General features: G+C 44.2%; 1 protein-coding gene across 3 annotated transcripts; it reads right to left on the reverse strand.

The window, feature by feature from the left end:
- Positions 1-11,104: 11,104 nt before the first annotated feature.
- On the reverse strand, positions 11,105-219,370 carry LOC134564878 (zinc finger SWIM domain-containing protein 6). Of its 3 annotated transcripts, XM_063424157.1 has the most exons (15): positions 218,834-218,972; positions 138,678-138,824; positions 116,144-116,500; positions 103,291-103,439; positions 102,245-102,395; positions 78,772-78,951; positions 77,047-77,223; positions 76,615-76,761; positions 74,296-74,442; positions 71,933-72,193; positions 68,269-68,404; positions 64,102-64,259; positions 63,416-63,579; positions 15,596-15,677; positions 11,105-13,682 (listed from the first exon to the last, which is right to left on the reverse strand). In XM_063424157.1, the coding sequence occupies exons 3-15, from the start codon at positions 116,463-116,465 to the stop codon at positions 12,820-12,822; spliced, it is 2,937 nt and encodes a 978-aa protein (XP_063280227.1). In that variant the 5' UTR covers positions 116,466-116,500; positions 138,678-138,824; positions 218,834-218,972; the 3' UTR covers positions 11,105-12,819. The 3 variants fall into 3 exon arrangements, with proteins under 3 accessions (XP_063280227.1, XP_063280225.1, XP_063280226.1); XM_063424155.1 differs by lacking the exon at positions 138,678-138,824 and having other exon boundaries at positions 218,834-219,370; XM_063424156.1 differs by lacking the exons at positions 77,047-77,223; positions 138,678-138,824 and having other exon boundaries at positions 218,834-219,370.
- Between the last annotated feature and the right edge of the window lie 68,988 nt (positions 219,371-288,358).

Genomic DNA, 288,358 nt, shown 5'->3' on the forward strand with positions numbered 1-288,358 from the left:
GTTCTTGGAACCCTCGGCCCCAGGGGTAAATGTGGGGGGACTGCTTGTCCCAATATGAGAAGATGGCTGGTTTTTGGTACTTAGTCAAGCATCCTTAAAAGAGCCCTTTATGCGGTTTTGGTCCATGGACAGTGGTGAGAGCACTGGACATGGAAAGGAGGGTGTCACCATGGCAGACTTCTCCGGGTGGTGCCATGGGTGACATGGGAACACGGGAGGGTGGACCTGTGTTTCCTGTGGGGGGTCTGTGGTGCGAGAGAGACTCCTCTCTCCCTGGATGAATGGAATATTGGTTCTTTCTGAGTGATGATGACTTTGATTGGGAACCCAGGGTTTTTGGTTTAAGCAAGTAAGATGGAAGGTGATGTGTAAGTGTTAACAGTTTGAGTGTGGAATGGGTGGAAATTAGGGGAGGAGAAGAAATGTTCTGGGAGGTTTTCATTTCTGGTTTTTGTGTGTTTAGGTTTTCTTTTCTATTTTCTATTCTTATGTAGTTTAATAAAGTTTTCTGTCTATTCCAAGTTTTGGGCCTGCTCTGCTCTGTTCTTGACCACATCTCACAGTAGTTCGTTAGGAGAAACATACACTCATGGGTGCACTGGCATCTGGCCAGCGCCAACCCATGACACATGGAAAAAAGGTCGAGGGCTCTCTTAGCAAAAACTGATCAAATATTTCTAAAACTGCAGATCTGAATTAATTTTGAAGCATAAGGAAGCCTAGTCAAAATATGTCTCAAATACCTTATCTTCTTTTCAGACTCTGTATTTGAGATATGCAGCTGAATACCTCTTCTATCATTGCAAAATGTTATAGTGCTTTTCAACACTCCTTTAAATGAAAACTTTGTCAAAATCCAAGATTGCTGTTCAGTACTGAAGGGAACTGAGCATGATTCTTCCATATCATAGGCTGCTATTTAATCTTCATTCTTTTGGTGAGCTGAGTGAAATCCTGAAAGATATTATATTACTTCTGTATTATGAGATTGCCCAAGAAACTGACTTGTACTCATAGGTTCGTTTTCAGATTCCTTTATATTCTATTGATTCTGCCTGAACAGAAGCCAGCAGAGATTTTTCTTACCCAAATTACATTACCTTTGTTTAGCTTTTTGGTGTTTCAACGCTTACTTCATTTCCACATCAGTTTCTCCCATTAGAGAAAACTGTAAGACTTTTCAACATTGTCCTGGTTTAGGGCAAATCGGGGAGAAAACCTCCAAATGGGGTCCCTCCAGAATAGCAAACTCAAGCTGCCCCTCCCTCAACCGGTTCAGGAAAAGATTTCCTTGGAGAAAAGTGGAAAAACCTATTTATTTAACAATCAAGGTATCCACAAGGACAAAAAAAAATGAATAATATGAAACAATAAAACCTCTCGCTGTCCAAAGAGATGGCAAACCCAGAAAGTCTCTGTCGTAAAGTGTAGCTCGGCTCGCTCAGTTCCTTATGAAACCCTCCGGTGCTGGAAAATGCCGTCCTGGGCCCCAGTGGGCTGCAGGTGTGAGCTCCGTGTGTTTTCTGGGTTTTTCAGTCCAGAGCAGGTTTAAACAGTCCCAAGTAAAAGAAAAAAAAAAACAGTCCAGGGAACTTCTCTGCCTCAGCTAGCTAAAAACCAACTAAAAGCAAAGGAGATCTCTGTCCCGCTGTCTGTCTGTGCTGCAGACAACACAGTCCAGGAGCAGAATGTGGAGGAATGAATGCAGTTTCTGAAAACAAATTCGGTGCTTCTCTTTGTCCCCCTTTGCTCTTGGAACCAATCTTAAAGGTACAGAACACAATATCCAACATAAACAGAACAGACAATCGGGGATACAAGCATCATAAAGTCACCCTAGGACAAACATGAAAAAGAGAAAGGCATATATGGGAGACTCATATTTTAGATACTAAGGTGCAACTCAAATCCAAGACAGCTTCTTTCAGAGTACTTCATGTCCTAATCTCAAAATGTTTTGGTTCTAATGCTATAGCAGCAAGGTTAAACCTGGATTGCATGTACATTGATGACTTTTTTGCTGGTCCTAAAATCATGAGTGAGACACAGTTAGGGTGATAAAAAAGGGTTTACCTTTATAACGATCCTTAGGTGCACAATTTGCCAGGTGGAAAATGCCGAAGAAGCACCCACAGCATAATGCATATACAATATTTACAGGCTTTGCAAATTAGCATATTTGACAAGAATCACCAATTAGAGTAATAATTTGTGAGGCAATCCCCTTCTGGTTCAAGTCCCTTCTAAATCCTCCTCCCTCAGATGAGAATTAAACTTTGTTTATAAAAATATGTCTAGAAGAGCTGATCTCAAACTTGGTTGCTAGGAAAAACCAAGATAAGATAGGAGCCTCAGACCCCCAGCTTAGAAGCTTTTGGAATGTGTTTTGTCTTTCTGCCTATTGGGTAAGGTAAGGAAAAATACTGAAGCTAAGTTAAAAATATAATAACAGAGCTACAAATATATGTGTAAAGAATACACAGAATATATAAAAGAAGAAAGGCAAAAATTCAATTCAGCATAATTTCCCCCCCTTTTTAGAGGCTAACAAGACTCTACCTTGTCTAGTCTCTACTCCATATTTAACCACAACACTGGTTTACACAACAGGCTGTTACATCGGCTATCATACAGATGCCAAATATAATTACAGCTACTATGAACACTTCTTTTATCCAGGTCCAATTTTGTAACCATGACATGAGGGTGTCGAAGATATAGTCAGAGTTCAAGGTGTTATTTCTGAAAGCTACTTCATATAAAATTTGAATCTGCTTCCGAATTTCAGCCAAATCCTTCCTAATTCTTCCACTCTGGTCCACATAAGAACAACCAGTGATGTTGATAGCACATACACCTCCTTGTGGGATCAGTAGGAATTTGAGAGCCATTCTGTTCTGCAAAACCATTGGAGACAGACCATGGACTTCCTCCTGTAAGGCTGAAATTGCATCTGCAGTATGCTGTTCAATATGTTCGATAACGGCTGAGATGTTTACAACTGCCCTCTCCAGCTGGACTCTTCTGAAAGAGGGAATGAGAGCTCTGATTATACTATGGAAAAGTGTGAGACATTCAACGAGGGGATTAATAGATCTTTTCATTCTCCCATTTGGATTTTCAATATGATCAAATATTGTTATGTTTGGAATTACAGCCCCAAGGGCACAGGCCTGATCTTTATCTACAGGCAGGTTTTTCCAGGCCTTACTGTCGCATATCCAATAATACCCTGTCCCATATAGTAGAGCTAGTCTCCATGATGTCAATTACATATTTCTCACAGTTCTTGGGCTTATTCTTTCCATGAATTTGGTCATATGGCAATATGAAGGAAGAATGGCCTTTCCTATGGCATTTACAATTGTGCAGGGAACTGTATCATTCCCATGACCTATTAGGCTGCTTAGGGGTATAGGAGGCAGAAAGGTCTTACTGATTTGTTCCCACCTTTCAGTACACTTCACTTTCATTAAAACACCAGTCAGTGGCCAGTTACTACTCCCATCTATAGGTGGCAATTGAGTACAAATCCAGCAACTGTTCTTATTAAGAGCTTTGGATACATTTTGGATGAAGGTCCCATGCAAATTGTGGGGCCAACCCTGAGTCATGGCTACCAATGGGGCAGATAACGGACATGAAAAGAGCAGTTTAAACCGCATCATCCTGATTTGCATCAGTCTGTTTTCCCGATGGTTTCAGGAGCAGAAGCCTTCTTAACTCTGGAGTAGTGGATCCTCAGTCACTTGCCAGCAACCTTGACCACAGTAAGGGTAGTCAGCAAAACTTGGAACAGTCCCTTCCACTTAGCTTGCCAGGAGTCACTGTTCCACCATTTAACATAGACCCAGTCTCAAGGCTGGAATGGATGGATGAGCAGGTGTGGCCAGTCTATCGGCCTAGATAACACGATGAATCTCTGGATCTTCTACAAAGTGGAACTTAAAGACACTTAGTACTTCTGTAAATCATTTCTACCCTTCATATGATTTTCTCCTGGGATATGTGGAACCTCATATGACCTGCTATATAATATTTCATAGGGACCTAAGTTGTCTCTCTGCCTTGGATGTATGCAGATTCTCAGTAAGGCTATAGGCAAGGCCTGAACACGTCATGGATGTTTCTTGACAGGTCTTACTAATCTAGGTTTTTAAGGGTTTCATTCATTAATATAATTAATTAAATAATATAATATCCAAGGTTTGGGATTCCTTTGAGGATGTCATCATATAGGGGACCACATTTTGTTGCAACAGTTGTCGGGGAATTTAGCAGGATTCTGGGAACTACTTGGGACCTGCACACACCATACAAGCCCCAAGCAAGTGGCAAAGTTGAACGTATGAATGAAACCCTGTGCCGCGGCACTGCCCCGTCTCTGCCTCCCTGCTGGGGAGGCAGCAGCCCTTGCCACCGGGCGCACGGCCAGTGCAGCGGGCTGTGCGAACATTCGCATGGCGGAACCAATGGGGGATGTCCGAGGAAGTGTTAGAGACTGCTTTTGAGCGTCCCCTCCCTTTTCTGGGGTTGCGGTCAGCATATGGACTCACTTGCTCAGAGGGCTGGGAATCTAATTCCTCTTTGCCTCTCTGCTGCCGTGGGAGTTTTAATTCTTCCCTGGAATTCTGTAATATCATTTGCAGCAGTGCTCTTGCCGATGCCAATAATTAGAGAGCTTCTTTATCTCTCCTTATTGCTTTTTGATATAGTTTTTTTTTGTTCACCTCTTTCCAAAATTCTGTCTGGAACTTTAGTTCCGATCTGCATTGTGGAGTTTCGAGGCAAACCCATTATTAGAGAGCTGCTGGCTCTTTGTTAATTAAAGCCTTAGGTCCCTATGAAATATTATATAGCAGGTCATATGAGGTTCCACATATCCCAGGAGAAAATCATATGAAGGGTAGAAATGATTTACAGAAGTACTAAGTGTCTTTAAGTTCCACTTTGTAGAAGATCCAGAGATTCATCGTGTTATCTAGGCCGATAGACTGGCCACACCTGCTCATCCATCCATTCCAGCCTTGAGACTGGGTCTATGTTAAATGGTGGAACAGTGACTCCTGGCAAGCTAAGTGGAAGGGACTGTTCCAAGTTTTGCTGACTACCCTTACTGTGGTCAAGGTTGCTGGCAAGTGACTGAGGATCCACTACTCCAGAGTTAAGAAGGCTTCTGCTCCTGAAACCATCGGGAAAACAGACTGATGCAAATCAGGATGATGCGGTTTAAACTGCTCTTTTCATGTCCGTTATCTGCCCCATTGGTAGCCATGACTCAGGGTTGGCCCCACAATTTGCATGGGACCTTCATCCAAAATGTATCCAAAGCTCTTAATAAGAACAGTTGCTGGATTTGTACTCAATTGCCACCTATAGATGGGAGTAGTAACTGGCCACTGACTGGTGTTTTAATGAAAGTGAAGTGTACTGAAAGGTGGGAACAAATCAGTAAGACCTTTCTGCCTCCTATACCCCTAAGCAGCCTAATAGGTCATGGGAATGATACAGTTCCCTGCACAATTGTAAATGCCATAGGAAAGGCCATTCTTCCTTCATATTGCCATATGACCAAATTCATGGAAAGAATAAGCCCAAGAACTGTGAGAAATATGTAATTGACATCATGGAGACTAGCTCTACTATATGGGACAGGGTATTATTGGATATGCGACAGTAAGGCCTGGAAAAACCTGCCTGTAGATAAAGATCAGGCCTGTGCCCTTGGGGCTGTAATTCCAAACATAACAATATTTGATCATATTGAAAATCCAAATGGGAGAATGAAAAGATCTATTAATCCCCTCGTTGAATGTCTCACACTTTTCCATAGTATAATCAGAGCTCTCATTCCCTCTTTCAGAAGAGTCCAGCTGGAGAGGGCAGTTGTAAACATCTCAGCCGTTATCGAACATATTGAACAGCATACTGCAGATGCAATTTCAGCCTTACAGGAGGAAGTCCATGGTCTGTCTCCAATGGTTTTGCAGAACAGAATGGCTCTCAAATTCCTACTGATCCCACAAGGAGGTGTATGTGCTATCAACATCACTGGTTGTTCTTATGTGGACCAGAGTGGAAGAATTAGGAAGGATTTGGCTGAAATTCGGAAGCAGATTCAAATTTTATATGAAGTAGCTTTCAGAAATAACACCTTGAACTCTGACTATATCTTCGACACCCTCATGTCATGGTTACAAAATTGGACCTGGATAAAAGAAGTGTTCATAGTAGCTGTAATTATATTTGGCATCTGTATGATAGCCGATGTAACAGCCTGTTGTGTAAACCAGTGTTGTGGTTAAATATGGAGTAGAGACTAGACAAGGTAGAGTCTTGTTAGCCTCTAAAAAGGGGGGGAAATTATGCTGAATTGAATTTTTGCCTTTCTTCTTTTATATATTCTGTGTATTCTTTACACATATATTTGTAGCTCTGTTATTATATTTTTAACTTAGCTTCAGTATTTTTCCTTACCTTACCCAATAGGCAGAAAGACAAAACACATTCCAAAAGCTTCTAAGCTGGGGGTCTGAGGCTCCTATCTTATCTTGGTTTTTCCTAGCAACCAAGTTTGAGATCAGCTCTTCTAGACATATTTTTATAAACAAAGTTTAATTCTCATCTGAGGGAGGAGGATTTAGAAGGGACTTGAACCAGAAGGGGATTGCCTCACAAATTATTACTCTAATTGGTGATTCTTGTCAAATATGCTAATTTGCAAAGCCTGTAAATATTGTATATGCATTATGCTGTGGGTGCTTCTTCGGCATTTTCCACCTGGCAAATTGTGCACCTAAGGATCGTTATAAAGGTAAACCCTTTTTTATCACCCTAACTGTGTCTCACTCATGATTTTAGGACCAGCAAAAAAGTCATCAATGTACATGCAATCCAGGTTTAACCTTGCTGCTATAGCATTAGAACCAAAACATTTTGAGATTAGGACATGAAGTACTCTGAAAGAAGCTGTCTTGGATTTGAGTTGCACCTTAGTATCTAAAATATGAGTCTCCCATATATGCCTTTCTCTTTTTCATGTTTGTCCTAGGGTGACTTTATGATGCTTGTATCCCCGATTGTCTGTTCTGTTTATGTTGGATATTGTGTTCTGTACCTTTAAGATTGGTTCCAAGAGCAAAGGGGGACAAAGAGAAGCACCGAATTTGTTTTCAGAAACTGCATTCATTCCTCCACATTCTGCTCCTGGACTGTGTTGTCTGCAGCACAGACAGACAGCGGGACAGAGATCTCCTTTGCTTTTAGTTGGTTTTTAGCTAGCTGAGGCAGAGAAGTTCCCTGGACTGTTTTTTTTTTTCTTTTACTTGGGACTGTTTAAACCTGCTCTGGACTGAAAAACCCAGAAAACACACGGAGCTCACACCTGCAGCCCACTGGGGCCCAGGACGGCATTTTCCAGCACCGGAGGGTTTCATAAGGAACTGAGCGAGCCGAGCTACACTTTACGACAGAGACTTTCTGGGTTTGCCATCTCTTTGGACAGCGAGAGGTTTTATTGTTTCATATTATTCATTTTTTTTTGTCCTTGTGGATACCTTGATTGTTAAATAAATAGGTTTTTCCACTTTTCTCCAAGGAAATCTTTTCCTGAACCGGTTGAGGGAGGGGCAGCTTGAGTTTGCTATTCTGGAGGGACCCCATTTGGAGGTTTTCTCCCCGATTTGCCCTAAACCAGGACAATGTTGAAAAGTCTTACAGTTTTCTCTAATGGGAGAAACTGATGTGGAAATGAAGTAAGCGTTGAAACACCAAAAAGCTAAACAAAGGTAATGTAATTTGGGTAAGAAAAATCTCTGCTGGCTTCTGTTCAGGCAGAATCAATAGAATATAAAGGAATCTGAAAACGAACCTATGAGTACAAGTCAGTTTCTTGGGCAATCTCATAATACAGAAGTAATATAATATCTTTCAGGATTTCACTCAGCTCACCAAAAGAATGAAGATTAAATAGCAGCCTATGATATGGAAGAATCATGCTCAGTTCCCTTCAGTACTGAACAGCAATCTTGGATTTTGACAAAGTTTTCATTTAAAGGAGTGTTGAAAAGCACTATAACATTTTGCAATGATAGAAGAGGTATTCAGCTGCATATCTCAAATACAGAGTCTGAAAAGAAGATAAGGTATTTGAGACATATTTTGACTAGGCTTCCTTATGCTTCAAAATTAATTCAGATCTGCAGTTTTAGAAATATTTGATCAGTTTTTGCTAAGAGAGCCCTCGACCTTTTTTCCATGTGTCATGGGTTGGCGCTGGCCAGATGCCAGTGCACCCATGAGTGTATGTTTCTCCTAACGAACTACTGTGAGATGTGGTCAAGAACAGAGCAGAGCAGGCCCAAAACTTGGAATAGACAGAAAACTTTATTAAACTACATAAGAATAGAAAATAGAAAAGAAAACCTAAACACACAAAAACCAGAAATGAAAACCTCCCAGAACATTTCTTCTCCTCCCCTAATTTCCACCCATTCCACACTCAAACTGTTAACACTTACACATCACCTTCCATCTTACTTGCTTAAACCAAAAACCCTGGGTTCCCAATCAAAGTCATCATCACTCAGAAAGAACCAATATTCCATTCATCCAGGGAGAGAGGAGTCTCTCTCGCACCACAGACCCCCCACAGGAAACACAGGTCCACCCTCCCGTGTTCCCATGTCACCCATGGCACCACCCGGAGAAGTCTGCCATGGTGACACCCTCCTTTCCATGTCCAGTGCTCTCACCACTGTCCATGGACCAAAACCGCATAAAGGGCTCTTTTAAGGATGCTTGACTAAGTACCAAAAACCAGCCATCTTCTCATATTGGGACAAGCAGTCCCCCCACATTTACCCCTGGGGCCGAGGGTTCCAAGAACAGAGATCTTCATCCCTCAAGACAGAGGGCGCCCCCACACCCTCTTCCTCTCTTCTCTGTTCTCCACTCCTACAGTGGCAAATCACTGCCACAAAGTCTTTGGTTTGGAGCCAAATGCATCCACCCAAATACAGTCTTATTTATGTTCAGGAGAATTCAGGGTCCGTCTATGGCTAACATTATGCAAGAAAAGTCCAGCCCAAAAGCCACTCCTCTTCATCTCTGCCCATCTGGGATTCTTTTCATCTTCCTTTATCATCTCAGTCCCAGGCTGTCTCTCTCTCTTCTGAAATCACCAGCCATGAGAATCAATGTCTGGAAAAAGTTTTCTTCTGCCTCGGAAAGAGTTTAAAGCTCCCGTCAGGGCCGCAGGCTCTGGCACTCGCAGGCTCAGGCACCCCCACACGCCGCTGGACACCTTCTCCCTGGGGGGGGGAGGAGGACGGACGGGTACAGACGGGACGGACGGGGACAGAAGGCACCTCCACAGTTCTCCACCCCTCCATCCTGGATGGGGCTGGCTCAGCTCCAGTCCCGTTCACTCTCTTCTCCCCCCGGGGCACCAGCCTACCTCAGCCCGGCCGCCTGGCCTGGCTGCATGGTTTCCCTCCCCCACCCAGCCTTGTAAGCTGGACAGGGGAGGAGAAGAAGATGCTTCTCTCCTGAAAGCGGAACCAGAAAAAGGAAATCCCTCTGGAAGTCCTTGCTTTTAACCCCTTGTGTTCTCAGAGGCGTGTCCAACCTCTCAGTGGTCACTCCAGGTGCCAACATTCAAACCTGACCACTGATTGGTTTGACCACAACTTCCTAGAAAACTCACTTCCCCTCAAACCAGGACACCATGAAATGTGTTTCCTGTGCTCTTCCTATCTCCACAAAACAAAAGCAGTACATATCTAGACATGCTTGTTAGACACATGGGACAATCATCTGTTGGTCCATGAGAGTTTTTAACATGGTGTGAACTGCACTGTGCAGCACCACTGAGGATATAAAGAGATTTCAATCAGTCGTGAAAACAAGTCAAAGAAACTTTGATCAGTTCTGAAAGAAGAATAAGCCATTGTGCTTGTCAAAAGCAGGTGGCAGCCATCAAGATCTCGTTTCATTGTAAAGCCTTTGTCTTCAAATAGGCTTCAGTTTTGCAATCTATATAATCCACAATATCCCTAATGCTGAATTATTTGTAAGAGGCAAAAAAGCCCCAACACCCACACAAATCCTTTTACAGAATGGAGCATCCTTCTCATTCCTTATTGTCTATAGCAGAAAATTATTTTAAGACAAAGTAATGAAGCAAACATGTCATGCAAATGCAATGCTTGGAAAGGCATAGAAGGCTACAGAATGTTAGTACTACCAGGTCAGGACAACTCAACTGCTAGCAAGGCTTGGCAAAGACTCATATTTACATGACAAGTTGTACAAAGATTCAGGTCTTTTCCTCATTAATCTTCCAGTGACACAAGTCTCACTGTCAGAATGCATGGGTACATTGGCATCTCTGATAGTTGCTTGCTGCATGCTAATTCTGTTTTCAGCTGAAGATACTAAAAAAAACCAAAGTGAAGGTGTTCAGATCATGTAGTCAAATATGACATCATATACCTAAGATGATAAAGATCTTGGTAAAGCAGAACACTCCAAATTTCAACCATTCTGTATCGCATGATTCACTGAGAGCTGGAAAACTTAGACACATCTTACCGAGCAAAGACTCCAAAAATGCAGAAATGTTGTCTATTAGTTGGTGAGCAAGAACTCCATGCTGGGTGGAGTGAGTTGCACAGTTCAGAATACACAAAATGCTTTATAAAATCCAAAGAGCAGCATGAACTGTCCTTGTATATATCTGCATCACATCTCAACTCTCATGGGCACCCATATAATCCACTGAGTGGAAACATGCTCCCACACACTCTTCCATCCTACCAGGGCAATATGTCAAGGCTTATGGTTTGTTGTATAGACCACACATCTTCAATTGCAGGCAGCATTTGGTCCCTCTGACACACCAAGTCTTCCTCCATGAGCAAAGGAGATGTTGTAATTGTGAACACTACTGTTCCTCAGCAGATTTTTGAGGAACAAAACATTTCTTTCTTGGTCATATTGCTTATCACCATAATGCACCAAAGTTGCAAGCTGGGCTTTTAACATCTATGAACTATCCATACATAATTTAACTCAAGCAACAGACACCATAAAGGAGGCAGAATCAACTTTCAAAAAACTAATTTTAATTAAAACAAAAAAAAATTGTTATCAGTAACAAGTTTATAAAACAGTGATCTAGTTACATAAATAAATTGATATCATTGTATCAAATCTTAATTTCAACTTCATGAGCATGTTTATATGGTTAATGAAGTACAACCTTTTTACCTATTATAATAAATAAAATGGAGAGCATGAAATAGTTTTTCTAAACAAAAATACCTACGCACCTACCTCTAGCATGTTCTCTAATGAAGGGAACAAGAGACACTGGACAACTTTTGCACCAGAACAAAAACTGTTTTAAAAAGCACAAGGATACAGAACAATCAGCTAAAGCAAAGACACGATACTGCAATCAAAGTTGGTGTTTAATAATATAATGAATGGTTTGGTAGTTAGATCTCCAGTTTGGTTAATTTAAAGCATTAAGACAAGGCAAGATAGAAGGTTGTTTTTGCTTGAGTAATTCTAGAGAAAATAAAATATATTAGAAAAATGAACAGAAAAGTAGAACAGTCATACCTACACAACTTTCTGTCCTGCACAAAGTCAAAATACCTATGCAGAATATATATAATACATATATATTTGTGCACAAAGGTTAGCTTATTATTAGCTCGCTGCAAAGACGTAATGTATCACGCCAATCATTTTGCATTTTGTGTCAAAAATGATATTTCTTTACATTTCCTAGGCTAGGAGGCACAAACCCCAATTCTGGCATACTGTATTCTTAATGCTAAGGCTTGCTGCTCTGGCTGTGTATTTTTTTTGTTGTCCCTCTGTACTATAGTGCCTGTTACAAGCATGTGTTTATGTGTGTATACATATATATACATGCATACATACATACATATATATATATACACATACATACATATTAAAAACTTCCCCAGTAGGTATCATTCCAACCACGCAATCCAAAAGATGGCTCTGAATAAATGCCCAGCATATAGTTCACCACCTGAGCCAACCCTGAAGCAAGGCGCACTTTAGTCCTTCAGATAGTTTTTCTTTGAAACCAAGCTACTGCAGCTTCAAGTATTTTGTATTACATAGAGTTGATTTTTTTATAAATTAATGTTAGATTTTTTCAATATTCAGACATATACTATAATATATATACAGTACAATAAATGCTCTCATACTTAAAAAAATTATTTTGATAAATCCCTGAGAAATGTATGTTGACAGTTGCTAAGTTTCCACATGCACAAGCATTGTGTGCCATGCTTCTGGATGAACAGCACTGCAAAGCCACATGGTCAGCCTTTTAACTACTAGTATTTCATTTGTTGATTTGTTCAAATATGTTGAAATATAATGAGGAGTTACAAAGGAGTAAAGTTGAATCCATTTGAGGTACTTATCACAGGATGGAGGTGTTTTGTTTGCTTTTTTAAGCCATTGCAGTATGTTTTGTTTTTGAGGCTGTGAACATATACAAAAAGAACAGGAGAGTGATGTGGGCTTTTGCCACTTGACAACATATACTCAGTGTAAACCAAACCTTTTTTTACCCTCTCTCACACAAAACAGAAAAAAAGGAAAAAAAATTAAACACACACACTTTCACAACATGACAGCTTAGTTTTCAAACTCAGTATATCTATACACACATAATACCAGTGTGGCTTTGTTTCTTTAAGTTCAAAAGGATACAAAGGCAGGCTCAAGTAAAAACAAATCACCTCCTCCCTTCACTCATTTTCATCAACCGAACCGCTCACGAACCAACATCATCAGTTTCTTTTTCCCTTTGTAGATTTGTTTTAGATTATCAATAAACTGTGTAAACTGTATGAGTCCATCATGAGCCATTAAGAAGGTCTCTCGGGCCTTGCTGAGGAACTCTATAAACTCACTATAGTGTCGTGGGCTGATGTGAGTGAGACGTGAATGAGTTGTATTAATGTAAGCTCCGATCGTGGCATCCAAGAGTTGTCTTAAAGGGGCTTTGTCCAGTGACATGAGCTTACCGGAATTCCTCCTTCCATGGAGTCCCACCATGCCTGGAGTGGTCAAAGTACACCTGCGCAAAATATCTGACAGTACTGTTGCACACTTGACACTTTTGACCACCAGAGGTATTACAGCTGCTAGCTCATTTTTCCCAAGAGAGTGGCTGAGAACACATGCCCAGAGAACATCGTTAATGGCAGGGTGTGTGTCCTGATTGTAACTCAGGCTGAGATGCATTATGGCCAAAGTGGCCAGCTTATAGGCCCGCATAGGGTAACCACGGTGCTCCATGTATCGTGCTATAGTAAAAAGCTGTGAGTAGCTCATGCTGGTTGTAGCCGCATCTAGAACAATTTGGTAAGCAGTCTCAAAAGCTATGTGATCCTTTTCACACAGAGTCAGTGCGGAGAGGGCACAGTTTTGAGGGTCCTTCATGGCACACTGTAGAGCAAGTCTTCTAGCACTGGTGGCCAGCTTCTCCTGCTGATGACAATCCAGATTCAGACGGACAATGGTGCTGTTGGACATCACTGTTGTAGCAACAATACTAGTGGCTTCTGTTGGAGTGAAAAGTGTAAACCAGTTTTGCATTATACTATCCAATGCATAAACACCTGGGGAGAGAAAGAAAGGATTAAGCACAACTGACAAAAGCTAGCAGATATAGATGTTCAGCAAAAGATTATATTCAAAGTTCTAAGAGGTTGCCAGTACACTGAAGAGGGAGTACAGCTTCAGCAAGAAAAGTTAAAACAGATAACATGTCTGCAAAAGGACATTAAAATAAAGGCTAACTTGTGGTGTGGTTTTGTTCATTTATTTCATGTGAGTTTACTATGTTAAATGGTTTGTTCTTTGTACCCCTATTCCCACTTCCACTTGGTTGTACCCTGGAATTCCCCCTCCTTCGGTTACCTGTCAATCCCCTACTCCCCCTCCTCAGGAGCCTGCCTGTCATTTCGGAGCCTCTCCCGTGAGCTAGAAAGTTCTAAGGAAGGCGTCGAGTGATAGGTCAGGACCAGAGGAGGTCCCTCCTTCCTCTACTGGGTTGGTTCCCGAGGATGCCTGTTATCCCTGGAGCCACTCTCAAATCACCCCTGGTTGGCTGATCCCTTGCCCCTTCCCCTTTCTCCACCCCCCTGTAAAAGCTGCTGTTAGCCGGCAATCAAGGGCCTGCCAGAGCAGGTGTCGAGAGCTGAGGAGGTCTGGCAAGAGACACCAATAAACTCTTGTTACAGCTCCTCAGAGTCCTCTCTTCCTTCCTTGCCTTCGTCGCCTCATTCCACCTGTGTCCTCTGGCGCTGCTCCGGACAAGGACTCACCGGGTTGGTCCAGCTTGCATGCCTTGCTGACCATGCCAAAAGCCGCTGTGGTGCCAGAGCTAGCCAGGCAGGCTTGAGAAGGTACCTCAAGCAAGCAGGCACCGCGACAGCTAACTATGTACACTCTGTAGCAATGACTGAAATGCAGATAACAAAAAAGTCTGCAAGATAAGCTTTTATATCCCAGTGAGACAACTGAGCTGTTTTACTTGTTATCTAAGACAATTTGGATAACAAGTTCTGGCTCATTTGTTTTTATCAAATCACTCAAAAGCAGCCCTCACACCAAATGCTTAAAAGGCAATTTTAACTTCTTTTCTTAACGTGCATGTCACAGTACAGCGCATGCACAAAAGAATATTAAAGCATGCCAAATGTCTCATTTCATAGAACACCATGATATTTAATACTAAGCACAACTTTAAAAGAAGTAAAATAAAAAATCCTAACCTCTACCCTCTCCCAACAGGCTTTTCAGATACATTTTTTATTGAATTGATATGTTTGAACATAAAGATTTTTATTAGGGAAGTACTCTGAGCAATATCATAGAAAGGCTTGGGTTACATTAGTGTTTGATTTGCTTTCCAGTGCAGACGAGAGGCCTGCACAATGCCATAGCCATGTAATAAATAAGCATTACACTCTAAGCCTGGATTTACAAAGGGGCTTATAAAATGAAACCAAGAAAACAAGCAATGAGAACCCCTTCCTGAGATCTTGTCTGCCACACAATGGGATGCAACTTCAGCATTTCATTCACCTGTTTTGTGGTTCATCTTCCCCACAGCTGACAAGACAGTGCTCTCACCAGTCTTTTGGAGCCTCACCCTTCAGAGCAAGCAAAGTTGCAGCATAATGTAACATCCCACGACCACTATCCTTTTCTCTGCTGCAGCCTCAAACCCAAACCCAACATAGAGGGAAGAAGGGGAAATCTGGGTTATGGATGTCCCTACCTTGAAGGGAAAAGAAGTTACACTGCATTAATCAAGTATTGTCTCACTTGGCCTTTGCCTATTCTATTGCATGCTCACAAAACCCACTTATTACTGACATAATTACGGTCTTCTAAAAAGGGGATTTTAAAGAGGAACAGAAGGTAGGAGATATTTGCAGAGCCTGAGTGTTGACAAACAAGATCAAGCCCTTTAAGATTAGCTGGCAAAAAGACAGGAGCCCTTGAGAAGCATCTCAGAACATACCTATTTCTGTTGCACATGTTACCAACCACCTCACCATTTCCCGTCTTCGCCAATTCAATGTTGACAGTGTCATCCGCATCACCTATTAAAACAACACAAAGTACAAATTCATCCTATTGTAAAATCAAGACAATATACCAAAAATCAGGGATTTAAGTTACTTGAATACACTGAGGTTCAAAATGGTAGCCTCTTGCCTTCTCTGCTCTGTTGCCTCTTTCTAGCTGATATGTCAAAAGACTTGATAAATACTACTCTAATATCTTAGAAGAGCATACAGAGAGTAATTCTGCAGGTCCTTTTAGGCTAGAGAAGAAACTCTCTTTTATTTGGGGGGAAGAAAAAAAACCAAACAAAACCCCCACCACCCCATAAAAAAGCCTTCTTGCCCCCAACCAACAACAAAACCCAATTTTTCAATTAAAATTAAATTATCCTGTATCTCCTCCCTCTCTATATATAAATCTTTAAAGTGGAAACATGTGAACTCCTGTTGGGCAATCTAACCAATCAGATTTTTCCCCCATCTGCATTTTCTGGTCATTGACTTCAACAATACAGATAGGAGTCAGTGTACTGTGATTTGACTGACTGCTTATGCTGCAAAGATACATATATACACACTTCCAGATTTATGCGAGTATTCTGGGGCACAAGTTATATTCTCCTCTATACTTCCAGTTGAAGGTAGCAACACTGGAAGAAACAGACAGGTCCAGTCTATTCATATGTGGCAGCACAGCTATTGTCACCACCATAATTTGGGGGGGTTTGACAATGGAATGGCCTAAGCAGCACTGGGCATGCTGGCATCAGCCAGAACTCACCTTTCTCAGTGAAGGAGGAGAGTCTTTGCTCAGGAACTAGTGGGGCTCATTAGCAGGGTTTTAAACTAGATGTGAGGGGGAAGGGGGACTATATCAGGCTTGTACCTGCAAAGCTGTGGGATGAAAGGCCAAGAGGGATGGAGTGCAAGTGAGGGTCCTCTGGTGGTGACTCGTAAATGTGCTGGCCACACTGGAGCACATTTGCAGTCTTATGGAGATGAGCCAGGGACTCCTGAAGTAACAGAAGCCAACAGGAAAACACCAGGGAAATATCTCAAAGGAATTAAGGGATGTTCTTCTTGGAAGGATACATGGCCAACAGTCCAGCTGAGGTGCCTTTACACCAATGCAATGCAGCATGGGCAAGAAACAGGAGTTGGAAGTCACCGTGCTGCTAGAAAGTTATGACCTTGTTGCTACTACTGAAACTTGGTGAGATGAATCCCATGACTGGCTACAGGCTGTTCAGAAGAGACAGGGGAGGAAGGAGAGGCAGATGGGTTTCTCTGCATCAGAGGTGTATTGTGAAGTGTGGGAACAGTGCCAGACACCCGGCATCCTAACCAGGATTAGAACAAGAGAATATTAACCCTAAAGGCTCTGCTAATTTGTGTGTTTGCTGAGCATGCTGCAAAAAAATTACCTTGGTGGAAGACCACCATATGAGTGTGTAATTTACTGTGATTGAAAACAATCACATTCATGGAATGCTTCAGACATGTTTTGTGTGTTACAAAATTAGCAGAGGCCCTGAGGACCAATCAGAAGGCAGTTGTTTATCTGTAACAAAATTAAAATAAAAGGGAGCTTGCATGGGAAAGAGGCAGTCAAGAAGAGAAAAACAACACCTAGAGCAGAGCTCGAAGCTCAGTGTGTTTTCTTGATATTGACATTTTGAATTTTTAAATTTAGATTATTTCTTACATTTAGATTTTTCTTTGCATTTGATTTCCTCACCAACAGTGAAGAGCTGTCTGAAGAACAGCCATGAGCAGGTCAAAAGCCTGTGGGTAAGGACCAGAGATCAAGGCAACAAAGGGAACCTTGTGGTTGGTGTCTACCACAGGCCACCTGATCAAGGAGAGCCTATTCACAAAGCCTTCTTGCTCCAGCTACAGGAGACATTGCACTTGCAAGCTCTCATCCTGCTGGGGGACTTCAACCACCCCAACATCTGCTGGGAAAGTAGCACAGCAAGATGTAGGTATTCCAGGAGGCTCCTGGAATGCATGGATGACAACTTCTTGAGCCAGGTAATAGATAGCACTACCAGAGGGGATGTGTTACTGTATCTGTTGGTCACCAACGCAAGTGAGTTTATCAGGGATGTCAAGACTGGAGGCAGCCTGGGCTGCAGTGATCACACATTGGTGGAGTTTGCAGTCCTGAGGGATATGGGTCAGGTAAGGAGTAAAGTTAGGCCCCTGAACTTTAGGAAAGCAAACTTCCAGCTCTTAAGGGAGATAGTGGGATCCCCTGGAAGACTGCCCTCAGGGACTAGGGAATGGAACAGAACTGGCAGATCTTTAAGGATGTCTTCCATAAAGCACAAGAGCTAACAATCCACAGGATCAAGAAAACAGGCAAAGAAGGCAGGAGACTGGTATGACTGACCTGCTGATCAAAGTAAAGGGAAAGAAGCAAAGGCACAGGCAGTGGAAACTAGGACAGGTATCCTGGAAAGAGTATAGGGATGAAGTTCAGTTGTGTAGGGACAGGGTGAAGAAGGCAAAGGTAAAACTGAAACTGAACCTGGCAAGGGATGCAAAGAATAACAGGAAGGGCATCTACAGATCTGTGAACCAGAAAAGGAAGGTCAAAGTAGGTGTACTCCCCTCGATAAGCAGTGCTGGAACACTGGTAGCAACAGATGATGAAGAAGAGGCTGAGGTACTCAAAACCGTTTTTGCCTCAGTCTATAATACCTCTCAAGTAGATAGACAGCAGGAAAGGGACTGGGTGACCAAAGTCCCTCCTACTGTAAGTAAAGATCAGGTTTGTGACCACCTGAGGAACCTGAATGTGCAAAAGTACATGGGACCTGATGAAATGCATCCCAGAGTCTAGAGAAAATTGGCTGATGTAGTTGCCAAGCCATTCTCTATCATATTTGAAAAGTCATGGCAGTTGCATGAAGTTCCAGGTTACTGGAAAAAGGGAAACATTGCACCCATCTTTAAAAAGGGTAAAAAGGAGGACCCTGGGAACTACCACCCTGTCAGCCTCACCCCTGTGTCTGGGAAGATCCTGGAACAGATCCTCCTAGAAGCTCTGCTAAGGCACATGGAGGACAGGGAGGTGATTCAAGACAGCCAGCACAGCTTCACCAAGGACAAGTCCTGCCTGACCAACCCAGTGGCCTTCTATGATGGAGTGTCTATATCAGTGGATGTAGTGGTTTCAAGTTTGCCTATTTTTGTTTTCCAAAATTAGTGTAGTGGTTTGAGTGTCTCCTAGAATTATATATTCTTTTTCTGCTGTGAGATAGGATTAGGAGAGAAGCAAAGCAGGCTCAAAACTTAAAAGGGTATAAAGACAGGTTTATTAACAAAATTACAAGCAAAAGAAAAACTTAATAAGAATCAGAATGAAACCTTAAAAACACTTCCCCTCCCCCACAACTTTCTTTTCCCTTCTCACGGACAATGTATAGAGAGAAAATTTAGAACCCTTGGTCAGTTTACTACTTATAAAATAGTCTTTCATCAGTTCATTTAGAGAGAGAAGTCTCTTTTGGTCTGCTATGGAAACTTCCCACAAGACAGACAGTCTTCTTGTGGTTTTTAATTTTCACAAAAGTAGCCACCCAGGAATCTGCAGTTGTGACGTTCTTCCCATATTACGCAGCCTTCCCACAGCTGCATTATGGGCCATGATACTCATGGGGTACTATTTTAAAGATGAATGGTTTAAAAGTAAAGGTTTCTTTTATCTCTAGTGATGCCTTAGGTTTTAGCTTTCGTATTTTCAGATTCTGTGCTACCTAGAGATGTAGTTCTGAGCCTCATATTAAGTGCCAGTAATCTCTCTTCACAGAGTAGGTAGACAAAACAAATCCTTTTCTTACTGGGGACCAGGGACAACTTTCAGCCCAACAACATAAACAACAGTGGACTGAGAGGAGGAACAAGAGGGATGGGACCTCACAACCTGAAGCTGTAATTGGAAAATTAAACCCCAGTATGCAAATTCACCAAAACTTATAAAAATGTAGTATCTCATGACTGGTCAGCCATTTTGTGGCCATTCTTGGTCCACCCAGGGTGCAGCCTTGGTCAGGTTCCTGTTCTGCCCAAGGTGGATCCTGGAGGCCTTTCAAGAAATACCTACTTTATTTTCTAGCTCTGTCCAGTCTCTATTTCAGGTCAGCCTTCCAAGGCATCAGTTTCCTAAGGCATCACTAGGAACAGAGATCTTTTCTCTTTCTGGGGGCAAATGTTTGTCTCATCTTTCTCTGTTCAAATTTTTCATAAGATTACAGCTACTTCAATATTTACTTAGTTCACTACAAATACCTTTGCTCAGATTGATAATTTGAATACTCTCATCTCCCCAATGCATATTTTCTATGATTTAAAGAGATATTCTAGTATATTACAGTCTATTACTATGGCTTACAAAAGAATTTCAGCTTAAAACTAAGGCATCTTTTCATTCTCTTCCATCTAGGCTTCAACTCTTCCTTCACTGATTTTGATGTGTTCATATTATCTCTCTACATGTCTCTACTCTGTCCCTTTTCTCTCCCTCAAAGAAAATTTAATATTTTGCAAGTTTCATCTGTGTAAAAAAAGTTAAATCTCTCCCAGGTCTGCAGAAGGTATAATAGTTATTCCAGGCCGTGACCAAAAGTAGTAAATTCAGGCCATACCGGGGGTGAGCCAGGATCTCACACAGCTGAGCCCCTCCCTCTGCAAAGGGTCTTGGTAGCAGAGACTGGAGCGCACTAGGGGGAGAGAGAGCTAAGATCTCACAGCAGCATGTCCGTGGCTGGGGCTTCTCCAACCTGGCAGCTGCTGGGAGAGAGAGGGGTGAGAGGGGCCCAGCCCGGCCCTGCCAGGCCTCCTGGGGTCATGATAGAAGAGTGAATTTAGAGGCAAGATATTAACAGCCGCTGACCTCAATCGAGCCTCTCCTCCCCTCTCCCTTCCTGGCAGCCACTGGGCCCAGCTCTGCCAGAGCTGCAACAGCAGCAGGGCCCCGCCAGGCCACCTCATGCCCGGGGACCACAAAGACCCTCCGGCCCCTGTTACCTCTTGCCAAGCCGAAAAGAAAAACAGCTTCCCGAGATTTTCCTCAATTTTTAACCTGTGTTTTCACAGAAGTGTGTCACCTTTCCAGTGGCTTCACAAAATATCAGTATTCAAACCTAGTAACTGATTAGTTTTGCTACAGCTTTTCCCAGAAAAATCATTTCTGTGCAAAACTAGCACAGTGGACAAGGGAAGGGCTGCAGATGTAATTTATCTGGACTTCTGTAAAGCCTTTGAAATGTTCCCTCACAACATCTTTCTCTCAAAATTGGAGAGAGATGGATTTGATGGGTGGACTGTTTGATGGATAAAAAATGATTGGATAGTCACATCCAGAGGGTAGTGGTCAATGGTTCAGAGTCCCAATGGACATCGGTGACAACTGGTGTCCCTCCAGGGATCTGTATTGGGACCAGTGTTAATCAAAATCTTCTATATTGACATAGACAAAGGGATCAAATGCACCCTGAGAAATTTGCAGATGACACCAAGCTGAATGGTACAGTTGACACACCTGAGGGGTGGGATCCAACGATTTATCTCTCTGGAGAAGGAGTACCTGCAAAGAAGTTCTCTCATAAAGCCAGCAGAATCATAGAAAAAGGACTATAAGCTCTTATTGCTATGCCCATATTTTATATCACTTGTAGTCATTGCTTGGGCAATCACCAACTGTATGAAGTTTAAAAAAGACAACTGCCAGATTCTGCATCTGAGACAAGATAACTCTGGATATATGGATAGACTGGGGAACAAGAGGCTGGAGACCGGCACTGTGGAAAGGGACCTGGGGATCCTGGTTGATGGCAAGTTGAATGAGTCAGCAGTGTGTCCTGTCAGCCAGGAGGTCCAACTCGGATGTCATAGGATAACGCTGGGGGGATGCCAGGCACTCACCAAAGCCACTCACTCACTCCCCTCTGCAGCTGGACAGGGGAGAGAAAGTTTAACAAAGGGTTCATGGTTTGAGATAAGGACTGGGAGAAATCACTCATCAAATACCATCACGGGCAAAACAGGCTCAACTTAAAGATATGCGTTGAATTTATTACACTAACAAAATCAGAGCAGGATAATGAGAAGTAAAATAAAACCTTAAAACATCTTCCCCACACCCCTCCCTTCTTCCAGCTCTGCCTCCTACCCCAGCAACACAAGGAGACAGGGCATAAGGGTTCTGGTCAGTTCATCACCCATGGCTTCTCCCACTGCTCAGGGAGAGGAGTTGTTCCCCTGCTCCACTGTGGGGTCCCTCCCATGGGAGACAGTTCTCCACAAACTTCTCTGATGTGAGTCCATCTCACTAGCAACAGCTCTCTGCAACCTGCTGTAACTTGAGTCCATCCCACAGGCAACAGTCCTCCGCAAACTGCTGCAGCGTGGGTCATTCTTCCACAGGGTGCAGCCCTTCAAGGACAGGCTTCTCCAGCATGGGAGCAGGGCCCCAGTCTCCATGGGCCCACCTCAGGGTCACCGCCTGCTCTCAGGCATCGACCTGCTCTGGCATGGGGCTCCTCCATGAGTTCTGGATGGATCTCTGCATCCCTCTGGATCTCCATGGGCTGCAGGGGGACAGCCTGCTTCACTGTGTTCTTCACCATGGGCTGCAGAGGAATCCTAGCTCCAGTGCCTGGAGCACCTCCTCCCCATTCCTTCTTCACTGACCTTGGTGTCTGCAGAGTTGTTCTTCTCACATGTTCTCATCCCCCTCTTCTCTGGCTGAAATTGCAACTGCACAACAATTTTTTTGTTTTTCTTTCTTCTTAAATCTGTTATCACAGAGGCCTTACCACCATTTCTAATTGGCCTAACCTTGACCAGTGGCACATCCATCTTTGGAGCGAAGAGGGACTGGCTCTGCTGGACATGAAAGAAGCTTCTAGCAGCTTCTCACAAAAGCCACCCCTGTAGCCCCCCTTGCCTCCTAGTACCAAAATTAGGCCATGCAAAACCAATACACTGGACTTCCTGTATCAATGCACACACAAATTGAAGGCTAACAGTCTTCCAATGTCCAAGAAGAATTTTCAGCTTTCCCCTGTTAGAGAATGGACTGTTAACGGTTAATGGCTCAAACAATCAGCAGGATGCTTTGCTGATGATGAGCAAAGTAATCAGTTAGTTGCAGAGGGCTTGCACACCCACCACCTCAGGCTACAAGCTGGGTGTTGAACAAGATAAGGGAAGAGGCTGACAAGAGGCAAATCCTATCAGGTGGAATAGTGCATTTTATCATGCCAGTGTTCTTACACAAGTGGCTCAGGTGTGAAAATTCCCTTCCAGAGAAGCACTAAGACATTCACACAGAACATTCATACATAGGCCTGAAGGTATTCATCCCTTCTGATGGCCCATAACTGATTGAATTATGCTGACCTAAGAGACAGCTGTAATGTCTTACAAGGCGTTATAAACCATCAAAGTCTTCCAAAGTTTCCAGTGGTCCACAGCATTACAACATTGTGTGAAATTCCCCACTGAGCCTGAGCGTATATTATCCCACCGAACTTTGTGTTTCTTGGGCTTTCCCCATCCCTGATGGATCGAGACTGCAACCATCACTTCAAACAACGGACATTGCAATTGCAACAACCAGATCTCATCACTGGACTCATGGGTGGTGACTTTATACCTTTCTACTCTTATCCTTTCTTTCTCTTTCTTTTCCTTAATATATTTCCTTACGTGTTATGCTTTTATATTGCTATATTACAATAGATAATTGTGAGAGAATAGATTATGGGACATTAGGAATGGGGATGCAGCCGAGTCTCATCCCTAATGGGGTGCGGCTGTGTAAGATAGGTGAACAACACTGAGGGAAAAGAAGCGAGGAATGCTGATGTGTATTGACCAATCACAAAAGAGTAAAAGGGCATACAGGTGTTATGCATGTGAGAATGAAGGTATAAAAAGTTGTACTGGGGAATAAAGTGCTGATGCTTGCCACCATTTTCAGCATCAGTCATGTGTCTTCCATCAGATAACCAAATGACTACAGACCTGCTTTCCATTGCACCCAAATTGTTCTAAAACAAATCCTACATATATATATTTACAAACACCAACCATTCAGTGTCATTTCACTCTAATCCTTCCCAAGGGATCTATTAGCAAGAACCTGGGTTATCCTTGCCTTTTGAAATCCATTGTAACACTCTTCATAACACCTCCAAGTAGACTGAATTCAAGAGAAAATAGAGGCTATAGAAAGATGACTGAGAGTAAAATTAGAGGAAACTGAGAAGTTATATTCACATCCTAACAGAAGTTATAATGATACAGAAATTAAAAGGTAAAATGCAGCTGCTTCTCCCTGGATGGAATGTGGTTGGCATGCTGGAAACCTATTCCATGATGATTCTCCACACCCACAGCCTGCAGCCATAGCACCTGCTAAGGGGGATGGAATGGAGGGTGGAGCAGAGTGGAGATACTGTGGCCAGTCTGTAGAAATCCTTGCAGGGAGGGGAACTGTGGTACTTTTCAGCTGGTCCCATAGCACCTGTCACCCGAGGAAGAGACATGTCTTGCTGTTGAGCCAACAGATGTGTGTAAGAGTCGGTCTGAAGATCCCTCATCTGCCTCATGACTGCCAGAAGCCAAGACCCCCAGGGACCCTGGGCCGCAGCACAGGAGTTCTGGCCTGATTTGAGGTGGGATCCAGGCTTCTCCCTGCAGGTGCATCTATTAGACTGAGACGCCCTTCTCAGAGACCCGTGCATGAACAATGGATGCTGTTACGGTTCCTGGGCCGTGTTTGTGGAGGCCATGTTTGCTGTCCCGTACCAACCGTACCTGCTGTGAAGGCTCGGGCACACCGCTCCTCCATTGTGAGAGAACACCTGCAGTGCCCACGAGATTGCTCCCCCTTCGTGGCATGTTGCCCTTCGCCTCGAAAAAGAACTATAATAATCACCCCAGAGAGGAGACTCCTTGAGGCCTCCCCGATGGACAAGATGGATCTATTGGCATACGCTACAAGGACCGCGAAGGTGGTCTTGGTTCCAGCATCACGAGGATTCTCGTCTGTTTGTCGGTAGCTATAACCCTCCCTTTTTCCTCTTTTCTCCCTCTCTCTCTCTTTCTTCCCCTTCTCCTCTATTGCATAATTGTGTGTATCAATAAAGATACAATTGATTTTACTTGAACTAAGTTCTCATTGCCTCTTTTTGCACTTTGAAATCAAAACGAACCATCACGACCGTCCTTTGGCTCGTGGCACTGTGGTGAAATCATTCTTCTTGGATGAACTTGGTTCCTTATGGCCTAATTGCGATATTAACACACACCTCCATTCTAAAGTTATCTCCCTCCAAGGTATGACCACCCTCCACTGGGCACGCACTCTAGATTATATTGACTATATCTTTAAGACTGAAGCGAGACAATTTTACACCAATTAGTAACAAAGGTATACATGACTAGAGTCACTCAAGCTAGACCTAAACATAATGAAATAGTATGAAAGTAAGTTGAGAATGGGGGAAACGTTAGGGAAGACTCCATCATAACTACTGGAATCAATCGATGGGCTGAACCTGTCTTTTCCCCCATAGGGACACCTATTGGGTAAGAACCATATGCTATATGCACTGAATATTTTATTGAGGATTAGACCTTGCCTCTGTATTGCTTTGAATACATTTTTGCAGTCACATACTATCACCAACACTCCTCAAATCTTAACCTGTCACAATTTTATATTAGTAAAGTGTTATTCCATAAACTGTCAGTGTGAGTCCTTCACAGGCATTAGCAGTCACCAGCAACAGGTAACATACTCAAATAAAGTGGAAGATCTGCTGAGGGGTCTCCCTAATGATGTTAGTGTGTGTCCCTGAATAAGTCATTCAATCCAGCAGGACTGTTCAGTGAAGGATTCCCCTAATGGGACCCTGACAGACTGGTCCAGCACAAGGGTCTTGACTTTCCAGGGGTGCTGACAGACAAATCAAACACTAAGGTTCGAGGAAATCTCCCCTTTTCACATGACACAGGGTTATGGACTGAATTTTGCTATTGGTGAAGGAGGAAAGAATTAAAAAATATTAAAAATAATAATAAAAAAGGTGTGAATGACTACTTCTACATAGAATTATAGAATATCCTGAGTTGGAAAGGACCTACAAAAATCACTGAGTCCCACTCCTGGCCCTGCACAGGACAACCCAAAGAATCCCATCATGTGCCTGAGAGTGTTGTCCAATTTTGTTGTCCAAATGTTTCTTGAACTCTGACAGGCTTGGTGCTGTGACCACTTCCCTGGGGAGTCTGTTCCAGTGCCCAACCACTCTCTGGGTTAGGAACTTTTTTTTAATATCCAACCTAACCCTCTCCTGACAGACCCTCATGCCATTCCCTCAGGTCTTGTCACTGGTCACCACAGAGATCAGTGTCTGCCCCTCCTCTTCCCCGCACGAGGAAGTTGTAGACTGCCATGAGGTCTCCCCTCAGTCTCCTCCAGGCTGAACAAGCCAAGCAACCTCAGACACTCTGCATATGACTTCCCCTCTTGACCCTTCACCATTTTTGTATTCCTCCTTTGGATTCTCTCTAGTAGCTTTGCATCCTTATATTGTGGCACCCAAAACTGCACACAGGACTTGATGTGGGGCTGCATCAGCAAAGAGTAGAGCAGGACAATCCCCTCCCTTGACCGTTTGGCAATGCTGTGCCTGATGCACCCCAGGTCATGGTTGGCCCTCCTGACTGCCAGGGCACACTGCTGACTCATATTCAACTTGCCATCGACCAGGACCCCCAGGTCCTGGTCTCTTATGAGGAGAAACTGTGGAAGCTGAGCCTGTTTGCTCTAGAGAAGACTGAGAGGGGATGTCATCAATACATACAAATATCTCAAAGGTGGGTGTCAAGTGGATGGTGACAGACTAGTTTCAGTGGTGCCCAGTGAGAGGTTAGGGAGCAGTGGACATAAACTAAAACATAAGATGTTCCACCTCAACATGAGGAAGAACTTCTTTCCATTGAGGGTGGCAGAGCATTGGAACAGGCTGCTCAGGGAAAGCCTGGAGTCTCCTTCTCTGGAGATATTCCAAACCCATCTGTATACATTCCTTTGTAACCTCTTCTAGGTGACCCCGCTTGGTAGGGGAATTGGACTAGATAATCTCAAAAGATCCCTTCCAACACTAACTGTTCTTTGATTCTAATTGTGTCCCTTTCTGCAGCTCTGCTTTCCAGCATCTCGTTCCCCAGATTGTTCACACATCCAGGGTTGCCCCGTCCCAGGTGCAGAATCTGGCACTTGTCTTTGTTAAACTTCATATGGTTGGTGATTGCCCAGCCCTCTAATCTGTCCAGGTCTCTCTACAGGGCCTCTCTGGCTCTGAGGGAGTCAGCAATTCCTCCCAGTTTAGTATCCTTGGCAAACTTACTTAGTATCCCTTTGAGTCTTGCTTCCAAGTAGTTAATGAAGATGTTTGGTATGCTAAGGCCTGAATAGCAGGCTGTGTTGGTTTTGCAAGGCCTGTTTTTTGGTAGGGGAGTAGGGGGGACAAATGGAGGTGCCTTCTGTGAGAAGCTGCTGGAAGCTTCCACCCTGTCTGGAAGAGCCAATCCCTGATGGCTCTGAAGATGGACATGCTGCTGGACAAAGCTGGGCCAATCAGAGATGATGGTAATGCCTCTGTGATAACATATTTAAGAAGAGAAAACAAAGTGGGGGTGTAATTTGAATTCCAGCTAGAGAAGAGGAGGAGATGAGAATATGTGAGGGAAACAACATGGAAACACCAAGGTCAGTGAAGAAGGAGAGGGAGGAGGTGCTCCAGGTGCCAGAGCTGAGATTCCTCTGCAGGCAGTGGTGATGACCATGGTGAAGCAGGCTGTCCCCCTGCAGCCCATAGAGGTCCACGGATCATGCAGAGATCCACCCACAGCCCGTGGGGGAGGTGCTCACACCGGAGAGGATGGATGCCTGGAAGAGGCTGCGATCCAGTGGGAGACCTGGTGGAGAGAGGGGGCCCCTGCTTCCAAGCTGGAGCAGCCCGACCTTGGAGGACTGCACCCCATGGAAGAGTGATCTAGGCTGCAGCAATTTGAGGAGGATTGTTTGCCCGTGGGAGGGACTCACGTTGCAGCAGTTTTGGGAGGATTGGTGCTTGTGAGATTGGAACCACATTGGAGAAGTTTACAGAGAACTGTCTCCTGTGGGAAGGGACCCCAATGCGTAGCAGGGGAAGGACTTGTCTCCCAGAGCAGCGGAAGAACATCTTGGGTGATGAAGTGACCAAAACCCCCACGCCCTGTCTCCATGCACTGTTGGTGAGAAGGAGGGAGGGGTTGGAGGAAAAAAGGTGCTTTTAAGGGCTCATTTTACTTCTCATTATCCTCTTCTGATTTTGTTAGTAATAAATTCACTTTGTACCTCTAAGCCTTTGTACCCTTATGCCCTTGGAGTGTTTTCTCCCAGTCCTTATCTCAACTCATGAACCCTTCATTAAATTTTTCTCTCCTCTGCCCAGCTGTGGCAGGGGATGGTGAGCGAGCAACTTTCATGGGTGTCTGGCATTTGGCCAGCATCAAACCATGACACAGGCCTAAGCCTGAGTTGACTTACAAGATGAATCTTGAGCATGATGCTATTAATACCATCAAGGTTCTTTAGTTAAAAATAGATGATTAAAACATTTATATTAGTTGCTCTTAATGCCAAACCAGCTGGTGTAGAGATGTTTGTATAACCCTGTGTAGGATATATCAAGAAATGCTTTCAACAGATATACCTAAAGACTTGTTAGTACAATATTTTAGGGTTTAGGCTCTGGCCAAGCCCTGGCCCCAGCTCGGGAAGTGGGCCATCAGAACCAGATGTTTTCTGCACAAAAAGGTAAACAAGTCATTGGGATGTGTCAATTAGGGCCTATAAAAGCTGGACCCTTTTTTTGGGTGAACTGGAGACCTCACCTAACCGTGGATGCACTGTGTAGGATTTTCCCCATTGCCTAAAAGGGTTCTCCAGGTCCTTGCTGCAAAACGGGGCTCCCCAGCAACTGTGGACTCTGGATGATGGTAAAGTATTTAGGCAATTGGTAATGTATCTTTCTCAATCACTATTCTCTCTCTCATATAGTAAAGATTAGATGCATTACCTTGCTTATTTTTACTTGTTGCTAAAGCCGAGTAATAAGCTCATTGTTTTACTATATGTATCTTTCTACCTCTGTTTTGCCTCAGTACAAATAGTAAAATAAGATCATTCTTCCTATTGGTGTCTGTGTCCATTCTATTGCCCCCATCGATTGGCAAAACAATGCTGAAGAGCACTAGCCCTAAGATGGATCCCTGCGGAACTCCACCAGTGATCTGTTGCCAGCCTGATGTCACCCCATTCACTATAATCCTTTGTGCCTGACGCATGAGCCAGTTGTTCACTCATTGCATGGTGTGTTTATCTAGCTGTGTGCTGGACGTTTTGTCCAGAAGGATCCTAGGAGACACAGTATCAAAAGCTTTGCGGAAGTCCCAAAAGACTGCATCAACTTGATCACTAAATGGGTAACCTTGTTTTAAAAGGAAATTAGGTTTGTCAAGCAGGACTTCCCCCTCATGAAACCACACTCACTGTGATCGATGATGGCATTGTCCTTCAGGTGTTTTTCAATGCTTTCCAGAATAATCTTCTCCATAATTTTACTATGCACTGAAATAAGACTGGCAGGGCTGTAGTTTTCAAGGTCATCCTTCTTGCCCTTCTTGAAAATTGGGATGTTTGCCAGCTTCCAGTCAACTGGGACCTCTCCAGATTCCCAAGACTGTTCAAAAATTATTGAGAGAGGCCTAGTGATGAGATCAGCCAGCTCCTCCAGTACTCTTGGATGAATCCCATCAGGCTTTATAGACTTATAGGGATCCAGCTGGAGCAGCAGATCCCACACAAGTTCAGGATCACCTGGGAGTTTATCATTCTCACAGCCATGGTGCTCCAGCTCAGGGCACTGGGACCCTCTTAGCCCATCATCAGTGTTGAAGACCAAGGTGAAGAAAGCATTGAACATATCTGGTTTCTCCATGTCCCTGTTTGTGAGGTTACCATACTCATTCTGTAATGGGACAATATTATTTCTGCGCTGCCTTTTGCTACTGACATTTTTAAAAGCTCTTTTTATTGCCTTCCACAGTTCTGCCCAGCTCAAACTTCAACTGAGCTTTGACTGCATGAATTTTCTCCCTACTGTGGCAAGTAGCATCTCTGTATTCTTCCTATGTCACCTGACTTTGCTTCCACTTGCCATACACCTTCCTTTTTTGCCTTAGCTCAGCCAAGATGGTCTTCTGCTCGCCCACTTGACTTCCAACATTTTGGAATTGCCTGCCTCTATGCTCTTAGGAGTTGGTGCTTAAGAAGTAACCAGCCCTGGTAGACCCCAGCACCTTCAACAGCGTTTTCCCAGGGAACCGTGCTAGCTCCCTGAACAGCTTGAAGTCTGCTTTCTTCATATCCAGGGTTGGAGTTTTGCTGGCACTTTTCCTCCTGTCACTAGAGATTTTAAACTTGATTTCTTTGTGGTCGCTGTGGCCAAAATGGCCACCAATCACCACTTCACTCACTGGCCCCTCTCTGTTAACAAGCAACAAATGAAGGAAAGCACCTTTCCTAGTAGTTCCTCTTTGCACCTGTACCATGATGCTGTTGTTCAGGTGTTTTAGCAATCTTCTGGACCTGTTTAAGTCAGGAGTGTGGTGTTCTCAGTTAACATACCGCAAGTTGAAGTCTCCCATAAGGACAAGTGTGGGATTGCATTTTATGGAAATGGTTTGTTCTGGCTCACCCCTGGGAAATGTACGGTTTATCCCAAGTCTGTATCCTCCCTGCAGTATCCTGTATCTGTAACCTCATTGGCTGGAGAATGTTACCGCGCCCCTTTGAACCTCTGTGATAAGAATGCTAAGGCAGAAGGCTCTGCCCCTCTTGCCCCTCTACCCCTGGAGGCCTCCTGATGCTCCTTTTCCCTCTCCCCCTTTTCCCCTCTCCCCTTCCCTTCCCCTCTCCCTCAGTGAATAAACCCTCACCTCATCAGCATCCCACCGGCATCTGAGTCTCCTTGCCTGCCAGCGCGGGAACACCATGACCCCAAAAGACCCCGGGGGTCTCCGGGGGGCACTCCCCGGGGACCCCCCATAAATTTAAACAACAACAGATGACGCACCAACGTCGGGCAACAGCATCAGCGACCCTGAGACAAGATGGACCATGGTAACTCCGTTTCGGTGCCGTCTCCGGTGGAGCGGCCGTTCTGGGCCATCGCGGCCCGGGGCGGCCCCTCCCCCACCGCGCAGAGACCTCGTGAGCCACCACGCGGCCGTCCCACCACCGCCGACCAGCCCGGCGCGGGCCCGGGTCCCGGCCCCTTGGGGCCCCGGCCCGCCTCGGCGCTGCGCGGGCTGTGCAGCCCTGCCGGGCAGCGCGGCCCGGGCGGCGCGGCTCCGCCACGGCGAGGCTCCGGCGTGAGCCCCGGCGCGGCGGGACCGCTGCTGCAGCGCGTGTCTGCGGCGTGGCCCCGGCCCGCCTCGGCTCGGTGGCGCGGGCTGCACGGCAGCGGCGCGGCACCCTCCGGCCCGCGGCAGCCGCGGCGCGGGCGGCGAACCGGCGGCGGAGCGGCCCCGGCCCGGCACGGCCCCGGCGGCGGAGCGGCCCCGGCCCGGCGCGGCTGCGGCGCGGGGCAGTCCCGGCCCGGCATGGCCCCGGCGGCGGAGCGGCCCCAGCCCGGCGCGGCCGCGGCGCGGGGCAGTCCCGGCGCGAGCCAACACGTGGTCCCAGCCCCGCCGCAGCCCGCGCAGGCCCCAGCACCAGGAGAAGCCGCGCGAACAGGCGCCCCTCCCCCCGCCCGGCAACAGCGGCGAAGCAGCCCTGGACAGCAGCGAAAGGAACTCAGCCAGACAGCCATCAGAGAAGGAAAAAGCAGTCCTCAGTTGTGCCCAAGCCCCGCACCTTCCAAAACTCGGTTTTGTAAATTGTGTAACCTCCTTCCTTACCCTTACCCCCTCCTCCCCTCGCTGCTCCTTCTCCCAAACCCCCTTTCCCTTAACAAACCCCCGAGAGTTAACCCTTTCCTGCTAAACCCGGCACGGCACAGCTAACACCACGTGCTGCGCTGTGACCGCATGGCCACCATGGCCACGTGCTCTCAGTCCCATCTTCCGCTTTCCAAGTCCCACAAGGTAAACGCTAAGAAACCAAACCCCAAAGCTAAAGTGAATTTGTAATACCAGTTTTGCAGCCTTGTATAATTGTTAATGCTACTTTGATTCCCTTTCCCTGTTTTTCTGCCCCTGTCCCTTGCTGTTCTGGCCAAACAGCAAAGTGTCCCAAACCCCTCCATTTCCTTCCCATCCCCATGAAGTAGTTTTTACAATCATGCCTTTCTAGCTTTTGTGTGTGTTCATATTGCAGATTCCCCTGTTTTCTAATTTAGAAAGCAGAGGCCTTTTCAGGTCACAAGTGTGGATCCAAGGGAAGCAGTTTTTAGATTGTCTTCTTGTAAAGCGCGAATCAGTAGTAGACTACTGAATCGATAATGCTTTTTGGGTTTATACTGTCCTCAGTTAGTTCTGAGGGTGATTGATAACCTGATAGAGTGTCTGAGAAAGTATTTGACGGTTTTTGTAGTTTTTTTCTTTTGTTTTTCTTTTGATGACCTAAAACTGGGGGTCTTTTGTTAGGCGGTTGAACCAGTTGGAAAGTGAAAGGAGTGATTTGGCTCAGATCCGTGGGTGAGAATCTGAGGCCGTGTGTGGAGCCCGGGGAACTCCACGTGTTTTCCTGTCCCTGGAATGGGAGCAGAGGTCAGCGCCTCAGCCTAAGCTGGGGGCTGTGGTGGTCTGAAAAGCCAGTTGGAAAAGATTAGACACTATTAGGCCAGTCACGCTGGAAAGGCTCAAACAAATTTGTTAACTTGTTTCAAATCTTGCAATATAAACTCACATAACCCGTCTACTGCAATTACAAGGTCAGATCAACTGTTCACCTTATAACATAATCCTTACTGCAATTGTATTTGGTTTCATGCTGCAAAACTGTAATTACTGTTTCATTTTTTAAATTGTTAATGGTCATATGTCATATTTCTCTTCTCACATTTTAAAGAAAAAAAGGGTGACTTGTGGGATTGCATTTTATGGAAATGGTTTGTTCTGGCTCACCCCTGGGAAATGTACGGTTTATCCCAAGTCTGTATCCTCCCTGCAGTATCCTGTATCTGTAACCTCATTGGCTGGAGAATGTTACCGCGCCCCTTTGAACCTCTGTGATAAGAATGCTAAGGCAGAAGGCTCTGCCCCTCTTGCCCCTCTACCCCTGGAGGCCTCCTGATGCTCCTTTTCCCTCTCCCCCTTTTCCCCTCTCCCCTTCCCTTCCCCTCTCCCTCAGTGAATAAACCCTCACCTCATCAGCATCCCACCGGCATCTGAGTCTCCTTGCCTGCCAGCGCGGGAACACCATGACCCCAAAAGACCCCGGGGGTCTCTGGGGGGCACTCCCCGGGGACCCCCCATAAATTTAAACAGACAAGGGTGGTTGATTTAGAGGTGTCCCTTTGTTCCTTAAAGAATAATTCATCGGCATCTTTGTCCTGGCTGGGTGGCCTACAGTAGACTTCCACAATAACATCCACTTTATTTGTTTCTTAATCCTTACCCAGATACTCTCAACTGTGCCATTGCCAACTGCAATTGCTATGTCCCCCCTCCCTCCCCGGCCACTCTATGATCTCAGAAATGCTCCTTAGGACTCAGCCTTGACAAACAGCCCCATGGCTGAGCACCTCTTCAGCTTATCAGAGACACTGTTGGTTGCAGGAACTAGTGCTGTCTAATGAGCTCCTGGTTTTAACAGCCTTGGAATTTTTTTTGCCTGAATAATGTTACCAAACAAGTTATATTTCTTTAGGAAGGAGTCTATGCAGCAGTGGAGGAAGATGTTAGAAAATTCTTTTAACTATAGCACAATTGTGTATGATCCCTATATCCATGATTAATGCTTAGTTTGGTACCATGCAGTGCTTAGTACAAATGCCAGAGATTACATGGCCTTGTGTTAACTCCCTACATTTGTGACTAATAGCTTGTGGTTCCTTGTTTTTCCTTGTCCTGGGCTGACAGGACATTTTCATGCTTTGTATCCCAGATCGTGTATTACTGTGGAGGCCCAACCAGGAAAACAGACTGGGGACACAGATCTGGGTGCAACAACAGCAGCAGGGCAGAAGACCCTGCCCTTAGTTTATTTTTCCATTATATATCTGTGGCAAAGTGACCATGGATTGGAGAAGGGTATCGCCACCTCTCCTGTCACATTGGTCCAGGAGGCTGTCATTCAACCTCCCCTTCTCTTGGAGAAAGTATTCATAACATTGCCAATATTTACAAAACATGGTCCTGTGTTTACAATTCACCAGCGTGAAAAACTGCACATTTCTCCTTTAATATGAACACTCAGCAAACCAGGAAAATTCATGGCAACAAACGTGGGGTTTTTTTTTTTCCTGTTCCCATGTTCCCAGTTTGTTTTGTCTATAGCTGAGCCCCTCCCCCGGCTGCTTGCTTTTGGCTTGCTTGCTGCTAGCTTTTAGGCTGCTTTGCTGGCTTTGCTCTCTTGCTTTCTGCTTTTTGCTTGCTTTTTGCCATTTTTCTGCTTTTGTGTTTCCCCTTCTTTCCTTCCTCCCCTTCCCTGAAGACATCGGACCTGCTTCGGGCCCTGATTCGGGAACATCAAGGGAAAACCCCCCGGAGTCTGCACCTGAAAGAAGCTTTGGCACCCTCCCCAGCAGAGACTGCTCACCCTCTCTTGGACTGGTGAAAACATTTCTTGTCATCTCGGACTGTTTTTCTTGTGTTGGGGAGTGTTTTTTTGTTGTTTCTCAATAAACAAGTTTTTTCCACTTTTTCCTCTGAGGAAATTCCTCCCAAACCCGGTGGTGGGGGAGGGAGTTGTGGGAATTTTCCCCTAAATTTGTCCTAAACTAGGACAAACATTTTTGGTGGCCCGTATGGGGGGGCGATCATACAAAGTGGAAAAAACTTTATTCTAATAATATTTTGGTTTCTGTTGTTTTGTGGGCATATTGGTACGTTGCCATGAGTTTTTCCCGGTTTTGCTGAGCGTTCATATTAAAGGAGAAGTTCGTACCTTCTCACGCTCTTTTAATGTAAACATCAGCTATGTTCTATAAACATAGCCATTGTTTTTACATTCCCTGCCGGGACAAACAAGACTGTGTGACAGTCCCCTTCACCAATGTGATGTGGAGGTGGGAATTCCTTCCTCCAATCCACAGGCCTCATAGAAAAAGTATAAAAGTAGGTTTTTGTAAATAAACCGGCTCCTGCCCTGCATGCTCTGATGCACCCAGATCTGTGTCCCCAGTCTGTTTTCTGGCTAGGCCTCCACGGTGATAACTGGTGCCTACGTGGTCAAGTTGCAAGCTAGTGAGGCAAGAAAAAAGAAGAAAAAAAAAAAAAAGGAAAAAGAAAAAAGAAGAAAAAAATCTGCCTTCTACATCTGCAAAAAGAAGAAACCCACGATGTTCTCAGAGGAACGACTGATGATGGAACTGCTCCAGTCCTTTTTGTTGTCCCGTGATGCTGACTTGACCAGGAAACACGTGAGAGAACTGTTTAGCTGGGGAAAAAAGCTTGGAATTTTTCATACTGCTGAAAAGGCACTTTATATTGCCCCATGGAGAACCCTGGGAAAAAGCCTTTTCTCTTCCGTCCTTGATGGAAACTCTAAGGCAGGCACTCTTTTACGGGCATGGACCACAGTTTTCCTGCTTTTAAAAGAGGCTGGGGAGGACTTTGAAGTTGATTCTGGGCTTTCGACAGGAAGCAGGACAGGTTCCCCTGCGAGCTCCGTCGCTTCTGACGAGGATTGCTCTGATGCAGGGTTAGAGCTGATGCAGGAGATCCCAGCCCCCATGTCGGGGGTTGGGCGCGCCCAGCGGGGTTTTTGGAAGGGCTGGCAAGCTTTTTTCGGTCCGCTCCCCGCGCGGTTGGGCGGGCAGGGAGCTGGGGTGCCGAGGGGGCGGAGTGCTCAGCATTGGGTCCCACGCCGAGCCCGGGGGATCGTCCCCGCCGCCCCGGGCCGCGGTGGCGCCTGCGCCGCGCCCCGCCCCTCACGATCCCAGCCGCGCGCCGGATCCTCGCTGCTGCCTGTGGGGGCTGCTGGGCCCCCCCCGCCGCTCGCTGCGGAGCCACCGCCGCCTGGCCCCGCCCTGCGCCGCGCCGCGCGCGCTCTGACAGAGGAACCCGGCAGGTATATGGGTTCCATATGGGTATATGGGTATATGGGCTCCACCATATAACCAACTGCCGGCAGAAGACACATGCTACGCTCTTTTTACTGATGGTTCCTGTCGCCTTGGGGGATGAACCGGAAGTGGAAAGCAGCCGTATGGAGCCCCACATGACAAGTTGCACAAGCTATCAAAGGAGAAGGTGGATCGAGTCAACTCGCGGAGCTCAAAGCCGTTCAGTTGGCCCTGGACATTGCTGAAGCAGAGAAGTGGCCAAAACTTTACCTTTATACTGATTCCTGGATGGTAGCCAATGCTCTGTGGGGATGGCTGAAGAGATGGAAGGAGGCGAACTGGCAGCGCAGAGGAAAACCAATTTGGGCTGCTAAGGAATGGAAAGACATCACTACCCGGTTAGAGAAACTACCTGTGAAGGTTCGCCATGTAGATGCCCATGTCCCTAGAAGCAGAGCTAATGAGGAGCAGCAGAACAATCAGCAGGTAGATCAGGCTGCAAAGATAGGGGAGTTGAAGATAGATCTTGACTGGGAGCACAAAGGAGAGCCGTTCCTAGCACGATGGGCCCATGATGCCTCAGGCCACCATGGTAGAGATGCCACCTATAAGTGGGCACGAGACCGAGGGGTGGATCTAACCATGGATAGCATTTCTCAGGTTATCCATGACTGTGAGACATGTGCTGCCATTAAACAGGCTAAGCGGGTGAAGCCCCTCTGGTATGGGGGGTGGTGGTCCAAGTACAAGTATGGGGAGGCTTGGCAGATTGATTACATCACACTGCCTCAAACCCGCCAAGGCAAGCGCCATGTACTAACCATGGTAGAAGCCACTACGGGATGGTTGGAAACCTACCCCGTGTCTCATGCTACAGCCCGCAACACCATCCTGGGCCTTGAAAAGCAGGTCCTTTGGAGGCATGGTACTCCTGAGAGGATTGAGTCAGACAATGGGACTCATTTTAAAAATAATCTTATTAACACCTGGGCTAGGGAACATGGCATCGAGTGGGTGTACCACATCCCCTACCATGCACCAGCTGCAGGTAAAGTGGAGAGGTACAATGGATTGTTAAAACCCACTTTGAAAGCATTGGGTGGGGGGTCTTTCAAGAACTGGGAGCAGCATTTAGCAAGAGCCACCTGGTTAGTTAACACTCAAGGTTCCAGCAACCGAGCAGGTCCTGCCCAGTCTGAGCCCCTTAATATAGTAGATGGAGTCCCAGTGGCCCATGTCAGAGGTTTGTTGGGGAAGACAGTATGGATTAATCCTGCCTTGAGTACAGGCAAACCCATTAGTGGGATTGTCTTTGCTCAAGGACCAGGTTATACCTGGTGGATAAGGCAGAAAGATGGAACAACCCGTTGTGTACCTCAGGGAGATCTGATTGTGGGATGATATCATTGTTCGCTGAGCGTTACCACCATTGTCTGTACATTAGATCATACAGACATGAGACAGAAGGAAACGTGAAAGTGTCAAAGGTCTGAGCAAGTAAGATGGAAGGAAATGTGTAAGTGTGGAAGGTTTGAGCAAGTGAGAAGAAAGTTGTTTTTTTTGTGTTCAGTAACATATTCACGATAAGGGATAAGGGGTGGAATGTCCTGGGGTGACAGGACATTTTCATGCTTTGTATCCCAGATCGTGGGTTTTTTTTTTTCCTGTTCCCATGTGTGAGAGTCGGGGCCCGAGGGTCCCTGGTTTTGCCTCACGACCTTCGTCAAGGTCCTCTGTCAAGGAAGGGACTGTGTGCAAGGGGCTCAGGCCTAACCCACGGTGTGTGTGTGTGTACCAAGCACTGAACTGCAGGTGTGACTACTGGACCGGAGCTGGCTCCCATGGGAACTTGTACAAAGACAATGGACGGCTGGACAGCCTGTGCTTACCTGCAACCAGGCCCAGACCTGCTTGTCCCAGACCTGCTCGATCTAAATGGTTGCACCTGGTTCCCAGAGCAACGGGGCTCCTCACAATGACTTTCGCGTGCTCCCTTCTGCTTCTGCCCACGTTGGCCAGGTGCCCCCCGCTTTTGCCTGTGTTGGCCAGGTGCCCCCCGCTTCTGAAATGAGTATAAAAGCTTCCCCCTGTGACTCACACTTCGAGATCTCCCCACGGACAGAAGACGGGTCCATTGGCCAGACGCCACGCCACGAGGACGCCTCTGCCGTTGGTAGCTATATCCCCCTGCCCCCCTTTCCTCACTCTGTATCCTATTTTTCCTTTCTCATTCCCTCTATCGCAAGTGTTGTTGGCACTCAATAAAGGTGCATTTGTTGTATGATTAAACTCTTGTCCCCTCGAGTACTTTTTGCACTCTGAGATCACACGAACCTATCACGATTCCTGCTTGGATCGTGACATTAAATTGGCATCACGGACAGGATTCTGACAGACAGAGGGGTTGCAAGGTTGTGTGTAGTCTGTAACAGGGGGAGGAAGTTTGGCTCCATCCCCACCTAGCCCGTCACCTCAGTGAACGTGGTTAGAAAGCAAGGGGGGCCTCTCTGATTCCTCGCACACTGCACACACCTAAGGTGTAATAGCACCCCAAACTCTATTGAGGGTTCTGTTGTCAGAATTTCACAAAAGAACTTTGAGTGCAAAAGTCGGGACTGACTACCTGGTGTTAGGGGGAGACACCCTGTGTTGTAATTGAAGGTGAACCTCCCAGGTAGATAGGTCTCCCCACCCACTCAGGGAAGAAAAGGGAAGACACAGCCCTGCTGTGCGTGTGTGTGTGTAACTAAGCAGTGCCTCCCTGACGTGGTTTTGATCCCTACACAGAAATGGCTGAGGACCTCCCTGTAAAAGATAAAGCTACATTTTATGCCTTGTTGGCAAAACACAATGCCCGACCCTCTCCTGGGGGAGAAGAGTGGGCGAAAGATAACTGGTTTAACTTGGAGAGTGTAACTGATAGAATATCCTCTTTGCAACATGAAGTAAAGTATAAATTGGGCAGAAATAAGAATGTCCTTGCTTCGGTTTTGGGAGCTTGTCTTACAGCAGCCATAGCAGAACGTAATGTGAAAATGAGTGAGGAACAAAAAATCATAGACTCTCTTCAGGATTTAGTAACAATTTTGCAAGGACAGTTAGATCAGGAGAGGAAAGAGTTAGATCAAGAAAGAAAAAAGAATCTTTTACTGAAAACAGCTTTGAAAGAATTATCTGTTAAAAACTCTAAACATGATGACCCCTCCCAAATTACTGTGGAAAAGGAATCTCCTTGTAACAATCAAATATATCCACAAAAGGATTTGGAATTGGCTAAAGAGAAAACAGATCAAACTGAAACCTTGGTGCCAAAATTGAGACCAGTAATTAAAATGGAATATAATTACATTAATGATGGAGACACTGACCCACATATCACAACTAAAGAAATCCCATACACAGCTACTGAATTAGCAAAATTGAAAAAAAGACTTTAGCCGACTCCCACATGAATCAGAAACAGAATATGTCTTCCGAGTGTCTCTCACCGGAGGAGATCAAATTTTATTATCAGAACAAGAGGCTGGTGGTTATTGGGGTCATGGTGTTTTCTTAACAACTGGAGATAAGCGCAGACCATGGTCCCTAACTCAGCGTGCAGCTTACTGGGCTGGGGGAATTAGTGCCTTGGAAAGAGGAGACCCTTTGGCCCTAGTCAGTAGTTCAGACCAAATTTTAGAAAACATTCATAAAGCTGCCTGTTTACAAATGATACATGAAAGGAAATTACTTTTTGGCTGTGAATCATCCATGCAATTGCCGGTAAAGCCTGAAATTATGACTCAATTAATCCGAGGCTTGCCGGAGACCCTAAAACCCACTGCGATTCTTTTACAGAAAACTATAGCTACAATGACCCCACTTGATAGGTTAGACCGGTTTCTCAGTAACCTGAAGGATCAACATGATTCTTCTGATTCTGATAGCACTTCTTTTTCAACACCCCCAGAGTCACAAGTGCACTCTCCTGTTCGTGACCGTAAGGTCTGGACATGGAGTGAAGTTGCAGAAGAGTTAATCAATTATAACAGGAAATATGGTTCTGTGGATATTCCAACAGAAAAACCTGAAAAAACTAAAAATCTTAGACACATTGTTCCCTTAGGACACAAATCAGAGAAAACTAAAGGTGTTTCACATACCACTGCTAATAACACCACTGCCTTTAAAGGCAACACTGAGAGGGGAAGGTTAACCTCCAGTCGACAATATTGGTGGTCTTTGGGGCTGAAAAAGGGGATCCCCAAAGATATCATGGATGGCTTGCCAATTAATAAATTAAGTAAAATTGTGAGTAATTGGCATGTTTCTAAACCCATTTTACCACATTCTCCTATTGTAAAATACACTCAACCCACTGCACCCCCTCCACAGGCTTTGGGCACCCAGCCAGAACAATCCCTTTTACCAGTTCTGGGTGCCGAGCCAAAGGTGAGCACTGAGCTAGAACAGTTTCCACCTGCTCACAGCACCCATCTAGTTTCAGATGTGTACCCCATTGAATCTAAACAGTTAAACTAGATTCTCCGTCCCTCGGTGGGCTGAGGGATGGAGATTGGGTGTACTTAAGAACGCTCACACATGACAAAACAACTGGAGATTTATGGATTACTGCAATAGTTGGCCCCAAACGAGTACTTATTACCTTTTTAGTTGATACAGGAGCACAAATTTCTGCATTAAAAACTGCAGATGCTTGGAAGTGTGGAGTTGTTCCAATGAAAAAACAATATTGTGTCTTAAATGCCTTAGGTACCCCCAGTGTTACACACAGAGCTTTAGTTAAGCTTTTGTTGCCAGGAGAAGAGGATTTGTTGATTATAAAAATAGCAGTAGGAGATTTTGAAAATAACTTGATGGGAATGGATGTTTTAGCAGGTAGACAGTGAACAGATTCAGAGGGCTGTTTATGGTCTTTTGGTATACCACAGCTTAACATAAGGTTACTACAGATTGCACCATCACTCCCTTTCAGCAAAATTACCAATGTGAAACAATACCCTCTTCCTTCTGGAGCCAAAGAGGGCATCAAACCTGTTATACAGGATTTGCGAGAACAAGGAGTAATAATTAATACACATTCCCCTTTCAACTCACCTGTTTGGCCAGTGCGAAAGCCTAATGGTAAGTGGAGATTGACTGTAGATTATCGCAGGCTAAATGCCAACACAGATCCACTTACCGCAGCTGTGCCAAATTTAGCTGAATTAATAACATCAATTCAAGAAAAGGCTCACACCATCATGGCAACTACAGATGTTAAAGACATGTTTTTCATGATACCTATACAACCAGAGGACATGGACCGTTTTGCTTTTACTTGGGAGGGACAACAATACACTTTTACTAGACTCCCCCAGGGATACCGACACTCTCCCACTCTAGCCCATCATGCTTTGGCTAGAGAATTGGAACTAATACCTACACCTGACAATGTAACTGTGTACCAATACATTGATGACATTTTAGTGGGGGGAGATGAAGTAGAATTAGTGGGAGATACTCAGCAGAAAATAATTTCCCACTTGGAAAGTCTTGATTTGCAGATACCCTCAGAAAAAATTCAGAAACCTTCACAAGAAGTTAAATTTCTGGGCATTTGGTGGAAAGGGGGTATGACATGTATTCCCCCTGATACCCTAACTTCATTAGATCAAATAAAAATGCCTGAATCTAAAAAAGATCTTCAGCAAGCTTTAGGATTGTTAGTGTTTTGGAGAAAACACATTCCAGACATTTCTATTATTGCTAGACCTCTTTACCAGTTGCTGAGAAAAGGAGTGAAGTGGGATTGGACTCAGTCCCAGGAGGAAGCACTGCAATTACTTATCTTTGAAGCCACAGCACACCAAGCACTTGGTCCTATTCATCCTACAGATCCTTTTCAAGTAGAATGGGGTTTTGCTTTTTCTGGATTATCAGTGCACATTTGGCAACGAGGGCCAGAGGGCCCCACTAGACCCGTTGGTTTTTATTCCCGAGGCTTTAAAGATGCTGAAAAGAGATACACAGTTTGGGAAAAAGGGTTATTTGTGGTTTGCTTAGCTCTCATTGAAGTAGAAAAAATTACACGGCAAGAAGCCATTGTTTTGAGAGACCCTTTCAAAGTTATTAAGATTGTTACCACTGGGGCTGCCCCCCCTGACGGTGTGGCTCAAAGGGCTTCAGTGAGAAAATGGTATGCCCAAATTGAACATTACTGTAACACATTTAAGATCACTGAAGGTGCTGTTAAAAACTTAGCCATCCAAGAAACTGAGAGCTTGAGTAATAGCCAGGACAAACCTGTTTCTGTGATTAAAGTAGCCCCTCCCTTTTCCCCCGAACAGTCAGAAAATTCATGGTTTACTGATGCTTCTGCTAAGCAGGAGGGGAAAGTATGGAAATACAGGGCCGTAGCCTTACACACTTCTGGTGAACAAATCATCACGGAAGGAGAGGGCAGCGCACAGGTTGGAGAACTTACAGCTGTTTGTAGTGTTTTCAAGCGTGAAGCACAGAATACTTCCCTTGTTTGTATTTACACTGATTCCTATGCTGTTTAAAGGCTGTACAGAGTGGCTTCCTTTCTGGCAACAGAATGATTGGGCGGTTAACAGAATCACAGTATGGCAAAAGGAAAAGTGGCAAGAGATCTTAAACATTGCTAGCCAAGGAAATTTTGCTGTGGGATGGGTTGCTTCTCACCAGACAGATGGAAATTCAGCAGGAGAGTGGAACAATAGAGCAGATGAGTTAGCTAGACTGAATCCCCTAAAAAAGGAACAAATCACAGAAGACTGGGATCGGTTATTAGAATGGCTGCATGTTAAAAGAAAGCACACAGGTGCAAAAGATTTATACAGAGATGCTCATGCCCGTGGCTGGCCGGTTACCAGAAAAATGTGCAAATCATGCATTTCAGCCTGTGAGCAATGCCGAAAACGGCTTGAAAGACACCCTTTGGAGGATGATCCTTTGCACTTAAGAGAAAATAAGGGTTTATGGGATGCTTGGCAGGTAGATTATATCGGTCCTTTTAGAAGGTCAGGAGGTAAACATTTTGTTTTAGTAGGGGTGGAGATTGTGTCTGGGTTAGTTCAAGCTGAGGCTTTTCAAAGAGCTACTGGAGATAACACTGTTAAGGCATTGCAAGAGTGGTTTGTGACTTTTCCTAAACCCCAGGAAATACAATCTGACAATGGGTCCCACTTTACTGCAAAGGTGGTACAAGATTGGGCTAAAGGTGAAGGAATCAAATGGATTTTTCACACCCCTTATTACCCCCAAGCCAATGGTATTGTAGAAAGAACTAATGGTCTCCTGAAACGATTTCTTAAACCTCAGGAAGGAGGTTGGGATCTTCGGCTGTGGGAGGCTTTAAAAGCTGTGAATGACAGATGGGGAATAAATGGCTGTCCCAAAATCACTGCTTTTTGCCCAAAGGCTTCAAGTATAATTCCTGTTTTACGGGGACCAGATGATTCAAGGAACCCAAGTCACTACCCTGGGCAACCTGTTTTGGTGGACCTCCCTACAGTGGGAGAAGTACCACTTGTGTTAAAAACCCCTCTGAATAAATATGCATGGATTGCATCTGATGCTCTGGGGAAAGAGCATCGGATAAGCACACGTTGGATAATTCCATCATTTTAATTTTCTGCCCTTTTAGTGGCAGGCTCTGTTGTTTTTGCTTTCTTTCAGGAGAACGTCGGAGGACATGTGCACCAGATGAAAATGATACCCATGTTAATACTTCTCTGCATCCTACTGCAACACCATGGCCAAAACCTTGTCGAGTGGCCGTGGTCAGAAGCTACTGTCAGGTTTACCAGCATCCAAGGATCCTTTCCCAGGGATCGTCGCCCAAACCTGGGAACTGTGGTACTGCATGACTCTGAGGTGTACCATTCGAGTGACTGGGGTTGGGACCAGAAAGATTGGTCCAGAACTCTAACTGGGACCTTTGGCGAGAGGATTCAGGTAGGATGCAGAAAAGTAGAGGGCTCTTCACATGAGAAAGCTTCTAGTATTGCCATTGCCGGGAACTTTTTGGAATCAAACATTACAAGCAACTTGCACCCCAACATAACAGCAAACCTTTGCCATACAACAGCATGGGCATGTGAAAAACAAGTTCCTTTTATATTGTGTTGTCGTCAAAGGATGGTAGGTAATTTTCCCTTAGACCCCAGTACTAACAATGTGGAAATTACGAGGCTTTGTAAAAACGAATCTGGTGACTGTTGGCACAATTTTATGCTGACCAAACCTACCTATATAACATGTAATTGGCAAAAAATGGATCAATCGGGTTTGCAAGGTTTGGTTTACAAATTTAAAATGAATGTTGTGGCAAAGCCCATATTGAGTATGATGGTAGTATACCATGGTAAAAATGTCTCTTTAATGGTGGATGACAAAAATAAAGTTTTCCCTCCTTTTGTGGTATCACAAGGTGATGACATAGCAATAAGATGTGAATTGAACAATGGAACACACGCAGAACCAGTGCACGGTTACAATATAGGACCTCATGGCCGTGTTTTGTCTTGTGAATTTCAAAATCAGAACTGTTGGTTAAATCTAACCAATATACAGTTCTCCCATAAAATCATGTGTGGAAAAAACAACACTAAATATTGGGGAGAACTTGATGTGGATGTTGTGATGCCCACTTCCCAACCCCCGGTTGTGTTAACTCCAAAGATTTTTGAAATTGGGCCATATATCATCAAGAAAACTGGGCAACAACAAATTTTGTTTAATCCGACCTGGTCTCTCAAACAGGTAAAATTGTTGATGCAGAATAACATTTCAGAAATCCAGCCAGCCTGCTCACCCTTTTTACAGACTTCTTTTGAGGGGTGGGATACCTGGTTGCGGAAGCGTAGCCCTTCTAAGAAACGAATGACAAGAGACATAGCCGGTGTCGTGGGAACAGGGTTGGGAATTTTGAACAGCATTGATTCAGAAGTGTTGATGAATAAATTGGCTGCCACAACAAGAGATTTGACAAAACTGCAACAGCCCCTGTCCTCATCCTTATCAGCTTTGGGGACCCAACAATGGTTGTTATCAAACATACTACCAAATTGGGAAACAGTGCATGTAAATGACCACAAATTAATGATTGATGCACTTAGTATTGCCCAGAATAACATTTCCCTGGCTTTGAGTTGTGTTCAGGCCCAATTGTGGATGCAATCAGTGGCTGCTTCCATAATTAGAGAGGGTGAAGAAGGTACTTTTCCCACCGAATTTCGGAAAATTATTTGGGATAGTGCCACTGATTTTGAAAAGGATTTTCAATCTTGGTGGAAACTGGTAAATTTTACTTATGATCCTAGCACAAATACGGCCACAGCTTTTGTACTAACTATACAAAATGCTTCAGTGTATTCAGTTTTCTCTGTCATTGCTTTAGGATTGAATCACGATGGAGCTGTTCTCTATCCTTCTGAACATAGATAATGGGCCCGTCAGGTTGGTAAAAAATGGCAAACTGTTAATTTGGAAGCTTGCATTGTCCGAGAATAACAAGGGTTCATCTGTGAAGGTAATGCAATTAGAGCTCAGGACATCTGCCTTGACACTGAACAGAATGTTTGTCATTTTGAGGTTTGTTTTAATAAAAGTCTTGAGACAGTGCTTGTATACATAGGCCATGGTTGTGTATGCTTAAGAACTATTTGTGATTCTGTGTTTGTAGAAGGTGTAGAAATAGGTGTTAAAAATCATTCCAATCTCTGTGTTTGTAATTTTACCAAGATTGAAGGATGTGACTTTTCTTATATAGCTCCAGTTACTTCTCACTATCTTTTACAGACCAATTATACACTCATTCACAAGCTATTTCCTACACCCATTGGGATGAACCTTACTTTGGTAAAGCAATTGTTGCTCCATCAGGATTTGAATAACATTTTAAATAAAATTAAAGAAGATGGACAGAGAACTTTGGTGACAGTATACCACAATGTAGAAAAGATACACCGTGTTTTGGAGAGAGTCAAGAAGGATGCTGAACACAAATGGTGGGATACTCTTTTTGGATGGTCACCTACTGCTACTGGCATCTTGAACAAATTCTGTCACCCCATTATTGTTCTTTTAATTTTGGTATTGATTGGTTTTGTTTTATCAGCAATCTTATACATCATGAATTGGAAAATGATGAAACAAATGAAACGATTGGTTTTGGTAATGGATGCACACAATTTGGTCAATAGCTCGTTCGCCATGGATGTTCCCAAAGTTATTGAAACAGAGTGAATTGTATTAACAGCAAAGTAAGGATTGTTTGCTGCATATTTTAAATTGATTGTTGTGTTTTTGATTTTTTGTGATTTGTTTTGATTGTTTGAAAGAAAACTGTTTTATTGTAATTATTATTGATTGAAATTGTTTAACTAGAATTGTTTGATTTTCTAATGATTAAATGAATGTAAACTTAATGAGAAAAAAATTATTAATAACAATTTGTTTCCTTTGTCTTTTCCTTTTGTTTTCCTCTTTCCTACTTTTCTTTATCCCTCTACTCTTTTTCCCTATTTTTCCGGGATATGCTACTGACGGCTTGATGAGTCCTGAAGACTTCACAACCGCGCTGCTGAATCAACGGAGTTATCTTGACGACGATCGTGAGTCATGGGGTGGTGTGAGAGTCGGGGCCTGAGGGTCCCTGGTTTTGCCTCACGACCTTCGTCAAGGTCCTCTGTCAAGGAAGGGACTGTGTGCAAGGGGCTGGGGGCCTAACCCACGGTGTGTGTGTGTGTACCAAGCAATGCACTGCAGGTGTGACTACTGGACCGGAGCTGGCTCCCATGGGAACTTGTACGAAGACAATGGACGGCTGGACAGCCTGTGCTTACCTGCAACCAGGCCCAGACCTGCTCATCCCAGACCTGCTCGATCTAAATGGTTGCACCTGGTTCCCAGAGCAACGGGGCTCCTCACAATGACTTTCGCGTGCTCCCTTCCACTTCTGCCCACGTTGGCCAGGTGCCCCCCGCTTTTGCCTGTGTTGGCCAGGTGCCCCCCGCTTCTGAAATGAGTATAAAAGCTTCCCCCTGTGACTCACACTTCGAGATCTCCCCACGGACAGAAGACAGATCCATTGGCCAGACGCCACGCCACGAGGACGCCTCTGCCGTTGGTAGCTATATCCCCCTGCCCCCCTTTCCTCACTCTGTATCCTATTTTTCCTTTCTCATTCCCTCTATCGCAAGTGTTGTTGGCACTCAATAAAGGTGCATTTGTTGTATGATTAAACTCTTGTCCCCTCGAGTACTTTTTGCACTCTGAGATCACACGAACCTATCACGATTCCTGCTTGGATCGTGACACCATGTTCCCAGTTTGTTTTGTCTATAGCTGAGCCCCTCCCCCGGCTGCTTGCTTCTGGCTTGCTGCTAGCTTTAGGCTGCTTTGCTGGCTTTGCTGTCTTGCTTTCTGCTTTTTGCTTGCTTTTTGCCATTTTTCTGCTTTTGTGTTTCCCCTTCTTTCCTTCCTCCCTTCCCTGAAGACATCGGACCTGCTTCGGGCCCTGATTTCAGGAACATCAAGGGAACACCCCCCGGAGTCTGCACCTGAAAGAAGCTTTGGCACCCTCCCCAGCAGAGACTGCTCACCCTCTCTTGGACTGGTGAAAACATTTCTTGTCATCTCAGACTGTTTTTCTTGTGTTGGGGAGTGTTTTTTCGTTGTTTCTCAATAAATAAGTTTTTTCCACTTTTTCCTCTGAGGAAATTCCTCCCAAACCCGGTGGTGGGGGAGGGAGTTGTGGGAATTTTCCCCTAAATTTGTCCTAAACTAGGACAACTTATATTAGTGATTCATATGTACTAGCAGATGTCTTAGTTTTGAGAACAGAGATAGAGTGCCAGAGCAAAGATGGATAAGAGAAGTGCATCATAACCTGACCACATATTTGAGATACTCTCAAGAAAAGAAGATTCATCAGAAACCAGGACCATTAAAAGGATTTTGAGGAATGGGATGTTCCTAAATGACCATCAAAGACCCTCCAAAGACCCCAACTCATATCTGAATAAGTTCACATAAATAATTAGCATTTATGCATGCATTCAGGAAATGTAATATGTAATAGAAGTGTGATTAATATGTATTAGTTTCATTATATAACCAGCTCTGTTAGCTTGCTGCTTATGCATGCTTTGAGGAGAAATCCCCATGCATCCAGTGCTGTTAATAAAGTAATGTCGGCTTTCTAACCAAATTGGTTGGAGAGTTTATTTCCTGATTTTCAGTGACAGCTTCTGAGACAGATTTAAAAATTCTGGTCGATCTCTTATAGTAAAACTCAAGAAAATGGTATTTTAGAAGACATTTAGTGAATATTGAATGCTGTCACCCCTTGCATACTTTAAAGAACTCCAAGCATCTGGGGCCCCTCGATGATAATAAAGGGCTAACCCAAACAACAGGATAACAGCGCTAAGAATGTAGATAAGGAGAACACAGATTTTCAGCTGGCAGAAACTGAGTTCTCCCTTGAAAAAGTGCCAAAAGGGCCAAAGCACACTAGAGAGAGATAAAGGTGAAGAGTTCACTGAGGAAGAGTCCATTTCCTTCATCTCTTGGAGACCCCCAGAGACCACCACCTTCTGAGCATGCCCAGAAGGGCGTGGAGTTAATTACCATACAATTCAAGGATGGGTGGGGCCAGGGAATGAATATGTATGAGGTGGATTGTGCAATGTCATGCATATGTAAGCCCTCAGGGAATAATAAGGGGGGGGCAAGCTCTCTGGTGTTCATGCGTGTCTTTGGTGAAGTTATTCCTCATGCATCTTGGCATCGATTAAATACATACCGCTCTAACAACTATTATTAGTTGTGGAGTTCTTTCTGCCCCCGTTTCAGCTTCTGGCACCCTAGATGGGACAAAGTGGCAGCAATTCAGCAGACCAGAGGACTGGTTAGCACTCCAGCACACACTGAAGTATTTTTGGGGAGATCTGTTTCACTGGTCTGGTACGTCAACCACAATTCTCGTTCTGGGACAAAGAATATTACATTAAATAAGGTATTTTATTTTAAGGTATTTTTTGCCTGCACATGTCACAATGAGAGAAAGTATGCAGTGTGAGGATAAGAGGTTTATGTAACTGGTTGCAGGCTTGGGTAAGATCATGCACTACTACAGGGACTCCTGGAGTGCAATCTCGGTTTTGAGAAAGGTTATAAAAGGTTATAAAATGGTTGTAAAAAGCTTTAAAATGTTTTGAAGGTGTTAAAAAGTTTTTAAAGTGTTAAATATGGGAGCAGGGCTATCTTGACAGTTCCTGGGATAAGAGATCCCAAAACGCTCCCTTTTGGGTTGTGTCCTAAGGAAGTGAAAAAGCTTGGGGGGATGACCCCCTGATGTGAAAACAACTTGTGAAATATTGTAATTATTGGTGCCCGATGTATAAGCTTGATGATCCAGAATAGTGGCCTGTTAATGTGACTGTAAATTATAATACCATTTTGCAACTAATGCTGTTTTGTAGAAGGGAAGGCAAGTGGAATGAAGCCCCTGATGTTGATTTATTTTTTGATTTGCAGAAGGAATGTATACATGTGCCTGGAGATCCAATGATTTTACCATTAGAAAAGGAAGATAAGAAACCACTCAAAAGGTGTTGCTCTGCCTGTAGCATAGGTAAATTTTGTATTAAACACAGACAGAAAAATGAGGAGGAGGATGTGGATTTATTAGTGTATAAGGGGAGGCCAAATAAGAAAGAGGAGAAAGGCAGAGAGCAGATGTGGAAATGGAAGAAGAAAGTGACTGTAGTAGTAAAAGTCTTAGCTGTGACAACTAAAAAGTGACCTGAAAGCCTCACAGGCATAAGTAACCCAGAGCTTAACTTGATCAGCCTATACCTATGATAGAAAGGAAACATCTTTAGGAGACAGAGCACTAAGAGGCAGAGGGACTTAGCTGCAGACAATGGATGCCAGCCAATCCCTGATGAGCATGTATGCAGGCAGCGATTGGTCAGTGAACTGGGTGGCACCAAGATTCTAGACAGTCAGGTTCAACCGTATAAAAGCAAGTGGTGAACAATAAAGTATTGCTATTGCCACATGAACCTCAGAGTGTTGTGTTGTGTCCGTCTCAACTGCGACAAATGGTGACTGACGTGATGGTGATAACCTAGCCACGTGGAGAGCGGGGAGACAGAGCCCAGCGGAGAGGCAGCCTGGAGAGTTGCCAGCAGCATAGAGAGCTGTGAGAGTCCGGACCAATGTAAATAGAAAGTATCCACTGGGGACAGGGGGACCTGAGTCCTGGCAGAAGAAAAAGCTGTAGTAAAGTTATGAACCCTCGTTTTATGTAAATGGGGATAAAATATGATGAACAGGCTCTGCAAAACTTACTGTTGTGGTGCAAGAGCCATGGACTAGACGCAACCGCAGGAGCTGCTTTTGACGTTCAAACATGGGAGTGGGCTTGTGAATTGATATTTGAGTCGCCCTTTTGAGGCGACGAAACCTTTAAAAATATCATGATGACCTGGTGGTAGGTGTCGGACATGTTAAAACTGATAAAAGTTGAGCGGAATGCGAAAGCAGCAGCGCACACGCAGCAGGGCTGCCCTCTGAAATATCCCAAAATGACGGAGAGAGTGTGCTATGGGTGCCGCCGGCCAAAATATCCCAAAATGGCTGAGCTCAGAGGGAAGCGGTTACGGGAATAGGTGCCACATTGAGTTTGCAAGCTGGAAAGGTGGGAGGAAAACCAGAAAGGGAGTGGCTTTCATCTGAGCTCCCTACATCCTCCCGGCTCCATGCATGGCCCTGCCATGCGCAGAGTCACCAATGTCTGGGGCAGAGGGATGCCGTGCCAAAGCTTTTGTGTCCTGGAGGACTGTGTGCAAGGTGCTCATGGTGCATGCCACCCCCGCAGACCGAACAAAGAAGGATGCTTGTGCTGCCCTGGCAGCCATGCTGACCTCTCCTGCACTGCCAGTGAATGACCGTAAATCTCTCGGGGCTATTGGACAAGAGCCATAAGATGGCCTCTGGTCCCCCAATCCGTTTGATCCTGGAGGGGACCCTGAACGTATCACAAAAGAGCTCAGGCTGCCTTGTGCCATGCACATCATCAGCTGGAGCAGTGGCTGGAGCCGGGAGATCCCTTTCGGAGAGCATGTTCCCTCTCCGCCTGCCCTCTGTGAGCATGGAGTGGCAGCAGCAGAGGCAGTGGGGGGGTGCAAGTGCAAAGCTGCACCATAGCAGTAGTGGTGGCAGCAAGCATGCGGTATCGAGCACATGGCAAAGCCATGCTGTGCCACTGAGCACATGGCACCTCCGGGGGATGAGGGCGAGCAGCAAGCGACCTTCTTAGTGGGTCTGACAAGACCCCCCCGCAGCTCTCTGCATGTGAACAGTGAAGAAGTGACCCAGGGAGCCCAGCGGCACCAGCAGGGGCAGCACCAGCAGGAGCAGGGCTGCGTCCCTGCTCCCCACACATGGCAGGCTTTGCCCAATGAGGTGCAGCCACCATCTTGTGCACTGGAGGAGCCCTGCAAGCTGCCTCAGCCCGGCCCCCGACCCGTGCTGCTCCCACTGCAGCCAGGTCTGCTGCGGACCCTCGTGAGCTGACACTGTGCTGGACCCTTACTATTAAGATTGCCTTTTTTACCATACCTGCATTGCTCTGATTGCTTTGTGTGATAGATGCTCCAGTAATAATTCTAAATTGTAAGCCATCCTTTCAAATGGAAATAATCTATATTTTTTCAAGGTACCCTTTTAATTAATGAAACTGAGTTGCAGAAATTTTGTCCCACTTGAAGAAATTGGAAGAACAACTCCCACCTTGCTGCTTCCCTGATGTGGAAAAGGTTACCACTGGAATGAAAGACCATAACCCTCTCATCCTGCAGCAACTTCTGACTTAGGGCTTATTATCTTCTGAAACCACTTAGGAGTTAATATAATTGTAATGTCTCAAGTCTAGATTTATATACCTTCTGTGAAAGAAAATTAGCAAATTTAAGTATTGTTAAGTCATTTTTTGCTTTTGTTAAAAAGTAACTTTATATTTTCACTAGATGACTGTTTATCCTTTAGTTATATTAATAAAAGTTTGCTTGTAGGTATTTTAGGGAAACCCTCTCAGTCAAGGCTTGAGTCTCTGGCCAAGCCCTAGCCCTGGCTGACTGGGGATTATACCATCAGACCCAGGTTTTTCTGCACTGAAAGTGTAATCAAATAATTTTGACTTGCTAATTTGATCTTACAAAAGCTGGACCCCCTTTTTGAAGTAAACTTGGAAACCTTGTCCGGAAAAGGTTCTCCAAGTCCTTGCTGTAAAATGGGGCTCCTCAGCGATGGCAGACTCTGGTTGATGGTAATGTATTTAGGTAGTTATAAGTATTACCTTGCTGATTTTTACTCAGTAGTGCTTGTTGTTTTATTAGATGTATTGTTTTACTGTTCATGGTAAGAAAAGTGCATGTTATGTTAAATACTCTCTTGAATTTAATAGGTTGAAATATGTTCATGTTACAGTTGTTAAAACAAAAAAGAGGGAGTGCGGGGATGGTATATATCCCCCACGAAAGCCTAATGTTGGGAGTTATAGATGCAGACTATACGGGACAAATATGTGCCATGGTATCAACACCTACTCCTCCTCTGACCATCCCAGCTAAAAGTCACATTGCTCAACTTATACCTTTTAAGTCTTGTTTCCCTAAAACAGATTCAAAGCTGCAAGGAGACCAAGGCTTTGGATTGACAGGAGAACCTCAAGTATACTGGACTCAGATTGTATCTGATTGAAGACCCAACTATGATACCTGCTACCTGGGACATTTTGATCATTGATTTGAAAGACTGTTTCTTTACCATTCCTTTACACCCTGATGCTGTCCCAAAGATTGCATTTGCAGTGTCCTCTATTGGTCATGCGGCACCAGTCGAGCGGTGTCAGTGGAAAGTGCTGCTAGAAGGTGTGGAAAAGAGCCCAACAATTCATCAATGGTATGTTGCACAGGCACTCTCAATAGTGAGAGAACAATTCCCAGGAGCATACTGTTATCATTATATGGATGACATCTTGATAGCAACCCCAACCAAAGAAGACCTTGTGCAGATTCGGCCGAGTATGATGCAAGCACTGCAAGAGTTTGGGTTGCAAATTGCACCAGAAAAAGTGCAACAGCGATCCCCATGGAAGTACCTGAGAGTTAATATATAAGATCAAACAATACAACTGCAAACAATTCAATTTTCAATCAAAGTTCAAACCTTAAATGATGCACAAAAACTTTTGGGTATTATCAACTGGGTAAGACCTAATTTAGGGTTAACCACCTCACAATTATCACCCTTGTTTAATATCCTCAGAGGTGACCCTGAATTAACCTCTCCAAGGAAATTAACTCCAGAGGCAAAAACTACACTTGAAACAGTCGAGCGGGCCATAATGAACAGACCAGTTTATCGGATATGTCCTGAAGATTGTATTACAGTGTTTGTTGTTATTGTTGATTTACACCCTACAGGTATCATTGATCACACTCAGTGGTCTGATCCACTACACATTGTGGAGTGGATCTTTTTGCCCTATCAGCTTAAAAAGACAGCACCTACTATTTTTGAATTGATTGCACAATTGATTATCAAATGCCATCAAAGATACTTGCAGCTGAATGCTTAAGATCCCTCAAAATTTTTTACAAGAATACAAGAATATTTTGAATGGTGCTTTGCAAATAGCACAGCCCTACAAAGTGCCTTACAAAATTTTACAGGGCAAATTACCTATCACTTATCCAGTCACAAACTGTTGCAATTAAGTGAGACCACTGTGTTGCCTCTGAAACCACTAAACCATCACACACCTCTGAAAGGTCTCACGTTTTTTACTGATGGGTCTGGGAAAACAGGAAAAGCCATTGTGACCTGTAAAGATGACAATGGATGGCAAACACTAGAGGGTCACGATAGTGGATCATCTCAGCTACTTGAATTACGTGCTGTAGCCACGGCTTTTCAATGTTTTCCTCATGTTCCTTTAAATATTGTAACTGATTCTGTTTATGTTGCAGACATCACACTACGATTGGACCAAGCATTGTTAAAAGAAATTGATAATGCTGCACTATTTAAATTGCTAAAAACTTTGTGGCATACAATCCAAGCCAGAAGATGGCTCTATTATATATTGCATATTCAGAGTCATACAAATTTGCCAGGCTTTATAGTGGAAGGTAATGCCCGAGCTGATTGGTTAGCTAGCCCTGCTTGGACAGTGCCACAACCAGATGTGCTAGCACAAGCAAGAGCATCACATGCCTTTTTCCACGAAGGTGTTTGAGCCCTACAGTGACAATTTTTGCTAACAAATACTGAGGCATGCAATATTGTTAATACTTGTGCTAACTGTCAAGGCCACACTGCACCACTGCAAATGGGGGTTAATCCCCATGGTCTGCGAGCCTTACAAGTTTGGCAGACAGATGTCACATACATCTTGGAATTTGGCCGCCTAAAATAGGTGTATGTTTCAATAGATACCTTCTCATCAGCCATATGGGCCTCAGTTCACACTGGAGAAAGAAGCCGTAATGTCATCGCACATTGAGGATTAGCCTTTTCTGCCCTAGGCATCCCTCACACTATAAAAACTGACAATGGTCCTGCATACATATCACAGAACACTAGACAATTTCTACAACTCTGGGGTATGTCACACCACACTGGTATTCCTCATTCCCCTACAGGACAAGCCATTGTTGAGGGTGCCCATGGCACTTTAAAGTGTATCCTTGAAAAACAAAAAGGGGGACTGTGATGTGAAACCCCACAGAGTAGGGTGGCCAAAGATCTGCACACTTTAAATCATCTAATGATACTGACAAATTCCTCAAATCCTGACATTTAAAACCATTTTTTATCATTACAGTCCTCTAGTGACATCCAGTCACCCAAACCTAAAGTACTGGTATGCGACCTCATTACTAACAGATGGGAAGGTCCTTAGGGTCTTGTCACTTAGAGGTGTGGGGATGTCTCTATTTCCACAGATGCCGGCGTTGGATGTGTACCTGCTCAGTGTGTGCATCCTGCTCTATGTTCTGCTCTGGATCACAAGCAGCAATGCCTCCCTGATGGCCCCACAGCAGATGCCGTAGAACAGTAACCAGAAGAACGTTTTTGCACCTGCTGTATGGAAATATGGAACCTTTGGAATGACAATTTACCTATGACTTCACTTAAACCTCAAGAGTAAAACACTTTAAAGACATTACTAGCAGAAGGACATGTAACTTTTAATTATACACCTGAACATGACCTGTAAGACCAAACTGAAACAAGAAAGCAAAATGTTTCCTCTGATAGTTTCTGAATTACACAGAATCACAGAATCATTAGGTTGGAAGAGACCTTCAGGATCATCAAGTCCAACCCAACCCTAACCTCAACTAAACCATGGCACTGAGTGCCACATCTAGTCTTTTCTTAAATACATCCAGAGATGGTGAATCCACCACCTCCACAGGTAAACCATTCCAATACTTTATCACTCTTCCTGTAAAAAACTTTTTTTCTAATATCCAACCTACATTTCCCTTGGCACAGCTTAAGACTGTGTCCTCTCGTTCTGTCAGTTGCTGCCTGGAGAAAGAGACCAACCTCCACCTGACTACAACCACCCTTCAGGAATTTGTAGAGAGCGATAAGGTCACCTCTGAGTCTCCTTTTCTCCAGGCTAAACAACCCCAGCCCCCTCAGTCATTCCTCATAGGGCTTGTGTTCCAAGCCCCTCACCAGCCTCGTTGCCCTCCTCTGGACGCGCTCAAGCATCTCAACGTCCTTCCTAAATTGAGGGGCCCAGAACTGGACACAATACTCAAGATGTGGCCTCACCAGTGCTGAGTACAGGGGAAGAATGACCTCCCGTGTCTTGCTGGCCTCACTGTTCCTGATACACACCAGGATGCCGTTGGCCTTCTTGGCCACCAGAGTACACTGCTGGCTCATTTTTAGTTGATCATCTACCAGAACCCCCAGATGCCTTTCCGCCTGGGCACTGTCCAACCACACCATGCCCAGCCTATAACTTTGCAGGGGGTTATTGTAGCCAAAATGCAGGACTCAGCACTTGGACTTATTAAACTTCATCTTATTAGATTCCGCCCATCCATCCAACAGCTCCAGGTCTCTCTGCATAGCCCTCCTACCTTCCAACAGACTGACACACGCTCCCAGCTTGTTTTCGTCACCAAACTTAGTAATGAAAGACTCAATACCCTCATCCATGTTGTCAATAAAAATATTAAACAGAACTGGCCCCAGCACAGACCCCTGAGGGACACCACTGGTCACTGGCCGCCAGCTGCAATGCAGCACCATCACCACCACTCTGTGCCTGGCCATCCAGCCAGTTCCTAATCCAGCAAAGAGTGCTCCTGTCTAAGCCTAGGGCTGCCAGCTTTTCCAGGAGTGTGCTGTGGGAGACAGTGTCAAAGGCCTTGCTGAAGTCCAAATAGACAACATCCACAGCCTTTCCTGCATCCACCAGGCGGGTCACCTGGTTATAAAAGGAGACCAGGTTGGTCAAACATGACCTACCCCTCCTAAACCCATGCTGGCTGGGTCTGATACCCTGGCTGTCTTGTAAGTGCTGCATAATAGCTCTCAGTATAAACTGCTCCATTATTTTACCAGGTACTGAGGTCAGACTAACTGGCCTATAATTACTAGGATCTGCCTTTCTACCCTTTTTATGAATGAGACTCACATTGGCCAGCTTCCAGCCATCAGGAACCTCACCAGTGAGCCAGGACTGTTGGTAAATGATGGAGAGCGGCTTTGCAAGCTCATCTGCGAGCTCCCTCATCACCCTGGGATGGATCCCATCAGGGCCCATAGATTTATGGACATTCAAGCAGCTCAACACTTCTCTGACTGCCTCCTCCTGGATAACAGGGGGACCATTCTGTTCCCTGACACCATCCTCCAACCAAGTATGACAATTATCCTGAGGAGAAGCCATCTTCCCACTGAAGACAGAAGCAAAAAAGGCATTAAGCACTTCTGCCTTCTCATCTGCAGTTACTAAGTTCCCTTCTACATCCAATAGATAACAAAGGTTGGTCTCATCCTTCCTTTTACCATTAACATATTTATAAAAAGATTTTTTATTATCCTTTACAGAGCTTGCCAAATTAAGTTCAAATTGAGCTTTGGCCTCCCTAATTTTCTTCCTACATGCCCTAGCAACTCCCCTAAATGCTTCCTGAGAGACCCGACCCTCCTTCCAAAGATGATACACCCTCTTTTTGTTCCTAATTTCCTTCAAAATCTCATTACTCATCCAGGCTGGACGTTTGCCTTGGCAACTCATCTTTTGGCACACAGGAACAGTCTGTTCCTGTGCCCTCAAGATCTCTGTTTTGAAACATGCTCACCTTTCCTGTACTCATTTGTTTTTAAAAACTACTTCCCAGGGAACTCTCTGGACAATTCTCCTGAAGAAGTCAAAGTCTGCCCTTCGAAAGTCCAATGTAAGAGTCTTTTTGATGCTTCTCCTAACTTCACCAAATACTGAGACTTCTACAATTTCATGATCACTATGTCCTAAGTGGCCTCCAACTATCACATCTCCTACTAGCCCATCTTTATTTGTGAACAACAGGTCTAACATAGTCCTACCCCTAGTGGGTTCACTCACCATCTGCAACAAGTTTTCCTCAATACATTCTAAAAACTTCCTGGACTGCCTTCTTTCTGCTATATTAAATTCCCAGCAAATGTCTGGTAGGTTAAAGTCACCTACAAGAACAAGAGCTGATGCTCCTGAAACATTCTTCAACTGCTTATAGAATAGGTTCTCCACCTCTTCTTCCTGGTTGGGTGGACCCTAATAGACTCCCAATAGGATGTCAGCCTTATTGACCTTCCCCTTAATTCTTACCCATAAGCATTCAACTTCATCATCACTAGCTGATTTGTTGAATTGTTTGTAAGAAAAAGGTAAGTGAAATTTCCTTGAGTTTGAGTGATTCAGTTATAGATGTAAATAGCCTGCAGCATGCCACCCAGTGAAATTGTGCTGTTATTGATCTTTTTTCGTTAGCTCCTGGACACGACTGTAAAAAATTAGATGATGTATTGTGTGACAGACTTTAGATCAATGGCTGGAAAGGTTAGGTTTGTCAAGTTGGGTGAAGACCCTCATTCAAACTGGGCTCATCACCTTTGTGTTATAATTGTTTCACTCACTGTGCTATGTTTGCCATCCTGTCTACAAAGGACCCTGCAGAGGATGGCAAAGACTGCCTTTGTTGTTGAAAAACAAAAAGAGGGAACTGTGATGGCTAACAAATGACCTGAAAGCCTCACAGGCACAACTAACCCTGATCTTAACTTGATCAGCCTATACCTGTGAAAGAAAGGAAACATCTTTGGGAGAGAGGGCACTGAGAAGAGGAGGGACTTAGCTGCAGACAGGCTCCCTACTGATTTTTTAATAGACTCATGGAAAGTGATCAAAAATATACTGATTTGGACCTTGAGAAAAAGGAGGATGTTGCACAATTAGCACATATATTTATTGGACAAACACTGATATTAAATAGAAATGGGAAAAACTACAGGCAAAGAGTCCAGAACCCCGAGCAAACTGTTGCAAGTTGCTTGGAGTGTGTATACTAGTAAACAGGAAGTAGAAAGGAAAAGAGAAAAGTAAAGACTGTAAATGTTTGGTGTGGAGTCCCTTGTGCCCTTAAAAGAATTCCCAACTGCCTTGCCTTGGAAAAGTGAAGATTAAAGATAACCCTTCCACATGTTACAAAAGTTTTCCCTCATGGTTCTTTGCAAACATTTCACAATCTGCTCCCTGAGTTTCCCAATGCCCATCACTCTCACATGGTGTCCCCTTTCCCTGGTTCCCCATTGGCTGTGGGGCCTGGGGTCCAGTTTCTGTGTTCCCTATGGCCACTTGCCCTCTGCCCTGCCCCTTGTACCACCCACGAACCTGAGACACTATATAACTGAGAAAACCACATGGTTGTCTCTCTTTCAGCCCACGGATTTTCCTTTGGCACGTGGAATAAACTTTGGTGGAACTGATCTGGTGGCCAAGGGCCTTCTGCCTCTCTTTGCTTGAGCTAGCCTGTAACGTGTGTGGATGTGTGGGCTTGATTGCTTTGCCTGAATTCTTCTGAAGAAGTTTCTCCACTGGAGAGGCTGACTGGGATTTAATTAGGCTGCAGCTACACTCTGAAAAACACACACTGTTACAGTTTGGCATTGGCAACAGCTGAAGGAATAGAGGGGGAAACTGACTGGGGGACAAAGACCAGGACAAAATCCTTGAAGACCCGGATGAAATCCTTGAATGAGGCTACATAAGAACCAATGTGCAATTTGTAAACAAATGGGGCACTGGAAAAGAGAGTGCCCAAGGAATACAAACAGGAATCAGGGAAACTGTCAAATGCCAAGATAAGCCATGGAGATGGTAAATAGGAGCGAGAACTGAAAGGGGATGGGGGGAGGATTTGAAATATTCCCCAACAGATCCCCTGGTTACAATAAAGTTGGGGAATGAGGAAACAGAATGTCTTGTAGATACTGGAACTACTTACTCTGTATTAAATACTTGACAAGGACAATTAAGCAAACATATTGTCTCAGTTTTTGGTGCAATAGGGCAAAAGGAAAATCCACCTTTCTTTCAACCATTAAAATTTGGAATTAGTAAATGAATGTTAGCCCATCAATTTCTTTATATACCTGAATGTCCTGTACCAGTACTAGAAAGAGATGTATTGAATGAATTAAATGCACAAATTTCATTTGAAAAAGGAAAAAAACAAGCTCTTATTCCTGAAGAAAAGGTCTTGGAGACTCAAGTCTGTCTATTACAGAATCCTGAATCTGAAGCAGAAATACCGAGGAAGTGGACAATGAAGTCACCCCATTGGTATGTGCCACCTGAATTCCAAGAGAGCTAGGCATGCAGAACTGGTAAAGATCCTTTTGAAGCCAAATGCCAGACTTATAAGACAATACTCTTTGAAACTGCAAACTAGGAAAGGACTGGAATAATTAATAGAAACTTTTCTTGAACACAAACTGCTTGTGGAATGCCAGTCCCATTTTAACACTCCTATTTTTTCAGTAAAGAAACCACACCCAAATGAACATTGGCTGGTACAAGATCTTAGGGCTATCCATCAGATAGTCCAGGATGTGCCCCTGGTGGTAGCCAATCCTTATACTTTATTGACATCCTTGAAGAATTTGGATCAATGGTTCAGTGTTAGACATAAAGGATGCCTTCTTTTGCATCCATTTAGTAAGTGAAAGCCAAGAGCTGTTTGCTTTTGAGTGAGAAAGTCCAAAGACTGGGAGAAAGACTCAGTTGACGTGAACTGTGTTATTGCAAGGATTCAAAAATAGTCAAATTATTTTTGGTAACCAGCTAGCTAAGGAATTAGAAGGATGGCAAAAAGAACATGAGGGTGAAACATTGCTGCAGTATGTGGATGGCATCTTAATAGCTTCCTTGACTGCAAGTGAATATATGGAACTGTCCAGTAGTCTGTTAAATTTCTTAGGACAATCTGAATACAAAGTTTCTAGGAAAAAGGCTCAAATTGTAAAACAAGAGGTGTTGTATTTGGGATTTACTATTTCACAAGAACAAAAGAGTCTGGGCCAGGAAAGAAAAGAGAAAACTCTTGAGTCTCTAAAAGAGAACTGAGAGCATTTCTGGGAATGCTCCCAGATGGGGTCTCCTATGGATACTCAACTTTGAGTTGATTGCTAAACCTCTATATGAGGAAGTTAATGAAAAGGACGAAGTCCTCATCTGGATTCCTGAATGTAGGAAAGCCTTTCAGGAATTGAAACATGCTTTAATGACTGCCCCTGCATTGGGACTACCAGACTTAGAAAAATCTTTTGAACTGTTTGTGCATGAAAGTTCTCATTTGGCATTGGGGATATTGACACAATGGCTGGGATCCTGGAAGGGACCCGTTGCGTACTTTTCTAAATAACTTGATGATGTCAGCAAAGGATGGCCTTCCTGTTTTAGGGCAGTAGTGGCAACAGTCCTCCTAATCCACGAAGCCAAAAAATTAACCCTGGGACAGCAACTGACTGGTTTTGTGCCCCAGTTACAGTGGCATTGGAACAAAAAGAAGGACACTGGTTATCACCAAGCAAGATGTTAAAATACCAGTCAGTGTTGCATATAGGTAAAGCCTTATAAAATAAGGGCCTTGTTACCCTTGTAAAATCATGGCTCAGGCCTGCTACTTAGGCTAAATAGAAGGGATCTATGGGAGAGTGACTCAGCTGGAATAGGGATAGAGAGATGTGAGAGACGTTCTGCGTGACTGCCCCATGTCCACATCGTGATGTATGGTGGTTGGTTGACTTGGGCTTGTTGTGCCTTAAAACTATGTAAACTGATAACCAGCTAACTGCTTAAAAAGGCCTGGTTTTTGCAATAAAGGGACTCTCCTTTGCACCTGCCTGGGGACTCTGTGTCGCTTTGCTTCGTACAAGTCAGTATTGTTAGAACAAGATGATGTGTAGTTAAAAGTAACTAACCTTCCAAATCTAGCAGTGTTCTTAGAAGTTGGCCTGGAAAAAGGGGAACTAACCCATGATTGCTTGTAGACCATTGAATTGGTGTACTCCAGTTGAGATAACTGTAGAAATCTATACAGCTGTGAGTTAATACCAGAAAACTGATATGCATCTTCCTTCTGGAAAGCAAACTAACCTAAAAGATTTTTAAAACATCTTAGTAAGCTTGAGGCTGACAGTGGACATGTTCTACACCAGTTTATTCCAAACACGGATTTACGAGAAAGTACAGGTTCATGATATTTCTTTCACTAGATCTTACTGAAGACATTCTGGTGGCACCATTCTCCACACAGGGGTATCCATGAACACAGTGATATCCAAAGTGTGCTGCTACCACTGAATGATACTTGGTAAATGCTTGAGGTGACCTTTAAGTCAATCATATGGATCTTCCTCAAGTAAACAAACATGTAAGCCAGAAATGTGATGTGAAGTAAAAAAAAAAGCAGATTTCCACAGCAATCTTCAGAATAGGAAAGGCTAACAAAGCACACAGTCTCAGCTTTCTGACCTTAGCTTCTTAAAATCTACAATAGTCAAATAGTAGCTTTCTTTGGCATAAGAAGCAACCAGTATAATATCCTTTCCCCAGGTCTTATCTTTGTTTACTGAAGCAGAGTAATAAATGGTTTTCTGATCTTTGAATTTTTTGAGTTTTTGTTTTTTCTTGTTTCTAAGAACTCCCTGAAAAGGAATGAAGATATTTATTTTTGTGGAAACAAACTGTGCAAACCCCAAGATTCATCGGTGTAAGACAATATTATTCCAGATACCTAATATGCGAAGTCTCTCATAAGAATCCAAAAACTGATCTGAGGTTCTTGCACACATCAAGCTGAGACTGATACAGATAACCATTCCACAGCTTGTGGAGTGCAGGATTTGATGAAAGAAGTGACAAGACTGCTGTTGGTACAGTCTGCCCTGAAATAGGTCATTATGATTGACCTTGGCTTCCTCTAGTAATTCATCAAGCACCTGCCAAGTGTCATTTGAGGTAAAGGAAGGGAAAATGGGAGGAATGACAAGAAACATCTCAAGGCCATGGAAAAGATCTGCAAAAGCAAGTCCAGTGGAGGGCCATACAGATGATTAAAGAGATGAAACACCTGTCCTATCAGGAAATGCTGGGAGAGTCGGGGCTGTTGACCCTGGAGAAGAGAAGGCTCTGGGGAGACCTCATGGCTTCCTTTCAGTACTTGAAGTGGGCCTATAAGAAGGATGGGGACAGACTTTTTAGTAGGGCCTGTAACAATAGAACAAGGGCTGATGGTTTTAACCCGAAAGTGAGTCGATTCAGACTAGATACAAGGAAGAAGTTTTTTAAAATGAAGGTGGTAAAACAATGGCATAGGTTGCCCAGAGAGGTGGTGGATGCCCCATCCCCGGAAATGTCCAAGGTAAGGCTGGACAGGGCTCTGAGCAACCTGATCTAGTTGAAGATGTCCCTGCTCATTGCAAGGGAGTTGAATTAGATAACCTTTAAAGGTGCCTTGCAACCCAAACTATTCTATGATACTATTATTTCTGGCAAGAAGAATAATTTTTCTCTATACCCACTCTACATATACTCCCAAACCCATTGCATGGGGTCCTTTCTTACCCCTGAACAGAGGAATGCCCTGCAGCCAGCTGCTCCAAGCTCTCTCTTCCACTCAAATGGCACAAAGGGACTGCACAGATCCTTGCTCTGTATTTTCCAGTTAACTGTGCTTTACATCAGAAAACAAAATCAAAAATTCCAGACAAAGCCCAAAGAGAGTCTTTGAGAGGCTCCTCAGTGACTTAAAGAGCTGTACACAGGGTCAAATTCCTGTCTTCTACTGTAGCAATAATGAACAAAGGAAATACCTGAAGGCCCAACTCCAGAGAAACTTTTAGAAGAGTGATGTCTGGCAAGCTGTCCATGAGTGTTGCTATTTTAAATGCATCCTGCGCAAGTTTGAAGATGTGTGATGAGGAGTGGATATTTTTCTGAATGGATTCTAACACTGTTTCCAGCCTCTGAACATCACCTGCAAGGTGTAAACAGAATCACCAAAACAGAACAAGCTTCCAAAACACACAGAAATGCATTATAATTGAGCTTGCTTTTGCTATGAAATAGTACAATGTTTGTTATGTACATTTTGATTTTATAAACCTTCCATAATGAAATTACATGAACAAAAGACACAAGACCACAAATTCCTCTAGTGCCTGATGGTATTAGTGTAGTACATGGCCAAAAGTCATCCTGATTTGTGAATTTTAGAAGTGATTTGTCTACTCCTGGGTTTCACAGTCTGTATTGTGTCAGAAGAACAAAAAGCTGTCTCATCAGCCTCAAATCAAGCCCATCTGGCTACTATCTAGCTAGTTTAACCAGTTTTCTTGAAAATTAAGTGACAGGTTTAAGTCAGTTCAGTTTGGTTTTCCCATTTCAAGTTCCTGTCAGACTGCAATTTGAATTCCTAAACAAAATTTTTATAATCTGTTTATTTCATGAAATATTAAAAGCATACACTTAGTTGAGTATGTAATTGACAGCAATGTACCTTTGGCAGCTGTCAGCATGGTAGATGCCAGCTCACACTGCTGAGATTCGATGTGACTTAGGGTGAACCAGCGGGGATACCGGCTTGGAACAACTGATGCAATGTGGTGTGGACGGGATGTATCTCCCAAAGGAGCCATAGATTCCAATACTAGCAACCTGGAATAAGAAAGAAATACTCTTTCATCAAATGATTATTATATTAGGTTACTCATAAGCAAAACTAAAGCTGCAAGAACACTTGACCTTGTTTATTCAATGTGCAGTTTTGGGTATAAAGATATTGGAAAACCACTTCTTTTCTTGGGGAATCTTAAAAGTACATTTGCCAAACTTGCCTATATCAGTGGGCATCTGTAAGAATTCACAAGACAATTAAGCTATTGTGCTGGTTTTGGCTGAGGTAGGGTGAATTTTCTTCATGGTGGCTAGTATGGGGCTATGTTTTGGATTTGTGGCCTTTGCTGCTTTTTGCACTGCCAAACTGGTGAGGAGGCTGGGGGTGCATGGGAGATTGGGAGGACATATGGCTGGGACAGGTGACTCAAACTGACCAAAGGGATATTTCAGACTGTATGGCCTCATGCTCATTATATAAAATAAGGGGAAGAAGGAGGAAGGGGAGGACATGTGATGGCATTTGTCTTCCCAAGTCATCGTTGTGCTTGATGGGCCCTGCTTTCCTGGAGATGGCTGAACATCTGACTACCCATGGGAAACACTGAATCAATTTCTTGCTTTGCTTGTGTTCATGTGTTTTGCTTTATCTGTTAAACTGTCTTTATCTTAACCCAGGAAGTATTTTGCTTTTACCCTTCGGATTGTCTCCCTGATCCTGTTGGTGGGGGAATGAGCGACTGTGTGGGGCTTGGTGGCTGGCTGGGGTTGAACCATGACAGCCATTCACTAGCCAAGGCAGCAGAGACTTCCTGCATCATCCAGAGGTGAAGCATTTTTCCCCTGCCTTGTTTCAGTCTTTGAACCACAGTCCTCAGGAAGGAAAATGGAGGAGTTCTCCATCATACTGAGAACATGTAAGTATATTCCAATATTTGGAATATACTTTCTTCACTTGCATATGCTCAAAGTAAGGGAGAAGGATATTCATCAAGTCATAAGGTTTTTGACTTTGCAATAAATTCAGACATACCAAAAAAGACATTTTGCTGTTCAAATATGAAGTAATCTTAAAAGTCCCTAAACTGTAGTCTACCAATAATAATGTGGATGTTAATATGAAAAAGGATACTTCCCTTTTGTTTTGTATCGAGTCAAATTTCTTCCCTAGTACTACTGAGACACCTCTATATAGCTTTATATATGTAAAAATAAAATACATATAAATTCCCCAGCTGATTTTTTCCAAGCACAGAGGGGGGAGAAAAAAATGCATTATTAAACTGTTTCAACAGACAGGAAAAATCCTAACTAACATAATGCAAAAGGGATTATTAGGTTATGAGTAACAGCAAATAGACAAAGATCATGAAAGGAAAATCTATCACCGAATTTCATTGCCCGCTTCTGTTCCTTTGCTGTGAAAAGAAATGCTGTTGTAAATTGATGGCTTTCAGGCAATTTTGGCAAGATTAAGGAACATTATAACAAGCACAAGCAGATTCAGCACTCTTAACTTTTCTGCCCTTTGAAACATCAAATATTTAGCTAGATTTTAGCAAAGCTACTTTGTGATTAAACATCACCATTAAAGGCTGACTCACAAAGCCTGGGTTGAAATTCAGGCTTAACAAGGAATCAGCCAAAGTCAAACATTTGGGTTCACATTCCAAGTGAACAGTCAGCTAGGTCACTGCAGATCCACATTCTCCAAGGCTATACTCCAGTGTTTCAGTGCTGCAAGCAAAGACCTGTAGACAAAAATGACCATCAAGGATAGCACACTCTGTCCTTGCAGCCCTGAGGTGCATGCATGAAAGGCCTTATGGTCTCAGATGCTATTGATTTCACACTGTGTATTCCACACACTAAAAGAGGATTAAAAAAAAAAGAAATGGCAACAGATGATGTTGAATGCAGAGAGGCAAAATACTCCAGAGTTGCCATCATGCATCAATGACCTGTGTAGACTGACACTAAACACTTATGTCTGGAGAGCAACTAGCTGTTATAAATCCTGCAAGAATGCCACTACTGGGATTTGTAACATAGAATGCTGTTTTATAATTGTATATAAACACTAATTGTACATTTATAAATTATACTGTAGTTAGTACAGACATTGATTGCTTTTACAGATGACAGAACCAAAGTGTTGTGGTCTAACAGACTGTTTGGTTTTTAGTTGGAGAGGGAGGTCCACAGGGTGCAGGGGTGATTCCCTGTGGGGACCTGGCAGAACCAATCAACTGGCTAGTTTTGAAGAACCAATCAGCTGGCTATTTTTTGAAGATTGACACCCAGTTAAACCACTTAGAAGAGTTGAACACACCTCTCTGGAAAAACACATTTAAAAATGAACAAAGCCCAGGAAAAGCTCTCTTGCTTCTGGCCTTTGAACAGGTAACTGGCTGGGCTGGTGCCTTGCAGCCAGCGTGGATGAGCCAGGCTGGGCTAGGCTGATCTTTGTTGCAGGGCTGACCCCTTCCTGGGAAGCCTGCATGGCCCCTTCCCAGCAGGGTCAGGCCCCTTCCCAGCAGAGCCCACCAGTCCATGCCGCCAGGGGACCCTACCAATGCCAGGAGCAACCATGTGGCCGGGACCAGTACTAGGAGTGACCCTGTAGTTGGCCCTGGGGGCGGCCCCAAGGCCAGGAGTGGCCGGGGCTGGGAGTGGCTGCCGCCATCCCAGACCAGGAGTGGCCACGGGGACCGGGCATGGCTGCCTCGGCATGGCTTGCAATGAACTTTGTTTAGCCGCTTTTAGCCAGCCATGCTGCGGACAGAAGGACAAAAACGGCAGCAGCAGCTTTTCTTGTTTTTGGCCCTCCACATGAAGAAAAGCGCTGAGTAGAGCCAGCGGTCAGCACTGCTCGCATCATGTCAGCAGAGACCACATGACCAGCACCAAGGCATGGCAAGCGATCTCTCCGATGCAGAGCCTAGATGAGATCAACTTTTCAGCTCTGCAGAACTCTTTGATAACTGTTTCAATTGATAAAGCTTGAGAACAAATTAACCTATGAACAGCAATTCTCTCCCGAATCAGGAAAAGGAAAGGGTGAAGACACATAGAGAAAACAACATGGGACACTGAGGTCAGTGAAGAAGGAGTCAAATTCTAGATGGTAGGGAATTGAGGAGATGCCTTAATCTTGGGCTGAAATTCTTTTGTAAGGCAATGGTGAATATATATTTGATATATCGGACTTTGGTTTTTTCCCCTGTAATTCATGGAATGCATTGGGGAATGTAGCATTCTAACTACAGCCATGAGCAGAAGCATCAGTGTTGAAATAAGCAGATATTGCAGTAGCTTTGATCCAGTGAGAAGTTTGAACAGTGAGAAATGAGAGATGAGAAATCTTGCCCCAAGAATAAAAGAAAACCTCTTTCCCAGAGATGGATGAAGAGAACTTTTGCTTTTATGCCAGAACAGCTCATCCTTAAAATAGTATCCCGTAAGTTGACATGGCCCATGAAAGCAGCTGTTGGAAAGCTGAAAGGCATGGGAAGGACTTTCACACTGCAAACATTTTCCTTTCCCAGGCAGCTGATTTGCTGTGACCTTGAAGCCAGGAGAGAACTGTTTTTTGTGGAGAAGTCTCCATGGCATGGCAAGAGAGATTCCTCTCCCTAAGAGAACTGAAGAAAGACTATTCTAGAGGTCGTAAACTGACTGAAAGTCCCAGGTTTTGTCTCTTTACACTGTCAGTGGGAAAGAAAAGAGAATGTGGGGGGAAAAGTGTTCTGAAGGTTTTATTCTGATTTCTTATTATTTTTAATTCTGTTAATAAAGTTTTCTTAATACCCTTTACAGTTTTGAGCCTGTTTTGCCTTCCTCCTCCTAATGCTTATCTCACAGCAGGAAATGAGTAAATAATTCTAGTGGGTGCACTGGCATTTGGCCAGCAGTAAACCCAATACACAAAGTAATTTCTCCTTAAACAGAACAATGCTTTTAGAAAAAATACTAGGTCTTGACTACCAAGATTTTCCCCATTTTTTAAACCACTACTTGTGTTCTTTCTAAATGACTTGTGAATACATACCGCATGGCTCTCAGTGCACTTTTGTATGCCAATTCAGCATCATGAGGTAGGAGACAGGTGAAAAGATACTTGGCAAATGTGTGCATTGGAACACTGTCTCGATGGATGACTTCACCTAAACCACTATATGGTCCAGCTGTGGGAAAGAAAAAGAGATTATCAGTCTTTAGAGACTGTTAAAGCTCAACTTCTGGACCTTTTGAACCCATTCATTACACCTTGAGTTAGAGTTTGTATTCAGAGACAGCTTGCTGTACAAAAAGTAAAGGTCTGTTGATATGTCTGTAAAATACATTACAAGTATATTAAATACCATCGAGTCTTTGAGACAAGAAGATACATTGCAAATTATATAGTACTAAGCACACTACCAATGCACATACAAATGACAGAATGGTCTCAGGGCTCCATGGGGCTCATTCAGCAAATATATGGTATGCAAAAGTAGAAGGTGATAATCCTAGCTTTGCCTCTGTGTAGTTATATCGTGCACACTAATTCCTATGTACCCTCTATTGGTGCATAACTGTGTTATCACAAATCCACAGGGGAAAAAAAGTGGCTACAGTGGAAAACCAGGTATCTTTAATTGAATTTACATGACTAATCGGTCCAGCAGCACCTGATCCTTATTAATGTCTCACCTGACATTAAGCATTTAAATAACCCTTTGGTCTAGACTTGGTCTCCAGAGAAGACTAAGTCAGATCTTGCATCAAATCTGCTTTTGTTAGTCTATTATAGCCACACAATCTTAAAAATTATATTTGTTGTGGGGAAACTATTCCCATTGTTGGGGCAATAGATTTTCCTCACACTCAGTGCAGTACTTCATAGCAGCAGAGTTAAGACTGACAATAGAAATGACAATTTAAAAAAATTGCATGAAACTATTTGCTGAGTTCTGAATATTCATAGTGCATAGGAATTCCAGTTTTGCATTTTTCCTGCAACCTTAAGACTGCTATTCCTATTGACAGGAACATTGTGTCAAGCAGTTTTTTACTTCAGTGGCTAGAGGTTCAGCTGTTGAATATCGCAAGATACTGAATAAAAATCTTACATTAAGTATTATTGGACAATTATTGCACAAATAGCAGCCAGCAGTCCTTGAAGTTACCACTTCCTCTTCTACTAGAGATTCCAACCCACCACACTTGGATGGATGAGTGACTCTGTGAGCACACTTCTTCATTGCAGTCACATGTCAGTTTCTAGCAGTGGTTCAAACTAACATGACTGACCCTTCACTGAAGTAGATGATGAGTACTCAAAATTTATTCAACCACTTCTGCTGCATGGGATGACGAACTTGATGAGGGAGAGATGTTAACAACTTAGACCAGCACAGCTGTTTCAGCAATGTTTTTGACTGGTGCCTTAGTACAAAATGCAAAGAGAAAAATCACTAGGCATGAAAAAAAATCTGAGCTCCATAGGTGGGCATTTCTGAAGGCTGGAGCTGATCACAATGGAAACATCAATGAAGATTAAGTAGGTGACTGTGTCTCAATCATTTTAAATTGAAAGCCGTCCAAAACTAGCTGGCATTGCTTGTATGAAAGAAGCCATTTCATGTCTGTTTGCCAGTTGGTGGTCCATTCACAAACTCAGTTAGAAGACAAAGAATAAATGACAAAGCATTTATATGAAAATATATTCTGCCATTAACTTAGAAGTCAAGCAAAAAAAAATAGTACAGTTCTTGCAACACAGTCTTATGTTCTGCTTTCCCATGCATTCAAATGGTAGCTACACACAGCATGCATTAATCTGCATCAACAGCATAAAAATCACCCTAATACTGGATTAAACTTTCTTTACTATATCTACAGAACTTCAACTATAAAACCATAATTGATATGATTAGAATCTCAAATCACTGCAAAGTTTTTCCTCCATGTGATCCGGCAGTTTCTGCGTAACTTAGAGTAAACTGAAGTTATTGCAGAAAAGCCAGATTTCTCAACACACAGTAATGCAAGACCATTGTTGCATGCTGCTCATCACAGTAATTTTGTAGGTAGCTATTTTATCAGGTTTCCTGCTATGATCACTTGTTTGCTACTCTAAGAAAAAAACTATATCACTCATCACAGTTGTAAACTAGAAGTATCAGAGAATACTGGAGAGAAATCCTGCCTTTTCCTCATACAGCATCCTGACAAGTAAACATGCAACAAATTGATTTTATAATCCATATGATCCCTCTATGGTGGTGAATAGCCGGATCCAGCAAGAAGCTATTCTTGTCCAAAGGCCATAAAGCAGCAACTCTCCTTATGGTGCAGTTTCTTTACAGTTTCAAATGGTACCGCCAAGTAGGTACCAAAGTTTTTAAGGATCTGGGCAATAATAGTGACTCAAAGCTGAAAACCCTAAACAACATACTGTATCTTCTCCATTAAAGAAATAGTTTAAAAAGACAAATTTCTTACAGAAAGAAAGCAAAACCTGACTGCTGTGTAACAATCTTCACAACTTACCTAGAGCAGTATCAAATTCCCCACCATCCCCTGAGAACACTCAAAACTTGGACCATGCCTTTAGATACTTAGTTCCTTTAAAGTTTTTTCCTCCAGTTAAAAACCCCCCAAAACTAGAATAGCAATCTTAGAACCCACAAGATTACTCTTTGAAAATAAGGCTTAAGTGTTATATGTCAAGCCTTTTTAAAAGCTAAGGCAAAAGCATGCACTTTTTGTACAGATTTTATTGCAATACACAACTGCAATTCCCAAAAACGAGTTATTTGTCTTAATCAAAATTTAGTCACAAGACCAGGCCATAAGCCTTAATATTTGTCCGATGTCACCATGAGATTTTCCTAGCTTGCTGAGCGTTTCATACTAAGTAGGTTTGTACCTTCTCATGCTCTTTTCATGTAAACACCGGCTGTGTTCTAGAAACATAGCCATTGTTTTCACATTCCATGCTGGGACAAACAAGACTGTGTGACAGTCCCCTTGACCAATGTGGTGAGAGGTGGGAATGCCCACGCTCCAATCCATGGGCACCTTGTGAGATGTATAAAATAGGAAGAATAAACAAGGCAGGATTCTTCTGCCCTGCTGCTCTGATCAACCCAAAACTCCGGCTCCGAGTGTGTCTTTCTGGCGAGGCTCACAGCGATAGTCCATATATTTCAATTTTCAGGTATGATACAAACTTCAGAGGCAATCATATTCCTAATTGCTACAAAGGAAATGTTATATTTCTGTCCCAGCAAATTTAAGTGAATTTTCTGAGCTCTTCACTGGGGAATAGAGGTAAAAATCTTCATACATTTACAAAGGTGCCAGTCCTTTTTCAGGATACAAATGACATTTTGAAATTTACTACCCAAGAACTGTTGATAACTGATGTCTATATTATTCAATTGTGAGCCTGGGTTGTATAATTAGGATACTGAACAAATCTAAAGAAGAAAATGAAATAAAAATTAAAAAACAAAGGCTTTCAGGTTAGTAGATGCCTTATCTCTACAGTCATGTGATATCTGAAGTGTTTGATTTTCATAATAGATTGGAAATAAAATTTTGCTGGAGTTCTACATCAAAAAACATCTTAAGTATATAAGGCTGTTTCCACTGGAATACTAATTCCATGGGTTTGAGTAAGTGAAGACAGTTTGAAAAAGCAGTTAGCATCTATGTTGAGCTACCTTCTAATAGGAAGACTGCTTGTTTTCGAAAAATCTTCACCAGAGTATCATCCAATTCAACTTCCTGTAGCTTAGAAATGAGCTGCTCCTCATTTCGACAAACCTTCTCTTGTGCATACAAGCCATCTGGCATTATTCGTTGCTGTCCCAGCCCTATCAATGCTACTTCTACAGCCAGCGTCAAATAAGATTCCCCTTCTTCTAAAAACTTGTGTGCAGGCAGGTGCTGGTGCTCCAGAGATTTGCATTGCCCCATGTTCTCTGTAAAGGGCGACACAAAGAACAACACATCAGGAAATTATTAAAATCCATAATCTGCCTATAATGTCACATTTTCGAATGCTTTCTCTGTCAGTATTGATTTTTAAAAATATTTGAATCATGAGTGAAATCTCAATATCCAATCATCCAGTATAAACTACCTGATCCAATTTGACATCGCAGAAATACACAAAACAATTACGTTTTAAAAAATCTACTCTAGTAAAAATAAAAGTTTTCATTTTAAACCTATTTCTGTATCTCCTTAAAGCTTTGATGTTGTATAAGTGGAAAGGGAAGATGCTTATACACCTGCATAGATTTCAGTTGAAGCTATTAGGATTATGCAAATACAGTAGGCCTGGGAACTCCACAATTTTAAAGCATTCTTTTTGCTAAAGCTCTCTTCAGGCATTTTTATTTGTTAGTTGCATTTATGATAAACACGCATAATGTTTCTGACTTTTATTAACACTAGAAATGCTACTTTTAGTAAAGATTACTTGTAAATTTCACACAGACTAAGCCATAATTGCTTCAAAGAGTACTACTGAATGATTTGGCACTTCACCAATACACTGTATGACAAAATGCTATATCAACCTCTAGCAGTTTACAGACTAGTTTGGGAACAAAAAGTTGCAATGTACAGATGTAAGGAGATGGACAGCTGCAGCAAATGAGATGGCAAAATGCATTTAGTAGATTGTATATATGAGTGAAGGGGGGATTTATGTTTCAACACACACTACTTTTATTTCATGAGGTTGTTTTGGATTCTTTTTTCTAATTGAAAAGAATCTGATTTCTTTTAATAAAGTTCTTCCAGAATTGTTGGATATGGGATTAGAAGTTTATTGAAGAAAATCTAATTGAATAAAATTAGTTTTGAGGAAAAGCCCCAAGGAGATTTGGGATGTACATATAAAGGATCAATAGGTAGAGGAATGACTCAAGTTTCTGACCACACAGAAGGTAATAAGAAACTACCACAGAGGTGGAAAGAGACTGAGAATAAGGAACAAACCAGTTTAGCTCCTGAGAAGTAAATACTGAAGTTAGAATGGGCATATACATCCTGTCCAAAATCATGTATCAATACTACAATGCTATTTTCTAATTCATAACCTTTATAAACCATGTACTTTATATACCATGTATGTTAAAAATTTTAAGTGTTTTGTCATCACTTGGAAGTATTATGTACACTTGTAGCTAAGAAGTCAAATAATATCCTGGACCGCATAGGAGGATCAGAGGTGGTGATCTTTCCCCTCTTCTCAGCACTGGTGGGCCCAAACTTGGAGTGCCATGTTCAGTACTGGGCTCCCCGTGGACCTACTGGAGCAGATCCAGTGAGGGGCCACAAAGATAATTAAAGGAGTGGAGCATCTCCCATATGAGATACTGAGATAGCTGGGATTGTTTAGCCTGGAAAAGAAAAGGCTCAGGAGATTCTTACCAAAATATACAAATATCTAATGGGAGAATGTAAAGAAAACAGAGCCAGACTCTTCTCAGTGGTATCCTGTGACAGGACAAGAGGCAATGGGCACAAACTGAAATACAGGAAATTCCATCTGAGTATAAGAAAACACTTTTTTACTGTGAAGATGGTTAAACACTAAGAGGTTGCCCAGAAAGGTTGTATGGTGTTCATTCTTGGGACTATTCAAAACTCAGCTGGACACAGTCCTGGACAACTTGCTATAGGTGACCCTGCTCTGATCAGAGTAGGTGGACTAGACGATCTCCAGAGAAGCCTTCCAACCTCAACAATTCTGTGATTTCCTGTAATTTCTCCAAAAGAGGATAGAGCAACCTATGTAAACAGGGTTGCTGCTATAAACTCTTATTCAGTTTTATTTCAAGGGTAAAATAGTGAATTGCCTTCAAGAATGAGTAACTGGTAATTTTTGAAGGCTTCATAAAACAGTTTTACTTGAAACATTTTCTCTACCATGTGTTTTCTTAGGGAATGCAAATGTAAGTTCTTATAGTATAAAGACACTGGCTTTGAATTTATTTGGGAAAGGTAAGGTAGAAAAATGTCTCTGGTTACTGAAGACTTAGAGAAGATTGCTCCCTTTGCATGGCCTTACCTGTGAAGTCTGAGAATCCATGGAAGCTCTCATCATCCACCCTGCAGGCTTCAATCAAGCTACTGAAGAGGGTGCCAATTGGATCCAAAGGATGTCCCACCCAACCTTCAAGATTTGCTATTGAGGTTACTCCTATTTGAAGAAGTTCTGTGACAGAAAAGATGGAGGGAGGAGGAAGGGAAAGAGAGTGCGTATTATCCCCTCAAAACATATATAGAAGTAAAACGAATAAAAATGCTCTTCTGCTTAGAAAGAAAAAATAATTTCTCAGTGTAAATTCATTGCCCTTTGTAAATATGTTAAAAGAGGAAAAAAAGAAAATGGACAAAGACCTAACATTTCGAGCATTAACAAAGTACATTATGGGTCAAAAATTTCAATTGCAGTATCTTTTGAAATCTCTAACTTGATACCAGTAACTTCTGAAATGTTGCTGAAAAATTATAGTAAAGACTTTTTTTGGTAAAATATTCACCACTGTTTCTTCACTCAAAAGATGCAGTACCATTTTCACATTTTAAGTGAAGCTGATGGCACTGAAATAAAATATTCTGAAATGTTCAGTTTTAATAAATAAAATATGAACTTATTGCATCTGAATATTTGTTAAAGTAATAAGCTCACAATGACAGTTTCTAATTAAAAAAAGAAAAAAACAGGGTAATGTGTTTAAATGAGGTATAAAATTTAAACATTGTCCTTTAAGTGCATTTTTTGTCATTCTAAAGTTTCAGTTAACAAATACCTTCATGGATACTTTGTTTTGTAGCCCTCATTCATCAATCAGTTACAACATGAAAAAAATAGTTTAGCACAATGAATTGAAGGAAGTGCTGCTGTGGTAAAAGATGCTAGAGATGACTCAAATCCTTTTTTTAACTAAGAAACTTATGTCAGTAGTTCCCCTTCAACTCCCCAGCTTTTTCTCCTAGACACATACACAACTGAACTATGAGAGATCAGGTGCATTATGGGTGACCATTTAAAAATTGTATACAAGCCATTCATATAGAGATTTAACTTTAAATCATGCAGCTGATTCCATGAATGTCAGGTCAGTCATATGAATGAGAGCTAAGTAGAAGCATGTGGTGGTTGTTGAACTGAAACTGTAGCTGCAGAATTATTCTGCATATAAAGAAGACAAGCATATTTTGGACTATTGAAACAAAATTGTTTAAATTTCAAACATAAGAGTGAAAAAACTGAAACAAAACAGTGAGAAACAACACAGAAATTACAGACTTTATGTTAAGGAAAGATATATTACATGATAAAAAGACTAGGAAAAATTCTCCTAAGTAATAATGCAAAGTGCTGTTAAGTTTTGTTGAAATCTAGGATCCATAATAGTGCTCAAAATTTCTTCCTTGGGTATTGTGAAATGAAGGCACATAGGAACTGCCAAATATTTTCTTTTCAATCAGCTATCTATATACCTTGTCTTCAATTTCTAAATGAACATTTCTGGAAAAACACCTGCACATATAGTTAAAAAAATTACACATGCAACTTCACACTGGTATTTTTGCCTACAATGCATGAGGATGCACATAGTTAAAAGTAGCAACAAAGAACTAAAACAAAATTTGAATTAAAGGTTTTCTTGTAGTAGCTAAGAATGTTATTCTAATTTTTCCGCATGCATTTTTAACCACAGTCACCCTTTTCTTCTTCCACTACCTCTCCAAACCTATGACAAAGTTCAGTGAAGGATTATTTTTGGAAGAATGTTCCTTCAGAAAATAGGGGTAGTGTTTAGAGGAACACCACAGGACATTTTATAAAGCCAGTGTTTCAAAATTTTGATTTCCAATGATGTGAATCCACTAAAGCATCATCAGAGACTTTTGGAAGAAAATGCCAAACTAGATAAATTTCTGTAGTGCAGACTTTGCCTTGTCAACTTTAGGCTTCCACCTCAGAAATATATAGATCTGCTAAATTACACGTCAGAGGAGAAAAATTATTTTAAATACCTGACATTCCAAATGCAAATCTCTGTTTAAAAGCCTATAAATTACACAGGATGAATATTTACACTGTGTAACCAAAACCTCTGACTGGAATAAAGGGCCCATCATGTTAGACATTTTGCAGAAGGCAGAACAGAGCCCTTGCCCTGCAGAGCTCACAATCCAGCTTAAAAAAACCCTCCAACATCCAGAATGTGACACTACCATTATGATTGTTTGGACTGAAGAATTAAAGTCACCTCCTTTGCTTTAGTTTCAAAAGCAGTTTTCTCATGCAAAGTTCCAGTCTGGTGTTATTGTCACCTTGTCACATCCTTTGCCCTTCTCTCCTCCCCGCATTTACCTTTCTTCTGAGCCTGGAACATTTCCAGCTGTTTCTGCTGTTGCCTTCTTAGTGTATTAACAATAGCTATTGCTAGCCTCAGTGCTTCTTGTGGGTATCCATGAGATCGTAACGCATCCACCCTTGCACAGGCTGTAGGAACATGTTCTAAAACAGAGACAATAATTGAGGAATAGCAATGCTTCCATGTCTGCAATAGCCTGTTCTGCTAGGTTAGTCAAAAGGGCTTTTTTGTTTCCTTCGATTTGTTTTTCAAACTTTGCAAGAGAGAGTTAAAGGACTATTTCTGAGCCAACATTTCAAGACAGCCTCTGTTCTTTTTGCCAGGCTTTTCATTTAGCTCCCTCCCTCCCCCCAAAAAGAAAAAAAAAATGCCATATAGAAACTGAACAAAGCAAGTCATAGAAACGTCTTTCCAGTTTAGCCACTTACCATGCCAGAGGGGCCACCCTCGAGAGTCAAAGAGTGAATTTTCAGTGTGTTCATGGTAACAGTAGTTGGTGTATAGGTCACTGCTGATAATGTGCTGTAAGTGGCTGTCCTGCCAGTGCAGTTCGCATGCCTCTATGGCTCTAGTGAACACTGTCCGATGTGGCCTGTTTGATGAATCTGTCATTTCCCGAAATTCAGAAAGCTGCATCAGCCTTTATTCATTCATATGTGAATCAGTCATTCACAGTATTCTTGTCTTCTGCCTATTCACCAACCCTTAACTGATGGCAGTTTACCTTGACCCACTCTGCAAGGAGCAGACCACAGATGACATTCCACATCCTGTTACTCAACAGCTCAGGCAAAGTGTGTGCCATTCCCTTTGCATTCAGAGAGATCTACAAACGATCACGGCTAATGCTAAATAGGACATTGCAAAGGGAACAGCTAGACATGAAGGACATTAAACAACACATACAGAATTCCCCTAAAAACAGACTAGAAAGTATATGGCACACAGCTACTCAAGCATCCCCAGCTTCTCTCCTTCTCAGACCTGGAGCCACTAGGATGAGTGACAGACAAACATCACATAAAATATTTCTAGTTGTTCTCTTTGAGAAGTGACATTAACTTTGAGCACTTGTATAAATTTTTGTCATAATCAAATACAAATACTGCAAAGAAAGCAAGGTATTGAGGCCATGGGACTGACAGTCCTTTACTGGACATCTTCCTATGGCAAAAGTGCTCTGTTGACATGGCACTGTGTCTATGAATGTGAAAATGTCATGTCAGAATTGCTACTAGCATGCCCAGGTTGGTCTGAACATCACGAGATCCAGAAAGCCAAACACATCTGTAGGAAGTTACATGTTACATGAACTTCTGTCTGTAGCTAGCTGCAAGATTTAAACACGAACCAAGTCTATTTCCTTCAGAAGCAAACTTCCAAGAGAAAGAAACAAGGAAAAATCCATCTAATTCTACCACCTTTCACAAGCATTTAATTTTAATTTTTATTAAATATGTATCAAAATATTGAGAGGTTTGATCATTGAGTGTTTTTTTCCCCAGGTAAATAACCTGCACCTTCCTCAGTTATTAGCAAAGTAGCAATCTTTGCTCAAAGATGACTGGAGAAAGCTTCTGTCAGGTTTGATAATCACATTTTAGATTAGAAAGCATGATATCGAGTAAGACGAGACACCTCCTCCAAAAAGGTAGTGTTGCCTCTGCACCCCCCCACCTGTCAATGCAGACTACGCAACACAGAGCACATCCCACAAAAAGCTGCTTTAGTTTCTCACACTCAGTTTAATGCAGTCACAACAGATCTCCCTTTAAGTATCAAAGGCTTTGTAACTGCAAAAAATAAAACCCTCAACACCAGAAGGGATATAAGATTATAGTCAAGCAAAGAAACAACAGGCTTTTACATGACGTACTTCGGGGACATTCAATTTTTATGCAACAAGTATTTAGAAGGACCGAGTGAAAAATTAGAAGACCTAACTTGCTTTAAAAAAATTGCAGCCCTAGCACAAAAGTAAACCTTATTTATCCTTTTTGTGAGGACAGTATCAGTGAAAATAAATTTGGCTGGTCAATCCTCAACAAGAAATTTACTTGTCCCAGGAAAGACTGCTGTATTCTGCTGTAAGGCTCAAGTATGTAAGATAGAGGCTATAGTATGTGTTGCAGTCTGCATATATTTAGGCTCACCTTGGTTAGCATTTGCGCCTGGAGGCAAAGCATTGGTTAAATTGGGCAGCTCATTTCCATGGTTTCCATCTTCCCAGGGACAAACATCCACACCATTCCATTTTTTCAGCTGTGTTAGCCAACTGACCTTCTGCTCCAACTTGCAGTGGGGATTTAAGACTATACACATCCACAGAGCACCTGATTTTAAAGAAAATTGCCAAATTAGGTTTTTGATTAAAAATGCAACAGTCAATGGCTAATTGCAAACTTTTATTCTGTAATACTTTTCCTCCCCTCTAAGGCTACACTGCTTGTTTCCCAACTATGCCTGACACCAGGCAGACTAAATTCCTGATGCAAAATCTTGGACCTGGTGTGTCCCATCCAAAGCAGTTTAAAGACTGTATCAAGCCAGTCTTCTCAATTATAAGGCATTAAATGGGTCTTTTTTATTAAGAAATCCCTAGTTCACAATGTATGACCCATCAGACAAAAGCAAACAAAAATTCACATAAAGTTACAGCAGGAAATTACACAAGTTTTTCTTCTTATTTTTGTACAAAACCTATTTTTCTTCCAGCTTCACATTACAGGAACCAAATAAGTGTATTAGGACATGCATTTTTTAAACATATACTTCCACACTTGAAACCCAGCAGAAGTAGAGATCCAGTAAACACTAGATTTGTGCCCTGTAACAGGAATAAGATATTTTTGCTGCTCCTACTTCAGTTATTTGGTTCCACTAGAAAATTTGTCTTACATTTTTTGTATACAGAGCTCAAAGGGAAAGGTAATTTGCACTGGCATTTCACATGTACCATCACTTTAGAACCTGCTCCCTGATACTATAGAGCAGTGCAGGCATAAATACATCAGGGTCTTTAGCAACAATTTTCAAATGGAAATATTTTTCTCTAAATCAGCTGTTTTTTGTGGCCGAGTTTCTCAGGTATCGTGGGCATGATATGCTCACAGATACCATTTGAGCTATTCCAAACTAGGCCAAACTAGGCCTCAGGCCTGGGTCTAGTAGGCCGCAGAACGTTCAGCATACATAGTAGCAGATAAACTTATCTGCTAATAGGAATGTGTTAAGGTATGGACACTCGCAGCATAGAAGTAATGGCACTAAGTCTCTGTAGCTACCTTAACCCTGGATTGTTTACATACTTCTGTATGTCCACTGCCTATCACAGTGCACCTGCTAAATGTAAACGACTCACTCTGTATATAACCTGCCATCTTGCGGAATAAAGCGGAGTACGTGCTGGAAACCATACTGGTTGGTCTCACGTCGCTCTAGTCCCCGGTCTTACCAGAGCTCGGCTACACCTGGAGCCCGAATTCAGAGACTGAGCCCTGGATCAATATTGAAATATAAGGCTTAGATGCTGGAATATAAGACTTAGATGCTGAAATATATGGCTTAGATGCTGTGAGATATAAGGCTTAAATGCGGAAAAGACCCTGCTTGATTTAGAACGTGTGTGTACCGCTTGCGGACTACTATTCTGAATTTGCGGGGCAGATCGGGGAGCGTCGGCTGATTGGATTGTTCAGAAAGGCTACAGTGCCACCTGCTGTCAGCGGAGAGAAGGTAAGAGCAGCCGGAAGCCTGTTTGGTGTCACAGATGCAATGTGGACACTCATGCTACAGAGGTTTGCAGAAAATCGGGAAACTTCACAGCCAGCGCGCCCAGGCAGCGCGCCAAGACACAAATCGATGCCTCAGCGCACCAGACTCCAAAAATGACTCCTTAAACCAAAACAGACCTGCTGTGTGGAGAAGCGTTGGTGTAGACATAACAGCGGCGGAAGAGGTCACCTTGCAAGATAAGGAAGTAACCTTAATCCCCACTGATGTCTCTGGTCCTATTTATAATACAATTTCTTCAGCTGGAGGTTTGGTATTAGGAAGAGCCTCCACAAGCAAGCAAGGTATTATATTGGTACCAGGAGTCATCAACGCAGATTACACGGGACAATTAAAAATAATGGTTTATGCCTTGCAGCCTCCTGTGACAATCCCAAAGGGGAGCAGGATTGCCCAGATCATTCCTTTTGAAACCATCCTGTCACCACGTCAGTCTTCAAAGCTGCCTACGGAAACAGAAGGAGGAGCTGGGAGATTTGGATCTATGGGACACAATGTTTTCCTTACAGTGAGTTTAGACGAGCGACCACGTATTGCAGTGAAACTGCAATACGAGGCGATGAAATTATTGACATGGCACCACTTCCAGACACCGGCGCAGACATATCTTTAATTAATAAACTACATTGGCCTTCTCATTGGCCTCTGAAATCCCCATATACCCGCGTTGTGGGCGTAGGAGGCCTGACTGTTCCCTCAATAAGTGCAGATCCTATTCGGATCATCTTTGAAGATGGGCAAGTGGTTGTGGCTCATCCATATGTTGTGCCAATGCATGAAGAGATTCTGGGACTACTAGGAAGAGATGTGCTTTCCCGGATAGGGATGGTTTTAACTACTGACCGGCATTTTCCTTAGTGGCCACTGCAGAGCAGCCACCCATTTTAAAAATCACCTGGTTAACTGATACCCCTGTGTGGGTTGAGCAGTGGCCAATGACAGAGAAGAGGCTGCGAATTACCAAGCAATTGGTGCAGGAACAACTAGAAGCAGGTCACATTCGACTCTCAGTGAGTCCATGGAATACACTGATTTTTGTCATCCCTAAAAAATCAGGGAAATGGAGACTATTACATGACCTTCGCAAGGTCAACGAGCAGATGCAAGCAATGGGTGCTTTGCAACCAGGCTTGCCAGCACCGACCATGATTCCTCAAGGGTGGGACATTGTGATCATCGATTTGAAGGACTGTTTTTTCACGATCCCACTCCATCCTCAAGATACTCAGCGCTTTGCCTTCACTGTGCCATCTATTAACAGAGCAGCTCCAGCACAACGGTATGAATGGGTAACTCTTCCTCAAGGAAGTCGTACCTCACCTACCATGTGCCAGATTTTCGTCAATTGGGCTTTGCAGCCTCGCGGGACGACGGAACCAGCCAATTCGTCAACGTTTTTCCAATGCAATAATTTATCATTATGTTGATGATATCCTCATTGCTACTAAAGAGCCTCTGCTCGCAGAGGAATTAACCTGGCTAGTCACACAACTAAAACATCGTGGCCTGACTGTGGCCCCAGAAAAAATACAACGATCAGCTCCGTGGAAATACTTAGGATGGTTGATCACGAGTGCACATATCCGGCCGCAGAAAATTACTTTACATACCAACATTTCTACATTATATGATGCTCAGAGACTTTTTGGAGACCTGCAATGGGTTCGCACCATTGTAGGAATTACCAATGATGACTTGCAACCGTTTCTGCCATGGCTACACGGTAATGATGCCAGTAGCCCTCGACAATGCACCCCTGAACAGCAACGAGCCTTAATCAAGGTATCGGAAAAGCTACAACTTGGTTGGAGTATTCACCGTATAGAACACCTCCCACTGTCACTGTTCCTCTCCAACGCAGATGCCTGTCCGTTTGCCATCATTTTTCAATGGCAAAAGAAAAAGGGGGAACACCAGTCTAGGTTAAAGTCGACAGCTGGGGTGATTGAATGGGTGTTCTTACCGGTGCAGCCGAAGAGTCGTGTTATGACAAGAACAGAAGCCCTTGCCGTGCTCATCAGGAAGGAGAGAGATAGGATTTTAGAGATCGATGGGGAAGAACCGGCAGATATCAGTGTTCCTATCAAAAATGAAGATCTGGACTGGAAGCTGAGACATTCTGTGGAGCTGCAAGAAGCATTGTTAGGTTTTACAAGTGTGGTTCACAACCGGCAGCCAAAAGGTCCGATGTGCACTCTGATTGTACGCCATCAGTGGCTGGAGAAGCCTCTGTGTTCCATGACACCTGTGGAAGGCAGAACAGTTTATACAGATGCTGGCTGCAAGACACAAAGAGCTGTGTGTGTGTGGAAACAGCGAGGAGAATGGAAGCAGCATTTAATCCACAGTGAAGCGGGGGACAGCTTGCAGACCCTGGAACTGGGAGCAGTGTGTTGGGCTTTGCAAACCTGGAATAAGGAACCTCTTAATGTGGTGTCAGACTCTTTATATGTGGTTGGAGTGGTACAGAGGATCGAAGATGCACTCATTAAGACCACTCAGAATCAACGCCTTGGAGAACTATTTCTACGACTGAGGAGTATACTCAGACAGCGTCAGCATGCCTTTTGCGTGATGCACATTTGTAGTCATCAGTGCAGCAATGGTTTGGGAGAAGGCAATGCACGGGCAGATGCTGCAGTCAGTTGCGTTGCCCATGTCCCTCCTGAAAGCAAATTTGTAAGAGCTCGCAACAGCCACGAGAATTCCCATCAGAATGCTAGAGCCTTGCGTCGTCAATTTCAAATATCTATGAACGATGCACAGGGGATTGTGCGTGCCTGCCCTCAATGCAGTCATCATGGGCCAGGTCTTGGCCTAGGCACGAATCCTCGAGGCATGAAAGCCCTAGAACTGTGGCAGATGGATGTAACACACATCCCAGAGTTTGGAAGGTTGAAATATGTTCATGTCACTATTGACACCTACTCCAAATTCATCTGGGCCATGGCACAAACTGGGGAAAGAGCTCTGCACGTTGAGAGACATTTGACTGTTTGCTTCTAAGTGTTGGGAGTGCCTGCAGAAATCAAGACTGACAATGGTCCAGCTTATGCAGGACAACGAGTTGCTAGGTTTCTGCAAAAATGGGGAGTCAAGCATACTACCAGAATTCCTCACTCTCCTACTGGCCAAGCCATTGTGGAACGGGCTCATCGGACACTGAAAGAGTATCTCGCAAAGCAGAAGCAAAACAATGACCTAGATGTGACCAATCGCTTGTCTAAAGTACTGTTCACTTTAAATTACTTATGTCTAGCAGAAGGACGAGAAGAGCCTGCAGTTGTCATCCACCACCAGGCTGTAAAAGAAGGAAGACCACAAGCAATCCCAGGACTTTACGTATATTATAAGGACATGCGAACGGGTGAATGGCAGGGACCCAGTCCAGTCTTGTTTAATGGTTGCGGTTATATGTGTGTTTCCGCAGGAGAAGCAGGACCTGTCTGGGTGCCGAGTCGCTTTACTCGCGCGTGTCCACAAGAAAAGATACCAACCGGCGGTGACACTCCTAGAGACACTCACAGAGACAGACACGACTTACCTGAAGCACCTCAAGAAGACGCAGAGAGTGCTGAAAATTGACTGTTTTAATAATAATATCTCATTGCACTGCAATAGCTTGATAATTAGAGACACGATAAGTTATTGGTTAAGGTTTTAAGTTAATAGCCTGTGTGCTACACTGTTTGCTTTTCACAATGGGTGAAATGTTAAGCATGAGGGTGTTTGTTTTAATCAGTGTGGTAGTAGAAACAAGAACAGGGATGTTTAACATTGACACGAGGGAGAACATGTGGGTTACTTGGGCCAAGCAAACTAAACAGGATTCTGTTGCCCTGGTTTTTCTGAGATTTTTTAAAGCTTTCTACTTGCTTGTAAGATGGAGTCAGTTCTTTAGCTACTGTTGTAATATTAAGGGTCAGTCTTTCACTTTCTCACGCTTTGGAACATAAACAACCTTTCTTGTTTTTGTTCACTGTCTTTTACTTACATATTTCCAGCCTGAAAACAATGTTAGTTGACAGCTGGCATAGCCAGTGGGGTGAAGGGTTAGTAACCCCAAGAGCCAATGTGCTTTCAGACCCACAAAATTATAAAAAGAAAGAAATAAACAGGCTAGCCCTCTTTTTCTTGGTGGGGAGCAGCTTTCACTGAAGACCTCTGCCTCTGTGTGGTTGATTATTGCGTTCCGGGCAACAGGATTCCTTTTGTTTATCTCTAGCTACGCCATCCAATCCTTTTAGAACTTGCTTGATTGGAGTTCCACTGACCTCCATGGCAGAGTTCAAGTCTTTAACCCCTGTCAGCATTGACCCAAAAGGTGCTTTAGGGCCACAAGCTGCTGCCATAGCGCGAAACCTTAGAACTGCTGGTCCAGAGCCTCAGGAGTTTGATCTTTTAGGTTCTGTGCCAGGGGACTATTGTTTCGTCTTTGGGCGTTTTACAGTAAACTCAAGTCTATTAATCATAGACGAGCAGCAATTGAAAGGCCACGCTACGTGGCTATCCCCTCATTCACCATTGTATTACAATTACACTGAGTATTGTAATAATTGGGTCAGATATGTCACACAATTGACAACAGCTGCTAAAAGATTGCCACCAGGAATCTTTCTAGTTTGTGGAGATAGAGCATGGTCCACAGTACCTCCAAAAAGTGTATCAGGATCGTGTTATTTTGGTAAACTAACTCTGTTCGCACCTAGTATTCATCAGGTTCTAGGCTTGCAAAAAAGGGCTCAACGAGTCAAACGCAGTATGTCTCAACTAGGCCCCAACTGCAGAGATCAAGTTAAGTTATGGCAGCCTGCAGCCGGGATCTCAGCATCCGTTTTTGCCCCAGGAGTTGCTTCAGCACAAGCCCTCACACAACTGAAACATTTAGCCTGCTGGACAGGAAAACAGATTAATATAACGACGAAGTTGTTGAGCGAGCTTGCTGAAGATGTTAGTGGCATTCGCCATTCAGTGCTCCAAAACCGAGCTGCGATTGACTTCCTTCTTTTAGCTCAAGGGCATGGATGCGAAGAGTTTGAAGGCATGTGCTGCATGAATTTATCAGACCACTCACGGTCGATACATCAGCAGTTAGCGCAGTTGAGGGACAACATGAAACACCTTGTAGTTGAAAACACTCCGTTTGACAATTGGCTGAAATCTTGGAACCTCACCGGGTGGATTTAATTCGTTTTGGTATAATGATTTTTATTGCTGTCATAGTGGTTTTAATAATAGTGCCTTGCTTAATACAATGTATGTGCAAATTAGCCAACCGTGCCTTAACGTCGGTTTGGATAGCCCAAAAAGAAAAAGGGAGAACTGTGGCCGAGTTTCTCAGGTATCGTGGGCATGATATGCTCACAGATACCATTTGAGCTATTCCAAACTAGGCCAAACTAGGCCTCAGGCCTGGGTCTAGTAGGCCGCAGAACGTTCAGCATACGTAGTTAATGTGTTATGTGTTAAGGTATGGACACTCGCAGCATAGAGGTAATGGTACTAAGTCTCCATAGCTACCTTAACCCTGGATTGTTTACATACTTCTGTATGTCTACTGCCTATCACAGTGCACCTGCTAAATGTAAACGACTCACTCTGTATTTAATCCGCCATCTCGTGGAATAAAGCGGAGTACGTGGTGGAAACCATACTGGTTGGTCTCACGTCGCTCTAGTCCCCGGTCTTACCAGAGCTCGGCTACATTTCTTCATCAGGGTGAACTTTGATACAAGCATGAAGACATCTAAAAGTATTGTTCATTTGTTCATTGAGAACATGCCTTGTACACTATAAGAGATTTCACAGAATGTTCTGAGTTGGAAGGGACTCTCTAGGATCATCAAAGTTCAACTCCTGGCCCTGCACAGGATGGACCCAAGAATAAAATTAAATGAATATGTTTAAATTATGTACTCTTCATGACAGGTTGAAAAAAAAAATTAATAAAAACGTTGCTGGTTCTTCCAAGAAATTAGAACTCTCATATTCAAGCATTCTTTTGCTAACTAAGAATGCAAAATAGATACCCAAAACACAGGTCATCACATTACATTCATTCTGAAAGTAACTCAGTATGTTGGTATGCTACAGCACAAGAGCCAGTGGAAAAACAGCTTCATCCTTAAGGCTTCAAGTCCGTTGCTATTCAAGCCGACATGAAATGAGGAAGCAATATCAAAGAAATCTTGAAACCACAAAAAAATATGATACAGTATAGTGCAGAACACCAGAGAGCCACTACACTAATGCACATTATTACTGCACAGTAGTTACACACAGTAGAACATGCAGCTTGTTGGTTTTTTGTTTGCATTTTTGGGAGGTTTTGTCTTTGTGGTTTTTTTGATTCGGTTTTGGGTTTTGGTTTTTTTAAGTGCCATGGAAGTAAATAAAGCAAATACTGTTTTAAAAAACTTCTTTTAAAATCAAATCATATGACTTCCTTTAGACACACTGTTCAACACACTTCACTTCCCAGAGTCAAATTATAGAATACAATCATAAAATTGTTTGGGTTGGAAGGGACCTTTAAAGGTCATCTAGTCCAACCTTCCAGCAATGAGTAGGGACATCTTCAAACTAGATCAGGTTGCTTAGAGCCCCATCCAACCTTACCTTGAATATTTCCAGGGATGGGACATCTACCACCTCTCTGGGCAACCTAGGCCAGTGTTTTATCATCCTCATTGTAAAAAAATCTTCCTTATATCTACCCTCTTTCAGTTTAAAATCATTACCACATGTCATATTATTACAGGCCCTACTAAAAACTTTGTTCCCATCTTTCTTGTAAGCCCCTTTTAAGTACTGGAAGGCTGCTACAAGGTCTCCTCAAAGCCCTCTCTTCTCCAGGCTTGTCCTGGTTTAGGGCAAATTTGGGAGGAAGCAAACCCAAACGGCTCCTCCCCCCAGCCGGTCTGGGAAAAGAACTTCCTTGGAGAAAAGTGGAAAAAACTATTTAACAAAGTGCTCACAAGCACAAAGAATGAATAATATGAAACAATAAAACCTTTTGTTGCTCTGAATTCAGATAGTAAATTCAGAAAGTCTCTGCTGTGGGCAGCTCAGCTCTCTCGGTCTCTTATCAGTCCCAGTCCCTCTGGAGGTCCAGGCCCCGTGGGCTGCAGGTGCGAGCCCTCGGTGCTTCTCTGGGTTTTTCAGTCTGGAGCAGATTTAAACAGTTTCAAGAAAAAGGAAAAAAAAACAGTCCAGGGAACTTCTCTGCTCTAGCTAGCTAAAACTAACTAAAAAGCACAGTGCCGCAGTCTGTCCAAGCCTCAGCTCAACAACCGCCAAAGACTGTGTGGGAGTCAGGCAGATTTCTGCAAAACAAACTAGGCACTTCTTCTTTCTCTGTTTCACTCTCAGAATCAGTCTTAAAGATACAGAACGCAATATACAGAACACACAGAACAGACCATTGGGGATACAAGCATCACAAAGTCACCCTAGGACAAGGCTGAACAGCCCCAACTCTCTCAGTCTGTCTTCATAGGAGATGTGCTCCAGCCGTCTGATCATCTTTGTGACTCTCCTCTAGACCCACTCTAACAGGTCAATGTCCTTCCTGTACTGGGGACTGTGACAGGACCTTTCACACCTGATACAGCAAAAGCTTATCTCCTTGTAACATATGGCTAGGTTAGGCCGGAATGATTTGTCATGTGATGAATTATCTCAGCTGAGAACCTCCTTAGCCAGCAATACACATCCTAGCTTGAATGGTGAGAAAGGAAAATTTAAAATTAGTGACTGCAAAGCACAAGCATTTTTAGAACTATAAAAGACCACTGATTTTCATGAAATCAGAAATCTCTTATACACTCTTTGAGTGTGTAGAGAGTTCTTCTTCATGTTAAGACATTGGAATTGACTTACTTCCCTGGGACTGAGAGAAATTGGGAAATTCCCTGCACACCACTATAATTCGTTGGTGACATTGATTCCTAATCTATACTATTTCTTCACTAGCTCTCACATAAGGTACCTTCATTATTATTATTGTGCACTGTATTTTTATCGACTAGTAGTTCTTTTGTGTTATCCTGTGTAGTAAGTAATCTGTTTAAGTCTTATTGCCGAGGTTGTTTTACGGGTATAGAATCTCTATAAGGTCTTACAACATTTTAAGGTCTAAGCAGAGTGGTTTATTTACAAAGCATGTATCTGAAGGTGCGAGAGTTCTAAGAGCGGTCTTACAATACAATCAGTTATAAACATAAACAAGCAAAGTCTAAATAAAACAATATCCAAAGCATAGAAATCTTAACACACAAAGTTCTAATGAAACAACAAGCAAAGCATAGAATTCCTAACAAGCAAAACTCTAGTAAGACTATAAGCAAAGCACAAATCTGACATTACAGCCTCCAGGTAAATCAGCCTCATCTCCTGACCCCAAGCAGGATTTTCCAACCGTGGGGTCACAATAACAGAAAGGGGTCACAAGATCACAGATCCCAGACAGGGGTCCTGGCCGGGGGAACACAACAACAGAAGGGGGCCCCGAGATTCCAAACCCACGCAGAGCTCTCGTTCGCGGAATCGCTATGGTGATGGGGAATCCCGAACCGCGCAGAGTTCCCGTCCGGGGGGTCGCAGGGACAAGGAGGGGTCCCGGGGTCCCGAACCCTCGCAGGGGGAAGGGACGGGACCCCAGGGCCCAGATCCCAGGCAACAATAGATGGTACCTTTAGAATCCCATTCGGCTTCCTGGCAGGGCTCCTTCCTCAGGCTGCAGGAGGTGGAGGTTGGATCGATAGATCGGATTGATCAATAGACACCAACCGACCGACCCAGAGGCTTTTTATCCCAAATTACAAAATGCATATTCATATTTTTTATCTACACACTAGCCAATCTAGACACAATTCTAAAGTTTGTAAAACTATGAAAATCAGTATCAAAACCTACGCACATAGCATATCTATTAACGCAAAATTCTATCTTACTAGCATAAGGTTCTACCTTGTTGTACATAAAATTCATACTAAAAATTATAAACAGTACTCTATTTTTGTTGTGTCTATACTCTATCACTAGGACTAAAGCTCTGTCCTTGTACACTAACAACTAGGACTTAGGGCATGTAAAACTTAAAGCTGAGGGTTAGATTTCTACTTTATGCACATTAAGCTTTATATATTCTAATTTTTCTAAAGGTTTTAATTCTATCTCTGTACTTCTCACTCTCTGCCGAGGATCCATGGAAACATGGACTCCAACAGTCTTATGTCTGTTTTCCTTGGCCTGTTCAAATAAATAATTCATGTTGTAATAGGCCTGATCAGTCATTATTAAGAACTTGTGAGAAAGAGTGGGTTTTGGGATGCTGGCCACCTCAATAAAGCTACTGCCTACTTCCAGAAACCTGGAGAGGCAGGGATTTGTCTAAACTCTCCCCTCTCCATTCATAACAGGGACCCCAGAGTTGGAGGCAGCACTGCAGGTGAGATCTCACCAGAGCAAAGTAGAGGGGGAAAATCACCTCCCTTGCCCTTCTGCCCACACTGGTTTGGATGCAGCCCAGGATACGATTGGCATTCTGGGCTGCAAGCGCACATTGCTGGGTCATGTCCAGCCTCTCATCCACCAGCACCCCCAAGTCCTCTGCAGGGCTACTCTCAATCCTTTCATACCTCAGCCTATATTGATACCAGGGGTTGCCCCAACCCAGGTGCAGAACCTCACACTTGGCCTTGTTGAACCTCATGATGTTCTCCTGGGCCCACTTCTTGAGCTTGTCCAAATCATTCTGAATGGCATTATACCTGGTTCTTCTTATTAAGCATCAATGCATTCAGTACTGCCCTAGACAAAGGACTATATTTCTTGCAACATAAAGAACAAAACAGAAGATGAAGCACATTGGAAAGCCTTGTAGAATAGTTATCTTGGTCTTATTTATTTTATAAATGAATAATTACTTTAGGGCACTGAGGAGTCACTGTACCTCTCAGCATCTAAAAGAATTTTTAAAAAGCCAATTTAATACTTTGTAACCAGATTCCCAGTGATTTCAGACTGAACAAAAGCACAGTGGAATATCTTAACCACGTGTAGCAAGTATTTCCATCATCCAGCAAGGTAGAGTGCACGCTACTGATTACAGTGTGCCCCTACAAAATGAGCGGCTTTTTTCTGCATTTCAGAAACACCACTTAGAAGCAAAGGAATTCACTTGCCTTCTTCAGAGGCTTCACTATGCACGTGGTACATCTAAGAGGCAGAAAAGGGAAAAGATACTCCAAAATACCAAAATCCTTTAAAAACTTCTTTGGTTTAAAGAGGAAGCCTCAGAAATCCATGCTATTTTTATGCAAATGAACACAAGGACAAGTGTATTTCTAATAAACCCCATACAAACCCCTTAAGGAAGGAATCTGGAGGATATTCTTGCTATTTCATTCTGATGCTGCTCCACAGAAGCTGTCACCACCAGCCTGAAAGCTTACAATGCCCTCAAAGGATTCTCTGTTTTCTGCCTAATGGCTCCTATATGGGGAAACTACTGATCATACTTACCCCATACTACAGATAAGGCTTATGTAAAAATGAGCAGCAGCTAGTTGTAATTAATTTGTGGGGAACATATCTAAATTCTTTTCTTGTGACCTCAGCCTGGAAACTGCTGTTGGCAACAGCCAATACTCAAAAGAAGTTTGTCAAAATATATTCCTGGCATTCTCAATTAAGTTTATCTGTTGAACTAGATTTAATGATGTCACCCGCAATATGAACAAATGCCTCATTAAATAAAAAAAAAAAAAAACAAACAAACAAACAAAAAAAAAAAAACCCAAAAAAAAAAACCACCAAAACAGAGAATGTGTTTGTTTTTACGTATTCTGGTTTTATAACACAGCTCACATTTTTGTTTCTTTTTCCCCAGGCACCAAATATCTTTTTATACCAGATCTCAGAAGGCTGACAAATCCCCTCCTTGGATCCATTCAGTGTGACCCACGTGTTTCCAATGTGAAGCTCTTCAGGGCACAGTGGCAAAATATCACAAACCAATATAAAAAATGCCCCCCCCCCAGAAGATAACTGGAACACAAGTCATGCTGTGGCTGCAATTTGATATTAATTTCACAGGGGAATGAATATTAGAACTGGCGTAATGGAGTGAGGAATTGTCTATTTCGGTTCAAAAAACACTAATCCTTTTGACCTGGAAAAAGCCAGCTTTGCCAAAACAGACCTTTTGTTCAAATAGCCCTCTGAAAATGCATGATTGTCATTCATCTTTAGTGGACCTCACACTAAAAAGAAATAGGTTACATTACTGCTTTACACAATGAATACATGCCTTGTACATAGAGTCAACATCAGTACTTTTGTATGCCTCTTTAGACATCCATACCTCAGAATTCATGAGAGAGAAAGGAACAGCATGCCTTTGCACTGGTCAGGATTTAAACATGCAAATTGAAAAACATGAAGAATTTAGTCACTGTAAAAGTAGGTGTTGTAATAATTATACATCTTGTTGTCCTAGGTTACAATGTAAGATGTGCCCAAAGTATGTATTCTATCACCATCTTCATGAGCTGTTGGAACCAGGTGGGGCAATGTTTCCCTTGCCCCCTCCCTCCAGACTATCTTCTGTTAATGGGCCATCAATGCCTTGCCTCATGACTCATAGGTAACTCCCTCTGGCAGCTATCTCTGTTTAATGGGCAATCAAGGACCCACTGCATGACTCATAGAATGATATCAGCCCATTGTGAGATGCTCTGCCCAGGGGGAGGAGCCAAGCATTCCCACCTGGATATAATCTGGGATTTGGGACAACAGAGGAGGCCTTACCCACTGGATTCCCAGAGGACAAGAGCTACCAGACCTTTCTACAGGATCATTGCTTCAACAAGACAGCTTCATCTGGACTGCTACCACCACCCTAACTAACAGGGTGTCAGGTTGCATTCTGACTCTGTCTGTGGTCTTTTGTACTATTGCTTTCATTTTATTTTACTTTTTTTTTTTCTCCTATTAAATTGTATTTCTGACTTGGAGTCTCTCACTGGTTTTACTTTCAAACCAGCATACTTGTGTATACATGTATTCATGAAGTCAAAGAAATTTCAAAGAATGTATACAGACTCTCCAAGGAGATTAAGCATTGCTCACTTTTCATATCACTTTTCATATTTTACTCTTATCCCAGTAAATGGCAGGGTGGTGGTGGAAACAATTTTAGTGGGGGTTAGGACACTGAGCATGACTGAAGATCCAGCGTGCAACTCTGTTAGACTGATTGCAGTCTTCTCAAGAAATATGCTTTTCCTAGAAATCTTATGCTATCTTGTAAGGGCGACTGTAATAGCCCTGGTTTGGGTCAGCATTTCCTCATTTATAATACCTGTGTAATCAGTGGCTGAAACTTGGCCTTGGCCTTAGAATTTTGCTGTATACTTAAGATCAATGTATTTATTTGCAAAATTAAAATATGCAAGAATGATGCATGCTTGACATGCCTTTGCTCTCCCCAATAATCATAGAATCATAGTCACAGAATGGTTTGCATGTTAATGCATGTCTCTTTAAAAAACTAAAAACCCAAAAGCTATGAGGTTGGTAACATTTGATTATTTCAAAGAAAATGGAGCCAGATAAACAAGATCATTCCCTTTGTGCAACAAATTGGCCTCAGCACTCACTGCAAACTTGCCATGTGCTCCATTTGAGCCTAATCAATTCTATTACAAAGCATCATTTTCCAGCACTGGAATTGCCAGAAAAGAAACAATAACAGGAGACAGAAACTATGATTCCTGTAAAAAAGAAGTACTAGCAAAGGATTTTAAAGTGAGAGCCTCTTAAAGTGCCACAGCCACTTGGAAACCTCAAATAAATAGTGTATGATATTTATTGATTCTTGAAAAGAAGGAAAAATGCCTTCAGAATGACTGGCAAATCTACCTCACTCCTCCAGGAATGGAGAGATCTTCAATAGAACAAAACATACTGAGAAGTCCCACTGGAGAATGCTCCAATTGAACAGTTGATTTTATGAAGTATCAAAGATAGGCAAAGCACTTAAGTGCTGATCTCAACAAGAATCACAGAATCATTTAGGTTGGAAAAGATCTCCAAGATCGAGTGTCATGGGTTAGCACTGGCTAGATGTTAATGCACTTATGAATATATGTTTTTTTTCTAACAACTACTGTGGGATGTGATCAGGAACAGAGCAGAGCAGGCCTAAAACTTGAATACAGAAAACAAAACTATTACATTACATAAGAACAGAAATAGAAAAGAAAAAAAAAAACAAAACAGAAATGAAAACTTCCCAGAACATTTCTTCTCTTCCCCCAATTTCCACCCTTTACACGTTGCCTTCTATGGATTAAAACCTTGGGTTTTAAATCAAACAATCACTACTCAAAAAAAACCCAACTAATCTTCAATTTAGCAAGGGAGAGAGGAGTCTCTCTTGCACCACAGACTGCTCCTCAGAAAACACAGGTCCACCCTTTATGTGTTTCCATGTCACCCATGGCACCACCTGGAGAAGTCTGTCAGGGTGACACTCTTTTCTATGTCCAGTGCTCTCACCACTGTCCATGGGCCAAAGCTGAACCTCTCCTGGCAACAGTCTTTCCCTGTTGTCTTGTCACTATGGTTGCCTGGGAGAAAAGGCCTACCCCCACCTGGCTACAACCTCCATTCAGGTAGTTTTAAAGAGTGAGACAATCTGCACTGAGCCTCCTTTTCTACAGGATAAACACCCTCAGCTGTTACTCAAAAGACTCATTCCCTAGACCCTTCACCAGCTTCATTGCTCTTCTCTGGACATACTTCAGCACCTCAATGTCTTGTAGTGAGAGGCCCAGAACTGGACACAGTACTTGATGTGTGGCCTCACTAGTGCAGAGGGGATAATCACTTCCCTGTTCCTGCTGGCCACACTATTTTTGATGCAGGCCAGGGTGTCATTTGCCTTCTTGGCCACCTAGGCATACATTGGCTCATGTTCAGCCAGCTGTCAACCAGCACCTCCAGGTCTTTTTCCAACTGGCTGCTTTCCAGCCAATCTGCCTCTAGCCTGTAGCACTCCATGGCATTGTTGTAACCCAAGTACAGGACTTGGCACTTGGCCTGTTTGAACCTCATACTGCTGTTCTCAACTCATCCATCCAGCCTGTCCAGATCCTTCTGCAGACCCTTCCTACCCTCCAGCAGATCAATGTTCCTACCCAATTTAGTGTTGTTTGCAAACTTACTGAGGGTGCACTTGACCCCCTCATCCAGATCATCAATAAAGCTATTAAACAGGGCTGGCTGGAATATTGAGCCCTGGGGAACTCCACTAGTGACCGGCCACCAACTGAATGTGCCACCATTTACCACCACTCTCTGGGCCTGGTCATCTAACCAGTTCTTAACCCAGCAAAGAGTGCTCCTGTCCAAGCCTTGGGCTCCCAGCTTGTTAAGGAGAATACCGTGGCAGATAGTATGAAGGGCTTTACTGAAGTCCAGGTAGACACATCCATAGCCTTCCCCTCATCCACTAGGTGGGTCAGTTGGTCATGAAAGGAGATCAGGCTGGTCAAACGGGGCCTGCCTTTCCCTAAACCCATGCTGGCTGGGCCTGATCCCCTGGTTGTCCTGTACATGTTGTATGATTACACTCAAGATGATCTGTTCCATAAACTTCCTGGGTACCAAGGTCAGACTGAAAGGCCTCGAATCCTCCTTCTGACTCTTCTTGTAGATGGGCGTCACATTGGCCAACCTCCAGTCACCTTGGACCTCCATGGTTAGCCAGGACTGATGATAAATGACGAAGAGCGGCTTAGCAAGCTCTTCTGCTAGCTCCCTCAGCACCCTTGGACGAATGCTATCTGGCCCTATAGACTTGTGAGTGTCTAAGTGTCTCAGCAGATCACTAACTACCTCCCCCTGGATTGTAGAGGGTCTATTCTGGTCCTTATCCCTGTCTACCAGCTCAGGGGGGGTCAGTTGTTCTGAGGATAACTGGTCTTACTGTAAGACTGAGGCAAAGAAGGCATTAACTACCTCTGCCTTTTCCTCATCCTTGGTGACAATGTTCCCCCTCACAACCAATAAGGGATGGTGATTTTCCTTGGCCCTCCTTTTGTTGCTGACATATCTATAAAAACACTTTTTACTATCTTTCATAGCAGTAGCCAGATTGAGTTCTAGTTGATCTTTCACCTTTATAATTTTCTATCTGTATGACCTAACGACATCCTTAAACATTTCCTGAGTTGCCTTCCCCTTCTTCCAGAGGTCATAAACCCTCTTTTTTTTTCCTGAGTCTCTGCAAAAGCTCCTTGTTCAGACAGGTCAGTCTTCTTCCCCTCAGGCTTGTCTTTTTGACACAGAGGGACAGCCTGCACCTTTAAGATTTCCTTTTTAAAGAATGTCCAGCCTTCCTGGCCCCCTTTGTTATTAAGGACTCTTTTCTAGGGTACTCTCTGAACCAGTGTCCTGCACATGCCAAAGTCTGCCCTCTGTAAATCCAAGGTTGAGGTTTTGTTGATTCCCTTCCTTACTTCATCAATAATCAAAATCATTTCATGGTTGCTGTGCCCAAGACAGCCTCTGACCACCACATCTTCTGCCAGCCCTTCTCAATTTGGAAACAGGTCTAGCAGGGCCTCACCCCTGGTAGGCTTGCTCACCAGCTGCATGAGGAAGTTCTCTTCCACACACTCCAGGAACCTCCTAGACTGCCTCTTCTCCACTGTGTTGAGTTTCCAGCAGACATCTGGCAGGTTAAAATCCCCCACAAAAACAAGGGCTGACAATCATGAAACATCAACCAGTTGCTTCTAGAATAGTTCATCCACCTCTTCATCCTGGTTGGTTGGTCTATAAACAGACTCCCACCAGGATCTCTGCCTTGGCCTTCTCCCTGGTTCTCACCCATAGGCACTCGACCTTACTGTCACTATCCTTGAGCTCTACGCAGTTAAAAAACTCCTTAATGTACAGAACCACACCACCACCTCTCCTTCCTCTCCTGTCCATTCTGAAGAGCTTGGAGCCATCCATTGCAGTATTAAGGAAACTTCCCTGTCCAACCATCCAGGAGCCACTCTGGTACTCACCCTCACACCACCTGAGCTGGAACCAAAGCCCCTTCGCAGCTACACCCCCCATACTCACACAGTCAGACCAGGTTTCCTTACTGACTTGATCCCAGGTTCCCCATAGCAGAGTCTCAGACATCCAAATCCTTCAAATAGTTTAATCTTGGTGGAATACTTAAATAAAAAAATAACAGCTGGGTGCCTCCAAGGAGGGACCCCCAAACATAGGAACCCCTGGGCTTTTATACCCTCACAGTCTAAGCATGGGAAAGTCTGGGGATCCTCGGCTCCTTGCTGTGTCTCTCAGTGTCCAGTCCTCTGGCTTAGCCACAGGTCCCCGTGTCCTTTGTTATACAAAGCAAAGCTGGCTGATTAACACAATAGACTACCTGCAGCACTGATGGCAAGAGGGAATCATTGCCCTTCTGCACACTAAAATTCAAATGTGCATTAGGAGTGATGGTGTAAACCAGGAACAAAAATACTGTGTAATTCCTTAAATTTCTCTTTCTTGCTGCCTACATCTGCTCCAAGGGTTAAAGGCACATTTGTATTCAGCTGAAAGAAAACAGGTATTTACATTTTGAGATTCTATTCTAAATGATCATTAACTATATGCTCCATCTGTGTGTGAAGTAATGAAAAACTCCTGCTCCCATCTTCCTGAAATTTCAGTATTCAGCACAATGAAAAAAGGAACTAACAAAGCATTTCTGATGTTTTGCATGAGCCCGTTGTTCTGGGTTTTGTCTTTTTCAGTTTGTTTTAAAAACAGCTGCATCTTTGTGGACACTCTGCCATTTGACTAAAGGGTGTCATAGAAGAAATATTTGCTGGAAAAGTGTAGTTTACAGTATCATAGCCTGAGACTACAATCCCCTAAGAGAGCATTTAGATATCTGTCACATATCCATTAGATGGCCCTCTCTGCACTTATAATACCCTATAATCTAATCACCATAGCAAGGCATGGACTATTAGTCTATAAAGCTAGGGTAAAGTATAACACACCTGCAAATGAATCTCACTGATTAACTTCCCTAATATCCAAAAAACCATTAATTTGCTCATAAACAGTCAACTGAAAATGACAACACTGCTAATACTAGCACAAATAGTACAGAAACACTCCTCTATGAATAACGACACGATTCTTCACAATTTTAAGTAGTTGCCAGCATTTACAGCTAGGCAGTGAACACAAAGTATGCTCCTGCTCAAAACAGAGACTAGATACTTTATCAAATATTTTAACTGGTAATACGCAGTCTATTTTTAGAATAAAAGGTAATGTCACTATTAAGAATAAATACACTACTCTATATCTAAAATTATTGTAGAGATGAATGAATTACTCAGTTAATCCTTTTAGGAAGATGCAAAATTGGACAAGTTTGAGAAGTTTGTCAAACAAAACAAGATATTCATAAAAGAAAGGGATGAAAGTACATCTTATTTTTTAAGAGTGGAGCAAGTGTAAACACTCCCCTGTATGGTGGAAAAGGTCAGGAAAATTGTATGATTGCCACAACTATGTTCACAGAAAGTAAATAATCCACTATAAATGGCCAGAAGAACACATTCCAATTGTCTAGTTGTCGTGACAGGTAAAAGAATTATAAAAGAAAGGCCTCATAAAATCAGGCCTGCTCTGCTAAATTGCCAAAGTTAACCTGTCACTTCTAAGTAATTTCCAAGTTCCCATGTGAAAACAATCTTGGTATGAGAACTCATTAGCATAACAACCTATTCCTGGGTTGAAAAACAAATGCACCTGCAATAACAAGGGATTTGTCCCATGAGAATCAGTAAAGAAAATATGTAAACAATCCAAGAATAGAGAGATTTGATGGACAAGTAGAATACCTTTTACTAACCAATAGAGTAATTGGCAAGAAAGCTATTAACCGATTACAGTTGCACACGAGGTCTGTAAAAACTGTAAAATGAGTTACGATAATGAAAAACCAGTTTTCATGCATGAAGATAATGGAGTTTCAGCTGACTTATTACAATATCTAGTATGAATTCCTTTATACTCTAAGATTTCCTGAGTTAATTTTATCTTCAAGTCCAAAAGTGATGGTCGAGTTTTTACAAAAAACAGCATACTTAAAAATTTAGGATTTCCAGTGTGATAAACTAGCACAGCTGGTTAGCTGATCTACTGCCTAGCTACCATGACTTCAAAATTCTAAGCTTGTTTCTAGTTTTCTAGCTAAATTTTTCCTGCTCCAATTATAATATTCAGTTGCCTTTTGTTTGAATGGTAGAAGTGTCTTCATTATCAAGTTTTAGTGTATGTAGGTCTCTTAAATCGTGAAGGTGATCATCCTCCTTTGTCTTGCATGACAGGCCTGAGCAGATCGAGATTCTTGCATTTCTCACTTTATATTACTTTTTCAATTCTTTAGTTATTTTTCCAGTATCCATTCAAGACAGAAAACTGAAAAAATCCAGATTGCTGGAATGCAGAAATTAGTGAAGATTCAGTAATTCCTCTCCATCAAGCTATTATTTCTCCTTAGCTCTGATATTTACTAGAAGTGATATGAAAAAATGAAATAGCAGCTTAATGTTATTGAAGTAGTAAAAATAGAGGAAGTAAAAAAAAAAAAGCTAAGTACCAGTTTGGGCTCACAGTAAAACTCTGACCTTTAAGTTGTAAGTCACGACTACAGTTAGGGCCACAATAAGTTTTATACTAGCTCCAACGCAGAAGAATTTTTAGAACATTTTAGAACATTTACCTAAATCAGTTCAACAGGGAATAAAAACTCCAAAAATTGTTTTAATGTGGGTAACTTGAAGAGATTTGGCTCCTACTGTCAAAGTACTTTCCATCCAACTGAATTAAATGGAAACCCAAGCTTTCTGCATAGCATTAAAAATAACCTCCTAAACCCTAACCCCTCAATCTATGCTTATAGACCAAAGTTAATTACTTTCACCATTATTCCTCATAGCCAATAAAAGCAGTTTAATTACAGGAAAGAATACCATCTTTGAAAACAGCTCCCACTTACTGTCATATTCCAACCTCATATACACTCAATTTCAAATACCATTATGACATATATCAATAATCTTCTACTGTTTGTAATGAAGGAGGGAGGAAATGATCCTCAAAAAACAGAAAAAAGGACAGAACCCATCTTTACACAATGGCAGCCTGGCCTCATTTACTGGCTCTGTGGGGACAAATCAAAAGGGAATGGGAAAACCAATGGCAACACCGGATAGCTGGAACTGTGGTGGGATGGGTAATGGAGTCAATTTTCACACCCCAGTTGACAGCATTCCAGAATTGAATGATGTTATATAATTGTACTGGACAAATATAAACATTGGCTAATGCAACTCATGGGGACTAAAGGAATTAAATCTACAAGGAACTGTAGTGGTTCTAATCAGAAACTAAGACCAGCTGCACCCAGTTCCTCTGAGGACCAGCTGGAACACAAAGGGCTTTATTTTCTGCTAAATTTCTATACCCTTAATGCAACATTTAGCTTGATTTTGGACCTTTAAAATGTACCAAGAGCATTATGGGTTTGGCTTTGTTTTCTGCAGTGTTTACATATTGTCCCAAGGGGCATCTTTAGTAAGTTTTGAGTTGTTTGGGGATTTTTTGTTGGGTTTCGTTTCTTTGTTTTGGGTTTTTTGTTTGGTTTTGTTGATTTGCTTCTATATGTATATATATTTATTTTAATATTTCATGCCACATAGGTAAGGAAAAGCAATATTGACCAGAACACGTCTCAAGACAGATTCCAGTAAGTCTAAACTTGAAGTGTCTTTCCAGATTGAATGACAGCACAGGTAACTACTCCACGATCCATGAATCACAAGGCAATTCCATGTAGGCTGCATCTTTTCAATTTGCTTTGAGAAAGTCTCCAAGACAGCATGCAGAACTTTACTACAGCTAAGATATACACATTAATTCCTTCACTCATACACTCAGTGAATTATCTTTTAGGGAAACAAATTAGATTTACTACTGTATTGAAAATAATCACTTTTATCTTCTATATGCTTACATACCAACTGCTTAGTGGTTTTGATAGTGAGGGGTTAAAAATAATTTCTGCATGGCAAGCTGCTAACTGCAGGTAGTGGAGAGCTAGAAGACGCACGGCCTGAAACCTGACGCAGCCTGGCTTTGGAACAAACATCAGCTTACTGCAACTAGCATCATACTATTGTTTTAACTGAATCGAGTGTGACTCCAGCCCGAGAGATAATTGAGAAGCATTGTCTTAACCAAATCAAGTATAACTCAGGGTAAAGTATAGGTATGATTTAAGATAGTAACTAAGGATTAGAGAGAGAGTAGCTAGGGGTGGGTGTTAGTTAACGTATGTGTAACTTGAAGGTATAAAATCACAAAGCAACTCTGTATCCTCGGGCACAAGATTTGGGTGTCCCACCACCCGTGTGTCCCATGTGCTATAATAAAGAACCGCATATGATCGCCTTTTTGTGGTTATATGTTCTTCCTACCCTAACAGTTTGTTCCAGTACCTTACATCTAAGAAAACAATGCTGGCGGTTACTTTAATATTATTCTTTCCACTCACCTACCCATCTTTAAAATATTGGTGACATGTACCTTCAAGTTGTTTTTAACATCCCTTTCCTACCATGAATTCCCACAGATTTTGAGAACTTCTGAAGCAGCAGTTCAAAACTGTCTCAGTGAGTTTCTTGAACACTTTAAAGCATCTTCAGACGTTACCAGTTTAAATAATTCCTTCCCCATTTCAGCATGTGTTCTTCTCTCCATAGTACATGTTATATCTGGTCACAACTGACCTTTCCTGTAAAGCAGTGTTAGTTGTTATAGCCCTCTGTTACTTGATTTCCTTTCCTACTCACTAAGGGACTTCTACTTTCCTTTGTTGCTATCATCTCATACTCTTTACGAATCTTTTCTTTTTGCCTTCTATTTATCTCCAGTTGTTAATCAATTTCTTCCTTAAGCTTTCCAGTTTAGCTCTAGTGGCTTCTATACTTACCCTTGATAGTGGAGAGTTAAAAAAATAATTTCTGTATAAGCTAACTGCAGGTGGTTGGGGGGGAAGGTAGAAGACGCATGGCCTGAACTTTACGCAGTCTGGCCTTGGAACGAACGTCAGTTTTCTGCAACCAGCCTCAGACTATTGTTTCAATTGAATCAAGTGTGACTCCAGCCCAGGAGATAATTGAGAAGCATTGTTTTAACCAAATCAAGTATAATTCAGGGTAAAGCGTAGGTATGATTTAAGATAGTAACTAAGAAATAGGATAACCAGTATCTAGGGGTGGAGGTTAGTTAACATATGTATAATTTGAAACTATAAAAATCACAAATCGACTCTGTATTCTTGGGCACAAGATTTGGGCATTGCATGCCCCTGTGTCCCGCGCGCTCAAATAAAGAACCACATATGATCGCCTTCGTGTGGTTATATGTTTTCCTACGCTAACATCCTCAGTTGTGTAGCTACATTTCCACTTTGTTTTATTTTTTTATAGTTCCTCAGGTACTTACAACCTGTTGCAATCATACTTGTTTCATAGTATGCCTTCTCTCCTCCAACTGTAATTGTTTCATATAGTAGATCAGAAATTCAATTTCATCCAACCTTGACTGAACAAGCAAACCTGAAGAAAAGTCTAACTTGCTTTACCTAGTACCACAAGTTTACACCCCAAATATGTAGTTGTTTCTTCATTATACACATGAACACCCAAATGATTTTGAAGTCTATGCATTTACCCAATTCATCCCAGAGTTGCCTATACTTGTCAGTCATTGCAGTTCCTTGTTGTGTCCAAAGTGACAGACGAGGGTCAGCCATGAACTGTTCTGTTATCAACGCCAACATGCGAGCTCCATTTGAATCTCTCATCTTTAGCATCTCTCGTACCTAGGAAATGAGTCTTTTAACATAAACTTGAAAAAACCCCAAAACAAACCACAGTACAGACAATACCATGAAGTGTTAAACATTCCACCTCAGTTAAATAAGACATATAATTTATATATTTGATGTGAAATTTTTAAGTAGAAAAAAATAATCTGCCTTTTCAATTTTAACAATTTTTAGTTTCAGTATCCCATTGCAATTCTGCAAACACACTTCTTCCACAAGTAATCCACAGGTGTATTATGCAAGCTGCTGCAAGACCATAATTTCTACAGGTCTTTCCAACATTTTGAGGGTAGGAAGGAAGAGAACAGCAAAGTTGTAGACAGTTGAAATGCTGCTTCATATCCTTAAACTAATGTCAAGACACACCAGATTGCATTCCATTGCATTATTAACTTGCTATCATGTTGCCCTGGTTTTTCTGAGTTTTTTTAAAGCCTTCTACTTGTTCATAAGATGGAGTCAGTTCTTTAGTTTCTGTGCAATATTGAGGGTCAGTTTTTCACTTTCTCACACTTTGGAACATAAACAATCTTTCTTGTTTTTGTTCACTGTCCTTTGTTTACATATTTCTAGCCTGAAAATAATGTTGGTTGACAGCTGGTCTGGCCAGTGGGGTGAAGGGGCAGCAACCCCAGAATCCAATCCATAACCAGACCCACAAATATATAAAAATGGAAGAAATAAACAGGCTCGCTCTCTTTTTGGGGAGCAGCTTTTCACTGCAGACCTCCTGCCTCCGTGTTGTTGTTTTGCATGCCGTTCCAACACTATCATGGTCCCGGGGCTTTGTCGTGTTTTAGAACAGGACTTTGATTAAGACCTGAACAAGTACAGACTGGATGGGGGAGTGGGGGGAGAGAAAAGAGGGAAGTTTGAGTACTCAGCATACCTTTGCAAAAAGCAAATTGAGTTGCTTCCCAGATCCATGGTATCCACCCTGCGAGAGGAAGAGTTTAACCTGTTCTTGGACCTGTTCCTCATCCAAATGCCAGCAGTTTTCATCATCTATGCTAGCACCTGCTGTTGGGTCAGGAGCACCTGCAAACAGCAAGAAGATGAATCATTATGTTCTATGTAAAGAAGAGGTTTCTGGTTCCAGGAAAAATGAGTACTGCAAAGGGTTTTGTATTTGTGTATTGTCCCATTTTGGATGTCTTGACTTTAAAGGTTCTTTAAAATAGACATAAATTTCTCCTAAGTAGTCTTAAGCACTTAGAAATGGCAGTCTATGAAAAGGTATTTCAACAAACAATATTTTATAATAAAACATTAAAATCAAAATTAGTTTCTTCCACCCGCCTCAACAGTTATTCTAGAATGCTTTTATAAACAAAATTACACTTAACATAATAATTTCAACAACTGCAATGTTAAAACCACTCTCCCCAGAACACCTGTGTGATTTCTGTACCTTCAGCAATTTTTCTCAGGTTTAAGTTACTGCTAATGAGCACTGCTATTGATGAACATGAGGAAAATCATCACTTCAGTGCCTTTGAGCTGTGATGGCTCTGCAAAGCTAAACAAAGAATAAAGAAAAAAATAAAAAATAATCCCCAAGCAAATCCAAAGTCTTTAAGCACTAAAGGCATTAACATAAGTTACAGCTGTGTAAGATTGTGGTGCTTCTGAAGGAGTATTTTTACAATAAGCAATGTCATCAACACATAGTCCATTTAAAGCAACTCTACCTGAATTAGTGCCAGCTGAAGTGACTGGATTTACATCAGGCAGTGCTTTGGCCATAGGTTGCTCTAGCTAAAATTTTGTAGTATAGATCAGTGATTTTCCCCTTATGGCCTTTTCTAAAGCCTGGCAAAAATAAAACAAGTTTTTCCAGTATCGAACAATCTACATATTTCTGAAGAAACCTGCACCTTCACTGGATATTTTTAACAGGTATTCTAACTGAAAAGGTTGAAAACTTATCTAGACTGTCAGGGGAAAAAATGGTAGTGCATCATGATACTCAGATGTAAGGCATTTTAATCATGCCCAAGACTGAAGTTAACTTGACATTTTGGTTTTGGGCTTGTCACAACTGTGTAATTTCTATCTCGATTAGGTTTTGAGAAGATGTTAGAAATTGAATTGCATCACACTATCACTGAAATCCCAGATCATGTTACCTCTGTAGCCAATGCTAAAAGAAGGATACTGGCAGGGAAGGCAAATTACATGGTCAGATTTGTAAAAATTTGCTTTCAAGGAAGTCCTGAGAACCTGAAAACCAAACTCTTTAGATGTATAGAAACATTGATTCTACTGATATAAGCCTTTATTTCACAATTGCATCTCTGCCATGTATGTGCATCTTTTAAACGGTTGCAGAGAATGCTAGAATCTTTATTCAATGAAAATACAACCAGAAGATTTAGAGGGTCAGAGGGATGTCTTGTCTACTAGTTGCTGAGAGAGTAAAAAAAAGTCTTTCAGCTCAGCAGCTTCCTAAACTGTCTCCAACAGCAGAGTCTACAGCTGTGAACATTGCACTATTGTCCATATATTTTTTTGATTAATAAGAAATTGTCTTTGAAGATGTGAAAGAACTCTTCTGCCTTCCACAGGAACCATAAAACTGTCTCAGAAGACAGAAATTAAGTCCAAGACAGTACAAAACCCAAGGAATGAGAAACTTGCCCTTCTGTGCATGCTTCAGTCAGCTACATGTAACACATGCTGATGTCTTCAGCTGCAAAAAAATAGATTAAAAGGGAAATCAAGCCACATGAGCTCAAGCAGTGCAGTTGTTGAACAGACCCAGGTTTGCAGTATCACCGTACAAATAGTTTAAATATTTCATTGATCTAAAACGGAGGAAAGACCTGTGAAAAGAAAATATATAAAAGCACCAATATACAAAACACACATATTTATCCCCCACTTGAAAGGAAATTTATCTGTAAATAATCTTGGTATTGTTACCAAACAAGTTATATTTCTTTAAAAAGGAGTCTATGCAGTAGTGGGGGAAAATGTTGGGACCTAATCAACAAGAGGGGAGATTTAATCTGTGAAACAGATAGTGGCTGACAGACAAGCTTTGGGTGATGTCCATGTACTGGAAAAACAATTAAAGTTAGCACTTGACATGCTTTGGTGCTCTCAGACTTGGGGGAGGAATTTAAAGCCTGGAAGAAAGATACATTGCTGAGAATTGGACACCAGGAATGCAGAATTTATAGACTACAAGGACATTTTGCAAAAACCAGAGATAAGGAAGAAACTAACAAAGACAATTCAGCAATTGTACTGAAACTCTCCTTATCTGGGAAAAAGATAATAAAAAGACTGAAAATGTGGACTAATTAGCATGAGAAGCAAGAAATCATTTACTAATAGAGGCTAGAATTCTAATTAGTAGAACTATGTAACTTCTAGCCAATGAACACTAATTCCTTTGTTTGTGTGTTGGTTTAGCACGGATGGTAACAACCAATTAGTGGCTGACTTTGAAATTGACAACTGGATTAACCAGTTATATATAGGGATAAACCTCTGGGTCACACAGGCTTAAAAATCAGGAGAATCCCGGGAAAATTCCTTTCCCTTCTGGCCAAAGGAGCAGGTAACACCAGCCCCCTGGGGCCACTCCTTGGAGTGGCCCAGGCCAGCCAGGCCTCCTGCTGCTTCCCCCATGCTGGGGAAGAGCTGGCCCAGGCCTAGCCGTACCAACAGGCCCCCATCAGCTGCCAGCGGGGGAGGGGGAGACTGCACCTTAACATCTAGACATCTAGCTAACTTTTAAGCCTACACCCCGCCCCCCCCTCGACCAAGGGAGATGTTTGCCAAACCCCTGATAGCAGCTCTGGGCTTGGCTGGGCTGGCCCCGCTCTGCTGCGGGCCCCTCCCGGAGCCTGTGCACAGCCCAGCAGTGCTCTGTTTTTGCTGCCGGCCAGCTGGGCCCACCCCATGAGAACAGGGGTGGGAAGGAGCCATCTACATTCCTGGCTGTTGAGATTCCTGACTGCCTGAGCAGCTTTGATCTTTTGATCTTCGGAGGGGCTTCCCCTCACCAGCGAGGCTTTCAAATTTGGCACTGTGAGCCACAGCCCGAGGGAGAGAGGACCTGGGCAAGATATTAACTCTTTCCTTACACAAATGAACCTTCCAAAGCCATAACCCTTCTCTGAGTGAGAGGAAAGGGACAGAGTGAACGTAGAGAAGACATGGCATGAGATGGAAGTCAGTGAAGAGAGAGTGAAAAGACTAATTGGGAGAAGGGATTGAGGACTTGTCATTTTAGGCCGGACTTCTCTTATTGAGCCATGGTAATGAACTGTATATATAGATTATCCCTTTAAGTCATGGGAAAAATATGCATTTTGGGGACATGATTCTTCAGATTTGTGAATTTGAGCAAAGGTACTTGTAATGGACTGAGTGGATATTGAATTAGTAGTTGTGATCTTGTGGTCCCGTGAGATGCTTGAACAGAGAGATGAGAAGCCCTCTGCGCCAGTGAAGTGAGAAGACATCTTTGTTCCCTGAGATGAAGAATCCTTTGCCTTTGGAGTTGCTTATCTTTAAAAATGACACCCCAGTATGCATGAGTCCATGACCCATAAGCAGCTTGGGAAAATGCTAATGGGAGAGGCTTCACAGTCCGCAGTAATTTTTTTCCGGGTGGGTGCAGATTCATGACATGGGAGCCACCAGAGGACTTTTTTCTTGTGGCGATGTTTCCATGGTAAACTAAGAGAGACTCCTCTCCCTAAAGGACTGATGAAAGATTATTTTAAATTGTGAAACTGACTGAAAATCACAGGTTTTGTTTCTATATGTTGTTTGTGGAAAAGTGAACACTTGTCGGGGGAGGAGGAGTGTTTTGAAAGTTTCATTTTGATTCTCATTTTCTTCTTTTACTGTGCATTAATAAATCTATCTTTGTACCCTTCAAGTTTGGGCCTGTTTTGCTTTTTTCCGGATCCTATCTCACAGTAGAGTTCTGGTAGACACTCAATCCACTACACTAAATTTGGCAAACAGAATTTGGCGAATGTGAAACCATTACAGTTTGCTAAAATGTATAAATAGTTAGAAGTTTTTATAATTGGTGTATATTATAGGTGGATTGATCCCCCATATACCTCAGCACTGAATAAAGCACGGACAACTTTCTAACCTAACAAACTGGTTGGAGAGTTTGTTTCCTGTTTTTCGGTGACAGTATGGCTACTTTTAACTTGTATTTTAAAAAGCCTAAGATTTCTCAGCTACACTTCCCTCTTAAGGGAAAAAAACCCAAATTCTTTCCATAATTGTTTACGTTTTATAAAAAAACTCATCATGATGCTGTTTGGTTTTTGCCTTTTTTCTTTTATATGTTCTTTGTATTCTTCACACATATATTTGTAGCTCTGTAGCCTATTGTATTAATGGCTAGTTTTCTCAGTACTTTTCCATGGCCTTTCCCTAGGCAGAAAAACAATTTCCAGCGCTCCAAGCCCTGGGAGGTACAAGGCACCAGTGCTATCATGGTTCTTCCTGGAAACCAAGGCTGAGAACAATTCTTCAAGATACATTTTATGGACAAAGTACAGCTAGTGCCAAGGGGGTTACTTACTCCAGAGAAGGAGCTTGGTCTATGGGGGAATTGCATCACTGTCGCCCTGGTTTTCCTGAGTTTTTCTAAAGCCTTCTGCTTTGTTCATAAGACAGAGTCAGTTTCATAGTCTCTGCACATTATTAGGAGTCAGTTTTTCAGTTTCTCACACCTTGGAACATAAACAAACCTTCCATTTTCTGTTCACTGTCTTGTATTTACATATTTTCTAGCCTGAAAATAATGTTGATTGACAGCTGGTCTGGTCAGTGGGGTGAAGGGGTAGTAACCCCAGCAGCCAATCCACAACCAGACCCACAAATGTATAAAAATGAAAGAAATAAACAGGCTTGCTCTCTTTTGGGGGAACAGCTCTTGCACTGCAGATCTCTTGCCTTCGTGTTGTCACTTCGCGTGTCGGTTGTGACACATCACCACTTGTCCTCCTAATTGGTGCTTTTTATCAATTATGCTCATTTCCTAAAACCAATAAGAATGTACTTACCCCTGAAGGAGGTGGGCTTTTGTGGACATCTTTCCATAATTGCCCCTGAAGGCCTTCAAATAAAGATCTGCTCTTAAATTACCTCCTTACTAAAATTATCTTGAGTTTTATTTCCAGGTTGGGAAAAAGGCAAAAATCAGTCAATTTGCACTATACCTTCCCCAGTGGTTCAGCATTGCTATACTTACACCAGTGCTATTTTCATGCCACTGGGTAATAAGACTATAAAAGCTTAAGACATCAAGCTGAGGGTCTGAGATCTACAATGCTATTCAGCACAGTACTACAGGTACTTCTGTCTCAGAGCAATATTTTCTCACAAGATCATATATAGGTGTCGTGGTTGGGGGGGGAGGTGAATTTTTCCAGGGGGATGTGGGCAGGCCAATCAGCGATCAGGTTTTGTGCTGACACTTGGATTGGCCACTCGGAGGTTTGGACACACCTCTGAGGACACAAGGGGTTAAAAGCAGGACTCCAGGGGGGTTCGGCTTATTTTAGATTCCGGTTTAAGCGGACAGACATCTCAGGCCTCCTCCCCCCGCCCAGCCACGAGGCTGGGTGGGGGAGGGGAAACACGTGGTCGGGCTCAGGTAAGCCAGAGCCCCGGGGGCAGGGAAGAGAGTGAACAAGACTGGGAGCTAGCCCCCATCCAGGATGGAGGGGTGGAAAACTGTGGAGCTGCCTTCCATCCCGTTCTTCCCCCCCTCCCCCGCCCCCCCTCCCCCCCCCCCAAGGAGAGAGACTGCTGCTTCAGAGTTTCGAATATCGACAGCAGTTAGCAGCGAAGAAAGAGCGGGGGCAGGGGAGAGGAGAAGTTCCTAGCTGTGTAAAGAGATGCCGAGTCCAGGACCCTGCTGGGAGCCAAGAACTGTTGGCTCTTTCTAAGGCAGAAAGAGACTTTTCTCAGACATTGCTTCTCATGGCTGGTTGCTTCAGAAGAGAGAAACAGCTCGAGACTGAGATGATGAAGGAAGATGAAGGGAATCCCAGGTGGGCAGGGATGAAGAAGAGTGGCTTTTTGAGCTGGACTTTTCTTGCATAATGTTAGCCATAGACTGAACTCCAGTCTCTTTGAACATAAACTGCATTTTTGGGTGGATGCCGCTGGCTCGACTTTGCTACAGTGACTGGCACTTTAAGAGTGGAGCGAACAGAGAAGAGAAGGGAGAGGGTGTGGTGGCGCCCTCTGCCCACAGAGAAAAAAAAAGCCCTCGGCCCCAGGGGAAAGATGGGGAGAGCTCGGCATGAAAGCATCCTTAAAAGAGCCCTGTATGCAGTTTTGGCCTATGGACAGTAGTGAGAGCACTGGACATAGGAAAGAGAAAGTGTCCCCCTGGCAGACTTCTCCGGGCAGGTGACATGGAAACACACAAAGAGTGGACCTGCGTTTCCTGAGGAGCAGTCTGTGGTGCAGGAGAGGCTCCTCTCTACCTTGCTGAATTGAAGATTGGTTTGGTTTTTTTTTTGAGTGGTGATTGTTTGATTTAAAACCCAAGGGTTTGGTCTATGGAGGGTAATGTGTAAAGGGTAGAAACTGGGGGAGGAGAAGAAATGTTCTGAGAAGTTTTTATTTCTGTCTCTGTGTGTGTTTAGAGTTTTCTATCTCTGTTCTTATGTAATGTAATAAAGTTTTGTTTTTTCTGTTTTCAAGGTTTAAGCCTGCTCTGCTCTGTTCCTGATCACATCCCACAGTAGTTGTTAGGGAAAAAACATATATTCATGGGTGCATTAACATCTGGCCAGTGCTAACCCATGACAATAGGCTACACTCAGTATGATCCAAATTTTTAACCAGAATGTATAATGAATTTTCAATATACATGTAATTGGCACTAGCTACAGTTTGTAATTAGCTGATCTTTCAACATCATTGGCAGTCTTCAGCAATAGCCATTAACTAACAAGGCAAGAAGGCATGTCAGATTGGGCACAAGTCCAAACCCCATTCGCAGCCCTGGCAGCAGCCAGGCATCCTGATGTTGCTGCTGGAGAAACCTCAGCTCCCACTGCCCATGTTATTCTTGTTTTGGGGTCAAGACATGATCATCTCCACATCTCTCAACCAGGCACTTTTCCAGATCACTGCATTCACCTACAGTCAGGTCATAAAGGAAATTTCCCAGTCTGACCATTGACCAGAGATTTTCACTTCTGGGGCTGAAGCCCCTTCACAGCAGGTTGTTCCAGTAAGCTGACAGGTGCCCCACCTGACTCCCTACACACACCACACACAGTCAGACCAGGTTTCCTCACTGGCTCCACCCCAGGATTCCCATAGCAGTCTCAGACCTCTGCTTCCTTCAAGTAATTTAATCGTGGTGCAGTGTCACAATAACAGCTGGCGCTGGTGCCTCTGGAGAGGGACCCCAAACAAAAGAATCCTTGGATTTTACTACAGTCTGTGAAACTATTCCAATGGTGATTTTGAGTCTGGAGTCTTCTCATTGTTCATTGGCTTCTCCAGGGTCTATGGGTGATTGACTGGCCAGCTTGCCACAGGTCTGCTTGCCCTTAGGCAAAGGGTCAGTGCCTGATCACAGCTCATTGCCTAGGGTTCCAACCATTTCCCTCACCCAGGGCACATTTTGCAGCTTGCACTGCATCTACACACTGACCTGTCAGCCCTAGGTGTATTCCTCACCAAGGCAAACACCTATTGATCTAGTCTGCTTCCTCTCCCTCTAGCACATCCATCACTCTTGAGCGACAGATAGGATTTCTATACTGCTCCTTTTCTTCTGAAGACCTGGGAAGGAACTATCTTGATTGGAAAGATGGGTGCTAATGTGTAGCAATGCATCTGTGTAACAGGCCATTTTGACGCACCAGCCAAACTGCTCATGAGAAAGTTTATCAAGCCACCTGCAGTCTTGTTTTCAGGGTTTTCAGGGATTCATCAAGGTTACTGGGAAAATAACAGGACTGAACTGAGAACAGAGAGCCTGAGAAACTGTCCACAAGGAATGTAAAGCCTAGATACAGAAGGCGTGAAGTGATGATGGACATTTGACCAATTAGATGTCCTGAAGGACATGCACCTGCCTCTTGAGCAAGTGACTTAGCCAACTGAGAGATGTGTGCCCATGTGGGCTGGAGACTTAAAATCTATAATTGGGATTGCATTGTAAACAATAAACAACTTCTGATGAAATCATATTAGTTTGGTATTCAGTGGCCCTTATCCCCCTGCGCTAATGTCTTTACAAACGACTCCATGAGTAAGGGTCTTCAGAAAAAATGGGTGTTAATGTCTTCAAAATGGGTCAATGTCTCTACAAATATCAAGTTGCACAAGTTTGTTACAGAACCCAGACAGTTTGACCAGACAGTTTGAACTCCTGAACTTTAGGGTAATAGGACAAATAGGTTCATGCAAAGTCTATTGCAGAACTCAGATATTCTGAACTTCGAGGGAAAATGAGGATACATGTTCAAAGGGGAATATGTGGTAGGCAGTTTGGGAAGGCTGTAGCTTCCTAGTATCTCAGCCAATGGTGAAACGAAGAGGGCAACATGCAGCCACAAGTTTAGGATAAAAGGACACTGCACCCTCCAAAACCTCGAGACTCCACAGGATATGCCCTAGTGGAATCTGTCCCTTTATTCAAATAAAGTTGCACAATTCCTCTGTCTCCTTTGTGGGCACTGGCTTTTCAAAGCATGACTTTTCGACACAATCTGAACAAGCAACAGGACTACAGAAGGGAGCTGCCTTAGGAGCTGTGAAATGAAGTCCTAGCAATAGCTGGCAAGTAGATCTGAAGGGTCAACCTGAAGGCAGTGACCTCACTTGGGGTGCAATGCCGCCCCGAGCAAGCACAAGGCTTCAGGAGATGGACAGTTTGGCTGAGGAGAGGAACATAGGCAGCCCTGAATTTAGTCACTGCAATGCAGTTTGGTACCAAGACCAAATCCCTTTCCCCAATTCTCAACTGAGGATAAGTGTTACTTAGGTGCTTTAAAGGGGTGTTATGAGAATAAATTAGTACCCAATTGAACTATGAAAGAGAAAAGCACTGTATAATAAATATTAAAACCTGTAATTAAAATGTGTCATTTTATAGACACTAACCAATTAATCTCCCTTCCTTCAACCTCTAGCTTTGTTAACATCTGTCATGACTGGTTTTTGAAATAAGTTTAGTATCATGTATTTACAGTTAAATGAAATAAGTATTTACACTCAGTATATAGATACTGTCATACATACACTCTTGCTGTTTTACTAAAATTGCTAAATTGCAGTCTTAGTAATAAAGGACGGAATACCATGCACATTTTTTTGGTAATACTGAATACCCAAATACATTTTGAAAACAGGGTGAAAGCCTTTTATATTTATGATCATAGCAGGTTACATCTTAAATATAATCAACTCTCAAGTTATAAGAAGCAGCAGCATTTAAAAAAATTAAGGAGTTTCATCAATACATTAGGAATTTTAAAAGCAACTACTTTTAAACTGAGCAACCACATTCAAGAATTGGTGTCATATATCAAGAACTTAATCTTGAAAAGTAGATAGAAACAAAGAGGGGGTTTGACTAAAATAGGTAAAGAATAACCTATATCACAAATGACTCAGGGTACAATAGTAAACTCAATAAGTCAAAATAAGATTTAATAAGTCCAAGTGCTGGGTCCTGCACTTGGGTCACAACAACCCCATGCAGCTCTGCAGGCTGGGGGAACAGTGGCTGGACTTAGGGGTGCTGATCGACAGCTGGATGAACATGAGCTAGCAGTGTGTCCATGTGGCCAAGAAGGCCAATGGCATCCTGGCTTGTATCAGCAATAGTGTGGCCAGCAGGACCAGGGAAGTGATTGTCTCTCTGTACTTGGCACTGGTGAGGGCACACATCAAATCCTGTGTTCGGTTCTGGACCCCTCACTACAAGAAAGATATTGAGGTGCTGGAGTGTGTCCAGAGAAGGGCAATGGGGCTGTGGAAGGGTCCGGAGACTAAGTCCTATCAGGAGCCGCTGAGGGAGCTGGGGGTGCTTAGTCAGAGAAAAGGAGATTTGGGGGGACCTTCTCACTTTCTGCCTGACAGGAGGTTCTAGCAAGGTGGGGGTAGGTGTCTTTTCCCAGGCAAGTAGCAACAGGACAAGAGGACATGGCCTCAAGCTGTGCCAGGGGAGGTTCAGGTTGGACATCAGGAATAATTTCTTCACTGAAAGAGTGTCAAGCATTGGAATGGGCTGCCCAGGGAGGTTGTGGAGTCACCATCCCTGGAGGTGTTCAAGAAACAGGTGGACTTGGCACCTAGTGCTGTAGTCAAGTTGACAAGGTTGAGATCATTCAAAGGTTGGACTTCATGATCTCAACGGTTTTTGCCAACCTTAATGATTCTATGATTCTAAATTTTTGTTACTATGAGGGCAGAACATAGCGTCTTCAAAGTAAGCTGCTTCCCTGGTCCTTATTTCTGAAGTATCACAAGAGTTATTTTAATCTTCAAATGAAACGATGCCACATTATTTACTCATCCATGCTGAATTTTTGAACTCAATTTTATAAAAATCTTATGAATTTAGGTATACAAGTGAAAGGTAGATTAACAAATTTTTATTAAATATAATCTCATGGCAGAATCAAGAAGATATGGGAAAACAATTACAACTAAAAGCATGTGTACTATGCAAAGATTGAATGGTCCAAGCTAGAAACCAATAATGTTGTATGTTGATTCACAACAGAATAGTAACTGATTTTATAAACTTAGTGTGTTCAGAATTATTCTAAATAGTACTTATATAGAAACAAAGCTGATAAAATTACTTATTGCAAAATATTATGCCTTAGATTCCCCAAATGATTCGAAGTTTAGACAAATAATTTCATCTTGTGTTTCATTTCATAATTCTTGGGTAAAATATAACAACTGTTCAGTAGTGCATAGCATTAAAGAAAAACAGGAACTACTGTGAAGCAGATGGTGCTAATAAGAGAAAATATAAAAAAAGGACTGGTGTGATAGTTTTGACTGAGTTAGCATTAATTTTTTCCACAGTAGCTTCTATGGGTATATTGGGTTTGCATGACCAGGTTTTCGTAGTGGGGAAGCTACAGGGGTGTCTTCTGTAAGAAGCTGCCAGAAGTTTCCCCTATGTCCATCAGAGCCAGTTCCAGTCAGCTGCAAGATAAACCTCCTGCTGCCCAAGGCCAAGCCCATCGGTGAAAGCGGCAGCACCTCTGTGATAACATATTTAAGTAAGGGAAAGAAATTACAGCACAGAAGCAATTGGGGCCAGCATAGAGAGGAATGAGAATATGTGAGAGGAAAAACTATGCAGACACCAGGGTCAGTGGAGGAGGGGGAGGAGGTGGTCCAGGTGCCAGATCTGAGACTCCCCTGCAGCCTACAGTGAAGACCATGGTGAAGCAGCTGTGTCCCTGCAGCCCATGGAGGTCCACAGGGGTGCAGAGATCCACCTGCAGCCCATGGAGGACCCCCATGCTGGAGGAGGTGGATGTGCCTAAAGGAGGCTGTGATTCCATGGGAGGCCCCTGCTGGAGCAGGGTCCTGGCAGAACCTGTGATCCTGTGGAGAGTGGAGCCTATGCTGGAGCAGGTTTGGTGGCAGATGTGACCCTGTTGGGGACCTACACTAGAGCAGCCTGTTCCTGAAGGACTGCACCTTGTGGAAGGGTCCTACACTGGAGCTGTTTGTGAAGAACTGTACCTTTTCAGGAGTCACATTGGAGAAGGTTATAGAGAACTGTTTCTTGTGAGAGTGTGTGTTGGTATGAAAGTAAACTGGTGGAAGAAATGAACCCCATTCAATTACCTTAAAGAGAGATTTCAGGATGGAGTTACAATAGAGAGATTACAATAAATGATACACAGAAAACTGGCTTAAACCCACAAAGTCAGAGTACAACCTGGCACCCTGTTGGTCAGGGTGATGGTCACAGTCCTATCAAGTGGTGATTGCAGTCAAAAGCAGTGGTCCTGTGGAAGTTTTGGTCCTCCTCTGGATCTGTCAGGTGGTGGTGGTGGTATCCCAAATCCCAAAACCAGAGATTATATATGCTTAGGTTCCTGTGGTAATGCTCAGTACCTCCCTCAGGGCAGGGACTTTCACAACGGAATGATGTAATACTGTGAGTCATTGCAGTTGCCTATCTTGCTGGTGTTGTTGAGTCCATTATGGCCCATTAGCAGAGGTGACCACCTCAGGATGGGTGTAACTGTGCTGGTGCTTCCCCAGAGGGAGTTATCACAGCTGAGTCATTGGTGTGAAGAAAAAGAAACACTACCCTGCCTTGCAGGGTTGCCTCTTTTTTCCTTATCTCATTTAACATCCATCTTGTAGCCTGAGGTGTCAAGTGTGGACTGGGCAGCTACTGCAAACAACCCATCATTAACAGTGTGTCAGAAATGAGGTAGAGTCGAATATATCTTTTGTTACACCCACATACTGCTAAACTGGCACTCTACTCCTGTAACTAGGACAGAGGGAACCCACATTGGAGCAGGGCAAGAGTGCGAGGAGTCCTCCCCCTGAGGAAAAAGCAGTGGCAGAAGCAACATATGATGAATTGACTGCAACACCATAATGTAAACACCATAAAAATTACAATTAGGTTGAAAGGGATTTCAGGAGGTCACACTCCTGAGTGCCACAAAAAACAATATTAAAAAAACAGAGAAGGAATGAAACAAAAGAACAAGCATCAAACTTACCATGGACTTGATTGATTTCTGAATTCTGAGAAAGAATTTCATCTGCTAATTTCTGAGCAGTTGGCAAAACTTCTGTGTGGTGCACTGTGATCAAATACTGAACAAATTTTTGTAGTTGGTCTCTGTTCATTTGAAACAGTGTCTCTGAAATGGGAAGATGCAGTTTGACCTGATCTGGCTTGCGGATCCGGTATAAAGAGAGTGCCACAACGTGGGCACAGTAAAATATGTCCTTGTTTCCACAGCTACAGGTCACTGAGGTAATCTTGCAACGATCAAAGCTGATAGCTACACTGCAAACAGTTTCTGGCTCTGATTGCATTGCAGGGTCTGTCACAGTGCCACTCAAGTGGAAACCTGTGAAGGGGAAAAAAGGAGGGCTTACATTCTTAAATAAAATACCATATCTCATTTTTGATAACCTTTAATTAATCAAGCAAAAGTCATCATGTATTTCTGAGAAAGAATATATCTCATAGAACTTGCTTTAATTACAAGTATGATGAACCCTGTCTTTCTGTCATACCCTTTTTATATCAAAATCAAAAGGAGCTGGTTTACAAGCCCTCTGCCATTCCATCACAACATTCATAAAAGTTTGATAGTAAGAAAGTTACTTGGTAAATGATAGCTGCAGAAGCAGAGTTGCATCCAATTAAGACCAATGTGAAACTCCCAGTAGTTCAGTAAGCTGGCAGCAATTTTTCAAACCTCACACCAGTCTGCACCTACCAGTAAATTTACCCATTCTCTCAATAAGAGGAAAGTAGTGCACTCTAGTGGCACGAACCCCGGTCCTAATCTCAGCTCTGCCACCAATTCACTGACACAAGTCACTTAACCTCATTGCTTTCACCTCTCCCACCACTGAGCTGATGCTAAAGCTCATCATCAACCCAAGCAATTTGGTAGGGCAGCTATGTTGGTGTAGCTCTTGGGAAATGTAAACTGCTGCAATTACCAATACATAGGATATCAGATTCATAATAGTCAATGAGACATGCACATACTGTTTCAGAAGTGTGCATCTCCACTTGGCATGATTAAGCACAAGGCAAAAGAACTGTTTTTTCTTATATTTTAAGAATATATGGTATACCATAAGAAAGATCTTCACTTCAGCCACTACTCCACAGAGCACCCTGTTGAACCAAGATCTCAAATGCTGTTCTTTGAAGATCAGACCTGAACCCATCTCTGTTTTCCCAATGTTAAGGCCCAGCTTTGGCTCTCAATACTTTGTCACTGCAGCATTTGGGTGTTTCTTTTGGATTTCATGTAAACATGACACTGATGTTTAGGTCAAGCATTACATCAGAGGTATAGCTACAAAGTAATACAAGCAAATTACATATTATCAGTATTAAACTTGAACAGACTGCATACATAAAATCTGGAATGGATATTACAAGTAAAGTGTTATACATTGACTATTTATAATGGAAATAATATAAAGCTACACTCCCTCAAAGTCCAAAACTGATTCAGTATTTGTATATTTCAAGAAAAGTGTGTTGTAGGAAGAAGTATCACTTGAAAATTAGCTGGTAAAAAAGAAATATATGCATAGCTATAGTCCAAAATATTACATCTCAAATTGTTTCTAAGAAACTCTTTAATCTACTAGAAATAAAGAGGAAAATCTAATTTTTTCCATTTGTTTATGCTGTGCATTTCAGAGCAGGTTGTGCAGTCAGTATCACTGTTTGGATTTCATTCAGCTACAGAAATTTGATACTCTACCCAGAAGAAGTCATAGACACAGACTCTTGATTTTTGCAAGGTAATGTTTATCAGTTAAAGTAGTTAGAGTTGAAGAGGCAGTAAGCTGCAAAGTGCACAGAGATGAAGGGGGGGAGGATGAAGAAGCCCAGGCATACTTGACATTCTTGCTTTTGGCTCCACTCAACACTTAAACAGAGAAGGGGAAGGGAATTGCCCCTTGAATCATGAGCTCTTCCTTCTGACTTTCCCTTTGGTTTTTAAGTAATCATAGCATGCTCCCGTGAGTGCCTCCCTCAAAAAAGAAGTATTGTTAAAACTTATCCACCTCTATTTCAGGTTAATTTCCAGTAAAGAAGAGATGTATTGGTGGTCTCAAGGAAATTGTATAGGAGATATCTTTCTTTAATATCACTTTCCTATGAAGTATATATCAAAGTCTCTCATCTATGACCTGAGGAAAAGTAACACTTGAACACTCAAAAAGGGCCTGATCTTACTCCTTCCTGCTCTCAGTAAGTAGCTGAATTTGGTCTGGTTGAGCTGGAGTTCATTTTCCCATAGCATCCTATGGGAATACACAAGACAGAGAGTCAAACAGCCTTGATTAGCATAGCTGGTTTGATAACCAAGCTGCCAAGGCAGGAACAAACAGAACTGTGAAAATTACAGGAGATGGGATTACACCTGCTTACGGGAAGAGAGAAGATTCTATCAACTTCTGCAAGCAAAGAATTGTTGTAAAATGCATGTTTTCTGTGTGATTTTTAACCTGATTATTGTAGTAGAAATTATTAACCTGTTTGAAACAGTATATAAGCTTTTGGGAAACCTGAGTAAAATTGAATTCTGATCACCAAATCGGTCTTCCCGTCTCTCATCAATCGCCAATAGCAGCCCTCCCAGTGCTGTGCTTTGCATTGATAGCCAGAAAGGTGTTGATAACACACCAGTGTTTTGGCTACTGCTGACCAGTACTGGCACAGCATCAGTGCTGTCTCTCCAACATTCCATCCCATCAGTAGGATGGAGGTGGGCAAGATCCTTGGAGGGCACACAAGTAGGCCAGCTGATCCAAATTAACCAAAGGGATGATCCATGCCATATGCTGTCAGTTCAGATATAAAAGCTAAGGGAAGGTGGAGGAAGGGGGTTATTTGTTATTTACAATGTTTGCCTTCCAGAGCAATCTCTATGCATGCTGAAGCCCTGCTTCCCAGGAAGTGTCTGGACATTGCTTGCTGATAGGAAATAAGGGATATATTTTTTTTTCCCTTTGCTTGTGTGTATGCAGCCTTTCACTTTTGCTTTAGCAAGCTGCCTTATCTCAATGTACTAATAAACCCCCCCCCCTCTCATGGCCATCACTGATGATGACTGAGGGGGACTGGAGGATTCTTCCCCAGCAGAACTTCTGCTTACAGCTAAAGTGGGAAATGAGGAGGTAAAATTTTTAGTAGATCTGGGAGCTAGATACTTGGTGCTAAATACAGTAAAAGGAAACTTCAGTAATGAATCTATAACAATCATTGGTGCAACAGGGAATCACGAAACTTAGCCATTTTTCAAAGCCATTGATTTTAGATTAGGAAAACAATGGATGACTCACCAGTTTTTGTATCCCCTCAATTTGCCAAAGTCTCTCCTTGGGAGAGATTTAATGGAAAAACTAAATGGTAAAATCAAATTTAGAAATGGAAAAATAAAAGTTATCATTCCAGAACCTAATTATGTGGAAGCCTCTATTTTTGCACTATAGCCTCTGAAACTGGATGCGATGATGCGATCCATCTGCCAGTATCACTGGAGGATGCAGTAATTCTGATAGTCTGGGCTGGAGAGGTGCCCAGGAGATCCAAAAGAGCAGAACCTGTAAGGATTAAATTGAAACCTGAAGCAGGACCAGTAAGGCAAAACTGAAACCCTTTGAAAATAGAAAGTTGTAAGGGGTTATTATCCCTTGTGGAAAAATGTATAAAATATGGCCTATTGAAGGAATTTGAATACAAATATAATAAACCTATTTTGTCAGTTAAGAAGACAAATGGAAAGGATTACTGGCTGGAACAGGACCTTAGAGCCATAATTAAGATAGAAGATATACACTTGGTAGCAATAAAACCTTATACCTTGTTAACAACCTTGAGTGAAAAATTAAAATGGTTTACAGTATTAGATTTGGAAGATGCCTTTTTCTGTATCCCTTTGAGTTCTGAAAGTCAAGAGCTTTTTGCTTTTGAATGGGAAAATCCAAACACAGGGAGAAGAACCCAACTGACTTGGACAGTTCTACCACAGGGGTTTAAAAATAGCCCTAACATAATCAGAAATCAATTGGCAAAATAAATGGAGGAATGGAAAAATTAGAACCTTTTTGGAGTCTTGTTATAGCATGTAGATGACGTTCTGATAGCCACTGAAACTGAACAGCAATTTTACGATCAGACTGTGGCATTGTTGAATTTTCTGTGACTAAGTGGATAAAGAGTATCCAAAGACAAAGCACAGAGTCCAGACCACAGTAACCTACCTGGGATTCAAAATCCTCCAAGGACAAAGGAGGCTGGGACAGGAATGAAAAGAAGCAATTTGCCAGCTCCCACAGCCACAAACAGTAAGAGAGTTGTGTGCCTTTCTCAAGATGATCAGATGGTGTTGCCTGTGGATCAGCAATTACTGGCTGCTGGTAAAGCACTGTATAAGCTCTTGAAGAAAGATCAGAAGGATTTTATAGTCTGGACTGATGATCCACAGGCTGCCTTTTTGCAACTCAAGTGAGCCTTTATGCAGGCCCCTGCTTTGAGGCTCCCAGATCCCATGTGCCCATTTGAACTATTTACTGATGAAAGACAAAACATAGCACTGGGAGTGCTGTGACAGTTCCTCAGGGACCAGAGGTGAGCCATGGTCTACTTTTCAAAGCAACTAGATAATGTCAGCCAAGGCTGGCCTAGTTGTCTGAGGGTAGTAGCAGCTACTGTTCTCTTGATCCAGGAAGCTCGAAAACTGACTTTGGGACAAAACGTTGTTTATGTATCACATATGATGTAGTCAGTACTTGAGCAAAAAGGGGGCCACTGGCTATCTCCTAGCCAGATGCTAAAATATCAGGTAGTCTTGCTGGAGCAAGACGATGTGACACTCAAAACAACTTCTATCGTTAACCCTGCTATGTTCTTATTTGCCCAAAAAGTAGAAAGAACTCCAGAGTATGATTGCTAACAGACTATAGAAGTGTGTTCCAGCAGACCTGACTTAGGAGACTGACTCTTGGAAAGACCTGACTGGGAATTGTTTACTGATGGGAGCACCTTTGTGCGAAATGGAAAACAATTATGTGGATAAGCAGTGACTACACACCATGAGTTAAATGAATAGGGGGCACTCCCCTCCAATGTTTCGGCCCAGAAAGCAGAACTAATTGCACTCACACGAGCATTGGAACTGAGTAAAGGAAAATGAGTTAACATTTGGACTAATTCAAAATATGCCTTTGGAGTGGTACATGCATATACTGGGCCATCTGGAAAGAAAGAGGCCTTTTGACATCTCAAGGCACATTGATCAAAAATGAAAAACATATCTTGGATTTACTTGAAAGTATCCACAAACCAGAAGTTGCCATCATGCATTGCAGAGCACATCAAGCAGGTAAGACCAAACTGGAATTGGGAAATCATTTAGCAGATAAGGCTGCCAAAGAGGCTGCAGAAAAAGGCACATTAGAAAACAAAGTTTTATCTTTAATACCCCTGTCAGAGATATCTCTCCCAGTAGAGAAACCAAAGTATAGTGCTAGAGACTGTCAATTAATTGAAACCTTAGAAGCAAAATTTGATCCACAAGGCTGGGCAGTGTGGTGGTGTGGGTTTTTGCTTTGAGTTTTCAGGCTAGCTTTCTATTTAATTTGTGTGTTATGATTTAAATTATACATACCGTTATGTGTCAATTCTCTGTATCCCTGCCTCTGTTGCTAGAATTTTCCTTGCCAATCTTCCCTCGCTCGATATATCATTTGCTGTTTTGTATCATTACACTGCTTTTGCTATTCCCATTGGATTTAGTTCTTTATCACCCGCCTTAGACTCCTCCCTGAGTGCATTCTCATTGGTTGTTTGCTTTGTATTGCCTGTGTATAAAATCCACAGCGGGACACGTGCTCCCGGTCCTTGGGGTTCAGCTTTTAGTTTTTATTCTTCAGTAGTACCGTTAATAAATCTCCTCAGTTTACCCCAAGACCCGTCTCACCTCTGCTTCATCTCTGCGCCCCAAAAGCAACCGCTGAGACCATTGAAGTTCCTGAGCGGGGAGAAAGAGTCTCCCCGGGGGGAATGTGTCGCACCCCAATGCTGCCTTGTGCGTCCTGGGAAACGCACACCGCAACAGGGCAGTTACCCCAACCAGGCAAATAGTAGTCCCTGAACAGATCTTGTGTGAAATAGTGGGTCATGAACACAAAGCCACTTATTGGAGTACTAAAAAACCTTTCAAACATTTGCAAAAATCTATAATTAGGTCTAAAATGGCTCAGATTTTACAATCAAGAATCCAACAATGTATAGTTTGTAAAAGAAACAACCCTAACATAGCTATCAAAGTAGTGCTAGGAGCCATAAAATCTGGGAATGTTCCGGGTGAATACTGGCATATTGATTTTACTTAATTGCCCAGAAAAGGAGGATATAAATCCCCACTAGTTCTGGTGGATACCTTTTTTGGGTGTCCAGAAGCCTTCCTTTGTCACACTAACCAGGCTAAGGAAGCGACTAAAATACTGTTGATTCAAATACCTACATTTGGGCTATCTTTGGGAACATTATCTGAAAGAAGTTCCCACTTTATTGCAGAAGTGGTACAACATGTTAGGAAAGCCTTGGGAATAGCTTGGGATCTTCATACTCTTTATAGGCCCCAAGCTAGTGGCAAAGTAGAGCAAACGAATTATGCAATCAAATTGCAGTTGGGTAAAGTATGTCAGGAAACCTCCTTGACATGGGTCCAAGTCTTACCTGTTGCTCTACTTCAAATTAGAATTCAGTCACAGGGCAGCAGCAAAATAAGCCTCCATGAGCTGCTATGCTGTCGACCCTACCAAGTACCACACATTCCAGGAAACACACACATAAAAGGAGGGGTCAATTTGAATAATTACCTCATTTCTCTTTGTAAAACTTTACATGATTTGCAGCTAGCAGTGATCTCCAGACTGATGGGATTGGACAAACCAGTGCATGAGTTCCAACCAGGAGACTGTATCTATTTGAAAGACTGGGGAACTGTTCCGCTACAGCCAAAGTAGAAGGGACCTTTCCAAGTACTATTGACAACTTTTACTACACTGAAACTGGACAGAGTAAAATCATGGATATATTATTCCAGAATTAAAAGGGATGAAGCCCTCTGGTTAACTGAACAGTTGTCTGAGAAAAAACAAGATGCCTAAGTCTTGTTTTGCTATCCTGATAATAGTTAATTCAGGCTTGATTTGGGAGAAAAAATTCCATCTAGTTTTATTGATGCCATTTTGGGTTTTGCCTTTTTTTCCTTTTATATGTTCTCTGTATTCTTCGCACATATATATTTGTAGCTCTGTAGCCTATTGTATTAGTGGCTAATTTTCCCAGTAATTTCCCATTGCCTTTCCCTAGGCAGAAAGACAAAACAAATTCCAGAGCTCTAAGCCCCAAGGGATACAAGGCCTCAGTGCTATCTTGGTTGTTCCTGGCTACCAAGGTTAAGAACAACTGTTCAAGATACATTTTCATGGACAAAGTACAGCTAGCACCAAGGGGGGGTGCTCCAGAAAAGGGGCTTGACCTGGAGGAGAATTGAATCACCATTTGTCTTCCTAATTGGTGCTTTTTATCAATTATGCTAATTTCCTAAAACCTATATAAATGTACTCACCCCTGGGGGAGTGGGCTTTTGTGGACATCTTTCCATAACTGCCCCTGAAGGCCTTCAAATAAAGATCTGCTCTTATATTACCTCCTTACTAAAATTATCTCAAGTTTCATTTCCAGGTTGGGAAAAAGGCAACAATATTACTAAATGTGATCCCAGTGTTGCACAAAAATGGGAGAAATTAATACTAGTAGAACAGAACAGCGTAGCCCTGGGAGAAGTAGATAAAGGATGTAACTTAGGCAAACAGAAGTCATGCAATGTTGCCGGAGATAAGCCAGAGTCAAGACAACACTCAATATGACTTGGAAATCTTGCTCATTTATTCAGCTATTTGGCATACATTTATACTGTGCTGAGCATATCATGCACCTAACTCTGAACATCATTGGTTAAACCATAGTGTTCACGCATCCTTGCAGTATATATAACTGGCTTAGAAGCTCTGTCCACGCGGCTGGATGCTGTGAGCCTTCCCCAACTTATGGTCAGCGCATCCTGTCTAACATCCTGTTATAGCTATTGCTCCAAACTTTACTTCATCCTTATCCCATCTAAAGAACAGTTCAAGGACGTTTCAGCTTCTACTCATCCTGTAGGCTAAAAGCAGGATTGTGCACATCCCTGCTTTTCCAGCAATGCATCCACAATGCAAAATGCAAGCAGGATACCAGCTCAGCTCTGCAAGTCTGACAAAGCAGAAGTTATGTAAAACAATGATATTGCACTTATTCAAAAGTGGGGGTAGAGGAACAGCCACCTAGAAAGAACATTGGACATAGAAGATCACCAAAGACTCCAAAGAGCCATACAAGGACTTCTGATAAGGAGTATGACTATGTAAAATTAAGTAATACATATAAATCAAGAAATTGGGGCTAGCTAATGAATATGTAATCAGTGTGTGTGATAAAAACTCTGTTTACCTGATGCTTGGGGCACTCAGTTAGAGGAAGGATCTTCTGAGTGACCAGCATGCTGCAGTAAAGAATGCCTGCTTTCTAATACTCAAAAATGTGTTAGAAAGTTTCTATCTGGCCAATTTTGGTATAAAAACATCAGAACATCTAGGAAGAGATACAACATACAGATGGGCTTGTGATTGTGGAAAATAGGGTTATTTAATTCATGTTCTATAAATAATTCTAGATTGGGAACTGTAATATATTGTATAAAGGTATGTGTGTCTGCTCAACCCGCACATTTCACGGACTTCTGTAAAGCCCCTCTCCTGATCTTCCTGGTCCCAAAAATAGAAGGTGAGAACACGAGGCACTGATGACTTACCCCTGCCTACGTGCAGCTAAACTCATCGGGACTCTCACCGATCAAATGCTACGTGCCAACAGGACCATCACACACCTCTACGGCTCAGAGCAGGGACTCTCACCGATCAAATGCTACGTGCCAACAGGGACTTTCACCGATCAAATGCTACGTGCCAACAGGATCATCACACACTTCTACGACAGTTACTCAAAGCAAGGACTAACTCTGGACATTAGCATTTGAATGTGCCCGGGGACCCTTTCGGGATTTAGTATAAACAAAGTTAATGGCCGATGATTAGTGAAACAATGGGAGAAAGGTTGCCGAGGGGGAAGTTAAGGGTATTTAAGTTAAGCCTTTAGGTGGGCAAAAGCGTGAACCCAGCTAGATACACCGGCTGCCAGGTCCTGTGTCTCTGGGGTCACCCTTGGCTCAACTTTTCCCGGGAGAACTTCTGTCAAGTAAGTGTCGCTGTTTGTGGGGTTCGTATTGTTTTGTTTTTATTGCTTAAAATTGTTATAATTTGATTCCAAATTTTGTGATTTGAATTTTAATAAACCAAATTATTGAATTTGGCAATAAATTTGTCCTGGCATTTATAACATGATCAAGGAGTGGACCTGACCATGGTGTCACACAGGTTATTCATGAATGTGAAATGTGCTGCAAAATTAAGGGAGCTACTCAAGTGAAATCAACCCTGGAATAGAGGGCAGTGGACAGGTTTCTGACATGGTGAGGCCTGGCAAATTGACTACATTTGACCACTGCCATGAACATGCCACGGCAAGAGCTGCATACTCACCATGCAACTACTGGTTGGCTGGAAATATATCCAGTAAACCATACTACTGCTCGAAACACTGTCTTAGGCCTTAAGAGACATTTTGTGGTGACATAGTACCCCAGAGAGAACTGAGTCAGACAATGGGGCTCATTTTCAAAATAATCTTATAAACTCTTGGGCAAAGAAACATGGCATTGAGTGTATATATCACATTCCTTATCATCCACAAGCCTCTGGAAAGATTGGGAGGTATAATGGACTGCTAAAGACTATGTTAATAGGCAACGGGGGATGGAAGCATTGGGATGCAAATTTAGCAGAAGCCATTTGGCTGCTAAACACCAGAGGATCTGCTAACAGCCCTGGTCCTGCCTAAACAAACCCCCTACACACTGTGGGAGAAGAAAAGGTCCCCATACTACACAAAGGGGAGTGACTGGAGAAATCAGTGGGGATTTTTCCTCCCATGGGAAAAGGCAAACCTATTTCTTGAATTGTCTTTGCCCAAGGACCAGGGTGTACTTGGTGGGTAATGCAGAAGGATGGGGAGATCTGGAGTGTGCCTTGAGGAGATTTAACCTTGCAGGAAAGTAATCTGTGGTGTGAGATGTAAATCACACAAAGTAAAGTAGCAGAAATTACATGAACTGAGAAAGAGTGAATTTAGTGAGGAGCAAGGAGTGCAACGATGACTTGAGCTGGGCCGGTGTCACTGCCCAATGATTGAGCATGCTGTTTCTCCTGTCCTGTCTCTCCAATATTCTCCTCCACCCCATCAATAGGCTGGGGGTAGGCAAGATCCTAGGAGGGAACACAGCTAGACCAGCTGATCCAAATTAACCAGAGATATTCCATACCATATGATGTCATCTCAGATATAAAAGCTAAGAAGAGGAGGAAGAGGGGGTATTTGTTATTTACAATGTTTGCCTTCTGGAGCAACATCTACGTGAGCTAAAGCCCTGCTTCCTGGGATATTACCTGTTGTGGTGTATCCTCCCTCTTTTCAGTCCACACTAAAATCTGAGAAATGCTTGTTAGGCCTCGATATTGAAAAACAGCACTTGGGCTCAGCTCCTCTTGATCTTATCAGAAACACTGTCTGCTCCCAGGAACTGCTGCTGTCTAATGAGCTCCTTTTTTCTTTATGAACAGCCTTGGAAACTATTTTTCTTGCCTGAATGGCATGACATCCTTGTTCTCACACTTTCAAAGAAAGTGTCCTGACCCGAAGTGTGGCCAGAATGAAATATTGTTCTGGCTAAAGCCCCTTCTCTTGCAGCCCTATCAACAGTGTTACAAAATGAGACCCTTTGAGCTCTTCTGGACCACAGTGGGCTGCAATCAGCAACCTCCCTCTGAGTGGGACACCTCTCAGAGCCAGTGAACTCTCAAGTTTGCTAAACTCGGAGGATCACTGAACAATGAGTCCTAGGCCAATACCCCCACTCCTTAAGGCTCAACCCTTTGCCTGTTGAGGAGATGCAAAAGCATCTGGAGTATTTCACTACCTTTGTGGGGATTTTTTTTTCTGGTACCTTGCACTGACTCTTTGTGTACATACATGAGTGCATATGCTATAGCAAATATGGGAGAAATGCTGCTTTCTTATATATTGTTAGGGTAACAGGTGTTGGTGTAGGGAAAGAGTTAAACAGAGAGAAACAGCAGTAGCGCCAGCAGCAGCAGTATCTCTGACACAGCCTGTACCTGAGACAGAACTGGATGAACAAGTTTCTACTTCTATGTCAACACAGAACTGTACACTCTTCGCTCCTTTACTAAGGCTTTGGAGAGAACAATGGAAAATGTCAAGAGCACAAATTTATTGTAGAACTGTGATTACATCTGTATTCTGTAACCAAAAAAAAAGCTCTTAGGAATAAAGATATATATACTGACGATTCTGAGTATCTCAGATTCACTCTCTCTGCTGGTGGGTCTCATCCTTTCATGTATCACAAGATGTTTAAGTACCTTAGATATCTAAGTAAGTTAGGCCTTTAAGTAAGTTTAATATAAGTTAGGCTAAATGTTGTTAAGTGTTATTCCTTTGTTAAATTGTTAAGGTTGAGTTATAGGTTAAGGTATAATTTAAGTGCTGTTAAGTTTGAGTGCTGTTGCGATTTTAGGCCATATTCCTTTTTATCCTTGCCCTTTCTATCCTTTGTCACATGCACCTAAACACACACACACTCACACACGCACACGCGTGCGCATCACTCCTCCCTCAGGTAGTTGTTGCCTCATTTCTGTTTTAATTGACTGGACTTTGTTGCTTTGGGTGTTTTTGGTTTTTTTTTTGACTGCCTGGTAAGTAGTAGAGTGAACCTTGCCAATGAACTTTGAAATGCTGTCACTTAATATTAAATCTGGTTTCTACTGATAGCCTTGCCAGTGATTTTTTAAGCAATCTTAAACACTAGTTCGTAACAATTTGGCCTAGTTGTGGCAGGATGGCAAGTAATAAGTCCAATACCTAAGTTCTCAGACATGGGCTCAGGATAATTTGTATGACCAGGAAGCTGTGAAAGGACATTTAAAAGTTGCTAGGTGCTGTTAAAAGAACGGGAAAGATAAAGAAATTATGTGCAAAATGCTAGGCACCTGTCTAGAAGCTGCTTGCCAATACCACAAAGATAATATTAAAGAGAAACAAGAACTGAAAACTCAAGTGGAAACTAGGAAAACAAATGAGTTTATTTTTGTCCTTGCAAATAGAACAGATGAGACTGTTATAGGAGGAACAGAAAGAGAAACAAAAGCTGGGAGGAAAAGCTGAGCTGATGCTTATGCAGGCTCCAAAACCTCCTGACATTGTGCAAATTGGAAAATTAATTGCATCTCCCGAAGATTAAGATGGTAACATATGGGGTGATCCCAGTGATAATGAACCAGGGAAAGATGATTTTTTACCTCCTTAAAATTCTGTGTATGAAGCCAGACCCTTTATAAAAACTGAGATAACCACTGGACCTTGGGATGGACAGGGAAATCATACCAAAAAACAACCCTGTTTGATCCAACTCAGATGACTAATTTACAAGAATGCTATGGCCATAAGCCAGATGAAACTGAATATTTGTGGCATTTGTTTAACTGGAGGAGACCGAATCCTATTGAATGGTGAAGAGGCCAATGGATTCTGGGGTCCTGGCGTTATTTTGTATTCTGGTCCTCTTCCCCCAAATGATCCCCATTCAATTACAAGAAGGATGGCATACTGGGCTGGCAGAATGGATGTGCAGGAGAGAGCAGAGCCTCTGGTAATACTTATCAATTCTTTGTCTAAGCTCTCCCCTGCTATTACAAAAGCTGCTTTCGTCCAAGCCGTGCATAAGCATCAATCTCTGCAGCCAAGGCCTTTAGTATGTTAAAGCCACTAATTAAGGGGGCACCTGCCTTACTCAAATCCTACCTTATTGCAAAATTATGAAGAGATATAGCCTTTAATGCACAATTGGTTAGAGGGGTGGAAGCAGCCTTAAACCCTAGGGAAATCCCCACCTGGGCAGCATTAATGCATAATATAAATCATGTCCGAGAGATGGGATGGAATGATCTCCCCAGTGATACCAAACACTGGCTGTAATATCAGACAAACTATTCACGGGGAACAGGACTTGCAGATCATTCGCCTAAAAATCATAGGTGTAAAGAGTTATATAATCAAGCATTGTCACTAGGCATTCCAAAAGCTGCACTTCAGAGACAGTCTATTAGCACTATCCAGAGCCTAATCAAAGCATTTCTGAGATGACATGACAAAAATCAGGGAGGAAATACTCTAAACACACAGACAGCAACACTGATATGATCATCAACTCATGGGGGGGGGGGAATAGTAACACTTTTTCTTCTTGAGATCAGGACTCAAAGAACAAATAAAGTCTGGATGGCATCTTCTGGGAATACACAAGACAGAGAGTCAAACAGCCTTGATTAGCATAGCTGGTTTGATAACCAAGATGCCAAGGCAGGAACAAACAGAACTGTGAAAATTACAGGAGATGGGATTACACCTGCTTACGGGAAGAGAGAAGATTCAATCAACTTCTGCAAGCAAAGAATTGTTGTAAAATGCATGAGTTTTATGTGTGATTTTTAACCTGATTATTGTAGTAGAAGTTATTAACCTGTTTGAAATAGTATATAAGCTTTTGGGAAACCCGAGTAAAATCGAATTCTGATCACCGAATCAGTCTTCCCATCTCTCATCAATCGCCAATAGCATCTGGGCCTGCCAGTCCAACAAGTAGAAGCTGATTAATGGATAGATAACAATAGCCCATATATTCGGATTCCAGTTGGTCCTCATTGTCAATTAACCAAATTTCTAATAGATACAGGAGCACAATTTCAATATTAACACAGCATGATGCCAAAAAGCTGAGTGTGCAACTCAAAAGGCAAAGAGTAAAAATCACTGGAGTAAACAGAGCAAGTGCTGTGTGTAAAACTGGTAAGGTTAATTTGTGGCTACTGGGCAAGAAGCACATATTTTTGACTCACTTTGCAATTAAAGATCACAATGAAAATATTCTGGGCTTTGATGTGGTTGTGCTTTGACACTGATCCAACACCAGGCACCCATGACAGTCACTCACTCACCCTCCCCTGCCACAGCTGGGAAGAGGAGGGGAAAAAAAAATTAACAAACACTTCATGAGTGAGATAAGGACCGGGAGAAATATTTCAAGGCCAAAGCAGGCTCAACTTAAGGTGCAAAGTGAATTTATTACTAACAGAATCAGAGGAGGATAATGAGAAGTGAAATAAGCCCTTAAAATACCGTTTCCCCCCCAGCCCCTCCCTCCTTCCCACCGACAGTGCAGGGAGACAGGGCATGGGGGTTTTGGTCAGTTCATCACCGAGAATTTCTTCTGCTACTCAGGGAGAGGAGTTATTCCCCTGTGAGACCATGAGGTCTGTCCCATGGGACACAGTTCTCCATGAACTTCTCTGGTGTGGGTCCACTCTTAAGAGCAGCAGCCATACCACACCTGCTGCAATGTGAACTCCCCCCATGGGCAGACAGTTCTCCCAAAACTGCTGTGGTGTGGGTCTCTCTTTCCATGGGGTGCAGTCCTCCAAGGACAGGCTGCTCCAGCCTGGAAGCAGGGGCTCCATCTCTCCAACAGGTGTTCCACTGGATCACAGCCTCCTCCAGGCATCCACATGCTCTGGCATAAGCACCTACCCCACAGGCTGCGGGTGGATCTCTGCATCCCCCGTGGACCCATGGGCTGCAGGGGGACAGCCTGCTTCACCCTGGTCTTCATCACAGCCTGCAGAGGAATCTCGGCTCCAGTGCCTGCAGCACCTCCTCCCCCCTCCTTCTCCACTGACCTTGGTGTCTCCATGTTGTTTCCCTCACATGTTCTCACCTCCTCCTCCTCTTTGACTAGGAGCAAAAAGCTTGTGACTTTGTTTTGATTTTCTTCTTAAATATGTCATCACAGAGGCATTATCAACCTCTCTCATTGGCCCAGTTTTGGCCAGCAGCATGTCCATCTTCAGAGCCATCAGCCATTGGGTCTGCTGGACAGGAGCCATCTTTGTAGCCCCTCTGCTGCCAAAAAACAGGCCATGCCAAACCAATACAGATATTTAGATTGGTTGAACCTGGCATCTGCCAGATGGCAGCATGTGGTCCTTCGGTTGTAATATCAACCTTTACCCAGTCAAGAATTCAGAATTTACGCTGGGTGTACTCTGCACAGCATCTGCAGTCTCCAATTCAAAAATGACTTATGTACCACAATACCCAATTCCTGCTGCAGCACAAAAAGGAGTTTCTGAGGCTATAGCATATTTGGAGAAACAGCAAGTCAGCTCCTGAGTGGATTCTTCATATAATTCACTGCTATGGCCAGGGAAAAACCATCGGGGCAGTGGCATTTTACAGTTGATTATCAGCATTTAAATCCCACAGAATCACTAACACTGGCAATCCCTAATATTGCAAATGTATCAGCTACACTGCAAGCAGCTGCATACCCATGGATGGCAGTACTAGATACAAAAGATATGGTTTCTATGGGTCCCTTAAAAGAGGAAGATAAAGAGAAATTTCTATTTACCTGGGAAGGTATGCAGTATATCTTTAACAGGCTCACTCAGGGGTATAAACATTCATCCATGATTGCTAATGTTGCACTTGATGAATTGCAAAAGCATCTGAAGTGAGTATTTCACTACCATCGAGGGGAATTTTCAACAGGTACCTTGCACTGACTCTTTATGTCTGTGTACATACATGATTGCATATGCTATAGCAAATATGGGAGAAATGCTGCTCTCTTAGATGTTTAAGTACCTTAGATATCTAAGTGAGTTAGGCCTGTAAGCAAGTTTAATATGTTAGGTTAAATGCTGTTAAGTGTTATTCCTTTGTTAAATTGTTATGACCTGAGTGCTGTTAATCCTTTTTATCCTTGCCCTTTCTATCCTTTGTCGCACAAGTGCACGCGCGCGCACACACACACACACACACACATACACATCCCCAAATTCCTCTCCCAGATAGTTCTTGGCACATTTCTGTTTGGATTGACTGGACTTTGCTGTTTTGGGGGTTTTTTCTTTTTTCCTTGATGTGCTTTAACTGTCTGGTAAGTAGTAGAGTGAACCTTGCCAACAAACTTTGTCGTGCTGTCACTTAATATTAAATCTGGTTTCTATTGATAGCCTTGCCAGTGACTTTTTAAGCTATCAAACACTCATTCATAATATGGCCAGACATTGCTGACTGATGGGAAGTAGAGAATATCTTTGTTTCCCCTTTTGCTTGTGCATGCACAGCCTTTCACTTTTGCTTTTGTAAACTGCCTTATCTCAACATACAAGTTGTTTTCCATCTTATTTTCTTTACCCTGTCCAGCTTAGAAGATGGAGTGATAGAGCAGCTTGATGGCCACTGGGCATCCAGCCAAAGTCAATTCAGCACAGTATCTAAACTCCTATTAATTCTGATAGAAAAAAAAAGGATATTTTAAAACTTGCCCAATTATCTACTCCACCAATATCATCACTTAATTTGTCAGCAAATAATTCAAGCATCCAAAAGGCTAAAATTTTCATGAACAGATGAGTGTCTCCAGAAATATTTAGTTAACAGCAGACCTGCCTTTAATTTCCTACTCTTATTCAGATACAAATGCAACTCCCACCTTCTCCTCCCTCTCCACTGACATTTTTTGAGAATTCATTTTACAATCAGCAACATTTATAAACAGAGATGTTAATCAAAACAATTACAGCACTAAAACAGTCAAGTTACCCTGGGAGGTCACTGTGTTATTGTCCTGGTTCTGGCCAGGACAGGGTTAATTTTTGCAGTAGTCAGAAGAGGACATGGCTATGACCCAGAGTTTATTCTATACCACCACACATCATTGCTAGGGGAAGGGAGTCTCTTCTGAGGAGAGGGGGTTCCTTCCAGTCAATTAAGCATGGTGGAGGAAGCACAGAAGAAGCTCCAGTTCTGAGCTGGAGGGAGCAGTGGGGGTAGCATGGCAGGGATTTCTGTGGTGAGCAATAACATTTCTTTTCTTGTACCCTCTGCATTAATGTAGTTGTTTCTTATCTCATTGCTGCTTTAAGTATATTGTTCTTATCTCAACCCATTATCTTTACCTTTTGTGCCTCCAATTCTCCTCTCCAGCCCACTGCAGGGGGAAGGGGAGGGGGGGAGCAAGAGAACAGCAGTGTGTTTTGGAGTTTCAGTGGAAACATCAAATTGGGCAGTACCCATTACTAAACCACAACAGGTATGTTGATCCTGACTGCACACTAGGTGCCCATCAAAGCTGCTCTATGACTCTTCAGCTGGAGATGGTGGTGGTGGTGAATATAACAAAAGGCTCATGGATCAAGATAAGAACAGGGAGAGATTACTCACCAGTTACCATCATGGGAAAAATAGACTCGACTTGGGGAAATGGCCTGGTTTGAGGGGGAAGTGAGTTTTCCAGGAAGTTGTGGTCAAACCAATCAGGGGTCAGGTTTTATGTTGGCACCTGGAGTGACCACTGAGGGGTTGGACATGCTTCTGAGAACACAAGGGGTTAAAAGCAAGGACTTCCAGAGGGATTTCCTTTTTGGTTCTGGTTTCAGAAGAGAACGCATCCTCTCCTCCTTCCCTGTCCAGCTTACAAGGCTGGGTGGGGGAGGGAAACCATCCAGCCAGGCTGAGGTAGGCCGGTGCCCCGGGGGAGAAGAGAGTGAAAGGGACTGGAGCTGGGCCAGCCCCATCCAGGATGCAAGGGTGGAGAACTGTGGAGGTGCCTTCCATCCCCATGCCCCGCCCCCCCGCAGGGAGAAAAGTGCCCAGCTGTGTGGGGGAGTGCCCGAGCCTGCGGCCCTGCTGGGAGCAAGAGACTTTTAACCTTTTCTTGGCAGAAGAAAACTTTTTCCAGACATTGATTCTCTTGGCTGGTGGTTTGAGAGAAGAGAGAGAGACAGCCTGGGACTGAGATGATAAAGGAAGATGAAAAGAATCCCAGATGGGCAGAGATGAAGAGGAGTGGCTTTTTGGGCTGGACTTTTCTTGCATAATGTTAGCCATAGACTGAACCTGAATCCTCCTGAACATAAGACTGTATCTGGGTGGATGCATTTGGCTCCAAACCAAAGACTTTGTGGCAGTGACTGCCAATGCAGGAGTGGAGAACAGAGAAGAGAGGAAGAGGGTGTGGTGGCGCCCTCTGCCTTCAAGGATGAAGTTCTCTGTTCCTGAAACCCTCGGCCCCAGGGGAGATGGGGGGGGGACTGCTGTCCCAAAAATGAAAAAATGGTTGGTTTTTGGTACTTGGCCAAGCCTCCTTAGAGGAACCCTATATGCAGCTTTGGTCCATGGATGATGGTGATAGCACTGGACATGGAAAGGAGGGTGCCACCATGGCAGACTTCTCCGGGTGGTGCCACGGGTGACATGGGAACACGGGAGGGTGGACCTGTGTTTCCTGTGGGGGGTCTATGGTGGGAGAGAGACTCCTCTCTCCCTGGATGAATGAAATATTGGTTCTTTCTGAGTGATGATGACTTTGATTGGGAACCCAGGGTTTTGGTTTAAGCAAGTAAGATGGAAGGCAACATGTAAGTGCTAAAAGTTGGAGTGTGGAATGGGTGGAAATTGGGGGAGGAGAAGAAATGTTCTGGGAGGTTTTCATTTCTGTTTTTTGTGTGTTTATGGTTTTTTTTCTTTTCTATTTTCTGTTCTTATGTAGTTTAATAAAGTTTTCTGTCTATTTCCAAGTTTTGGGCCTGCTCTGCTCTGTTCTTGACCACATCTCACTGTAGCTCATTAGGAAAAACATACACTCATGGGTGCACTGGCATCTGGCCAGCACCAACCCATGACAGGAAATTAGTTTAATTTATTACCAATCAAATCAGAATAGCATAATGAAAAATAAAACCAAATCTTAAAAACACCTTCTCCCCACCCCTCCCTTCTCCCTGGACTCAGTTCTTGATTTTCTCTACCTCCTCCCCAATAATGGTGCAGTGGGATGGGGAATGAGGGTTGTAGTCAGTTCAACACATGTAGTTTCTGCCACTGTTTTCTCCTAAGGGGGAGGACTCCTCACACACTTATCCTGCTCCAGCATGGGGTCCCTCTCAAGGTAGACAGACCTCTATAAACTGCTGCACTGTGGGTCTCCCACAGTCTCATAGTTCCTGACACCAAACATGCTCCAGCATGAGCTCTCTCTTCACAGGGTCCACAGGTCCTGCCAAGAGCCTGCTCCAGCGTGGGCCCTCCATGGAGTCAGAGCTGCCTTCAAGTGCATCCACATGCTCTGGTGTAGAAGCCTCCATGTGCTGCAGGTCGATATCTGCTCTATAATGGACCTCCATGGGCTGCAGGGGCACAGCTGCCTTACCATGGTCTTCACTGTGGGCTGCAGGGGAATCTCAGCTCTGGCACCTGGAGCACCTCCTCTCTCTCCTTCTTCACTGGCCTTGATGTCTGCAGTTGTTACTCTCACATATTCTTACTCCTCTCTTTGGCTGCGATTGCTTCTCCACAATAACTTCTTTCCCCTTCTTAAATACATTATCCCAGAGGTGCTATCACTGTTGCTGATGAGCTTGGGCTTTGGCCAGAAGCAGGTCCATCTTGGAGCTGGCTGGCATTGGCTCTGTGGGATGTAAGGGAAGCTTCTGGCAGCTATTCACAGAAGCCAACCCTGTAGCTCCCTGTTACCAAAACCTGGACACACAAACCCAGTATGCCCACACTTCTAAAGTTACAGAGGATTTAAAGAAAAAAATTTGCTCCCCTTGCAGGTAAAATGTAGAAGCTCTGTATTAACAACTCTGCAATGATGTACTGTGCCTGGTAATTATGCTGAAATACTTTCCTCTTCTTTTTCTGTTTGTGTATTTAAAGAAAGAAAATGTTGCTACTAAATATGATCTTTAAAAAGATTTCAACATGTGTGTGCTGGTTTTGGCTGGGATAGAGTTAATTTTCTTCTCAATGGTTGGTATGGGGCTATGTTTTGGATTTGTGCTGAACACAGGGTTATTAATATAGAGGTTTTTTTATTGCTGAGCAGGGCTTGCACAGAGCCAAGACTACTTGTACTTTTCTTACTGCCATGCTGGTGAGGAGGCTGAGAGTGCATGGGAATTTGGGAAGAGACAGCCAAAACAGGTGACTCCAACTGACCAAAGGGCTATTTCAGATCAAATGAAGTCATGCTCATTATATAAAGCTGGAGGGAAGAAGGAATGGGGGGACATTCAGAGAGATTGTATTTGTCTTCCTAAGTAACCATTACATGTGATGGGGCCCTGCTCTCCTGGAGATGGCTGAACACCTGCCTGCCCATGGGAAGCAGTGAATTAATTCCTTGTTTTGCTTTGCTTGCATGCACAGCTTTTGCTTTCCTTATTAAACTGTTTTTATCTCAACCCATGAGTTCTCTCATTATTGCTTTTCTGATTCTCTCCCCCATCCCACCAGGGGCTGTGAGTGAGCAGATTTGTGATGCTTAGTTGCTGTAGGGGATTAAACTACAGCAGTCCTTTTTTGTGTTTAATGTGGGGCTCAAAGTGTTCGAGATAACAACAGACTTGATTGGGATGTGCCAGATTAAAGTTATAGCTGTTATGAGACAAGAGGTTAGAAATTAGAGGGTGGTTGATTAGAAACAGATACTTAGATGATGCATATTGGTTAATAATTGCTGTGTTTGCGAATGTACTGTGCTGGCTGCTTGCAAAGAGAAGAGGGTGTACTTGCGAAAGCAACATGAAAGAATGCAAGGATATGTGATAAGGAGAAGGACTGCCTGCAGAAGCAAAACAAAAGAATGCTAAATTTGCAAGGCTACTGAGATAACAAGGCTCCTCTGACCCCTAAAACCAGATTAGACCAGCCTTATGGATTGGACTGTGACCAGGGGATCAGAGAGCATGCACAGGGAGGTGAGGTAAAAAGTTCAACCTTGATGAAGACAACTTACTTTATCCCATATGACCACTGACCACTGGCACAAGACCATCAGAGATAACTGCACAAGTGCAGAAAGACTGGTAAGATAATTAGCATACAAAGCAGGGCTAGGCTGAACTAGGAAATGAATATGCATAGATGTATTGCAAAACTTAATGCATGTGTGACATTTTAGAGGATAAAAGAGAACAGGGAGTGAGCGAGTGATTGTGCATGCCTTTGCAGAGATATCCCACATGCGCCCAGCACTGATTAGATACATACCTACTCTCTAACTAACTCTTAGTTGTGTAGGTTTTTTTCCACGAAACAGTTAATACTGTTTAGCTAGTAATCGGCAGGCTTCTGGGCTTGCAATGGGCTTGCTTGCCTGACTGTCTATTACAGTCTTGTGCTCATTAATGGCCACTTTTTGCTTTCACTGCTTGCTGTAGTGATGTGCTGCTCATCACCTTACTCTGCTGTGCCTGGGAATGTTTTGATAATAGGCATGGAGATGTGCCTGGGCTGGCAAATGGCCAGGGCATTGCTGCTGTATGTGTTGCTGTGATGGATAGGCTGGAACTCCAGTGTGAACTCATGTTGAAGGGACTGTGACCTGTGTATGAGTCCATGTGGGAGCAAATATCCACCTGCAGCCTGTGGAGGACTCCATGCCAGAGCAGGTAGATGCCTTAAGGCTGCTGTGATGCCCATGATGCAGCAGGTTTCCTGGCAGGACTCATGACCCCATGGGGGACCTATGCTGGAGCAGCCTGGTTCTAAAGGACTGTACCGTGTGGAAAGGACCCACACTGGAGCAGTTTGTGAAGAACTGCAGCCTATGGGAAGGACCCACATCAGAGAAGTTCAAGGAGGACTGTCTTGTGTGGGTGGGAAGAGACACAGCTGGGACAGGTGACCCCCAACTGACCAAAGGGACATATTCCAGACCATATGACATCATGCTCAGTATATAAAGTGAGGGGAAGAAGGAGGAATGGGGGGATATTTGGAGTGATGGTGTTTGTCTTCCCAAGTCACCATTATGCCTGATGGGGCCCTGCTCTCCTGGAGATGGCTGAATACCTGGCTGTTCATGGGAAGGAGTGAATCAATTCCTTGTTTTGCTTGTGTATACAGCTTTTGCTTTACCTGTTAAACTGTCTTTATCTCAACCCATGAGTTTTATAGTTTTTTACTCTTAAAATTCTCTCCCCAATCCTGCTGATGAGGGCCTGAGTGAGCAGCTGTGTGGGGCTTGGTGGCTGGCTGAGGTTAAACCACAACAGTGTAACTAAACAATTCAGGAAATTTCAGCTATGAAGGCATAGTGGGGCTGTTAAAATTTAACCTACCAGACATCAATTCTCCCCCTCTACTCTATCCTTGTGAGACCTCACCTGAAGTGCTGCATCCAAGTCTGAGACTCCCAGCATAAGAAAGACACAGACGTGTTGGAGTAGGTCCAGAGGAAGGTCATGAAGATGATCTGAGGGCTGGAGCACATCTTCTGTCAAGACAGGCTGAGAGAGTTGGGGCTGTTTAGCCTGGAGAAGAGAAGGCACCAAGGAGATCTCATTGCGGCCTTCCAGTATTGAAAGGGGACTTATAAAAAAGAGGGTGAGCAATGGGCAGACAGGGACAGGAGATTCAGATTAGATGTTAGGAAGAAATTCTTTATTCAGAGGGTAGTGAGGCACTGGAACAGGTTGCCCAAAGAAGTTGTGGATGTCCCATCCCTGGAAGTGTTCAAGTCTGGATTGGATGGGCCCCTGAGCAACCTGATCTGGTGGGTGGCATCCCTGCCCATGGCAGATGGGGATGGAACTTGATGATCTATAAAGTCCTTCCCAAACCAAACCTTTCCATGATCCTATGATCAAAGGCTGCCTTCCCCAGTAGCCCACAACACGGTAGAGTACTGAACAGGAAGGGCTATTCCTATCCTACAAACATAGCCTTAATCTTTCTGAACCTAACTGTCTCAGGGTCACAGATCACAGTATATTCTGAAAGGGACCCACAAGTATCATCAAGTCCAACTCTTAAGTGAATGGCTCATATGGGAATTGAACCCACAACCTCGTTATTAACACCATGCTCTGACCAACTGAGCTAATCTCAGGGTATAAGCTTCCTCAAACAAAATATCCAAATCTTGTAGCATGAAAACCAAAAGATGCACTGTGCTTTGCTAGAAAGCTTTCACCAGCAGTAAGTTATAGCCTGCCAAAAAGAGAGATGTTACATAGCTCTGGAAGATGGCAAAAGGAATCACTTGCATGGGGACTCAAACAATAATGACATTTCACTAAGATCCAAAGGGACAAAAAAGTCTCTTGAGCTAAAAGCTGCAAGCCCTCACTCAAAATATGTATTTCCCTTCAAAAGGAAAATTCCTCTTTTATTCAAAGTTACAAACCTTCGTTGGCGGTATTTCTCCACACAAAAAACCCACCCAAGAATTCCAGTGTTTCAGCCTTTAAAATAAAAAGCTTGCTTTTTATTATCTAAGGACAATAAAAGATTTGCACCCAGAAAAGCATGTGTTTATTACTATTTATGTTTCACCTTAGCCCTTCAGCTGTTGCAGTTCAAAATGTTTTACTCTTTTCAAACCATCACATGACCAGTAATTCAATCTCTGCTGACATTTTCAATGCACAGAAGCTTCGCATTATACAAAAATGCATGTAGAAAAGCAGCTAGAGAATTAAGACATATCAAACATTCATGCAAAGTTTTGTTTCTGCTGAATACTCACCTCAGAAACAAAAAAAAACCCCAAAATTTATTAAAGGGTAAAATATAGCTTTTTCAGCTGATCTACTTTTGGAAGAAAACTTCCAAAGTGCCATCAGGAGGAAAGCATTAAGCCACTGCCAAGTAAGTTTGCCAAAATATGTTTGACAGCATCCTATCTATGGATTGATGGAAATGAAAATTCACAGAATCACAGAATGATTTGGGTTGGAAGGGACCTCTGGAGATCATGTGGTCTAACCCTCCACTAAAGCAGATTCACCTAGAACGCATGGCACAGGATTGCATCCAGGTGGGTTTTGAATATCTCCAGTGAGGAAGACTCCACAACCTCCCTGGGCAATCTGTTCTAGTGTGTGGCCACTCACACAGTAAAGTTCTTCTGCATGTTCAGGTGGAACTTCATATTATTACAATGTTGTATTTGCCAGCACAAGTATATACACTTCAGACATCCTTCTGAGTTTTGTCACAGAAAATAAATACTTTAAAACAAAAGAACCTTCTAACTGGAAGGCACTAAGGAGGAGAAATGACAGTGGAATCCAGGGAAGCAGCAGCAGGTTAGCTTTCAGTTACTCAAGTCAAAAGCAAGTTTTGAAATAGAAAGTTCTACTAATTCAACAGCATAAGCAGCAAATAGACTGCACTAAATAAGCATCATCAATAGCATTTCACAAATTTAATTAATTTCTACTGTCATCCTATTAAAAAGCATCTTCCTCAATCTACCCAAATCTGAAGCTGTACTATCAAAGACAATGACCAAAATTAGCAAAACCCAATCAGAACAAGCAGTCACGTAAAATGCTGGGGAGGGATGGGGAAGAGAAAATTTGCACTGAAATTTCACATTGCTGTGACTCAAAAAAAATTTAAAAAAAATTCAAAATCCTAAAGTGTAAAAAGAAAAGGAAAAAAACCCTCATTCAAAGGGAGCTGCATCCATTTCTTAGTCAAAAACACAGCAAGCTACTATGAAGTGAACTTTAACTGAAAACATACTTTGAATGATTCTGTCTCATTAAACTTTTTAACTATGTCTTTGTCCTGGTTGCAGATGGGATAGAGGTAATTTTCTTCTCAGTAGCTGGTACAGCACTGTGTTTTGGACTCAGTATAGGAATAATGCTGATAACACACGGATGTTTTGGTTGTTGTTAAGCAGTGCTTACCCTGAGTCAAGGGCTTTTCAGTGTCTCATGCTCCGCTAGGGAGGAGCTGCACAAGAAGCTGTGAGGGAGCACAGCTGAGACAGCCAATCTAAACTGGCCAAAGAGATATTCCATACCATAGAATGTTGTGCTCAGTATTTAAACTGGACGGAGTTGGCCAAGAACCACTGCTGCTCGGGGACAGGCTGGGCATTGGTCAGCAGGTGGTGAGCAATTGTACTGAACATCACTTGTTTCTCTTGAGTTTTATTCCTCTCCCTCTCTCCTTTTAACTACAATTACTATTACTATTACTATTACTATTACTATTACTATTACTATTACTATTACTATTACTATTACGGTTGAAATTATGCAACTATTCTTATCTCAACCCACAAGATTTACTTTTTTTCCTTGTTCTCCTCCTCACCAGGGGGTGGGTGGATGCATATGTGTGGGTGAGCGGCTGTGTGGTACTTAGCTGCTGATTGGAGTTAAACCACAACAGTAATTTTTGGAATCCAACATGAAGCAGGAAGCATTGAGATAATGACAGATCTGACCAGAGTGTGTTAAAACTGTTATAAGCATTTATTCTAGTAGTTTAATAGCTGCTGGTCACAATTTTGTTTTGTTTCCCCTCTGCATTCCTGTGCATGTTCCTGCATGCGTGCTCACAGGTGCTCTTGGTGTGTCTTCTCTGTGTTGATGTTTATCCTCCATGGGGCCAAGGCTAAGGTTATCATTGCCTTGTTCTTTACAATAAGTGACTTATGATATGATAGATTCACTGCTCATGAACCTAATCTGATATGTGTACTCAGCATTGCTGTTGCCTCTGTACTTCAGGAACTATTTAGTGGGAACTATTAGTAATTACACTTTTTGTCTTTTTTTCCTTGGAGAGACAACTTATGGGAGAACCATCTTTCAATTTTCTTTCTTTCTTTCTTTCTTTCTTTCTTTCTTTCTTTCTTTCTTTCTTTCTTTCTTTCTTTCTTTCTTTCTTTCTTTCTTTCTTTCTTTCTTTCTTTCTTTCTTTCTTTCTTTCTTTTTCTCTCTTTCTCTTTCTCTTTCTCTTTCTCTTTCTCTCTTTCTCCTCTTTCTCTTTCTCTTTCTCTTTCTCTTTCTCTTTCTCTTTCTCTTTCTCTTTCTCTTTCTCTTTCTCTTTCTCTTTCTCTCTCTCTATTCTTTACACATATATTTGTGGCTCTGTAGCCTATTATTATATTTGTAGCTAGTCCTAGTACTTTTCCCCATCTTTTCGCTATCCTGATAGGCAGAAAGACAAAACACATTCCAAAGGCTCCAAGCCCTGGGGGGTACAAAGCTCCTATCCTATCTTGATTCTCCCTGGGAGCCAAGGCTGAAAACAGCTCTTCAAAACACATTTAGTCTCTATCTAAAGGGGGGGGGGGAGGAGCAGGCAGGATTCAGAGACAATTGTACTGGGAAGAATTACTTCATCACTTGTGTTCCTAATTGGGGATTTTTTTGTCAAATATGCTAATTTGCTAAACTTGTAAAATTGTATGCACCCCATGTAGGGGCGGGCATTTTGGGTATTTTCCATATCTGCCCCTTGGAGGCCTCCAGTAATGACCAATCTTTATATTACCTCCTATACAATATTATCTCAAAAGTGTGTTGTTTCATTTCTAGGTTTTTTAAGGCCTTCCTTCCTTCCTTCCTTCCTTCCTTCCTTCCTTCCTTCCTTCCTTCCTTCCTTCCTTCCTTCCTTCCTTCCTTCCTTCCTTCCTTCCTTCCTTCCTTCCTTCCTTCCTTCCTTCCTTCCTTCCTTCCTTCCTTCCTTCCTTCCTTCCTTCCTTCCTTCCTTCCTTCCTTCCTTCCTTTTGAATACCCTTGAAACCATCCTATCCCTTTTGGTAGGAATCAGCATGTTGCTGCATGTGATTCAGGTCTTGGTTAGGGTTAAGGAACCATCTGTGGTCACCCCAACCCCCATGACAAGCACTGCAGCTCAAAGGAGGAGGAGAAGGACTCAAACTCCAGCAACAGGCACTGCAGCTACTCAAACCCCAGCGATAGTGGCCATTCAAACTCTGGAGACAGATGCTGCAGCTACTTTCATCCCCACTACAAGCACTGCGGCAACTCAAATTACGGTGTCAAGAACTGTGGCTACTCATATTCCAGCTACTTCAATCCCTGCAACAAGCATTGTGGCAACTCAAACCCTGGTGACAAGCACTAAAAACACTCAGACCCCGGCAAAGGGTAATGGAGCTGAACCAGTGGACAAACTCATGCTGGTATCAGTCTCCCCTACACACAAGAAGAAATGGACAATGAAAGGCATCTTGTTTAGTAAAGGAGGATGAAGCAAGGCCATCACAGGAACAGGAGGAAGAAGCAGAACAAGACCAAGATGTAACCACTTGATCCTTATCCTTGATCAAGCTGCAGGAGATAAAAACATATTTCAGCCATCATACAGGTGAGCCCATTATCACCTGGTTGCTCCAGTGCTGGGGTAACAGGGCTAGCAGTTTGGAATTAGAGGATTGAGAAGCCAAGCACCTGGGATTACATTCTAGAGAAGCAGGCATTGAAAAGGCAATTGGAAGAGGGACATGAGTCCTTAACCTCTGGAGGCGACTCCTGTCAAGTGTGAAGGAAAGGTATTCGTTCAAGGAAGATGCTTTATGTCACCCAGACAAGTGGACTGCAATAAAGGTATCCAGTACCTGAGGGAATTAGCTGTGCTAGAGATGGTATATTTTGACTGGAACAACAGCAGTCACCCACAGACACAGACCAACTCCAATGCCTACTACCCATGTGGCGTAAAGTTGTAAGGAGTCAACTATTGTCACATGCACCCACTGGTATTAATAAGCTGAAAAGACAATGCACGACCAACAATGGATGAAGTGGCTCACCAACTCTGGGAATATGAAGACAATCTCTCTTACTGTCTCAGCTGTGGAGAAACTGTCCAAGGAGTTCCAGCAATTCAAAGAGGATATGTGCTACTCCCCACCTGTACAGACCCACATCTCAGCTATTAACAGAAAGCGTCCTTTCACTCAATGAGGAAGAATATAGAAGGTAAACACATTGGGGTACCCTGTAGTTTTACTTTCACGACCATGGACAAGACATGAGGAAGTGGGATGGAAAACCTACCTCAACCCTAGAGGCAGAGATACATGAATTGGAGGGAAAAACAATCAGAAATGGGAGTTCTTCCAGGAAAATTCCCACTCCAGTCTCCAGTGGGCAGTTTTCCAGGCAGAGCGGAAGGGATGATTTTACTTCCAATTCTATGGAAAGGAATTCTAATCTGTTTCTACAAGAAGTAAGTGGAGACTCATATGACCCAGACTGGAGGGGTCCTGTCACCAGCCAGGTGGAGAAAAGGGACACCTGGGTTTACTGGACTATGTGGATCTGATGGCCTGGCACAGCAGCACCACAGGAGTACCAGGCTTTAGTAGACACTGGTGCACAGTGTACCCTAATGACATCAAGCTATGCAAGGGCAGAACCCATTTGTCTTCCTGAAGTGACAGTGGGATCCCAACAGCTGACTGTATTGGAGGTTCAGATTAGCGTGACTGGGAATGAGCAACAAAAACACCCTATTGTGACTGGCCCAGAGACTCTGTGCATCCTTGGCATAGACTATCTCAGAAGGTATTTCAAGGACCCAAAAGAGTATAAGTGAGCTTTTGGTATAGTTGTCCTGAAGACAGAGGAAATTAAACAGTTGTCTACCTTGCCCGGTCTCTCGGACGACCCTTCTGCTGTGGGGTTGCTGAAGGTTGAAGAACACTGATGCCTTAGTTTTTAGCTTTCATGTTTTTCAGATTCTGTGCTGCCTAGGTGTGTAGTTCTGACTCTCATATTAAGTACTAGTAAGCTCTCTTCACAGAATAGGTAGAAAAAACAATCCTTTTCCAGATGGAGACCAAGGACAACTGTTACAAGTTTTCAGGCCCAAAAAAGCATAAACAATGGAGGGCTGAGTGGAGAGAACAAGAAGAATAGGACTTCATAACCTGAATCTATAACTGGACAATTAACCCCAATATGAAAATGGACAAAAACTTATAGAAGTGTGAGACCTCATGACCGGTCATCCATTTTGTGACCATTTTGGGTCCAACTTGGGTGTAGCCCTGGCCAGGCTCTTGTTCTGCCCAAGGTGTACCCTTTTTAGGCCTTTTGATAAATAACTATTCTCTTAGCTCTGTCTTGTCTTTGTTCCAGGTCAGCCTGGTGCCAATTGCTACCATTATGGTGCACCAATGGCAATATCACACCAACCAAGGCTCCATGATTCCCACCCATAAGTTGATTTGCCAACTGGAGAGCCAAGGAGTGATGACCAGCACCCACTCACCTTTTACTAGTCCCATATAGCCAGTGCAAAAGTCTAACAGAGAATGAAAGCTGACAGTAGACTATTGTGGCCTGAATGAAGCCATGTTGCCTCTGAGTGCTGCCATAACAGACATGCTAGAACTTCAATAAAAGTAAAAGGCAGCCCAGTGGTGCCACAAGTGATATTGCCAGTTTGCTTTTCTAAATCCATCTGGCAGTAGAGTGCAGGCCTTCGTTTTCTTTCACTTGGAATCAAGTGCCCCAGGGGCAGCAACAAAGCCCCACTATTTTCCATGTACTGATCCAGATCGCACTGGAACAGGGTGAAGCTCCAGAAAACCTGCATACATTGATGACATCACTGTTTGCGGCAATACAGCAGAAGAACTTTTTGAGAGAGGGAAGAAAATAGTCCAAATCCTTCTGAAAGTCCTTTTTTTTTTTGATAAGACAAAGTAAGGTCAATGGATCTGCATAGAAGATACAGTTTTTAAAAATAAAAAGGCAAGGTGGACATTGTCAGATACCAATAGATGTGAATAATAAGATAACAGTGATAACTCCACCAATTAGTAATAAAGAACCACAAAGTTTCTTTAGGTGTTGTGGGATTTTGGAGAATGCACATTCCAAATGACAGTCTGATTATCAGCCCTAACTATCAAGTGACCTGGAAGAAGAATGATTTCCAATGGGACCCTGAGCTTTGAACAAATCAAGCAGGAAGTAGTTCATGCAGTAGCCCTCAGGCCAGACAGTTCTCAATCCACCTCACTGTCCACTCATTCAACCCACACTTCCCGAGTTTGCCTATGAGGATGTTGCAAGGGACAGTGTTAAAAGCCTTGCTGAAGTCCAGGTAGACAATATCCACTGCTCTCCCCTCATCCATTCAGGTACTTGTTTCATCATAGAAGGCAGTCAGGTTGGTCAAAAATGACTTACCTTCAGTGAACCCATGCTGACTATACCTGATCACCTTCTTGTCCTCCATGTGGATAGAGATGGCCTCCAGAATGAAGTGCACCATCACCTTTCTAGGGATTGAGGTGAGGCTGACTGGCCAGTAGTTCCCTGTGTTCTCCTTCTTGCCCTTTTTGAAGACTGGGATGACGTGCTTTCTTCCAGTCCTCAGGCACTTCTGATCACCATAGGCTTTCAAAGATGATCATGGGCAGCCTCACTATGAGCACTATGCCAGTGCTCTCAGCACTCATGGATACATCACATCAGGGCCCACAGGCTTGTGGATGTCAAGTTTGCCTAGGTATTCTCTGACCCAATCCTCCTTGACCAAGGGCAGTTCTTCCTTTCTAACACACCTTTACCCTGTTCTCCTGGGTCAGACATCCCTGAAGACTGGTCTTATCAGTGATGACCAATGTAAAGAAGGCATTCAGTAACTCTGCCTTCTCTGTATCCTCCAGGGTTACACCAGGGTCTCCCCTCCATTTACTAATGGGCCCACATTATCCTGTTTTCCTTTTGTTATTGATGTATTTGAAACAGCCCTATTTCTTGTCCTTGACATCCTTGGCCAGGTTTAATTCTAGACATGCCTTTGCCTTTCTCTTCTCATTTCTTCTTTGACAACCTCTATATTCATTCCAAGTGACCTGACCCTGCTTCTACCTCCTGTGTGTTTCCTACCTGTGCTTGAGTAATGACAGGAGTTTTTTATTCATCCATGAAGGTCTCTTGTCCCCTGTGCCCAATTTCTTGCTCATCCTCGGGATGCATTGCTCTTGAGCCTGGAGGAAATGATTCTTGAATATCAACCCCAACTCTTGGACCCCTCTTCCCTGTGGGGTCTTTTCCCATGGGATTCTTCCAAGAAGATCCCTGAAGAGGCTCAAGTTAGCTCTCAAGAAGTCCAGGGTTGTAATCTTACTTGGTGTCCTGCTTCCTCCTTGCCTGATAGTGAACTCCACAATCTCATGGTCACTAGAGCCAAGGCTGCCCCCAACCTTCACATCTCCAATAAAGCCTTCCCTGTTTGTTAGTTTAAGGTCAAGCAGCACACCATTCCTTGTGGGATCCTCTACTACCTGTGACAGGAAGTTGTCATCAATGCTTTCCAGGAACCTCCTGGACTGTTTGTGCTTTGCTGTGTTGCTTCTCCAGCAGATGTCAGGGTAGTTCAAGTCCCCCACAAGAACCAGGGCCTGAAACTGTGAGGCTGCTTCTAGTTGCCTGTAGAAGGCCTCATCCACTTCCTCCTCCTGCTCAGGCAGCCTGTAGCACACACCCACAACAGTGTCACCCTTACTAGTCTGCCCTTTTATCCTAACCCATAAGCTCTCGACCTGCTTGTCATCCACCCCAAGACAGACCTCCATACATTCCAAGCGTAGCTTCACAAAGAGGGCAACTTCACCACCGCACCTTCCTGATGTGTCTCTCCTGAACAGCATGTAGCCCTTCATGACAATATTCCAGTTGTGAGCTATCCCACCATGTCTCTGTAATCGCAATGAGTTCAAAGCCCTGTGACTGCACACAGATCTCTAGTTCTTCCTGTTGGCTCCCCATCCTGTGTGCATTGGTGTACAGGCACTTCATAGAGGTATTTTAATGTGCGTTAATATCCTAGTGGGAGTGCAAGGGGATGCCCCATAGTCCTGTCTTGCGATTGTCTTTGGCTGCTTTTGCTAGCTGAAGGTATTCGCTCTTAAGCCTCCTTTTGCTACTTGGGTGTTTGCTATAATGCTCCTCTTTCCCCACCTTTTCTAGTTTAAAACTTGCCTGACCAGGTTGGCCATTCTATTGGCAGACATGTTGATCCCAGAACCATATTCACACTGAATCTGAAGAGAATATAACCCAGAAAGCAATTAAATTTTAAAAGAGGCTATTTTTATTCATTTAGGACCAAAAGATTAATGACTTGTCACCCTCAAAAGATATTTCTATGGAAGTTTTATCTTTTTTTTTTTTTTTTTTTTTTCCCCTTATTTAAAGGATCTGTGATGACATCATGGAATCCTTACAGCTCTGGTGCTTCTGGCTGTACCTCATACCTGCATGGCACTTCCAAATGGGGCAGACAAGTCACAATCTTCTTCAGAATCTGACTGGGCTTAAGATAAGCAGGATGGGCAGGAGCTCTGATGGTGGAAGACACACTACTTCCCAAAATCCTCCAACCTCAGAAGTTCAAAATCTAAAGGCTACTTTTTTGCACCCTCTTCACCAGCTCATTCACAGTGCTGAAAGCAAAATCCAAAAGCAGATTTTTTACTGTTGCAGGGAGACATTATTTTTCAGTTAAATGACAGCTTTGCCTTTATACCGTAGGGCCTGGTATGATGGATGAAGATGAAGAAGGGCATGGAAGAGGCAGGGAGGCTACAGGACCTCGGCAGGGTGGGGGGCATGGGTAGAAGAGAGTATTTCAAGGCAGCCTGCTTGCCTGGCCCTCACCTGAATTGCCCATCCTGATGTCAGCTAGCAGCAGAGGCAGCATTCCTGAACAGTTGAGACAAACTGACTGGTGGGAAAATAAGAAAACCCTCAGATGTAGTGAAGAAAGTAAAGGCTTGGTCAGGAGCCAGACTGTAATGCACTTCCAGTTTACTTAGCAGCTTGCATAATGTCTCAGCCCCTTCTACCTTTAAAACTTTAGTCACACACACCCCTACGCACACCTTGAAATTTGGCTTACAACTGCAGCACTTTCTTGTTACCCCCTCCCATAGTGCTGGGCTGGCAACTCTGCATTAGAAACACCAGAAAACAAAGTCATAGACTGCAGCAATCACAGAAGTTACTGTCACATTTACTTAAAACTGTGTTAGAAAAAGAGGAACTAACCTGAAATACTGCAAAGGAGATACAAATTCAGCAGTAACATTCACAGACAAAAAAAGTACTGTCATTTCCTCTAGTTCTGCATGAGTATATGTGTTGACAGACAGTTGGATGAAGATACTGCATTTTCAGCAGCTCTGATTGTAATCAAATTTGCATATGCGGTTTTTAAACATGAATCCTGAAAGTGCCACTAGTCACAAATTCATCCATACAAGCCTAAGAGCTGTGGTTTCATCTGGAAGAGAGTTCATTTTCTTCTTTTGATTCTCCTCCCCATTCCACCAGAGTGGGGTTGGTGAGAAAGCAGCTGCATGGTGTTTAGTTGCCACTTGGGCTTAAACCACGACACTGCTTGAGCTGGCAGTACCTCAGTGCCCTGCCTGTCTGAACTACCTTGCCATGGTTACTTGCTCTCCCTGGGGGTGGTTTATCAACGGGTGGTGTAGGTGATCAGGGATATGCGATCGGAAGATTTCGCGCTGTACGGGTAGATAGAGCCCCTCCCCCTCAAATAATCAATGCTGTTTAACCCCCTCAGTTACCTAGTGATGTAAGCAGATGGAAACGACATCCTAAACCTAAGCTATTTAACTCCCATACCGCCTGCTAATAAACACCATTTGCCGTCCACCACACTGGTGTCAGCGAGCCGATGGCCCGAGCAGCCTGGGGGTGGTCCCCATGCTGTTCCTGAGCCAGGTCGTCACGCCTCAGAGAAGGCAGCAAAGTGGTGCCGAAACCCGGGAGATCACTCGGGTAACGGGAATCACCTGGACGAGTGAACAGCGGCCAAAGCGGCAAGGCCAGCTTGGCGGGGAGGAGGCTCCCGGACCAGCGAACGAGAATGGAAGCTCTCAAGAAGGTCGCATCTCAGATTCATAAGCAATGGGGTATTGATTGTAAACCAAAAGACCTTAATCTCGCTGTCACGAGGCTTTTGGAAATGGGGGTCATTGACAGAACGGTCGATATACTCCACCCAGAAATATGGGATAGATGTACTAAGGCTTTAGCTGAGGAGACCATGTCCTCAGGGTCGGGGAAAAACCTTAAAGCGTGGGGAAAAGTCTTGCAGGCTTTGCAAAAGGCCTTCCAGGAGCAAGAGACCTGGAAAGCCTCCCAAAACTGTCTGCTGGCCACACCGCAGCTGGGGGTGGGGGCATCTAAGCAGACTGAGGGCGAGAGCAATTCTGCCAGAAGCAAAAGCTTGCAAGAGCGAGAGCCCTCCCCAGAGCCCCTGAACCCAGGCCCGTCTGAAGAGGGGCAGGCACAAGCACGGTCGCTCTGAGACGAGCTAGCGGAGGAAGCCAGAAATGCTGCAGTCAATTCGGAGAGCGAGGTGGGGGGGAGCAGACCTCCACCCTATTCAGCACGATATAGCGCTGGGCAGCAGAGGTAGGAGTGGGGGACAGACTCAGCCATCGAGAACAAAGAGAGTCTGTTAAATGTTGCAAACTCACGTGAGTGGGGAAGAGAGGAGACCACACCGCGAGAACAAAGGAGGTCGGTTAGAAGTTTCAAACGTGCGCGAACCAAGAGGGGAGGAGAGTCCAGCAGGGGGGCAGAAGGCCAACCAGAGGGCTCACCTGAAAGCATACCCTTACACGGCAAGAGCCTCCCCTAGCAGGAGGTGGGGCGAGCCCAGGGGGAAGGAGCAGTCTGCCCACAGGAGGAGTGGGCGGGGTCGGGGCCAGACAAAAAGGTATTGGAGCCCGGAAGTGCTGAGTCACTCCACATCCGACACTGACTGACACAAGCGGCTCAGATGAGCTGTCAGAAACTGACACGGACTCCGAAAGAGAGGGAGCGGGTCGAGAGTGGTTTAAAGCAAAGTCAAATAAAGCCTCAGCCTACACCGAGAGGGAATTGAAATAAGAACCCATCCAGCTTACAGACTGGAGGAAAATCAAGATAGCATGTGCCGACCGGGCTCCATCAGCCAAGCTGGCATTCCCGGTCCAAACTGGGGGTCAAGGGGAGAACCCAAGGATTTATTCACCGGTAAATCCCAAGGATGTGCAGGCAATTATTAAGGCAATCGCAGACAACGGTATTAACTCTGCCATGGTCTCCAACCTCATTGATGGGATTTTTGGGGGGGATGACATGCTCCCATTTGATATTAAACAAACCTGCAGACTGATTTTTGACGGGGCAGGGATTATTGTTTTTAAACAAATATGGGAGGACAATTGCACAAAGCAGCTGGCTTTAGTGACAGGGGCAGATCACCCGCTGCACGGCTCTAGCCTGCAACGGTTGATGGGCACGGACTCAGAGATGATCACGCCACAAGCTCAAGCCGAGAAATTATGGGCCCATAAAGTTATAGCAATTACTCGTGCTGCCAGAGACGCTATTCGCACTGCTTCCGGGGTTATTGCCAGACCATCCCCATGGTCCACAAAAAGGCAAGGTGAGGCCGAAAGCTTTACACAATTCGTAGACCGCCTCCAGGTGTTAGCGTAGGAAAACATATAACCACACGAAGGCGATCATGTGCGGTTCTTTATTTGAGCGCACGGGATACGGGCATGCAATGCCCAAATCTTGTGCCCAAGAATACAGAGTTGATTTGTGATTTTTTTTCTGTCCATGTGCTATCACTCATTGCCCATACAAACGGTCCTGGACTTCGAATTGTGCTCCTGCTGCATCCTACAATAATCTTGGAATCTATTTTGCTTTGTTTGTGTCTAATTTTCTTGCAGGCACAACCGATTCGTAAGGCCTCTGCCAATGGTGACCACTGTGTTATTTTTAGATTATCAGAGGTGCATTCATAAATTTTATTACATACTCACAACCTTGCTTTATTTGCCTCTTTCTGACTGCTAGTACCAGTACTCGTCACTGTGGGATCTGTCTCATTTTCAGAGCCTTTCCATTTAATGCACCAGGGTGTGCTTGTCATATATTGGAATTTCTGGAGGATACTCATAGACTATGCACTGTCCCAGGTTTCCAGTCTTTTCTAATCCTTTTCTTCACATTTCTACACCACAATGCTCTCTGTAGCATTGTCCTTGATCTTTTGATAGTGTAGAAACTAACATTCCTATTTGGAAGGTCTTGGTCTTTAACTCACTACTCTATGATTTGTCTTAATTTGCTGTTACTAAGAGCTCAGTCTGATTTTCTTATAGGTTGCATATAGGAACGCTCTGTTATCTTCTAGTACTCTTTAACCACTACCTTTGACTCTGGTACTTGTTTACATTTGATTGTTTTATTCCTTCTTATTTCATGTAATTTTGACGTTATTATTCCTCAGCTTACTGGGTCCCCTGCTGCCTTTGGTATTGGCAGACAGGCCGTTATTCTACTGGTATTGTGCATTTTGGCAAAGTATCTGACTAATCTAATCATTACATTCTCAGCCCGAATTGCATTAGAAATTTCTATTACTTGTGTCTTTGCTTGTGGTTAGTTGACCCTTCTGTATTCAATATCCCAAAGTAACAGCAATCTCTACTGGTGACTTTAGTATCCATGAAATTCACATTACCCACAAGAAGAGCATGAGCACAGTTACCGATACCATTTGAACAGTTATAGACGTTTCAGCCTCAGCTTTGTCGGTCCTATAGTTTCTACAGCCCACGATTGGACTCCACGAGGGACCTTCTTCATGCACGTGTGGTGTATCCAGGGTTCTACTCCAGCTACTTAGACTGCTGTTAAGGTGGTTAGCAGTACCTGATGGGGACCAGTCCACTTCTCTTTTAGTGGTTCTTCGTTCTAGGCTTTGATGTATACTTCATCTCCTGGTTCGATATTGTGGACTGGATTCTCCAGGGCCAGTGGTCTGTTCCACACTAGCTAGAGTTTTCCCGAGGGACAGAACACAGTTATACACATCTTGTTTCCCTGTGACATGAACATTTGGATTGGGGTTAGGAGATTCATATGGTTTCCCATACAATATTTCATAAGGACTAACTGAAATTCCACTCCTAGGCTTTATCTGAATTCTCAGCAATGCTATTGGTAAAGCCTGTGGCCACTGCAGTTTGGCTTCCTGGCATATTTTACTGATCTGCCTCTTCAGTGTCTGGTTCATTCTCTCTACTTGCCCACTTCACTGGGGTCTCCATGGTGTTTGGAGGTCCTAAGATATTCCCAGTAACTTGCTCACCCCTTGTACCACAGTGGCTATGAAGTGTGGGCTTCTGTCTGATGATATCCCTAGGGGCACCCCAAACCTGGGAATGATCTCCTGTAATAACCACTTAACTGTTTCCTTTGCTTGGTTTGTGCGACAGGGAAGGGCTTCTGGCTATCCAGAAAACATGTCAACCCCTACTAACAGGTATTTGTATCTCCGAGTTCTTGTCAATTCTGCAAAATCTACTTGCCAATAGTCTTCTGGTTCTATTCCTACTCGAATCCTGCCTAACTGTGCCTGTCGTCTAGCTACGGGATTGTTTTTCAGGCAGATTTCACATTTAGACATTACTGACTTGGCCATTGTTTGCATCTGTACTGAGATTAGGTGTTGTCTCAACCACTTTACCAACGCCTCTGCACCCCAGTGACACTCATTATGTTTTACCTGTAAAATTTCTCTCATTACCAAAGGAGGTACCACTATTTGCCCTTGTGCGGTTACATACTACCCTTCTGCGTTCTTCTGTGCCTTCAGCAGTTGTACTAGTCTCTCATCTTCTATTGGATATTTTGGCTTAGGAGGCAAATTAAATTGAGAGATATTAAGTCTTGATGGTATCAACGCCATTGTTTTCTGCACCTCTCGTGCTACCTGACGGGCTGCCCAATCTGCTCTTCGATTTCCTTCACAAATTTTGGAGTTGCCTGATTGATGTGCTTTGCAGTGCATAACTGTTACCTGTTCAGGTTTTTGGACTGCATCTATCAATTGTAGGACCGCATCTTGATGTTTAATATGTGTACCTTGGGAAGACAGCAGTCCTCTTTCTTTCCATAAAGCTCCATGTACGTGCACTATTCCAAAGGCATATTTGGAGTCAGTCCATATATTTACTATCTTCTCCTCACTCAGCTCTAGTGCTCTGGTTAATGCGATTAGTTCTGCCCTTTGTGCAGACGTGTTAGGTGGTAGTGCTTTTGTCTCTACTACTACATCAATTGTAGTTACCGCATATCCTGCGTATCTGGTTCCGTTCTCCATGAAGCTGCTTCCATCTGTAAAGAGTTCCCATTCTGGTTGCTCTAGGGGGACATCCTTCAGATCTGTTCTTGCTGAATAAGTGTGCTTGATTACTTCTAGACAGTCATGCTCTAATGGACCTTTCTCAGCTGTGGCACCTAGAAATAGAGCTGGATTCAAGAGGTTAGTTGTTTTTAGTGCAACGTCATCCTGCTCAGTCAGGGTTACCTGAAATTTCATCAACCGGCTTGGAGAGAGCCAATGGCCCTCTTTTTGTTCCAGGACTGTAGTTACCATGTGTGGCACATAGACATCTATGTGTCTTCCCATCGTGAGCTTCCTGGCTTCCTGTATCAGCAGCACGGTAGCTGCCACTGCCCGCAGACATGAAGGCCATCCGGCACTTACGTTGTCGAGTTGTTTGGAAAAGTAACCCCCGGCCTTTTCCAGCTTCCCAGTCGTTGGGTCAGGACTCCCAGTGCCAGTCGCTGCCTTTCATGCACGTACAGCTGAAAGTCTTTAGACAGATCAGGTAACCCCAAAGCAGGAGCAGTTGTCAGTGCTTCCTTTAACTTCTGGAAGTCCTCTTTCTGTGGTTTGCCTCAGATGAACGGCTGTGCCTTCTGAGCCTCGTACAAGGGTTTTGCAATCAGTCCATAGTCCATGATCCACAGGCGACACCACCCTGTCATTCCAAGGAAGATCTGCAGCTTGTGTAGATTCTGGGGCTCTGGAATAGCACAGATAGCTTGAATACGATTAGTACCCAGTTTTCTCTGCCCTTGTGAGATTTCACATCCTAGGTAAATCACAGTCTGTTGGGCAATCTGTGCCTTTTCTCTGGAAACCTTATACCCTCCCATTCCTAATGAATTTAAAATCTCAATGGTTACCTTTATGCAGGTCATTTCTTCCTCTGTTGCAATCAAAATGTCATCTACATACTGGAGTAATAGATATTGGTCTCTCGGTACTTGCCCTTCTCTGGTCCAGATTTCCAGTTCCTTTGCCAGTTGACTCCCAAATAAAGTGGGAGAGCTCTTGTACCCCATTAGAAGTCGGGTCCAGGTGAGCTGGGTTTTTCTTCCATTTTCTGGATGTTCCCACTCAAAGGCAAATAGTTTCTTACTTTCTTGGTCAAGGGGTATGCAGAAGAAGGCATCTTTTAAGTCAATTACAGTAAACCATTTATATATCTCTTTTACGGATGCTAACAATGTATAAGGATTGGCAACCACTGGATGAATGTCTTTGGTTATTTCATTTATGCCTCTTAAATCCTCTACAAGTCTATACTCACTATTGGGTTTCTTTACTGGGAATATTGGGGTGTTGTATTCTGATTCACATTCCTCTAGAATTCGATATTTTAAAAATTTATTAATGGTCTTTGCTATTCCCTGTTGTGCTTCTGGTTTTATAGGGTATTGTTTGATTCGTACAGCCTTTGCTCCTTCTTTTAACTCTACATGTACCGGTTGTGCTAACTTAGATTTTCCAGGTACATCTGTTTCCCAGACAGAGGGAATTACTGCATCTTCTACTTCCTTAGGAATATTAGAAATTGGTTTTTCTTTTATCATCAAAATCCTTCCTGCCTTAGACTCAGGTATTTTCATTACGAGTTCACCATTCTCAAAAGTAATTACTGCTTCCAGTGCTGCCAGTAGATCGCGCCCTAAGACCAGAGTTGGGCAATCTGGCATGTATAAGAATTCATGGGTCAAGATCTTATCTTCAAAGCTCAATTCTAGGGGTTGCAGGAATGGCCGTATCTCCTCCTTCCCTGTGGCTCTGACGACTGCTGCTGACTTGTTCTCGATTTGCCCCTCAAGATAATTTAACACAGAATGTGTTGCTCCCGTGTCAATGAGATAGTCTACGTCTTTTCCTTCTAAATGCAAAGTCACCATGGGCTCTCTTGATCCTGGCTCCCTCTCATGTAAGACCATGACCCTGGCTACACCATCCAGCTGATGCTCGCTACTTTGATTAAACATGCTGTCTAACTGAGGCTGACCATTCTGGCTAAACCGGTTTGGACACTCCCTTTTCCAGTGTCTCTCCATCTGACAATATGCACACTGATTCAGACCTAATGTACCATGACCAGAACCTCTGCCAAAGCCACCTCTATTAACGCCACGACTACCTCTACCACGTCCCCGCCCCTGTCTCTGTAAAACTGCCAAAAGGCTTTGCTCCTGTTTCTTGACAATTTCTCTGTCCCTGTTATTATAAACTTTCCAGGCAACCTCTAGGAGTTTATCTAAGTTTCTTAACTCTTCACCTTCCAGTTTCTGTAGCTTTTTCTTAATATCTTCCTGTGCCTGACTCAGAAAAATAAAGGCAAGCTGAGTTCTTCTTTGCTCACTGTCTACTTGAAGATTAGTATATCTTCTATCTGCTTTCTTAAGTCTTTCTAGAAAGGCAGTGGGAGATTCTTTCTTTTCCTGTCGAATTTCATACAACTTAGACCAGTTCATGCTCTTAGGTATTGCCTGTTGAACACCGATTGAAATCCACTCTTGATATCTCTTTAGCCTTAGCATATCTGCTCCAGATGGGTCGTTAGCATCCCACTCTGGATCTGCAGTGGGAAAATTATAATCCAGTGTCCCTGCCACCAAACCATTTTGTATGTCTTCTCTAGCTCTGCCCGAAGTACCATGTCCGTCTCTGTCTCATCCATCAGAGTGTCTAATATCACATGAATATCTTCCCAATCAGGGTTCTGAGTTTTCATTATCATCTTAACTAGGCGAGCTACCTTATCTGGGTTTTCTCTATATGTTCCAGCTGATTGTTTCCATATGACTAAATCAGCCGGTGAACAGGGTACCGTTACAAAGACAAGTCCATTAGTTCCCACCCCTTGCCTCAGTGGTGCAATAATTGTTCTCTTTTGTTTGCCTGATTTTAATATACCCTTTCCTGCCTTAGGCCACGCCGGGCCCAGTTTTCCTTGTGTTCGGTGAGCTACTGGGGCATCTAGCTCATCTGCTTCACTGTCACTACTTTCCATTCTGTCTGTCTTCTCTGCATCCTCCCTTTGCTTCCACCTCACAATCACATCCTGGACAGGCGAATCTGGCAGGGGAGGGTACAGGGGGGTAGACGGGACAGGAGCTGGCGAAGGAGGTGTAGGTGGGAGCGGAGGGTACCCTTGAGCCGGTGTTGGAGGGGGGATAAATCTTTCAGCAGGCGTCGGCGGGGGGGCAGGATAGCTTTGAGCAGGTGTATGTGGAGAAGGGGGGGGTTCTCTGAGCAGGCGGAGGAGGGGCAGGCACAGGCAGAGGAGGATAATTACCATCAGCAGACAAAGGTGGGGGGGAAAGATATTGTGCTGGCGTGAGCGAGGGGGGTGTAAGAGAATCAGGTGGGGTCAGGGTGAGCGGGGTAGAACTTGGTGTCGAGGGGGCTGTGGTGGATGCAGGGGCCATAGGGGCTACTAATAAATCCGAGTCCAGTTTATCTCTTCCTCCCTCTAAAACTTCACTTAAAATCGCATGCTGCATACAATGCTTATTTTGGACACAAGCCAGACACTTATTATTTCCAAGCTTCACTGCTTCTATTTTGCTGCCAACTCACCAAACTGGTTTCTTGAGCAAGCATAGAAATAAATCTAGGTATGGGATTTGTTCCACCATTCCATCTTATGTACAAAGTGATCTAAGTTGCATAATAACCTTTACATCCAAAGACCCGTTCTGTGGCCACCTCTGGTTTTCAGGCAGAGCATATTTTGGCCAGCTCACATTACAATACTCAATCAATTTATCTTTTCCTAATTCCTGTCTTTCCAATGTGCCAACAAAAAACCCAAACGAGAAGAACTTGGTATAGAGGCATTACTGCTGCCCAAAATCTCTTTTAACCCTTTTAGTTTCTCCATATTACAGATACATTAAAAACCACAGATGCCGAACCTGCAACACTTTCTGACGGACGGCTGCCTAGGCAATACCGCCAGGAATTCCTTTTGCCCAACCAAGCGTAGCTTTCGCTGCGTCTTAATGGCAGGCCCCCAGACCAGAGAATAAAGAACCTTACCTCTCACCAGGGGTCGTTGTGAGTGGCGAGGGTCGCGGCGCCGATGAGCTCCCCGAGAAATCACCCGGTGCCGGCTGGAGCGTGATCGGGTCGCGGGGTCCTGGCTGCGCCCACAAGGTCCCGTCCTGGGTCACCAAAATGTTAGCGTAGGAAAACATATAACCACACGAAGGTGATCATATGCGGTTCTTTATTTGAGTGCACGGGACACGGGCATGCAATGCCCAAATCTTGTGCCCAAGAATACAGAGTTGATTTGTGATTTTTATAGTTTCAAATTATACATATGTTAACTAACCTCCACCCCTAGATACTGGTTTTCCTATTTCTTAGTTACTATCTTGAATCATACTTACCCTTTACCCTGGGTTCTACTTGATTTGGTTAAAACAATGTTTCTCAATTATCTCCTGGGCTGGAGTCACACTTAAAACAATAGTATGAAGCTAGTTGCAGAAGCTGACTTTTGTTCCAAAGCCAGGCTATGTCAGATTCAGATTGTGCGTCTTCTACCTTCTCCCCCTCATCTACCCGTAGTTAACTTATACAATTTTTTAACCCTCCACTATCACAGGCAGCGGTTGATTCCTCAGCCTTGCCCTCAGAGGCAAAGGGCCCTGTAGTGGCAGAGTGTCTGCGCCAACAATGTAATTCAGCCACCAAAGACATCCTACGGTCACTACCAGCTGGGTCCAGTATTGCAGGCATGATCAAGCATGTTGCAAAAGAAGAACAGCTAGCCCTAATTCAGGCAGCCGTTCGCAATGCAATATCCAGTGTAATGGCATGCTTCAAGTGTGGTCAGGCAGGCCACGCTGTGGCAAATTGCCCCCAGGTAGGGCACCCGCCAGCAGTGGTCCCCCCGAACCAGACGCGTCCAAGGGGGCCATGTTGGGCATGTGAAAAAAAGGGGCACTTTGCCAAAGAATGCAGATCTAAGCTTCAGGGAAACGGGAGGAGGAGGGAACAGCCGGGCCACAAACAGCTCCCTCCCGCTTGGAATGTGAAGTGGCCCAATTATGCCAGTCCCCGATGGGGTGTGGAGCCCCCGCACCCGCTGCCCCCCAGAAGAATGACCAATTTTGCAGCTCAACCAATAGCTCAGTCAGATCCATCTATGCTCCAAGAGCACCAAGAACAACTCCTCAGGAGTGAGATCCCTGAGTGGCCTTGGCCATGAAAGTAGGTAAAAACCCACTGATAGTGTGGGGGGTTTGCTATCTCCACAACAGCTCTGACGACACTGCTATTAGTCTCCCCTTCTGGCTCAACACGGGATCAGATTTAAGTACCGTTCCAGAAACGTACTGGCCTCTGCACTAGAAAACAGAGGAGGCCCCCATGGTGGGTGGAGTTGGGGGGTTGTCCCGAGCCCGCAAAAGCACCCAGTTGGTGGGGATAACACTTTACACCAAAAGGGGACCGGAGAAACCCATCACCCTTTTCCCATATGTTATCTCAAATTGTCCACCCCTGTTGGGGAGAGATGCCCTAGCCCTACTGAATGTCAGAGTGACAAATTTATTCTAAGGGCCACTGCCGAGTACCCGCAATTTCCTATCAAACTAACATGGAAATCAACTGACCCAGTGTGGGTCGAGCAGTGGCCCTTGTCAAAGCCTTGAATGATTGCCCTCCTTGAGCTAATTAGTTGCAAGCTGCAGCGGAACCATATAGAGCCCTCCACCAGTCCATAGAACACCCCGGTTTTTGCAATACCCAAGCGGTGTGGCAAAGGCTTTCGCCTGTTGCATGACGTGCGGGAAGTGAACAAGAAAATCCAACCAATGGGTCCCGTTCAAACTCTGTTGCCCATGAACTCGATGATACCATGGTGTGGGATTGCATTTTATGGAAATGGTTTGCTCTGGCTCACCCCTGGAAAATGTATGGTTTGTCCCAAGTCTGTATCCTCCCTGCAGTATCCTGTATCTGTAACCTCATTGGCTGGAGAATGTTACCGCGCCCCTTTGAACCTCTGTGATAAGAATGCTAAGGCAGAAGGCTCTCCCTCTCTTGCCCCTCTTCCCCTGGAGACGTCCGGACGCTCCCTTTCCCTCTTCCCCTTTCCCCCTGTCCCCTTCCCTTCCCCTCTCCCTCAGTGAATAAACCCTCACCTCATCAGCATCCCACCGGCATCTGAGTCTCTTTGCCTGCCAGCACGGGAACACCACGACCCCTCAAGGACCCCGGGGGTCTCCGGGGGGCACTCCCCGGGGACCCCCCCCCATAAATTTAAACAACAACACCATGGGGGCAACCCTGTGCTGTGCTTGACATTAAAGACTGTTTCTTTCCTATACCCCTGCATGATGAAGATAAAGAGAGGTTTGCCTTTTCCATTGTCTTCCCAAACAACCAACGGCCCAACCTGCGCTTCCAGTGGAGAGTTCTCCCCCAGGGAATGGTGAGCTCAGCCATGATATGCCTGATCACAGTGGACCAAGCACTAGCGCCTGTTCGGCGCAGCGACCCAGCCGCGACCATTGTTCAATACATGGACAACATCCTGACTGCCGCGCCAACAGTGTGCCAGGTAGACCGACTAGTGTTAGCAGTCTCAGAGACCCTGAAAACAAATGGATTTGAAATTGTGAGCGCAAAGATATTAAAACGCTCCATGACATGCAGCAGCTGGTGGGATCCCTGCAATGACTTCACAACATCATCCTGATCCCTCCTGAGGTCATGGACCCCCTGAACAACCTCTTGAAAGGGAAGAACCATGGGAGCAGAAAACTCTAACACCAGAAGCGACAAGTTCGCTCGATTTTATCTAACAGCAGATATCCGTGAGTACGCTCGCCAGGTGGAACCCGGGCGTGCCACTCAATTTGTACGTCCACTTCACGAAGAAGGGAGGAGTTGGAGCGCTTGCCCAAGGACCCCCCGCAGAAGCCCAGCCTATACAATGGGTAGTCTTAGGGAAACCGTCACGCGCTTTTTCCCCAGGCGTCAAGTGCCTTGGCAACCTCATCATGAAAGGCAGGAAACTTGCCCTCAAGCACCTGGGCATCGAACCTGCCACTATTTACCTGCCCTTCTGCAAACAGCTCTCCAAGCAATCAACGACAGTTTCAGAGCATCTAGCTCTAGCCCTTGCTGGCTTTGGAGGGGAGATCCACTATGCAGGAAGACCCCCTTTGACTCAGCTGCTGGCGATTGTCAACATCGACTTCCCGCCAAAGATCATTGACCGACCCCAACAAGGACCAACGATCTTCACAGATGCGTCCTCAGTGACCTCAACCGCGGCGGCAGTGTGGCAGTCGGGAGAACAGTGGCAATGCGTCAAAACAATCGACGCTACGCTTTCAGTCCAGCAGCTCGAAGCAGCGGCCGTGGTCCTGGCGTGCGGTCTGTTCCCAGAAGAACACCTCAACATTGTAACCGACTCCATGTTTGTGGCCAAGCTTCGTCTAGCCATGTCAGGGCCCGGCTTCGCGACGTCCACGGCAGCCATGATGCTTGAAGAGGCACTCTCTTCGCGAAAAGGCACCATATCCGTCATCCATGTCAACAGCCACAATCCGATCAAAGGATTCTTTCAAATTGGCAACGACAAAGCAGACGCCGCAGCCAAAGGACTGTGGACACTGAGAGATGCCCAGCAGCTGCACGAGTCGCTCCACATCAGGGCTAAAGCACGGGCAAAAAGGTGCGGGATCTCAACTGCCGATGCAAAACACTTTGTTGCTACGTGTCCTCACTGTCAGAAATCACCACTGTGGTCCAGCGGAGTCAACCCCAGAGGCCTCAAAGCCTCAGAAATATGGCAAACGGACTTCACACTCTGTCAGCTGCTGAAACCTCGAGCATGGCTTGCAGTGACTGTGGACACATATAGTGGAGTGATTGTGGCCACACAACACCTGAAAACTGACTCCAAAGCAACCATCCAGCACTAGTTGACAGCCATGGCGTGGCTCAGCGTTCCAAAACAGATCAAAACACATAACGGCCCAAATTTTGTTTCGAAATCGAGCCAAGTGTTTGTTTCAAAGTGGGGTATCACCTTAGTGCATGGTATCCCGTATAACAGCACCGGGCAGGCCATTGTTGAGTGAGCAAATCAGACCCTGAAAGCCAAGTTAAAAGTATTGGCAAAAATAGAGGGCTTTCCGTTCCCTCAGGAGATCAAGCGCGTATAGCAACTGCTTTGCTATCACTGAATCAACTCCCTAGGGGAGATGAAACAAACAGTTCTGTTCAAAAGCACTGGGCCACCCGAGCACTAGAGGAGGGCCCACAGGTTGTAATTAAAAATGAGCTGGGCGAGTGGGAATGGGGCTGGAGACTGGTGCTCACAGGGCGGGGGTACGCAGCTGTCAAAAAAGAGGGCAGAATCAGGTGGTGTCCACTTAAGTCAATCAAGCCAGACCTGCAGGATGACGCTAATGAAAACGGTGAGTTTCTGTTTGCAGGACATGCTCGTGGGGCACCCCCGTAACACGTACACCCCTGTTCCAGAGGAAAGTGACAAACCACCAAGCCGCCCGACAGCACCCAAGAGTCCCGCACCGGTGAGACCCAGACATCAACGGTGTTTTTGTGTGATTCTGCTGTTGGGTCTTGCCGCCAGAGGGCGAGCCAGCCCAGACTATTACCCCCATCAGCCATTCAGGTGGGTCATGCAACACCTTTCAAGTGACAAGGTGTTCAAAGAAATCACCACACCGGCCACCCCATCCTTTGTGTTCCACATCACCGACCTGTTCCCAAGATGACCAAAAATAGGCCCCTATCACCCACACCTCATGCACATGTACCTATCCTACTGGTGCCCAGCCTCCAACCCAGGGAAAAAGTACTGCAACTACCCGGGGTGGGGGTATTGCGGGTACTGGGGCTGTGAAACTATTGCTACAGATGCCAGACCATCAGGAGAGGGGTGGCTACCGCAGGAGCCCGATAAATTTTTACAGTTCACATGGGCACCCACCGGCTGTAGAAAACCCGCCCTCAGGGGAGGATTCTATCGAAACTATTATAGAGACCCTGTATGTCGGACATGCACTGACTATAACATGACCGTTTTGCAGCCAGATCACCCTAGTTGGGCCACAGGCAGGACGTGGACAGTAGTCCTCAAAGCACCAAAAGAGTGGGTGAATGTGCAAATTATCAGGCTCCAACTGCCAACGCCTTGAGCGGTCGGACACAATTTAGTTATTGAAGACACACTGAAAGGGAAAATCACAACCCACCCCAAAGCCTTGCCCACAAAGGTCACTGATATCCCAACCGGCCATGTGGATGCCCTCCAGATAGGCCGCTCAGCCGGGTCTGACTCGGACCCAATCTTTCGCATGCTAGAAGCTACCTTTTTATCTTTGAACGAATCCAACCCGAACCTAACTGATTCCTGCTGGCTTTGCTATGATGTTAAACCTCCCTTCTACGAAGGAGTTGCTTTAAACACCTCCTTCAGTTACTCCACAGCCGACGTCCCCCACCAGTGCAGGTGGGACACTCCTCGCAGAGGAATCACTCTGAGTCAAGTCACGGGCCAGGGCAGATGTTTTGGAAATGCAACCTTAGCAAAGCAAAAAGGCAACATCTGCACCAAAGTTGTCAAGCCAAACAAAAAGACCAATAAGTGGGTGATCCCATCTGCATCTGGGATGTGGGTTTGTCAGCGATCTGGAGTGAGTCCTTGTGTGTTCCTTGACAAATTCAATGACTCTGCTGATTTTTGTGTCCAATTTCTAATTGTTCCTAGGGTCCTGTACCACTCAGACGAAGAGGTGTACTACCTTTTTGAGGAACCCGGCCGGCTCCACAAAAGAGAAATAATAACAGGTGTAACTATTGCAATGCTGCTTGGCGTGGGAGCAGCTGGCACAGCCACAGGTGTCTCGGCCCTCGTGACCCAACACCAAGGACTCTCTCAGCTGCAAATGACCATTGATGAGGACTTGCAGAGGATCGAGAAATCCATCTCCTTCCTGGAGAAATCAGTTTCCTCGCTCTCAGAAGTTGTCTTGCAGAAGAGACGAGGACTGGACCTCTTGTTCATGCAACAAGGAGGCTTGTGTGCCTCCTTAAAAGAAGAATGCTGCTTTTATGCTGATCACACTGGAGTCGTGAGAGACTCGATGGCTGAATTGAGAGAAAGATTAGCCCAAAGAAAAAAGGAGAAAGAGGCCCAACAAGGATGGTTCGAGTCATGGTTCAACCAGTCACCATGGCTAACCACCCTGATTTCCACCCTGGTAGGGCCACTCACCATGATACTCCTGACACTGATTCTTGAGCCTTGTATACTAAACCAAGTAGTGTCATTTGTTAAAAGTCGTTTAGAAAGAGCTAACATATTGCTGGTTGACCGCCAGCAATTGCTTTAATGCACAACTACTAACTGCATGTCATACCACCTTTTTAAAACTTCATACGTAGATTCTAATAGTTTTGCATTTTATAGTTTTTTTAGTCAACCATACGGGTTTTCTACTTTTGACTACTGTACCAATTTTATACCTCTTGTACTTTTATATAGCATTTATAGCATTTATATTTTATAGCTTTTTTAGTTAATCATGGGGGGGGAGATGTAGGTGATCAAGGATATGCGATCGGAAGATTTCGACATCCTAAACCTAAGCTATTTAACCCCATACCACCTGCTAATAAATGCCATTTGCCGTCCACCACACTGGTGTCAGTGAGTTGATGGCCCGAGCGGCCTCGGGGTGGCCGCCGTGCTGTTCCTGAGCCAAGTCGTCACTCCTCAGAGAAGGCAGCAGGGTGGTGGGCACTGTCCCTTCTGGCACCGCCCATACTGAGTCAGAGTTGCCTCTGAGTCATTACTCCATGGCTTCCTCCTCAGGAGAGGGGGCTGGGGTGCCTCTCTCTGCTCTGGTATGGAGGTTTTGTCAGATAGGAAAGCTTGCCTCGCTCCCTCAGTGTGATTCTCAGCTCCAGAACACATCTCTCCATGCAGTTTGCCTTGGAGTCTACATATCTCTTTAGCCTGTAAAATCACACATTCACATCTTTGCTGTCATTCACCCTTCCTCTTCAGGTTTTTTTGCTACATCCTTTTGCATAATAATTTTAAGAATAATCTTTTCAGAGCAAGGACTGAATGGTAACATGAATTTGCACAGAATCTAGCACTAACAGAATAAATTAATGAATACAGGTGGGTAAGGGCAGAAGTGATGGGTAAATACTGGAGTGACAGTGTACACAAGCTCTGAAGAAATCCTTCAGTCATCTATGGATATAGCTATCAAATCAACCAAACAGAAAAAAAGAGAGGAAATCCTTGTTAGAGAAATGAGAGAAGGGAACCAAAAGGACAATTAAGCATAAAATCACAGTTAAAATTTCCCTTTCAAGAGAAAAGCTATGGTGTTCTTATAATCAATAAGTATCTTTATTTTTATTACAGTTAAATATAAATTACTAGCTTTGCAACTATTCCTAAAGACAAACTCCAGTGCTGAACTGCAACTTTTAAAGGTGTCATGACTTCAAAAGTTTTATTTAAGAACAAACTGAACTCTTACATTTCCTTTATGCAGGCTAAGACATGGTTTTTACCCATGACCTCTGCACTTTCAAAAGATCTCATTCTTGGTCATCTCTACTGTCGTCGTAGGATTCAGGACGGCAGAAGAGCAACGACACCGACTCTCCATCTCAAAGACAAGGAGCGATCTTTATTTTACATTGTCCTTTTTATAGACAGTTCCAAGCAAGATGAAACATAATCGGACACTCAGAACAACACCCCTCGAACACACTTGTGAGTAAACAGCAAGTCAGGCAAACACCATATGCAAGGACGAAAAACAACACCTGTGGAAACTGTTTTTCAGCTTCAAGGACTATTATGATTCCTCTTCACAATTTCTCAGGCCAGTGTGAGAAAATTATGTGACTCAATTTATCACAGACTCTGCTGTTGCTGCCTGATCTTTCATTTTCAGCATCCACACTCTACAGAGCCCTATTTCATTCATACAACACCTAAAAAAAAGATATTTTCAAATGACCATAACTTGTCCCTTACCTAATGTATTTTGTTTGCATGGCCAGGTTTTGGTCGTGGGAGGGCTACAGGGGGGACTTCTGTGAGAAGCTGCTAGAAGTTTCCTTCATATCTGGAAGAGCCAATCCGTGGTGGCTCCAGGACAGATGGGCTGCTGGCCAAGGCTGGGCCAAGTTGAAATGGTGGTAATGCCTCTGTGATAACATTTAAGAAGGAAAAAAAGTTATTGCACAAATGCAATTGTGGCCAGAGAATAGTGGGGTGAGAATATGTGAGAGGAACAACTCTACAGACACCAAGGTCAGTGCAGGAGGAGGAGGTGGTACTCCAGGTGCCAGAGCAGCGGTTCTGCAGCCCATGGGGCAGACCATGGTGAGGCAGCTGGGTCCCTGCAGCCCATGGAGAACCATAGGGGTGCAGAGATCCACTTGCAGCTCATGGAGAAGCCCCACACCAGAGCAGGTGGATGCCCGAGAGATGTGAACCCATAAGAAACCCATGCTGGAGCAGGCTCTGGGCAGGGACCTGCAGACCCGTGGAGGAGCCCATGCTGGAGAAGGTTTCCTGGTAGGACTTGTGACCCTGTGGGGGTCCCATGCTGGAGCAGGCTGTTCCTGAAGGACTGCACCCCATGGAAGAGTGAACCACGGGCAGCAGTTTTTGGAGAACTGTTGCCTATAGGATGGATTCACATTGGAGGAGTTTGTGGAGAACTCTCCTGTGAGAGGTACCCTACACTGGAGCATGGAAAGGACTCCTCTTCCTGAGCAGCAGCAGAAACAACATATGGTGAGGGGTGGGGGGAAGGTGTTTTAAGGATTTATTTTACTTCTCATTATCCTTCTCTGATTTTGTTAGCAATAAATTCAATTAATATCCCTAACTTGAATCTGTTTTGCCCATGACTGTATTTGGTGAGTGATCTCTCTCTGTCCTTAACTGATGAACCCTTTGTTATATTTTCTCGTCCAGTTGCAGAGGGGAGTGACAGACCGGCTCTGCTGGGTGCCTGGCATCAAGCCGCGGTCAACCTACTACACTTAACTTTACAGTTTGTACTGTAGCAAACAGTTAAGTGCACAAATACCAAGTATTTTCAAGCAGCTGTTACTGTGTTGCATTGCAGTGTATTGCCTGCTTTCTCACAGCTAAAGATGAAGTGTTGAGTATCAGGCTATTTCATAAACAGGAAAGACCTAAGGAACAACAAATGATGAAGAAGGAAAAGCTCTCCATTTTTATAGCCAACCTAAATACATTTTGGGAAGCAGACTTTTTTTTCCAACCAGCATAGACAGAAGTATGAGGAAACTTGTCAAATGCGGCTAAATTATGTGGATTTTTATACATGTAGAACTACATCAGATAAACCAAACCCTTGAAAGAGCCACCTGAAGGAAAAGACATTTTTGTCTGGCAATTTTCTTCCTACTCTTAGTTTTGGGTGGTAGAGAATGGTTATTGCTTTCCCCTTCCATCTTGTTTTCCAGAAAATATTCAGCAGCCAGGTCAAAAATGTAATCTAAGAGCTCGCTAGAAAAAATCACGAGCCACATAAAAAGGAGACTCTGCCCCTCCTGCTTGAAGAGAAATTTCCTGCCTTAGCATAAGCAAAGACTAGAATAAAGGTAATAAACTGTTCCGTTATTGCTTATGTAAGACCACCTGTCTGTGATACTTCCAACCTCCCTGTCATGGGCAGAGACACCTTCTACTAGACCAGGTTGATCAGGGCCCCATCCAATCTGGTCTTGAACACTTCCAGGGATGGAGATTACACAACTTCCCTGGGCAACCTGTGCCAGTGCCTCACCACCCTCACAGTAAAGAACTTCTTCCTGATATCTAATGTAAATCTTTTAGTTTAAAAATGTTGCCCCTTGTCCTATCACTATCTGCCAATGTCCGTCTCCCTCTTTTTTATAAGCCCCCTTCAAGTACTGGAAGGCAAAAATGAGGGCTCCCTGGAGTCTTTCTCTCCAGGCTGAACAACCCCATCCCTCTCAGCGTGTCTTTGTAGGAGAGATGCTCCAGCCCTTTCATCATCTTCATGGCCCTCCTGTAGACCTGCTCTAACAGGTCCACATCTTTCTTGTGCTGAGGACCCCAGAGCTGGATGCAGTACTCCAAGTGGGGTCTCATGAGGGCAGAGTAGAGGGGGACAATAACCTCCCTTGACTTGCTGGCCACACTTCTCTGTAACAGGATTTCTTAGAGAACATGGACATGACATATTATGGAATGAGGTTTGAGCTATCCCAAACTGGGCGTCAGGTTTGGGCCTGCTGGGCCTCAGTTCTGGGCCTGTGTAGAAGTAGATAAGCCTGTGGCACAGTTAGAATTTAGGTTAAGGTGTGTGTATGGATTAGATAGGATAGTTAGAGTAGAATTACAGTAGTTACCTTAAATTGAGATTGTTTGCATTCCTTTTCACACTGGGTGCGAATTAGAAAACACCTACAACTGTAAACTATTTGAAACTGTATATTGTTGCCATGAATTTCCCTAGTTTGCTGAGCATTCATACTAAAGCAGAAGTGTGCAGCTTCTCACGCTCCTTACTATAAACACTGGCCATGTTTTGCTAACTCTTTCATTGTTTACATATTTCTAGGTGGGAGGGGAAAGGTGATTGACAGTTGGCTTGACCAATGTGGATTGAGAGGTGGAATTCCATCCTCCAATCCACAGGCCCCATAGGAAATGTATAAAACTGAGTTTTGTAAATAAACTGGAGCTCTCGGGCTCTCGGGCTCTGGCTCTCCTGCCCTGCTGCTCTCATGAACCCAGACCTCTGTCTCCTGAGTGTGTCCTTATCTAGCAAGGCTCGCAGTGATAGTATATAATCAGCCATTTTGGGAATAAAGAGGAGAACGTATGATTTCACCATACTGGTTGTGTTCTGCTTTGCTCTGTCCAGCTTCCATACAGTTAATAGAGACCCTGGTTTCATGTGGCACCCGGACCCAGGGATTTTTTTGTTTGCTTAAATGCAGTTTTGTTACGCTTGAATGCAGATTGCTTTGGTTTTTTTCTGCTTAAATGCAGGGTTTTGAACTTTTATTTTTCGTTTAAATATGGATTTCGCTTGAATGCGGTGAAAAGTCTCTGCACTTGTGTCAGCACCGTGGACAAAGTTTGGACCGAGTACCCAAACCAAACATGGAGCTGTGACGAGCTCACAGAGCTGGAAGCTGGAGCATGACCCGTCTGGTTTCATCTGGAGGGAAACAGCGGCACACACTGGAAAGGAGAGGGAAGCGGCCGTGACATGAAACAAAGGAATCGAAAGTAAAAAATGGAAAAGGAATTCCATGCAGCAATGCAGCTTTTCACAAGTATTGTCTCTAAAAGAGGCAAAAAAGTAAATGAAACTGACATAGAACAATTAGCCCTATGGGCCAGAGAGAAAGGAAAGTTAAGCCAACCATCGCTTCTGTTCAGTGAAGCAGAATGGAAGGAAATAGGTGAAATGCTGTGGGATCTAGCCATTTTGCTAGGAAAAGAAAGTAAACTAGCTACATGGCTGGGAGCGGTTTGGAAAACAGTTATAAATACCTTTCAAGTGTTCGTTGCTGAGCAAAAAGCAGCCCAAGCAGCAATCCAGGTGCTGGAAGGGGCAGGGGCACCCGGGTTCGCACCGGGAGTGGCCGCCACTGAACCAAAAGAGCTGCAGAGACCATCTAGGGTTGCAAGGTTTTTCGGTATTAGTTCCACACATCCCATGAAAGGGAATTCGGCCCCGGTTTGCTCTTCACTGTGGGACGTGGTAAATTCAGTAACGAGCCACGCGACCCGAACACTGGAAGTTCCCTGCTAGCGATCTGAGAAACTGAGGGCAGAAAGGAAGTGCCGCAGTCACCAGACTCTGGGGGCGTGGTGAAAGATAAGGAGAAAGGCGGGGCTGAAGGCAGAGCGAGGCCGGCGCAAGAGACGCAACAGAGGGGCAGAGTTCAGGCGGTGACGAGAGTGGGGCGGCGCCAAGAGGACTGATGACGCAGGCGCATGTGACCAAAACAAACATGGTGACTTCCACCACCACTTCTGGAAAACCGGAGCAGGTCCATCCCGATGCTGCTGTGCCTCCGCAGCCGGCAACGGTGAAGCCAGCCGCCGTTGGGCACGGCAACCCACTGCCCCCTGCCTGAATTGGATTCAGAGGGTGAAAGCTCTGAACCCAATTTCCACAGCGCATCGCAGCAGCAGTAAAAATTATAGAGTTCAGATGACTTGCAACAAATAATAGCTAAACTTGCTGAACTGTCAAGTCACCAAAGCCAACTTGAAAAGCAAACAGCTGTGGCATCCCAAATTTCTCCACCAAAACTGCAAAATCTTTCAGCGTTGTCTTCTTTGCAATCTGACCAGTCATTTTTGCCCGCTGCACAGCAGATGGCGCTGCCAGCCACCCAACAAAATCCAATTCAAAGGCTCTGGGCAGGCGTTTTAAAAGATGAAATATTAGGACACTTTAAGGTTGCCAACGCTATTGCTTGCCCAGTCATTATAGAACAAAATCAGGCTCGATGGGAGCCCCACAAATGGAAAGTGTTAAATTCAGCAAGGAAAACAGTTTCTACCTACCTATGGAATTAGGTCAGAAGCGGCCAGAAATATAATTCAGTACATTTTCACATCTGACGTACTTTGCCCAGCAGACTGTTCCAGCATTGCATCTCTACTGTTAACACCCTCAACAGTTTCTCATTTTTGAAAGAGAGTGGAGACGTTTAGCCACTTAAGAGGCAAATAAATATCAAGTGCTGGGAGATCCATTTTATGGGCTCCAGCCAGATATGCTGACAGGACAAGGACTGTACGCTACAACCAATGTTAAACTCACTTTTCCAATTGAGATCCATCAGATGTCTCAAGCAGTGGCTCACAAAGCTTTGCTCTTAGTTCCAGACAAGAAAAAATCTGCATCTTATGCTAACATTAAGCAAGGAGCGACAGAGCCATATGGACAATTTATCGACAGGCTTTTGGCTGCTTTGATAGATGCCCAAGACTTACCTACAGAAGTACAGGAACATCTGTTTCGTTCCCTTGCCTTTGAAAATGCCAACTCACATACCAGAACTGTTTTACCTTCTCTCCCTCAAGGCTGTGCAGTTGATGAAATGTTAGTAAGAGCTACCAGAGCTGAACAAGACAACCAAACAGCAGTGTTCACAGTTGCCATGCAAAACGCAATGAAGCAACAGGGACACATCATTCCAGCTGCGTTGACAGGAGGCGGCGTCAACCATCCCAGCAACAACAGAAAACCAACACCTGGCATTGTTTGTTCTCGGTGTGGCGAGACAGGCCATTTCAGATATGCCTGTCAAAAGACTTTATGGTGTCAGAAATGCAACCTAGACACCCATGCCTCTGAAGTTTGTCGGAAGCAGGGAAACTTCAAAGCCAGGATGCTAAGGCAGCGCACCAGGACACAAGTCAATGCCTTGACACAGATGACCTTGACAGTGCTTTCCTAGTTAAAAACAAGCCTGCCACGTGGGGAAGCCTCAGCATGGATGTAACAACAGCAGAAGAAGTCACCTTACAAGATAAAGAAGTGACCCTGATTCCCACCAATGCGTATGGCCCAATGTACAGCACAATTTCTTTAGTTGGAGGTTTTTTGCTTGGAAGATCCTCCACAAGCAGACAAGGTGTAATGGTGATTCCAGGAGTCATCGACACAGATTACACCGAACAAGTGAAAATAATGGCTTATGCTTTGCAACCACCTGTGACAATTCCAAAAGGAAGCAGAATTGCTCAAATTATAGCATTTGAAAACATTTTACCACATCGTCAACAACCACAAGAACCAACTGTAAGAGTCGGTCCGAAGGTCCCTCATCTGCCTCACGACTGTCAGAAGCCAAGACCCCCAGGGACCCTGGGCCGCAGCACAGGAGTTCTGGCCTGATTGAGGTGGGACCCAGGTTTCTCCCTGCAGGTGCATCTATTGGACCGAGACACCCTCCTCAGAGACCCATGCATGAACAATGGATGCTGTTACGGTTCCTGGGCTGTGTTTGCGGAGGCTGTGTTTGCTTTGACTGGCTGTGCTGTACCTGCTGCAAGGCTCAGGCTGTTCTGCTCCTCCATTATAGGAGAACACCTGCAGTGCCCACGAGATCTCTCTCCCTCCCTGCCATGTTGCCTCTCGCCTTGAAAAAAGGATTATAATAAGGACCCTGAAGAAAGAGCCTCTGAGATCTTCCCAACGGACAAGACGGATCTATTGGCGCACGCCACGAGGACTGCGAAGGTGGTCTTGGTTCCAGCGTCAGGAGGACTCTCATCTGTTTGTCGGTAGCTATGACCCCCCTTTTCCTCTTTTCTCTCTCTCTCTCTCTCTCTCTCTTTCCTTTCTCTTCTATTGCATAATTGTGTGTATCAATAACGATACAATTGATTTTACTTGAACTAAGTTCTCATTGCCTCTTTTTGCACTTTGAAATCAAAACGAACCATCACAACCGTCCATCGGATTGTGACACCAACTGAAAAGGAAAGAAGAGATGGAAGCTTTTGGTCAACAGGCCATGATGTCCTTTTTACGATAAGCCTGAAAAATCACCCATGCAGAACAGTGCAATTATGGCATGGTTCGCACAGCATCACCCTGACAGTACTGCTTGACACCGGCGCACATATTTCCATCGTCAATCAAATGTACTGGCCGCATGATTGGCCTCTACAATCTCCTTGCACCCATGTTGTGAGTGTGGGAGGAATGAGTGTTCCCTCGATAAGCAAAGATCCTATCAGCACCATCTTCAAAGACAATGTGTTGGAGTACATGTTTCCATGGATCTTCCACAGAGAATAAGAAGTGCAGAGACTGAATTAAAACCTTTAGAAAAATTAGAATATATAAAGCCACACATGCATAAAGTAGAGATTTAAGCTTCAGCTTTAGGCTTCATATACCCTAAGTGCCTAATTGTTAGTGTATAAGTTCAGAGCTTCAGGCCTAGTGATAGAGTTTAGACATAACAAAAATAGAGCACTGTTTATAATTTTTGGTATGAATTTCACGCAAATAAGATAAAGTTCCTCACGTATGCTAAGATAAAATTTTTCACATAACAAGATAGAACTTTTACGGTAGCAAGATAGAGTTTTTGCACTGATAGATATGCTATATGCGTAGGTTTTTGATACTGCTTTTCGTAGTTTTACGAACTTAGAAAATTGCACCTAGATTGGGTAGTGTGTAGATAAAGATATGAATATGCATTTGTAACATATAGATAAAATGCCTATGGGTTGGAAGTGGAGGTATTGATCGATCAATCCGATCTATTGATCCAATCTCCACCTTCTGCAGCCTGAGGAACGAGCCCTGTCAGGGAGCTGAAATGGGATTCTAAAGGTACCATCTATTGTAGTCTTTGTCGCTCGGATCAGGGCCCTGGGGTCCCCTTCCCTTTCCCCCTTGCGGCGCTTGCCCTGGATCTCTGTTCGGGGCTGCCGGGGACTCTGTTTGGGGTTCGTGATCCCGGGACCCCTTCTTGCCTCTGTGACCCCGCGGCCGGGAACCCCGTTTTGAATTCGGGATCCCGGGACCCTTTTCTGCCACTGCAACCCCATGGCGGGGAGCCCTGCTTGGGATTCGTGATCTTGGGACCCCTTCCTGTTATTACGATCCCTGCAGCTGGGAACCCTGCTTGGGGTCTGGAATTGGAGGTTGTTTTATCCTAAGGCTGGAATGTTATGTTACATTCCATGTTAAGACTACTGTTTATTCTGGTATTTTATTTCTAAGACTTTATACTCATGACTGATTGTAAGATTGTAAGACCGCTCATTTAGGACTCTCACACCTTCAGACATATGCTTTCATGTAATAAACAACTCTGTATAAGACCTTAATATGTTCTTGGACCTTTAAGACCTATTAACCCGTAGAAACAGCCTCGGCAACAATCAAGTAATCGTGACTCAACCCTACATTATGCCTTTGCCCAGGGAGCTTTCAGGACTGCTAGGCAGAGATGTGCTTTCCCAGCTTGGCATGGTTTTAACCACTGACAAGCATTTTCTTCGATGGCCACTGCAGAGCAGCCACCCATTCTGAAAATTACCTGGTTGACTGAAACCCCTGCATGGGCCAAGCAGTGGCCAATGACAGAAGAAAGTCTGCAAATTACTAAACAACTAGTACAAGAGCAACTTGAAGCTGGACACATTTGGCCCTCTGTGAGTCCATGGAACACTCCAATTTTTGTTATCCCAAAGAAATCGGGAAAATGGAGACTGATACACAATCTCCGAAAGGTCAGTGAGCAAATGCAGGCAATGGGAGCTTTGCAGCATGGTCTGCCAGCACCAACTATGATACCTCAAGGGTGGGACATCGTTGTCATCGATTTGAAGGACTGCTTCTTCACCATCCCGCTTCATCCACAAGACACTCAACGCCTTGCCTTCACTGTGCCATCTGTCAACAGAGCAGCCCCAGCACAATGATATGAATGGACAGTGCTACTGCAGGGAGGTCACAACTCACCTACCATGTGTCAGTTGTTTGTTGATTGGGCCTTGCAACCCATTCGCCAGCATTTTTCCAATGCAATGATTTATCATTGTGTAGATGACATTCTTATTGCCACCAAACAGCCATTGGCAGAAACAGATTTAAACTGGTTCATTTCACAATTGAAACATTGTGGACTGATTGTAGCTCCAGAAAAAATGCAGCGATCAGCTCCTTGGAAATATTTCGGTTGGCTGATCACAGATGCCCAGATTCGCCCACAGAAGGTCACTTTACACACCAACATTTCCACCTTGCATGATGCTCAAAGACTTTTTGGGGACCTGCAATGGGTTCGTACCATTGTAGGAATCACCAATGATGATTTACAACCATTTTTACCATGGCTTCATAATGGTGATGCCAACAGCCCCCAAGAGAGTACCCCCGAGAAGCAAAGAGCCTTGGTTCAGGTGTCAGAAAAGCTACAACGTGGTTGGATTGCTCGCCGTGTGGGACATCTCCCACTGTCACTCTTCCTATCAAACGCCAATGCCTGTCCATTTGCCATTGTTTTTCAATGGCAAAAGAAAAAGGGGGAACACAGATCTAAGTTTTGTTCAACAGCAAGTTTACTAGAAGGGGTGTTTTTACCCATGCAACCAAAGAGCCGTGTCATGACCAGAAAAAATGCCCTTGCTGCATTGATAAAAAAAGGCAGAGACAGGATTGTAGAGATAGATGGAAAGGAAGCAGCAGACATACGTGTTCCTGTGAGAAGTGAAGACTTAGAGTGGAAGCTGAGACATTCTGTTGCAATGCAAGAAGCGTTGTTGGGTTTCACAGGTGTGGTTCACAACCAGCAGCCAAAGGGCCCGATGTGGACTCTAGTCAAGTGCTAGCAGTGGCTAGAGAGACCTTTGTGTTCCTTGACACCAGTTAAAGGAAGAACAGTTTTTACTGATGCCGGTCGAAAAACAAGAAGGGCTGTGTGTGTGTGGCAACAGCAAGGAGAATGGGTGCAACATTTAATTAAGAATGAAGCAGGAGACAGTCTGCAAACCCTTGAACTGAGAGCAGTGTGTTGGGCTTTACAGACCTGGAACAAAGAACCTCTCAATGTTGTTTCAGACTCTTAATATGTGGTTGGAGTTGTGCAAAGAATTGAGGATGCACTCATCAGGACCACCCAGAATCAGCGCCTTGGAGAACTGTTTTTGCAATTAAGAAGCATACTGAAACAGCATCAGCATGCTTTCTGTGTCATGCACATTTGCAGCCATCAGTGCAACAGCGGTTTAGGAGAAGGCAATGCACGAGCAGACGCTGCAGTCAGTTGCGTGGCCCATGTCCCTCCACAAAACAAATTTGTGAGGGCTCGTGACAGTCATGAAACATTCCATCAAAATGCTAGGGCCCTGCACCGACAATTTCAGATTTCCATGAATGATGCACAAGGGACTGTGCATGCCTGCTCTCAATGTAGTCATCATGGGCCTGGCCTTGGCCTGGGCACAAACCCCAAGGGGGATGAAAGCTTTAGAATTGTGGCAGATGGATGTAATTCATGTTCCAGAATTTGGGAGATTGAAATATGTCCATGTCACTGTTGACACCTATCCTAAATTCATTTGGGCCACAGCACAATCAGGAGAAAGAGCTTTGCACGTTGAAAGACACCTATGTGCCTGTTTTGCAGTGATGGGTGTGCCTGTGGAAATTAAGACTGACAATGGTTCAGCCTATGTTGGTCAGCGAGTTGCTAGATTTATGCAAAAGTGGGGAGTCAAGCATACTACCGGAATTCCTCACTCTCCCACTGGTCAAGCCATCGTAGAAAGAGATAATCGTACCCTGAAAGAATATTTAGCAAAGCAAAAACAGAATGATGACACTGATGTAGCTAGTCGATTGTCCAAGGTGTTGTTCACTTTAAACTATTTGTGCTTAGCAGAAGGAAGAAAAGAGCCTGCAGTTGTGATACATCACCATGCAGTGAAAGAGGGAAGACCACAAGCGATTCCAGGACTTTATGTTTGTCACAAGAACATGCAAGCGGGCGAATTGGCAGGGACCGAGTCCTGTGTTATTTAATGGTCGTGGTTATATGTCTGTTTCCACAGGAGAAGCAGGACCTGTTTGGGTGCCGAGCCAAATTACCCGTGCATGTCCGCAGTCAGAGATACCAGCTAACAGTGATAACCACAGTGACAGCAGTGACTTACCTGGAGCATCTTGTGAAGACCCTGAGACTCCTAAATATTGACTTTTGAATTAGAAAAAATAGTTATACAGTTACAGTTATAAGATTAAGTTTAGTGATAAGTTATTTTGAATATTTAAAGTTAGGTAATAGCCAGCTGTTGTTTGTTTTGCTTTTTTTTTTTTTGAAAAAGAACTAAAAGAGACAACCAGAACAATGAATAGAATGTTGGGAGTTGAAATGCTTGTTTTAATTAGTGCTTTAGTAGAAAGAGGATCAGGAGTGCTTGAAATTGACCCAAGACAAAATATGTGGGTCACTTGGGCCAATCGAACTAGACAAGATTCCTTTTGCTTGTCCTTAACTTTGCCATCAAAACCTTTTTGGACTTGTTTGATTCGAGTCCCAGTAGACTCCATGACAGAGTTCAGAACTTGGTCTCAAGTCAAAACTGATCCAAAGAGTGTTTTGGGAACACAGGCTGTTGTCATTGCACGAAATCTTAGAGCTGCTAATACGGCGCCCCGAGAACTCGATCTTTTGGGTTCTGTGCCAGGAAATTACTGTTTGATCTTTGGACACTTTGTCAGGAATTCAAGTTTGTTGATTGTGGACAAAAGGCAACTGAAAAATGGCAACACTTGGCTATCTCCCAGGTCCCCATTGTATTATAATTATATTGAGTACTGCAATGATTGGACTGAGTCTGTGACACCTTTGAAAGGTGTTGCAAGAAAATTGCCACCAGGGATCTTTCTCATTTGTGGAGATAGAGCCTGGTCTGTAATTCCCCAAGAAGCTGTAGGAGGTCGATGTTATTTTGGCAAATTGACACTGTTTGCTCCCAGCATTCATCAAGTTTTGGGGTTGTCTCAGAAGACCCGACGAGCCAAATGCAGTATGTCTCAACTAAGCCCTAATTGTAAAGATCAGGTAGAGTTATGGAAACCTGCAGCTGTAATTTCGGCATCATTCTTTGCCCCAGGAGTTGCTTCGGCGCAAGCTCTCACACAGTTAAAAAACTTAGCCTGCTGGACAGGAAAACAAATTATGATAACATCTAATATGTTAAGTGAGCTTTGCCAAGGATGTTAACGACATCTGTCATGCAGTTCTTCAAAATAGAGCCGCAATTGACTTCCTCCTTTTAGCCCAAGGGCATGGATGTGAAGAGTTTGAGGGCATGTGCTGTATGAACTTGTCAGACCATTCTCAATCAATCTACAAACAGCTGTCACAGCTGAGAAGCAACATGAAAAAACTTGTAGTTGTTGACACACCATTTGACAAATGGCTCGGGTCATGGGGTTTCACTGGATGGGTCAAAGATTCGATCCATTTTGGTGTTGTGATTTTCATTGTTATTATAGTTATTTTAATTATTGTGCCTTGTTTGTTACAGTGTATGCAAAAAGTAACCAGCCGTGCCTTAGAATTAGTTTGGATAGCTCAAACAGAAAAAGAGGGAGTTGTAACAGGATTTCTTAGAGAACATGGACATGACGTGTTATGGAATGAGGTTTGAGCTATCCCAAACTGGGCCTCGGGTTTGGGCCTGCTGGGCCTCAGTTTTGGGCCTGTGTAGAAGTAGATAAGCCTGTGGCGCAGTTAGAATTTAAGTTAAGGTGTGTGTATGGATTAGATAGGACAGTAAGGGTAAAATTACGGTAGCTACCTTAAACTGAGATTGTTTGCATTCCTTTTCACACTGAATGCCAATTAGAAAACACTTGTAACTGCAAATTATTTGAAACTGTATATAACCGGCCATTTCAGGAATAAAGGGGAGAACGTATGATTTCACCATATTGGTTGTGTTCTGCGTTGCTCTGTCCAGCTTCCATATAGTTAATAGAGACCCTGGTTTCAGTGATCCTGTGCCCAGTGCACCCCAGGACACAGTTGGCCCTCTTGGCTGCCAGGGCACTGCTGACTCATATTCAACTTGCCATCAATCAGGATCCCCAGGTCCCTTTCCATGGTGCTGTTCTCCAACTTCTGATTCCTCAGTCTGTCCACACATCCAGGGTTGTCCCATCCCAGGTGCAGAATCTGGCACTCACTCTTGTTAAACTCTAAATAGCTCATAATTGCCCAGCCCTCTAATCTGTCCAGGTCTCTCAGCAGGGCCTCTGCTTCTGGAGTCAGCAGTTCCAATTTAGTATTGTCAGCAAACTTAGTATCTGTTTTGCTTGTTAATGTGATTAGCAAAGGGATTGGAACAAAACAATGACTTATTTAGAGATTAGCTTATTTATTACATAGATGATAGGCAAATAACAGAAATAAGCTCGATGGATAATTGTTACATTCTCCTGTGGGAATGGTTTCTCCCCCCTCAGGGACCCCTAGAGCTTGTAACCATGTAGTTTAACCCTTCCTCCTCTTTCTGACCCTATTGGCTGTGTCCCAAACTGCCCCTCCCTGGCAGGAGCTAAGAAAAGACCCTCTCCCTCTGTGCACGCCCTCTTTCCCTCTGGAGACCACCTGGAATAAACGTCTTAAACTGCAGCTGGGGGTCAGAGCCTCTTTTGGGTCCTTTATCCTGTCCATGAAATATTCCTCCAAAGCCTTCTAAGGCCTGAGCTAGCATTGGAACTTCAGAGGGATTAAAGGAGGATTTATTTCAGATCATAAGCAGATAACAGAAATAAGCATAGAAAGGCAATGCATCAAATCATTACTACAGATGACAGTTAGTGATTAGGAAAAGATACATCACCATGAACCCTAATAGGTTACCATCATCCTGGTCCATACTTCAGCTGAGGAACCTCATTGCAGTGAAGGGCTGGAGAAATCCTCCCAGTAATTGGGAAATCCTATGCAGACCATTTGCTCATAGGTGAGGCTTCCAATCCTGCTACAAAGGGGCCTCACTTTTATATTGTTACTTGTATAAGGGTATGTGACCAGATGTTTCTTTTGGAACTTTGTGGTCTGGCATACCCATCTGCTGGCCAGGTACCTGGGCATGTTGAGCACAAAGCCCATCTTCCTAAAATTGCATATGTTGTTTTGAAAAGGTTTGAAAGTTCATACAGTGGACAGTTTTGATTCAGGCTCCACATAGGGCCTACCATTTCAGTATTTCTTCCAGTCTTGCCTCCAAGTTGTTTCTGAAGATGTTGAAGAGCACTGAGCCTAAGATGGAGCCCCGTGGAACCCCACCAGTGACTGGTTGCCAGCCTGATGTTACCCCATTTACTATAACCCTTTGAGCCCGACCTGCAAGCCAGTTGCTCACTCATCGTATGATGTGTTTATCCAGTTGTGTGCTAGACAGTTTGTCTAGGAAGATACTAGGAGAGACAGCATTGAAAGCTTTATTGAAATACAAAAAGATGTACATCAATTGGCATCCCTTGATCCACTAGGTGGGTAACCTTGTTGCAAAAAGAAATTAAGTTTGACAAGCAGGACTTTGGCCTCATGAAGCCATGAACAGTCCCAGAATAATCTTCTCCACAATTTTATCAGTCACTAAAATGAGACTGACAGGTCTGTAGTTTCCAGGGTCATCCTTGAAAATTGGGACAACGCTTGCCAGCTTTCAGTCAACTGAGACCTTTCCAGATTCCCAAGACTGTTCAAAAATCATTAAGAGAGGCCTAGTGGTGACATCAGCCAGCATTTTAGTATTCTTGGATTAATCCCATCAGGCCCCATAGATGTGTAGGGATCCAGCTGGAGCAGATCCTACACAAGTTCAAGGTCAAGTGGGAGTTTATCATTCTCACAGCCGTGGTCCTCCAGCCCAGGGCACTGGGACCCTCTTGGTCCATCATCCATGTTGAAGATAGAAGTAAAGAATGCATTAAACACCTCTGCCTTGTCCATGTCCCTGTTTGTGAGATGACTATCCTCATCCTGTAACAGGCTGATGTTATTTCTGAACTTCCTTTTGCTATTGACATACTTTTAAAAGCTCTTTTTATCGTCTCCCACAGTTCTGGCAGCTTCAACTCCAATTGAGCTTTGGCTGCATGAATTTTTTCCCTACAGTGGTGATAAACATCCCTGTATTTCTTCCATGTCAGCTGACCTTGCTTCCACTAGGCATACACTTTCCTTTTTGGCCTTAGGTCCAAAACAAAGATCACTCCTCAGCCAAGTCGGCCTTCTACCTCACCTGCTTGACTTCTGACATTTGAGAATTTCCTTGCTCCTGTGCTCTTAGGAGGTGGTGCTTAAAAAGTGGCCAACCCTGATGGACCCCAGCACCTTCAACAGCGTTTCTCCAGGGGGCCTTGCTAGCTAGTTCCCTGAGCAGCCTGAAGTCTGCTCTCCTCATGTCCAGGTTGATGTTTTGCTGGCAGTTTTCCTTCTGTCACCAGACATTTTAGGCACCACAGTTTCATAGTTGCTGTGACCAAGATAGCTGCCAATTGCCACTTCACTCATGAGCCCCTCTCTGTTAACAAGCAAAAAAATCAAGGAAAGTACCTTTCCTAGTTGGCTCCTTTAGTACCTGTACCATGATGTTGTGATACAGGTGTTTTAGGAATCTTCTGGACCTGTTTATGCCAGGAGTGTGGTGTTCCCAGTTAACATCTGGCAAGTTGAGTCCCCCATAAGGACAAGGGTGGTTGATTTAGAGGTTCCCCTTGGTTCCTTAAAGAATAATTCTTGGTTGTTGTCGTCATGGCTGCGTGGTCTATAGTAGACTCCCACAATGACATCCAATAATTATACACAGATAATTATTTCTCCCTTACTCCTTAGCCAGAGAATCTCAACTGTGCCATCGCCAATTGCAAGCTCCGTATACTCCAGCCCCATTATTACACAGTATGCCATCTCCCCACCTTGCCTGCCCTGCCTATCCCTCCTGAAAAGCCTGTAACTATCCAACATGGCACTCCAGTCACAGGACTCATCCCACCAGGTTTCAATTATGCCAATAACATCATGTCTCTGGGACTGGACCAAACCTTTGAGCTCCTCTTGTTTGTTCCTCATGATGTGTGTATTAGTGTAGAAATATTTCAGGTGTGCTGGATTGTAACCAAAACCTCATGGAGCAGATTGAAGGATGTCACTAGCACTCAGTCCCTCAAGTTTTGGTGTGCCATCCCATTGCTTATCCCTAGCCAGCCTGGTTTTGTCCCTTTACCCCTTCCAATGTAATTTAAAGCTCTATCGACCAGCCCTGCTAACTCCTGTGCAAAAACACTTTTTTCCCCTCTGAGAAAGGTGTATCCCCTCAGGTGTCAGTAGATCTGCTGTTTTATAAACCATTCCATGGTTAAAACCCCAAAAATTGCCTATGACACCAGCCTTGGAGTCACATGTTGATCTGATGGGTCTGCCTGTTTCTTTCATTATCCTTCCCTGCCACTGGAAGGACCAAAGATAACATTACCCTTCATCCTGATTCTTCAACAAATTACCCTAATGCCCTGAAATCCCTTTTGATTGCCCTTGGATTTTTTTTGCTATCTTATCACTGCTGAAATGAAGAATCAATAGCAGATGATAAACAGAGGGTCATACTAGACTAGAGATCTTTCTAGTAATGTCCTTTACCCAGGCCTCAGGAAGGAAGCAGACTTTCCTGTGGGTTGGGTCCATTTAGCATATCAGGCCCTTTACTCCCCTTAGAAGGGAGTCACCAGTGACAATTACCCTTCTTTTTGTCTTAACAGAGGTGGTCATGATGCAGGGGGTAGGCTGTCTTGCCCTAGGCAAACCCTCTGTCCACCTCATCAGTTGTCTGTCCTTCCAGTTCCAGGGTCTCATTCCTGTTGTATAAGGTACAAAACCATCCTGGGAAAGCCAAAATATTATTGTATTCTATATCTATCAGTGCCCAAAATTGTTACTGTCTCTTTAAGACCCTGCAGCCAGAAATGGAATCAAAGGGCCAGTGGGTGCCAGGCTTTTTTAAGTCAGAGTCACCCAAGCAGAGCTCTCTTGGCTTTCTTGCTTCTTGACTCTTGGCTTTTGCCATACAGCTGAGGTAGCACAGGTGAAGGCTTTACTTTTGGGTTTTCTTTTGTTTCTTTTCCCAGGGGGTTGCTCTGGGCATTTGGGTATTTTCCAAGAGACTGCTTTTTGCAGTCCTGGACTGCCTCAGGGCAAATTCTACGAGCACCGAGAGAAGTGGAGCAGCCCCACTCTGTGTGGTCACCCCAGCCCACCACCAGCACCCAGAAGTTAGAAGGCACAAAGTCACCCCAGCCAGCTGCCTGTCATCTTCTGCTGAGAGGAAGGCAAAGTCGAGTTTTAGTCCATGATGAAATACCAGCTGTTGTAGTGTTCCAGCTGTCTTTCTTGACAGAGCTGCTGCTGCCAGAGAAATAAGGGGGAGAGAAAAAAGGGCTGCCACCATTTTCCCTTTGGCTCCCTACACACAGTCATCCATGGAGAGCACCATCCTGGGGTGAGTACTCTGCTATATTTTGAGTTTCTCTTTGTTTCTGGGGAGTCCGTGAGATTTCAGCAACTTTGTAACTAGTGACTATAACTGTTATGTTTGCCTGTTGCTATTTTTTTTTTGTAAACTGTTATTTTTCCACTTGTATCTGTTTCTATTGGTGGAAAGGGATAGGTTAAAAGTATAAGGGGAGGTAACTCATTTTAGACTGTCCACCTCTTTAAATTGTCTTAAACCAAGACATATTTTGCACCCAGCTAAAGGGGCACAAGAGACAAAGGGAAAACATAACAATTTTGATCAAAACATTTGTGTATTGTGTACAGAACTCACTGATCATCATACTGCTCAGTCTAATCATGGAGCTGTGGCACCTAAGCTTGTATACTTCTCCATATATATGGTACAATTTCCCCAACATAAAGCTCTTTTTTGGATCAGGGACACAAACCAAGATTGTTTTGTTGATAATCTCTGTGATATCAGGTTATGTAAAGATAACATCAGAGGCAATGAAGATCATTTGGGATGTGTATTTCTTGTTGTTTGCCTGTCCTGGTCTCAGCTGCTACTTCTGGGGGCTTATTAATAATCACACCCAGCCTCATGGGAGAAAAGTAGGGAATTATTTTCCCCAAACTTTCACCTCCTTCTCCCCCTTCAGGTCTGACACATCACCTTTTGAGAATGTTCAGTTCTCTCTGGATGTTAAAGATGCCATATTTTTGTTGCAAATTCTGCTATATCTCCTCTGTACGGTCTACAACACATTTAGAATCAGACTGAGATTTCCATGGAGATTGCCCAGAGATCTGCCCTAGTGGTGGAAAATCCTGAGTGGCATGGGATGTGAAGGAAATGGGCCAGATTTTGAAGAAATATTCTGTCTCAGTAGTTTGGAAGTTCCCTCCTGAACAAATACTGAAGGCAGCTAAGGTAGTAGAATATCTGAAAGAAAATTGCAGTGGCAGCTCCAAAGAGAGGCAGCTTATTGCACTGTGCTGGGCCCTGGCTAATGCTTATTGTGTGCTGCTCGTTATTGTACAGCCTCAACTTCAGCCAGAGGAAAAGGAGAACAAATCAGCAGACACCCCAGTCACTCAGACTGCAGTTAAACCAGAAGGGCAGCCTAAGCCAATAGCAGTTGTCTCTGTCCAGAGGAGAAAATACAAGACCATTTGCCTGGTGGATGATGATGGGGAGGCAGGAACCTCACAGCCAACAGAGGAATCAGAACCAGAAATAATCACTGAATCTCTGTCCTTAGAAAGTCTCAGCAATCTGAGGAAAGACCTCACCCAGTGACCCAATGAGTCTATATTGAGCTGGTTGATCAGTCTGGGACACTGCAGGTGATGGTACAATTTTGGATAGTACTGAAGTGAGGCACTTGGAATCTGTCACGTGATGTGAGTATTGACCAGGGGATCGTGAGGAGGCCAGAACCTCTCAGCCTCTGGATGTGACTCTTAACAAGTGTGAAGGAGAGATACCATTGCCCAGAAGATCTCCAGCTGCAGCAAAGCCCTTGGAAAACCATGGAGCAAGGAATCTGATGCTTGCAATAACTGGCTGTAATAACTATCCTCTTCTCAAACAGCAACCAAACCATTAACAGTCCAGACCTGGGAAAATGAACAACACTGATGAGGCTCAAACTTGCACGACTTGGGATACAAGTATACTCTCAGTTCCTAGTGATGCTGCAATGGAATTAGGGAAATGAGAGGGTGGGCACTATGTCAAGAAGACTCCAGAATATGAAGATACTGTCCATGCCCCAACATGAGCCCAAGTCTCCAGAGCGTAAACAGACTTGACTGAGCATATGTGGAAATTGGAAGAGAAGATTGCAGTAAGCCATTGGAAAGTCGGGAAGGAGCTTAAAGAGGATTTTCTCCAAGTTTTGTCAGTACAGACTAGAACCACTGCTATCAGAAGCAGATGTCCCCCAATTAGGGAGAGGGGGTACACTCCACAATGTAATCTGGTTTCTCCTGTGTGAGCATGGGGAAGACGTGAAGATGGGATGGAAAACCCACCTCTGTCCTAGCAGCACAGGTGCTAAAGCTAAAGGAGGAAACTATCAATGGAGGGAGTTCCACCAGAATTAATGTAGCTCCAATTTCCTGTGATCGAGCTACTAGGTATAACAGAAGGGAGGATGACATGTCTGATCCCTTTGAAGGGACCTCCAGAATGTATGCCTAGGGAGGGAACAATAGCCAGAACTAGAGGGGCCCTGCCTCTAGCCAGGTAGAGGCCAGGGAAAATCATGTCAATTAGACTGAATGGATCCAACAGCTTGGCACATAAGAACTACAAAAATACAAGGCCTTGGTTGACACTGGCACAAAATGTATTCTTATACCATTGGGACATGTAGGGGCATAACCTGTTTCCATTGGTGGAGTGACAGGGGATTCTCAGCAGTTGACTCTCTTGGAAGCAGAGGTGAGCTTGACCAGGAAGGAGTGGTACAAACACCCCATCGTGACTGGTCCAGAGGCACCATGTATTCTGGGCATAGATTACCTCAGAAGTGGTTATTTCAGTGACCCAAAAGGACTCAGGTGGGCTTTTGGGATAGCTGCTGTGGAGGCAGAAGGCATTAGACAGTTGAACACCTTGCCTGGTCTCTCAGAGGACTCATCTGCTGTAGAACTGCTGGGGGTCAAAGAACAGTAGGTACCAATTGCCACCACCACAGTGCATCATCGTCAATACTGCACAAACTGAGACTCCATGATTCCCATACACAAGATGATCCGTGAACTGGAGAGCTAGGGAGTGGTCAGCAAGACTCACCCTTCAATAGCCCTATATGGCTTGTGTGTAAGTCTAATAGAGAGTGGAGACCGACAGTGGTTTATTGTGGCCTGAATGAAGTCATACCATCACTGAGTGCTGCTGTACCGGACATGCTGGAACTTCAGTGTGAACTGGAGTCCAAGGCAGCAAAGTGGTGGAACTATTGATATTGCTAATGAGTTTTTCTCCCTTCCTTCAGAAGCAGAGTGAAGGCCACAGTTCATGTTCACCTGGAGGAGCATCCAGTACACCTGGAACCGACTGCCCCAGGGGTGGAAATACAGTCCCACTATCTGCCATGGAATGATCCAGACTGCACTGGAAAAGGGTGAGGCTCCAGAACACTTGCAGTACATTGATGACATCATCATATGGGGGAACATGGCAGTGGAAGTTTTTGGGAAAGGGGAGAAAATAATCCAGATTCTTCTGCAAGTGGGTTTTTCTATCAAAGTAAGGTCGAAGGGCCTGCTCAGGGAATTCAGTTCCTAGGGTGAAGTGGCAAGACGGACGCAGGCAGATTCCAACAAAGACAATTAATAAGATAATTGTCTTAATTGTCTTAAACCAAGACATAAACCCATTTGTCAACTCTAAGTTTTAGGAGGAGAAGCCTTCCTCCTTGGATGGGCAGTGACCAGCTTCCAGCTTCCATGTTCAACAGACCTTTGCCTTAGTGCCTGACATGGTTCTGAGCCCACCTGCCTCTCCACTGCAATGGAGGTTTGAGACTCCTGACACTAGTGTTTTTGAGAATACTCTATCAATCTCTTGCTCATTCTCACAAATGCTGCACAGCCAGCTTTACCTCCTCATGAAACTCCTTGACCTGGAGACACAGCTCATCAACAAAACACCTCCTGCAGAAGGGATGACTGTCAGCCCCAGCCTCATGGCATCAGGCACTCCTGACAACCTGAGACCATCAGAAGGTCTGTCTGGGTAGAAGCCTCTGACAACTGTGCAGTGACTCCAGCAGCTACAGGGGAATGAGCACTGTGATGTGTCAAAACCACACTTGAGGGAGCGTATGCTAGTGAGACTGGTGATGATGAGGACTCTCTGTGCCCTTCTGCGCCAACTACTATGCCTGTCTGCTGCCTCTGCTAGCTTCTCCCAGACAGTCACATGTAGCAAGAGCAGGATGTCTTATGGAATGAAGGTTGAGCTATCCCAAACTGGGCCTCAGATTTGGGCCTGCAAGGCCTCAGATTTGGGCCCGATGTAGTAGTAGATAAAACTGTGGCGCAGTTAGAATTTCAATTAAGGTGTGTACATGCTTTAGCTAGGACAGTTAGGATGGAAATACGGTAGCTGCCTTAAACTGAAATAGTTTACATATTTGCTCACGCTGAATACCAATAGAAATGCACCTGCAACTGTAAACTGTTCTGCACTGTATAAAACCAGCCATTTCAAGAATAAAGAGGAGAACGTATGTTATAACCACATTGGTCGTATCTGCGTTTGTTCCGTCTCCAATCCCAATTACAGTCCCTGATTTCAGTCACAGACTGGTACCAAGTTGCTGGGTTGTGTGTACTTCAAATTTCCCAATCAGCCACCAGTGGAAGGGCCTTCTACTGCTGGGCCATGCCCTGGTCACTCCTGCTCCTGGGGCTCCTTATGAGACTGAGAGCAGTCACTCCTGGCCCCACCCATGCTGAGGCACTACTCTAGGACAAGCTGCCAGCTCCACATGGGTCTCAGTGTTTCCTGGGGTTCCCCCACCTCTAGAATGTTGCCCTGTTCGTGTTGATCCCCAGCAATGGAGCTGTTTGCCTTGGCAAATTTAGGGGGAGATAAGTAGCATTCCTTTTAACTTATCTAAATAATAACACGTGAGAAATAAGAGGTACTATGGCTGTGGAAGGAGTATTACAAAAGCAAGCATATCAAGATACTGGTTTACTAACAGCAGGGGTCACTTATTTGAATGAGTATTTCCATAACAATACCACGTAATGCCAAATTCAGTAAACGCCTAGAGCTCCAGGGTTTAATTCATCTAGTTTAACCGTAGTGACTCCTCCATTCCTCAACAAGACAAATCACATAATTTGTCCTTCCCTCTATTTTAACAGAATTATTCTCTGTGCATTGCAACATTTTTTTACAACCCAAAAAGCAGCAGCATACAGTTTTATTTGCTAAAATTCTTGCTTTTCAGTAACACCAAAATCAGGGCAATTAAGTTTACAGATGTGTTTCTGATTTGAGCTCATGTTGCCTGCTGCCTTTACACTTGTGCTTCTGGAGGGAAAAAAATTCCATACTTTTTTCACCCTACTAAATGTCATTGTTCCACTCAGAGGCCAGCTCACCTTACCTCTGGAAAGCCTGAGCTTTTGTAAGCTGTTCACATGACAAACAGCTGTAGGTGTATGGAAAACCTATTACTACATGCAGAAAATGAAAGCTGGCAAGTAGATTCTGTATTTATAATGGAAGAAAGCCTCCAAAACACATAAGCATTTCAATATATTCAGGAAGATTTTTTTTTCCTTCCCACACTTATTTGGTGATAGCCTTCAAAATTACTCTGTGTAAACAGCATGATAAATGTAATTAACCTCAGAGTGCAAAAAATAGGCTATCTTCCTTGCTAAGTGCTATTGTGAAATGCAAGAGCATTAGCAAAAGGAGCAGCAAAATTACCACTGGCACATTGGGTTAATGAAGGTTTTCTTGTAGATCTTGTTCCTGCTTTAAGTGCAACACTAGGTAGGTCGATATAAGTCTAAACAGGGTAGATGTATATCAATTTTGAATGCTGTCAACAGCTTGAGAACAGCATAACTTTCACCAAACTGATTAAAAGCCACAGATTCTCTTCACCAACTATATTTTTCACTCTAAAAAACCCTGCCAATTTCTCAGGGTTGCTGTTCCCTGAGATTCTCGTCAGAGTTGCTGTTCCCCGAGGTATATAGGGCTTTCGAGCTTTTCTTGCCCAAAAGGTCCCATGCCAGAGCCAGAGAAGACAAGCTGAGTCCGCCAGTGCGTCTTTCCAAGGTTGTTTATTCTTTCATTATCTCTCAGTTCTTTCTCAGCTCTGCCAGGCGTCCGCAACAGAGCGGGACACATGGCGGGCTGCCCGGATCAGAGGGTCCTGGACCTTTTGTACCATTTCTCTGACCCAACCACCATCCACAATGTACCTTTTATGTACAAAATTTTACCAATACTTACTACCTATGTTAACATGTCATTTCTACTCTAAACCAATCCTTGTGATCCAACTCAGCAGAAAATGGGAGATGAGGACAAGAACAAGGAGGACAGGACCACTCCCCAATTCTTCCATCTTGCCTCTTCAAACCCATATACTAAAAATCCTAGATTCTACATTTACACTCTGTGATAAACTAGCTACTACTTATTTTGAATTCTTTCACCTTGTGATTCTTCATACAATGTGGGCATTCACTCCCATGGCCAGGGATCAAAAGCAGCATCCTCCTGGGCTCTGTGTGAGGCTGGTTGACCCCCTTGTACAGATCCCAGACCCCCCTGTCCAGTCTCCAAACCCTCCAGGGCAGACAGAGAGATGTCCTGGACTACGACACAAATTATGGTACAATTCCAAGTTTCATATTTTATTTCAGGTATAGCAAACTTCAAATGATGACCAAGATATAGCACATGCCTACTTCATTCCATTTTCTGCGGAAACACATTTTTCCTAAAGGACCAAGTTAACTGAAGTTATTACAGCTTTCAAATGCCTTTTTCACCTTTGAGTTCCTTTCACTCTCCCCATATATATCAAATTAAAGTGAATGGCTTTCTTGGGTGCCTGGCATTTGGCCAGTGTCAAACCACGACAACCTGGTACAGTGTTGTTCATGGGAAGATACTATTAAAGGGTATCTCTTAAAGACTCAGACTAGTCAGTTTTGTGCCTGTTGTTTCTGCCCAAGTATTCTGAGCTAAAACAGACCCGGAATTCACATTCTAACTCTATAACAGATTCAACCGGATAGAAGTCTATCAAAGCACTTGATGCACTCTAAGATCATCTGGGGTGCATTTAGCAGAAAATGTGTAGTGAAAGTAATTTCATGAGCCAAATCTCCTAGTCTGCACACAATTTTATCTTTAAATATGGATACATTCAAAGATACTGCTGGATGATCTAAATCTGCCACTTGCACAGCATAACTGTATTTGGATTTTTGTGGCAAGGTTTTGGTAAAATAGAGGGCTACAAGGGTGGCTTCTGTGAGAAGATGCTGGCCAGAGCCAAGCCAATCAAGCAGTGGTGGTAGCACCTCTGTGATAATATATTTAAGAAGGGGGAAAAACTGCTGCACAACAACAGCTGGGAGAGAGGAGTGAATATATGAGAGCAACAACTCTGCAGACACCAAAGTCAGTGGAGAAGGAGGGGTAGGAGGTATTCCAGGTGCTAGGCCAAAGATTCCCCTGCAGCCCATGGTAAAGACCATGGTTAGGCAGGATGTCCCCCTGCAGCCCATGGTGGAGCAGAGATCCACTCTGCAGCCCATGGAGGGCCCCATGCCAGAGCAGGTGGATGTGCCCTGAAAGAACCTGTGATCCCATGGGAGAGCCCATGCTCCTGGCAGGACTTGTGACCCCCATGGGGGACCCAAACTGGAACAGTCTGTTCTTGAAGGACTGCACCCCATGGAAAAGACCTGTGCTGGAGAAGTTTGTGAAGGATTGTCTCCCATGGGAGGGACCCCATTCTGGAGTAGGGAAAGAGTGTGAGAAGAAAGGAACGATAGGGACAATATGTGTTTAACTGACCACAATCCCCATTCCCCATCTCTCTGTGCTGCTCAGGAGAAAGAGATAGAGAACTTGGGAGTGAAGATGAGCATGGGAAAAAGGGGTTGGTGAGGTTGGGTATTTTAAGATTTGTTTTTTATATCTCATTATCCTGCTCTGATTTGATTGGTAATAAATTAAACTAATATCCCCAAGTCTGTTTTGCCTGTGACAGTATTGGTGAGTGATCTCTCCCTGCCCTTGAACCTTTCATTTTTCATATTTTCTTCATATTTTCTTCATATTTTCTTCATATTTTCTTCATATTTTCTCTCTCCTGTCCAGCTGCTGAGAGGAGTGATAGAGAGGTTTTGGTGGACACCTGGAAGCCAGCTGAGGTCAATCCACCAGAAATTGACAGGAACTCACAGACCTGAATTCAAATAAAACCAAAATGGATAAAACTAAACAATTATAATAGTAGTAGTTATCTGAACCCAGTATGACCTCTTCCTCATATCTTCAAAATTAAAAACCTGAGCGCTGTTTTAGATTTCTCAACTAGGTCAAACAAGTTTGTATAACTTCACACCTATTGCAGCAACAAAAACTATGCAAAGGCACAGCTAGTGGCACATTTACTACTCTACAAAAATTGCTCCAACAACAAAATTGTCTCCCAACAGAGACTGGAAAGTAAACGCTAGGACTTTACCTGCTGTCTTTTGGGAAAGTGTGAGTTGAAGGTCCAAAGAGGAAATTACAGCAAGCAGCTTCTGGCCATGCACCCAGAAACAGCATTCTCACCTTAAGCTGGTGTGAAGGTATTTACATAATGCTTCTGGAGGACTTTGGAAAGGATGGCAAGTACAAGTCAGGATTCCTTAACCAGTTCTGCAAAATTCTGAACTTGTGAGCAAGTTTGTAAGTAAAGAACTAGGTAAGTTCTGTTTTATGGTGATAGACTGTTTTTCACTCAACCCCAGGGTTGCAATAAGAACACCCACTGTGAGCTGTCTGTTCCACTAAAAACCATCAATCCCACTGCGTTTTGTTTGGCAGGTTTGAGGAAGCTCACTCAACTGTAGGACACAAAATACCCAGGCTCTTAAATGCCTTTCCAATAAAAATGCTTTTTGACATAGGCAAAAAAAAAAAGCTTTCCCCAGATTAAAGACAAAACATGCTTGGTTACAAATAAAATGTAACTGAAAATACTTTTTTTAGCCTAACATGAATCTGTGTCACAATCTAATTAAAGTATATGCATCCACCAATAGCAGATGAAATAACTTAAGAATTTCATTAAGATAAAAGAAGCTTACAAGTACTGCTACTGTCCTCTTCCCTTACTCAGGTCCTATTTATTAGCCTTCACCTTTCCTGGGATAGTACTGAAGTGATAGTACACTGAATATAGCTTAGCCGAGCTTCAAAACAAAATGCTTTTGTTTTATTTGACTGTGTTTGAAGAACCTCTTGCATTACTCATGGGGATTGTTCTTTTTCCTAGTTGTTAGTTTCATGTGAGCAACAAAACTGAATACAGCTCATTATGCTGCTCTGAACAGCCAGTTTCTTTAATTGCATGCCTTCAAAATAGCAAAGAGGAAGTAGGGGTAGAAGTGAAAGGGTTAAAAGGAAGACGGCCATGAAAAACTAATTTGTATAAAAACTGAAGGACTGATATACCTGACTGTTCTTCATTCACTAAGGGGACAAGAGCTCAAGCTGGTACTTCTTTAATAAACCTAGCTTGCAGAAATCATGATCAGTTCACAAAAGTATCACATTAAACACCTGTGATCAGCCTAAAATAGCATTTGACAGAAAGGAGGCATTTAATTTTAGAAGACTTAGCAGCACAACAATGGAGCAGGAAAGACAACAGACCAAGAAATTTCCTCATTTCAGGAAGGTGAAGTATTTAGTTTAAAAGCCTGGATAAACATGTACAATAAACACAACCAGCAGAAGTTAGGAAAGAAACTAGATGCTTTAGTTAGTGTTGGAGGTCATGCAGGATCCTTTCTAGCAGGAGACAACCAAGAGGTAAAGTACCCTGCTATGTACAGCTTAAGGACTCAGTCTCTCACTCATGCATATCTTAAAAGAGTCTGACAGCCAAAATCCTCTAGGCAGACCTGTAGGGGGACTCTAGGAAGTGAGCAACCCAAATCAATCCTTCCACATCAAAAAAGGCAACTGTTGAAAGCAAGCCTTGTTGATAAGCTTTAATCTCCCTGTCACGGGTTGGCGCTGGTGCGATGCCAGTGCACCCATGAGTGTGTTTTTCCTAACAACTGCTGTGAGATGTGATCAAGAACAGAGCAGAGCAGGCCCAAAACTTGGAAAGAGAAAGAAAACTTTATTAAACTACATAAGAACAGAAATGAAAAAAAACCTAAACACACAAGAAAACAGAAATTAAAACCTTCCAGAACATTTCTTCTCCTCCCCCAATTTCCACCCTTCCACGCTCAGACAAAACCCTGAGTTCTCAATCAAGTCATCATCACTCAAAAAGAACTAATCTTCAATTCAGCAAGGGAGAGAGGGGTCTCTCTCGCACCACAGACCCCCCACAGGAAACACAGGTCCACCCTCCCGTGTTCCCATGTCACCCGTGGCACCACCCGGAGAAGTCTGCCATGGTGACACCCTCCTTTCCATGTCCAGTGCTCTCACCATCGTCCATGGACCAAAGCTGCATATAGGGCTCCTCTAAGGACGCTTGGCCAAGTACCAAAAACCAACCATTTTTTCATTTTTGGGACAGAAGTCCCCCCCCCCATCTTCTCCCCTGGGGCCGAGGGTTTCAGGAACAGAGAACTTCATCCTTGAAGGCAGAGGGTGCCACCACACCCTCTTCCTCTCTTCTCTGTTCACTCCACTCCTGCACTGGCAGTCACTGCCACAAGGTCCTTGGCTCAAGCCAACTGCATCCACCCAAGTACAGTCCTTGTGTTCAGGAGGATTTAGGTTCAGTCTGTGGCTAATATTCTACAAGAAAAGTCCAGTCCAAAAAGCCACTCCTCTTCATCTCTGCCCATCTGGGATTCCTTTCATCTTCCTCTGACATCTCAGTCCCAGGCTGTCTCTCTTCTCTCAAACCACCAGCCAAGAGAATCAGTGTCTGGAAAAAGTTTTCTTCTGCCTAAGAAAGGGTTAAAAGTCTCTGGCTCTCGGCAGGGCCGCAGGCACAGAAACTCCCCCATGCAGCCGGGCACTTTTCCCCCTCCTCACTCCTTCTCTGCTGCCGGCTGCTGCCAATATCAATTCTAAAGCAGGAATCTCTCCCTGGGGCGGGGAGAGGGGTGGGGAATGGGGACAGAAGGCACCTCCACAGTTCTCCACCCTTCCATCCTGGATGGGGGCTGGCCCAGCTCCAGTCCCTTTTCCCCCCCTTCTCTCTCTGGGGCACCAGCCTACCTCAGTTTGGCTGCATGGTTTCCCTCCCCCACCCAGCCCTGTGAGCTGGGCAGGGGAGGATGTGTGCTCCTCTGCAACCAGAAACAAAGAGAGCATCCCTCTGGGAGTCCTTGCTTTTAACCCCTTGTGTTCTCAGAGGCGTGTCCAGCCTCTCAGTGGTCACTCCAGGTGCCAGTATTCAAACCTGACCACTGATTGGTTTGACCTCAGCTTCCTGGAAAACTCACTTCCCCTCAAACCAGGACACTCCCCCAGTGCAATCAGTTGAGAAAGCCAAAGCATTCTATCCCAGACAGGCCCGCATAAAACTCCATTAAATGTCTCTTCACCATAAAGGGAAGTAATTTTTGTCCTGAAAATGGATTCATTTTCACTGTGCAGTATTCAACGGGGCTTTCAATGCACTTTTTTCCTCCACCAGTTTTGCACAAGCTTAGTGCTGCTTTTAACCACTGGGGTTGCATGGTAGGGGAACTCATCCCTTGGTCAATGTGTTATGACAAGAAAAAACACTATGGATGAGGAAATATGGAAAATGGCTCACTCATGCAGACCCAACATACATCACAGCTCCAGAAAGGCCCACGCTGACATCTCTGGAACAATCAGGCCACCACCTTTTGCCAATAGTGAAGTTCCAAGCACAGCAGCTTGGTCTCCTTTCCCCAGGCAGCAGTCAGAGCTTCATGATCACTTTAAGCTAGTCTAAGTGTGACTGACAGAGAAATGAGTCCTGCACTTCTCAGTGCCCTCCTCTTGTAATCTGCTCTCCCTTGAATCAACAGTAGCATTTTTTGGGGGGGCAATAAACCACTTCCTAAAAAACAGAGGGGAAAGAGTGATAACACTGCTAAATTATAACTGGAAATACAATTTCAACTTCTCTCAAATTTAAGGTTTATGGCTTTTGTAATTTATAATCGTTGTCAGGCAACCCAAGGTTACCAGCCTTAGAAAGATGATCAGGCTTATATTTTAGCTTTAAACTTGTATTTACAAAGACCATAGACTATTGGTTTCAGCCTTTGATCAGCACACCACCTTTATGACACAATCCGGGTTTTGTAGGCCAGCACAAGTCTCTGAACAGCTGACACACAGAGCTCAAGTTAATGGAGGCCCTTTCATCATAACACCAACTCCTAGTACCTGTATCACTGCACCAGCATGCCTATGTCAGGGCTAATGAGCTGTAATCACCACACTGGACACTGCAATTAGACATCTAGACCACATATTGCTAGCAAACCTTACAACAGCCTCCTGCTCACAAGTATATTCATTTTCACAGGAAAGCAAACTGAACAAAGGCCTAGTAGTGCTTTTGCCCATATAAGAGGAGCCACTCAGTGCTGAGAGCAGGGTGTAATGGTACTGAGCTCTGCAGGGGATGAGCCTGTCAAAAGTCCCTCCAACCTATACTGAACATGTTGCTAGCAACTTATATGACTTGTACCCAGTTATGGATGGAAGATTAAATTGCAGGCTACTTCAGCAGCAGTCCCATCACCAGGCCACACTGCAAACATACCCTTCCCACTGCACTTCAAACCAGCATCAGATGGCAGGAACTGCATTATAGGTAGATTTGCTTATTCCATTATACCACACTCCCCCATCCCCAGGTTCAGAACATTCATTTCCTTACCAAGGTCACATTCAATGCTATCCCTTCCAAGCTACCTGGCCCAAAACACAGCTACAGATAACACCCCACCTATCGCTGCAAGCCTAGCCAGAAGGACACTCGGAGCTAGAGTTCTGGGTTCATCAGAGTAGCAGGGCAGAAGAGCTTGCCCTTTGTTTATTCTTCTTATTATATACTTTTAATAAGGTGACTATGGATTGGAGAGTTAACATTCTTACTTCTCACTACATTGGTCAAGGGGACTGTCACACAGTCTTGTTTGTCTCAGCATGGAATGTGAAAACAATGGCTATGTTTATAGAACATCGCTGGTGTTTACATGAAAAGAGCGTGAGAAGGTACAAACTTCTACTTAGTATGAAACGCTCTACAAGCTAGGAAAATCTCATGGCAACACCCACCCACCAATAAAACTACATGTATGCAAGGCTAATATACAGACTTTTTTTACACTCATTCTGCTGATTCCTCCACCTCATTCACATATATAACTTTTGCCTGAGGTGTTTGTGTTACATCATAACATCACTTGCCCCACCTCATCTTCTCACTCACTTTGCCAAATAATTGAGTACACTGAGGTTTGTGGAGGCTGCCAGGCCTCTGCCCTGGAGGGATGTCCCTTGAATGGAATGTGATAAGCTCAGCTCAACCCTCCCCGGGAGATAACCCTTAGATGAGGCTGTTCTCCATGATCATGGCGAGTACCCATAATGCTTTGATATACCCATGCAGATTCTTTCTAAACCATTGGTTTTTCCCCTTTGGTACCACCCTTGTTTTCCCCTATAAATACCCCAGCTTCTGCCCAGTTTGAGAGGGAGCTGTCATCCCTGGCCCCCTTCACAGGGTGCTGGACAATGAAGGCTAGCCTGTGGAACTGCCACACAGCACTCCTGTCTCTCTCTGAGTTGGCCTGGGATCACCTCACAAGGCAGAGCTGAAATCACTGCTGAGAGCTGAATCACTTGCAGCCACCGCCTGCGCCTTGCTGAGGCTACCCAGTGGCTGGAGGACTGCCCGAGATCCCTAGAAGTTTGTCTCTTGCGAGACCTCTTGATGCCTTAGGGCTGGGTTTTTTCTGTTTTGTCTGATAGCACTGAGTGGTGCTAGGATCTTCACGGCGTGATGGGGGTAGGGCGGCCTTTTTCAAGGACATTGTCTCTAAGCTCCAGGCCCGAGTATAAACAACCTGGAAGAGAAGGGCAAGTCGAGAGGGGGGTGTTTGGTGATTCGGGGTTATTGATTGGACGGTACATTGCTATATGCAAATGAATGGAAACTTGTAAAAGGGGTAAGATCTGGGGACAAGCCCCTTTTCGTCTCCATCTTGGGAATATTCGGGTTGGGCCACTTCTGTGGGTCCGGAGACGCAAGGGCATGGGCTCGAATAAACACTCATTTTGTTCCTTTCACTCTGTTTAGCCTCTGTTTCAGCCTCAAGGCATCACTCTCTCTGGGAAGGTTGCGGCATTCTGGGTTGGACCAGCAGACACCTCCTTGGCCATTCTCAGAGGTCCTTGCCTGGAATGCTATTCTACCATTGAGCCTTTGCTGGTTCTAGTGCAGTGCATCATACTGGGATGGTTCTCACCAAGGTCCCTGGTGGAAAGCTTTTCTGGGAATGCTTCAGGATTGATATTCCTTTGCGTTTCAGTGCTTCTATAAATTCCTCTCCCAGAACTTTTGACCTTTGACCTTTACTGTCTTTTGTGACTCTCCTTTTACTTCCTTTTATTTCCTAAAAATCACAGCTCAGTGTCTCCTTGCCCATCCTCCTACATTTCCTCCTTTCAGTAAATGTTTCTCAACACTTCATCTCAACTTCATTTTGTTATTCAAGGAGGGAGGAGATGGACCACATAACAGGCATGATTCACTGAAGTACATGCTCATGTACACACCTCTTTCCACTTATCCAGGCGAACATTGCATTCCCCATCCTTATTCCCAGATCAGCACAATGCATAGCCTTGGGTTTAAAAAAAGGAAAAAAGAAAAACACCTCAGTTTTTCTCAGGTCTGGGTATCACAGATATTCACTACTGTGAAGGAGGGAAAAATTATAGAAAATACATACCTGGTCTTTTTAAAGTTAAGCCATTTATTGCCAGTTGATGAGAATTAAAACACAGTTTGACTATATCTCATAATAAAAGAAATTCTGTTATATTCTATGATCTTATCAATTCACATTTAACTTTGTGAATAAATCTATTTCAAACAGTTGTACAAAAATGAAGTCACTAGCTGTTTTACCAATGTAATGATGGAGTCTCCACCATGACCCAACAAAAAAAGCTTCTGCTTCTGATAAAGTACAGTTCAAGAAACACCCTTCAATTACATAGAAAGTCAGCATTTTCTGAGAAACAGGGTGTATCTGACACACAAAGGAAATATTTCTAAAATTTAAATTGGGGTGTAAGGTTAAAAAAGCAAGCAAGAAAACACTGACTTCATAACTTTAAATGTATTTTACAATTTCAAAAGCTACAGGACAACTAAATTACAGTTTGGCAACCTGCTTTCCATTTTGAAAGCTTAGATTCTTTCCTACAAAATGAAACAATTGGCTTCCATGCCTTCACTAATACCCATTGAAAGCAGACCATGTAAAGGGGGCAGTCATTCAGACTATAGTCTCCTTAAATACATCTCCTCAGGGATCTACTGAGCTCTTTGACCTCTACCTTATCTCAGGCATGACAACTTGCCTATTTCTTTTCCTAGCCTGCCATCTATAAACTCAGCATTTTACTCTCTCTCTTTTCTTCAAATATATCTTATTCTATGAGCCAAACTCTTGTTTAATCCTAAACACTTCTTTACTCCCAACAGCCACTTACATGTATCATCTACATAACTACCTAGAAATTAAGCCTTTAAATTATTGACAGAATACATGACAATGTAAAGTTTGATCACTGAAAACTGTCAGTAAAACTTAAGTGGTATGCTACTTCTAGAAGTAGAATTAATCAAGTTATTCTTAGCTTCCTCATCCCATCAGACCACCAAAGCATGTTACATCAAGTCCCACTCATAGTCACTGCCTACTATTCATGCATTAGTAGCCCACTTAGCTGAAGCCACCTCTATAAATTCATGCATTTAGATTTGACCAAGAAAGCCGCATGATGGCTCTCTCACATAACCCAGCTTCAATAACAGAGCTAAAAAAGTTATGTATTTTGTCATCCTTGTCCCTCTGCTCTAGAAGAAGCAAAAGTGAAGTTTCATGCTTTTATATAATATAGCTACACTAAATCCAAATACAAAATACAATGGATTGATAATTTTATCCCCAAGAAACTAATTGTAGTCAGTTTGCAAGGTTTCAGTTTACAACCTAAACCAGTGAAGCAACTGAAACTCATTTTGCATGTACAACAGCAGCAGACCAGCCAGTTATCACTGGTCATAGCACAGTATTTCAGAATATAAGCATTCCAGGTTTCCTTCCTTTAACTAATATATTAAACAAGTCATTTAGACTATTAATTTTTCCCTGTTCTTGTACTTTTAAAAATCAGTTGACTCAGCAGCATTGTCTTGAAAAAGTGCAAGCCATACTAAATGTGGTCACAGAGGGCACCCTTGTAAATATGCAAACGAGTTTTAGTGAAACTACTTTGTCACCCTCTCAAAGCAGTGTACTGTATTCCTCAAATCTGAGAGGAAATCTAAGTACTTCATTGTAGCAACTGCTGTGCAAGTAATCAAAAGGTTACTGTAAAAGTTCTGCACACAACTTGGCTGACTAGCAACTCAAGAAGCTGCATTTTGCAAACAAAAAATGTTTCAGAGTGAATTTTGCAACATCTATCAGCAGCACAGAGCCAGTCTGGAGTCAGGCCACTCCTCATTGGTGTTCAAGAGTCTGTCTTCTTCCCCCCCATTGGAGCAAGGGCCTAAGACAGCAGCACTAACACCGGCAGAGTCCAGTGGGTGGCAGGAGGTGGCAGCGAGTAGCAGCTGCTGACCCCACACATGCCAGTGGTTCTCATCTGCCACTAAAATTGCTTTGTAAGCTCCTAACTTCCCAGTTTTTTGTTCCAGAGGGAAAGTTGAGCTGTGTAGGATTTTTCTACCATCTCTCCATCTCTCTTTTGTCTCCCAGACTCCACAGTCTTCTGCGGAAGTGCCATCTTGGGGGGGAGCATGCCTGCCATTTTCCCTTTGCTTTCCAAAACACGGTCACCTGTGGAGGGCAGCATCTTGAGGGGAGGAAGTCTGCCATTTTCCCTTTGTCTCCCTACATGCAGTTGTCTGCGGAGGGTGCAATCTTGGGGGGGGGGGGAGAAGTTTACTCTGGCATTTTGAGTTTCTCTCTGTTCCCAGGGAGTCTGCAAGATTTCAGCAACTTTGTAATTAGTGACTATTGCTGTTATTTTTTGCCTGTTGCTATTTTGATTTTTTTATGAAATTGCTATTTTTTCACTTATATCTACTCGTATTTGTTTCTCCTTATTGGTGGAAAGGGATTGGTTAAACTAAAGGGGAGGTAACTCCTATAAGTGTCCACCTCATAAAATTGTCTTCAACCAAGACAAATAGATAAATTTTAAAAATGAAGCTCTCCTTTTTAAAGTATGATGGTACACATCACAATTATCTTAAAATATATTTCAAATGCAGTTAGTTTCCCAAAATTTACACTTTATTTTTTATTTTTCAGAAGGGTTTAAAAAGCATTGGTTAAAAAGCCCACATTAGGAGACACTTCAGTCTATTTCTGATTTGACCCAATTCATTAAAGTATCCTGTACAACTGCTCAGCTCCTACAGGAGGCCTCTTACCAGTTCTGACTTGACCACAAAAGAATTCTCTACACTTTAGTTACTATTAAAAGGCTACACTCCTCTGGTCTGTTTATACATTTGTAGAATTAAGTCAGAAAAAAACCCTGTTTTATGATAGTGACTTACATCACAAGTTTACTAGACCTTGTCTTCAGTAGTGGGGCTAAGGCAACAAAGACTGGATGCATATTGCTAACACATCAGGGGAGAGCATAATAATGCATTGCAAGGGCATCACAACATTTAGAGCAGCCATATAAACCTAGTCCTATACTGGATGCTCCTGCATTCACTTCAGACTCTGAAGTTAAAGATGTCTGGTTCATAGATGCCTCAGTCAAATGCATTGATGGTAAATGGAAGTACAGAGCAGTTGCTCTTAACATTCAGACAGGAATGGAAGTAGTAGAAGAAGGAACGGGAAGTGCACAGGTGGAGAGTTAAAAGCTGTATTGCTGGCACTAAAGGAAAAAGCAAGGGTGATATATGTTGATTCTTATTCAGTCTGTGCTGGTGCCACACTGGTTGTGTCGGTGGGAAGCATTAGATTGGCAAGTGAATGGAAAAGAGGTTTAGCAGAAGGAAGATTGGAAGTGGTTGTTGTTACAGGCTCAATCCCAAAAAATCCACATATGATGTGTCAAAGCTCATGGCAATGATCAAGCCTTATAGACTTATTGGAATAACAAGGTGGATCATCTGACAAAAATTGAAAAGATAAAAATTGATCAGTTGAAAGATCCACAACATTGGTATCAACTGGGTGAATGAGTACATTGTAAATTAGGGCATACTGGACAGGAAGCTATTTTTTGCAGCACAAAGCAGAGGTTGGCAATTGACCAGGAAGATGTGTAAAGGCCTTCTCTCACAATATCCCCAGTGCCAATTGAGACTTGGACAAAATTATCCAGACCTGGCATTGCCTTTACATATCAAAAGTGACAAAACACTCTCGTCTACCTGGCAAATAAGATTATATTGGACCTCTGAAGACATCTAATGGTTACAAGTACATACTAACAGGTGCGGAAGTGGTATCTGAACTGTTAGTTGCCACTAAAAGCTGAATCAGCTAAATGCTGATGCCAAAGCTACTATTTCAGGACTCAGAAACTGGTTTTCCACTCTCCCAGTCCCAGACTCTATACAGTGTGACAATGGATCACACTTCACCAGTGTGATGGTACAAGACTAGGCCAAAAGGGAAGGTATCAAATGGGTTTTTCATACACCTTATTATCTCCAAGCAAACGGGATTGTGGAGCATGCCAATGGTTTGTTGAAACGCTACTTTAGGCCAAACGAACCTGGATGGAGTAAAAGGTGGTACCCTCTGTGTTATATCAGATAAATAACTGATATGGACCAATGAGTAGTCCTGTTTTAAGAGCTTTCTTGAGTCCAGTGTCCCTTGAATCAGCTTCAAATGATAAAATTGAAGCCTTTCAGGACAACCTAAAGGTGGGCCAACCAGTCATGGTCAAACCATCCCAAACTGGGATTGTACCTATTACTCTAATGGACACTTAAGGACAATTAGCCTGGGTAGCTACTGACTTTAATGGCCACCAGCACAGAATCATTTCCTGATTAATATTTACCACATTCTGAACTAAGGAAATTAACCTCTCTCATCCAGTGCACCTACCAAGATAGATATTTTACAGAACAATGTCTGTCTGCTCTTATAACTGTATAAGTTTGTTGGTTTAGCCTCTCAAATAACCTTGAACATTCAAGTATATCCTCACCAACCAGAAGACTGTGCATACATTTGGACATGAAATAAAGATCCGCTTAAGCAGAAGTAGAAAGGACTTTTGACTACTCATACCACTGTAAAAATTACAGCTGAATACTTCTAAATCCCCTATACAAAAATGAAGCCAGCTCTGGACACAAAAGAACTGTACTGGACCCTACAGTAAACAGTAAATCCACTGCAGACAGATCTGCAAGAGAATCAAATACTCTGAAATGAAATACATTAAATGTTTCTTTTTGTGCGTGTTTTCAGATAAATGTTTCCAATATTGCAGCATGGTTATTTGTTCCTGGAGAAGTCAACCATGCTAGCCGATCCTTGCATCCAATGACTGTAATAGCAAGTATGGCTACATTAAAGGTTGGTTCTGGGAATACACAAGACAGAGAGTCAAACAGACTTGATTAGCATATCTGGTTTGATAACCAAGATGCCATGGCAGGAACAAACAGAACTGTGAAAATTACAGGAGATGGGATTACACCTGCTTACGGGAAGAGAGAAGATTCAATCAACTTCTGCAAGCAAAGAGTTGTTGTAAAATGCATGAGTTTTCTGTGTGATTTTTAACCTGATTATTGTAGTAGAAATGATTAACCTGTCTGAAATAGTATATAAGCTTTTGGAAAACCTGAGTAAAATCGAATTCTGATCACCGAATCAGTCTTCCCGTCTCTCATAATCGCCAATAATTGGTGCCCCGTGTGAGGAGAAGAACCGGCGGTCTGCTGGCAATTGGCGACGCCCCTGGAACTGATCGTGGCGGTGAAAGAACCGTGTTTGGGCCTACAATCATCTGTACGCCGGACGTGACAGGTGAGCCAGGGGAACTCAAGGTATGGGACAGGTCATGTCCGACGGGAGAGACGTTAAGAAAACCATCCAGCGCTTGCTGAGCAAGCATGGATCCCCCATTCTTAAGCAGGACCTTAAGTCGCTCCTACGATGGGTGTCACGCATGTTCCCCGATACCACCCCTTCCTCTGTTCTTACTCTCCGCTACTGGGACAAGGTCGGCGTAAAGCTCTACGACCTGGCTACGCTGCCTGGCCACGAGCCAGAGCTGCGCCTGCTTCCTGCATGGAGGGCGGTCATGGAAGCGGTTAAAAAAGAGGGGGGGAGCGAGGCAGCCTGCGAGGCTACCGCGGAGACGGCCCCGGAGGCCGTGCCAGACCGAAACCTGCCCAGGTCCCGCTCCCCGTCCCCCGTCCGCACCCCCTCCCCGACGAACGCCAAAGATAAAGCCCAGCCGCCAGCTGCACCCCCACCGGGATCCCACCAGCGACCCCAGAGCCGCCGAACGCTAACTGCTTATGGGGACTCTGACTTTAGCAGTGACGGGGAGTCTTTTGATCCCAGCCCCGAAAATGATCTGGACTTATTCCCTTCAAATAGGCATAACAACTGGTTAAAGATAAAAAAGAAAGCCCTTAAGGACAGAGACTTTGATACCGCAGCAGAAATATTTGTAGCCCCTGTGCGTCTTGGCCCGAGGGGGGGGAATCCCCGATGGGAGCCCTTGGGCCACTCAGAAATTAAGGAACTGCGCCGTACCGCAGCAGAATACGGTCTGGGGTCCCCTTACTTCAGTAATTTGTTGAGAGCAACTTTCAGTACTCACCTCATGACCCCTCATGATGTTAAATCCTTAGCAAACCTTTTGCTCACTCCAACGCAATATGCGATATTCATGGCACAATGGAAAAGGAGACTGGAGAACTTAATTGTAACATATGCAGGGCAAGCAAACCAAGCCCTGGTTGCCTTAACTATTGACCATTTAGCGGGGGAGGGAGCGCATACCGATCCTAATGGCCAAGCTGCCTTGCCGAGGGAAGCCCTGGAAGGGATCACGGAGGCAGCTCGTTTTGCATTTCTTAAAGTCCCTGATGCAAAAACCCCGCAACAGTCCTTCATAAATATTAAACAGGCTCCCCAAGAACCCTATATGCAGTTTGTGGACAAATTGAAACAAGCACTGGAAAGACAGATTGATAACGATCAAGCCAGGGAAGTTGTGCTCCTAAAACTGGCTATTGAAAATGCTAATGATGACTGTAAACGACTCTTGAAGGCCCTGCCCCCAGAACCTGAGCCCACACTGCTCCAAATGATAGAAGCCTGCAACCGCCTGGGGACATTGCAGCACACTACAGCAGTGACCTATCAAGCTGTGGGACAAGGCATAGCCGATGCTTTTGCCGCTTTAAAGATAATACCCAAAAAGCAGTCGGTTTGTTTCAGCTGTGGGGAGCCCGGGCACATTAAAAAAGACTGTCGAAAGGCACAAAACCCGAGAACACCGAATATGTGCCCTCGTTGCCAGAAAGGTCCTCACTTTGCTAATTCCTGTCGCTCTAAATTTCACAAAAATGGCCAGCCGTTGCAGGGAAACTCATCTCACAGCGCGGGATGGCGACGCGTGAAGACACAAGTCCCACAGCCAACCCAGCAGCTGTCACAGCCAGAGCCAACCTTCAGCTTCCAGCCAGCGCAGGCCCTGCCCGCCGGACCATCTCCGACCTACGTCCAGCAACCCCAGGGAGCGCCGGATTGGACATTTCAACCCGTGATACAGTAACGTTGACCAATTCCTCAGTGTTTTGTCTCCCCACAGGAATTTACGGACCTTTGCTACCAGGTCACCATGCTTTGCTTTTAGGTAGATCTTCTACCTCAGTAACAGGATTATTTGTTTTGCCAGGAGTTATTGATTCTGACACGGTTGGGGAAATAAAAATCATGGCTTGGACCCCACAGCCCCCCTGCGTGGTCCCAGCAGGGACCAAAATAGCCCAGCTTGTACCTTTTCCAGCAGCCCCCTTATCCACACCCCCGATAGCTAATCAGAGGGGAGGCGGGTTTGGTTCAACGGGGGTACCACAAATTTTTTGGACCCAGCGCATAACTCCTGAACGTCCTACGTGCAGGTGTAAGGTGTCTCTGAGAGGTAAAGAGTTAATTTTAACCGGATTGATTGACACGGGCGCGGATATCAGTCTTATCTCCCAAAATCAATGGCCTAATGATTGGCCATTAATGCCTGTCCCCCAGGTCCTCTCAGGGGTGGGTGGAAACAGTCAAAGCTATCAAAGCCAACACCTGGTACAGATCACAGGGCCTGAAGGCAGGGTAGCAACTGTCAGGCCTTATGTGTTGTCTGCGCCGCTGATTTTATGGGGGAGAGATGTTTTGTCTCAATGGGGAATTTTCATGCAGTCAAATTTTGTATAAGGGTCATTGGGGCGCGCGAGACCCCCAAACTGACTTGGAAATCCTCTGATCCAGTTTGGGTAGACCAATGGCCCATGTCATTAGAAAAACTGCGCATTTTACAAGAACTTGTAAAGGTACAGCTGGAAAAGGGACACATAGTCCCATCTAATAGCCCTTGGAATTCACCGGTGTTTGTAATCAAAAAGCGGTCTGGGGGGTGGAGGCTATTGCATGACTTGAGGAAAATAAACGAGGTAATTGAGGGAATGGGGCCCCTACAGCCAGGCCTCCCTTCCCCTTCTATGATTCCTAGAAATTGGCATTTAACAGTAATTGATTTAAAGGATTGTTTTTTTGACATTCCTCTGCATCGAGATGATGCACCCAAATTTAGCTTTTCTGTGCCGAGCATTAATATGCAGGCACCTCTAAATCGATATCATTGGTTATCACTTCCCCAAGGAATGCGAAATAGCCCAATTTTGTGTCAGTGGTACGTGGCAAAAACCCTGAGCCCGATACGGGAACAAATGCCTGATGTTCTCTTTTATCATTATATGGATGACATTCTTATTTCTGCAGAAACCGTGGGTCATATGGAGGAAGCAGTGCAGGCTGTCTGCCAAGCTGTTACCTCAGCAGGCCTCACCATTGCTTCTGAAAAGGTTCAAAAGACATCTCCCTGGAAATATTTGGGCTGGCGAATAAGCATGCATTCTATTTCTGCACAACCCTTGCAAATCTCAACTGAAATCAAAACTTTACATGATGCACAGAAGTTGCTAGGAACAATAAATTGGGTCCGTCCCTTGCTTGGGATTTCAAATGCAGATTTAGAGCCATTGTTTGCCCTCCTGGGAGGAGAGCCTAACCTCTTATCACCCAGACACTTAAACAAAGAAGCACAAATTGCGCTTCAAAAAGTAGCTGATGCTATCTCTCAAAGGCAATCAGCTAGGTGGGCTCCAGAGTTGCCTTTGTGGCTAATTATTCTGAATCCTAATAAACAGCCTTATGCATTAATATTTCAGTGGGACTCAGAAAAACCAGATCCTCTTCTAATTATCGAATGGGTCTTTTTGCCTAACAATATGCCCAAGACTATTTCCATGCAAGATGAACTTATGGCCATGTTGATTGTCAAGGCTCGGCAAAGACTGACCTCTTTGGCTGGGAAAGATTTTGATATTATCTATCTACCTCTCACAATGTTTTATTTGAATTGGTTGCTACAGATGTCTGAAAAATTGCAAATTGCTTTAACAAATTACCCAGGGCAGATATCTATCCATCCGCCTAAACACAAATTATTAAGTTCGTCTTTTAATTTAATCCCCAAGCCAAAGAGAAGTGAGACTCCCTTGCAAGCTATGACAATATTCACAGATGGGTCTGGGAAAACCCGTAAATCAGTGATTGTATGGAGGGACCCTGAAACTGGAACTTGGCAATCTGATATTGCTGTGGTTGAAGGGTCTCCACAAATAGTGGAATTAGCTGCTGTTGTCAGAGTGTTTCAGAAATTCAGCACACCTTTTAATCTGATTACTGACTCCGCATATGTTTCAGGTATTGTACAGAGAGCAGAGAATTCTGTTTTGAAAAATGTTAAAAATGACATTCTTTTTTCCTGGTTAAAACTGCTGGTCTCTCTGTTAGACCAAAGGACGGCTCCTTACTTTGTGATGCATATCAGGTCACATTCCAATCTACCGGGTTTTCTCACTGAAGGTAATGCCCAAGCAGACTTGTTAACCTTATCAGTGCAGCATGTTTTGCCTAACAAAATAGAGCAAGCTAAACTGAGTCACTCCTTTTTTCACCAAAATGCTGGGGCTTTGGTAAGACTTTTTAAATTAACTCCAGCACAAGCCTCTAATATCATTTCTATATGCCCTGACTGTCAGCGTTGCACACTTCCTAATGTGAACACAGGGGTCAACCCAAGAGGTCTACAGAGCCTACAAATTTGGCTGACAGATGTGACACACATTCCTGAATTCGGCCGCTTGAAATTCATGCATGCTTCTATTGATACCTTTTCAGGTGCTCTGTTTGCCTCAGCTCACACGGGAGAGACAGGGAAAGACGCCTGCCGTCATTTCGCTGCTGCCTTTGCCACCTTAGGAATTCCGCAACAGATTAAGACAGATAATGGACCCGCATATATTTCCCGTAGAGTTGCAAACTTCTTCTCATTATGGGGTATCACCCACAAAAGGGGCATAGCTCACTCACCCACAGGACAATCAATTATAGAACGAGCCCATTGCTCTCTCAAACGTCTTCTGTTACAACAAAAAGGGGGAGCCGAGGATACTCCTGCGGAAAGATTATGCAAAGCCTTGTATGTCTTTAATTTCTTGAATTGTTCAATGACAGACTTAAATCCCCCTATGACTAGGCATTTTACATCATCCACATCGCTTTCCTGCAAAGAGAAACCACCAGTACTAATCCGTGACCCTGAATCTGGTAAAATCCTTGGCCCTTACCCTTTGATCACCTGGGGAAGGGGCTATGCTTGTATCTCCTCAGAAAAAGGACCCCGCTGGATTCCGGCAAAAAACGTGAAGCTGTTCCGAGAACCTCTACCGACAGCTGACGGAGGCCAAGACGCCACCGCCACCGAGCCCCCGAGAGAGGAGGAGGAGGAGGAACCCCACTCAGACTGCAGTTGATGACATCCTTTGTTCTATCGAGAAAGGAAACTGTGAACTTTTGGGTTTGATGTCTGTGTGAAGGGTGTGGGAATTGGTGATATCACAGAGCCCTTTTTGGCAAAAGCGTAATGTAAAACAGGTATAAATCCATTGAATTTTTTGTTATAACTGACCACCAAAAAGGTAGGCCTTGAACGAGGACCAAAAGGAGATAAGCTAAAAAAGGTTTTGTTTTCTATGAATCTTTCTGATCACTCAGAATCTATCCATAAAAGCATTCAGCAGCTAAAAGATAGTGTATTTAAATTAAAGGTAGAATCTGGATCTTGGCTAGATAACTTGTTTAGTGGCTGGGGTTTGACACCCTGGCTAAAAGATTTTCTTAGGATAGGAATGCATGTAATGATTTTAATAATAATTGTATTAGTTATGATACCTTGCTTGCTTCAATGTGTGCAGAGATTAGTTAATAAAGCCATCAAGGGGGTATTCTTGGTTAATACAGAAGGGGGAGATCTGGGAATACACAAGACAGAGAGTCAAACAGACTTGATTAGCATATCTGGTTTGATAACCAAGATGCCATGGCAGGAACAAACAGAACTGTGAAAATTACAGGAGATGGGATTACACCTGCTTACGGGAAGAGAGAAGATTCAATCAACTTCTGCAAGCAAAGAGTTGTTGTAAAATGCATGAGTTTTCTGTGTGATTTTTAACCTGATTATTGTAGTAGAAATGATTAACCTGTCTGAAATAGTATATAAGCTTTTGGAAAACCTGAGTAAAATCGAATTCTGATCACCGAATCAGTCTTCCCGTCTCTCATAATCGCCAATAGTTGGTTTATGGATTTTATTCCAAATTTGCAAAATAAGGTGTAACAGAATGTGCAAACCTGACAAAAAACATTTTATCTAAAACTAAAAGGGTCTCAAAAGGATGGCTGGCTACTCTAGCTTCAGTTGGTCTACATGGTGTTAAGAATCTTGATCAGTATTGTTAAGGTACTAGACAATTTACATACATTTTACCAAATAAGTTTATGAATAGTGATTATTGCATTTTAATGTCATCTAAGTTCCTTTTAAAGACTGGTACTGTTAGTTTGATTATTAGATATGCATCTAAGTTTTCTGCAAGCACTGCTTTGAGATGCTTGTGCCTTCTCTCTAGTTGCCACAGATTTTGAAAAAGATTCCTCCCTGAATTAAGCTTGGGAGGCCACACAGAAGTTCATGACTGAGAAATCAGATTTGTATTCTGTACAGAAGGAAGTTGATGACCAATTTGCTGAACTCTTCCAATCATTACAAAATTACAGAATCACTAGGTTGGAAGAGACCTTCAAGATCATTGAGTCCAACCCATGACCTAACACCTCAACTAAACCATGGCACTGAGTGTCACATCCAATCTTTTTTTAAACACATCCAGGGATGGTGACTCTTATCACCTCCCCAGGCAGACGATTCCAGTACTTTATCACCCTTTCCATAAAAAACTTTTTCCTAACATCCAACCTAAATTTTCCTTGGTGCACCTTAAGACTGTCCTCTCGTTCTGTCAGTTGCTGCCTGGAGAAAGAGATCAACTCTCACCTGACTACAACCACCTTTCAGGAAGTTGTAGAGAGTGATAAGGTCACCTCTGAGTCTCCTTTACTCCAGGTTAAACAACCCCAGCTCCCTCAGTCATTCCTCATAGGGCTTGTGTTCCAAGCCCCTCACCAGCCTTGTTGCCCTCCTCTGGACACACTCAAGTGTCTCAAAATCCTTCCTAAACTGAGGGGCCCAGAACTAGACACAGTACTCAAGGTGTGGCCTCACCAGTGCCAAGTACAGAGGAAGAATGACCTCCCTGGTCCTGTTGGCCACACTATCCCTGATACAGGCCAGGATGCCGTTGGCCTTCTTGGCCACCAGGGCACACTGCTGGCTCATGTTCAGTTGACTGTCGACCAGTACCCCCAGGTCACTTTCTGCCTGGGCACTGTCCAGCCACACCACCTCCATCCTACAGCATGGGGTTACTGTGGCCAAAATGCAGGACGGACACTGCCCATCCATCCAGCTGTTCCAGGTCTCTCTGCAGAGCCCTCCTACCTTCCAGTAGATTGACACACGCTCCCAGCTTAGTGTCATTTGCAAATTTACTAATGAAAGACTCAATACCCTCATCCATGTCGTCAATAAAAATATTAAACAGAACTGGCCCCAACACAGACCCCTGAGGGACACCACTGGTCACTGGCCGCCTGCTGCATGCAGCACCATCACCACCACTCTCTGGGCCTGGCCATCCAGCCAGTTCCTAATCCAGCAAAGAGTGCTCCTGTCTAAGCCTAGGGCTGCCAGCTTTTCCAGGAGTGTGCTGTGGGAGACAGTGTCAAAGGCCTTGCTGAAGTCCAAATAGACAACGTCCACAGCCTTTCCTGCATCCACCAGATGGGTTACCTGGTTATAAAAGGAGACCAGGTTGGTCAAACATGACCTACCCCTCCTAAACCCATGCTGGCTGGGTCTGATAGCCTGGCCATCCTGTAACTGCTGTGTGATGACACTGAATACAAACTGTTCCATTACCTTATCGGGTACTGAGATCAGACTAACTGGCCTATAATTACCAAGATCCTCCTTCCCACCCTTCTTGTGAATGGGCATCACATTGGCCAGCTTCCAGTGATCTGGAACCTCACCAGTGAGCCACGACTGTTGGTAAATGATGGAGAGCAGCTTCACAAGCTCATCTGCCAGCTCCCTCATCACCCTGGGGTGGATCCCATCTGATCTCATAAATTTATGAACATCCAAGCAGCTCAACACTTCTCTGACTGCCTCCTCCTGGATAACAGGAGGACCATTCTGTTCCCTAACACCATCTACCAACCCAGGAGGACAGTTGTCCTGAGAATAACCCATCTTTCCACTAAAGACTGAGAAGAAGGTGTCAAACACCTCTGCCTTCTTCCCATCTGCAGTTACTAAGTTCCCTCCCTCATCCAGTAGAGAACAAAGGTTGGTCTTACCCCTCCTTGTGCCGTTAATATATTTGTAAAAACATTTTTTATTATCCTTTACAAAAGTTGCCAAATTAAGTTCAAACTGAGCTTTGGCCTCTCTAATTTTTTTTTCTACATGCCCTAGCAACCCCCTTAAATATTTCCTGAGACACCTGACCCTCCTTCCAAAGATGATACATCCTCTTTTTATTCCTAAGTTCCTTCAAAACCTCCTTGCCTATCCAGGCTACACATTTGCCTTGTCAACTCATCTTTTGGCACACAGGGTGTGAGAGTCAGTCCAAAGACCCTTCATTTGCCTCCCGTTCGCTGCAGGACAGGAGGGGAAAGGAGGCTGAAACCATAGAGACCCCAGACTCAGTTCCCCTAGCTTGGCACAGGCTGAGGTGGAAACCTGCCAAAGTCCTGCAGGTGTGCTCACTGGTCCATGGGAAGAACAACAGACCCATCATGGGCACCTGGGCTGTGTTTGCTCTGAACTAACTGTGCTGTACCTACAGCAAAGACCAGCCTGTCTTGCCCCCTTGTTGAGCAAGACAGCATTGCTCACAAGACCTACCATCCCTCCTGGTGAGCTGCCCCTCGCCTCAAAAAGGACTATAATAAGCTCCCCAAAAAAGACCCTTTTGAGATCTCCCCGGTGGAGAAGACAGATCTATTAGCATGTGCCACAAGGATTTCAAAGGTGGTTTATTGGTTCAGCGTCACGAGGACTTGTGTCTCCCGTTGGTAGCTATAATCCCCTCTTTTTCCTCTTTTCTCTCCTCTCTCTCTTTCTCTCCTTTTTCCTCTATCGCATTGATTGTAGGTATCAATAAAAGATACATTGATTTTTGGTTAAAACTGAGTTCTCTTTGCCTCTTTTTGCACTTTGAAATCAAAACGAACCATCACGACCGTTAATCAGATCGTGACACAGGGACAGTCTGTTTCTGTGCCCTCAAGATACCTGTTTTGAAGCACGCTCACCTTTCCTGGACTCCTTTGTTTTTAAGGGTTGCTTCCCAAGGAACTCTCTGAATAAGTCTCCTAAATAGGCCAAAGTCTGCCCTTCGAAAGTCCAATGTAAAAGTCTTATTGATGTTCCTCCTGATTTCACCAAATATTGAGAACTCTATAAATTTCATGATCACTATGCCCCAAGCGGCCTCCAACCAAATCTCCCACCAACCCATCTCTATTTGTAAACAACAGATCCAGCATAGTCCCTCCCCTGGTGGGCTCACTCACCAGCTCTCACAAAAAATTGTCCTCCACACACTCTAAGAATCTCAGGCACTGCCTCTTATCTGCTGTATTAAGTTCCCAGAAGATGTCTGGTAGGTTACAGTCACCTACAAGAACAAGAGCTGAAACATTCTCCAGCTGCTTGTAGAATAAGTTGTCCACGTCTTCTTCCTGGTTGGATGGATGATAACAGACTCCCAGCAGGATGTCAGCCTTCTTGGCCTTCCCCTGAATTCTCTACCCATAGGCATTCAACTGCATTGTCATTAGTTTCAATAACCATGGCATCAAAACTCTCCCAAATATAAAGGGCCTTCCCTCCACTTCCTCTCCCTTTCCTATCTCTTCTGAAGAGCTTGTAGCCATCCAGTACAGCGCTCCAGTTATGCAAGTCATCCCATCACATTTCTGTGATGGCAACTACATCATAGCTTTGCTGATGCACCATGGCTTCCAGCTCTTCTTGTTTGTTACCCAAAGACATTGTAACCTAAAGACTGGTTTCATGAACTCTTCTGCCTGGATCCCAGTTTGTATCACATCTTTCTTGTAATTTTTGAGACTCGAGGGGTAGGGAATATCCTGATCTACATGAACTGGTAACATCATTGGTAAGATGACTTGTTTGGATTGTCCCCAATCGCAAGGGACATTCTGAATTTAATGTTACACCTGGTTGTTGCAATATTATTACCTAAATTCTAACTGATTTCTATAATAACTGTATGTTAATGTGTAATGTATAACTCAGCTAACACTCTTTCAAACTACATGAATTAAGAAAAATAGTAAAACTGAGGAGATTGACCTATCTCAACATATTTGACAATAAGGTACATATAAGTAGCGGATGCTTTTATAGCTTGGAGGCAAAAGGTACCTGCACTACCACTTCATGAGGTAAAGATGATTGACTGAAGTCAAGGGGTAGAGTGTAGCAGGATGCCCTGCCCCGGATGCTGTGTCTTGGAATTTGGTCAAGTAGAGGGTGTGACATGCTGGTTTTGGTGCCGAATCACACTAAAAGCAGTCTGTCTCAGCAAACAAATCAACATCCTGATAGGGAGGCAAAGATTTGGCAGATAAGCTGCTAAGCTGATCTGGTGACATATGACTGGCAGTCATATCACTTCACACTAGAAAAGTCCAGTCCACTTTCATATGGTCAGGTTCTAACATATTCCTCCTTGGAGTGTGCATATGAAGTTTCCTCCCTAGGGAAGGGGGTGTCCCCCAAGGATACTCCTTGAGGTAAAGGTAGCTGCCCACAAGTGTTGGTATGGGTGAGTTAAATCAATCTCTACTTAATAATTGTTTCTTTTTGCTAGATTTAATATAATTGCTTTGATATAGCACACTATATTATACACTACTAGTAGTTTTAGCTTTTATACTGTGTAGTATATAATTCTAAGATCTTTTGTCTAATCATTTGTCATAATAAATAATTCATTTTATATAAATATATCTGATTTACCATCTCTAATCCTGAGGGGAAAAGTTACTTAAACCATTGACAAAGTCTGGAGCTAAGACTGGATTCAGCCATACCCTGACTCCTCTCTAAGGAGTTTAGAAAGCAAGGAGGTCCTCTCTGTACCTTGTGGTTCAACAGCAGGGCTTCTCCAGTAAACTTCATCTCCACCCACGACAACCTCCTAAAGTCAGAGCGCAGAGAGCACACAAGCATCAGTTGTTGGCATGGCAATTGTCCCAAATTCAAGAATCGCTACATACCAAAATATCAGATCATATACAGATGTGTTAGTTTTGTACGGCCTGGTTTTTGGTAGCGGAGGGGCCAGAGAGGTGGCTTCTGTGAGAAGCTGCTGGAAGCTTCCACCATGTCCAGCAGAGCCAATCCCTGATGGCTCTGAAGACGGACATGCTGCTGGCCAAAGCTGGGCCAATGAGAGATGTTGGTAACGCCTCTGTGATAACATATTTAAGAAGAAAATCAAAACAAAGTGGGGCACAGTTTTAATTCCAGCTAGAGAACAGGAGGAGGTGAGAACATGTGAGGGAAACAACACGGCAACACCAAGGTCAGTGGAGAAAGGGGCGGAAGGAGGTGCTCCAGGTGCCAGAGCCAAGATTCCTCTGCAGGCTGTGGTGATGACCACGGTGAAGCAGGCTGTCCCCCTGCAGTTCATGGGGGTCCATGGGGGAATGCAGAGATCCACTCGCAACCTGTGGGGGAGGTGCTCACACCAGAGCGGGTGGGTGCCTGGAAGAGGCTGTGATCCAGTGGGAGACCTGGTAGACAGAGGGGCCCCTGCTTCCAGGCTGGAGCAGCCTGTCCTCTAAGGACTGCACCAAAGACTGGGAAGAGTGACCCACGCTGCAGCAGTTTTGGGAGGACTGCTGCTCATGAGATTGGAACCATGTTGTAAAAGTTCATGGAGAAATGTCTCCTGTGGGAAAGGACCCCACGGTCTCACAAGGGAATGACTCCTCTCCCTGAGCAGCAAAAGATGATCTTGGGTGATGAACTGACCAAACCCCCCACGCCCTGTCTCCCTGCGCTGTTGGTGGGAAGGAGGGAGAGGTTAGAGGAAAAAAAGGTTTTTAAGGGCTTATTTTACTTCTCATTGTCCTCCTCTGATTTTGTTAGTAATAAACGCACTTTGTACTTCTAAACTGAGTATGTTTTGCCCTTGGAGTGTTTTCTCCCAGTCTTTAACTCATGAAGCCTTTGTTAAATTTTTGCTCTTTTCTGTCCAGCTGTTGCAGGGGAGGGTAAGTGAGCAACTTTCATGGGTGCCGGGCATTTGGCCAGCGTCAGTCCACAATGGAATACCTTTCCTAAACTGAAAGCAAACTCTGAAACTGATTTCTTGAGAGTTAGGAAAGCCTTGAATTTAAGGGAAAAATTAAATGTGAGAAGCATGAAAACTGATCTAAAGCAAATTATGAAAAATTTTGTTAGGTCAACCCAATTTAAACTTTTCTATAAAAGAAGACTCCTTGTTTTAAAAACTATGATAGGAAAAGATTTACAATTCATTTTCTCCTTAAAATAACTTTAAAAATTCTAGTGCTGACCAAAAATTAAGACATGTTATTAAGGGCATTGTCTAAATGCCTTTTAAACAGTGACAAGCTTGAGGCATCAACTACCTCTGTAGGAATCCTGTCCCAGTGTTTGACCACCCTCACAGTAAAGAGATGCTTCCTCAGGTCCAGTCGGAACTTCCCCTGGCACAGCTGAGAACCATTCCCATGCATACTGTCACTGGATCCCAGGGAGAAGAGGTCAATACCTCCCTCTCCCCTTCCTCAGGAAGCTGTAGAGAGCCATGAGGTCACCCCTCAGCCTCCTTTTCTCCAAACTAGACAAAACCAGAGCTCTCAGCTGCTCCTTACAGGACATTCCTTCCAGCCCTTTCACCAGCTGTGTTGCCCTCCTCCGGGGGCAATTCAAGGACCTTCACATCCTTCTTAAAACTATGTGGCCCAGAACAGTACCAGAGGGAAAGCTGCACCAATGCTAAATACAGCAGGAATAATGTCCCATGTCTGTTCGAAGCATTTGGGCAATGTCCTTAACAATACAACTGACATGTTTCATATCACCAGCTTCCACTATTTTTGTGCAGCCTTCCAAAACAGGCCCATATAAGGTAAACAAACAAACAAAAAATTTCAAACCCAAACCCAATCGAAATATTTTCAGTAATAGGTATAGCATTTTAGAATGCAGTTAAGGAGTACAGAAGCAGCAGTCAATACTTCAGTTGTATTTATGCATATTTTTTTCTCCACATTAACCCTTCCCAACATTACTTCCTTTGGAAGCTATAAAAACCACTTTTTAAAAATTTCTTTTACAGCTACTCATTGAGGCCTATTCCACTGCTTGAAACCAAGCAAAGCCAAGACCACACCAGGTGTCCTAGAAAAGATTGCTTCCATTTTTATCACCCCTTGGCTTTTTTTCAGTGAATTTCTAGTTTAAATGTAATCAACTAAGAAATACCTCCCTATGTGCACTTCTGCCATTCCTCATTGCTTGCCAAGAGTATCAAGTCCAAGCAAAAGGAAAAAAAAAGCCTCAGCACTGCCAAACTAAAAAGGTCCTACTTCTGGTTTTGCCAGTCCTGAGGAACCACCAATGCACCTCAGACCTTTAGAGAAAAGGAGAGAAAGACAAAACATTAAACTTATTAAAAAGTTACTTTAAAAGAAATAAAATGCTTAAGAATTAAAATAAGTTTAAAAAAATAAAAAAAATTAAAAATAATTAAAAAAAAAAACCACAAAAAACCCACTCATATCTAAAGCTGAAGTCCACCTAGGCAGAAGAGAAGGGCGCTTAATCCAGGAACAGCAAGAGCTTCCCTTCAGAAAGTAGAAGGCAAGTTTGCAGGCTGCCCGCGAAGTGAAATCCGCTGCGGACAAGGCCGACGGAGAGCCCAACACCGAGACTAGGGATGCCGCTATAACTCGGCACGGCTCAGCCCCACACGGCGCCGCGAATTAAGGGCAAGCAGCTGCCGCAGTCAATGCACCACCAGAAGACGGTCCGGCCCAGCACAGGGCGGGACAGAAGGACCGGCCGCGCGGAACCGCCGTCCCGCCCTGCCCCAATTGTCGAGCCGGCAGTGAGGAGCGATAGTCTTTTGTCCGGTTTCCCCTTTCGGTGAGGGGCAGAAAACCGATGAGAACATAAATGTTAAAATGAGAACAAAGTGTCCAGTTGCCGCCTCCAGCGCGAGGCACCGCCGCACAGCAATGCGCATAGCGATGTGTACAGTCATGCGCCCGGGCCGTACAAAGTGCAAGAGCAGCACCCTCGGCGTAAGTTCCCTGAGGAAGCCATAAACCCCTTCCCCACAGAGACACCACCACCCCAACGGGGCCTGCTTGTGGGTGGGGGTAGTAGCTCTCACTAGCACATACGGCAAGGCAAAACTGCCCCCCCCCCCCCGTCGGGGCGGAGAGTACCAACCTCCAGTGCCTTGGAGAGGTAGGAAGGAATTAACCAGGAGCACCAGCTCGAAGAGGGGGAAAAACAGTGGAAGGCGGCGGTCGCTTCGTGCGGGAGCAGCAGCGAAAGGGGGGAGGGAAGTATTGCTCCAGAAGAAGAAAAAGCAGCGATTTTCTCTTCACCTCGCCGTTGTCACGCAGGGGCTCATCCTAAAGTAATCCGTGAGACCCTCCGCGCCCAAGCTGCTGCAGCCCCCCGCCGTCACATCCATCCCCCGCTTCCCCCAGTGGTGGGGGCTGAGCAAATCGCGCCTCTACCCTCTGGCTCGCCGCCCCCCTAGAAATGCCTTTGTTTGCAGCTTTCCTCGCACCGCACACCCACTTCTGGGGGGTCACACCCTCTTTTAATTCTTTATTTTGGATCGAGATGCCTCCTGCTCTCTTCCCCCGTCGTCCCCATTCTGCTGGTTCATTTCAACCAGCGGTTCTGAAGGGGGAGGAAGCGGAGGCATCTCCTTGCTATTGTGGCTCGGGGTATGGTGATGACCCGGATTGCCAAATGTGGGGATCTAGAAGGAAGCAAAACCAAACGGGATTATACACTCTGGATTACATGGAGTGGGCACAACGCGTCGGGAAAGTTAAAGGGACATGCAAAAGGCAGCGTGCCCAACCCTCCTGTCAGTCATTCCGTGTTCTGGATCTGAGGAGGAGGAGACTGGTAGAGGAAGCTGCCCGGCCCCAATTACAGCCTAAGAGTGAAGACCGTACTGCGAGGAGGGCGGGGGAGTCGCACGCGCCAAGGAGGTGGAGTGGCTGCGGCCGCCGGGCCGCACAGCAAGAGGCGGCTCCCCGGATAATAGGCGGGAGACGCGTCAGGGGGAGACCCACGTCTGAGGAGACCAGCAGCGCCCTATCTAGGTGGCCGTGGCCCGGCTCCGCAACGCGGGCCCGGCCGGTAACTCACCGACTTGCAGGACATTATCGACATAGCCGCCATCTAGCAGAGCGATGCCTCGGCGAAAGGGCAGGCAGTTCTCGTCGACGGCGGAGAGGTCCGTGCCTCCGCCGGGCGTGGTACCGGAGGCGGTGGTGAGATCCTCGGCGCCGGTATTGAAGGAGGAATACATGCAGATTTCCCTCTCGCTGCGAGGGAAAGACCAGTAGACAATCCTGCGTTGCACCGGCTCTGGGATCCGTTCGAACCGCTCTTCCACCTGCTGGAAAGGCCACTTCTCCGCCACCTTGCGAGCCGCGATGTCCAGCAGGGACTCGGGGCTCTGGGTCCTGCCGAGCGGTAGCAGCCCCAGAGCGGCAGCAGCTGTAGTAGGAGTTGCGGAGGAGGGTCCGGCGCAGAGCACCCCACTGCTGAGGCCAGTGCCGCCCGCCCGTTGGCCTGGCCTGCTGGCCGAGCCATAGCCAGGTCTGCAGCAGAAGCGCTTAGCGGGGAAAGGAAGTTGACCACGCTCCGCCATGATCGCACCGCTTCTAAGCAGATAACGGAAGTGGGTATAGCCTATAAACGGCACCAGGAAGGCCGCGAGCCACCCCTGGGTCACGCCCCCTCTCCTTTACGTGGCCGCAAGGGGCGGTACCGGCTGCTCGGCCACGGTGGGGGGCGGAGTCCCGAGGAAAGCTTGATCCCTGCGTGGGTGGGGGATGGTGCGCGCGTTTTTGGCGCAGAGACGCTGTGCCGAGGTGTTGGTCGCCTTCCTTTCTCCCGACGTCACGCGTGCAAGTCTGAGAGCACCTTACGTGCCTTGTGGGGAAGGGGAACGTGGCTAGTGGCGCCCCTCTCTCACACCATGTGAAGAATGGAATGCGGGGGTGGGGCCGTCGCGGTCTCAACCCGGTCACCTCCACTAGGAAAATCGGCGGGGGTGGGTTAGAACTCTGCCCTGCAGCCTGAAAGTAAAGTAACGGCTGAGGCAGCCACTCTCCTCCACATAAAGGTGAGGGCTGGCCTACCGCAGGCGCCTTTCCTGGGGGAAGAGAGCGACTCCCGCCTTTCGCCGGAGCTCCGAAGGAGTTGAGGGCTGCTGGGAGGCAGCAGAGGCGCCTCGGAGGGCAGGTAGAAGGTGCTTATGGGTCACTCCATGTGGCATCGAATGTCCTGGCCTGGGCTCCTGCTTCAGAGGCGGGCTGAAATGGGCGAAGCTGGGGTGTTGCTGTCGGAGGGCTGCTCTTCTGGGGCAAGATCTGGCGTGGCTGAACCCACGCGTTCCTGCAACAAGTCCTTGAGGCAGCTCAGTAAGGCGCGACCTAAATTTCCCTTTTATTGGAAACACTACGGTATCTACGGCCGTTGGGCCGCGGGGTGGGCTCCTGTCCCGTGGGGTGCCCGACGTGTGCTGGCTCGCTGGTTGCGCGCGCGCTGTGGACGTGTTTGTGTGTGGGCTGGTTGTAGCCCGGTGCGAGCTCCACGCAGCCGACTCGCTTCACAGGTTCAGCTTGGAACCGCTCTGGTAGCCTAAGATGAAGGGCTCCGTGACATAAACCGCGGTGAGTAAATTGAACGCTACTAACGCGTTGTGTTTGCCCTGGTATTAAAAAGGTCTGTAAAAAGGCTGGTGTTGGCCATCTGTCCCGGTTAATTGTTTTGCAAACGGTGCGGTGCATAATGCTCGCAGTTGCTGCAGAGCATGAAGTGACAAATATTGTTTTTATTTTTCAGGATTCATTAAAAAACAGCAATATATGGGATCGTATCGACTCCTTAAATCAAATGGCATTCCTGAGGAAAAAAAAGCTGATTACCCGCAGAAGCAGGCTGAGAATATAAGACTCCTGCATAGCAACTTGCAGTTGAAAACACTTGTTCATCTTGCTTGAATTTAACTATGAACAGCGCTTGATAGTATACGATGCAGAAGCCATGATTTGAGTGCCTGGTTGCTTCATTCACGTAGATTAGTTTACCCAGGTAGACTACATTTTCTATGATGTAATGCAAGTGTTCATCTGGAAAATGCATAGTTGGGAGATGGCTCCATCAGGGAAACAAGTGAAAGAAGGTCAAGTGTGTCAGGTATAAGATCTAAGAAGTACAAATAACATCAAATTGACTTGAAACTTGATATCTACTTTTTGTTTTCACCAAAACCTGGGACTACACCAATAGTTTATTCTTTTAAAAGGTGATTAAAAAGCTTTGCAGAAACTATATTTTCCATTAAAACTGGATGGGAAATTCAGTGACCTGTATATGATTTGCAGACCGGTTTTTAAAAAAAGATCAACAGAAAACCTGAAGATGGTTTAAAATATGAAAGTATTTGCTTTTTTACATACTGCTAAGCTCATAGTAGCATTGTTTTGTCATTTCATAGGTAGAGATTTTTTTACATCTAGGTAAAGAACTTTTCCTGCTGTCAGTTGATTATATTAAGAAAATGGCTAATGGTTTTTAATCGAAGAGTTTAAATTGCAGACTACATACAGGGACTCAACTGTGTTCTGCGGAGTTCATTTTCCTTATATGCTATAAGGTCTTTTTTCTTTGGGATCATGAGCTCTACCTCCTGAACAGGAAATGAGTTTAAACTGATGTTTGTGCTTCTGTGTATAGACAGTACAAAACAGTTACTCTTGAGGTACCAGTTTTGTAAGTTCACAGATACCTTGCTGAGATATTAACTTGCATTTTCATCATTTTATCTATATACTTTAGAAGTGATCTACTGGATTTATAACTTCATTACTACTAAATTTAGGAGGTATTTGGGAGCCTGAATGCCACAGACAAGAGATAAGGATGAAGCACTTTATTTTACTATTAATATGGTACTGATTTCAGTATTTCTGAGAGCAGATTAATTGAATATATATCGAGTAAAAAGGAAGAAATTAGTGACTGCATGTGTACAAGAGCAGAGGAAATTTATATTTAATTTTCACCCCATTGCTCTCTGTTAATAATTGTTCGCATCTTAAAGTATTTTTTTCCTATAGTATTCTTGCACTATTTCTGTTTTAAACAACTGTCTATTAAGTCAGTAAAAATGCTCTTCTAAATTGGGTAATGGATTTTCTTTACCAAGTCTTAACCACCTGCTGAAATAAAAATAACACGCTAATGCTACTGGAAAAATTCTGCCTGTCATAATAAAGAAGCTTTATAATGAAAATTGAGATCCATGTTTTTCATCCATTTACTACTCAGCAGGAATGTCTACTTCCCGTTAAGTAAGAATATTAATAGCTACACAGGATGCTCTTGAAACATTTTACATTTCTGGGCTAGGGAGTACATGAAGAAGTAATAGCATCTTTGATCTTGAAATTCTGCCATAAGCACCAGGTATGCTTCTCCTTGGGCTTTCTCTGCATTGGTGCAGCTCCATAATTATTTGCAAATTATAATTTGAGTCTGAAGTTCTGAGTCTGACCTTAAACAGAGCCTAGACAGAGTTAAAGGAATAAAGTAGGTATTTATTGAAAGGCCTTCAAAGGATACACCTTGGGCAGTACAAGAGCCCAGCCATGGCTATACCCAAGATGGACGACTGGTCACAAGTCTTCACACTTTTATAAGTTCTGGTCCATTTACATACTGGGGTTAATTGTCCAATTACACCTTCAGGTTATGAAGTCTCATCCTTCCAGTTTGCTGTCTTTGTTGTTGTTTATACTTTTGGGCCTGAGGCTTTAATGGCTGTCCTTGGTTCTCAAGCTGGAAAAGGATTGTTTTGTCTAACTACTCTGTGACGAAAACTTGCTAACACTTTATATGAAGTTCAGTCACACACTAAGGCAGTATAGAACCTAAAAAATATGAAAGCTAAAACTTAAGGCATCATTTCCCCCCTTTAAAGGCTTGACAAGGACTTTACCTCGTTGAGTCTCTATTCTAAATATCTACTAATAATAGGTATTTAATAACAGATAAGTATCTAACAATATTAAATAACTAACAATAATAAACATCTAAAAACACTAAACATCTAACAACAGATAAATAATACTAAATAAATAGCTAATTGATAAATCGCTAATAACAGTAAATATCTAATAATAGATAAATACTTAACAACAGTAAATAACAATAATAATAATAACAGTAAACTAATGAATAACAGTAGTAATGTCTTGCACAGTCGGGTATCATGCAAAGAAGAATAATGATTGTGATAAATGATGTGGGCTAATTCATGTTTATAATGTATGTGTAATATAAACCAAGTTGTGCTCTTTAAAATAAATGGTAAAAATCATTCAAGCCTGTGGATAAATGAATTTGGGAATTGAAAACGACTCTGCCGGAACCCGGGAACAACTGAATTTACAACAGAAAGGAGGGGAGGTCCAAGGAAGATGGGTCTTCTCTGGAGATGGAACTGTTAACGACCCAACCGTTACCACCGATATGGATCTCGCTCCACCATCTGGGGACGCGCATCTCAATGCACAATTCCCAGAAATCGTATTTAATATTCATCTCCCCAGCCGAGAGGATGAATCTACATGAATATGAAGAAAAACTGAAGGGACAAAGAGAGTATGAAGTAATACCCTGTCCCACAAAAAAACTGTATATAAACAGGACACAAAACCAAAGACGTGAACAGGGGAGCTATGGTGCCATAGAGGCCACAGCTAAGGTTCACCCAGTGCCGATCCCGGGACTCGACACTGATTCTTTGATTGTTGGCTTACCCAAAATTCTCTTCATTGATTTTTTAAAAATTAATAAAATCATTTATTAATTTGGAATTGGCTTTACATTTATTACAGTGATTATTATGAACAGTTCTTTAGGCACAGAAGAGGAATCATTTAAAACACGTTTTTGTCTGCATCAGTTTCTGTTTCTCCAGTTGTTTCAGGAGCAGAAGCCTTCTTAACTCGAGTAGTGAATCCAGGGTCCTTTGCCAGTGACTTTGACTGCAGTGAGAGTAGTCAGCAGAACTTGGAATGGTCCTCTCCACTTGGCTTGTAGAGGATCACTGTCCCACCACTTAACATAGACCCAGTCTCCAGGTTGGAAGGGATGTGGAGGTGTGTCCAGTCCTATGGGTCTGGATAACAAGGTGGAATTCTGGATCTTCTGCAAAGTGGAACCTAAAGCCATTAGATATCTCTGTAAATCAAGTTTTCCCCTGTTATAAATGCCAATCTTATTCCAATTAATAAAATATAATGTTATTAATTAAAGAATTACAAGGCAAAAATTTAGGCAACACCAGCAATGGGAAGTACAGTGCCGATACCCGGGATTACCGCTGGGTGAACCAGTTACAGCCCCTAGCATGCTGTAACCCCCTAGTTCACTAATTGGTCTGTTTCGGGGTCCTGGTTTTATACAGTTTATTTGGCCCACGGCAGAGGATTTCTCCGCAGTTCTTTGTGTTCGAGGTGGCTTTTTCAAATTCATCTCCTCTGTCTGTCGGGCTGAATGGGACTTCTCCTCCAAAGCATGGGCATTGTATGAACGGGGCACAAATTTCTGAATGGAGAGGGTCCCCCGATAGTATCTCTGGTGATAGCTGAGCAGTTTGCAGTTCTACTGCCCCAGGAGGGCTGATTTCAACCTTGATTTCCCTGTCATTCTGATGCCAATAGTGGAGTCCTGGTCCTCAGCAAGGCATTGTCCTTTTTTGAATAGCAGTTCCAGGGTGTTGCCCGACCCGAGATTAGCTGGTTTCGTGCCTGGCCTGTGTTGCTATGGTTTTCGGACGGCACAGAAATAACAACATGACTCTCCATGATGGTAAAGATGAGAGCAAACTTTATTCTTCTAAATTCTACTTTTATAGAGTAGTTCGGTACAAAGAACATGATTGGTTATTCAGCGTCTACACCCTTTAGTAAACATTTCTTTCCAGTAAACACGTTGGAAAAACACCACCTGCAGATGGTTTCTCACTTCCCAAGGTTTGTTTGAATTCCTCCTTTAGATTTCTCAGGCTAACATGAGAAAGTTGCTCACTTGCCTTTCACACAGACACTAGCAGAGCCTGAAGCCTAAATTCAGACCAATGTCAGGCCCACATCTCCCCCTTTTAGTTTTTGCTGAGGGCGGCGTCTGTGTCTGTGTCCTCTCCTGCAGGGCCCTTGCAAGAGAAAAAAGACAAACATGACACCAGAAGTCCCTTTAGTAATCAACCAATCACTAAATAGAACTTTCATTGGGCACCAACTTAAATGGTCAGGGAAGTTCTGTGGCATTTGGTGTTGACCCTTCATAACCATGTCCATGCACCAGCGTCAAGCTTAGCTATTTACTAATTCTAATACAGAAAAAAACAAAACATCATTAGCCTGCTCAAAAATGGCAGTCAAATTTGTCAAGATCTATCACTCTAGGAATCATCCTTTCAGATAACAAGGGCTTTTTCTGCCTTTTAGCAAAGGACAGTGGTCCTTGCATTACACCTGCAACCGCAAGCTGATTTAATTTTCCAATTATTTGGACAACCTGAGTTGACCCTTTTTTTTTTTTTTTTTTTTTTTTTTTTTTTTTTTTTTAAATGCAAAAATGCATGTGATGTTTGAAAGGGCAAAGACCCATTGCAGGATGTGCAGGACTGGACCACTGGTCACTCAATTGGCCCATGATACCTGTAGGATGTCACCTAGAAAGAAAAAAAAAGAATAACAAAATTAATAAAAATATCAATAAAAAGATATCTGACTCCAAAAAAAATCTACATGATCCCAAAGACCAGAAAGGCAAAAACCACAAAGTGAAATAACAGCCCTTAATAACTACAAAACATACACCGAAGGCACGTGAAATATTACCTAAAATACAACTACATCTATGTAGGAAACTTAAATGAAACAACATCTACTATAAAATTAAAACACATGAAAAGGAAATGTCCATTGAGACAAGATGTTGATCCTTAGCATCACTGGATGTCTTCTTGAAGTCTGAAGCAGGGAGTGACTCGAGGAAGATCGATGAAAACAGGACCATGCTGCTGACACAGGACTTCTGTTGTCTCCATAACTTCCAACCGCATGGTCATCTTTGCAGTCTATATGACAGCCACTAAGGCTATGCAATGTCCCTTTTCACTCCTCAAAGGTGATGGGTAACACGACTGCTGAACCTGCTAATGATAAAACACAGGCACATCTTCTCCTTAAGTTAACAAACTTGTCAGGCTCCATTGTCTAAATTCAACATCCAGGTTTCATATTTACTCTTTCTTCAGGTTCATAACATAAATGTTACATTGTTGCAAGTTATCTTTTTAATAATAATTTTGATCAGCCCAGGAACTGCAAAAGCTGAAGTGCTTCTTTTCCAGTGAGATCCTGTTCATCCTTCCCGGGCAGGAATTCCAGGTTCACCTCAAAGATCAATTCAGCTATTATATTTAAAGGTCAAATTGTTGAGTCAAATAACTCATATGTAATTTTCTTGCTAAAACATCTGGGCAAATAGGCAATTCCCATCCAGAGAGAGCCAAGGCATGGCCAGTGCCCAGCTCTAACTGCAGAGGAATCCCTTACACCAATTTTAAAAACAAGCTTCTTAAAAATCTTATAATAAAAAACTAATATGGTAATTGACACCTCCTAAATTTGTCAGGGTAGAGATGCTCTGAGCTCAGCAGGCTCCTGAGATGGTCTGTGACCAGGATTGGAACTGCATCCCAAACCGTCAGGACAGAGGAGGCATTCTTACAAACTCAGATAACCTTGTCTGGAAATCTGAAAATATTTAGAAAATCATGAATGCAAAGCTAGCATAGACAGCTAGAAAACAAGGAAAAATTCTTGGCTGACACGTGTCTTACAGGCAATTATAGACAAATAGCAAAGTACATGAGAAGAAGAAGAAGCAGAAGCAGCAGCAGTAGCAGTAGCAGTAGCAGCAGCAGCCGACTGTAGAACTGTGATAACTTTATCATATCTGTGAATTCACATCAAATATCTTAAAAACTGAGATAACACTTAAAACTCATAACTGATGGTTATACTGTAGAATTATTAATAATTCTTGTGTTATCTGCGAAAGGCAACAAAGGTTGCTTATTTGTTTTTTGTATTTTTTGCCATTTTTCTTCTATTATGAACAGGCATCTGTTCACAGAGACGCCTTGAGAAGAAATGTTTTGAGGGGGGGGGGGAGGGAAAAAACCCAAACAAAATTCAACTGTCCCTCTAAAGGGAAAAGCTTCTGCTCACCTCAAAGGCGATGAAGCTATTTGGCCCTCCCTCAGTGGGGCTTTGGGGGCTCAAGGGCCCCAGGGCCGCCCCGCGGAGCTGGGGGAAATCCAAACAAACGTGGCCCCCATTTTTCTGTAAAGGAAAAAGCTTCTGCTCACCTCAAAGGCGACGAAGCTATTTGGCCCTGCCCTGAGTGGAGCTTTGGGGGCTCAATGGCCCCAGGGCCGCTCCGCAGAGCTGGGGGAAATCCAACAAACGTGGCCCCCATTTCTATGTAAAAAAATTCAAGCGAAGCAACTCCCACAGCATTATCCGCTGTCTAGAGGAACGGCAAGTTCCTCGTGCCCTATTCGCAGCCAGCCGCTCGGCCCGCAGGGAAGGAGTGGGGGAGCGAACCCCGCCGCTCATGGCGGGGGGAAGGGGGAAAAGGAGCGAGGAGACCGCTCCTCCGTTCCTATGACGACTTGCTGTGCAAATTCACGCGGGAAGGAAATGGAGGGGAAACGGAGAGGGGACAACGGAGCGGTGCTCGGCGGAGCTCAGCCCGCCGCCGCCCTGCCGCCGCCTGTCTCAAGCGGAGAGCCGGTGGCCCCCCTCACCGCCCTGGGGGGAAGGGGGGGGGGGACGAAGAGGCAAAGCTGCTCCAAGCCGCCCGTCTCAGCGGCACCGCGCGGGGAAGGGACCTGCGCGCTCGCCCGACTCGCGCGCCTGTGGGGAGGGGGGGAAACCGAGTACGGAAAAATGAGAGAGAGAGAGAGATTTTGCAGCCGCTGCAGCGCCCTGGAGCAGGGCGGGAAAAAAACCGAGCGAGAGAGAGAGAAGGCAGGGAGATCGCATCCGTGCTGCCATGCCTCTGTCTCACCGCACCCCCACCCCCGCACAAGGGAAAGAACAAAGTTAAAACAGAGAGACACAAAGAAAGACAAGCCCTAAACTCACACAGGCAATCATAAAAACAAGCACAGGTAACGTTAAAAGCATAAAACACTCATAAAGTGAACTTTTCGCCCTGAACACACAGAAGGATACAGAGGGATCAAAGGTTTTCGATCCCGGTCCCGTCCGCAGGCCAGATGCTGGGCCACGCCGACGAGGAAAGGATCGTTGTGTCACACTCTGGGTCGGAATCTGACCAGCTGTATCTTGGACGGGCTAGCATCTTTTAAAGTCACGGTACAGACTAGTCGCAGTGGATGATAGCGCAGGAACCACTGCCAGCCATCCGTGGTATGAAGAAAGGAGAAGGAAAAGCCAAGGAAGCGCCGTCTCTGCCGGCCAGGAGAGGCTTACAGACGCTCGCTTTGATCTCGGCCAGACAGAACCGAAAGAGGTCGGGGGAGCGCTGGGCAAGCTGTCGGCAGCGAAGAATTCCAGCTGCTCTTGTCAGGAAAGGCACAAGCTGTCCTCTCTCAGGAGAGGGGTTCCCCAGGTTTTTCTGGAACCTCTGCCCGGCTGTCTTTTCTAGAAATTAAAGTCCAGCTGTGCTGGGTGCCGTCCGACCTGCTGTCTTTTGGCAGGATTGATCTTTTTCCATGGTCAGCAGGACCAGCATTCTTTAGAAAAAACGTGGAGATACTTCGCTTACCTCTCTGAGGAGGCAGGTAGAATTTTCAAGCTTTGCTGCATGAATCAGTCCCGGCTGCGCTGAACTTCTTCGAAAAACGTCGGGGTCACCAGATGTTGCTATGGTTTTCGGACGGCACAGAAATAACAACATGACTCTCCATGATGGTAAAGATGAGAGCAAACTTTATTCTTCTAAATTCTACTTTTATAGAGTAGTTCGGTACAAAGAACATGATTGGTTATTCAGCGTCTACACCCTTTAGTAAACATTTCTTTCCAGTAAACACGTTGGAAAAACACCACCTGCAGATGGTTTCTCACTTCCCAAGGTTTGTTTGAATTCCTCCTTTAGATTTCTCAGGCTAACATGAGAAAGTTGCTCACTTGCCTTTCACACAGACACTAGCAGAGCCTGAAGCCTAAATTCAGACCAATGTCAGGCCCACAGGCCTGCTGGCATTTTATTTTACAGAACATATTTACAGTTTACATGCACCAAAACACGAATTAATATACCATATTTATTACACCCCTCATATGAATTTCACCTGGAACATGCAGAATCTTATATGCCTGCCATATATTTCATAGGGACTGATGTTATCCCTCTGCCTTGGTTGTATGCGGATCCTCAGTAATGCTATAGACAAGACCTGAACCCATGTCATAGATGTTTCCTGACAAATTTTTCTAATTTGTGTTTTGAGAGTCCCATTCGTACATTCAACGTTACCACTCGCTGGGGTCTATAAGGTGTATGCAGATCCCAAGTAATTCCCAAAATCTGGCTAAGTTCTTTAACCACTGTATCAACAAAGTGTGGTCCCCTATCTGATGACATCCCCAAGGGAACCTCAAACCTCAGAATTATATGACTGAGCAAAACTTTCACCACTCCCTTGGTTGTGTTAGTGCGACGGGTAAGCCTCTGGCCATCCACTGAAGGTGTCAACTAATACCAGTATGTACCAGTATCCCTTTTTGTGTGGAAACTCTGTATAATCTATTTGCCAGTAATCTCCAGGAAGATCCCCTGCTTTTGTTACTCCTAACACAACTCACATTTGCTCACTACTGACTGTACAATGTCAGTCATTCCCTTTGCTATTACTACCTTTTTTAGATGTTTCAAAAGATTTTCAACCCCCAAATGTGTGTTTTCATGTGCTCTTTGAGCTAGCTCTTGCAGGATCAGGGGTGGGACTACAACCTGATTTGCTGGTGTAACAGCCCACCCACTTTCTGTGATCTAAGCCTTAACGAACTTAATTAGCTGCCTAATTAGTCTGCCTGATCATACTTTGGGGTGAACCCTAAAAGATCAATCTCTATCAAATCCCAAATTCTGGAGTTGTTTGCCCTTTCCAATGACTCCTGAATGCATGATAGCTACCTCTGTGGGCTTTCTGATGCCCTCCAAGAGGGCAAGTATCTGTTCATCATGTTTGATTTGATTTCCTTGAGTGTTCAAAAGTTCTCTCTCCTTCCAAATGGCTCCATGGGCATGGACAAAACTAAATGCATATTTAGAGTGAGTCCATATATTTATGCTGAGGTCTAGGGCACTTGTCAGTGCAGTCAGTTCATCTTTCTGAGATGACACATCTGCAGGCAGAGCCTTCGCCTCGATCACCTTGTCACTACATAGCCTGTCATTCGTTTACCATTTCTCATTAATCTGCTCCCATCTGTAAAAAGCTCCCAGTCTGGATTTTCTAGGGGCACATCCTTCTGGTCTGGTCTGCTGGAATTGACCTCTTTGACTGTCTGCAAGCAGTCATGCTCAGGCACATTGTCAATTAAGGTGGAGTGTGGAATTGCATTTTATGGAAATGGTATGCTCTGGCTCACCCCTGGAAAGTGTATGGTTTATCTCAAGTCTGTAACCTCCCTGCAGTATTGTGTATCTGTAACTCTATTGGCTGTAGAATCTTACCGCGCCCACTTTGAACCTCTGTGTTAAGAATGCAAACGCAGGGGGTTTGCTCTCTTTGCCTCTCTTCCCCCTGGAGGTCTCCAGACGCTCCCCTTCCCTCTCCCCCCTTCCCCCTCTCCCCTTCCCTTCCCCCTTTCCCACAGGACCATGCTTCCTGCCTGGAGTGAGACTTTGAATAAACCCTCATCTCAGCAGCCGTCTGAAGTCTCTTTGCCTGCCAACATGCGAATACCTACGACCCTAGAGCCTGGAGGGTCTCCCGGGGGACCCTCCCTGGGGACCCCCCAAAATTTAAACTACAACAGTGGAGGACAGAAACATGGCAGGGTAAACAACAGAAGTTGTTTTCAAGGTAACATCATCTTGTTCAAACAACAGTGATTCATATTTAAGCATATGGTTGCCGGACAACCAATGTCCTCCCTTTTGTTCCAGTACAGCTGCTATGGCATGGAGTACATACACAACAATGTGTCGCACAAGGGTGAGTTTTCGGACCCCTGAATTAAGATGACAGTAGCTGCCACGGCCTTCAAGCACCATGGCCAGTTGTGAGCAACACTGTCTAGCTGTTTGGAAAAGTAGGCCATAGCCCTCCATTGGTTCCTGAGGTGCTGTGCTAGTACTCCCAAAGCCACATTCAGTCTTTCATATGCAAAGAGTTCAAAAGGTTTAGTTAAATCTGGCAATCCCAGTGCTGGAGTTGACATTAGAGAGTGTTTCAGCTGTGAGAAAGCAGCTCGTGTTTTCAGTCCATATGATAATTTCCTTTTCAGGTGCTTATAGTGCACCTTCCAGGCCACTTCTAGAAATTTATCTGTCTTGAACCCCGTGTAGCTCTTGCAGCTTTCTCCTTATATCATTTGTAGCTTTACCAATGAACAAGAAAATTAGATGGGCTTTTCCATCAGCTAAAGCAGTATCTAGATTTATATATTTAATTGCAGCTTCTCTTAACTTGTTTAAAAAATCAGTGGGAGACTCATCATAATTTGCTTTACTTCGCAAAACTTTGACCAGTTTAGAGCTTTAGGGACACCATGTTTTAACCCATTACCATGAGATTTTGATATTGCTTTAGTTTTGCTATCTGTGCTGGTACATTTGGATATCATTTTGGGTCATGTGATGGAAAAACCTCCATAACGATACCCTGGATCAACCCACTTGCTATATTTGCCTCTACTGAAGTTGCAATAGCTTTATTAATCATGTCGCTCAGTGGGATCAAGCAATGTGTCCATCATAGGTTTCAAATCAGTCCAGTCAGAGTTTTGTGTGTTAATTGGCTTTTTTACTAAATTTGCTAATTTTTCTGGATTTTCTTTATATTATCCAACTGTGTTCTTCCACTGTTTTACCTCCACAAGGGAATACTGAACCTTTATATATATTGGCCCCTGATTGCCGACTGCTTGCCGTAATGGGGCTTGCAGAACTGGTTCTTCCCTTTTTTCCCTTTTTGACCAAGTAGGTTTGGTTATTGGACTATATTCCTTTATGACTCTTCCCGCTACCTTTCCCCTCCTTTGCCTGTTCAGGGCAACTGAGATCTCATCTTACTCTTCAGAAGAGCTACCTGAGCGAGAGCTGTCTGATGCTATTGAACTTGCTGTGTTAGGTTTATCTCGACCAGTGCCGGTATTAGGGATTGCTGTCCAGGATTTGCTCCAACGTAAGGAATGGGCGGCGGGCCTGCTTGCTTCGATGACGTCATCTCCTGAGCCAGCTTCCCGGCGCACGATGTTGCTATAGAAACTCACTCAGGTGAGAGTGGGAGGGGCCACTCCCCCTATGGGAGGTACCCTCTCCACCCTCTCGGTAAAAAACCCTGCCCCATTCCCCCCCCCGGCTCCACCCCTAGGGGCGGTGCCGTTGGCTGCACAGGCTAGCTGTCCCCTCCCCCCACCCCTGCCCACCCAGGAGCAAGAGGGGATGTGAGGTGGAGTACAGGCAGGGGATGTCCATGCCTGCGGCGGCGGAGGCGACGGAGAAACAACCGGAGCCGCTGCCACCGCAGCCGCGACCGCCGGGGGCTGCAGAAGAGCGACCGAAACCGCAGCCAGAGGAGGGGGGAAGAGCGCAGGTGGAGGAGGCGTCCAGCCGGAAGTCGATAAAAGCGCCTGCGCCATTTCCGGCTGCCAAAGCCATCCTCCCTCTTCCCTGACTGGCAGGGATCCCGCCAGAGCTGCGTTTTCCCCCGCAGCCGCCTTCCCCCATAGCTGTAGCGGTGGCGGTGGAGCGGGGGCTGGGGCTGTGGCGGCTAAAGCTGCGGCCGATGGAGGAAGGTGTTAAAAATGACCCTATAATATTTGCTTTCGCATTTATGTATTAGCTTTTACATGTTGTTATTAATTGTAAGTATTCAAATATAGCACAGTTTATAACCTCTTTTAGCTGCTTGCTAATTGTTATAAATATGACCCAATTTTAATTAATAAAATATTTTTTATTAATTAAAGAATTACAGATCAAAAATTTTGGGCAAACCAGCAATCAAAAGTGCAGTGTCGATGACCCGGGATCGGCACTGGGTGAACAGTAGCCACAGCCTCGCACTGTGACCCTCCCCTGTTCACAAAAGTGATTTATTAAAATAAGAATATCGATCTAATATCAATATTCACCTGTGACGGACAAAAGACTCTCTAACAATTAAAGTTAGAAAATGTATGTTTATTGCCATGCTGGGCAGTGCGTGGGATAGCTCCCTAATGCGCACTGCAAAGATCACAGGTAATTGCAGAGCCTTTTATTTACAAAAATGTTGAATGCACAAAATACAAATACATATTCATACTCCTGTCAGTTCCTCTTCTCTGCTTTGTATGCTAATTGACACAAAGGCTATTAAGCACGCGGAGTTTGTTCCCTGAAATGGGTCGGTGGTCCTTTTGTGAGGAGTGGTCCCCAAAAGGAGGAAGTAAAGCGAGTCTTCCTCGTTCTAAACTTTCAACCTTTTTGTGAAAAATACGGGATGTTAATTTGTGTTCTTATGGGTTATGGCATGTTAAAAATTATAAAAACCATTGTATATATGTTATATGGGAATATACTCTTAAGTTTCAGTCTGCCTCGGAATTCACTGAGATGGAGGCAGGCACCACCCTGGAATTTCTATTTAGAAAGGAGACAAAGGATTTACGGGAAAACCCTGGCCTTCTCTTTGGCATCAGAAAGAACACATTAAGATAAGCAATCAGTCCTTCCCCCATGGGCAGCAGAGCCATCAGAGCACCATCATCGTCCAAATGTCTGGAGAAGAACTCTTTCCATTCATAAACTTTGGTGTCCATTCACTCACGGGAAACTAGAAAATGACACCTTGCAGCAGAGGAGGAACTCTTTTCAGCTAAGCTGGAGACGACTATGAATTCGAATAACCAGCCTTGAAACAAAAGGACTATGGGGAAATTTGTGCCAGAGGCGGAATAAAATGTATAAAATCTAAGCCCCGAACCAGGCTAATTCGTGAACCTAGGGGGGACAGCAGTCGGCCAGGTACTGCGTGCCGGTTCACCCTTGATGATTCCCCGGGTCAATCGTCAATGTAACTCCGCTGGGGAGGTTTTGCCGAAATTCTGTAATTCGATCCTTTTTAATAAACCAAAAATTATATTTCTAATTGGACTACTGTATTGGCATTTATTACACTTTTCAATGCAGATGTGATTGATGGATGGTAGAACTCCGTGTTTCCTGTTTTCCAGGACTATTTCAGTGGGTTTCTGGAAACAGGAGGTCTGGTGTTGTATTGATTAGCTTCTCTGTTTGACAAGCAATGAGTTATTAGATCCGGGGTAGCTTATCTTAAATCCGGTTTCTTTTAACCATCCTGTTAATTTTAACTGATTTCAGCCAAGCTTATCTGTTCATTTCAGCTAAATCAGCAACATCTATTGTTAACTATAACCTTAGCTTTTCTCAAAGCTTCAAAATTAGCGTCTCATTTCCCCACTTCTTTGAAATGAGTAAATTCTTTTACTCAGTATACAGCGTCTTCTTCATCTATCCAAGCCGTACGGCTAGTGTCTCTCAAGACCAAGCTGTACGCCTTTGATAGTGATGTTAAAGCTGCCACTCGTAGCATCCTCCAATTCCAAACAAGTATTATGTTGGAGTCCATGTTTCCATGGATCCTCGGCAGAGAGTGAGAAGTACAGAGATAGAATTAAAACCTTTAGAAAAATTAGAATATATAAAGCTTTATGTGCATAAAGTAGAAATCTAACCCTCAGCTTTAAGTTTTACATGCCCTAAGTCCTAGTTGTTAGTGTACAAGGACAGAGCTTCAGGCCTAGTGATAGAGTATAGACACAACAAAAATAGAGTGCTGTTTATAATTTTTAGTATGAATTTTATGTACAACAAGGTAGAACCTTATGCTAGTAAGATAGAATTTTGCGTTAATAGATATGCTATGTGCGTAGGTTTTGATACTGATTTTCATAGTTTTACAAACTTTAGAATTGTGTCTAGATTGGCTAGTGTGTAGATAAAAAATATGAATATGCATTTTGTAATTTGGGATAAAAAGCCTCTGGGTCGGTCGGTTGGTGTCTATTGATCAATCCGATCTATCGATCCAACCTCCACCTCCTGCAGCCTGAGGAAGGAGCCCTGCCAGGAAGCCGAATGGGATTCTAAAGGTACCATCTATTGTTGCCTGGGATCTGGGCCCTGGGGTCCCGTCCCTTCCCCCTGCGAGGGTTCGGGACCCCGGGACCCCTCCTTGTCCCTGCGGCCCTGCGTTTGGGAACTCTGCAGGGTTCGGGACCCCCCCATTGCCACTGTGATCCCCGCGGCCAGGACCCCTGTCTGGGATCTGTGATCTTGTGATCCCTTTCTGTTATTGTGACCCCACGGTTGGAAAATCTTGCTTGGGGTCAGGAGATGGGAGGCTGATTTACCTGGAGGCTGTAATGTCAGATTTATGCTTGCTTATAGTCTTACTAGAGTTTTGCTTGTTAGGAATTCTATGCTCTGCTTGTTGTTTCATTAGAGTTTTGTTTAAGATTTCTATGCTTTGGTTATTGTTTTACTTAGACCTTGCTTGTTTATGTTTATAATTGATTGTATTGTAAGACCGCTCTTAGAACTCTCGCACCTTCAGATACATGCTTTTAAATAATAAACCACTTTGTTTAGATACTAAAATGTTGTAAGACCTTATAGAGACCCTATACCCTTACCACGACCTCAGCAGTATTACAACAGATAATACTTGTAGTCGTGCATTTCTGTACCTGAGCAGGTGTTTCTATATAAGGAAGTTAAACTAGAATTTTCTATAGCCTGCTCGCTGCAATTGGCTCAGTACCAGCACAGACACAGTGACAGGGCTTTGGAAATGCACCTCAAAGCCTAGTGTCAATCTCATTGGGCAAAGAGCCAAATAAGCCCACCTAGACCATCAAGTACTAAAGAGCCTGCACAGGGGGTGCACAAGGCTTTTTGGGAATGCCTTAGCCTGTGTAACTGTGCTTGGTACACTGTGCTCGGCTTATCTCTTTTCATTTTGTAATGTTTGTTATTTTTGCTGTTATTAAAACCTTTATTTTACAAAGCATATCCTGGGAAGCCGTCTAGCTGTTTTATTAAGCCATTACTCCGCTGGCTGGACCCTCGGAGGTATTGAGAGAAATCTCGATAAATACTAAACTTATGCTGACTAAAATAAGCAACACAATTATAGGGTGTATTAAGGCATTCAGTATACCAGTTGCTGTGGGTGACCATCCAAAAAGCACATCCCACCAATGATGAGACAAATGTTCCTCAAGCCTTTTAAAAACCCCTTTGATGGTCTCTGTGTCATGATGTATTGCAATTAATGTCTTTTTCCCTCCATCTCTAATTTCTTTTAAGATTTCTCTCAATTTGTGATGTTTCATCAATTGAGCAACTAAAGTCAAATTCATTCCTATGGGCACAGGCAGTATCTCCTGCACAGTGACTAAGTTGGCCTTTATATATTGATGTGATATTACAGGTGCCCGATAGGAAAAATCATATCCCTTAATTCTAACAAAATTGCAAACACACAAATTGAATTGAGTCTCATCTATAATTTGGTTGTGTATCCTTATGATGGGGTATGCAGTCCTAAGACAGACACAACCTTGTCCCATATACACAAGTGAAGTGTTCCGTTTGCCTGGATGTGTTTCAAAGTGACAAATAGTTTGATCTGTATCCAAACAAGTGTCTTTGTCACCTTCTAATGTCCCTTCACATATGTATCCTAGTTGTCTCCTCATAGTACAGGGCTCTAGATTAATGGTTTGCCATTTTCCTTCAATTTCTCCTGCCCACATCCTGTGCTCAGAAGGGTACAATACTGTTCTCTCATGGTTTAATCCTAAGGAGACTATTGGATGTATTAGGTCCACTGAGGCATTGTGTATAGTTAAAACAAAGGCTGTCACCATACTGGTCACAGGGTTATAGGTGAAATGGACCAACATCCACCAAGACTGAAGTTCCCTCTCCATATCAGAGGCATTGTCCCAAACAATCTTGGGAATTTCAGCAGGGAATGTTCCCTCTCTACCTTCCCTGATGACTGCAGCAGCCACTGATTGCATCTACAGTTGTGCTTGAGCACACCCTAGAGCCAGCAAGATGTTTTCACTAGCTGTGCCTAGCACATTAATTATTACCTCATGATCTCGCTCCTCTGTATTTTCCCATTCTGGTAATATTTGGGTCAATTTCCAATGATTGTTACCCAGTGCTAGTAGAGACGATTGCAAAGGTGGTTGTAGTTTGACTAAATCGCTCCCTACTGAGGTTAATGTATTCATCAGCACTTCTGAATCTATTGTGTTCAGCACTCCCAGTCCTGTCCCTAGCAACCCAGTGAGATCCCTCTTACTCCTAAAATTAGGAGGTGTACTTTTTTGGAGCCAAGTGGTCCAGTCCATAAAGGAGTTCCTGAGAAATGGGGCACATTCTGGCTGAACGTGATAAGCATTTGCCTGTACTCCCATTTCTACTCGTTTCAAAGACCACTTTGGGTTAACTATCAGCTTCTGAACTCCTGTCTTCTTAATAGCATATGGCCCAATTCTGGTAACTACAGGAGTTATTTGTTCCTCTACTTCTGGAATAGCTGGCATCTGGGTGATCACAGCCTTTCTTGGCACTGGTGGAATAACCTTGTTCTGGTCCTTATGGAGCTCAGTACATATCTGGGTGATGTTAAAGTCAATATCATACCCTCTTATTGCACACCCCTCTATTTTGAGTCTAAACTGAGGACACTTACTCAAGCATTTGTCACAGCATTCAGGACTAATCCAGATGGGTCTCATGGGTGGGTGGTAAGCCTCATGGAATCCATCCTGTACGAACACATATTTACAACCCCAAACATTTCTTCCTTCCCACAAGCTTGCATTCGTGACATTTAGCATCTTGTTTAAAGCCTTACGAGAGTAAGGGTCATAAGCTCTTCCTTGGCACCAGTATATCCTAGTCACATTATACCTACGTGGTATTGCGCTGACTCTTGTTATGGCTAAGGTAATTACTACAATAGTTACAACTTTCCACATAATGTCCATAACTATTAGTCCATTTATTTGTGGTTCCGAGTGAGCTTCAGCTTCAGTTCATTATCGCCTGGTGTGACCTTCCAAATTCTCTCGGGGGCTTTCTTCACTCGGGAGTGATGGATCCAGGCCTTCTGTTCTTTGATCTTGATTGCATTGAAGGTAGTGAGGAGCACCTGGAATGGTCCTTCCCACTGCGGTTCCAAGGTCTTTTCTGCAAAAGACGTTATGTACACATAATCCCCAGGTTGTACATCATGTACTGGCCCATCTAATTCCCTGTTTTGATCTCCAGCCACATATCTCTCAATTTCTCTGAGTTGTTTATTTAGGGCTAACATATATCTATGTAGGGTTTCTTCCCCTACTTGAATGGGTGTTGTCCCCTCTTGAACTACATATGGCCTCCCATACAATATTTCAAAAGCGCTTAGTTTCTCTTTTGCCCTTGGTTTTGTCCGAATGCCAATGGGAGAGCCTGGGGCCAGGGCAAATTTGCTTCTTGCCCCAATCTCACAATTTGTTGTTTAATCAAATGGTTCATTTTCTTTACTTGCTCACTAGATTGAGGGTGGTATGGGGTATGCAATTCCCAGTCTATTCCCAGGTGGTGACTTATTTGCTGTACAATTTTTGAAATAAAGTGTGGCCCCCTATCTGAGGATATGGTGGCTGGAACTCCAAATCATGGTATTATTTCTTGCAACAGTGCTTTGGTCACTTCTCAGGCCTTAGCTGTCCTGGCAGGAAAGGCTTCTGGCCATCCTGAAAAGGTATCAGTTAGCACCAATAGGTAATGATACCGTCCCTTCCTGGGCAGTTCTGTAAAATCAATTTGCCATTGTTGTCCAGGTCTACAACCTTTCCCAATTTGTCCCACTTTAGGCTTTGGGGTGTTTTTAGGGTTAGTTTGGAGGCAAAGGCTACACTGATGAGTTACTTGTATCACTGTGCCCTGCAATTTCCTGGCCATGATTCTTTCTTTCAAATGGTTATACAGGGGATCTATTCCCCAGTGTGTTTTCTCATGTTCCCTCTGTACTAATGACAACAACAAATGAGAGGGTACAAATTTCCCTTCTTTTGTTGCAGCCCATCCCTCCTGGTTTTAACTTGCCTTTTCTACCTTAATAAGTTTCTTATCCTTTTTAATTGTATATTGGCTTACCTTCAATAGAAATTTTTCCATCTGGAATCAATGCTGTCTCAATTGTCTCATGAGCTATCTCACCTTTTGCTGCTTCTTTTGCCTCCCTATGCACTAGCATATTCTCTTCCAATTCAGAACTCACTTTTTGGTGCGCTGTAATGTGCATGATGGCTACCTTTTCAGGTAATTGTACTGCATCTAATAGTCTCAGTATTTCTTGGGCATGTTTAATATTCTTCCCTTGTGAGCTCAACAGTCCTCTCTCTTTCCACATGGTTCCATGTGCATGAACTACTCCAAATGCATACCTTGAGCTGTATAGATGTTAATTCCTCTTCCTTTTGCCAGCTCTAGGGCTCGAATTAAGGCAATTATCTCAGCCTTCTGCGCAGAGGTATTTGTTGGTAATGGTCCAGACTCTACTACCTCTCTGCTTGTGGTAACTGCATACCCAGCATGCCTCTTTCCACTGATGACATAGCTGCTCCCATCAGTAAACCAGGTCTAGGCATTCTCAAGCGGGGTATCCTTCAGATCCGAGCGACTGGAGTCGGTGGCTTCGATGGTCTCCAGGCCATCATGGATCACTGGTTCTCCCATATTCCCGCTGAGGAAGGAAGCTGGGTTCACAATGTTAGTTACCACAATCTCAACATCATCTTGTTCTACCAGTATAGCTTGGTACTTCAGGAATCTCTGTGGGGAGAGCCAATGCCCCCCTTTCGCTTCCAGGACTGTAGACACTGTGTGGGACACTAGCACAGTCATCTTCTGGCCCAGGGTGAATTTGCGTGCCTCTTGGATGTTCACTGCTACTGCTGCAACGGCTCTGAGACACCCTGGCCACCCCTTAGCTGCCGTATCCAGCTGTTTGGAGAGGTAGGCAACTGCCCTTCGGTATGGGCCCAGATTTTGTGCTAGTATTCCTAAAGCGATTCCTTGCTGCTCATGAGAAAACAAAAAGAACAGCTCACCCACGTCTGGAAATCGCAAGGCTGGTGCTGACATAATGGCCTTCTTTAGCTGGTCGAAGGCTCAAGTTGCTTTTTTTGTCCATTGAGGGTCTCTGGTCCCTTCCATGATCAAGGCATACAGAGGTTTAACGAGCAATCCATAATTATAAATCCACAGTCTGCACCACCCTGTCATGCCTAGAAAGGTTCTCAGTTCTTTCACTGTCTGAGGCTTTGGGGTCTGGCATATTGCCTCCTTGCAATCTTGTCCCAAGGTTCTTTGTCCATCATTTACTTCATAGCCCAGGTAAGTAACTGTCTGCTTTACCATCTGAGCCTTCTTTTGGGATACTCGATACCCTTGCATGCCCAGAAAGTTTAGGAGGCTTACCGTCCAGTCCACGCATGTTTCCTGAGTCTGGGTGGCTATTAAGAGGTCATCCACATACTGGAGGAGCTGTCCTTCTCCTGGAGGAGGTTCCCAGGACTCCAAATCCTTTGCAAGCTGCTCCTCAAATAGGGTAGGAGAGTTCTTATACCCCTGCGGTAATACGCACCACGTGAGATGAGTTTTATGTCCAGATCTAGGGCTTTCCCACTTGAATGCAAAAATTTTCTGGCTGGCTTCATGGAGAGGTAGGCAAAAGAAAGCATCCTTCAAATCTAAAACAGTAAACCAGGTTAATTCAGGTGTTAAACGGGTTAACAGGGTGTAAGGATTGGCAACTACTGGGTACAAGTCCTCAGTTACCTTAACAGCCCTTAACTCTTGTATCAACCTGTATGGCGCATCAAGCTTTTTCACTGGCAAAATAGGAGTGTTGAAATCAGACTGACACTCCCTCAGTAGTCTTATCTTCAAAAAGTTTTCAATAATTGGACTAATCCCTTCTCTATTTTTTTTCTTTAGGGGGTATTGTTTAACCCTTACTGGCTGTCCTCCTTCTTTAAGTTTAATCTGCACTGGTAGTGCATTCTTTGCCCTTCCTGGTATATCAGAAGCCCACACTCCAGGAAATACCTGATCTATTTTTTTCCTGAAATTTTCCTCTTCATTTACAACTTCAAATTCTTGGGTTATCATCATTAAACTTAACAGTTCTACATATTGTTGATCTTTTACCTCCAAAATAATCTCCCCATTGTTAAATATTATTTTTGCCTCCAGCTGCTCGAGCAGATCTCTGCCCAAAAGTGCAGATGGAGCTTTAGGCATGTATAAAAATCAGTGAATTCCCCACTGTGTACCCAATTTATACTTCAATGGTTTTCAAAAATAAGCTCTTTCAGATTGGCCAGTCGCCCCTTTTACCATAACAGTCACTGGTTACAGGTACTAGGGCCTTATTCAGCACTGAAAATGTTGCCCCTGTGTCTATCAAAAATTCCACCTCTTTCTCTTTGTTCCCCAGTTTGACTATAACCAGAGGGTCCTCTAGGGTAGGGCCCTCTGGTCCCCCTCAGTCCTCTTTTACATGAGCAATCACTTTTTCCCCTTTCTGACCACCTTTTCTATGTTCATCACCCCTTCTTAGTTCTGGACACTGGTTTTTCCAGTGATCAAATTTTTTGCAAAATGCACATTGTTCTTTTCCCAGGCGGGGTGGTCTTTGTTTTGGTGGACCTTGCCCACGTTTTCCTTTTTCTCCCTCTTTTACTACTGCTACTAATTTATTCACCCCTTGTTTATATCCTTCTTCCCGATTACTAAAAAATCTCCAGGCCTCATCCAGTAAAGCTTCTAAATTCCGGCTGTTTGGACCCTGGATCTTCTGGAGTTTCTGCCTGATGTCTCCTGTAGACTGTCCTAAAAATAAATTTATTAATTGCTGGGTCCCTTCATCAAATCCAGGATCCAGGGTGGTGTGTCGGCGCATTGCGTCTGGCAGGTGATCTAGAAATTCAGAAGGTGTTTGAGAGGGGCCCTATTTGATAGCATATAAGGCTGACCAGTTTATGGTTTTGGGGATTGCTCTTTCCAGCCCTTTTACTATCAATTCCTGGTATCTCTTTAACCGTCCCAACCCCTCATCACTATTAGGATCTCAACTTGGGTCTTGAAGGGTAAGTATATCATTAACATCCTCCTGTGTTGTTCTACAATCATCCTTGGCCAGATCCTTGGCTACTTTCAAAACTAATTGCTTCTCAGTCTCTGTTAAGGCATCAAACAGCAGTTGGAGGTCTGCCCAATCAGGTAAACGCTGCTTAATCATAAACTTCATTTTCTTAGCAACCCCTATTGGATCACTTCGATAGCCCTTAGCACTCTTTGCTGCCTTCTGCTGAAAGGTGGGCGACCTGGTCCCAAGAAGCGGTACAGCAACCCAGCCCCACCCGGGTCACTCGGACCACTGACACACTGACGTCAATGTGGTGGATGGTCAAATCGCGTTTATTACATTACACCGTGGGGTTATATAGTCTGGGGGAGGTTATGTTACGTCACAGGGGGGATGGTAGCTGGGGATGGTCATAGCTGGGTCTAACTAGGGTTAGTAACGGAATGGAAAATTACTGGGGCTAGGGGATTGCATACCACGGGAAGTGAGGGGGGAAGGGTCCCGCTTTCCATACATCTCGAGATCTTCCGAGCGCCTGTCCCTACTTACCACACTCTTTTCCCAAATTTCTAAATCAATAGAGGAAAAGGGAACCTTAATCAGTTTTGTTTCTCCATCAGAGGTCATTGCTTGTCTTAGAGGTGCTTGTATGACCTCTCTGGTTTGTTTTCGGGTCCTTATTGCTATGGGTCCTTGTGGGGGAAGTTTGGGAGCTGGTGGGGGAGGTTCAGGTTCATCCCACTCACTGTCACTGCTAGGCAGTGGTGGATAAAATTTGGATGGTTCCCTGGGTTCAGGAGTGGATGGAGAAACCCCTACCTCAGCTGCTGTCCTTCCAAAGGAAGATGAAGCTAGAGATGAAGCGGGGGAGGTTGGAGTTAATGATGGTTCTGAATCTGCATCCCCCACCACCCTCCTCCTTTCCTGCCTTTTAGGGGGTGGTTTAAGTATGTCTTCTGTCTCTTGTTCCAAAGCCTCTGCTTGGTATACCTTGTCAGGATGTGTGCACCTCTGATTTATTGAGCAGGTGCTACAACTCCGTTTGGGCTTCCCTTTAGTGACTTTATTGTCCTTTTCAAGGGCCAGTAATAAAGGATCAGATGGTGGCCTCATTCCACAATCCCTTTGCCACTCAGGATGATCCCTAAGAGTAAAAAACATACCAGCATAAGCCACTTCCTGCCACTTTTGTTCACGGCGTAGGAAGAGCATTAGCTGCAATAGAGTCTCATAGTGCAGCGTACCATTTGCTGGCCACTTCACCTTCTCTTCCAGCCTATACAGTGGCAACCACTGTGTACAAAACTTAAGCTCCCTTTTGGTTTCTGTACCCCCATAGCCCACCAATTCTTTCCAGTGTGTTAAAATACATCCCAGAGGACTGCCTTTAGGAATCTCTTGACTTCCACTTGCTCCCTTAATATTCCTCTGGTATAAAGATATACTGGGCACTCTCCACCCTGAAGATTTCCACTGGCTTCCCTATATCTCCTGCTCCTGGGCATATACTTTTACTGAAGAAAGAAGCAGGGTTTACACGCGCACACACACACACTCCGGGAAGGGAAAAGCTCCTTTTTATTTTAATCTAAAAGGAAACAACACAACACAGTCAAACAAATTGACAACACACAGACTTGTTCCCTCTTCCTTGCTTAAATTGCTGATGACAAATCGCTATCGAACCAAGTCCTGTTATGCCTTGCACTGGCTATATTGCAGCTAAAATGCGCTCAAAAACTGCAAGCAGTTTTACACATACTGCAGCAAGGGGACAGTTAAAACCCAATGCAATTCCTGTCGAGCCATAATCAGAGTATAGATGGGGCTCTTGCAGAATACCAACCAATATCTGGCTTCTGCCAGATGTTAACAATCCCAAACATACACACTCAACCAAAAAATTTTAACAAAGTCTCGCCGTAAGCCAAAGGGCTCAAGCGGAGACACAGCACAAATCCTTCTGCAAGAGGGAAGCGGGGGGGCGACTCCGGCCCCACACTGTCCTGCACTCTTCTGAGGCCAGGAATCACCAGCTCCTAGTTAAAATACCACACCACACACACCGGCAATCTCAAAGCCTCACAAACAATCAAGTATGTTCCTTCACAGTCAAGGCAAGTCCCCACAAACAAAAACCTTTTGGGGTCGAGCGGGGCTGGTAGAACACAGTGCAAGACTAAAAAACCTGGATCCTTCCGCCGGTTACCAAGGTGATACCGGGCGTAATTTCAAACCTTTCACACCACTCATTCTTTTACACAAAATAAACATCTTATTCACTTACAACCGTCTTCTCCACTTAACAACACACTGGTTAAAATATCATTGCCAGCCACACAAACAAAACTCACACACAGCACTTCCCCGTGGCACACACTCCAGGCACTGTGTAAGCACTATGTTATAAATGCCAATACAGTAGTCCAATTAAAATTATAACAATTTGGTTTATTAAAAAGGATCTAATTACAGAATTTCGGCAAAACCACCCACAGCGGAGATACTTGACTATTTTTACCAGGGAAAATGTCAAGGGTGAAATGGGACGCAGTACCTGGCTGACTGCTGTCCCCCCTGAGTTCATGAATTGGCCTTGTTTGGGGCTTAGTTTTTATACACTTTATTCTGCCCCTGGCAAAAATTTCCTCATAATCCCTTTGTGTCCAAGCTAGTTATTCGAATTCATAGTTGTCTCCGGCTTAGCTGAAAAGAGTTCCTCCTCTCCTGCAAGGTGTCAATTTTTGGTTTCCCGTGTGTGTATAGATGCCCAGGTTTATGAATGATAAAAGTTCATCTCCGGAGATGTGGATGATGATGGTCCTCTGATGGTGGTGTTCCGATGCTCTGATGAGGGTGTTGGCTGAAGATAATGATCTGACGACTCTGCCATCCAGGGAGGAGAAGACTGATAGCTTATCTTAATGGGTCCTCTCCTGATGCCAAGGAGAGCTCGGTTTTCCCGTAAATCCTTTGTCTCCTTTCTGAATGTTAAACTCCAGGGTGGTGCCTGCTTTTTGTCTTAGCGAATTTTCAAGGCAGACTGAAACTTGTATTCTCATAACATATATACAGTGGTTTTTATAATTTCTAACATGCCATAACCCATAAGAACACAAATTAACATCCCATATTTTTCACAACTACTTTCGCAAACACCAACGCAGATATCCCTCCGCTGATCAGGCGGGGCTTTTAAAATTCTTTTACAACTTTAAACATACACCACTCCTCCAAAACACATACAGCATGCTACCAGCACACCCCAAAAACACACAAATCAAAATACAAATCCTCACAAACCACCACCAGTAATTTCCACAGTGTAAGCACACAAACTTACAAAACAAAGATTGTTTACACTACATGCACATCCAGCTCGCATGGGCTGCAATTGTGATCTCCTGCAACCCACAACAGGACCCCTCTCGTCCCAAAACTCACGGCGGGCACTCAAAGTACAGCCCACCAAGCTGCTTCTCAGCCACAAACCAAGCCAAATGGAGCCACTACTGCTCCCAGAACACAGCAAAACTGGCTGTCCTGTTGCCACTGCCCCACCCCGGGACACAGGCTACAAACTCCTGGTGCTGCTGCCAGCACCACCTGAAACACAAACCACAAATACCAGACTCCGCAGAGCTTACAGAACCCAATCAGGCCTCTGCTTTGCATAAGACGTCTCTTATGACTTATAAGCTACCTCTACTCAAAGGTACCCATTTCCAATATTTATTAAAGTGAAAAATATGGGATGTTAATTTGTATTCTTATGGGTTATGACCTGTTAAAAAATTATGAAAACCACTGTATATATGTTATATGAGAATATAGTTTCAGTCTGCCTTGAATTTCGCTGAGACAGAGGCAGGCACCACCCTGGAATTTCATTTAGAAAGGAGACAAAGGATTTACGGGAAACCCTGGCCTTCTCTTTGGCATCAGAAAAGGACACATTAAGATAAGCAATCAGTCTTCCCCTCCCTCCATGACAAAGCCATCAGAGCACTATCATCAGCTATCTGAGCACCTCATAAAAAGCATGGAAGCACTGTCATCAGAGCACCATCATCGTCTAAATGTCCGGAGAAGAACTCTTTCCATTCATAAACTTTGGTGTCCATTCACTCACGGGAAACTAGAAAATGACACCTTGCAGCAGAGGAGGAACTCTTTTCAGCTAAGCTGGAGACGACTATGAATTCGAATAACCAGCCTTGAAACAAAAGGACTATGAGGAAATTTTTGCCAGGGGCGGAATAAAGTGTTTAAAAACTAAGCCCCAAACAAGGCCAATTCGTGAACCTAGGGGGGGGACAGCAGTCGGCCAGGTACTGCGTCCCATTTCACCCTTGACATTTTCCCTGGTAAAAATAGTCAAGTATCTCCGCTGTGAGTGGTTTTGCCGAAATTCTGTAATTCGATCCTTTTTAATAAACCAAAAATTATATTTCTAATTGGATTACTGTATTAGCATTTATAACATTAAACATACCTTTTTGCCCATAGTTTTGACACGTCCTGGTCTTTCCCTGGGGTGTCAGCGGGGCCACAGGAGCCCTCTTCCCAGAAAATCCTGGGTGGGTGCCCAGAGGGGTCCCAGACCCCGATGGCCCCTCGGCTGGAGAGAGCAGTCTCCTGCCTGGCTCGCCAGATGATTTATTAAAATATGAATATCGATCTAATATCAATATCCAACTGTGACGGACAAAAGACTCTCTGACAGTTAAAGTTAGAAAGTGTATGTTTATTGCCACGCTGGGCAGTGCGTGGGATAGCTCCCTAATGCGCACTGCAAAGATCACAGGTAATTGCAGAGCCTTTTATTTACAAAAATGTTGAATGCACAAAATACAAATACATATTCATACTCCTGTCACTTCCGCTTCTCTGCTTTGTATGCTAATTGACACAAAGGTTATTAAGCATGCGGAGTTTGTTCCCTGAAATGGGTCGGTAGTCCTTTTGTGAGGAGTGGTCACCAAAAGGAGGAAGTAAAATGAGTCTTCCTCGTTCTAAACTTTCAGCCTTTTCAATGCAGATGTGATTAATGGATGGTAGAACTCCGTGTTTCCTGTTTTCCAGGACTATTTCAGTGGGTTTCTGGAAACAGGAGGTCTGGTGTTGTATTGATTAGTTTCTCTGTTTGACAAGCAATGAGTTATTAGATCCGGGGTAGCTTATCTTAAATCCGGGTTTCTTTTAACCATCCTGTAACTTTTAACTGATTTCAGCCAAGCTTATCTGTTCATTTCAGCTAAATCAGCAACATCTGTTGTTAACTATAACCTTAGCTTTTCTCAAAGCTTCAAAATTAGTGTTTCAAAAGGGGAACTCCTCCTGGCGTCCCCCTTAAATACACTTTATTTCGCCGGCGGCACCCAAAGTTCTTTGTCCTATTCTCCCTCCCCATCTTCTGAATAGGCTCTTTGGGGAAAGATGAATAATAACTTTGGGTTTTTGGTTGGTCCTCCCAGCTGCAAAATAGAATAATGAATAATGAATAATAATTTCAGTTATTTAGGGTGTCTGAATAGGGAGTCAGAGGGTGAATAGAGGTGGGTCCACTCTGATATTGCTGTCGAGATTGCCTCCGTGATTGGTATCTTTTCTTGATTTCTCAGTCCACCCTCCTTTCTTGTGGGTGATGGCAGTGCTTCTCACTTCTCCAGCTCCACCTTGGGTTTCCTGGCAGCGGCTTTTGTTTGACCTAATTGCTTCAAGCCCGGGCTTGTTCTGTTACATTTATTTTTATTTACTTGTAACCTTATAACACAAACAATACTGTTTCATAATTTTATAACACGAATTATCCCATAGCATTTATTACACTAATGTAACCTAATTTCTCATTCTAAGTAAGTGCTGTACAGCCCACAGAAATAGTAGTGTGATGAATATATCTATGTATACGCCTTATAGCTTATAGAAATAATGGTGTGATGAATGTATTGTACTGTAGGCCTTAGCAAAATATAAAATGTTAAAATATTTATATATAACTGAGAGAACTGTGTTATGAACAAATTTCCAGTGGGTATGAGGGCTCTCAACAGAGTAAATGGGGGGCACTGGAACCACCAGCTTTTCCCAGGGACGGGAAAACCCCGGTCGAGAGGGGTTGTGCCATCCCTGTCCTAGACCCCATAGTGAGACAGCCAAGACAGCCGCTCCATCCCCCCAGAGGAAAATGGGGAGCATCCATTAGCATATTAAAAGAGTTTCTGAGTACTCAAAATGCAACTCCCTCCTCCCAATTTGTGCCATCACCCAGCCTTTTAGAAAGATGGGAGTTTTTCCTTTTTTCAGAGAACCCCATAGCTGGGGTGATGCTGCTGTTCCTAGAAGAGCCGCTGACCTACCTCCCAGCTAGGCGAGATGTAGCCCCACACCCCAGCAAGTTTGAGGATGAGGGGAAGCTGCCCTGTGGCATTCTCCTACTTCATTAAAATGTGAAAAGGAGCGGCTCCTGTCTAGATAGCCCTGTCATTGTTTCGCTGTAACTACCTTTTTCAGCAGGGATACCCTCTGCTGCAACCAGGACAAATGCATATGCATTTGTATATGCAAATAAAACCGACCCTGTGAATCCTGGGAGGATTTTTTAGAGAAACTGCACCCCAAGACAAGAAGCTAGATGCATCAGAGGAGAATTAGATAGTGCCCTGGCCAAGGAAGGAGTGGACGCACCCCCTGGCCTGGTTTGAAGATTCACCATAACCTATGAGGAGTCTGAATGGAATGGGAGCTGGCCAGCTGAAGTGACTGAGACAGACAATGGGAAACTCTCAAGGTTTTTTCCCTGAGGGTAAAGAGCTGAATCCGTACTCCAGTGACAGACCCCTCACTGCTCTGCCTTCTGATGGTTGACCAGAGAGAGCTTCTAGTTGTTCCCATGGAGACAAGGACTCGGCATCTACTGAGGGCAGCTGAGTGAAGAACTGCAACAGTACCCGCTCCTTCGGATTGCCACAGCAGAGTGAAAAACTCCTGTCAGACTCTACAATCCTGCTGATGACTTTAATAAAGAGCTGATCACTTTAATAAAGAGCTGAATATTAATAAAGGCATAAGCCCTGTTCTTTTCAAACTGTATAAAGCAATTAGGTTATTTCCCACATCTGCTGACTGACCTCTCCAAGTGATAACAGTGACACAAACCAGAGCACCGGAGGAGAGAGAAGAACTTGTTAACTCCTTGTTGTCAGGGAAGTGTGAAACAACTGGATGAAACCAGAAGAAGGAATAAAATATACTGACCAGATCTGCAGGATGTCATGAAGATATATCAGAGTGAAAAACCAAAACAAAGTTCCTACAACATCAGAAGCTCTCAAGAATGTTTGAATAATGCATCAAACTTATGCATATGTAGGTACCTTAGTAAAGTAACAGTATATAGATAACACTGCCTTAATGTACCGGTGTGTTCATTGGCCAATAGCCAGGAACACCCCAGCGCTGGACATTGTCCTTTTTTATTCCCTTATTAAACTTTTGAAAAATATTCTAAGAGTGAACTTTCATTTTTCTCAAAAGGGAAGTAGAGAGTGCTGCAGGCAGCAGCATGGGCGGGGCTATACCCTGAGCCCCGGATGGCCCAGGTCTCAGAGCGGGGGCTACTAGGTCTGCCTCCACCTCTTCCCTGCCCCCACACTTGGGGTTTAATATGGGCTGTCTTTTTTCACCCTTTTTCTCTTTTTTCTTTAAATGCAGTATACACTCTTTCTTAGGTCTTTGTAGATTTTAATCTTGTGATATAACTAAAAAAAGCCTCTTATGTTCAAGTTCTATAAAACAGTAGTGTTGACACAGGCAAGACATCAAGTTGGTTATTAATTCTTCATCTAAGCTACCAAACTTAGGCCACTTCTGTTTGTTATCCAATTTATAAATTGGCAAGATTAGTCTAGACAGCCTAATAAGCTCAGATTTTATATGGAGTCAGTGTTCACTGTGAAAAACGAGGTTCACTTTCTTAAGAAAAAAATAGATGTTTAATAAAAAAAATAAAAAGACAATTAAGAGACAGAAATAAAGCAAAAAAGTACTTGGCTGAGGGTGCCTGGCGAGCCGCCAGAGAGCACACCTTGCTAACAAAGGATCTTCCCTTACAAGCAATAGGCTATTGCATATTCATAAAAGAGATTTTAGCCTGCTGGTAGCTGCTAACTCCTTTCCCAAGGGAAAAGTTTCTTAGGAAAGCTTCTTCCCAAAACAATCTTGGCAAAACAACTCTTTTCCCAAAAGAATCTTTCTCCAGGTGTCGTGTTGCTTTCTGGTTCTCAGAGAAAAACATTTTGGCTGTTTCTCTAGCTTAACCAATGGGACTGGGGAGGTGTCAGTCCTGTTCACCAATTGTGTTAAGTCTGTATCGGAACACCTTATAAAATTAGACAGTTTTTTTATGCCTTTTGCCTTCTGAAATATTTGGAGTCTCTCATCTTTTGTTCATGTCCTACAGCGACACCCCCCCCGAAATGCCGGCAAAAGGGGGAGCGGGAGCTGGATGTTCCTCTAGTCATGGGGGTTTTCCAGATGCCTTCCTGTCCCGGCGAGGTCCGCCAAAAACTGATGCCTGGAGAGGCTACCTAGAACAGAGGCTAGACAGAGTTAGAGGATAAAGGTAAGTATTTACTGAAAGGCCTTCAAAGGGTACACCTTGGGCAGTGCAGGAGTCTTGCAGAGACTACACCCAAGATGTATGATGGTCATGAGTTTTTCAGACAGATATAAGTTTGGTCTATTTGCATATTAGAAGTTAATTGTCCAATTACAGCTTCAGGTAATGAAATCACTTACTCCAAGTTTGCCCCCCCCAATTCACTGTTGTTTACATTTTTCAGGGCCTGAGATAGTAAGGTGCCCTTGATTTCCAGGCCTAGAGAGAAATTGTTTTGTCTAAATAAAATGAGAGAACGGCAGCTGACAGGCTATGGAATTTGAGAGTTATACACTAAAGTAATACTGATCTTAAAAATATAAAAGCTTAAACTTAAGGCATCCATCCAAGATAGCCAGAATGGCTTCAGAAAGGGAAAATCGTGCCTGACCAATCTGGTGACTTTCTATGGGAATACACAAGACAGAGAGTCAAACAGCCTTGATTAGCATAGCTGGTTTGATAACCAAGATGCCAAGGCAGGAACAAACAGAACTGTGAAAATTACAGGAGATGGGATTACACCTGCTTACGGGAAGAGAGAAGATTCAATCAACTTCTGCAAGCAAAGAGTTGTTGTAAAATGCATGAGTTTTCTGTGTGATTTTTAACTTGATTATTGTAGTAGAAATTATTAACCTGTTTGAAATAGTATATAAACTTTTGGGAAACCTGAGTAAAATCAAATTCTGATCACCGAATCAGTCTTCCCATGTCTCAATCATCGCCAATAACTTTCTATGATGGAGTGACTACAAGGGTCAATGAGGGAAGATTGACTGATGTCATCTACCCAGACTTCTGTAAGGCCTTTGACATGACCCCACACAACATTCTTATCTCTAAATTGCAGAGATATGAATTTGAAGGGTGGACTATTCAGTGGATAAGGAATTTTCTGGATGCACACAGCCAGAGAGTTGTGGTCAATGGCTCTATGTCCAGGTGGAGGCTGGTGATGAGTAGTGTCCCTCAGGGCTCTGTTTTGGGACCAGTGCTCTTTAATATCTTTATCAATGACAGACAGTGAGACCGAGTGCACCCTCAGCCACAAAGCTGAGCAGGGCAGTTGACAAAACAGGACAGGATGCCATCCAGGTGGACATGGACGAGCTCAAGAAGTGGATCCATGAGAACCTCATGAAGTTCAACAAGGCCAAGTGTGAGGTCTTGCACCTGGGTCAGGGCAATCCCAGATATGAGTACAGACTGGGACAAGAACTCATTGAGAGCGGCCCTGTGGAGAAGGAATTGGGAGTTCTGGTGGATGAAAAGGTGAACATGAGCCTACAGTGTGCACTTGCAGCACATAAGGCCAACCGCATCCTGGACTGCATCAAGAGATGTGGCCAGCAGGTCAAGGGAGGTGGTTCTTCCCCTTTCCCCTCATGAGACCTCACCTGGAGTACTGCATCTAGCTCTGGGGTCCTCAGCACAAGAAAGATGTGGACCTGTTAGGGTGGGTCCAGAGAGGGCCATGAAGATCATTAGAGGACTGGAGCACCTCTGCTATGAAGACAGGCTGATAGAATCTGGATTGGTCATCCTTAAGAAGGCTCCGGGAAGACCTCATTGCAGCCTCCCAGTACTTAAGGGAGGCTTATAAGAAAGACGGAGAGCAACTTTTTACGTGAGCAGATAGTCATAGGATAAGGACAAACAGTTTTAAACCTAAAGAGGAGAGATTTAGATTTGGTGTTAGGAAGAAATCCTTTACTCTGTGGGTGGTGAGACACTAGAACAGGTTGCCCAGAGAAGTTGTGGATGCCCTGTCCCTGGAATTGTTCATGGCCAAGTTGGAAGAGGCTTTGAGCAGCCTGGTCTAGTGGAAAGTGTCCCTACCCATGGCAGGGGCGGTTGGAACGAGATGATCTTAAAAGTCCCCTCCAACCCAAGCCATTCTATGATATTCCATACCATAGAATGTCATGCTGAGTATATACACTGGGGCGAGCTGGCTGGGATGGGCTGATGGCCACTCAGTGACTGGCTGGGCCTTGATCAGCAAGTGGTGAGTAACCATATTGTGCATCACTTGTTCTTGGGTTTTAGTCCTCTCTCTCTTTCCTTTCTATTACAATTATTATTGTTAGTATTATCATTACTGTGATTAAATTTTACTTTTTTTCAGTTATTAAAGTTTTCTTACCTTAATACACAAGCTTTACTTTTTTTCTGATTCTCCGCCCCAATGGGAGGAGGGGGTCTGGGTGATGTCTCACTGTCCCTTCATGGTCGCCAGAAACTGATGCTTTGGGAAGGCTGACCTGAAACAGAGACTGAACAGAGCTGGAGAATAAAGTAGATATTTATTGAAAGGCCTTTAAGAGTACACCTTGGGCAGGACAAAAGCCTGACTAGGGGTTATATTTAAGGTGGACTGCAGGGGGATAAGGGCCATTGAATACCGAACTAATATCATTTCACCAGAAGCCGTTTATTGTTTACAATACAATCCCAATTATAGATTCTAAGTCTCCTGCCCACGTGGGCACACATCTCTCGGTTGGCTGTCACTTGCTCAAGAGGCAGGTGCATGTCCTTCAGGACATCTAATTGGTCAAATGTCCATCATCACTTCATGCCTTCTGTATCCAGGGTTTACTGTGGATGCATGGCTGGAAAAGCAGGGACATGTGCACAATCCTGCTCTTAGCTTAAGGGATGAGTAGAAGATGAAACGTCCTTGAACCATTCCTTAGATGGGATAAGGAGGAAGTAAAGCTTGGAACAATAGCTGTAACAGGATGCTAGACAGGATGCATTGACCATAAGTTAGGGAAGATTTGCAGCATTTAGCCTCGTGGACAGAGCTTCTGAACCAATTATATATACTGCAAGGACGGGTGAACACTATGGTTTAACCAGTGATGTTCAGAGTTAGGTGCATGATATGCTCAGCACAGTATAAATGTATGCCAAATAGCTGAATAAACGAGCAAGATATCTAACTCATATTGAGTGCTGTCTTGACTCTGGCTGATGCCCCGGCCAACAGTTTACATTCTTTGTGGAATGTTTCTCAGGCTCTCTGTTCTTATTTTAATCCTGTTGTTTCCCCAGTAACCTTGATGAATTCCTAAGGGCTCTAATAACAAAACTGCAGGTGGCTTGATAAGATTACTCACAGTTTGGCTGGTGCATCAAAATGGCCTGTTATACAGATGCATTGCTACAGTGGACTTAGAATGGTCACAAAAATGGACAACCAGTCACAAGGCCTTATACTTTTATAAGTTTTGGTCCATTTGCATATTGGGGGTTAATTGTCCAATTCCAGCTTCAGGTTGTGAGGTCTCATCCTTCTTGTTTTCTCTCTTCAGTCCACCACTGTTTCTGCTTTTGGGCCTGAAACTTGTACTCATTGCCCTTGGTCTTCAGCAGGTAAAGGATTTGTTTTGTCTACCTACTCTGTGAAGAGAGCTTACTAGCACTTAATGAGGCTCAGAACTACACCCCTAGGCAGCACCGCATCTGAAAAACATGAAAGCTAAAACTTAAGGCATCATGGGGAGTGAGAGAGCAGCAGCTACATGGACTTAGTGTCTGGCTAGGATTAAACCACAACCTACATTTGGTTTTCCAACAGTCATAAGATGAGACTTTGGTGCACTCAGTCCCCTCATCCAGATCATAAAAAAAATAACAGAACTGGACCCAATACCGATTTTTGGGGAAACCCACTAGTGACTGTACTCCAACTGGATTACCTCCATTCCTCACCACTGTCTTGGCCTGACCATCCAGCCAGTTTTTAAACTAAAAAAAGAGTGCATCTGTCCAAGTCATGGGCTGCCAGCTTTTCCAGGAGAATGCTGTGGCAGACAATATCAAAGGCTTTGCTAAAGTCTAGGTAGGTAACATCCACAGCCTTTCCCTCATCCACTAAGCAGGTCACTGTCTTGGGTTGAAAAATGTCACCAAAAATGTGTATTCTATTTTCATCTGTTGAAACCTGTTGGGAGATATTGTTCTTCTCTCCTCCTGCACCCATCCTCCTCCAAGGGACATCACCTGTGAATGGGCCATTCAAGGCCTCTCACATGACTAACAACCTTACTTCATTCTATTGTGAGATGCTCCACTCAGTGGAAGGAGCCAAAGCCTTTCCACCAGCATAAAACCTGCAATCCCAAACGCTAATGCAGCCGGTTTTCTACTGAATTCTCAGAGGAAGACTGGACCCATCTCACTAGAACTGGACCCTTTGTTCTACAGGATCATCTCTACTTCACAGAACAACATCTGTCCCTCCAGGAAGACTTATTTGGACTGCTTCCAACACCCTGACAACAAGGTGTCAGGTTGTATCTCTGACTCTGTCAGGGTTTTCTAGGACTTTTGTTTGTTTGCTTGGTTTTTTTTGTACTACTGCATTTGTATGTCGGGGTGCTCACTCAGAGCCGACGGCTCTATCACTGACCAGCCCGTTTGCCGTGACAGATGTTGTAGGGGGGTCAGACCGTGAGCAGCGCAAGCAGTGCTGACTCTTGTGGGTTCTTGTCTTATCAGGGGCTCGTGTGAGCAATGGTAATTCGACAGGCAGTGGAACGAAAGGAGGAAACAAATTCCAGACGAACAGAGGGTTTATTAGAAACACCTCCTCAGCCCGGGACTGTTCGCGGGGAGGAGAGTACAGGGGGTTTTTGTCAAGGGCGAATCGGAGGGGGGGCAAAGGGGGTGGTCAGCCACTGCCAGCCAACCAGGGCAAGTTGCTAGGGGACCCGGGGGTAGGAGAACATGGCTTGGACCAGTCAGGAGGAAATAGGAGGGATTTCACCAAGGCGGGAAAGAATAACCAACAGTTAACCGTGTGCCGCATAACAGGTGCAGGAGTCATGTGGGTTAAACAAAAGAACAATCAGGGGGGTGGGGTACAGAGAATCCAACGAGTACAAAATTATACAAAGCATAACTGATTAAATTAACACACTGCCACATCTCCCCCTTTTCTTTTTACTAAAAAGAACGAAACTGAGGGGGGTCCGGCAGATGCTCAGAGTCCAGGTAACATTTGGCGAATCAAGGTTGTTGGGTTGGCCACTAATCGTCTGCGAGGTTTTCACCGTCACCTTCTTCCTCAAGCTCCTTCTCAAGCTCCTTCAACACGTCTTCAGGAGCCGTGGCCATGGCGACCCGAGCAGCAGCCGGAGAGGGGGCAGATGTGGAACTTAAAACTAACTTAATTAACAATCTCCTGATTAGTCTGAAAGCAAGACAAATAATTAAAATAATAAACAAAATCTACAGATATGTTTTTAAAATGGACCCGGCCCATCCTGATAGGCCCCAACCTTTCAGGAAGAGCACGGTCAGGAGGCTTAGCATCCTGGGTCTTGGTCTGAAAAACAAAACTGGGGGGCCAAAAATTATTAATTTGGGTCGCAAAAATAGGTAAAGGGCAGGTCATGGTCCCATTCCCACAGGATGGGAAGAGAGGGTCTGGAGGACACTCGCCTTCGACGGCGGAATGCCGCCGAAGCCACCTGCGGGACATTGTCATCACGCTCCCTCTTCCTTTTAATAAATGGTTTTACCCACTTGGCAGGTATCCATTTGATTCCGGTAGGCGTGAGGACACAGGCGTACCCACGCCCCCACATCACCAGGTCAAATGGACCCTCCACCTTCCCTGACTCAGGCGATCTCACCAGCACCGGGGGCTTGGGATCGAACTGCCACTCCTTATTGCACCCAAAGTGTGTGGTAATGGGCGGATTGGGACTTTCGAAGGAACAATTTAGAAAATTGATCACATAAAGGGCTCGAGCCAATCAGATTGCCGGTGGTTCCACCTTTAACATCTGTTGCTGTTGTTTAAGGACCCTCTTGATCTCTTGGTGGGTCCTCTCTACGATTGCTTGGCCTGTGGGGGAGTGGGGGATGCCTGTCTTGTGCTCCACTCCCCATTGCTGCAGGAAGCCGGCAAATTCCTTGGACTTGTATGCAGGGCCGTTGTCTGTTTTGATCCCCTTGGGGATGCCCATGAATGAGAAGGCCTGAACAAAATGTTGGATGGCATGTTGGGCCCTCTCGCCTGCGTGCGCAGAGGCATAGACAGCGCCAGAGAAGGTATCGACGGAGACGTGAACGTACTTCAGTCTCCCAAAGGATGGAATGTGGGTGACATCTGTCTGCCAGAGTTCACAGCTCTCCAACCCGCGAGGGTTGACTCCGGCATGCAGGGTAGGCACAGCGTGGGACTGACAGGAAGGACAGGAGCCGACAATCGCCTTAGCTTGTTGACGTGTGAGGTTAAAACATCTAACTAAGCTAGGCGCGTTCTGATGGAACAGCTGATGGCTGAGCTTGGCCTGCTCAAAAACGTCAGGCAACGGGGCTATCGCTACAGGGGCAGCAAGAGCGTCAGCCCTCCTGTTACCCTCAGCAACAAACCCTGGCAAATCGGTATGCGACCTAGTATGCATCACATAAAACGGTTTCTCTCAGTGGGAGACAAGTTTGACCAATTTCGAGAGCTGCTCACACAGAGCTGTGTTGGACACCTCTTGTAAAATGGCCTGATCTGCTCTAGATACCAGCCCCGCTACGTATGCGGAGTCGGTTACAATATTGAGAGGTCCAGGGAATCTCTCAAGTGCTCTGACGACAGCGGCCAACTCGGTTATTTGAGGTGAACCCTCAACTACTTTAATATCTGCCTCCCACTGCCGAGTTTCAGGGTCCTCCCAAGTCATTACTGACTTGTGAGAACTCCCGGACGCGTCTGTAAAAACTGTCAGCGCATCTAGAGGTCTCCTGCTCTGGACACTCCTTAAAGCCAATTTAAATAATTTGTGGGCCGGCCGATGAATTGAGATTTGGCCCGTAAAGGAATCTAGAGCGAATTGAAGTGCTTCATTTTCCTGAAGTAGGTGTTCCAACATGGGTTTGGTCATTTGGCCTGTTGACAGTCCAATTGGCATGTGAATACATTCGAAGTCGCACCCTGCCAAATCTTTCATCCGCGTTCTTGCTTTGCGGATGAGCTCAGCCATAAGCTCTTGTGGCTGTGTCATTCTTTTAAGCTGATGGTGGCTGAGAAAGACCCACTCTATAATAAGGAGAGGGTCCTTTCTGCCTTGGCCCTTGGTGTTGTGTGCTGATGTTTTTGCACCTGTGTCCCATTGAAAAATGATCCCATGTAGATGTGGCAGCTTACCCAGAATGATGAACCGAAAGGGAAGCTCGGGATCGCATCTGTGTGCCTGTCGCGATGTCATTGCCTGCTGGACCTTCTCCAACGCTGCTTTTGCCTCTGCGGTAAGCACCCTAGGAGAACTGACCTCCCCTCCCCCTTTCAATAAATTGAAAAGAGGGGCTAGATCCTCGGTGGTCAGACCTAGCCAGGGCCTTACCCAATTCAAGGCACCGCAAAGCTGATGGGCGTCCGCAAGGGTACGGACATTTGTCCAAATTTCCAATTTTTGAGGCACAATGGTCCTCTTACCAATCTCCAGGCCCAGGTACTTCCAGGGTGGCATCTGTTGGATCTTATCTTTTTGCAGCTCTAACCCTGCAGCAACTAACGAATTGGTTACAAGGTCAAGCGCTCGCGTAAGTTCATCTTCGGTCGGGGCGCAAACGAGGATGTCATCCACATAGTGGTGGATGACAACCCCCTCCGTGGCTGCGCGCACAGGGGACAGCAAGGAAGAGACGTACTGCTGACACATCACTGGGGAGGCCATCATCCCTTGGGGGAGCACCTTCCAGTGGTACCTCTTCCTTGGGGCCGCTTGGTTGATGGAAGGAACCGAGAAGGCAAAACACGGGGCATCGTCCGGATGTAGAGGAATTTGGAAAAAACAATCTTTTATGTCAATCACAGCCAGATTCCAATTTCATGGCAGCATGGTTGGGGAAGGCATCCCAGGTTGGAGAGACCCCATATCTTCAATTACCTTGTTAATTTGCAGGAGGTCGTGGAGGAGGCGCCATCGTTTTTTGTCACTCTTTCGAATGACAAAAATGGGCGAGTTCCATGGAGAATTGGTCTCCACGATGTGACCTTTAGCTAATTGCTCCTCCACGAGCTCCTCAAACGCCTGTAATTTCTCTTTTGTTAGCGGCCACTGTTCAACCCAGACTGGTTTATCTGTCGTCCAATTCAGTTTCAGGGTCGGGTGCTTCTCAGCAGCCGCTGGCCAAAAATTTTGCGAGGGGTCGGGAATGTCAATTGTGACCCCCCACTGGGCCATGAGGTCTCTTCCAAGCAGGGGTTCCTGGTAATCTAAAACAAAAGGACCGATGGCAGCCAATTGTCCTTTTGGCTCCGTAATTTTTACCACGCTTTTTGACTGTTTAGCAGATTGGAACCCTCCTACACCTCGGATCTGTCCATCCACGTCCTCCAGGGCCCAATGTGACGGCCATTCCGTGGTCGGAATAATCATAACATCTGCCCCTGTGTCAAAAAAAAGATCTTTATCTATTGACTCATCTCCCACAGTGAGCGTACATCGCACCAAGGGCTTACGGGTGGAAATATGATGTACAGCATTCACAGTAAAGATGTTCTGGGTCACCATATGGGATTGCTTGTGCGATGACTTGGCCCTTGGGTAAAAATGTGGGCGGATGAGTGCAGCGCAGCCAGAGAATGAGGGCCCTGGGGTTATTGTGAAGTGTCCCTGGGAGTATATTTGCAATCACCGACGACGATGAACTTACCTTCGCCGGTCATTGGCCACTGATGTAACTTCCTTGGGTCTATGGTGACGAAATGGAAGTCCCTATCCGTCAGGTGCAATGGTCTGGTGAGATGCAACTTGTAGGGTTCAAAAAAGGAAGAGGTGGTGAGAATAGGTTTTGCTATGTCATGTTCAGGTGATGTCGAGTCCGGTGTAAATTGTCCATCCAATTGACCCCCTTTGGGGTTCCCTGTCCGGTCCACCCGATTGGGGTCGTCACGCTGGGTGGACCCGCGCTCCCCTTTCAGTTTTTTTGCTGTGCCTGGGAAGGCACCGGCGTTCCCGGAGGCGTAGTTGGAGAACGCTGTTTTGAAGGTCTCCTAGGGCAGTTGGCAGTCCAGTGTCCTTCCTCTTTGCAAAAGAAGCAGCGACCAGGGCGGTTGCCGAAGGAGGGTCGCCGCTGAGGCGGACGATGTCGAGGCTGTTGGGATGATTCTGCAGCACGCACAGCCTTGGGCGGAAAAGTTGCCTGGGAGGGTGGTGGTGGGTTCCTCCGGGCAAGGAAGGGCACCTTCATCTGGCACACCTGGAGCATGGACTGGAGAGTGCGGGGCGGATCTAGGGGAAGACTCAAAATTGCCTGTTTACACAGGTCATTAGCATTGACAAAAACAAGCTCCCCTATAATACCTTCCCGTGCACTTTCTGTTTTAACCTGAACCTCCACTGCTCTGGTGAGCCGCTCTACAAAGGCAACAAAGGATTCAGAAGGTCCCTGCCTAATGGTGGTATAGGGTGGTGATGGTGTGTCTGGCTGCAAACAAAAGAAAGCCTTGCAGGCTATATCTTTTATAATTGAAAGGACTGCCAAGGGTATTAGGGCTGCCTGGGACTCAGGGGAAACATAGGAACCTTCACCAGCAAGCAACTCAAGAGAGAGGGGATTGCCCTGTTCATTGATGGCTGGAAAGGGCAACTGAGGCATTGCCTCTCGCAGGGCCTGTTTGAATGCTGCATCCCAGAGCTTAAACTCTGTGCCATTCATCAGGCAATAGAAAAGCTGCCGGAGGTCTGCTGGAACAACATGGACACCTGCGAGATCAGCAGTGAGGAGGCCACGGAAGTAGGGACTCTCCCTGCCATATTCCTTGTGCGCCTTGCATAAATCCCAAATGATGCTTTGGGAAAAAGCATGCCAATTGGGTTTTGGTGTGTCACCACCACGTGTTCTGCGGTAGGTGACAGGCGCAGCAGAGAGAGTGACCTCCGGTTCACCCTCGCTCATTTCTTCTGGCTCGCAACCTTGGGAACCGGAAATGAGGGCGTGGGAAAATTGCTGGCAAGATGGCGTCCTTCCGGGGCGGGGATCGGGACTCGGCCCCGCCTCAGGGGCGTGTCGAGAGGCAGGGCGAGTGGGAGGGACCATTGGGGAGGAGGGAGGGGTCCGGGGAGGGGTTATGGGAGGGGCTAGGGGAGGAGCTGAGGGAAGGAAGGGGTTGGAGGAAAGAAAAGGGTTCAGGGGAGGGGGGAAGGGTGGCGGCCACGTGGAGGAGTGGGCGCCATTAGGTGGATCACCGCCACCATTTGGTGGCCGGTGTGATGCACTTAAATTAAACTGAACCTTGGGTTTGCAATTCGGGGAAACAGGGGGGAGGAAAGGTCCTCGATCAGCTTGGCCAGGGCTTTTCAAGGAGTCCCCAGCTGTCTGTCCAAGGCTACTGAGGCTCGGGGGCCGGGAATTTTTCGGAGAGCCTGGGCTAGCAACCCTCTGGGTCTCAGCTTTCCTTAAAATTCCCCTTCTCGAGGCAGGGGGACTGGGACTGGGTTGAAGGGAAACCGGGGCAAGCTGGGTTTCTAGAGAGCGATTGTAGCGAGGGGGGGCTGTCCCCCACAGGCTGCCACAAGGGGAACCCCGTCCCCACTGACCCGCCCCGCGGTCTAGGGGAGTCTGCTTACCTGAGAACTCCTGGCATGGGTGCTACAAAACGGCTCCAGAAAATCCACTGCCGGAGGAGGACGGTCCCCAGAATGCGGCGGAGACGGCTGCCCTCCCCTCCCCGGGGAGCGGTCCCTCACTGAGGCTACTCGAACCCGGGGCGGCGCTTCGGCCAGGGATTAATCCAGATGGGCTCGGCTCTTCGCCGGTTCCCACCAATCCTGTCCGGGGGGTCCGTAAAGGCGCTGAAAGCCCCTTTCAAAGGCCCCGCGGTGGACGCCAACATGCTGTCGGGGTGCTCACTCAGAGCCGACGGCTCTATCACCGACCAGCCCGTTTGCCGTGACAGACATCTTAGGAGGGTCAGACCGCGAGCAGCGCAAGCAGTGCTGACTCCTGTGGGTTCTTGTCTTATCAGGGGCTCGTGTGAGCAATGGTAATTTGACAGGCAGTGGAACGAAAGGAGGAAACAAATTCCAGACGAACAGAGGGTTTATTAGAAACACCTCCTCAGCCCGGGACTGTTCGCGGGGAGGAGAGTACAGGGGGTTTTTGTTAAGGGCGAATCGGAGGGGGGGCAAAGGGGGTGGTCAGCCACTGCCAGCCAACCAGGGCAAGTTGCTAGGGGACCCGGGGGTAGGAGAACATGGCTTGGACCAGTCAGGAGGAAATAGGAGGGATTTCACCAAGGCGGGAAAGAATAACCAACAGCTAACCGTGTGCCGCATAACAGGTGCAGGAGTCATGTGGGTTAGACAAAAGAACAATCAGGGGGGTGGGGTACAGAGAACCCAATGAGTACAAAATTATACAAAGCATAACTGATTAAATTAACACACTGCCACATTTGTATTTTTTTTTTATTCCTAGTAAACAACTGTTATTCCTATTCCCATATTTTTGCCTGAAAGCTCCTAATTGCAAAATTGCAATAATTTGGAGGGAAAGGGGTTTTTACGTTCTCCATTCCAAGGGAAACTCCAGTTTTCCCTGACAGATAACTGTCTTTCCAAACCAAGGCATTTACCTCGTCATAAAAGGAGATCAGGTTAGTCAGGTGTGTTATAAGTACGTATTGTATTATTGGCTTTTTGCAAATATTAAAAATGAATGTTATATGTATAATGTTAGTGTAATAAAGACCAATCACTCGCTTTTGGGATTTTTGGAAATTAAATAAAAATAAAAATGGTAATAAAAAAAATAGTAATACAAATACAATAATAAAAGTTAAGTTAGAGTAGGACAATTTATGAGACAATAATAGCAAAGAGATACAGCCCAGGCCGGGTACCTCTTCCTGAACCAAAGTGAGCCAGGAAAAGGACCCCATTAAAAGAGAATTTACCCCTTAAGAGGAGTCACCTCATGATTATGCATATTTTATTTAAAACAAGGCATTTAGCCTGTTACTCATCAAAAACTTTCTGTTAATCCCTCAGGCGCCTCTGAGTCTAAGTCGGGCTTGAAGAGGTTTGTTTCTGTAGATAAGGAATGCCATAAATCCTTCTCCTCTGGAAATTTATGGGTTTCTGTAATTGTTATCTCTGTGCGAAGAACCCCTTGATTATCTTCTCCTTCTCCTGAGCTAATAAAAAGAATATCTCACACACATAGCTTCTATTTTAACTACTAGAGCTTAATGTTAATTACAAAACTACATTCACTATACTATTCAAAAGTTAATACAGCATAACTTTTCAACCTAGCATAATACATATAGTAAATATCTGCGTAGAGCCATATAATATGCATTTCTCACAATCCTCCCTCTTTCTTTTTATAATTCCATTGGCTTGAGCAGTATTTACTGCTTTCTCGCCTCCATTTTTCATTCATTTTCTTTATAAATCAATCTAGCTTCCTGGAAGGGGTCTTCTATTCTATTTTGTTGCTTTAATACCATAATCCTTTGCACCATTTTTGTTGTATCCAACTTTTGATCCATGGTCACTAATTGCATGCCTTGAACTACACTAGTGATAAGTCAAATGAAGCAAGGGATTAAACAAGGGAGGAATATTAGACCAGCTGTAGCACATAAGAGGAAAAAGCCTAGTTTCTTCCATCATTCTATTCCTAGCACATTATCCCACCACCTGGTACTTAGCATGGATTCCCACTTTTGAACTGGTACATGGGCGATTTTTCTGATATCATTGACTATATCCAGGACAGCATCTCCATTATCATCTATTTTTAAACAACAATGCGATGTACTGAATTTTCCACAAACACCCCCTTCTTCAGCTAACAGATAATCCAAAGCCAACCTATTCTGATACACAGCTGCTCTGATTTGGGTTTGTTGTCTGGATATTAATTCCATTGCTCGACCAGTTTTTTTTTTTTGTTATTATCTCTACAACTGCTTGAAGTCTTATAATACGATTTAACATATAAATGGGAGTTCGAAATCCCCAACTCCCGTCTTGTGCCCAGGTGGCTGGCCCATGTTTCCAGTATGCGTTCAGGGGGCCATTCATCATCTCCCCATTTTTGGAATCCACCAATTAAGTCTCTTTTGTTTCTTTTTAAATCCTCATAAACTGGTATCCCTAAGTGATCCCCTTCAGGTCCAGGCAAAAGAAAAAATCCTGGCTGTATGACTCCCAGAGTACAGCTCCCTTTCCACTGAGAGGGGAGTTTTGGATATGCCCTTTTTCCACATATCCAGAATAAGCCATCTGGAGCTTTCCAATAATCCAATTTTTGCTCATCTATATTCTCCCAAAATTTAGAAATCTCTGGGATGCCAACATAAGGATTTTTTCCTGTATCATTACATTGAAAAAGCCTGATTTTATTATTATATTCACAATTTCCTTTTTTTACTTTTTCCTGGGTCCAATACATGGTAGGTTCTTCTGGGACCCACCATACAGAGGTTCCATTACTAACCTTATATCTTTTACAGGGAGTTTTTCCTACTTCATGAAGGAACTTTTTTCCATCTCGCCAAAGACATTCTTCCCCTATGACTACTGAACTCAAAATCCATCCCCCTGGTCGGTTTTCTCCCCTTACACTTGTCTGGTTCCACTTAAGGAGCTCAATTGGGCTTAAGCTGCTGCCTTTCCATGGCCATTCTTCTGACATCAAAGTCCCTCCACAGACCCAACAATTGGTTATGTTAAGTTCCTTACTTATTCTTTCTCCCAATTCTACAAACAGATTTTTACCAATTCGGGAAATATCTATTTCTTTCTCTAATTGTTGTTCCAATTTCGTATACAAACCATCAAGCGAGATTGGTACAGGTTTAGGTGGTGGTGCTGGCCTAGCCTTGTTGTTTATCAATTGCTCTTTTACCAAGTCCTGTGCTTTATTCCCAGTAGTGTATGTAAAACACATCCATTTCTCCCCTTTTGGGCATTCACTTCCCCCTAAATTTTCTGCAATCCAATACTTTTTTTCCATTATGCATGCAGTTTCCTAATTTGGAAGGGTTATAGCAGTGACTGTTGACCTGAGTGTGAGAAATAAAGAAGGAGCCTTGGTGTCTTTCCATATACAGTTTTGGGTAACAGCTGTAGCATGGCCTGGTCAATATCCCGAAAGGGAAGAGACAGAAAATGAGTGACAGAAAAAAGAGAGGTCCAGTATGGCTTATACTCCCACCTCTCATGCCTATGGGGTTGCAACCCACAGCAGGTATATGTGATCTTGGTGGCGATTATAGAGGCAAATCTGGTCTTGCCCTCTCATCTCTTGTCACTTTCTCTTGGCTAATTTCCAGGCAAACTGTTTTTGACACGCCTTAACAGTGGTCTCCCACTGTTCCTCAGCTATCTCCCATTCAACAGGCACTAATAATTCCCATCCACACAACAAAGTTATTATTTCAGTTGCTTCAAGTTCTACTTGAATAGGGGATCTAGTTGGCACTGGACACTTCCTGCAGCGAGGGCGTCTATTGTGTGAACTACAATACCAATTTTTCCCACAGCTCAAACATTTACATTTAACCCAACTAGCATGTCCAGCATTCGGGTGAATCAAACAGGGTATATTGTGTGGCACTGATTGAGGTTGTAATTCACCCTCCTCTTTGTATAACTCACAGGCTAAAGCCAAAATACAGGAGTTTTCTGTCCGAAACAGTCCCAATCCTCCTGTCTGTGGTGGCAGTATTCCTCCCCAGGGAGGGTACAGGAGGTGTCTCAAAGTTTGTCCAGGCGGTATTTGAAACCACTGATGTCAACTCGGTGTAACTTCCCAGTCGGGTGTGATCCTGTGTATGTTTCTTGGATCATGCGGGTCTCCCCAGTTCATTACCACTCCTTCCCATTTAAGAGTTAACTTTATATCATCCGGTTCCGATGATATCTTCCACTCCTTAGGCTTTTCCACAGGTCCTTTGATTCTCCTGGCGTGGATCCACCCTCGTTCCCTGGTTCGGATCGCAGCCTCGGTCGTCAGCAATACCTGAAAAGGACCTTCCCATTGTGGAGCTAAAGATTGTTCTTTCCATGTTTTTACTAATACCCACTCCCCTGGGTGAATATTATGGATTTTAAAGTCTAAAGGTGTGGTTTGAGGGATTATTCTTTTTAACCTCAAATTCTCAAGAGTTTTTGCAATTGTGTTAATATATCCATTAACACTCCTTTCCCCTACCTCATAGGTAGCATTCTCATGTTGGGTGGTCAGAAAAGGTAACCCAAACATCATTTCATATGGTGACACTCCCAGGTCTGATCTGGGTTGTGTTCGAATTCTCAGTAATGCTAAAGGTAAGCATTGTACCCATGACATTCGAGTTTCAACTATCAATTTAGTTAAAGTTCTTTTTAAAGTCTGGTTCATCCTCTCTACTCGGCCCAAACTTTGTGGGTGCCATGGGGTGTGTAATTCCCATTTTATTCCCAAAGCTTGAATTAATTGTTTTAACACTTTTGACGTAAAGTATGTTCCTCTGTCTGAATCTATCCTATTAACCATTCAGTATCTTGGAATAATTTGTTCCAAAAGGGTTTTACTTACCACATTAGCTGTAGCCTTGGTAGTGGGAACTGCCTCCACCCAATGAGTTAGGTGGTCTGTTATTACTAATAGATATTTCCATCTCTGAACTTGAGGAAGTTTGGTAAAATCTACTTGGATACTTTGAAATGGTCTAAGAGCTAATTCCCGACCTCCCGGGGTGGTTTTTCTCATTACCTTCTTATTTATTCTTTGACAAGTTATACATCTTTCAGTTATCTTCTTTGCTACCCCACAAATCCCAATGCACCCATAGTTTCTTAGGAAATGACCACGCAAAGCCTGGGTACCCCAGTGAGTTTTCTGATGCATGTCTTCTAGTATCCTTCTAGTAAGTATTTTATTGAGTAATTGCCTTCCATCAGGAAGTTTCCATTTCCCTGATTCATCTTGTTCACCTCCTATCTCCTTCAATTCTTTTTCCTCTGTTTCACTAAATTTTGGAATTTCCAATTTCTCCTCATTTGGAGTTAATATTAACATCACTCTTTCAGCTCCATTCTCTGCTGTGTCCTTTGCTTCCTGATCTGCCAAATTATTTCCTCTTACTTCTGGGGTTACTCCCTTTTGGTGACCCCTAATATGTACTACAGCTATCTCTTCAGGTAATTTTAATGCTTCTAAAACCTCTAAAATGAGCCCCTCGTACTAATCCTTTTCCTCTTGAATTAAGCAACCCTCTTTCTTCCCAAATTTTTCCAAAGGTGTGTACTACTCCAAAGCAATAAATGGAGTCAGTATATATTGTACCTTTTTTGTGTGCTAAGTATTCTAGTGCCCTTTTTAGAGCATATCATTCACAGGTTTGAGCTGACCAGTTTGAGGGTAATTTTCCTTTTTCAATAGTTTGCATGTTCTTCCCATCAACTACTGCATATCCTGACATTCTTTTCCCTTGTAGGCATCTGGAGGAGCCATCCACATAAATTATTTCTCCTTCTAAAAGGGCTTGTTCCTCAAGGTCTTCTCGAATCTTTGTCTGGTATTGGATAGTTTCTAGACAATCATGTATTAAGTTATCTGTTGGTTCCCCATATAAAAATTGAACTGGGTTTAAACTTTTATTTACCTCTAATGTCAAATCATCACTGTCTATCAAGATTGCTTCATATTGTAACATCCTAGAGTCTGTCAACCATTTTTCAGCCTTTTGGTTTAACACATTTCTAACTGCATGAGGTGTGCACACAATTATTTTACCTCCAAAAGTCAATTTATGGCTTTCTTCAACCAGAATTGCAGTAGCTGCTATAGCTTGAATACATACTGGCCAGCCGTGGCTCACTGGATCCAACATTTTTGATAGATAAGCCACTGGTTTCTTTACTCCTCCCCACTCCTGAGCTAAAACTCCATGAGCCACCCCCTTTTCTGTATTCACATAGAGATAAAAGGGTTTTGCTAGTGAGGGTAAGCTTAAAGCTGGCATTGAGGCCAGTTTTAACTTCAGTTTCCCTAATTTATCCTCATCTTCCTTGTTCCATCTTATATCATCTCCCTCTGTCAATTTTTCATATAAAAATTTCACTGCCTGTGTGTATCCCTCAATCCATAATCTACAATATCCCAATAACCCGAGAAGTTTTCTGATCTCTTTTTTGGAAGAGGGAGAGGGAAGGGATAATATTCCTGCAATCCTTTCTGGGCTGAGCTTCCGATTGCCCTTACTTATTAAGTGTCCAAGATATTTTACGTCTGATTCCACAAATTGCAGTTTTCCTTTTGATACCCTCAATCCTTTTTCTCCAAGAAAATTCAAAAGCTTTATAGTAGCCTCCCTGACTTCAGCTTCAACTTCCCGATAGTAAAAGATCATCCACATATTGGATGACTTGTATCCCAGGAGGAGTGGGGAAAGCTTGTAATATGGTTTCTAAAGCTTGTCCAAATAAATTCGGAGATTCTGTAAAACCCTGCGGCAGTTTCATCCATCTTAATTGCTGCTTTCTCCCAGTTTGTGGATCCTCCCATTCAAAGGCAAAGATATCTCGGCTCTTGCCGAGATATCTTGCTAATGGGCAAGCCCAAAAGGCGTCTTTAAGATCCACTACACTAAACCACTGATGCTGGGGAGGGACCTTACTTAGGAGAGTATAGGGGTTGGGAACTACTGGATATCTAGTCCAAGTTCTCTTGTTTACCTCCCTTAAATCTTGTACCAGTCTGTAACTCCCATCAGGCTTCTTTACTGGAAGAATGGGGGTATTATGAGGGGACATACAAGGTTCCAATGTCCCATCCCTTATCAGCCCTTCTATTACTGGCTTCAAACCTTCCCGTCCCTCTAATGAGATAGGATACTGATGCACACGTATGGGACAATCTTCTCTCTCAGTTGTAACTTTTATGGGATCAATATTTAATCCTCCCCTATTCCCTTCACCAGCCCATACTTCCTTTTTAATTTTCTTCTCATCCTCTTGGTCTAATTTTAGTATTTTAGCAGTCATCTTTCCATCCTCTGGTATAACTCCTACTCCTAATTTCACTTGGAAATCTCGTCCCAATAAATTACTACCTGCCCCTGGGACCAACAAAACATCCCCTATCCAAAATCTAGTTTCTCCCTCTATTAATACATTTTTGATGACAGGAGCAGTAAAACTCTCTCCTTTTGCCCCTATTACCTTTACAGTCTCTTTACTTACTTTATAACCTTTTGGAATATCTATTAGACACGTCCTTTCGGCCCCTGTATCTGCTACAAATTTCAATTCTTCTTCTTGGGGACCCACTTTTAAAGTTATCACAGGCTCCAGATGGTATTTGTCCCCTAGAAAATAGAGCCTGAGACTTCCCTAGTCGCTCTCTGTGTTCATCTCTTTGAAGATTTTCAGATCTTTTGCCCGTTTAGGGCAGTCCCTTTTATAGTGTCCTTCACCCTGACAGTAAAAACAGACATTTCTGGAATGCCCCGGTGGCTTTGTTTGTGTTGGGGTTTTATTTTTTTCCATTCTTTTGTCTCTATGACCATCATATTTAGGAGTAGTGCCTGTGTGTCTGATTTTTCTGGAAATTATTTTCCCTCATAGTGGCTGCCATAATTTTTGCCTGTAGTTTAGTTTTTTCTTCATCCCTTCAAACATAAACTTTTTGAGCTTCCTTCAATAAATCATCTAATGGTTTTCCATGCCAATCCTCAATTTTCTCTAATTTCTTTCTAATATCTGGCCAAGCATTTGTTACAAAGTTTATTCTCAACAAAGCTTTTCCCACTTCAGTTTCAGGATCTATTCCAGAATATTGTTTTATATTTCTCCTAAGTCGGTCTAACCATTCAGTTGGGGTCTCTTCCCTGTTGTGCCTCAAAGGCCTTTTTAGAATTTACCCCTCGAGGGGCTGCCTCTTTTATCCCCTTGATTAATGTATTGCGATAATCATTCATACGTTTTCTCCCTTCCTCATTATTTTGACCCCACTCCGGGGTTTCTGTTGGCATTATGTCTTCTCCAGAGGGTCCCTGGGGGTGTTCTCTGTTCCAAACTTTTATCCCTGCTGTTCTAATCATCTCCCTTTCTTCCTGAGAAAATAGATATCTCATTATAGACTGCATTTCTTCCCAAGTATAGATATTTGGACCTAGAAATTGGTCAAGTTGTTCAGCTGTGCCTATGGGGTCTTCCAGAATCCCTTTTATTTCCTTTTTAAAATTCCTGACCTCAGAAGAAGTCAGGGGAGCATTCACGCACCCAGTACCACCTCCTCCCATGGGGACCTCCTGTTGGAGTCTAGAACATCCCTCTGGCCACCCTGGAGGGTTTGGAGACCAGACAGGGGGGTCTGGGATCTGTACAAGGGGGCCAAGCAGCCTCACACAGAGCCCAGGAGGACATTGCCTCTGATCCCTGGCCATGGGAGTGAATGCCCACATTGTATGAAGAATCACAAGCTGAGAGAATTCAAAATAAGTAGTATTTAGTTTATCATAGAATGTAAATGTAGAATCTAGGATTTTTAGTATATGGGGTTGAAGAGGCAAGATGGAGGAATTGTGGAGTGGCCCCTGTGCTCCTTGTTCCCCCATTTTCTGCTGAGTTGGATCTCAAGGATTGGTTTAGAGTAGAAATGACATGTTAGCATAGGTAGTAGGTATTGGTACAATTTTGTAAATAAAAAGTACGTTGTGGACAGTGGTTGGGTCAGGGGTACTGTACATAAGGTCTGGGACCCTCTGATCCGCCCAGTCTGCCGCGTGTCCTGCTCTGCTGGGGATGCCTCGCAGAGCTGAGAAAGAACTAAGATAAGGTACCCTGCCAGGGAGGCCTGGCAGAGCTGAAAAAGGGCTGAGATAATGAAGAATAAACAACCTTGGAAATGTGCACTGGCGGACTCAGCTTGTCCTCTCTACCTCTGGTGTGAAACACTTAGGGCAAAGAGAAGACTGAAAACCTTATTACCTCTGGGAACAGCAACCCAGAGGAAACTCCCAGGGAACAGCAACCTTGGGGGAACCCTTAGCACCTTGGGGAACACCAACCCCAAGGAGAATCTCAGGGAATCAATAACCCTGGGAACCTCCCTCAACGGAAATAGACCAATCCCTTTTTCCCACTCCTTTTGTGTAGTTTTGTTCCCATGTGGTGAGGAATCATCAGGAGAAAGTTGTCTCTTAACTGCATTTCTAGTATTTTTATAAGGGGCATCTTTTAGAGACAAAGAGCTCCTTTCAACCATAGCTGTGGTTTCCAAGGGAACAGTACCCCTAACAGGAAGTGGGATGCCTGGAGGACTGACCATCGAGATTTGGTCCTCCAAAGGTGGGGCATGGGCGGGGTTTGCTGCTGGAACTGCTGAAAGGGAAGGGATTTCCGGGGTTTTCCATGCTGCCACGCGGTCCGCGTGGCCCATGGCGGTCGCACCAGCCGCCTACAGCAGAGGCAAGGCGGCGGTGGCTGCTCTTAGTGCCGCCGGAGCCGATAATGCCTCCGCGGAAGAGGTAGCCAGGGATGGGATGGCCGGGACTGACGGAAACCTGCCAGGCGCTGCCAGCGACTCGGACATGGACCAGCCAGGCAGCGGAGGAGCTGCTGCCGGGGGTGGGGGGGTGGGGGGGGGGGAAGGGGAGGGTCAACTATTGCTGCCGCGGGTGGTCGGAGAACCGGCGCCATCCGGAGGGTGTAAAGACCCGCGAATCCACTGTCGCAGAGGGAGGGGGAGAGGAAAGAGGAGCCGGGACGGACGGGAACCCGCCATGTGCCACCAGCGAGTCGGCCACGGGCAGCGGAGGAGCCGCCGCTGCCACAGAGGGGGGGGGGGGGGAGAAAAAGGAGCCAGGATCGCCGCCTCTGATGGCGGACCCGCGCTTGGGATGGAAACCGAGGCTAAACCAAACGACAAGACAGGATTCGCGGTGTACGCTGGGGCTGCGAAGGGCACCAGCACTGGGGCTGAGGGGGACATCTCACCGGGACCTGGAATCGGCTCTGAGATTACCAGCAATGCTGGCGTGTTTTGAAAAGGAGGAGGTAAAACTTGTAAAGGATCCCATCCTTTTTCCTTTCCTCTCTTTTCCTCCTGCTCCCCTTCCTTCTCTTTCCTTGTCTTTTCTAGTTTTGTTTCAGGGGTTTCTGATACCTTAAAATTTTTTATTTTCCTATAGTCTCCTGTCCAGCACGCTGCATAATCTCTTTCTTCTGGATTACACTGTTCCTTTGAATTTACAAACTCATTTAAAGCCTGACAAATCCATTTTTCAAAGGAACCATATCTAGGCCAATATACGTGATCAGATCTTATTTCCTTTGTTGGCCATTCAAGCACACAAAACTGTATCATCTTTATCCTTTTTTCTTGTACAAGGGACCTTTTCCCAGTTAGCCAACATAACTCCCAGTGAACTATGCTGGGGAATTTCCGTGGATAGTTTTTTACTCCTTTTTTTCTTTCCTGTTTTCTCCTTACTGGATTTCTGTCCCATTTTTCAGGATTTTATCTATTTCACCCTCTGCCTCTGTTTTTCACCCAAATACCACATTCCCAAAAAAAAAAAAAAAAAACAAACCCTTTCTCTCACACTACTTTTCAATACAATTTACTTCCTCCGAGGAACTATAATAAAGCTTAAAATAAACAATCTACATTGCATATACTTTCATTCATCCACATTCACTCAATTTTATTTTTCACTTACTCTCACACACAACAAAACAACCACAACAACAAGGTACCTTTTATTTTTTTCAACACACCTATTACACTTTTAGGTGTCACTGGCCAGTCCCTGTGTTCTTGGATATCCCTCAAACCAGCTATGTTGTTCCCAACCCGGGATTCTCTTGGGCATATCCTAAATTCTGCAGAATTTAAATCAACCCTGGGTGCTTTTGGAATATTAATTCCTCACTCCCAGCAAAAATTTTTAGAGGCCCCTTTCCACACATTTTACTTTCTTATTTTCCCCAATGGATTATGCCAGAAAAATCCTCGGCTTCCCCTCTCTAAGAGGTCCCACTCCTTCCCTGAGACCCAATCCCACTTTTCCCCGGGTGGGGTTCTCTCACTCTTTGTTACCACTCACTTTTGTCACCGTGCTGGCCGTGTCCCTTGCGGGAAAATGGAACCGCAGCGTGGGTAACTCCACTCTCACTTGGAAAGTCTGGGTTTATCCAGCTTGCCTCTCACACACACACACATTCATCTCCCCCGTCCGCGCCAACCCCCCCCAATCCAAGCAATTGCTTACCGCTCCTTTGTCTTTGTGTCTCTTTTCTTCGTGTACACGTTGATCTTAGGAACTAATTACTGTGGTTTTAGGGAATTCTTTCCCTTCTCTTTGCTTTATTGTCTCCTTTTGTCCTCGGATCTTACCTGCTTTCTGTGGTCACTACAGGGGGGCCAGAGGGAGGCCACCTAATTAAAGCTCTAATCCTCCTACAGCACCCACAGCGAGGTATTAGAAACCATCCTCTGCTACCATATTGTAATAAACACCAATCACTCGCTTTTGGGATTTTTGGAAATTTAATAAAAATAAAAATGGTTATAAAAAAATTAATATAATAATATAATATGCATTTCTCACAGAAAACTTTGCTGTATGAATATGGTTTCTTTTATTAACAAGACTTAGAAATAGTAGTCTGATATATATATATTTCTTGGACTGTAGCATGGTATGTTGTCTTAGTTTGAAAGACAGGTATCTGCTAGGGAGGGGCAGGAATTCCCAAGAGATGGAGAATTCAAAACCCCTCCCTCCAAATTATTCTAATTTAGAAAATTAAAGGGGCTTTCAGGCAGAGGTATGAGGATAGGAATTACAGTTCTTTACTAGTATATATGACAAAAGAAACAACAACTACAGCATTAATAATAAACAGAACTAGGAACCTCGAGGGCTTGCTTTCACAAAAGCCCGGGGCCAGTTTGAACTCTGTGCCCCTGCAGGACTCCGCGAGACCAAACCAGAACGGTGGAAAATCCCTGGCTCGTGGATGAGATCAGATGCTCTGTGCTGGTAGCTGGAGGGGCAGGGATGTCCTGGCAGGGCAGGGCAGGGCTACAGAGTAGCAGAAAAAGCCTTAAAGCGCTGAGGAAGCAGCAGTGGTGGGGCAGGGCCGGCCCAGCAGGGCAGGAGAAGGCAAGCTCCGGATTCCTGGGTACACGAGCAGATGACGGTAGATTTCCCAGGATGAGACGGAGGGATGACCGTGAACTCTTCCTGCAGCAAACAGCAGCCTGACTGTCCTCCCCAATGCCAAGAGCAAGAGAGCGAAGCTGCCTCCAACCCTGTCTTCTCCCAAAACTCGCTTTATCTCCCCTCTCTGAGGGACACTCATAGAGACCCAAAAACAATAGCTTAGCTTGGTGCTGCCATCTCCTTTGGCCACTTCTTTTAGTCAAGCACTCAGTCCTTAAGTTTTCTAGCAACTTATGGGAAAAAATTCTGTAAGTGAAAAGAAACAAATCTAACCCTCAACATTAGTATAATGCTTTTTGTTCGTGTAGCTAACTCAGAAGAATGGTAAAGATAATCAGGAAATTCCCCACATTTTTGGATTATCTGGATGAAGATAATGGTGAGAGACCCCAGAACTCCAAAGGAAGAATTTATTGATCCTGTGTTATCAGGGAGTGGGATGACAGAGTGGAGCCACAAGAAGATTTAATCTGCAAAATGAAGCCACAAGGAATAATAAAATGTTGAATGGATCTGCAAGATGGAATGGGTGCAGGTTGGGGGGGGTTGAAACCAAGAGAACATCTACACTCATAGGAATGTTTGAATAATGTATTAGGGTCTATGAATATGCAACATGCGGATGCATTTTAAAAAGTGTTTCTAAGAGGGTAAGGTGTGTTCTTGGCTGAATGCCAGGCACCCAGCCGTTTAACTATTTTGCTTTTCTCTCTCCTAATTGTATCTTTTTTAAATTTTATTAAACTTCTTAAATTTTACCAAGAAAGTGAACCTCGTTTTTCACAGGTGGGATCTGCCTTTCTTAAAGTCATGCTGGCTGGGCCTGATCCCTAGGTTGTCCTGTATGTGCCTGTGTGATCACACTCAAGATAATCTCTTCCATAATGTTGGAGGTTAGGATTTTTCCTTTTTTTTTTTTTTTTTTTTTCTTTCTCTATGGATGCTGACAATTGGTCTGAATTTAGGCTTCAGGCTCTGCCAGGGTATGTGTAAAATGCAAGCAACTTTCTCATTCTGGCCTGGGAAAACCCTAAGGAGGAAACAATAACAGACCTTGGGAAGTGAAAAACCATCAACAGGTGGTGTTTTTCCAACATACTTACTGTGAAAAATGCATATTATATGGCTCTACAGAGATATTTACTATATGTATTATGCTAGGTTGAAAAGTTATGCTGTATTAACTTTTGAATAATATAGTGAATGTAGTTTTGTAATTAACATTAGGCTGTAGTAATCAAAAATAAAAACTATGTGTGTGAGATATTCTTTTTAGCTCAAGAGGAAGAGAAGATAACCAGGAAATTCTTCGCACAGAGATAACAATTACAGAAACCCCTAAATTTCCAGAGAGATAGAGATTTATGTCTTCCTGATCAACAGAGACCACCACTTCACCCAGATCCAGACTCAAAGGCGCCTGGGGGGATTAGCAGAGGATTTTTGACAAGGACCAGATAACTTGTTTTGTTTTAAATAAAATATGCATAATCATGAAGTGACTCCCCTTAAGAGAAGAATTCTACTATAATGGGGTCCTTCTCCTGCTGACTTTGGTCCAGGGAGAGGAGACCCAGCCCAGGCTGTATCTCTTTGCTATTATTGTCTCATAAATTGTCCTACTCTAAATTGTTTAACCTTTATTATTGTATTTGTATTACTATTTTTTTTATAACCATTTTAATTTTTATTAAATTTCCAAAAATCCCAAAAGCGAGTGATTGGTGTTTATTACATTTACTGGAAAAGTAATCTTTACAAAAGGGTTTAGACTCTAAAGACCAATCATATGAATTGTGCCGAAGTACTCTATAAAAGAGAATTTAGAAGAATAAAGATTGGACTCATTTCATCATCATATCGAGAGTCATGTCGTTATTTCTATGCCATCCAAAAACCATAATGACATTTCTCTATTGGAAAGGCCAAATACCTCTGAGGGTCCAGCCTTGTGGAGAAACGGCTTAATAAATAGTGAGACAGCTTCTCTGGACATGCTTTGTAAAATAAAAGGTTTTATTAACAACAAAAATAATAAACATTATAAAACAAAGAAATAAATACAAGGTGAACACAGTGTACAAAACACTCTTACACTGGCTAAGGCATTCCAAAAAAGCTTCGAGCACCTATGTGCTGTCCCTTTAGTACTTGATTGTTTAGGTGGGCTATTTGGCACCTTGCCCAATGACCTTGGCAACGGGCTTTGAGCTGCACTTCTAAAGCCCAATCCATGCCTCTGTGCTGGCACTGAGCCAGTTACATTGAGAAGGCTATAGAAAATTCTAGTTTAATTTATATGTTTCAAGGTAAGCTGAAACTCTTTCCCTTATATAGAAACACCTGTTCGGGTGCAAGAATGCACTACTACATTTCTCTGGGAATTTTCTCCCATTTGTTGCCTAAGAGATGATAATGACCATACTTGAGAGACAAAAGATGTGACTGGGAGGAGGAGGAGAGGGAAGGTTGCAGTTTGCTACCATCTCTTAGCTGGGGGTCTTTCTCTTGGGAAGTGCAGAGATACTGCAAGATTTTGGCTGGGGAGTCAGGGGCTGGGCTCAACTCCTTGCTCTCACCCTCTCTCTTTCTCTCTCTGATCAGAGTGGAAACGGGGTTTTGGTGCCGGACTGTTGCTGCCCAGAGGATTCACTGCCACTGCAGAGTTTTGTCCTGCACTTCTTTTCCTTATCATGGGTGAGCCTTTGGTCATAAGAGCAGCTGTTAAACTGGGACCTTTTCAACACCCGACCTCACTGAAAAGGGGACCCTGACCCCCCCTTCCCCTCTCTGGAGGGAGCGTCTCTCAGCTGATTATGGCAGCTGCTTGCAGAAGCCATCTACTGCTGCCCAGCTCTACTGTTTTCTGCTGCTGCTTTAGGCTTTTTTGCTACACTGTAACCCGATACCCCGTGTCTACCCTGACACCCTGCAGGTCCTGGCACGGCTTTGGAGTTTTTGCTACACTTTTTTTGCCACTCCAGATGTGCTCACCTCTGCTGTACCAGCCTACTGCTCCAAGGTTCCTGCTACAGTCCATTTCATGACCTGGATGGGCACTGAGACAGGCTGCTTCCTGTGAGTTTGCAAAGGAAGCTCATTTTCCCTCTCTTCCTCTGGTTGAGTCACCATTACCATGTGGAGAGTTGGCTGAGCTTGCATCACAGTGCCCCCTGCAGCCGTGTGGGAATCAGTGCACCTGCCCTGCCTGGCCAGGAGCCAACAGCACCCCTGGTAGCTGTGGCCATAACTACACCAAAGGAGAAAGTGCTTGACAGATGAGAGAAGGCTGTTATTTGGGCCCTGTTGTTTTTCATTTGTTTGTTTTTGCTGCTGTTGTTGTTGTCTGTTTGCCTTGTTATATATTGTCCTGGGTTTGCCTTAATTGAATTCTTGGTGAAGAGGCAAAATGTCAGCCACAGAAATGATTTCCTCTGCAAGGAACATTACAACTTTCTCTGTGTCTGACAGAACCAATAGCTAGCTGGCTCTGAAAATTGGCACAGAACTAAGCCAATTAGAGAAGCTGGACATGCCTCTATAAATCATATTTAAGAACAAAAAAACCAAAAACAACAACAAAAAAACAACCGCAGAAAGCTCTCTCTAACTTCCTACTCTCTGCGAATGAGGGAGGGCCAGCCTGGCCCTCCTCTCTTCCTGGTGGGCCCGGGCCAGGGCCCACTGGGCCCCGAACTGACCCGGGCCAGGCCACGGTGCAACTGCTAAAATCCTACCGCTGTTAAGCCCTGCCCGCAGTTGCTGGGCCGGGCCAGGCTCCATTCCAGCCACAAGCCGCCGAGCTATCCTGCCGGGGGCTATCCTGGCGCCACGAAATCCAATGCAGCCGAGAGCAAAGGCTGCTCTGCAGTCTGTGCAGGAAGTGGCCCTGCAGCTAAAATTGAGAGCGGCCGGGGCCGGAAAACAGCCATGAGGCCGGAGCGACTTCTGCCATCCTAGCCCAGCCAGCAAGAGACTTTGCGTGGCGCGCGCCTGTAGTCCCAGCTGCCGGGGAGGCTGAGCCCGACGGATCGCTTGAGCCCAGGAGTTCTGGGCTGCCGTGCGCTGTGCCGAGCGGGCGTCCAAGCTAAGGCCGCCATCAATATGGTGACCCGCGGGGAGCTGCGGGACACCAGGTTGACTAAGGAGGGGTGAACCAGCCCAGGTCAGAGACAGAGCAGGTCAAAGCTCCTGTGGCGGTCACCAAATATGTTTGTCCTAGTTTAGGACAAAATTCCACAACTCCCTCCCCCACCACCGGGTTCGGGAGGAATTTCCTCAGAGGAGAAGGTGGAAAAAACTTGTTTATTGAGAAACAATGAAAAAAAAAACCACTCCCCAACACAAGGAAAACAGTCCGAGATGACAAGAAATGTTTTCACCAGTCCAAGAGAGGGTGAGCAGTCTCTGCTGGGGAGGGTGCCAAAGCTTCTTTCAGGTGCAGACTCCGGGGGGTGTTCCCTTGATGTTCCCGAAATCAGGGCCCGAAGCAGGTCCGATGTCTTCAGGGAAGGGAGGAAGGAAAGAAGGGGAAACACAAAAGCAGAAAAATGGCAAAAAAGCAAGCAAAAAGCAGAAAGCAAGAGAGCAAAGCCAGCAAAGCAGCCTAAAGCTAGCAACAAGCCAGAAGCAAGCAGCCGGGGGAGGGGCTCAGCCACAGACAAAACAAACTGAGAACATGGGAACAGGGAAAAAAAAAAAAAAACCAACCACGATTTGGGATACAAAGCATGAAAATGTCCTGTCACCCCAGGACAGCGTGCCTGTCTGCTTCTAATCTGCCGCACTGCAGACAAAAGGACAGAAAATAGCAGCCAGCCCGGCTTGCACAGTGCCAGCGGAGACCACATGATTGGCGGGGAGAAGTACAGTGAGCGATTTTCCTCGATGCAGGGCCCGGACAAGATTAACTCTTTCAGCACTGCTGCGAATAACTATACAGCCACCCGGCAGGGATCACATGACCAAGAGCAAGAGGCAGAGCATGCAATTCTCTGATGCAGGGCTAGAGCAAGATTAACCCTTTCAAAACTGTAAGTCGATGGGAGGGATTTTCACGTGCAAACAGGTTTTTTCAGAGCGGACTGTTAGCCGTGAACTTAAAGCCACGAAGAAGCTGTTTCCTGTGGCATCGCAAAAGAGACTCCTATCCCTAAATGAATTGAAGAAAGATTCTTTTTAGAAGTGGTAAACTGACTCAAAATCCCAAGTTTTGTCTCTGCGTTGATGATAGAGTAGAAAGAAGGGCTGGAGAGAGAAAAGTGTTCTAAAACTCTATTTAGTTCTTATCATTCTTCTTTTAATTCTGTTAATAAAATTTTCTTTATACTCTTTGAAGCTTTGAGCCTGCTTTGCCCTTTCTCCTAATCCTTATCTCAAAGAAAAAAATTAGTAAATAATTTTAGTGGGTGCACTGGCATTTGGCCAGTGCTCATACCACTACATTCATTAGTGTGTTGGCTGAAAAATCTGACCAAACCCACACATATATTTATATTCTAGTAAAGAACTGTTATTTCTTTTCCCATATCATTGTCTGACAGCTCCATAATTTCAAATTTATAATGATTTGGTGAGAAGAGAGTCATATTTTCCATTCCAAGCGAGGTTCCTGCCTTCCTTGGCAGGCACCTGTCCTTTAAACCAGGACACATAACCTTCCCAGGCACTGAAGTCAGGCTGACAGGCCTATGATTCCCCAGATTCTCCTTCCACTAGCTCCCTCAGTACCCTTGGGTGGGTCCCATCTGGTCCCATATATTTGTGAGTGTCTAAGTGGCTCAGTAGGTCACTAGCTACCTTCTCCTGGATTACAGGGGGTCCATTCTGCTCTTTGTCCCTGTCTACCAGCTCAGGGGCCAGTTGCCCTGAGGATAACCAGCCTTACTGTTGAAGACTGAGGCAAAGAAGGCATTAAGTACCTCAGTGAGACACTAATTTTGAAGATTTGAGAAAAGCTAAGGTTATAGTTAACAACAGATGTTGCTGATTTAGCTGAAATGAATAGATAAGCTTTGCTGAAATCAGTTAAAAGTTACAGGATGGTTAAAAGAAACCGGATTTAAGATAAGCTACCCTGGATTTAATAACTCATTGCTTGTCAAACAGAGAAACTAATCAATACAACACCAGACCTCCTGTTTCCAGAAACCCACTGAAATAGTCCTGGAAAACAGGAAACACGGAGTTCTACCATCCATTAATCACATCTGCATTGAAAAGGCTGCAAGTTTAGAATGAGGAAGACTCGTTTTACTTCCTCCTTTTGGTGACCACTCCTCACAAAAGGACTACCGACCCATTTCAGGGAACAAACTCCGCATGCTTAATAACCTTTGTGTCAATTAGCATACAAAGCGGAGAAGAGGAAGTGACAGGGGTATGAATATGCATTGGTATTTTGTGTATTCAACACTTTTGTAAATTAAAGGCTCTGTAATTACCTGTGATCTTTGCAGTGCACATTAGGGAGCTACCCCACGCGCTGCCCAGCGTGGCAATAAACATACACTTTCTAACTTTAACTGTTAGAGAGTCTTTTGTCCGTCACAGTTGGATATTGATATTAGATCGATATTCATATTTTAATAAACCATCAGACTTTTCCTTGTCTTTGGGTCTCCCCCACATCCAATACAGAATGGAAGTTTTCCTTGGCCCTACTTTTGTTATTAATGTATTTATAAAAACACTTTTTAATAACCTTTACAGCAGTGGCCAGATAAAATTCTATTTCATCTTTTGCCTTTCTAATTTTCTCTCTACATGACCTAGCAACATCGTTAAACATTTCCTGAGTTACCTTCCTCTTTTTCCAAAGGTCATAAACTCTCTTTTTTTTTTTTCCCTGAGTTAATGCAAAAGCTCCCTGTTCAGCCAGGCTGGGCTTTTACCCCTCTGGCACGTCTTTAGGCACATAGGGACAGCCTGTTCCTGCACCTTCAAGATTCCCTTCTTAAAGAATATCCAGCCTTCCTGGGCCCCTTTGTTTTTAAGAGCATTTTCCCAAGGAACTCTCCAAACCAGTGTCCTGAATAGGCCAAAGTTCACCCTCCAGCAGTCAGGGGTAGAGGTTTTGTTGATGCCTCTTCTTACTTCACCACATATTGAAAACTCTATAATTTCATGGTTGCTGTACTCAAGACAGCTCCGACCATCATATCTTCCACCAGCCCTTCTCTGTTTGCAAACAGCAGGTCTCACAGGGCTTCACCCCTGGTAGGCTTGCTCACCAGCTCCATGAGGAAGTTCTCTTCCACACGGTCCAGGAACCTCCTAGACTGTCTCCTCTCTGCTGTTTTGAGTTTCCAGCTGATATCTGGTAGGTTAAAGTCTTCCACAAGAACAAGGGCCAGTGATTGTGAATATCAGCGAGTTGCTTCTAGAATTGTTCATCCACCTCTTCATCCTGGTTGAGTGGCCTATAACAGACTCCCACCTGGATCTCTACCTTGTTGGCCTTCCCCCTGATTCTCACCCATTGGCACTCAACCTTATCATCACTATCCTTGAGCTCTATAGTCAAAACACTCCCTAATATACAGAGCCACCCCACCACCTCTCCTTCCTTGCCTGTCCCTTCTGCAAAGCTTTGAGCCATCCATTGCAGCACTCCAGTCATAAGTCATCCCACCACTTTTCTGTGATGGCAACTACATCATACCTTTTTTGCTGCACAATGGCCTCCAGCTCCTCCTGTTTGTTACACATATTGTGTGTGTTGGTATAGATACACTTCAGCTGGGCTGCGAGTTTTGCCCCTAACTCTGGCATGCCACCCCCTCTCAGGGTTGATGTTCCCCGAGATTCTCCTCGGGGCGGCCGTTCCCCGAGGTGGTGAAATCTTCCCCCAGGGTTGCTGTTCCCTGGGTATTTCCCTGGGGTTGCTGTTCCCCAGGATAATAAGGTTTTCTGTCTTCTCTTTGCCCTGAGCGTTTCGCACCGAAGGCAGAGACGACACTGTGAGTCCAGCAGCTCAGGTTATCAAGGTTGTTTATTTCATATTATCTAACAGTTCTTGTTCGGCTTTGCAAGGCGTCCCCAGCAAAGCAAGACACGCCGTTGGACTGGCGCTGGGCTGCCGCTGGACTGGGCTGCCGCTGGACTGGGCTGCCGCTGGACTGGGGCGGATCAGAGAGCCCCGTACCTTATGTACCGTACTCCCGACCCAACCACAGTCCAAGACGTATTTATTGTTTACAGAACATTACCAATACTAACTTGCTACGCTAACATGTCAGTTCTATTCTAAACCAATCTCTAAAGTCCAAATCAGCAAAAGATGGGGGATGAGAACAAGAACAAGGAAACTAGGGGCCACTCCCCAATTCCTCCATCTTGTCCTCTCAGCCCCGTATACTATGAATCCTAATCTCTATATTTATACTCTACGACAAACTACTATCTACTTCTAAATTCTTAGGATCTGTGATTCTTCCTTCATGTGAGCATTCACTTCCATGGATAGAAGCCAGAATCAGAGTCCTTCTGGGCTCTGTGGGAGGCTGGCTGACCCCCTTGTACAGATCCCAGACCCCCCTGTACAGCCCCCTGACTCTCCAGGGCTGTCAGAGGGATCCCCTGGACTCCAACATCTCCCCCTCCTGTTTGCACCAAAAACACCCCTCTGGCAGCTCCATCCATGGCGCGCCGCATGCATTGAAGCAAACACGGCACGAACACCAGAAGAATCACAAGTCCCAACAAAAAATATATCAAAACCTTTAAAAGTTCTCTCCACCACGCTGAAAGATTAAACCAATTGAACATTCCATCCAACCATGATCCGGTGACTTCTCCAAGTCTGTTGACGCTGTCCCGCAATCGCTTTATGTTTTCGTGAATGGATCTAGAATGGTCCGACAAATTCATACAACACATTCCTTCAAATTCCTCACACCCATGGCCATGTGCCAGCAATAAGTAATCAACGGCTGCTCTGTTTTGGAGAGTTGCCCGTCTCACACTGTCAACATCAGTTAGCATCTCACTCAGTGCAAGAGAGACGGATTGGGCGTTTTTACTCAACCAACAGCCCATATGATCCAACTGCCTCAAAGCCACTTCTATTGCTATTTGTGGATAGAATATAGCTGCCAGAACTCTTCGGGTTTTGCCCCAAGTGTAAACACTATCAGTGCAATTGGGATCATACTGTTTGATGTCTCTTTTCCCTCTATATTTTCGTTCTCTCATCCATGTCATGTTAGGTGTTAACAATGAGAGCCTTCCAATACTACATGGACCACCTATCGCCTGTGCAGGGATCGCGGACCAAACCCTGTCCCCGCAGATTAAAAAGATCCCTTTTGGCAATTGTGCTGGACCATCATGGCTGAATGGTTTGTTCTGCACCTTGGTGTAATCACACCAAGAGGATGCATTCTTGTAAAATTCTTGATCTGGTGTGACATTTACTACTTTGTTGCTTGTCACCCCAGAAGAACCAAATTCCACACAGAATCCCATTCTAAGTGAACCAAAAATTTCCAATTCCTGAGGTTCAGAAAGAGCCTTGGGCAGAGATTCCACCCACGCGTCCCATTCACCCTCTGTTGGGATCAGCCATTCGTTCACTGGCAAGCCCACTAAACATGTTGAAAAGGGTTTCTTTGGCTTTGAGTGTGTCAGACAGATGGTATCCAACCCTGACGCATTGGCCAGAGTTTCTCTTGGTTGTATCATTGGCAGATCTGCCACACTGCCTAAGGCAATTGGTGAGAAAATGAGGCATAGGAGTAATACCTGATCAAGCTCCATATTTAAAAACCTCATTCCTCCTGGGAATTTCTGAACTCAAACAACACCCAAGTCACAGAGAAAAAACCCCAAGTCCCAAAGTCTTTTGCACGCCAGACGAGGAGATGTTCACGGCTTTGGCACTGGCTCATGTCTGCGTGCTTGCTTCTGCGTTTCCCGGGGCTTGCGTCTGCTTGTTCCTGGACTCGGTACGGTTTCACGTGTCTTGCCGACACCCACTTTGGTCCAGCTCCTGTGGAGACACAAGCATAACCCTTGCCCCAAGTTATTAATTTGAATGGACCTTCGATCTTTCCTGACTCTGGGTTTTTGACCAAGACCAAGGGATTGTCTTTCAGTTTTGCTTGAGAACTATTTGAAAAATGTCTCACAATCGGTGGAGTGGGCTCTGTGAAAGAGCCGTTCAGGAAATTCAACACATATAAAGCTTTGTTCAGACGCATGTGAGGTGTTGCGTCCGCCTCCCCCCTTTTTTGTTTGTCCAAAAGGGACTTCAGTGTATGATGTGCTCTTTCAATGATTGCTTGACCTGTTGGAGAATGTGGGATGCCAAAGGTGTGCCGGACACCCCATCTTTTCAAAAATTTGTCAAGCGCTTTTCCTATGTATGTTGGACCATTATCTGTTTTTATCTCTTGCGGAACGCCTAACGATGCAAAAGCTTGCAAAAAATGTCTGCACGCGTGTTGCGCTGTTTCACCTGCGTGCAGAGATGCAAAAATTGCGCCTGAAAATGTGTCAACCGAAACATGGATATTTTTGAGTTTCCCGAAAGATGGATATTTCGTTACATCAGTCTGCCATAGCTGCAGACTTTGCAATCCTCTTGTGAGGAATTGGATTGATGGAGCGCTGCCAAAACTTCTTTGAAGTTCTCACTCTGGGCTTTCATGATCTTTTCGATCTGCTCTCCCAAGAGGCTTGCTTGAATCGATGCAACATGCTGAGGTGTGCCCACCTTGCTGCATGCTTCCACCATGTCTGCCAGAGAGGGTTGATCTGGCATGGCACTGACGATCCGCTTGCATTCTGCATTAGCGTTTGCAAAAGCAAGACTTCGGAGCAAGCAAGGCTTTGCTCCTTCATCATTCACTTGCCTGTCCACTGCCTGAGTGAGGCGGTCAATGAATGAAGTGAAGGGCTCTGAAGGACCTTGCTTGATTTCAGTGTAGATGCTTTCTGGAACTCCTGCCGGTGGAATTTGCACGATTGCTTTCCGTGCCGCTTCTTTGATGTCTGCCAACACCCCTCGCGGTAAATTTCTGGCTTGCCGCTGTGGGTTGTCGTGTGGCGGGTCTCCTGCCATTTCTGCCACAGTGAGAGCTGCGTTTTGTCCTCCTTGGTATCTGTTTCTGAGATTTTCAAGGGCTCTTCTCCATTTTGCATCCCATATCAGGATTTGTGAATCTGTGAGAATCATTGAAGCAAGGGATCTGAGATCATACGGTGTTAAGTCATATGTGTTGAATGTGCCTTTCAAAAGCTGTTTGAAGTAGGGTGATCCAATGCCATTCTCACGCATTGCTTTCATTAGGTCTCTTACTATATCATGATTCAGTCGTTCCCATCTTGGATTTTGTCCCCGTGCATCAAAAGTCACTGGCATTGCTATACTTCCGGTATCTGTCATATCAAAGTCTTTTTCCTTTAATGCTTTCTTTTTTATTTCATTCCAATCCGTTGCTTCGGATGCTTGTGGATCTGTATAAATGTATGTTGGAGTCAGTTGCTGTGCTTGTTGCCATGATGCAATATCTTCCTTCCCCTCTTCTTGATGAGGATAGAAAAGTTGCTGTCCTTGTGCAACACGCTTGGAAAAGGCTGCTCTTGGTTGACTGAGTTGCTTTGGCTTCGCTGTGTAGCTGCCTTTCGCTGGAGTGAAAGACTGAAAAAGATCCGCAGGAGAATCTTGAGAGAAGTCCTGAGCACAATCTCTAAGTTGAAGGAAAAATTGCTTCACAAAGTCTTTTGAAAGCAGATTTGCTTGAGAAGTGAGTGGAATTCCTTGTGAGGCTATAATTCTGATGATGTCATCATCATCATCATCACTATCTATTTCTTCTTCTTTTCCTTCTTCTATTTCTTCTTCTTCTTCCGCTTCTTCTTCTTCCTCTTCTTCTTGTTCTTCTTCTTCTTGTGGGATATAATATTTTATATCTTCTTTAAACTGTGATAGAAATTCTTCGTGTTGCTTTGGAAGTTGTTGTTTCTGTTTAGGAATCAGTTTTCTTGTAGAAGTCTTTCTTTTATATGAAATTGGAAAAAAATGATGCAATTTTGGGATTCTGCCACCAGGTGGCGCTGCTGCCGCACCATCTGTGTGCAGTTCTAAAGTTTTGCCACAAGGTGGCGCTATTGCCACACCTGCTGGGTGTAGTTTTATGGTTTTGCCACAAGGTGGCTTCAGTGCTGCACCGGCTGGGTGCAGTTTTACAATTTCGTCACTAGATGGCGCTCGCACTGCACCGGCTGAGTGCAGTGAATCAGTGTATTGTGTAGATTGAATCTCAGTCACACTACCAGGCTGTATAGTTGTTTTTATTTTTGGCCGTGCGCCAGGGTGGGACACGGACCCCGTGTGATGTTTGATGGAGGGAGGCGGGCATGGCGCTGCCTGCTCCTGCTGCGAGGGGGCGGCTCCCGGGGGGTAATCCCCACCCTGCTCCCGCCCCGTCCCTGCCTCCCTTTGCTCAAGTGCAGTGACGGAGCCTGACACCGTTCCCATCCCCCCACGCGCACTGGCACGGTGCGGTCCAGTTTCCGCTTCCTGGTTTATTGTAACAATGGCTCCTGCCCTCAGCTGCCTAGCCGGAGCAATGAGCTCTGCAGCCTTTTGTGTGATGCGATCCGTTCCTACCTCCCCTGATATCACGGCGCGTGGAGGAGACCCCTCCTGTCTGCGCCTCATGACAGCTTCCCCCACCGCGGCGGCAGAACCCCTGTCCGCTTTCGCCTCCAGCTTAGGCTGTGCGGGCACGGGCGGTCGCGGAGCCTGCCCTGTGTTCTTTGGAGTGAGTATCATTTCCCCAAAGTGTAAAAGTTCACCTTCCCCGATTTCAATTTCCTCCTCCTCCGTTTCAAACCCTTCCTGTGCAAACTGTTCTTGCCCGCGGCAAGAATCCTCCCCCCGCCCCCGGTGGCGCGGCTGGTGCTGCTTTCCTCGCCCTACCCCCTCCCGACCTTGTTTCTCTGCGGGGGTTGGGGAAGGCAAGGTCGCAGGACCTCGGGCTGGTCGCCGTGGTTTCCTGGCAGGGGGGCGGGGAAGAGCCCGAAATGGACGGTGAAGTCTCAGCTGTGGAGCACTAACATGCCTTTCTCTGGGTTTAGATTTATGTGGAGAAGGCTCGAGCTCGTAACGTATCATGTCAAGGTGCTCTTGAGAGGCAGGATTAATAACACAGTGTAATTTTCCCGGGACTGGTGAAGAAGTCAGTGGCAAACTGGCGCTTTGCGGTGGTGTCTGGGAAGATGCTGCAGACTGATTCTGAGCATTTGTCCCATCCTCGGGGTTTACAAGCAAAATTTGGGGTGGCTGCTGAGTCGAGGCTTGAGCAGTTGGCTCCTCCTTGCCTCTCAGCTGCCGTGGGAGATCTGATTTCTCCCCGGTGTGCTGTGCTATTATTTCCAGCAATGTGCGAGCTGGTGCCAACAATTTGAGAGCTGTCTTATCTCTCTTTGTGGCTTTTTGATATAGCTTTTTGTTTACCTCTTCCCAGAAATCTACATGGAACAATAGTTCCGTCTTACAACGTGGAATCTCAAGGCAAATCCACTTTATAAGAGCTCTCAGCTCCTTATTAGATAAAGCTGCAGGCTGTGCAGCAACAATATTTTGCAGAGATGTTAGAATATGTAATTGCTCTTGGGATATGTTCCCCCCCATGTTCTGGGTTTCTGACTGGTCTCACCTAGATGCAGTCTTCTCCTCCCTCTGGAACTGGAATCGGAGTTGTCCCCGCTGTCCTGCAGCTGCGAGATGACGCTCCCCGGGCCCCTGGGTCACGTCGGTCCGATTGGAGATTCAGAGGACGGCGAACTGCTGACTCTGTTGTTATCTTCTGATGACGGAGTTTTGTCTTCTCCTGAGAGTCTTTGGCTGTCGGTTCCGGCTCGAAGGACCAGTTCTCAGGGTTGATGTTCCCCGAGATTCTCCTCGGGGCGGCCGTTCCCCGAGGTGGTGAAATCTTCCCCCAGGGTTGCTGTTCCCTGGGTATTTCCCTGGGGTTGCTGTTCCCCAGGATAATAAGGTTTTCTGTCTTCTCTTTGCCCTGAGCGTTTCGCACCGAAGGCAGAGACGACACTGTGAGTCCAGCAGCTCAGGTTATCAAGGTTGTTTATTTCATATTATCTAACAGTTCTTGTTCGGCTTTGCAAGGCGTCCCCAGCAAAGCAAGACACGCCGTTGGACTGGCGCTGGGCTGCCGCTGGACTGGGCTGCCGCTGGACTGGGCTGCCGCTGGACTGGGGCGGATCAGAGAGCCCCGTACCTTATGTACCGTACTCCCGACCCAACCACAGTCCAAGACGTAT

Source organism: Prinia subflava (assembly GCF_021018805.1).
Source record: "Prinia subflava isolate CZ2003 ecotype Zambia chromosome W unlocalized genomic scaffold, Cam_Psub_1.2 scaffold_22_NEW, whole genome shotgun sequence".
In the NCBI taxonomy this organism is placed as follows: Eukaryota; Metazoa; Chordata; class Aves; order Passeriformes; family Cisticolidae; genus Prinia; species Prinia subflava.

What these genes read in the sequence shown, in the direction of transcription:
- LOC134564878 (XM_063424155.1), bottom strand. Translation starts at nt 219,341, where the DNA reads ATGGCGGAGCGTGGTCAACTTCCTTTCCCCGCTAAGCGCTTCTGCTGC. An exon ending in GCAACTCTGGGATGAATTGG is followed by an intron (nt 78,952 to 102,244) that starts GTAAATGCATAG and finishes CTTTAAAATCAG; the next exon opens with GTGCTCTGTGGATGTGTATA. An exon ending in AGCAGTCTTCCTATTAGAAG is followed by an intron (nt 68,405 to 71,932) that starts GTAGCTCAACAT and finishes TCTTTCCCACAG; the next exon opens with CTGGACCATATAGTGGTTTA.